This window comes from Chiroxiphia lanceolata, chromosome 1 (genome assembly GCF_009829145.1).
Source record: "Chiroxiphia lanceolata isolate bChiLan1 chromosome 1, bChiLan1.pri, whole genome shotgun sequence".
Classification (NCBI taxonomy): Eukaryota; Metazoa; Chordata; class Aves; order Passeriformes; family Pipridae; genus Chiroxiphia; species Chiroxiphia lanceolata.
Genome location: NC_045637.1, coordinates 152697794 through 152986151, shown reverse-complemented (window position 1 = coordinate 152986151; position 288358 = coordinate 152697794). Strand labels below are relative to the sequence as shown.

Below are 288358 nucleotides of genomic sequence, written 5' to 3'. Positions count from 1 at the left end.
TAATTATATGGTATCTACCACGTTTTATTCTGTGCTATTAGGTCTTTTTGAATCTCTTGGGTAGGTCAAGATGTCAATAGGGAACAAATCTACCTATGAAGGATGGGAAATAGTGAACATTCCCTCTGTTCCCCACATAAACTTGTGCATGATTACCTTCCTTAAATGGGAACAGAAATAGAAAACTCTTCCAGAAGTCCAAGCTTAAAGGTGATTATTCCTGTCAGAGTCCAAGTAGGGAAAACACTTCTAATTTTATAGTACCTTTCATCCGTGTGCTTCAAAACATTTCTGAGATATTGATCGAGACTTTCTGAGGGATTTTTATAGGTCAAGCACGTCAGTGCAAATTTCCCATCATAATGTAAGTGCTGAAAAGCCACCAGAATGGAAAGAATGCTTTCTGTGTTTTGTTTCTAAGTGCTGAAAAAGAGAAATCAAAATAGGACAGTTGGATTATTTATTAAATAAAAGGGTTTTTTATGCTTATGTGTGTGTTTAAGGGGGAATCTGGTCGTGGATACACAAAGAAAGAGTTCCTGGAATTAGAATTAACACTTTTTATATCATCTTTTTGAAATAAAGTTGTTGGAGCTTCACTCATATTTGTTTAAAGTTCATTTCATAGCAGATCAAATGATGCTAAAATCAAACATGTTAAAACTTTTTCACGTTTTTCCCTCGTCCTGATTCCAGCAGTTACTCAGACCCTGTGGCCAAAATTTTTTGCCCTTTTCAGTGCTTGTGTAAATTGTTCTTTGATCAGTTTTATTCAAATTGATGCCACTGGCATTAATGTTGTCCATAGGATGTCTTTTCCAACCAGTTTCCTTTGGAGTGTGGAGAGCTGAACATGGTTATACAAAGAGTTGCACTGGTGGGTGTGAAAGTGCAGAGTAAACTACAAGTAGAATATAAAATGCAACTCAGTCAATAAAAAACAACCAGAATTGAATGACCTAATGCCTTTTGTGCAGTCTCTAAATTAATATGCTTTTTTATTCTGTGGTGTGAGCTCAGTATCCAGAGGGATTTTCCCATCTTTTTAAAAGCAGAAGCCAGATTTAAGGAGAGCAGCAAAAAAGCCAAGAGAGCTTTAAAGCAGAAAGATTTCTTTCCACTGCAAAACTTAAAACCAAACAAAATGCAGGAAGGCTGAAAGAAATCTTTAGTATTCAGGAATGTAGAACAGTATAGATAGTGTTATTACTCTGACAATTGGAAGGAGAGTTCCAATAAAACTTTGCAAGTTCAGGCATTTTCTTGTTGTATTTCAATTGAATTCTTGGGGAACAATTTTATGGGAATTATATGCAAATGAGACTTGAAAAGTTGCCCTTTCTTTTTTTGTTTGGTTGTTTTTTCTTTTCCAAAAAAACAGTTTCCAGAAAGATTTAACAGTGACACAGGTGTTGTTTAAAAAACCTAAGCTGTAATTATCTGAGATTTGGAGAGCTCCTAATGATGCTCAGAGAGAACGAGAAGCAATTTGGTCGTGCTCTGTTAACGTGTGAAGTGATTTATAAGGGGAGCAGTAATGAATGTTGTCACTCCTAAACAATACAAAGTACTTGGAAAAACATTGATCTGTTCTTTTTTTCTCCCCCCCCCTCCCGAATTTAGATGGATGAAGATTACAACATCAGCGAGTTTAAATAAGTTGAGTTAGTTCTCTAAGTTAGAACCTCTTCTTCAAAGATGTTTCTCTGATTCTACATCAACTAGATTTTTTTTTTCTTTTTGCTTCATAATACATTTCAAGTTTGATCCACTCCCTGCCCCAAAGGCAAGTGCACATTCGAATAAATCAAAATAAACTAGGAACTGCTGATATTAATTTATAATATGATTATCATCTTATTTAAGGTTACAGCTCGATGCTAATTTTGTTTTATTCCTTCTTTTTGTAAAGAGCACCATGGCCTTGTTTAGAGGCAAACTAGCAGAATTTTATTATTTTCAATCTAAATCAAATTATTCTGCAGTCATTTCTCTGTTACCTGTGGGTTCATTATCCCACAGGCAAAAACCTGCCCAGAAACTTCTCCCAGAATCATAGAATATCCTGTAGTGCTTCTCCCAGTGTAACCCACAATTTATTTATTGTTACTGTTTCTTTGGCATCCAAAGTCGTTTGAATAATGGAATTAACAGATTTTTTTAGTAAATGTGCTGTTCTTGATTAAAAAAAGGTAGAACAAATTCTGGATATTGCAAAAATAAGCAATGAACAAATACTCTTCTGAGACAGGGGAGTGAATTTAATTTAGAAAATTAAACATATTAGTGAGTAAAATATATCTACTATTATGAAAGGTCAAACTTAATGACTTTTACATGCTAATCTTTCATTTTTCAGTTAAACACAGGCAAAATATACTGGACCAATATCCTATTTCCTATCTCTTGATCTTAGTAAGTTCTTTGGTTTCTGCTCGAATGTGGGGACAGCCCAGATGGACTTTACCAGGGAAAGGATTCAGGGGTCTGGGAATTCTGTGAGGATAAAAGAACAAACATTTTGTCTCCAGGTTACAGTTGAATTTTTTTTTTTTCTAAATATTCCCCTCCCCTCCATCTGCCTGGGACCAGAATGGTGATATCCAACTATCTTTTCCTGTGGGACAACAGTGGACACAGAAGATAAATCATTCCAAGGAGTGTGATAACAAGTAAATGATTTAGAGCATCACACCTAATTCTTGATCCTGTGCCCTGGCCCAATCTGAAGACCTGGGAACTATTCCATATCCTAAGAACTTGGGAATTTTACCCAAGTAAACAGCACAACATTTTCACGGACGGCTGAATGTCATCCAGTGAAAAAGCAAACAAACTGCAGTAATTTCTCTGCCTGTCAAAAGGCACTTGACAGAATTAGCCAAAACTAGAGTCCATATCTCCAGGTTCTGAGTAAATGTGGTTTTAGTGTTCGATTTGCTTTCCTAATTGGAACAAGATACGGGGAAATTGTCTGGACGCCTCCGTGTTAGAAACAAATTAGTTCCCCTTCGCAGTCTCTTAAGAAGAACGACTTTCCAAAGCCTCCTGCTTTCTGTTTATTTACTGAGGCTCTGCAATTATAGCAAGGCAAATACAACCTGCTAAATACCAGGAATACAAATGGAGAATTAATCTGGGAAGAGCTGCCTTTAGGCACAGACAATAGTTCTGCTGCACGCACCTATTTGTATTTCATCAAGTTAAAGTATTAATTCTGCCACGGTATAAGCAAATGTGTTCGGGACTGAAAGCCGTGCCACAAGGGGAGAACTCCAGATTCTCAGCTGGCAGAGAGCTGTGATCACCTGGGATGACCTAATTTGGCTCAGGGTCCTCCCTGAGGGGATCACAACAAGCCCCAGACTGACCGAAGCGCTCAGGAATTCTTCTCCAGAGGCGGTTGGAAGAGGCACCAGGCTTGATGAAGATTGATTCGTGCAAGGGAAGTGATGGAAATATGGATTAGATGTTGGGATGAGTGCTTCAGTGTTTCCCAGCTGGCTTAGATCCAGACACAGCCCACTGATCAGGAGTTCTGCAGGAGCACAGGCAAGAGAGGGGAGTTTTAACCAACTCTGCCTCATAGAACCATGGAATCACAGAATGATCAAATGCTTTGGGTTGGAAGGCACCTCAAAGATCATCTGGTTCCAACCTCCCTTTCATGGGCTGGGACACCTTCCACTATCCCAACTTGCTTAGACCTCACATCCACATGCTTCTCTCCACCTTAAAATCCAAACTTGCCATGTTGGGTGGGAATGGTCTTTATGAACATCTCCTTCCCTCAGCAGATCTATGCACGTTACCCATGTTTTCAACCCTTTTCCCCTCAGGTTTCTTTTTCTTTTTCTTTCATATTTCTATCCTCATTTCTCCCACCTCAAAATCCTAAGGATAATGGATTATCTTCTAGTAGCCCCAATACTTTTTTCCTCTCTCTCTCCTGTCAACCCCAGTAACCTCTCAGCTCATTTCACTAAGGCTGTCATGACTTATTTCCATACAAATCTGTTTCTCCTGTATCCCATCCTCCCTTTTTTGTTTTCTGGGGTTTCCATCCAATAAAGATGAAAAAGCTTTTCAAATTCTCATTAACATGTCGAGCAGCACTATACCTTACCCTGAACTGATAATAAGAAATCAATGTTTTGATTTCCAAAGGCACAAAATAAACTTTCTACCCAGGAGCTTTAATGAGATGCTCCCTATGCTCACCTCTTTTTTCCCTGAAATTCATTTTGATTTGTGACCACGATGTTCACCACCCATAGTGAAGCAGGTAAATCACACAGCAAGGTTTCCTTGTGACTTCTCATACCCTTCATCACCTTTTTTTGTCCCAAAAGAACCCAAGTTTCTGTTTATCCACTTTTTTTTGTTTTGTTTCATTTGCATCCTTCATTTGTCTTTAAGGAAAGGAAAAAATAATACTCCTTGCTCTGGGAAGGTAATAATTTTCGAGGCAGCCTCTTGAGTAGTCATGTTTTTTCAGAAAATAAAATAATTTTTCACATAGTTAATAAAAAAAAGGAAATTAAAGGTCAAGAGCTAAGCATCTATTGATGTTCTAATATTCTATTTCTTTATTTCCTTTGTTTGCAGTGAGAGGATTAAATTACAATAACCGGTATTTTTAAATAAAATTTAATTATATTGCTGATAGATTGATGACTCTTGACACTCGAAGTTCTTGAACAATCCCTCCAAAAAATAAATGCTGGGGAGAGACCCTCTTTTATTAAAGTAATCCAAAATTTCGGTGATGACTTCACAAGTCCAGAATTTCAGTGTCTATTATAAGTGTTCTTCAAACAGACTTGGTAATGAACTTCAAACCTTGAGTTCTACAGAAAGAAGGGTTTTTATCTCTTGTCCAAGTTTCCCCCTTGACTCCAGAGTTTCTTACAGTGATTTGTTTGCCTTCTCACTTGACTTCCCTCAAAATATGAGGAATCCAGTCCCAGAAGTTCCAGCAAAGTTTTTTCTCCCATTTCTCACTTTTTTTCCATCATCCCTTTCAATTGACTCTTATGACAGTCAGTTCTTCAGTGCATTTTGGCTCTCTCTGTGGGAGTCTTACCCAGGAATTACCTGGAGAATTATGGTGTTACCTCCCCTGTTTGCTACTGAACTTACTATATTTTTTCACTCAAGGATTTTCTTGAACATTTGTGCTTGGAATTCTGATTTATGGGGTTGGTTTTCAGTTCTCTGAAAATACCTGTATCCACCTCTGCTGGAGTATTGTGGTTTAAGTCCAGCCAGCAGCTCGGCACCACAGAGCTGCTCATTCCCCCTCTGCTCCCAGCAGGATGGGAGGAGGAGAATTGGAAGGGTAAAAGTGAGAAAACTCGTGGGTTGAGATAAGGACAGTTTAATAATTAAAATAAAATAACAATTATAACAACAATCATAAACATAAAAACAATAGCAATAACCATAACCACAATAACAACCACCATAACCTTAATGATAATATAATGAAAAGGGAAATAATTTTTAAAAAGAGAGAGAGCAACAAACTCTGAGAAAGACAAGTGATGCAAATGGAAAGCAACTGCACACCACCAACAGAGCTGCCCTTGAGCAGCCACCACCCAAGCCAACATTCCCTCTAGTTTTATACATGGAGCATGATGCTACTTGGTCTGGAATATCCCTTGGGTCACTTGGGGTCAGCTGTGTCCTGCCTGTGTCCCCTCACAACTCCTGGTGCACCCTCAGCCTCCCCACAGGGCAGGATGAGGAGTAGGAAAGACCTTGACTTTGTGATAACCCTGCTCAGGAATAACAAAATCATCCCTGAATTATCAAAACCGTTTTCAACACAAGTCCAGAACATCTCCCCATACCAGCTACTGGGAAGAAAATAAACTCTATCCCAGTCCTCACTGTGAAGGGAAAAGGAAGGCATCTTGTTCTCTAGAAGTCTTAATTCCTTAACATCTCCCTTTGGAAAAGCAAACCCAGACATTGGCTACCATTGTAAAGGGGTTAAATGAACATGGAATCCCATGTTTTGTACATCTTTCCCCCGTGTGTCATTAGAGGGGTCCCTTCTGACCTCATGGGTTCTCCTCACAGAATTCACGTCAATAAATACTGGCTACAGAAATACATTATTTACAGCATTAGGTCAGATTTGAATTACTTCCTAGAACTCAATTCCTTACCAGTTCCCTGGAAGGAACAGTCATTTTGAGAAACATTCCTTTTCCGTGAAAAAACTACTAAGACTCTCCTTTCAAAAATCCAGCATCTCCAAAACAGCCCCAAAGGCATTTCTGGAGACTGTTCAGTGCTCTCAGTTTCCATGAAAATCAGTAAACTAGAAAGTTCTAAGCTGTTAATAAATTATAAGTTTTGCTCTTCTTGCCATGACTTAGTATACAACAGTCACACTCCAGTGAAAAATTTCTATGTGTAGTGATTAGAACTGTGATTTAGGGTCATTTCAGACATCTACAGTAAATAATAAGGTTTTAAACTGGTTATTATATCAAGACATCCTGCAGCGTTCCCACTCAATTCTTTTTTCGGGATTGATTTTAGGGCTCCTACAGGAGATTATCTGGATTGGTTGACAACTCCACCCTCCTTTTGCTCTGCTTCTTTGGGAATCTGAGTCACAGGCACATCCACACTGCACAGAGGCTCTTGGGCTCCCTGCCTGAACAAGCCAGTGAGTTCCCTTCAGGAAAACGTCCACAAGTTGTTGGCAAGATAAACCCGACTCCAGATAATTGAATCCAAGTAGTCATGGATATGACCCATCTCTAATTTTGGTCCTCTTTGTCTGAAGCAATCCTTCAGTGCTATCCCAGCAAGATCTGTGCATTCCAACAGTTTTTCTCCCATCCACAAACGTGCCTGCCGTGGATCCAGGAGTGAAACGTGCCCTGCTGTGAGAACAGAGCTTTGGGGAGTTACAGCTCTGTGCTCTGACCTGAATGGAACACTGACACAAAAACCCTTCCAGTAATTCCATTTCAGTGCCTCTCCAAACCACCTCTATCCCTACCTATCACCATTTTCATTCCTCCTTCAAATATGGAATCACAGAATATTCAAGGTTGGAAAAGACCTCCAAGATCATCGAGTGCAACCTGTGCCCGATCCCCACCTTGTCAACCAAACCGTGTCACTCAGTGCTGTTCCTTGCACACCCCCAGGGATGGGGACTCCACCACCTCCCTGGGCAGCCCCTTCCAAAGCCTGACCACCTTTTCCATGCAGAAATTCTTCCTCATGTCCAACCTGAACCTCCCTTGTCACAGCTCGAGGCCATTTCCTCTTGTCCTGTCCCTCGTTCCCTGGGAGAAGAGACCAAACCCCACTTGGCTACAACCTCCTGTCAGGTTCTGCACACGACAAGTCCAGAATCAGCAAATTCTTTGCTCTGTCACCACAAACTTCAACACTTTTTTGTAGAAAACCAAAAGTGATAAGAACAATTCTTCTGAGATTGATTCCTGGCCTTGTGGTGGTTTTCCTAATAAAGCAAACTTCGTGTATATACCCTGGAAGATATAACCATGAAATTAAATCCATGTCTATCTAAATTCAAGCTGTAGCTTTTAGTCACATTTTTCTCTTTGTTCTTCATCAACTGCTGCAAAAAGTACAGCTGGAACTGCTGCCTTTTTTTACTCTTTTTAGTCATCGCATTCCAGAACAGAAACTATTTACAAATATATATTAAATAAGAAAGAGTTTAAACTGCCACAGTGGTAAGTGGTAGGAAAAGAAAAGGAGATGTAGGTGTTGAAAGAATAATGCAAGAAACATTTTAGATATTTTTTTCTTTAATAGGTTGTTTTAAATTTTAAAATGAAAGCAAAAAATGGCTTTTGGGGGTTAAACTAGGCTTTTTTTTTTTTTTTCTTTTTCTCAAACAAAAGTTTGAACACTTTATCAGCTCTACAAAAAGTCCTTTGTTTTTTAGGATTGAAAAGAAACAATATCTTAGAGAAACAAAGGTAAAACTGGGAGGCAACTACAAGTATTTTCAGGTTAAATTGTCTTCAGCCTTTCTATCACAGATGGTTTTAGTGCTTTTTTAGGGATGTAGGAATGTCCCTGTGGCTGCTAAAAATAAAGACCCCTCCTGCAGTGATGGTATAAAACACCATATAATCCATTTTGGTCCATGCTTTAAAGTACTTGGTACTTAACACAAGTCATAGTTGAGTTTTACTTGGTAGAAACAGAAACCTCTTTTCTTTGGAATTTCTATGAGTCAAATTGTTTTTCGAGCAAGGAAAAGAAGACAAGATTTTAGATTTTAAATACAACAAAAATTCTGTAACATTTTCATCCAGAATTATTGCAGTGTTCAAAATATTATTTATATTAATATGAGATTAAAATAATATACAATGTGTATAAAATGTGTACAGTGCATAAGTATATATTTAAAAAGAGGACCACAAGGTAACAGTTAAAATGAAACATAAATATTTTGACATTGTAGGAACAGTTGATCCAAAATTATTGCCTTTCCCATTTTCTCCTTGCCTTTCACTTTTTGTCAGGTCTGTGTAGCCCCATGAAATGTTTGGCTTTGATTCAAATTCTTCTCTTTTGATGAAAAGTGTTTTACTGGATCACTTCCATGGATGTCAGCACCTCCTTCTGATGGAAAAAGTAAAGATTTTTCCATTAGTTGACTATTTATTTATTCAGGTGAGTGTCTGGAGAAAGTTCTTCCTGGTCCCTGCTCAGATCCAAGTGTCCTTTGTGCTCCTCCCACCATCTCTCTCGTCTCCATGTACAGATGAGCTGAAAACTAAGTCAGAAAATTGTATTTTCAGAGGTTTTTTTTTGTATTTACTCAAGTTCCATGAAGCCAAATTTTGTGAGCCACTGATTAGAAATTTTCAATAGAAAATAAAATGGCTAAAAATGTAAAGGGTTTCATCCCTGAAAATTAATTACTTTCATTTTTCAGAAGATGTCTCTTCCTTTTCTGTGGCTACCCAGGAAGAGCAGGTGCATAAAGTGACCAAAGCATATAATTTTTCAGATGAGTGAATTAAGGTGAAATCAATTCCATTCTTACAGTTCATTTTCCAAGTATTTCCTCTGCTTCAGGGATGGTTGTGGGTTTTCTTTTTTTTTTTTTTTTTGAGGGGGTGGGATTGTTTCTCCTTGTCTTTCCATTTTGATGTGGTTTTTTAAAAATATTTCTTCTTTTTTCTCCCCTAAAGTGAGATGTAATTTTTCTTCACTTATGAAAGCTCATCTTTTTCTGGAAGCTAAAATGTCATGAGCCAATATAATGCATGAAAAATGGTGTGGTGGTTTTGACAGAGAGCCAAGGGGAATATAGGGAAAAGTCTTTCATCTCTTAACTTTCCAGTTTTCTGTTGGATTGTTGAAGTTCTCAGCATGATTTATTTCACTATTTCCCCTGTGTTTCCTATGCTGAAAGTGTACATTAAGGGGGAGTAAAAAGTGAATGGTTTTCATCCGGTGTCAAACAGCAAAATCCATTTTGTAGTGACAGGACAAGGAGTAATGGGTACAAATTGAAGCAGAGGAAATTTAGGTGGGATATTAGGAAGAATTTTTTATCTGTGAGGGTGGTGAAGCCCTAGCACAGGTTGCCCAGAGAAGCTGTGGCTGCCCCATCCCTGGAAATGTCCAAGGCCAGGTTGGACAGGGCTTGGAGCAACCTGGGCTAGTGGGAGGTGTCCCTGCCCATGGCAGGGGGTTGGAACAAAATGATCTTTAAGGTCCCTTCCAACTCCTTAACATTCTATGATTCTATGATTTTATGATTTTTCAGTGGATGGGAAACAAAACCTTCATTTGACCTGAAGAACATGAGTGACCAAGAAGTCCATGTCTGTTGAGTTTTATGAGTTCTTTTAATATTTTCCATCCATGTATCTCCCATCCATGTATTTCCCTAAAATATCCCTTTCTTTTCCTGGCATTCCTTTCCTGGTGGCCTGAGATACAACAGTGGTTATATCAACAGCCAGCACTCTGCCCCTGAAGGATGAAACATGAGGTGACAAATGCTGCTCCTACTTGAGGTGTCTGCAAGGCCTGTGTTTGTCATCACACCCTGATCCAAATGATGTCAGATCTGTGGATCTGCAACAACTTCAGCTCATACAATTTGTAAGATCTTAAAATAAATTCGTATTAAAGGAATTTTTTTTCGTTCTCTCGTGTTTACTTCAGTGGAAACGGATCAAAATTACCTCCCAACATATTAAATTTTTAACAGTCACATACAGATCTGCCAAATTAGAACAGAAATCTAAAGAAGTCAACTCTGTCAACAAGAATTTATACTTACTGGAAGACAAATTCAATAGTTTTGCAATATACTTTGCTGCATTTTAAGGTTTTCTCAGTCATTTTGGTTTACTTTTGATTACTTTATTGGCAGAAAATATGAAAGTGAATAAGTGAACACATTCTGAACCTTTTTCTGCAGGGACATGATATAAGGTCGTTGTAATATAATAAAAACAAGTATCTACTTATTCTTTTTAAAAATTATTTTCAAGAATGTTTATAATGAATGATGGAATAGAGTCACAGAAAGCCAAAAACATAGATAAAACACTTGAATATTTGGTATGTGACAAAAATACTTCCCAAACTTGATGTGTCCTTCTCACTATTAATTTTGTTTGTTAGTGTCCCCCTGCTGTGTTTTATATTTTGTTGAGAAAGCAAGTCCTGTTCAAGGATTTTCCTCTCATTAATGTTAAGTGGGATTCACCTCACTCAGCTACAGACACCTGAAAGTCTGTGGGTGTTGGAAAACTGAGCTTTTCAGGTGTGATTTCCAACAGAATCACACAGAGTTGATGAGTTTGACAGGGATTTGTGGTGATTGTTTAGTCCTAGGCCACTGCTCTGCTTTGATCAGAGCCTCAAATGGAGAAGAACCATGTTTTGAACACCTCTGAGGGTGGAGACTCCACAGCATCCATGGGCAACCTGTTCCACTGTCCAACCATGCTCACACTAAAGGAGAGTTTCCTTGTGCTTAAGCTGAATTTGCTGTATTTCAGTTTCTGCTTTTCATCTCTTGTCACAGAATCCCACAATATGCTGGGTTGGAAGGGACCCACAAGGATCATCCAGTCCAACTCTCAGCCCTGCACAGGATTGTCCCCAAGAGTCACACCCTGTGCCTCAGAGGATCATCCAAACCCTCCTGGAGCTCTGGCAGCCTTTCAGGCTCATGGTCAACTCACTGTCCCTGAGGACTCCGAGGGACTTTTCTGCCAAGCTGCTTTTCAACCTGTTTGCCCCTGGCCCTTCCTTCTGCGTGGAGTTATTCCTCTTCAAGGATTAAAACGTAATATAGAAAGCTCACTTGTATTTAATACTGAAATATTAAACCCCTGCAAGATGAATCATTCCCATGGTAATTTACCTGCATCTAATTTCTCTTGGCTTTAACGTACTCCAGGAGGAAAAAAGTGCTTATACACCTCACAAGGACTGGAACTAATCTGTCTGCTAGAAATCATAGAGAATATGCATGAAGGTAAAAAAACCTCCATCATTGATCCTTCCCACAGAAAGTAGATTATCTCTTTTCTGTTTCTCATAATTACCTGAGTCTAAAGGGCATCCTGGTCCAGTCCATTTTATACAACCTCAGACTCGCTTTTGATGCTACCTTTTACTTCAAGCTCTTTTAATCTTTGTTCAAGTCTGCAAATTGAGGGGACATCACTGAATTCAAATCTAAGGAGGGACATGAAGCTCTGCTGGACTGACTTGCCCTTTCACTGCCTTCATTATTTAATGCAGCACTTAAAAATTGGCTTAAGCTTATCAGGAATTACAAGTGGATTGATCAGAAGGAACTATTCTGTTTCTAGGGTCATTTTTTTGATCAGAACAGTTCATTCCACATGAAAAAAGTGTGTGCTTAAGCCATTTTGCTTTACAAAGTGCAGAGACACACCTCTTTACTTTATTCTTCATGCTCCAACGAGTTTCACCTTCAGCATGAACTTTCATAGCTCCCCTCACTTGCTTCAGTGAAGAGAAGAGCATTGTTCCCAACAGCACACAATGCACCAGTGTGGAATAGGAGTAGAAAGTGTTGCACAAGGCTGGGATGGAGAATGACAGATAATGCTTCTCCTTCTTTTCAAGTGTTTTCTTTGTGGGGTCTGAGCCAACATTTGACGCCTTTGGCAAACTGAGCCACAACTCACTCCTTGTGTGACCCCACAGACACCGAGGGAACTGTCTGTGGAAGATGTTCTGCCCCAAGAGAGCAGAGACAAAGCTGTTTTGACCTGGGAAACTGCAAGAGCACATCCTGCTGGCCAGGATTTGGACAGGCAGAGGCTTAAGAGGCTCATAACAAATTGAGGGACAGATCTGGCACTGACAGTTTCTGTGTGTTCCACTCACTGGCCCTCAGCTGAGACCGCTAAATGTTGTATCTGATGGGTGTTGCCATTCCCCTCTTTCATCTTGAATGTGCAAAAACCCTCCATGCTGCAGACAGGGAAAGCAATTTTTTCTCACATTTCAGGCTAGAATGCTCCTTTATCTCATAGGTTACCTTACTATTTCTGTTTTCTCCTACTTTTTGTAGGAATTTTTCATCCTGGGCCCTGGAAGGAACTGCGCTGGGGTGTGACTGTGCTTTGAGTGAGATGCTGGACCAAATGATTTTCAGAGACCCCTTTAAACCTAAATTTGTCTATTTTTTATGATTTGAAACCAAGTCAGGAATATAAAAGATTTAAATCCAGGTAGTAATTCCTACCAGGAATTCCTAGGATGGTGCTGTGTGGGTTCTAAGGTTTTACTATTTAGACCAGAGTGAGAAATGTGTCAATCCCACAATGTGTAGGACATCACTGCACTTAAATGGGCAGTGATAATGGAAGGGGAAGGGGAAAAGAGGAGAGCGGTACAAGCTCTGGATGAAGGTTTTCTTACCTTGCATAGTAAAGTATACCTCAGATAAGTTAATTTTGAGAGACTGGAAGCTAGAGCTGGTCCTTGCCATTGGAAATTCTGTTTGTTTGTTGGACACAGGAAGGTTTCGTCATGGTTTTCATCACCACAGGACAACACAGATGGTTCAGAACAATTTGCCATTTTGTACTTAGAGGTTGTTAATTTTTGGTGTTATCACAGAATCACAGAATGATTTGGGTTGGAAGACCCAAGACCATCTTGTTCCAACCCTCTGCCATGGGCAGAGACACCTTCCACTAGCCCAGGTTGCTCCAAGCCCTGTCCAACCTGGCCCTGGACACTTCCAGGGATCCAGGGGCAGCCACAGCTTCTCTGGGCAACCTGTGCCAGGGCCTCTCCACCCTCACAGGAAAGATTTTCATCCTAACATCTAATCTAAATCTTATCTCTCTTAGTTTAAAGCCATTGCCCCTTCTCCTGTCACAACCTACCCACGTAAAATGTCATTTTCTCTCCTTTTTTATTGGTCCTCTTTAGGTACTGGAGGGTGTTCTGAGGTCTCCCCAGAGCTTTCTCTTCTCCAGGCTGAACAACCTTGACTATCTCAGCCTGGCTATTAAAAGTGGGTTTTATTAAAACCCCAGCTCCCTCAGTCTGGTATTAAAACCAGACTGATTTCTTCTCATAAAGGATCCAAAATAAAACAGATTTTTATTGTTATACCACACCTATCTGACACCACTGAAGTCAAAACAGCTCTTAATAGAAAAACCCCCACTTTTTTAAGGTCTTATTAGCAATCAGTCATCAATAAAATGCTCAATTAATTGTAGATAATATAAAAGTATGTTCTACCTTCATGTCTCCTGTCCTTAGTCATATGAAATGCATCACCTGGCACCAATATCTGTATGTCAACATCTCTGCAGGTACTGACAAAGGTGCACGGAACAGGAAGCTGAAACCAATAAATGTAGAAGAGAAAATCCCTTGTTGCTTCCCCTCTCAATATATTTTGATCCAAGCTGCTCTACTTCATTTATTAAGCATCTTTTCTTGGTCTCTGTCAGAGCAGGATGTTGCTTTAGGCAGCCTCCCAGTTCTTAGGCACAGAAGGGAATAGCTCAATTTACTTTGCCAGATTTCTTGCCAGTTCCCTGACCCCCTTAAACTTTACAAATCTAAAGTAACTCTGATTTCTGGCTGCACTTAAAGTGGCAAACTGTGCAAAAACATGACAAATTTTGTGTTGTTCGGGTCTCAGGTAGGATTGAAAATTGTGCTGCCACGAATTCAGTCTTCTCTATGCACAAATTCCTAAGTCCCTACTAGTGATATAGTGATAGAAGTGTGGAATAAAAAGGGAAGACCTCCAAGAACTGTATTTGCTCTTCTGTGACCATAATTCTTGCATCCCATGATTCTCTTTGGATCTATTTTATCTTATGAGAAGGGAGTGGGACTTCAGGTGAGGGTGGTGAGTACGAGGACCCAAACTGGAAGAAAGGATGGAACTGGGGAGGTTCACAAACCCAAGAGAGAGGAACTCCTTTTGAGCCCCTTGGCTTTAGGCCTTGACTGTGCAAAGAAGGACAAATTGTCTAATTTTACCCACATTCAAAATGGGAAGTGGAATATTAATTTCATAGAATCAAAAAATCATGGAAAGGTTCGGGTTGGAAGAGACCTTGAAGATCATCCAGTTCCAACCCCTCTGCCATGGGCAGGGACACCTTCAATCAGACCAGGTTGCACAGAGCTCCATCCAACCTGGCCTTTAAAGTCTGAATTTCTCAGGAATCTGTGATGCCCTGATCCAAACTGGAAAAAAAAAAAAATCCATCATAGAATTAAAAAAAAGACGCTGAACACCAAGATAACATTTTTTAAAATAAAAGGGATAGTTCCCACATTCCCTGTTTTATCTCTTTGTACATTTTATGATAAACTCACTCGAATCATGACCTTTATTCCCAACGTAGCCATAAAAATACATGAGCAAGAGCTGTGGGTGATGACCCTCCGGGTAAAATCGGGTCTCTGAATGTCCTGGCTTGTATTTTAAGTTGTATTTTAAGTTTTAAATGAGATATTTAAGGGGGGAATATAAGAAAAAACCAAAACACTGCATGTGTGTGACGGGCTTCAGGCTCAGAGGGAAGTGACACCTCAGGAGTTCACGGTGACTTCAGATGTTTAATACAGAGAAAACAAATGTTTGACAAGTTCATGGATCAGAGCAACAATGAATATTGTTTTATGGCGATATTTTTAGTCTAAACAAAAATAGCTGGAAGTCAGTGCTGGCAGGGGGATGTTTTCTTGCAAAGGTGATTGATGTGGTGGGGATCTTTACTGACTTTAATTAAAATAGATAATCCCATGTGAGTCCCTCCTCTCTCATTGAAACTCCTCTTGAAATTGCCATCTATTTATTGTTTATAAATAACCAGAGGTTTTTATAGTTCATTCTTGGTCTTGACCTTGACTTTGAAGGAGGTGGGATTTAATGCTAATAAATTCTACTATTTTCCATTTCATTTCTTTCTGTACCGAAGTTTATTTAGTTTTTCTTCTCGATTTCTCCTCAGTCATCCTTGTAGTGTCTTCTTTTGTCTTATTCTATTTTATTTTCCTTCTATAGCTCTCTCCTTTCCCCCCTTCTTTCATTTAATATATGCTCTTTGTCAGTGTTTGTTCCACAGCTGAATATTTTACATTTATCTGAATTAGATCTCATTTCTACCCGTAACACTGATCTTCTATTTAAATTGTCCTTGTTTTTCTTCATCTGGCTACTCCTAATTCCTGAAACTTTCATCTATTAGCTTGAAATATACATTTTTCAATACTGGAGTCAGAGTTATTTATAAAAATATCAAAAAACTGCAGACAGAGAACAGATCTTTCCACAAATCAGTGACCCAGATTTGTTCTGAGCTGTTTTTAGATGAAGTACATTTACTGTGACAACCTCTAATTTATATTGGGAAAGATGAAAATGTAACGAGAAATGGTATTGGAAAAAATTATATTTAAACCTCTTTCTCCTGTGTTTAGAAGGGTCTTCCATTCAGGAATGATAAGAAAACACAGCTGTAGGACCACTAAAACAATTCTGACAAACTTGGAAGGTTTAGAGCCATCACCTCAAGATCAATTTCTCCACTAAAATTCATTCTTTCCTCCCTTTTTTTTTTTTTTCTTGACTTATTCTTTTTTTTTTTCATTCTCTTGGTGCATTTTGACTGGCAAATTTTTCCCTGGATTGTGGCCTCTCCATGGTTAAACACTTTATGGACAAGAGAAGGTGCAGTTGGACCTATCAAGGAGGGGGACACACCAATCCCAAACAGACATTTTTTCCAAACTGAAATATTTCCATTAATTGCACAGAACTGGATGTTTCTGATAATTGTATTTCCCCTGTTTGTACTTACACAACATGGACATACAGATGAGATCCTGCATTTTAAAAACAATTCAGAGATATTTCCCCATTTAGGAGGGATAGTCAGTACCAACTGATTGTCTATAAATGTTCTGGAGTTTTTGGATGAGAGGTGTTACATCAAAACTCTGCATTGCTGTTGTCAAAAATTATTATGCACTACACATATTTTAGTGAGGAATTTCAGTGAAATTAGGAAGGAATTACACTTGCAATAGAGAATTTCTTCCCAATATTTAATCAAAATCTAACTTTCTTCACCTTAAGGCCATTCTCCCTTATCCTATCACTATGCACCCTTGTTAAAAGTCACTCTCCCTCTTCATAGGGCATGGTTGGGCAGGAGTTTAAATTTCCATTGCAGTTAGAACATTTCCCAAGTTAATTTTTTTTTTTTAACACAATTAGGCACACTCTCTATATACATATTTATCTCTTAAGCCCAGTTGTTTATTCCCAGTGAATTAATTCTGGAGTGCTCTGATTTGAAGGCATGGGAAGATAAAAATAAAAGGTTTCTCAATAGTCCAGTTCAAAACCTGTTTGCCAGAGCTTTGATACTGCACAATGCCCTTCAAGCATTTATTATGCTCTGTTTTGAATGCAGTTGGCCTTTGTTCCCCCTCCTCTTCCCAGAATTTCCATCTTACACTTGTTCATCTTCCATTTCTACCTGTTTTATCTCAACCCTCAGTGGTTTTTCATTTAAATCTCACTCCTTCTACTTTCATCCAACCTGTTCCCTTTCAGTCTTCATTTTTCAAGGCTGAACATGTTCTCTCACTCCTGAAGAGCTTCCCATTCTCTTGGCCAACTTGGATCATCTCCATTATTTTGTTGTTCCAGCTTGGCCTGAAACTTCAAGCTCAGTTAAAAAGCCCAGAAGAGCAGGTAAATATCCCTGATTACTGGGACTTCATGGCAATGGTTATAATTCACTGTGCTTTTAGCTCTGAGTGGTGAGTTCACTTTTCATTATCATGGGAATACTGGGCTAAGAGTGCTGGGCTAGATTTAGGAATTGGGCCTGGGCTGACAGCTGGTGTGGGATGAAGTTTAATTGCCATAAAACAAGACATTTACCATCATATTGTTATTTTCATTAAATCATTGGTGAAGTTATGCCAGGACTGTTCTCAATACAGAAGGGTTTTAATGAAGGAAAAGACAGTCTTTCACCATAATTTGTTCATGTTTTAGATCCAGGAACATGAACTGGCATCCTCAGCTGCCAAGGCATTCAGGGAGACTGAACTCACATCTGCCCTGCTGCCTTCTGGACACGTGTGTGATATCCAGAGTAATTCCAAGAGACATGTTTACTTACTGCAAATGTGATCCTGGCACATGCTCAGAGACTTCTCTGATTTAGCCACTTGATCTGTTTATTTTACACAGCAGAATCTTTCTATCAAGATGATATTGGGGAAACATTTTGTTGTTGGCCTCTAGGGCTGCACATAGAGCCTGGAAAACACCCTCAGAAAAAGAAAACAAAACCAGCCAAACCCAAAACCCAGTAAAACCTAATGTGCTGAAATTATCATAGAATCATGGAGTGGTTTGTGTTGGAAGGGACCTTAAAGATCATCTCGTTCATGAGAATGATTTGTTTCTGTTAACAGGCTTAAGCCTGCACAAGAAACACAATTTGTGATTCTTGGATTAAAGGAGAGAGGAAAAAAAATAATGGAGAAAGCAAAAGTCAGACAGAAAAGCTCTGTGTATCACCCAGGAGCTGAAAAAATTACCGGGATGTCAGGAAAAAAAGTATTATTATTTCAAGATGAGATGTTAGGATCCAACTGATGGGCAATACAGAATTTTCTACCTGTGCTGAAGGTGTGAAAATTGTAGGATTTGTGAAGCACAGGCAAAGAATCATGGTATCATTTGGGATGGAAAAGACTTTTAAGGTTATAGAGTCCAACCATAAACCCAAAACCGCCAAGTCCAGCAGTGCATATAAATAAGCAGTGTAACACACTCTTTTTAACACACTCTTTTTTGTGTTTTAAATTCTCTTTTTTATCTCTGTCTCTATCTGGCATCCAGGAATGGAGAGAACTAGAACTGAGCTGGCAATGAATTATTAAAAAGAGCTGTTTTATTTTATATGTGACAGGTGTGGCCCCAGAAATTAGTGTGTGTCAAGCCAGTCTGGGCACAGTGATGATTTAGGTGGAACTGCACATTGAATAATTCCAGCAGTAAATTTAGTTTGACGTTTTTTCATCCAGTGCTAAAAAATCCCTGGCTGAACACCTGGTTGCTCAGATGTCTCTTTGTAATTAATGACAAAACCCAGGCTTTTCCAGGATGGTCTCAGGACAGTTTTAGGCGCTGTTTTAGGCAGAGATTAACTGGTCCAAATGTGTCACTACTGACTGATGGGAAGGAGAACCGAGCCAGTATTATTTACATAATCCATTTCTTTCTTTTGAACTGAATTGCAGTGGTAAGGCAAAATTAAATTTTAACATACTTTGTAAATTTTAACTACTTAAACATAACTTTCTCAATGATACTTGCCAGTTACATGACAGGGTTTCTTGCCCTGTGTCTGTAGTGTTCAGGATGCTGAGACAGTCTCCTACCTGAGTGTTATTTGGGCCTGGACTAATAGCTTTGGAAAGCAGAATGAAAAGTGCAAATAATATACCTGTGGAGATTTCTAAGATTTATTTCAGGATACCTTCCCATCTCACAGGACACTGAATACTGCTGGAATTTATAACACCATAAAGTTTTAGGTACGTGATCCAACTTGGATTTTGAAGGTCTGCAGGACAGAAGCCATAGTGATGCAGAGATTAAAAAAAACTTGTCTCCTTTCCAGTACAGGGACATCACTGGTCTTTGAATAATTCATTTTTTTCTCATTACTTTTCTTATTTTTCTTCCTAAACAATCTTAGCAGATCCTAGTTGTATCCAATTAAGTAATATCAATTTTAATAGCAGCTTTATGTTCCCATTCTGCTGATGCATCCCCTAAATATCATCTTTTTCTGCTCAATAAATTACCAATGTAAACAGCTGAATTACCACCACAGTTGATGATTGGTCTCTGGTGAAAGAAAATAGAGATTAATTGATAAGGATGACAAATGTATTATAGACAGAAAAATGAGCAAACTCATTGTTGTGAGTGGCATCTTGCAAAGAGAAGACTGATCTTTCAGGGCTGTGCAATGTCTGAATCAAAACTTTTGTGAGATCTCAAGTTGAGCTGCAATTACTCCTTTTTAAGGTTGGAATGCAATACATAGTTTGGTGTGATAAAAATAAACTCGTTTGAGACACAGTTCTGAATAAATAAAATGAACAATAAAGAGCCCAGGAAGGCAAGGTTTTTTTCAGCTATGACAAAAATAGTAAAAACTTCTCGATTTACTGAAGTACAGAGAATATAAATTTAATGCTGGAGCAAAAGTCGAGGCAAAAATGAGAGCACACCTTGACACCTGCTAAAAAGAAGTAATATATGCTGAAGAAATAATGTTTGCAAAAGGATGGCTGAAGTTTGGTGGCAATCTGATAATAAAATGAACACTGAGAACTGCCAGTGGATTAACAAAGAAAAAGAAAAAAAAGGGGGAGGAGTACTTTGCTTTTATTAAAATCAAACAAGAAGGAAATCAGTATAAATTTAATTACGTAATTATTGTCCAGACACTGGACATACATTGGTTGGTGCTTTTCAAAATAAGAAATCATTAATACTGATTTTTTATCAGAAGATGGAAATCACTAAAGATAAGAAAGTGGGGTGATCTTCACCTTCTCCTTTCTTCCTTTTTTTATTTTCCCCCATCATTTTTTGGGGGCTTGGTGCAGATTCATTTGAGCAATTTGAGATCAATTTGTCTTTTGAAAGAGAGACTTTTCAAAAAGTTCTGACAAAAAAAGAAAAGACCTTCCAAAATGTAAAAGCTGAAGTGAATGTAGTCATGAGTGATTCTGTGTGGTGTTGCCTTTGTTGTGGAAAAAAGTGCTAAGAAATTTCCTTGGGAGAGAAATCTTTCTTAATCAAAAATCGAATTAAAATATTTTCCCAGAGCCAAGGCAACATCTAAGGTAGCATTTCTACAAGGAAAACTTCTGCCTGTTACATCTTCTGTGATTCTACCTTTTTATAAGGTGGGGATGTAGAAAAACTGTCTCTGACCATCATAAATCAAAGGACTTGGAGTCACACTGTAAAGATATTAAACACAGAGCTGAGAGACAGCAAATATTAGCCCAGCTGAAGCTGAGCCAGCAAGGACCAAAGCTGAATCACTTCACTCCCCCTCAGAATAATTTCTCCTCACTTTTTTTGCTCTGCCTAGGAAGAACTGAGGCCCTAAGAGAAATAGCTTATTTTTCTGGTGTTTCTTCTTGGATGAATTGTTATTTTTGAAGGCAGACACATATTCCTGCCTTTTTTTTTTTGAGTGACATGCCATTGAAAACCATCATTTTCCATGATAGGATCCTTCCAATGAAGGATTTTCAGCGAGCTCCAGTCACTTGATGTCTCTGTCCCAAAACTAAGTATAATCTCCATAAAGAAGGAAGGTGAACGATCAGGAGTTTCATATTACACTTAGAAGATCTTATTTTCCTATAATACAATTTCTTTTTATGACATCACCTTTGCACTGGAAGAGAATTTGGGCATGAGACACCAAGTTTTGTCACCCCGTGGACCGACAAATGAAAATAAACTTGACACAACGAGCGTTGTCTTTGAAGGCAAAGGCTCAGTCGTGTCACGAAGGAGGTAAGTCTTGGTTTATTCACTTCACAGAACTAGCTCACCATGTGTTGTCTGCTTAAGACATCAGTTTTCCCCAGTGTATGTAACACCCTGGGAAGTGAAAAGTTCCCCCCTCCATCTCAGCTGGCACGGTGGCATCGTGCCCGACTGAAAAGTATTGCTACAAAAGCAGAAAACCCATCCTGTGTAACGCCTGCCACGACACTGGCGCTAGAGGTGTTGGCAATTCTGCTCTGCTTTTTTGTCCAACTGTGTGTTATAAAGGCTAAATTTTAAATTTCAATATATATTTGAGCTGAACAAAGGATTTTTAAAACTAATCGTGGAAGAAAAATGTGTTTGTCTTTAAAAACACAGTGAGAACCCCAAGAGTTGTTTACTGTTGAAATGAGAAATGAGGTAAACTTCAGAAGTTAAAATCAGGACGTGCAAATCTAGTGGATATGGAATGCTTGCACATAATGTGGCTCTAATATTCATCTAATGTCTCTTGGTTGAAACCAAGGGTTGACTCTGATAGTCTCAGGAAAGTGTTGGCATTGAGGCTTAGCCAATTGATGACCTGAATTGGCAAATCCAGACACAATACATCTTAATATTTCTTCCCTTGACATGGATTAAAATGATAAATGTATCCCCAGAGAAACCAAGATCCTCAGTGTTTCATTGCCTCCATCAAGGACTAAGATTAGACTTTCTTTGATCAGTGATTTTATGTGTCCTTTGTCAAACTTCTGATGCTTGTTAGTCTTCTATACTTCTATTTTTCCTCTGGAACCTTAGGGCAAAACAATAAAAGGAAAATAATGTAAAAAAAAATACACCAGATCTTTCCTTGGATGTCATGCAATATGTGAGTGACGAGGGAGAGAAAAACTAGAGAGTGAGAAAGTTCTTTCCTTCCACTATATTGTGGAAAATGATTTATCATTGATCTCTCTTGGGGGTGGAAGGACAGAATCAGGGACACCAAACATCCATCATGTTAAATCTCTTTTCTAATAACTGAGAACATCAGAACCCCGTGAAGACTTTTGATAAAACATTATTTGCACAACAGAGGACTTCAGGGGATAACTCTGGGGGGTTTATCAGTCTTGCACTACTGAAGTTGGTCTAAATATTGAATTTTAAACTTTATTGAGTTTTAAACCTTCAGTCATACCTTTGCCTTCTTCCTTGCTGCTGCTTCATCTCTAAGTATTTCAAATGCCTTTGTAACTTACCTTTTAGTGAACATCTGAAGAACAAATAATAATGTTAAAACTTTCTTTCCCTTTTTCTTCCTTCTCCTTTACTAAGACTTCCCCAGCATGATACTTCCTGAGATATTCTGTCCCCTCAAATGAAGAACATAGGAAAACCTATTTATTTTCCTATCAGAGATCTAAATTAACAAATTAAACCAAAACTAAGCATGTATTTAAATCAGAACTCTACCTAGGATTACTTTGAGACTGTATGAAGCTGACACTGGCACAGGTTGCCCAGAGAAGCTGTGGCTGCCCCATCCCTGGGAGCATCCAAGGCCAGGTTGGATGGACTTGGAGCAACCTGGGCTAGTGGAAGGTGTCCTTGCCCATGGTAGGGGCTTGGAACAAGATGATCTTTAAGGTCCTTTTCGACCCAAACCATTCTGGGATTCTGTGAAGTTCAGAATTTAACTGATGCTTCCAATTTTTTCAACAGAAATAATGAAGTTAAGGAGCAGGTTTTCAGTTCATATCAATAGAAAACTGGAAAGGACTGTCAGGGATGGAGTAACCCCATGTCAGTGTGTTTTACATGCCTGACAAAATCCTTGGAAATCGAGGTCATAAGGCACAGCTGTGAGTGCATCTGTGATGGTTGATTTCCTTACCTTCCCAACAAGAATGATTTCTTCCAAGAATGATTTCTTTTTCAGTCTACAGTTGGTTTAGGCATTTACTTGAGCAGCGAATGTCCTGATCATCCCTCTACCTGTGCTGTGTTTTACATTGCAAGATGGCCTTGAAATGAGCTGTGATTCTTGCAGATGAAGCTCTGTTGGACAGGGCTTGGAGCAACCTGGGATAATGGGAGGTGTCCCTGCCTATGGCAGGGGGTTGGAACGAGATGGGCTTTCATGTCCCTTCCAACCAGAACCACTCTGGGATTCTGTGACTTCAAGAGTGGAATTAATGAGCTCCCACCCCACCCCTGACATAACCCTCCTGGTGCAGAATTTTGCTGTTGAATTCTCATCACAACTACTCCTGTTTACACAACCACTTCCACTGACCTGAGCACCTCCCTAATAGAGATTTAGACTTTGATTCTCGTGCCTGGGAACTGTTTGAGAAAGGGCTCTTTGGTCCAGGAAAAGGACATATCAAGGATCATTCCAGCATTGGTAATCATGTCCAAGCACCTCACAAAATTTCTTTGCTTGGCATAATGTAATTGTATTATATTATACTTCTGATTTCTACTACATGGCCAACCCCCTGAAAAATGAATACAAGATAATCCCATAGTGAAAATGCAAGTTACAGGTTCAGTCAGCTTTTCAGCTTGCACTGCTCTACCCAGGGAGATGTTCCAGCAGTTTTGTTCTGTGTTTGTTCCAAACTTTCCCACTTCCACCTTAATTTCCTGTTGACATCAGTGGTTCAGAGCTGTCACAAGCTAACAGGGAGTCATTCCTGAGAGTCCCAGTGACTGGGACTCAGACAAAGCAGGGATGGACACAGTGGAAGCAGCTGCAGCCCAGCAGTTATTCCGGACTCTCCAGAATATGTGATGAGATAAAAGCATTTTCTGGGTGCAGTTAATCTTCCCAAGTTTTGGTTGTGTGGCAAGAGCTGTGGGCTTTGGTTACAAATGACTTGTAGGTATTAAAATAATTTTTTTTAATTACAGTTGTGGTTCAACTGGTACCAGGAACGTGTCTGTCCTCCCACAGTGCATTTAAGCCATTCATTCCCTGAGCATTTCAGGGACTGCACAGCTTGTTGTCTGCACAGGTGAGATACTGAAGTGGTTTAAGGCATTAAGCAGAACTGCAGCTGGGGGACTGACTGAACAATCAACCATTTAACTGAGTGTTTTACAGGAGCTCCCCAGGTGGGAATTTCATGCAGCTCTGGAGATTCCTCCAGGCACATCCTGCTCAGCCCAGTCCAATTTCTGTGCTTAAATGCATTGATTAACACCCTGGGTAAAGTGACTCATTGATTTCCAGGCAGTTCCTTGCTGCCAAACTTATTGGAGTGTACACAGATGTTTGTAGACAAACTCTAAAGCCTTTCCAGTGGATGCAGAGATAATCATGTAGCACAATCTTGTAGGTGAGGAAGAGTTTCAGGAGGTGTTTCGAGCGTGGTTGATATTCTTGATAAAGAGGGACACTCTGTTCACAAAGCAGCTATTTGATAAGATGTGAACTGAAGAGAAGCTTGAGAAGCCTCCCCAGATTTAGCTAAAGGTCTCAAGGTCACTCCACAGAGAACCCTGTGACCATGGGACAGCAGCCAATAGCACAGTCTGAGAGATTTTGTTTCACACATGAACATTATCCTAAGGGAAGATCCTAAAAACATTTTTTTTTAATTTGAATATCAGTGCAAAATATCAACTTTAGGATGAAAGGAGTTTCACTAAAGAATCCATCCTTTATAATGGTTAAATCTCTGTTGAATATGAAGGGAGAAGGGGGTGGCACTTCTACTACCTCGACACTACTACTGCCACCCACCCAGACACAGTGCAAGCCACATGTGGGCAGATAAATCCCACCTATATGAAATTTTTTTAAAAAATTACTATCTGAAGAAGCAGTGGAAGAGCTGATGGAGAAATCCACATGTTCTCCATGGCCATGTACAATCCACAGTGCCAAATGTTCATTGTTATCTCTGTATATGTTGCATTTCTGCTCTTTGCTCATCAAGGCTATTTTTGGTTCCTTACACCACAGCACATAAAACATAATATAGCCTGGAAGAGTTTTATTAATGTCAACGTGCAAGTTGAAAAATCACACAGTTCTCAGTACCCTTTAAAAATGAAATGTCTTCATGCAGCTATTGCAAATGGTGGTATTGGTCATGTTGATTAACTGATGCTGCTAAACAAAATTTTTCAAGCCCCAAACTTTCTACTTTAATATTTTAAGCTTGCTGCATCCTTTACTCAGTTATGAATTCCACTAAAGTAGGATAAAACTCAATTGTAAAACCAACACACAGTTATGTCTTCAGTTTTGAGGCTTCTTTTCCCCTGTAGCTAAAATATGGGATCATTAGCATGCACCAGGCTCCTTGTGGTGATGCAAATCTTTCTGTCAATGCTTTTCTGTGCCTTTTCCAGTGAGATATAGCAACAGTAAATGAGCATAAATACATTTCACAGCATCCTAGGTCTGAAAAATTAGTTTGCTTCTCCGGGGTACATAAATACCTGGTAAAGGAAGACATGGAATGCTTGGAAAATCAGCCCTGCACTGTTGAAGGCCTCATGTGACAGCAGTTTTGTTTCTTAACTCTCTAAGAAGATTCCCAGTCTGCAGCATCCCCTCCTCCTGCTCTTGGAAGCCTTGAAGACTGGTTTGCAAGTCAGCTACATCTCGGGGATACTGTGCTTTAAAACTGATTGACATTTTAGACAGTGTGATATCCCTCAAAAGTATTATTATGAATATATTTTTGGGTTTTTTTTGAAGGTTTCAGAACTCAATTTAGTAAAGAAGGTCTCATGAAAACATATCCATGTTTGGCTGCAGAGTTTGCATCATTTACTTCTCTGTTATTTTAGTGGGATATTTTATGATGCTGGAAAAATATGTAGAGGGCTATGAGCTTTCCCTGCAGTGGAATAGACTAATATTTTCACAGTATCATGCTTTAATACAGTGATTAATGATAGTTGAAGTTGAACTGGGAAAGAAGTTGCAGAACTGGGTTTGCTGTGTGAGCCCTCACTGGAAAATGAAATAAATTGGGAATTGTTGTGCTGGTTGAACACCAGCTGATACCATGGAGGGGTCACTGAAACCAAGGATCAAGGGAAGTCCTCAGGCCATCCCTGAGTCATTTATCTGCTTAAACTCACACTGGGAACCCTGGACTGAGCTTTGCATCACTGACATCTGCCTCTCCCTTCGTTAGAGGGGCCTTGGCTCTTTCTCTGGGGGTTGTGGAGCAGAGAGTGAAACCCTGGCACTGGGAGAATGAAGACACCACAAGAGATGGAGCAAAGCAGAGCCTGACACGCTGCTGCCTTTGGGGTGGAATCAAAAGATTTCCTCAAGGCTTGAGAGCTATTGTGTTTCTTGAAGAATCGGTTTCTGAAATGATGAAATAACATGAAAGAGTAACTTTTCAAGGGGAAAAAAAACCCCAAACAATCAAAGGGCCAAACAACAAAACTTTCCATTTTTGCTATTGTAGAGACAAGCTTGGTGAGTATTAGAGCCTAATGAAAGCCTCAAGTGTTAACAAGGGAGCATTAAGAACAAAAATCCCATGACTTATGTACAAAAGCTCCCCAAAAAACCATTCTGCTTTAAACTTCATACATTTCTAGTGGTTGTGACTGAAAAAAAATAGAAGCTGCTGATAATGAAGTAAAGTTTCTGAAGCTTCCTCTAATTCAGTGATTTACAGTTTGTGCACAGATAAACTTAAAATTGATTCTTTTTCTCCTTGGACAGATGGGCTTGAAGGTAGAATTTGGCTGCTCTGATTCAGCAGCATTCAAGCATGGCTAAAAGTGAAATTCTTTCTATCCTGGTGGCGTGATAATACTGGCAAACATGAAAATACCGACAGAAATAAAACCTGATGTTGAAAAGCCTGTCAATCAAAAAGCCTCAAATTATTCAGCTTGATAGATTAGGTTTGAACATATAAAAGAGAATAACAGAGTCCAAAGGGGAATGTAAGAAGGTGTAATGTGCCTCTGCTTTTAGTTTTAGTTATAGAATATTTATATAAGGTCAGCTTCTTTCAGTAGCTGTGTTATTCAAGTGATTTGCAACAGAAAGAGAAAAAATCAGCAACAAAAAAATCTTTCTTCAAAATCCCAAAGCGTCCTGCAGGTTCCTAAGATTTAACTTTTTTTTTTTTTTTTTTTTTTTTTTTAATCTTTAAGATTTAAAACAGAAGAAAACAATAGATGAGTCAGGAAAGTATTTTGGTAGAGCAACTGTCACAGGATTCAAACATTATGAAAGAGTTTGAGTGTATTCCTTAGTTGTCTAGATACCCCCCAATAAACTGTGTTAACTCAGTCATTAATTCTCAAAATAAATGAGCAAGGGTGTCTCCTGCTCACTGGGGGCATTTATGGACAGAAGGTCATCTCTTGGTATCCAAAGATGTTCCCATATTTCCACCTCGAATGACTGAACTGCATAAATTGGCTTCAGTTACTTTTGTTTGCTTGGAGTGATTTTTGGGAGTTTTGTAGGAGGTTTTTTTTCCTGGGTTTGTGTTTTCCCCAGAGAACAAGGGACACCCTTGTGTGCTCTGACAGGTGAAGTGTGGAAGGTGTGGGAGGTGGACAGGGAACACACACCATGTCCAACCCAATTTTTCTATCAACCAGTGGCAAAAGAGGTGTACCCTGACCCAACTTTTCTTCCTGATTGATTTCTGGGATGAAGAGGGACGTGTTGGTGCCCTCAGTTCAAGCCTGGGGCTCTGCCCTCCTCCAGCAGCATTCCCTTAATCTCACATTCACACACCCTCACACATCCCCAGCACAACAACATTTACTCCCTGACTCCACAGCAGTGCCATGAATTAAATCAACTGCAACGTTTGCCAAGTGCTTTGAAAATGAATAGTGCAATATAAATTCCCTGGGATATTAATATTCCCATTCTTTCTCTCTTGAGTTGTAGGATTCAGATGAGACCTTTGCTGCCACTGTGTGTCTCTAGAAGAAAAAAAATCCCCCTGCAAATGCACACATCCCTAAATGTTTTTATATGATTTGTTAGAGACTGATTAGACTTGGAGAGAAACTAAACCTCCTCCAATCAAGCAGTTCAGCTGAAAACAGTTTTGAAAAGATGTCTCTGAAAAGAAAGAGATTTGACAACACAGACATTTAAGCACTGTATATATTCTTATACTCATCAAACTTTGATATTCTAACCTGTGGATTTCTATGGAATCAAAGCAAAAAAAGAACCTGTAATATGCATGAAAGTGTAGAATACAAAGTGTGCATCTTCATGGTAATTAAACATTGTTATTAAACAAACCCTGTTTTAACAGCCTTCATTCTCTTCCTTCCCCAGAGCTGGAAAACCTGTTTCAGAAGCTGAAGACTCCCAGGACTAGAAATTTATCTGCCCTCATGAATAACTAATAGAATTGAACTGCCAGCCAGTTTATCTTCCTTTCTTTTAGCGTATAGACTGAATCCTCATCTACAGCTTAAACCAAATGAACCCAGGAGAGAATTTCCTCACCACCAACACCCACAGTACAGAGGATGGGTTTGCAGGCAATGGCAATCACATTCCTCAACATTAAATAACACAACAGATGATTCCAATGTTTGGTGAAGTGCAGAAGACGTGGGGACCATATGTTTGCTCTTTTATGGGCTCTGGAAATTTCAGCCTCTCAAAGTCCCACTGAATCACCAAAGAAGTTGTATTCTCTGTTTATTTAGGTTCTTTTGATAGTCCTAGGCTTGGTCAATTTAGAAATGACTTTTTAATCTAATTGGTTGAAACTCACTTGATGTCTTAACTGTCCTTGGAAAGCACATCATAGGACCACAGATACGAAGTAAAATGGTTTGGGATGGAGTGCAGGAGGAGAAAGCAGAGGGTATTTGCACTGATCCTTTCTAGTGCACCACTGAAGAATGGAGACCGAAGCACCAGCTCAGCAGAGACCCAGAGTGGTTTGCAAATAGGAATTGTGCTGAGCAGCAAGGCACAACTATGTGAAATACACCCAAATATCACCACCACAGGTCCAAAATCTCTTTTTCTCTGATTTTAGTTCTCAAGATAAATTAATTGCAATAAAACTCAAAAATCCTCTGAATAGATTGGATTATATGATTTTTTTTATTTTTTTTTTTTTAACATTTGCTGAATTCACTGGTAGAAATACAGTTTTGGAAACTCTACACTAGTTTCTGTGTCCCAACTTGTAGCTGCATTATTCACCTCATAGCAATATATGCACTTTCAAGGAGTGCACACGTGAGTAAAAATTACTTGTGAAACACAGGGAATAAACCAGATTTACTGTGCTTAAGCCTGTAAATGTTTCCTGGAGCTCCAGTTGGAAATGCCTGGGATCTTACTGCTAAAGAAAGTAATAATAATAACAGGGCTTGTTCCTGGTCCCCAGTTCCCATATGATTTATAGATTTGTTGCCTCTTGCCTCCTGCAGCATCTGAATTTTGCTGCGTTTTGCAAGAATATTCTCAACTAGGAGTTGGCCACTTGTGTGGGTTTTCTTCCCCCTCTCTCAGTAAAGAGTAAATTAAAGCAGACCAGCACCACAGGCTGTAAAGAGGTGGATTTGAGATGGTGACTGAGAATTGCTTCCCTGGACTGCCAGTTGTGTCCCTTTGTTAGTACAACCTGTGTTTACAATTATATTGCAGATCCAAATGGGACACATTGTCCCAAAATTACCAATTACAACAGTATTCAAACCATACAAAAACTCATCTAATACCAATTTTCATTCCGTTTTTTTATTGGGATATATTTAGCTTTTGGCAGAACTAATTTAGAAAAGGTAATTCATTTTGGAGCAATCACACCAGTATTGTTGAAAGGGGGGCAGTTTAATGAAAATGTTCATAATAATTACGAAATGACCTTTTGCTGTTTATTGAAACATTAATTTTCTGAGTGTTTCCTCAAGGAAAAAAAAAAAGTACCAGGTGGAACAGTAGAAAGGTAAAAGAATATATTAAGGATTCATTTACATTTCTGCTTCTTCCAGTGTTTGGATTCTCAAATTTAATATTCTGATCCAGCTTTAAACTTCTTTCTGCCTGCTGTGAACTACTATTACACAGAACAGACTTTTGTGGACCACTCCAGGAATATAATCAACTGCAACTGTATTTTCTGCCAGGGAGCTACTGGTTCTGGCAGCTCACAGGGGTGAAGCTTCCACAGCCCCTGGTCCAGCCAGTAGCAAGACTGGGATGTGTGTTCCCAACAGGGACATCCATGCAAAAACCACGTGGAATCCACATAGATCAACACAGAAGGGAGAAAACACAACATCCCAGCAAGAACTAACAGTAGAATCATAAAATATCCTGAGTTGAAGGGACCCACGAGGATCCTCAAGTCCAACTCCTGGTCAATGGCAGCCCTGAGAATCCCACTGTGTGTCTGAGAGTGTTGTCCAAAATGTTTCTTGAACTCTGGCAGGTACCAGCAGCCACATCCTGTTCCCTTTTCTGGCTGATCCCAAGGAAGGGCAGAGAGTGGGACATGCATATTAAATGGACTATGGATCCTTCCAGTAATTGGCCTTGCACCTAGACACACACGTGTTGGGTTCTAAATTTTGGATATGAGCAAAAGAAACTGCCAGGTTTAAACAGAAAACCTTGAGTCACAGAAGCTGGGGAAAAACCTCAACGTAGAGTCCAGACAAGGACACATCCATTGATGTCATGGGTTTGGAATGTCCTGCCCAAACCTGGAGAAACCATGTCCTGATCTCATCAAACCTGTGTAGAAAACCTTTTGTGTTTTGCCTCTCCCTTTGTGTTACCTGTTCCCCCCTGTAAAATCTCCCAAAGTAGGGTTTTTCCCATGAGGTTCTTCCTAAGACCCTGATATTTTTAACCTGGGTTTTCCCCTTACCTCATCTTTGTGAACCCCCCCAATTTAAATAGAATAAATATTCATCCCCCCCTGATAAATATGTAAACCGTGAACCCTTTAAATATGAACTTGTGAGTCCAAATAAACCATTCCAGCTTTTCACCTCCTCTAGGATCATCTCAACTTCAGTGACTCACTACACACACATGCAGGTGGGCTCGGATGAATCCCAGGCTCCATGGTCTGTTCAGTAACTGCCTTGGAGCAACTCATCCCTCCAGGAACCAACTCCCCAGGTTTGAATCTCTTCAGTCTCTGGCCCAGAAGTTCTGTCCATCCCAACACCCGGCCCCAAAGCCCTGTATCTTCCTCAGCAGCTGCTCTGGCTTGATGTTGAGCAGCATTCACACACAAGCTCACCCACACAATGTGCACGTGCTCGGGTTTCTCCAGATGCCACCACCCAGGGGCTCTCCAGCAGGTTGCTGCACTCAGGGCTGGGAACCCCTCACCCAGGAAAAGGATTAGGAATGGAGATTAATGAGGAGACAGGACAAACTGCATTAACCAGGGGCAGGGTGTTGCCAGACAAGCACATTGACCATCCTTTGCTTGCATGGAACTGGCCAATTTTATCCCCTTATCTCTCAAATTCCCCATTCCTGTTCCTCCCTAGCCACCTCAGTTTTTCTCTTTCCCTGCTTTTGGTCCTTTCCCTAACCATCTCATCATGAATTTTTTACCAGGATGCTTTTCCTCTACAACCCTCCCTTGTCCCCACACGCCAAAGCAATAAACCCTCTTCCAGTCTGTTGGACATTCCAGGCCCTCTCCCATGGGTCCAACACTCTCCTAGGACAACCCTGGGAGTAGCTGAGGCTCATTTCTCTGATCAGATTATTTGGGTTCCTCTGCATTTGTGGAAATCAACCTTTTCTTTGTTTTTTTCATAACCAAACACCCCCTTCTCTGCAGAAAATCCTACAGCCAGCAGCAGGTGATGCTGCCAATGAAAAAGCTCCTCAGCCCCTGACAAGGAGTAATAGGACTGAGGCTCTGTATCCACAGGCAAGGAGGGCTCTGCCTTAGAAGTAACAAAAGGATGTCCTAAATCTGCCTGTGCCAAAACACAGAAAAGTCTTAAGCTTTTATCTTTCAAATTCTTAATAATTTCTACCAGTTGTTAAGCCATAAGTACCTATTCTGGCCTGAGTGTGCTGTAAATAAAATGGCCATAAATTAGTTTGCAAGCAGTCCTCTTTTGAAAGATATGTTTTATGCATAAGAAGGAGTTTAGGAACAGGGAGAAGTAGCTTTTGAAACCCTCTTGTACTCAGGTGGGGGCAGTGGAAGCAAAGGAAGGTTCACCTGGAAGCAGAGTTCTGGATATATGGGAAGTTTTAGAGTCAGTCAAGGTTTAGAATTGTCCAGTGTGAAAACCATTCCTCCTTTTGTATCATTGCCTTGGTACCTTCTGCTTCTTTTTTGCCACAATAGACCACGATTTTTGCATAAACAGCAGAAAAATGTCATTCTTTAAGGACATTTATGAAGCACCATGGCCTGGGAAGACTCTCCAGAAGAACTCTTGGCATTTTCTCACTGTCCACGTAAGCAGGGCAAGGGATAAATAATTAAGTGCATTATGAAAGGGCATTGGTATGCTGGTGAAAAGGATTATGGCAATAACAAAAATTACAGCTGGGAATTGGGAAGTGGAATTAACAGAGCAAACCCACAGTAGCTGTTCTAACGACACCAACTTAGAAATGGGAAGGTCACTGGGAAGCTTCTGTCCTTCCAGGAAGGTAAATAAATGTGCAGTGTGATGGTAACTGCAGAAATAGGGATTCAAGCCTTTCCTGGGAGTTGGGGAGCATGTCTGGCTGCTGCAATTTAATAAAGTGCATCTTCTCAACTCCTTTATTGGGATGTTTAGTTACTCACCATGAAAATTTCTGTTTCACCAGTAAAGGCAAACCAGCACTGGGGACTCAGTGAGGGAAGATTATTCCTTGTGGAAGTCTGTGTGTGTGACATTAAACACTGAAAAAGAACTGACTTCCAGGGAAAGTGTAGCTTTTTTTTTGGACTGGGGAGATTTCTTCATGGAAAGCAGTGTATCCTGAACCAGCCAAATTTGAAGGTGCATGATCACCCTTTTGGGAGTGAATATCAGAATTCCTCACCGACTTCCATGGCTTTGATGGAGCGTGTGTCTGACAAAAGGGTAGGAGGTTATCAAGGCTGAAGAACAAAATGCAAACCCAGTTTCTTATCTTGCTGTATTCAACCTCAAATGCTCATTTTTCTCTTCAAACCTTTTCAATCAGGTGTCTCCATTGGCTCAGAGAGGATCCTAAAAATGAGGAGTGAGGCTCAAGGGTTAATACCAAGGAAACTGGAACGTGTTTGAAACACTCGGGTTGGCGAGGTTATTTTTAATAAATTATTTTAGACTGCAAAAAATAGAAAAATCTGAATAAAAGCAAGATTAAGGAATATGCAGGAATATTTCCCTCAGTGCTGTGGGGACACAGTAAATAGCTTGCAGTCATTTTTGTCTTGAAGAAACACAAAATTAATTCATGCTGATCTATTTCTCTAAAAAAAATAATTCCCATGAAAGTAGGTTACATTGATTACTGTGTGTTAAAATTATTAATTAAGAGTTTGATGGGTTTTCAGTTTGATTTTGGTGTCACAACATTATAAATCAGGTACAACCCCATTAACACTGATAGACTGGCTCGAGTTTAAATTGGTATGATGGGGGAATGGAAATGTAAAGGCTCAGAGGAAAAATAATGTCCTTAACTGACACATATCTAGAGTCCTATTTGCTGGATTGACTCTTGATTTGCACCACCAGGGAACTGCAATTCCTGTTTGGAAGTATAATCAAACATAGAATAAAATAGTGTTCCAGTAAAAGTGTTACATTTTGTCCATCTGGAGATGCAAAAAATATCTGGTGGGTTTTTTTTTTTCTGATATACAAATAAAAATAATTTGGATTATTTTCATGCATAATTAAAACATTTGTCTCATCTGGGGTCATGAGACCAGGAATTTTCATCTGGATCAGTCACCTTAACCTGTGTTCTGCATAATATTGAGTCCCACTCTCAATAATCCAGAGTATCTCAGCAGAATCAAACTGAAGTTGTGGGATCAAGTTCTAAAAGTTAATTTTTTAAAAAAAAAACTATAATCAAACTAAATCAACATTTTTTTTAAAGTAATAGCCTATCTGTAACAGTTCTTTCTCCTCAATTAAGTCTCAAAAAGCTCTTTTAAAATAACATTGCACTGGGGACATTGCTCAGATCACAGATGGGCTTTGGAGCCACCTGGTCTCGTGAAAGGTGTCCCTGCCCAGGGCAGGGGGTTGGAACTGGAAGATCTTCAAGTTCCTGTCCAACCCAAACCATTCCATGATGTTATTTGGGGCAGATAATTATCTGCAAACCTTGAGAGCTCTGAGTGGGGAGGTTACAAAGTGTGGCGTCCTGGTCTCTGGTGCAACAAATGAGACAAGTGGTGGGAAAAAAAATTGGCCAGGACTAAAATGTGCTTGTCCACGTTTCAAATAGCTGATTTAAAAGGTGTTGCTGTTAAAATGAGCTTATTACAATAATATTTAGGAGTTCAAAGCAGTGATCATCATCTGCATGAGATGAGAAGATCCTGGTTGTCTTGTAAGGCATAGAGGCAGATATCAGGAAAAATTTTGGGCTGGGGGGATTTCTTCATGGAAAGGGTTGTTAAACATTGGAATGGACTGCCCAGGGAGGTGGTGGAGCCTCCATCCCTGGAGGTGATCAAGGAATGACTGGACATGGCACTCTGCCATGGTCTAGTTGACAAGGGGATGAGCAGCCAAAGGTGGACTCCAGAATCTCAGACCGAAATGGCTCTGTGAGGAAGGTTAAATTCAAAGTTAATAAAATATAAAATAAAAGCTGAGGTATTTGTGTGAGAATTTTTTTTTTCCCCCAGGATAAGCAGGGCAGGAGAAAAAAGGTTCAAGAGTTTCCTGTGACCTGAGAGATGGTTTAATTCTTCTTGTATTACCTGAAATATTAATGATTAGCAAAGTTTCTGAATTTAGAGGAACATCACAGTCACAGAGGGAGATCTATCCAGGAGGTGCAGAGCAGAAAAGGGAAATGGCAGGAAACAGAGGTAAGTGGGGGCAAGGGGCAATGTGAGGGAGGCTTGGCCAAGAGGAACAGCTGAAGCAGGTGATTTCCAACAGGAAAAGCTTATGGAAACCAGTAACACCAAGAGAGCTGTACAGCTTAAGTTCTTACCATTCAGCAAGTTATAAAATCCTTGACTGTAAGTTCAGGTTGCTGTAAGAAGTAGAAAATAATTTTCCCCTTCAAACTGTGAGGATTAGAACCTGTATTTTAAACTGGAATCCCCATCCCTGCTGCTGCTTTCCTGACTGAAAGGTCACATCCAGGACCACTGGAGAAGGACATGATCTTTAGATACCCCAGAGTCTGCCTTCACAACTGCAGGAGGAAGCTGAAAATCCACCCTGGCTGTGTTTTCCTGGGTTACTGGGAAGCCTGGCAGCAGCCCAGGAGTTAATAAAATCCCTCCAGGTCTTTGCTGGAGTGACAAGTCTGTAATGCAGCTGTAGCCAGCAGTGAAAGGGATAATGGTGTGTAGGCTGCTAAAGTAAGAGCTCTGCAAGGATTAAATTGGCTACACAGCTTCATTCCCACATCCCAGGAGTGAGGGGGTTTCGTTGTTTAGAAAATGATGCTGTCTCTTCCCTGACAGCACCGGCTCTGGCAATCAGGCTTTAATGGGAAGCAATTTCCAAGTTTGTTTCTATCATGGGGCAGCTGGGAGAAATCAGGAGGTAGCTTATCCCTAATGGACCTTTTTTCCTGCCCAGGCTGATTGTACAGAAGAATTGAAATGGCTCATTTGACACACCACAAGCACATGGACAAAGGAGCCAAGAGTCCTGCCACTCTCCCCGATGTGTTTTTTAAACCTCTTTCCCTCCGACGGGCGGGCGAAGAGCTCTGGAGCAAAACTTCAATTACAGAGACAAATGACCACTGGTTGGGATTCCCAGGTAGGAGGTGTGTTATTGCCTCAGACTCTGAGGATTCCTGGGAGCCAGAGTTAATTATAACTCACAGCTATTTGGCTACAGTGGCTTAGGCAGAGCTGTGGATCCCCCCGGGCTGTCTCATGACATCCTATTTCCTTTTTCCTCTGGACAGTGGAGTGACAGCTGTTCCAGTGAGCTGCCTGGAAGGATCAGAGCACAGCTATACCTTATATACCTTAAATTTTTGACCAGGTTTCCAGAAACTCCTGTTCTATTCTTGATATCAGCAACGAGGCAGAAAACCCATCAGATGGAGCCATGCATAATTCAAGATTACCATTATCATAACTTCTGGGAAAACTTTCTAGTCCCAGGTACTCAGAATAATGTCATTATTAAGTTTCTAATATCCATTACTCACTTCAGAGCAGAAACTGGGATCAGATTATTTGCAACATCTTACTCTGATCAGTAAAATCAGGCTGCAACCTTCATAAGGAATAATAAATGTCTTATGTCCTCTTCCCCCTTGTCTTTCTTTTCCAAAGTACTGGATTATTAATAGTCAAGGTTTGGTTGGTTTTTTAATTATGCAAAACCTACTTGCTACTAAATAATGATAGGGATTAATTTGGGGTTTTATTTAGTTAATTGGTCAATCATTGCCTGAGATATAGGAATAATAGAATATCCTGAGTTAGAAGGGACCCACAAGGATCCAAGTCCAACTCCAAGTGACATTTCCAAAGTTTCTTAAGGGATAGATTTTTGCATCACCTCCTATCACATTCATAGAAAATAATTTGGTTTTCCAAGGAAACACAGGCACATACATCTCTTCTGTGACAAATTTTTCCAAGGCAGATTGGATGCATGAAATAAAAGATGGAGATAAGATCACATGGAGCTTTTTTTATTTCTTTAAATATGTAAAATATAAATATTAAAAAACCAACATAGGAACCCTCCAGTTAAGCAAACATTCCAGCTCTAAAACAAGCCTGGTTACCTCAGTGTTGCTGTGTAAACATTGGTTTAAGCAGTAACTGATGTGGGAAAGAATTGATTAATGTAAGACCAGACTAAATGACCACCTCAATTTGCAAAGAGAAGTAAGAATTAAACGGAGTTACACTGATTTGTGGTTGCTAAAGCTCTGGGTCTAAGTTTCCTACAGAGCAAATATCAGATAAACAAACATCAGCAGTTATAACCTGGGCTTTCTATTGCAGATTCATTATTTCTGTGCTATAAAACAATAAATATCAGCTTTCTGATAGCCCATGGTCTGAGTCACTCCCAACACTGAGTAAAATAAAATCTTAAATAGACCAACTAAGCGATTTTTCCCCTATGGTTTCCAAAACATACCAGTGCTAATGCATAGAATAATACTCAGAATATCTGTATTGGAGCTTCATAAAAGCAATTACTGAGTAAGACAAGGAGGGTCCCCCCCTATGCTCTTCATAGACATTTATTTTAGTAAAGGCAGAACTCTATAGAACTATTCCTGTGCCAAAAAATGGTTTTGTAAAGAGAGTTTTCAAGATGCAGACTTGATTTTTCTCTTCTAAAGCTCACTCTCAAGAACAGCTTACAGCCTAATAATCACAACATTCGACTGTGAAGCAAAACTCCAGTCAAATTCGGGGTGAAACAGGTTAAAATTGTGTTCTGTGGATTCAGAGGGGATTGAATCAACACGTCCATGAACACAGGAACAGCAGCATCTTCCTTTCCTACACTTTTTAATGGATCTGAAGAATTAAAAGGTAAAAGCGTTTGCCTAAATGCAAACGTCTGTGTGATATAAAGTTAATTTTTGACCCTGTGCTCCCCTCAAGGGAGATCTGATCAGCACCATCAGTGAAGTCTGTGGCACAACTCACTTTATCAGAACACATAAAAAGCCACAAAGAATCACTCTGGAATTGCTCCTTTGCTTCCAGGAGATTCCCAAGGGGAACAGCGGAGCTGTGAACTGCAGGTGTCTAAAGCCCAGTGAGGTGAATCTTACCTGCAGCATTTAAATCTCATAATTTGCTTTAACAAAGGGCTTTCCTCACTAGATCTGCACGTGTTGGGCATTTATGTAGAACATTAATCTTCAACTTCCACACCCTAAAATGCCTACAACTTGAAGGCTAAGGTTGCCAGCAAGAATTTAACAGTTCGTGAACATTTACCAGGATTTGACTGAGGACAAATGTCTCAAGGAGAAAGGAGAACCTTAATTCTAACTCCACTTAGGGTAAACTTGGAGGAAAAACTGAGCTTTCCTCACTCACATCTGGAATTAGCTTGCACTGACATGGATCCTAGGAGGCAAACAGGGGGTTGCCATGAGCCAGTTCCCAATATATTTGTGACCTCATAGTCCCAGTGTGCTCTGTAGTGGAGGGAATCACCCAGTTTTACTTGAAAGAGCCAATTTTTGGCCCAATCAATTAATATAAATTTTCCTTTCTCATCCTAGTGACTATGCTACATTTGAATCTTGGATTTATAATCTGCAAAGACTGTCAGATAAGTTGATATAATTAAATGAATTCTCAGCAGAGAATTCTCAGTTTTCTATGAATGCAAAATAGTGGCAATTATTGGAAAACCCATACCTGTTTATCTACTCTGTAATAAAAGTGACTGTGGGGGTAAAAAAAAAAAAAAAAAAAAATCCTTTGTTATTTTGTTTCTTCTAATCCCTTCTTTGCAATAATATCTTGTGTTCCAGGACTCCAACAGAGGCCTGGGAGAGAGCAACAAGAGCATCATTGATTTGGGATTTAGTGGATAATCCAGCCTGAATATCCTCCCTCTATAGGTGTCCCTTAGATCACAAGTGTGTGTGTGTATATATATGATTAAAGGCAAAGGCTCTTCTACCTTAATTAAACTTTTCCAACTGTGTATCTCAACCTACAGCAGGATGGGAACCTTTATGAAGTTTTGGGTGAATTTATGATGCAGATGGTGTCCCTGTCAAGGTAGAACAGAACTGATCTGGATGTTAAAAGGCTTTCCTGATGATCCTGGAATAAAAATAGAAGGAATACAGTGAGTCAGGCTTGCAATGTTGGTAACATGTCAAGTGTCACAGGAAAAGCTGTAAGCAAAATAAAACCAACAAAAAAAAAAGATATTGTTTTGAAACTCCTTAAGAGTCCTGAACTATTACTTCAAGAGTACAAGTTCCTTTATCCACAGAAAAAAGAGGAACAAATTTTGCTTTTTAGAAGCATCTGGCTCTTTGTTTGATTGACAGAATTTGAGATGAACGTGATATTCAGTTTTCTCACAGATTTTTCATGCTTTATGATTCCAAATATTAGTTGTAAGTAGGAGCATTTCACTTTTGTATATATTTTTTTTTATTTTCTTGGACCAAGGAGGGAAAAGCTGTACATATAAAAATCACTGTCTTTTTAACCTCAAGGACCATTGTAACTTCGTAACACCAAAATCAAAGCAGAGCTGTTCTTCTTTTATACCTTTAATGTTTTGAGGAGGGTTAAATGTCATCACATAGTCAGGGAGCTAAGGAAAAAGCAAACAGAAAAGACCAGATAGAGACAAAAAAATAATACACTGGGAAGCATCATGAGAAGTTGCAGAACTCTCACACCTAGTGGTTAGAAAAAGAAATGCTAAAAAATTGGATTTTGGATTTAATGTTTCAGCAGAAACAGGAATTTCAAAGGCAGCAACCTAAGGAAATTTGAATTTTCAGTGAACAGCTGAAAAGGGCACAGGAATAATGCAATTACCCACAGAGATTCCTAATAAAGGCAATGTAGGATTGTATCCAACAGCACGTTTTGCAAGACTTTTTCTTTGCCTTTCACGGGCTTTGTTGAAGAATTATCTTCACTTTGGTGGTCTGGGATACAGGGATCTGTATATATTTTTTTAACAATTATATCAGAGATGCAGAAGGAGTAAATGATCTTTGTCTCTAAACTTAATGCAGCCTCAGATTCCTTTTAACAAAGGTGGGTGTCCTTACTTTTCCCAAACTCAAACGATTTGATTTTAAGGGGACACATCACCTCATCCAAACAGCTTCTTGAAAACAACCAGTGGTTTTGCGCTAATTAATGTGAACAAATATAGGTATTGCCTCAAATACACGACCAAAACCATGCCAAAAATGTAATAACTCAGCTGCATGGGGAATCAAACCTGCCAGTGTTTCAGCTCTGCCCTGATGCTGAAGAGTTTGCTGGGCTGAAATTGTGATAGCTGATTTAAAAACTAATGGATGTTTCTGATCCTAGATAAAAAAAAAAACCCAAACCACAAAAAAAAATTTAAAAAAACCCCAAACCACAAAAAAAAATTTAAAAAAACCCCAAACCACAAAAAAATATTTAAAAAAACCCCAAACCACAAAAAAAAATTTAAAAAAACCCAAACCACAAAAAAAAATTTAAAAAAAACCCCAACCACAAAAAAAAATATTTAAAAAAACCCCAAACCACAAAAAAAATATTTAAAAAAACCCCAAACCACAAAAAAAATATTTAAAAAAACCCCAAACCACAAAAAAAAATTTAAAAAACCCCAAACCACAAAAAAAATGTAAAAAACCCCCAAACCACAAAAAAAAATTAAAAAAAAACCCCAAACCACAAAAAAAATTTAAAAAAAACCAAACCACAAAAAAAATTTAAAAAAACCCCAAACCACAGAAAAAATTTAAAAAAAAACCCAAAAAACAAAACACAAGAAAAACCCCAAACCGAAGAAAGTTCAGTGAAATGAAAGATATTTATTGGATCTAGGCCTGTGCATTTATCTCAGAATATCATCAGCAACAGAAGCACGGACTGAAAAATTACAAGATTGTGCTAAATAAATGCAAAGAAAAGAAATATAACCTCCCCAAAAATTAAATTCCTTCAGTGTGGAAAAGGACATTGCAGGTTTCTCCATCTTTATTTAGTGTAGCTCCCCCAACGGCTAATAGACCTTAAGAGGCCTTTTTATTCCATTATTAGCTTGCTTAATGAAAAAAAAAACAAACCTGCAACAGTTCCAACCTGCAATTAAACACTGATCTCTCTCCACAAAGTATAACTTTCTTTAGAAAGTGCTGCCTGAATGCAGCCATTTCATCCATCATCACAAATGACAACTCCTAGAGATGTGTCAAAAAAAAAAATAAAAAAAAACCAACAAAAAAGCCAGGATGGATCCAGGCTCAGCCTGTTCTGTAACATCATAATTGACACAACCCGGAGGAAAAGGATTTTGTCAGACACTGTCAGCCCCAGCAGCTGCAGGGTCTCAATTTTCTCAAAATTATAAGGTTCCCTCTGAGTAGTTTTTGTAACAGAGTGGAAAAAAAAATAATAAAAAAAAAAAAAGTACCACGTAGAAACCAAAAGTTTTTTTATCAGGAATAAAAGATTCAATCAAACCTCCACCATTAAGCCCACAATGAGGGTGATTTGCAGGAGGCATCGAGGTTTGATTTGTGCTTCACTCCTGAATTGCTGCAAACACACAGCAAGGAGTGTCTTAGGGCAGAAGTTTGCAGCCTAAAAACACCAGTTGAGACAAGATAAGGAGTAAGAAAATGTGCTGACCATCATCAGATCAACAATAAACAGCTTTAAATGGTTAATAACTTCTGTTCCAGACCCAGTTGTAAACCCTGGTCTTGTTTTATCAAGGACTGAACAGCCATGGTTGCATGTGGATGTAACACAGACAGGAGGGTTTGATTTCCACATCTCAAAATAGAAATAGTAATGAAGTCTCCATTATTATCCACATTTCTCGCCTCTTTGCTGCTTTCCACAAAATTACTCTGTTTAGAACAAGTCAAGACAGTTGCCTCTTTTTTTTTTCTTGCTTTAAATAGTTGGTTTAATTTGTTGGAGGCAACCTAATAACTATTTCAGCTGTTCTGATCGTTGTTTAATCTTTATGGAATAAAAATTCAAATTTCAGCAGAAGCTGTGACATAAAAACATCTACACCACGACCAGAATGGATTGTTTTAATTACTATGGAGGTCTGTGCACAGTATTTACCCCACTTTTTTTTTTTTTTTTTTTTTTTAATCAGGGCAGGATTTAGTAAATCACCTAAAAGATAAAGGCTAAACCAGCCCTTTAAACTAAACCAGTTGTCTAAAATCAAGGCAGGGAGACATTCACCTGCCTTTGAGATTCCATATTTGGGATCAGTGACCCTCTGGGGTTCTCCATCAGGGCTGGAGAGAGCTTAGATTGGCAACCTGGATTCCAAATGTCTATAAAAGACATCTGGTCTTGGGGTAAAAGCTATTTTTTTTTTGTTGATCCTGACACAACTCCAACTCAGCAGACACCCAATTTACTCTTTTTTTAAGGAATTCTCCTGTCCCCATGGTTCCACCAGCTATAAGGGAGGATAATGGTATTCAAAGAGCTGTGGAGGAGGTTGGTTTTTATCTTCTGTGTGAGTGGGGTTAGAAAAACCTACCAGCTGAAGAGCAAAAAGGCCTGGGAACAGTCCACATTCCCCAACTGCATCACTGCTCTGCCTGAGAACTCAGACCTGGAAGCAAAAGGACAGGAGGGAAAGTTTTCTCTCTTCCCATGGAACTTCCTGAAGAGGAGTAGCTTTGACCAGGAAAACTCCTCCTGATGAAGTGAACTGGGAAATGGGAGAGCTTGAGATGTTTCCCTGTGTTGCCTCTTTTTGAAGTGAGATGGTTTTGCTGCGTTGGTGCCGTGTCTAAAATTCATCACCCAGAGCAATTTAAAAGTGTGTGAGTAGAGGTGGGACAGTGATTATTCTGAAAGTTCAGATTCAGTTCCTTTTAATGGAATTACAGACACTACTCTGTGGAAATCAGCTGGGACCAGGTTCCTAGAGAAAACATGCAGTGCTTTCTTATGCAGAATGAGAAGACCCGAGTAACCAAAATGCTCAAATCTCATGTCCAAAATACTATTTTTTTAAAAACAGAATTTATAGCCTTATTTCCAACAATATCCATGTAAAACTCCACTGTTATGTCCTTTGAAAACCCAGTTACCTTTAAGAATCTGCCTCTTAATTGGCCTGTGGTGCCTAAATAGCTGAGTCAGAGAAATACAGAAGGTTGAACGTTGCTTAAAAGAAATTAATAAATCCAGGGTTTATCTCATGGGTTTCAGCCAGCTGTAAAAGAGAGACTATATTATGTCCCTATCTCTTAAGGGAGCTGTCAAGATTAAAAAAAAAGACTGAAATGCTCAGATCTCTCAATAATGGGGTCACGTAAATGTCAGAATTAAATAAAGAAGAACTGACAGTGTTGATAAACTACACAAAGATTGTATGGATATTCCAACATGTCTCTATAGATCCATTTAAGCTGTACAAATATTTTCCCAGTGTTACTTTCAGTAAATAGAAAAATCAATCTAGTAAGAGCAAATTGAGTTTAGGTTACTTGGATAAACGCCAATATCAGTAGCAATATTAAAATGAAAGACAAAACAGAAGAGAAAAAGAACGTGTAGCTTCTACCTTGTAACACTAAAAAGCCACAACGAAAGGGAAAAAAACAACTCAATCATGTTAAAAAAAGCCAGGCCTGAAGGTCTGACAAGTTTCCTTGCTTTTTGCAAAATGGTTTTGAAATAGAAATAATGAGTTCTAGATGTCAGAAAGAAATTCCTGACTGTGAGGGTGGGGAGGCCCTGGCACAGGTTGTCCAGAGAAGCTGTGGCTGCCCCTGGATGTGTCCAAGGCCAGGTTGGATGGGGCTTGGAGCAACCTGGGCTAGTGGAAGGTGTCCCTGCCCATGGCAGGGGAGTGGAATGAGATGATTTTTAAGGTCCCTTCCGACCCAGACCATTCCAGGTTTCTGTGATTTCAAGCCAAACACACCCTGAGAAGTGGGCAACTGTGCAATCTGTGGGCAGTTTATCTCTGCCAGCTCATGGCTTTGAAACAAAAAGTGTTTGACACCTGTGAGGGTGCAATAATATAAGAAAATTTTGAAGCTGTTGGCTTCAGTGGAAGGATCAGGGAATTCCAGAGTGACAGCAATCAACAGAGTCATGAAAGGACAAGAATAGCCCGCAGATTTCCAAACCTTTTTTCATCTTCACCAACAGCATCCTGAGCTGGGATGGTCAGTACTTTTACTTACAGTGAAAAATAGTCAAAATATAGCCAAAACAATCCATCCGTATGGAAATATTTCTGTCAACTTTCAGAAAAGAATAAAAATAACAGCTGCACTGTAGAAACACCAATATTTCCTCCAGCTGTACCCAAGTGCCTCTATTTATCACCTAGACTGAAACCCCAGAATTCCTTACTGAAGTGAGGGTGGAAACCAGTAACATATTTCCCAAAACCTCTGCCAGAACACATCAGCTTCTACATCCCTCAACCAACACTCACAAGGGTAAAATACAAAGTTAAACAAAAATATAAAGGTCAGAATACATCTTTCTGGTCAACAAGTATTACAAACCCCCCTCAGAAACCTGCCATAACCCACTGCCACTCCTCAGGCACCACTAAGTCAGCTTAGTCACAAATCTTACCTTTTTTGTAGACTTAAAAGAAGAAAATCTGAGTAAAGAACAAAGGCACAAACACACCACTTATAGCACAAGGAAAAAAAAAAACCCAAAACAAACCCTACCTGATCAGCTGTTATTTATTTCACTTGATCTAAACCAGCCAATTTTCAAGGGCTGGCAAGCCAATCAATACCTATGTAAGTCAGAATTAATCAGCACACACATTGTGTGTTTTTTTAGTATTTAGCAAGGAGAGGCTGGGAGGTGTGGAGAGAGGATTGCAGTGAGGAGAAATGGGCATTATTGCAGCTGTAGGTAGTTAGGGTTGAGGCAGAATGATGAGAATTAGCTCCATTGTTTAGGGAGAAATTATCTGAGGCAAAGAGGGAGAGCTCCTTGAAAGACAAACAGAGTTGTAAAGGTTGCTAAAAGAAAAAAAAAAATAAATTTCTTACTCAAGATTTAACCTTGTGGCAAAACAAGGAGGAAACACAAGTTGCAGGGCTGTAGCCCAAGGTACTTCGGGGTGAAACTTTTGGTTTATATTAAGGTACTGAAAGCTTCACTCTAGGTTTGCACAGAGTAGCAAAACAAGTTTCTCCAGCTCATATCCTCATGGCTGCAGCATTTTCCAGAGAGATGGGAGAGCAGGTTCACCAGGGCACAACAGGGAACCAACCACACTGTGCCTGTGTGAACTCTTGTGTATTGAGGGGAGAAGGTGGATAATTAGTGCAGTTACAGCTCTGTTTTAGAAGAATCTGAATATGAGGCACAGTGTCACATGTGGATAGAATCAATGAATGCTTTGGGTTGGAAGGGACCTTAAATCTCATCTCATTCCACCCCCTGCCATGGGCAGGGACACCTTCCACTAGCCCAGGTTGTTCAAGCCCTGCCCAACCCAGCCTTGGACACTTCCAGGGATCCAGGGGCAGCCACAGCTTCCCTGGGCAATATCAGTATTCCTCACAAATCACATCCCTGAAATTAATCATGGACATCACCCACATGACCACCATTGATTTATATTCCACTTGGTTTCTGTCAGGGTCAAAGTTGCCTTTCTTACCTCTCACAGGAGAAAGTTTTTTTAATGGAGATGAGAATGATTTTAATTATTTCACTATTTTTCTCTGTCCTCTCTCTCTAAAATCTCCCTTGGGTGACATCCCTCTGTCCCTCAGATATCAACCACCTTCTCCCTTCAAAATGTGTCATTGATCAACCTACTGGAATTAAACTTGGAGAAACTGCTCTTACTTTTGAAGTTTGCTGCTTCTCCAACTGAGAGAAAGGCAGGCGTGTCAAACCCCTTGTCTGTACTCTCCAAATATCTCACATGATCTGATAAAAGCCAACACATTTCCAACCAAGCCTTCCCTGCCACAGGACAGTGTAACATTCCCCCTGAGAATGTGGCTGGAATGGTAGTTTGGGATATTTTCAAGGCAGGCAACACAAGTGTCTGAAAGGTCCTCTGACATCACAGTCTGCAACTTCCTGGGGAGGGGCAGAGGAGGGGCAGGGACTGAGCTCTGCTCTGGGGGGACCAGGGACAGCACCCAGGGAATGGCTGGAGCTGTGTCAGGGGAGGTTTAGGTTGGATCTCAGCAAAAGGTTGTTCCCCCAGAGGGTGGTTGGGCACTGCCCAGGCTCCCCAGGGCAGTGGGTACAGCACCAAGGCTACCAGAGCTCCAGGAGGGTTTGGTTGATCCTCTGAGGCACAAGGTGTGACTCTTGGGGATGGTCCTGTGCAAGGCTGAGGGGTGGACTGGGTGATCCTTGTGGGTCCCTTCCAACTCAGCACATTCTGTGGTTCTGTTATCTCTCTGTCTCTCAGTTATCAACCACGTTCTCCTTTCAAACTGTGGTGTTGGTCAACTGACTGGATTTAAATTTGGACCAATTACTCTCACTTTGAAGTCCCTGTTCCTCAGGCACAGAGAAAAGCAGGAGTGCCAAACCCCTTATCTGTACCCTCCAAATATCTCAGATGATCTGATAAAAGCCAATACCTGAACCTTCAGCCAGTACCTGAACCTTCAGTATTCACCCACTGAACGTGGCAGGAATGGTAGTTTTGGATTTTTCCAAGGCAGACAGCACAAGTGTCTTAGAGGTCATTTGATCTTCCCAGTTGTGCCTGGGAGCACAATCAGTGCTGTTGTCTTTGATCTGCATCAATCAGGGGCTGAACCAGCTCCCTTGCAGAGATGCTCAGTTTTTTGCTGTCTTCCTTCTGGCAGGGGCAGGGAAAACTGCACATATGCAGGAGGCTGCTGGTGTTTTTCGGGAAGCACTAATTAGGGATGGCTGACTAGGGAGAAATCACCAGTGGGAATATAATTATCTTATGGATTCTGACGGCTGCTCCGAGGCAAACAACCCAAAAGGCACATTAGTTGCTCACACCACACATTCCTGCACACAAGCTGGCCTGCTTTTTTCTCTTCCCTCACTTTTCAGGCACAGTTTGTTGACAACCTGACCATATTTGAATCACACTTTTATGCCTTCACCAATACAAGGTATAAGACAGTTAATAAATGTTTTTAATGAAATCATCAATGAGGCTTGGGAACTCAGATCGAATTTAGAGCTATTCTTGCTGCATAACCCTTATAAACCCTCCTGCTTGGATTCAGTGGGAGAGGAGAGACCTCATGGAGAATTTCTGAGCAGGTGGAGACTTGAGTAGATCTCTGGGTCAAAAGGAATCACTGTGGGGAAAAAAAATGAACTTCTGGGTCCCAGTTCCTAAGCTGATGCATGAAATGCTTTCCCACCTGTAACTCTGCAGGAGATGTCATCTCCCAGTCTTTCTCTGATGGCATAACACAGTTTGACATTGGATAATAAAGGAATGGAATGGAATGGAAAGGAATAGAATAGAATAATTAAATCTTTTAATGATTAGGGCAAAGAGGAAAAAGCAATGACTTCTAATGCAAGAAGAGTTTATTCAGAAAGCTGGGTTTTTTTCATTTTTTAGCAAAACTTACTAAAGTCCTGAAGAGCTTCTCTGTTTTTCTTTGTCATAATATTCAGACCAATAAACCTAAAATAAACCCTCTACATACAAACCTCTTATTACTTCTCTCTGTAGAACACCAGAGCTATAAGATATTGCCACTAGGACTTCTAAACATGTCTTTCATCTATTCTGTTCATTAATAATGTGATTTTGAAGCTGGTCACTGAATAATAGATTTTCAAGTAATTTCTGTGCCTGATCATGCACATAACGTAGTGAGGTCATTAAGTAGATCATCTAATGTCTGACTCCCAAGGATCCCTAGAGTGCTTAGGTACCTAAATTCTTTAGGTTTTGTAAAAGTATCCTGTATTTTTAAATTAGTGTCAGGTTTGAAACATGGTTCTGTGCAGATCCAAAGATTGGCACTGTCACTTCCCATTTTTGGATCACTGGAGACAGGTGAGCGTCTCTAAAGTAAAAGAAAATCTCAATGTCCAGTTATTAAAAAATTAAATTAATTATGAATGAAGCATAGGGAATAATTAATAGAATTATTAAGGTTAGAAACCACCTCCAAGATCATCAAGTCCAACCTTCAACCAAAAACCTCTGTGCCCACTAAAACATACCATGAGGTGCCACAGCCACTCATTTTTTGGACACTTCCAAGGACAGGGATTCCATTACTTCCCTGGGCAGCTTTCTCCAATCCTTAACCACTCTTTCAGGGAAGGAATTCTTCCTAATGCCCAACCTGAACCTCCCCTGGTGCTGTGGTGGTATCACAGAATATGTGTTCAATTTTATTGTCACACTCATAGAATCGTGGAGTGGTTTGAGTTGGAAGGGACCCAAAGGTCATCTCATTCCACCCCAACTACCATGGGGAGGGAACCTTCCAACAGACTAATATTAATATTGAATATCAATATTCATTAGTAATTAGTGCATTTTCTATCAACATTCACACCCCAGAGTAAGGAAACAGCTCATCCAGCTATAAGTACATTTAACAATGGTTTGTAAACTCTGTGAAAATCCCAAACTATTTCTAAGGGCTGCACAAGAAGCCCAGGATACTGCAAGCTGGCTCAAATTCACTAATTAAAGTGAATTCTAAGGGACAGCAAACCAGAAGGAAGCCAGAAAAGTGCTGAACAGACTTGTGAGCCCTTTCCCGAGTAGTTCAGCAGCTCAGCAGGGGAAACAAAAGTGTAGAATAAAATTCAGATAAATAAAAAATAGCAGAAACATAAAGAAAACAATTAAATAAAATTCAGAGGGTTGTTTTAAAGGCAAGCCAAGTGAGGCCCTAACATGGGACCCAAATTAGAGTTCAAGGGAAGATGATTAATGTGCCAGTTTAAAGGGAAATGTGCCTGTCATTCCAGAGAGTTTAATGCTGGCTCTATATCTCTTATTAATTGGTCTCAGCTTCAGAAAAGCTTGCTTTAGGCTTGGTTTTTTCTACAGAAGCTGACAGCACAACACCATGTGCTGAAAATAGCACATTGCTCAGCCTTTCTTCTGGGTGCCCTGTGACCCTGGCTGGAACTCTTTAGCTGGAGGAGCTTTCATCATCAACATTTTAAGTCCTGCAGTCACCATCATTTATTTTTTTTTCCCAGAAAAATAAGTGTTTTTCTTCTCTGAGAGGACAAAAAAGTGTTGGATAAAGGAGCTTAACATTGTGCTGTGAACTTATCAGGTACCTGCCCTTGGAAAAGTTCTTTAAGAGTGATGCCAAAGTTAAATCCAAGCCCCAGACTGGTTCCTTTTACTTTTACCTGTCCAGGGTCAGAGACCTCTGTATCCTTAGACATCATCCTGAGGTTCATATTTAAGATTCATTATAGCAGAGGCTCTGGAGGGTGGAAAGGCAAAGAACTAAGAAGCAAACACCCAAAAACCTGATTCTGCAGCAAACGTTTTCTTGTAAACAAATACTTTGTGTCTTTATATTATTCTTCAAGAAGTAAAGGGGAAAACACAACCATTAATTCATTATTAGGACTGCAATAGCTATGAGGCTTATCCAAATCTGGAAGGAAACCAGCACAATCTCTGGCCAGAGGAGATTATAAATGTTTGAGATCAGAAAGGAGAGCTGCAAGTGGATGATTCCTGGGTCAGAGATGTAAATGCAACTTGCTACCAAGGGGGGAAAAAAAAACAAACTCATGAAGAGCTGGAAATGGAACAAGTTAAAAAAAAAAAAAAAAAGAGAGAGAAATTAAGACAAAGAAAAAAAAGAGCAGATTTTAACTGTTATTAAGGCCCCTGGAAAGCAAAGATCACTCCCTTGGTTAAATGAGCTATTTAAGGGAGTCATGATTATGACAACATGCATCTGATGGGTTCTTCTCCCCTCCTCCCCACCATATAACACCCAGGAAAGATTTTGTACATCAGTAGAGATAATTAGAGCTTTTTTCTTGCTCAGCTTGTCTCCTCTCCCTAAAATATTGAGTGCCTTAAACCAGTGTGACCACAAGCCTGGAGACATTTCACTAAATAGAGCAGATCCTGGAGCTGAGGAAGCTGCACTAACAGGAGCCTAATGACCTGACAAATCATCCCTTCCTCCCCCCCATGGTCAAAACTCCCATTAGGATCTGGGAGTGGGTGGTCAGTAGGTGGCAAGAAGGATGGTGGGGTTGGAGAAACACTAATGGCAGCACACAGCAGGAGCAGGCTGGATCTAAATGCCGGAGCTGGGTGTGGGGGCTGAACTTCAGCATGGCATGATGTGCTGGAAAACTGCTAAAGGCTGCTTGTTTTGAAGTCATTTACTGCATTAGAGTGTCTAAATTGCAGTGGTAGGATATGAGTTGTTACTGTCCCTCCCTTAGGCTCACTACAAACAGGTCTAAACATTCCTTAGCATCATAGAATCATAAAGTGGTTTGGGTTGGAAGGGACCTTAAAGATCAGCCAGTTCCAACCCCCTGCCATGGGCAGGGACACCTTCCACTAGCCCAGAGGTTACTCTGACCTGGCCTTGGACATTTCCAGGGATGGGGCAGCCACAGCTTCTCTGGGCAACCTGTGCCAGGGCCTCACCACCCTCACAGTAAATAATTTCTTCCTGAATCATTCAGTTTGAAGCCATCCCCCTTTTTCCTGTCCCTCTATCCCTTGTCCCCAGTCCCTCTCCAGCTCTCTTGCAGCCCCTTTAGGCACTGGAAGAGGCTCTCAGGTCTCCCTGGAGCCTTCTCTTCTCCAGATGAACCCCCCCAGCTCTCCCAGCCTGGCTCCAGAGCAGAGGTGCTCCATCCCTCTCATGAACTTAGTGGCCTCCTCTGGACCTGTTCCAGCAGCTCCACATCTTTCTTATGTTGGGGACCCTCGAGCTGGTCACAGTACTCCAGGTGGGGTAGAGCAGAGTAGAGGGGGAGAATCACCTCTCTCAACATGCTGGTCATACTAATAATTAATAATAATAAAACTGTTTGTATTTTAAAGCACTGTGAACATCAGTCCCAAACACTTTCCTTCACTGATGCTCTGCAAGGAACCTCAGCCACTCCTGGTAATTCTTTAGTGGCTCCTTTCCAGCATTTCTTGTGGATTTGGTCTCAGTTTCAATTCAGTCAAGGGTTGACCATGATGCTTCTCTTCTTGTATGTCTCTGACAGCTCCCAAGCAACCTGTTCTAGAGGGCTGGTTGTTCAAAGCCATCCCTGGACCCAGGGATTCAGAATCCCATGAGCATCCTCTTACAGTGCTAGTAGATCAGTAATTTATTAACAGGCCATTATCAAGGTTTTTTCCCCACTGGTATGTTTGATCTTAGAATCATAGAACTGTTAAGGTTGGAAAAAACCTCTAAGATCATCAAGTCCAACCAGTGTTGAGGGAGCTGTTCAGTTTTTAGAACAGATTCAGGCCCAGCTGAGACAAATCTGTGCATTCTTTTACACCAGAACTGGATATAAGTGGGGTGGTGAACATCAGTGGAGAGTCTACTTGTATCATTTTCATCCTGATGGTTGTTCCTAATTTTTAGTGCCCATGGTTAGTTAAAATCATAGAATGGTTTGTGTTGGGAGGGACTTTAAGGATCATCTACCTCCAACCCCCCTGCCATGGGCAGGGATGTCACCTACTAGATCAGGTTGTTCAGAGCCCTATTCAGCCTGACCTTAAACACTTCCAGGGGTGGGGATAGAAACGATTAATTTGAAAATTACCCAGGATTTCATTTGGGGAAGAAAATCCTGGAAAGAAGAAGAAGAAAAGAAAGAAGAAAAGAAGAAAACGCCTGGCTAATCCTGGAAAGTTCCTGCAGCCCACAGCAAAAACCTGCTCTTGGTGTATGGTAGCAGAGAGAATGCCCCTCAGCATTACTGGGTATTTTAGGCAAGGGAGGTAGAAATGAGCTAAGCCTGGGAGAAAGCCAGCTAATCTGGGTCACCAGATGGGATGCAGTAAAGCAAAAGGCACAGGAGCAGGAATTATCTGAACGAGAGTAAAACAAAAGGGCACAGCCATTACCAGCAGCTCTAATGTTTTTTAACTAGTGGGGATGGCAGCAGAAAAATCTGCAGTTGACTTATGTGTGATTATAAAGCAACAGATGTTTAGGAGAACAACATTGTACAAAACAGAAACAGTGGAGGCTGTTTATTGTCAAGGCAATAGTAACAAGCACCTCTGCTATGGAGACAGGCTGGGAGGACTGGGATTGTTCAACCTGGAGAAGTGAAGGCTCTGGGACACCTCATTGTGGCCTTCCACAAAACACAGGGACTGACAAAAAGGAGCAGGTGGTGACAGGACAAAGGGGAATGATTTTAAACTGAAAGAGAAGCCATTTAGATTAGATGTTGGGAATAAATTCTTCACTCAGGGGATGTTGAGGCACAGGAACACATCCAGAGAAGCTGTGGATGTCCCATCCCTGGAAGTGCTCAAGGTCAGGTTGGATGGCACTCTGAGCAACTGGTCTAGTGGAAGGTTTCCCTACCCATGGCAGGAGGTTGGAATGAGATGATCCTAAAGGTCCCTTCCAATCCAGGACAGTCTATGATTCTATGACTCTATGATCTCAGCATCCTCCAACAGACAGGACAATTGATGCATCAGTCCTGTCTGAACACTTGTGCTTTGCTTTGACAGGGCAATGAGAAGGATCTCAACACTGAAGTTTCAAACCAGAGGTACACAAACGTGTTTAGGAAATGTTAGAATTGGAGTTTTTTGGAAACACACTGGCCTAACTGGTTATCTTAGACATATGTGTGCTGTTGAAGGCATTTGGGTTTGATCATCTGCTTCTATAAAATTATATTGGGTTTGTGTAGCCAGGTTTTGGTAGTGGGGGAGCTACTGTGAGAAGCTACCAGAAGCTTCCCCCTTTTCTGACAGAGCCCATGCCAGAAAGATCCAGTATGGACCCACCACTGAGCCAGGCTGAGCCAATCAGGGATAGCAGTGATGCCTCTGGAATAATGTATTTAATAAGGGGAAAAAAGTTATTGCACAGATGTAATTGCAGCCAGAGAAGAGAGATCTGTGGGAGGAGCAGCCCTGCAGACCCCAGGGTGGTGCAGGAGGAGGGGCAGGAGATGCTCCAGGTGCTGGAGCTGAGGTTCCCCTGCAGCCCGAGGTGCAGCCCATGGGGAGGGAGCCGTGCCCCTGCAGCACATGGGGGTCCAGGTGGAGCTGAGATCCACCTGCAGCACAGGGAGGAGCCCACAGGGAGCAGGGGGATGCCCAAAGGAGGCTGTGATCCTGTGGCAGGCCTGTGTTGGAGCAGGGTCCTGGCAGGGAGAGGAGCCCACACACAGGAGTAGGTTTGCTGGTAGGATTTGTGACCTCATGTGGGACCCACGTTGGAGCAGCCTGTTCCTGAGGGACTGCCCCCCATGGAAAGGGACCCACACTGGAGCAGTTTGTGAAGATCTGCAGCCTGTGGGAAGGACTCACATTGGGGAAGTTTGTGCAGAACCATCTCCCGTGGGATGGATCCCACTCTGGAGCAGGGGAAGGACTCTGACTCCTCTCTCTGAGTAGAAACAACCTGTGATGAACTGACCATGACTCCCATTCCCATCCCCCTTTGTCACTGGGAGGGAAGAGGAAGAGCCCAGGCAGGAAGGAGGAGTGGGGGGAATGTATTTCTAATATTTGTTTGACTTCTCATTATCCTGCTCTGCTTTTGAGTGGTAATAAATTAAAAAAAATTTTCCTAAGTCAAGACTATGTTGCCTGTGATGGGAATTGGTGGGGGATCTCTCCCTGCCCTTATACCATGAGCCTTTTGTTATATTTTCCCTCCTCTGTCCAGTTGCAGAGGGGACTCACAGAGTGGCTTTGGTGTGTCTCTGGCCCAGCCAGGGTCAACCCACCCCAAAAATAAAAAGTGCCAGGAGAAACCAAAAGAACATAAATGTTCAGATCAAGACTTCATTAAGCACATGAGTCTGTTTCCAATACATAAGGAAAAGGACACAGGAATTATACAAGATACCTTCCACTGTCAGTAGCTGACACAGCTGGAAAAAGTGGACAAACTTCCATCTATCTTTATCCCAGTTGGGATAATAAGTACTATTACTTTCCCCTGAAGACCTTACATCATATATCATCCTTGTTACAAAGCTGTAATTATTGTGTAAATCAAAGAGCTGAAATATGTCTTTTAACTTTTCTCATTCATTCCATTCATGTGAGAGGATGATATTTATCCCTGGTGATTTTTGGATGGAAAATATCTCTTTTTCCCCCAACTCTATTTTTCAAAATATTCAAAAATAGTTTTCAAAAATGTGCCAACAGATCAAAATGTTCCAAAGACTACTGAAAAAAAAACCCCAAACAAACCAAAACCAGCACAGTTATTGAGCTTCATTGCTTGATTTCCCCCACCCCTGCTCAGTGTTAATGTTCAGGGGGTGTCTGTGTTATTTTAATAACAAATCTGAGGTGGGTTTCTGTCTTATTTTGAGAGTCAATTCTCCAGGACTGAGAGAATTCATTTCTTCTTTTGGACCAGCGACAAAGAGCTACTTGGTGGCCACTTCACATGATGGACTCAAGGTCTGTTCACATCTGACCTGTGTCAGGCTGGAGGTACAACAACTGTCAGCACAGGGGCAGCTCAGATGGAAGAACATCAAAGCTCTGGCAAAGATAAATACAGTGCCTGGGGCTGAGGAGGAGATAAGCCCCCACTCCTGCCAGTAAGGGCTGACACACACATTAATTCTGCTTTTCCATTCTACTACTCAAAATCAAAAAGTATTTAGGATTATTTTGGAAAAAAAATATAAATTATCCTCAAATATGAGCAACCTGGGCTAGTGGAAGGTGTCCCTGCCCATGGCAGGAGGTTGGAACTGGATGGTCTTTGAGGTCCCTTCCAACCCAACTCATTGTAGGATTCTGTGATTATGAGATGGTTGGATAGATCAAGGTTTCTTTGGCTTCAGTTGAGTGACAACACAGATGTGGAAGACAATGTGGAAGATAAGTGTGGATTTTGGACTTTGCCCTCAAGGTCAATGGGAACTTAAGGCCTGGGGATGTACAGGGAACACCTTGAAGGGGACTTCAGTCTGGAAGGAAAACAGGTGGAGCGAGTCCAGAGGAGGCCACTGGGATCATCAGAAGGGTGGAGCAGCTCTGCTGTGAGGAAAGGGTGAGGAAATGGCTCAGACTGAAAGAGAGTAGGTTTAAATTGGATATTAGGAAGAAAACCTTTACTTTCAGGGTGGGGAGGCCCTGGCACAGGTTGCCCAGAGAAGCTGTGTCTGCCCCATCCCTGGAAGTGTCCAAGGCCAGGTTGGATGGGGCTTGGAGCAACCTGGGATAGTGGAAGGTGTCCCTGCCCATGGCAGGGGGTGGAATTGGATGATGTTTAAGGTCCTTTCTAACCCAAACCATTGTGGGATTCTATGACATACAGTAAAAAGTTACATCTCTATGAAAATATCAACTTTCTGAAAGCATGAGGCAGATGTGAAAAGAAAGAAAAACAGCAGCAAAATTGCTTTTACTTAACAAAAAAAAAAGAAAAGGAACCATTAAAATAATAATGGTTGAATAGAAACATTTCATAGGAAGTTCTACGAAATTAAAAGAAAATAAAAATCGAGACTTCAAAGCCTTCTTTTAATGAACTGCGTGAGTTTATGGATTCAGCTCATCAGCTTGAGCTCTTCTTCCAAGCCCCCCTTAATCACCAGAAGCCTGACCCAAAACATGAGTGATCTTACAGAGATTTGCTTGCAAGCAAAATCAGTGCTTGTCACAGCATGAGATTCTGGTAATTAGGGCCTTAATTCCATTCCTTCTGCCGCCAGTGGCCATCTTGATTAAAGCAGAAATGACTTTTTAAAGCAAGAGAAAGAGTCCTAAACCAAGATATTTTCCTACTTCAGCAGCAGGCAGGTAAATGAAAGATATTCAAAGCAAGGTTTAAAGGAGATAGTCAGCTCACACAGCACTCAGAGCAGAAATTATCCATTAGAGCCATAACAAACCAAGGCATATTCCCTGATGAATAACTAACTCCTTTGATGGACTCTGCTCCCCAAAGACTCCAGTATCCTTGTGTTTTGAGTGTCTCCTGTATAAGCTTATTAAATTGTTCCTTTAATTAACTTGATAAAAAGAACTCACAGTTGGACTTATTGGTCAGAGTTGTATTTTGCTTTTTAATGTGCAGAGAGTTACAAGAAAAAAACTGCTCACTAGGAAATAAAGCTCCCTGATGTTTAAGGAAGATCAAAGAGTCTCCAAATATTAGCCAAGGTTATCAGGTAAAAGGTTTAGGTGAAATGTCCCAAAGAAAATCAACATTCTCATACACATACAAACAGAAAAAATCCCACTAAAAACCAAAAGCTTCCCTTCCCTTCCCTTCCCTTCCCTTCCCTTCCCTTCCCTTCCCTTCCCTTCCCTTCCCTTCCCTTCCCTTCCCTTCCCTTCCCTTCCCTTCCCTTCCCTTCCCAAACCTTCCCTTCCCTTCCCTTCCCTTCCCTTCCCTTCCCTTCCCTTCCCTTCCCTTCCCTTCCCTTCCCTTCCCTTCCCTTCCCTTCCCTTCCCTTCCCTTCCCTTCCCTTCCCTTCCCTTCCCTTCCCTTCCCTTCCCTTCCCTTCCCTTCCCTTCCCTTCCCTTCCCTTCCCTTCCCTTCCCAAACCTTCCCTTCCCTTCCCTTCCCTTCCCTTCCCAAACCTTCCCTTCCCTTCCCTTCCCTTCCCTTCCCTTCCCTTCCCTTCCCTTCCCTTCCCTTCCCTTCCCTTCCCTTCCCTTCCCTTCCCTTCCCTTCCCTTCCCTTCCCTTCCCTTCCCTTCCCTTCCCTTCCCTTCCCTTCCCTTCCCTTCCCTTCCCTTCCCTTCCCTCATTTTCTTTTCTTGAAATTTCCTTTCCTTGAAATTTCCTTGAAATTTCCTTTCCTTCCCAAACCTTCCCTTCCCTACAGAAACTTTGTTTCTCTGACTCAATATTTCCTTGTCCAAAGGCCTTTCCATAAAGGGAAGGTAAGTATCACTTGGATTGGTACAAACCTGAGCAGAGCTGGGCTGATTTAAATAGATTAATGACACCAAGTGTTCCAAATAGAAAATAAATTTTTAGGGGGAAAAAATAACCTCCCAGGCATCTAATTTATCAGCAAGTCACCAAAGAAATGTTTAGACATAGAATAATGGGGTTTTTTTTTCCTTTTTTCCAAGTTCTATTTGTGTTATAGTTGATTAACACAACTAAGTTAAACATGGAACATTAGTTCTCAAACTCTGTTTAGGTGGAACCTTGTGACTCCTGCTGTCTAAGAGTTGAAGAAAAGAGATTGTGCTCAAACCCATTGCTTTTCCCCTCATGTCTGTAATTCCACATGAAAGACACCACCTCCATTTCCAGGCTTTGCTTCATTAAAGCTGGAAACAATTTTCCTGTTGGACAAGGTCAGATTTTAATGTTACATCACACACAAAGCACTTAATGGACACGTGAGTCAAGGATACTCACAAAATATGCCCTTTTCAAAGTGAGACCTGTTGCCTATCAAGTCAGTGGGGAAAAAAAAAATAACCTGAGTGCTACAAAAAAAAAAGAATTGCTACACATTAATCCAAAAATTAAACTGAAATCACACCAAATAAAGAGCAAAAGAAAAACCAGAAGTTTTCCCCAGCAGCTGTCACATTTGTCTGGTTTTATGATCATGACAGACAGAGCAGTAGAGTCAATTAGTTCTCTTCACAAACATATCTGCTAATTAGTGAGTGAATAGGCAGTAAACACAGCAGAGTTTATCTTCAAGAAAAGGAAAATATGTACAAACATTTCAATATGGTTGGATAAAACCACACAGAGACATATATTTTATATAACTTCCAGGCCAGAGAACTATTTACACAAAGTATTTGCTTTAATAGGGACATTAAATCTACTCATGTGCTTTTTGTCATCTGCTAAGGAGAAAGTGCATCAGCCTAATTTACTTTGGAAATGGGAAATAAACTTTAAAAATTGCTGTATAAACACCATTTGCACAGTATAAATGTATAAAACTAGCCTTTTGTATGTTATTAGCATCATACAGGATAGTTTTAGGGCAGTACCTGGAAGCTTTGATCTCTTTGTGGTCCCCTTGTTGAAGCTGTTCCATCTTTCATCAAGTTCCCTGAAATACATGATAGGAAAACTAGAAATGGAGCTGAGGGATAAGAAGCCACAGCCAGCTAAACAAATTTTGTTTTGAAATAGGATAGTTCTGGGATGGTTCAGGATTTGTCTGGGAGAGCATTGGAATGTGCAGGGGAAGGAGCTGAGGGTGAGCTCTGGACCACAGAGCTCCATGAGTTGGTTCTGTAGCCTTGGGGACAGAGAGAAGAGGGAATGGAATATCAGAGGCACTGGAATGGCACCTCAGGGCTGTCCCCCCATCTGCCTCCTGTACTCCTGCAAAGATTCTCTGACTATAATTGTGCAATTATTACATTATAATGAATAGAATAATTCTTTGACTGTAATTGTGCAATACACTCACTATTGCACAGGTCTGTCTTAAGGAAGAAAAATCACCTCATGGTTTAATTACATTTTTTTTTTCTGATGGAAAGCAAATGGTTTCGGTGCCTTTTTTTTGTCTTTCACACAGTTTTACTTTTGTTGATTATAATGACAGCTAGAAAAACAAGAGTAAAAGGGGTAAGCTCCTCAAACCCCCTGATTTTAGCAAGCCTGTCTTTGCTTTCCCATCCTGCATTCTCAGGTTGGGAAAGCACCCCAAAGCCATGCTCATCTCAGGGTGCTGGCTTTGGCTGAGACAGGTTTAATTTTCTCCACAGGAGCTGCTGTGGGGCTGTGTTTTGGGTTGGTGCTGAGAACAGGGATCACACAGAGACACACAGAGGTGTTTTTGTCGTTGCTGAGTTGTGCTTGCACAGCTTCAGAGCCTTTTCTGCAGCTCCTACTGACCCACCAGCGAGGGGGCTGGGGGTGCACAGGGGGTTGGGAGGGGACATCGCTGGGACAGCTGATCCCAATTGACCTTTGGGATGTCCCACACCACAGAAATACTCAGCATGGAGACCTGGGGAAGGAGGAGGAAGGAGGGAGGGACATTCAGGGTGATGATATTTGTCTTCAAATCCCCGTTACACCTGGTGGATCCCTGTTTTCCTGGGGATGGCTGAACACCTGCCTGCCCGTGGGAAGCAGTGAAGGAATTCCACGTTTTGCTTTGCTTGCTTGTGGGACTTTTGCTTTTCCGGTTGTTAAACTCAACCCAGATGTTTTCTCACTTTTACCCTCCCAATTCTCTCCCCCATCCCACCGGGAGGGAGGGAGGGAGCACCTGCCTGGTTCTTAGTTGCCAGCTGGGGTTAAACCACAGCGTTCTACAAACACTACATCCCCAAAGTCATTGCTGTGCACCTGCATCTCTACTTGCTACCAAACCCCCAAATTGCTCAAAACCCAGTTTAAAAAATCCCTCCCCCCCCTCTCTCAGAGACCACCGTAATTCAGAGGGACTGGATCAAATCTGCTGCCTGTCCGGCCGCTCCAAATCCCCCACTAAAGCATCCTAAAAACGAATTTCCCTTGTCTTGGACGGGCTGCCCGGACCTGCGAAGAGCTCGGGTTCCCTCTGCGGGCAGGAGGAGAGACGGAGAGCGGAGCCTTCAGCAGGTCCGCAGCTCCATCTAGTGTCACCCAGCCAGGGAGCGAGCGGAGAGCCAGGAATCCAGGGAAATACCGCCGGGAAACTCTCTGGGATCTGTAGGGTGTCTTAGCAAGGGTAGGAAAGGTTGGCTGTTTGGGGAAGGGTTGTCTCGTTAATGCATTGCAGCTACAGGTCTTTTTTTCCTCCCAAACTTTGGAAGGGATAATCGATGTCTCCAAAGACTGGAGGCACTCACAGAAATCAGGACATGGGTTAGGTTGGGAGGGACATTAAAGATCGTGTAGTTCAAACCCCCTACCGTGGGCAGGATCAGTTTGCACTAGACCAGGTTTTTCCAAGCCCTGTCCAACCTGGCTTTGAACACACTTCCAGGGATGGGGCAGCCACAGCTTCTCTGGGCAACCTGTGCCAGTGTTTTACCACCCTCATTTTAAAAATCTTCCTCCTTATGCACAATATAAATTGACACTCTCTCCACTTAAAGCCATTCCCCCCTTGTCCTGTCCCTCCACCCCTTGTCCCCAGTCCCTCTCCAGCTCTCCTGGAGCCCCTTTAGGCCCTGGAAGGGGCTCTCAGCTCTCCCTGGAGCCTTCTCTTCTCCAGGTGAACCCCCCCAGCTCTCCCAGCCTGGCTCCAGAGCAGAGGGGCTCCAGCCCTTGGAGCATCTCCGTGGCCTCCTCTGGACCTGCTCCAGTGGGTCCATGTCCTAACAATTGATGTCTCCAAAGACTGGAGATATCAAGTTTCCCACAGGAGCTCTGTCCTGTTAGGGCTGAGCTTCCTGATCCGAGGGCAGAGCTTCAGTCCTTTGGTGGAAGAACAACATGATAATTCAATGGGAGCAGGGCTGGGTACTCGAGTTCCCTCCCCAGAGCTGAGTATCTTTGGATATGTTCCAAAGAACTGCATTTCAAACAGAAACCATAAAAATGTAAAGGACCAAACTCCAAATTCCTGTTCACAGACTAATCTTTATTTGCTGACATGCACGACAGTGCTCTGTGATCTTTTTCTATGCCAGCAGTGCCTCTTGGCCAAAAAAAATCACCTTTTTCTCAATGTTCTGACCTTTTACATCCTAAACAATGCAGGTAGATCCGTGACTAATAGAATAAGTGAAAGATTTTTATTTTTTTTATATGAAAATATGTGCGAAAACTGTCAGGTGATTTCTGTGGTTTCTAAATTTTGATCTTTCCCTCAATGAGGAGTGCTGAGGAGCACTTTCCTTCAGTAAGGTCTTTCTCTCAATAAGGAGCACTGTGTGATACTTTATTTTATATTAAAATAGACAAAAAACTAATCTATTCAGCCTCTGTTGCATTGTCAAAAGTGCTGGGACTGGGATTTCAGGATTTTTTGGGGGGGAAACATGTAAGAGCACACACATATCACACAGGGATCACTCATTTCTTTCTCCATGAAACCATTGAAGAGATCAGGGAGGATTTCATGCTAACATGCTCTGTTCCACTAATTTCAGCATTGCATTTTGCTCATGGATTTTGTCCTTCTGAAGCAGCAGCTGGAGACCAGGCAGAATGTCCTTGAGGATCTGAACTGGGGCCAAATATCCATCCTTAGGCACTTGATTTAAGTGGTTGCCTGATGAGAAAAAAAAAATACATATATTTTCTCAGATTCAATGTGGAAATAATTCCTCTTTGTTTTCATTTGGAGAGTTTCAGTGAAACATTTAAACATTTAAAAATCATAAAAATCACACAAAAAAAAAGTTACGGTATTTTGGGGAGGAAAAAAAAAAAGCTTGGAAAATTTATTAACTATTTTTAAAGCACACATTAGAGTTGTTTTAAGTGGAGTGAGAATAAAAGGACACTTAATTAATAGGTTAATTATAGAGTGCCTTTGGTGGCATTCTGCTGGATTCTGCCTTCAGATCTAGCTTTGGATATTCCAGGAGAATGACACTTTTACTTAGATGGACAGTTCAGACCAATATTCAGACCACAGAGTGGTCTGAAGCCCAGAAAACAATAAAATGTGATGACAAGAAACGATGGCTCTGCTCCAAAAACCCCCCATTGTCTAGAAATATTTTATTTCTGACCTAGTTTTGTCTACTCCTTTTTCCTTTGTCGTGGAATTGTCATTAATATTTAGGCACCAGCAGACCTTTAAAGGGTTGGCCTCGTACAAACATTTACCAAGTTTATAAATGTACATTACATAGATATTTTTTGGTGTACCCACATTTCTGGAGTGGGTTCCATAATAAGGGTGATTGGTAGCAGATTTAAAATTAGTCCTTGTGATTTCTGCATGTTAATCAACCATTTAACTATTTTCCTGCACCTTTCTGAGCTCAAAACACCTTTCCAAGAGCTTGACTTGTCTCTGTTTGCACATATATGTAATATTTATGTTCTATCATAATATTTGGCTCCTGCTTTCTTATTTTGGCCTTGCAGAGAAATGAGGAGATAAACTAAGGTGATAAATACATCAAAGAGGGGGCTTGTATGTTATTTTTTCTTTTACAATGTTGATATTTATCATTTTACCTTCAGCATTTTGTGATTTTTTATGAACTCTACTTAAAAACAGATAATTAATAAAACCTAAGCAAACTACAACTTGTTCTGACCTGTCTGGGTTGGCTTTTTTTTTTTGGTTCACTGGTATTCTTGAAGGGAAAAAAACCAACCAGGTCAGCCTGAACACTTTTTTCATTTATAAGAACAAACAGCAAGATGAAAAATCAGTTATTCCTGCTCCTCCAATATAAAAATCTCAGTTCAGTGGTGCTCTGACTCTCACACTCTTTTTCTTTTCCTTCCCAACCAACAACACTGGCTGAGTTCTGGTATGAAATTCAGGTGTCAGCTCCCTGTCAGAGGTAGGAGCTCTGTCTCCCACTAAGTATATTCACACTGAACCAACACAAAAGAGGACAATCTTCCTCTTACTGCTTCCTTTTTCATAAAATGTCTCTTTAATTCTGGATGTTCTACCTTGGTAGCTTTTCCACTGTAATAACCCCTCCCCTGTCAGGAGGAGAAACAGAAATAACAGCAAACCCTGCATTAGGAGGAAACATTTTAGTCCTTGATACCAATCTCTCTGCCATCTATTAATTAACAGAGGCCACAGGAGCTGTTTTTGTTGTTCTCAGAAGAGAATTATGTTTGCAACTGATGGTTGTATCCATGGTTGTATAGGAAGCTTCAAAATAACCTACTGATCACCTGAGCATTTCAACCTAAATTAAGGTGGGGAGGCTTCCAAGAAAAGATTTGAGGATATAATTATGTACCCTTTCAGGGTTCATATCCCTGCCCCAAAAAAACAATTCCAGGAATAAACTGACAACGTGGAAAACCCTGCGTGGTTTTGTTAGTTCATCTTCACCCACCTTCTGCTTCTCTAATTTGATTTGCTGCTTAATATTTCCACCACGAGTCTCAGATTTAGCAGCAAGTGTAAACAGGAGTGCTGTTGTTTTATTGTTTCCTTAATAATATCTCAGAGGAAAGTTCAGGGCGTGCTAATGGCAAATATTATTGCAAAACATTATTGCTCGAAGAGCTTTTATTTAAATAGCAGAATTAACGTTCCACGTATAAAAAGAGAAAGTACATTGGTTTGCTGGTTGGTTGGTTGTGTTTTTTTGTTTTTTTTTAACTTATTTGTTTCTTTTTAAAGCTTAAGAGCATGAAAAGCTCAGCACAGAGGCATTAACAGCTGATTCTTTTCCCTGCCTGTGGCTGTGGCAGAAAGCTCAGGAAAAGTTGCTCAATAAGAGCACAACAAACACTTCTTCCAGGAATACCTGGCTGAGTTCCAGCAATCTGCAGCTCAGCAACTCCTGAAAAATGTTCTGGGCCAAATTTGTCAACGGTTTCGTTATTTGTTGCACGAGTCAATCACTCTAAGCATGTTTTAGTCCCAACTGATCACGTTTGGGTGCCTGTTGATCCATGTGGCCCCATAAATTGATATTGACTGCTGCTAAAAGCAGGTATTTGTTAAGGAGTGTGTGTGATTTCAGCTGGTTTCATCTCTTTGCATCATGATCATCCTCAGTTTCTGGTATTTCAGCTGCCCTGTGTGTAAATCTTGACTCTCCTCACCTTACAGAATTTTTTTCCACCACCATTGTTCTAAGGATTTTGTGATGGATTTGTTTTCTGATTTCATTTTTCACAATTATTTTCCCTGGGAGAGAAAGAAAATGTAGTGAAATAATCACTTTTACCATCTCTTCAGATGGATATTGGATATTACGGACACACACACAAAAAACCCCTCAAATATTAAAATAATCACCCTAAATTTTGCATCAGGAAACTAAAACCAGAAGCCAAGTCAGTGTGATCAGGGCATGTAAAAGGTACCACGTGCCTGAAGCTTCAATCAAAGTTATTTTGTCAGTATGCAAGATTTATTCATTAATTTTTCAAAAAATTAACCTGGGAGAATTAAAACCTCTTTTTAAAAAATTAAGTAAAGGAAAAGGGGTTGGGTGAATAAGTATAAATGATGAACTGCTCAGCACAGAAAACTACCTATTAAAAATATAAATGGAATTTTCCCTGTCCAGAGGGAAATTTATGAGTATTTCTATTTTCTGGCCTGACTACCATAACTCCAGAGATGTTTTACTGGTTTTAAAACACTGTTGGAGAAACAAGAGGAAGGAAAACAAGCTGTCTTTAAAAAAAAAGTGTATTTTTTAAAAATAAGAGAGTTCACAAAATAGGATCTTTGAACAGGTAAAACCTCTCAAACTTCTCCCTTTCTGTGTTTCATGGAACATTTAGACAGTTGCTTATTCCTGTTCTCCTGGGTGTAAATCAGTTGTAATGTCAGGTTAGTTTTTATGTGGATTCTATTCATGAGTTCCTGGGTACACATAAATCCTAAAGCTGGCTTAATTTTCATGCAGCTATTTTTCTTGGGGCTTTAAAACAAGAATTTACTCATATTATTCAATGGAATATTATATTTTACCATAAGAAATAGTCTAATTTTCTGACTACAGGTCTGTCTCATAGAAGGAAAATCACCTTATGGTTTAATTACATTAATTTTTTTAAGAGAAAGAAAGTGGTTTCAGCGTCTTTTTTGTTCACAGAATTTTAATTTTGTTATTTATAATGGTCCCTAAAAACTAAGAGTAACAAAGGGCAAGCTCTACAAAAACATAATAAGAAAACAGTATTTTCTCCACATACTTATAGTATAATCAATGTTGTTGGCTTTTGATCATTTAGAATTACTACATCAGAAAATGGTCCATTTTTCAGACAGGATTCAAGTAGCGTCACTTGAGTTGCAGAATTAGCTCATATGGAATTATCTTTCCACTGCTATTGTTTTCTTAAAATACAGATTTTCAAGTAGCACCCAAAATTGCATTCACTTACCCTGGTCTTTTCATGTTGTTGAGTTACTACCGAAAAGTCTAATGACAAAAAAATGTAGCAGATACAGCAACAAAATATAAAATCTATTGTTCTGAAATGTTCAGTTTGCTCAAGACAGAATTTCTCTTAAGCAGTAGCTGCATCCTTAATTTTGATTTTAGGTGGTGTTTTGACTTAGTGGAACACGTCCCTGGAAGTGCCTAAGGCCAGGTTGGAGCAACCTGGGATGGTGGAAGGTGTCCCTGCCCATGGCATGGAGGTGGAACTGGATGATCTTTAAGGTCCCTTCCAACCCAAACTATTCTGGGATTCAACATTTCCACAATTTACCAAAAGTTTAAACAATACCCTCACTTTGGCTCAAATCCAGATTTCCTTTCGATTTTGTTGGCAATGCCACGACAGCGACTGTTGCAAACCAGTTAAACCTTTGCAAGCTTACAGATTTTGTGGTATAAAAGCTCTTCTTCATTTCACTCTTCTATGCCTGTGGGTCGTTCTTGGATATTTCCTCCTGCACTTCTGCATCAGAGGATAAAGTGATAAATAACTGGTGCCACCACGCTTGTGTCAACATGAAATGAAAGCCTTACCCTAAAAAAATAATTTAAGATTCTGTACTATCCTTGTCATGGATTTTCCATGAAGAGAAGTTCTACCACTAATAAATCGACCTGTTCATGGGTTATTAGTTTGGATTGTAATTTCAGATATGTCATTTGAAATATGATTTTCATCAAGTCTAAAATGAGTTAATTGAAAACCCTTTGGCGTTTATATCTCTATTTTTTTTTTTTAATGTATGTTCTTAATCCTTCTGGAAGGGAAATCTTTTATCTAGAAAAGGAAAGAGAAAGAAAGGGAAGGAGGGAAGTGGGAATATCTTTGTCAAGGTGTGTTACCTTTGTTCAGGTATTTTACATAAGGGGAGGGTCTCCCTATGTGGCCCATTGTCAGTAGAAAAGGAGGGAGGCTGAGCATCCTTAAAGGAAACTAATACAAGGTTTCCATCCAAGTGAATGGATGTACATGGAGATATTCCAGAGTTCATAGAATCATAGATTGACAGAATGATTGGGATTTGAAGGGACCTTAAAGACCCCTTTCCAACCCCCCTCCATGGGCAGGGACACCTTCCATCAGACCAGGCTGCTCCAAGCCCTGCTCAACAAGGCCTTGGGAGTTTTCCTTCCATAGGCCAAATATGTGTGTTGAATATTCACTGGTCTTGATATGTTTTATTTAGACACCAAGAGTTCTCTGTTTAATCCTAGAGATTGATGTCCCTCCTGTTTTCCTGAGGCAATTACATTTTAGGCCAAATACCAGTGCTCTGATGACTCCAACTTGAGCTGGAAGACCTACAAGAAAGTTTCACCCCTGTGACACCTGATTGTGTCTCATTTGAGGGTTATGACTCAGAAATCTTCAGCTACAGCATTTTGCACTCCCAGAAGTTGAGTCAACTCATTTCCTCCCCCCCCTCCATGGTTTGCAGTGCTTGGTCTTGAGCACATAAAAGTTTCCCTCACAGGAAAGATTTTGGTTCCTGTTATGATTTCATTGTTCTTTCATTCTCCTTTTACAAAATACCAGCACTCAGAATAATGATCCTCCAGTGGGCAGATCACACAGAGGATTTATGCATGGGATTCATTTTATAGGTAGGTTGCATCCAGGATCAATTGGCCTAATGGTAAAATAAAAGTATAAGCAAAAAAAAAAAAAGAGATATCTAAGCATGTCTTCTTTTCTTCTTTCATTATAAATAAAACTATACATGAGAAGCTCAACTGTACATACATGCAACATAAAAACTTTAGAAGAAGGACTATATACTTTTTAGGATCAGGGATGAATTAATTAACTACTGAAAAATGGTTGTTGAACACAGAGTTGTGTCTTTGTATTTATTTCTATTTAGATATTTTGCATTACTTTTCTAATAACTGGTAATTTAAAAATCAGCATGTTTACATACTGTGATCTTGCTCCATGTGCAATTTTTAGCTAGTCAAAAGGCAACCAATTCTTAGCCAATTGTCCTCCTATATGGCTCTTTTTATGCTGTTCTATGACTAAGAAATTCAGACTCATCCATAAGACGTCTGTGTCACACCCACGTATCACCTTCATGCTGTTCCTCACAGAAGTGATGCTTCTCCTAGACATTAAAAACTTCTGTGAGTGTCTTTACACCCTTAAAATCCAACTCTCAGAAAGCCCTTCCCATCAGTTTGGGTTTTGAGCACAGTGTGTTATTTCCACAAAGCTGAGAGAAGACCACGTTGAACAACAGGAGGAACTGGGAGACAGGAAGAACTTTGCTGCTGTTTAGAAAAATGAGGGGTGGAAAGACAGTCTCTTGTTCACTGTTCAGAGAAAAGTTTGTCTCTCTGTAACTGAGCTGACCACATTCCCTTATATTTAATGAGAAAAGTAACACAGGAAGGCACAGCAGCAGAAGTTCTACTCTAATTTTTGGCAGCAGAGCACTCTGGCTTGCCAATTCCAGAAAAGTTCTGTAGATCCCACAGGTCTCCTGGCACAGCTTTTGTCACAAGTGTGTTCTTCTTATCATCTACCCTTTCAGAGCTTGTCTCAAATAGTGGTTGTAGTAACATCCATATGTCTTTAAAATCACTCCAGAAACTACTTGCTCTTATTAGTGGGTGTTTTACCACACCTAGCAAGCTGAAGAAGCAGCTTTATGACCCTTTAGATGTTCTGAGCTATTTGAGAAGGGAGTCTCAGTGTGCTTGTGAAGTCATGGACATAAATTCTTGTTGGGAGTCCACCTGCCAGTAATGTAAGATTTGATTCCCTGCAAGATGCAGAAATACAACAAGCAAGAAACAAAAATCTTATGAGAATCTCCCCTCAGCAAAAGACTATTTTTTTAAAAAATGTGACTTTAAAGGGGTTGCTTCAAACACAGGAGGTGAAATCTTCCACCAGATGATAAAACCACAGTTTGTGATGGTGTGGGAAACAGGTTTAGGTAAAGGAGTGAAGCCAGGCTTTGTAATTCAAATCATCTTTGAGAAACACATGGTGAGGGATTCCTCTTACCAAAGATGAATGTTAAAAGTCAACCTAAATCAGATATTTGTTCTGGTTGGGATTTATCTTGTTTCATTTCAGGGCTGGACTCATTTGTCCACACAAAGGAATCCAGTTAAATTTAACCAGGCAGTCTCAACCTGCCAGGCCTTCAGCACCCGTGTTTCACAGCTGCCAGGCTCCTGGGAATCTTAAATCAGAGAATCACAGGATGGATAAGGTTGGAAGGGACCAGTGGAGGTCATCTGGTCCAACTTCCCTGCTCCAGCAGAATTCCATAGAGCACCTTCAGGACTGTGTCCAGTTGGTTTATGAGTATCTCCAGTGAGGGACACTCCACACACTCCCTGGGTAACCTGTTCCAGGGCTCAGTCACTCTCAGAGTAAAATTCATGTTCAAGTGGAACTTCTTGTCCATCAGATTCTGCCTGTTGCCTCTTTTCCTGTTGCTTGGCACTGCTGAGCAGAGCCTGGTCCATCCTGACATCCTTTATAAAGGTCTATCCTTTATATAAGTGTCCCTTCAGAAACTTTTATACACTAAGATATACAAAGACATCTCAGCTGGTGCTGGTCTCCCTTTATTGGGCAAGTTAATTAAGCCTTGAAGTGTATAAAGTTGTAGGGGTTCTCAGCCATTCAATAGATTGAGTGAAGGTTCCATTTTAGGTGATTGTTGATCCCAGTGGAAGCTTAAACATTCAATTTGCATCTAGACATGTTGATACCTAAATTTCTCCCTGTCTTTAACAAACTCCATCTCACAACTGCTTTAGAAGCCACTTAAAAGAGATAGCATGGCTTAGGACTCAGGACCTCCTGCCACAATACAATACAAATGAGTTTCTAGTAGGAACTTTGCAAGTTATTCCCACAACTATAAGGGTAACCTGGCTAATTACTTTAAACTGGCAATTAACCCCAGCAGGAGCTCACTTTTCCAGCTTACCCATCCAGAGAGATGCCTGCATGAGGTATTCATAGCCTGATGTGTGTGGAATTTTACTCCTAAAGCAAACATCTCCATCCCAGCAATCATCCCACCCTCCTTTTAGAGTGGAGTGGAGAGGAGTGAGCCCTGAGGAACTGGTTATCTTGTCCTCTGTAGGCACCTAAACTATGTGAGGGAAATTGCATTCAGTGGTGTCTGTGGCTGTGAAAATAACCTGGGATAATCAGTTCACATTTACATTCTTAATGTCTGGAATTAGGTGAGACAAGTGCTACTATAGGGGTGGGAGATGAGCCCCCTCTGCAGTCAGTGGAGAAACTGGGATAACCAAAGGGAAAAGTCTGGAAAAAAAGATGCTCTTTTGATGGGGAGGCCCTGGCACAAGTTGCACAGAGAAGCTGTGGCTGCCCCACCCCTGGAAGTGTCCAAGGCCAGGTTGGACAGGGTTTGGAGCAACCTGGGATAGTGGAAGGTGTCCCTGCCCATGGCAGGGGTGTGGAATGAGATGATGTTTAAGGTCCCTTCCAACCCAAACCGTTCTAAGATTCTGTCATTCTGTCTTTTAAACACTGAGACCAGTGTACACAAACATTAAATTTCTATGTTGTTAAAAATAGGCCCCTCGTGTTTACCTCTATTTTGTTTTCTAGGTTCAACCTGTACCTAGGAGAAACATGGATCTTTTCTTGGCCTTTATAAAGGGACCAAGCTTAATCTTAAACTCTATTTTACTGAATAAAAATCAGGGTTGTTTTACTCATCTTGAAAAAAACCCCCACAAAACAAACCAGAAATGACTCTGAGTTGAAACGGCCAGAGGAAAACAAATGAATAATACAAAGCATAAAACTATTTCTGAGGACAGGAACAGCTGGTCTGTCAACTCTTTAGAGACTATTAATAGGAATGAAGATTGCATTGTGTGTCACTGGGAAAAGAAACTCCCCTTAGGTTGGCAAAAATAACTTTCTTATTCACAAATAAGATACCATAGAAATAGAGAAGGATTCACTGACAGATTTGGGGGTTTTTTTTAAGTAGAAATACTGAAAATAATAAAGGAGTTTATTTTTAAGGGAGTCGAAATAATATGATTGTGGTAGACTGGTACAAATCAGATCTATTTTTCAAATTCACAAGGTGTTTTAGATACTTGGATGGAATTAAGTGTACAGGATATGTAGGACAGAATCCACACAAGCCAAAGGTCCATGATTTCTGCCTATATTTCTGTGGTGTGCCAGGCCAAGTAACTGTAGCAGAATATGAGGACACATGGAATCAGAGCCCCAGGAGTCAATTTTATCCAAGCAAAATAGTAAGGAGGTAACACAGCTACAATTTAAAAAGAACACAAATTGGACAAATTATGCTCATGCAGCTCTAATTACTTGTCTGATATTTAGTCCCTTATCTGTTTAGTATCCCAAATCCAGCCCATTCCTTCTGTTGTTTTCTCTTCCTGCTTTCCCCCCTCTCTCTCAAACATCCCACAGACATCACCCTCAGGAATAAAGCTTCCATGCTTTTTTTATACCCTCCTTTTATAACTAGTGCAGAGTTTTGCTTTTAGTTACAGTCACAACATGTTTCTCAGCAATGTCACGTTCCACCCAGCTGCTGAATTATGAACTTTCAGTAATTGCAGCCTCCTTCCCAGACTCCCAGGGCTTTTTGGTTTGCACCTTTAGTCAGATTTATCAGGAAATTGTTTAGAAATGTCAATAAAACCACCTTTATTCCCTGGCTGATGGCTCCCACTGCAATGTGAGGCTGGTACACTCCACTTTTCTTACCTAAGGAATTCCTTGTACAGGCACTCAGATGAAATGCAGTTGCATTTCAGAAAGACTTTTGTTATGAAAAAGCCTCATTCAGGTAACATATGGCATTGAAAACCCATTCTCCAGCTTCTATAAAGATTCTAAGCAGCCCGGTAAATGTCAAGTAATTTTCATTTAATGACATCAATTGATTCAGAATATCCATGATGGGGATTAGGAGGGATCTCAGGTCTATTGTCTCATTGATTAGGTTTTAAACCATCCCAATGGCTTGTCCATGTTAACAAGAGGACATTTTTATGCACATCAGATATTCTGAGCCCAGGCTGATGTCACAGAGTAGTAGGAAAACAAAGTTGTTTGATCAGTTATCCTATGATTCTTGGAGAAAAAGAAAGTAATTCTTACTTATAGGCAGCTTACCAGGCAAGGAACTATTTTGTGATAAAAAGCAGCAAAATGCATCAGAGCATACAAAAATATTATGAGAAAGAAGTATGATTTGTTTCTTGCATTTTTTCATTTTGGGGATTTTTTTTTTGTGTGCATACAGAACAATAACAAAGAATAGGATTCATAAAGCAAATTAATATGATGGACAGAAATTAGGTTTTAGACTAAATAAGGTTTTAGCTTATAAAAAATAATGTTTAAAATAATGAAGGGCTATAAGCAGACTCAGACTATTAATACAGGTGAGTTTTATAACATTAGCTATGGTGAGATGTTACAAAAAAACCAACAAGAACAGATTTTGTTGTCTTTATTAGCATGGAAAAATACTCTTACAAGAGGAATTTCCAGCCAATTAATTTAAAACTCAAAGAGAAGGATGTGGCCTGATTTTTGATCAGCTGGAGATCAGATAGGAAAAACAGATGGAGGAGAGAAAATATATGAGAAAGCAAACATGGAGAGACCACGTCTGCTCAGTGAACTAATACCTTCTCCTGGGCGCCGCTGGTGAATATTCAGATCAAGAAACTGCACAAAAAAACTACCAAAAAAAGTGCCTCACGCTTAGTTTTGCTCCAAGCTGGTTGTGATGACCTAAAAAGCTTCCATCTAAGTGACCTTTGAGGCATTAAATAATAGAATTCAGCTGAAATATCGCGGACGGGAATGTCACGCTGATGTTCAACCCGCTGCATTTTTGTGTTTTCAGGGCGACTCCTGAGAGCAATTTTTATTTGAAACACAGCAACCAAATTCCTGAGGAACATCACCTGACTTTGAAATCTGACCTGTTTAGAGGGGAGATGGTTGGGGCCAGATCTTCGTCTTCCAATCTGAATTATTCTGGTGCTCTACGACCTTGTACACTCCAGTTGGCTGAATAAAGCTCAGCAGGAATTATAAACTGCTCCTGCCCCGAGGGGATTTGATAAGCCTCTACTTTTCATTTTCCTTTTCATTAGAATTAGGAACTGCCTGATACCACGTGGTGCCTGCCTTGTAGTGGGATCCTAAAAATTATTCCAGTGCCAAGAGAACCAAACTATGGACTGGTGAGAACTGGCCACAACTTTAACTTATTAATTACAGATGAGCAAAACCATCAAAATCAGACTTTAATTTATTATTTTTTTTTTTAAAGGTTTTAAACTCTTCATTTTAAAACAAAGCTGATTTTTGAAGGTGCGTTTGAGGCTTATCTGGGCAGGTAAGTGATCAGATGCCATTGTGCACTAATGAAAGAGAGACATATAAAAAAGAGAAGGTTAAATGAGAAGTAGGTTATACATTTTATCCCACAAATCATCCCTTTGCCTTCTTCATTCTGTGCAGGTTGCAAAACTGCGTCTCTAACATGAGCCCCAGGATAATGTTTTATTTTAGACTCAAATTCCCTTGATTTGCAAGACCAAGTTAGGGAACATCTTGATCCAAAACACTCCCATTTTAGCATTTTAGTCCAGCTCTCCACAAATATACAAGTTAATATATACAATATGCAAGTTTTATATTCACTTATAGACAAAGCTGCACAAATATGTATTTCCTCTAATGGTATTGGATGTCTATTTTGAGCTGATTTAGGCAAACCCTAGATCTCCTCTGACTATACAGAACTTGTGTGCTTAACACCAGTGGGAAATAATGAGTGATAAACAGGATATGAAACAACACTTCAGTCTTATCAAGAGAAAATGCTTTTGTCATGCCCACAATTTCAGTTCTCCCAGGCCCTGGAAATTGCTTGGTGCAGTATTTAATGTGGTAAAAGCCAGAGCTGGTGCCTGGGTCCTATGAGCCCTGACACTTAAAAAATTACTGTGTTTTTTTTGGCCTCTTTTCCCTCCAAATAATCTAAGCCATGGGCAAGAAAAGCTTTGGCTGTCTTAGCACCAAGAAATAAAGGTGTATTCAAGGTTATCTTCATAACACAGGGGCCAAAAACACCTTATGGAAATCGTGGAGGAAATTATTGGACATTTCTGGCGGAGAGGAGTGGGATGTCAGTGCAGGAACTGCATCTCTGAGAGTCTCCAGGGAATCCCACGTCTCTAAGAGTCTCCAGGGAATCCCACGCTGTCAGACCCAGTCGGAACCCAGATCCTTGGAAAACCTGCAGCCACCAGCCACAAACACAGATCCTTGGAAAACCTGCAGCCACCAGCCACACACGCGTGGCCCCATCGGCAGGAGGAAGGGTGAGCTCAGCATCTCTTCTTGCACAGGGAATTCCTGCTGCAGCTCCCCACGGTTTTGTGGCCAGAGGGCAGGTGCGTGGAGGTGAGTCCGACATCCCAATATCCCGAGGGGATGCTGGAGAATCCCCCCTCGGCTTCCAGCCCGCTCCTGCGGGGGATGTCGGGCTCCCCCAGGAGGGAACGGGGGCTGCGGGGAGGTGCGGGGCTCTCGGGGCGGGCCTTGGGCAGGTGTGGGCGGGCTGAGCCTCGGATTTTGGCAGCATCAGAACGGGCAGAGGGAGAGGGAGGACCCGGCGGCGGCTGCCGAGGATGCGAAGTTTGTGCTGGATGCTGCTGCTGCCGCTGGTGAGTGAGTGAGTGAGTGAATGATGCTCCGAGGGAGGGGGGACGGTACATCTGGCTCCTGCCACTGCTGCCCACAGCTGGATGGCTCTGAAGCTGCCCTACAGCATCCAGGAGGGTTGGGGAGGGAAGTCTGCAGAGGCAGGGGAACTTTTCTCCTGGCAGGGAGCAGGTAGAGAGAAAGAAAAATAAGGAAAGGATTTAAAATATAAAATAAAAGTTAAAATCAGACAGGGGTGTAAGAGGGGAAGAAAGAAAAAAATATCCCTGAGTTAGAGGTTTGACCCAGCTCCTTCCATTAAAATTTGTCCAGCCTGAAAATGCCATTCATAAATGTCTTTTCATTTCCATTCATTAGAATTGCAGTTTCCAAAGGGCAGAAGAGTGTCCCTAATTTAGAATAGTTGTAGCATGGCTTTAGAGGGACAGAAGGGGACAGCTTGCTGTCTCAGTTGTCCTGAGAAAGGCAACTTTGCAGAAGGAGGAGGACAACTGAAAAGGAATAGTTCCTCCTGCTGGATTTGGGACATTTGCATCTCAGAGGGGGCAGAGATGATTTCACTGCTGAAGGCACCTGGTTCTGATATCATCAGGAGGAGCATGAACTATCTCATGTGCGCTGAGCACTGAAGGCAGCAGGTGAGATGGGGACAGTGGACATCAGGGAAGATATGTGAGCACAGGAACACACTCAGGCACATCCATCCCTCCCTGATCTCCACGCTCTACCCCTGGCATTGCCTGGGCTGGTTAAGAACAACTGGTGCAAGTACAAGTACAGTCACATCTCTGCTTTCCCCTCAGTCCTCAGCCTCAGGGAAGTGTTTGGAAACCTTCCTATGGGTGTGATTAGCAGGGACTCAGTAATTCCAACTTTAGTCATTTCCCAGTCAAATGTTTGGCGTGGGCTGGGATTCAGGCTCCTGCTGGAGTCAGGAGGGAGACAGTCACCTCACAGGGAGGTGTTTCATCCTGTCCTGAGAAAGGCAGATGGAGGGAATGCTTCTCTAGGCCCTTCTTCTGCTAATTGCAAGAGCCTACATGGGTACAGAGCAGTCTTGACCTTTCAGTTTTAAAAGGTGAAGGTAGGGATGTAAATTTTCACTCCTGCACATCCTCTGGATCTTGACATTTCCTCTGTATTAACACAGATTCATGCACAAGGGACAAGTTACAGGTCCTTGCTGTGTAAGCCTTGCCAGTATAGTTATTATCCTGCGTAATACTCTTTTTCAGGGAAAACTAGTCAGCCTAAAGTGTTAGAATGCCACAGGTAGAGTGACTTTGGCATCTGGACTGGCCTTTTTACACCTAATAGAGGCACAACTTCTTCTTGCAGCTGTCAGCAGAGTGCAGCTGATCTGGAGTGATGTATCATGCCCATCTGTGGGCTGCCATACATCATTTTAATGGGGCAGCATTACTGCAGCAGACTGTGCCCATAACAAAAGAAATTCTATAAACTGCATGCTCTACTCAGGCTGTTGCTCATGTATGAACACCAATGACATGCCTGGTAAGAGTCAGGGCTCTGAATATCAGTGTCTCAAAATAGGTCTGATGGAAAGCTTTGCACCCTGAGTTAAACAGTCAGGGAAGGCCAGAGACTTGGAGGACGTGTTGAGTAAACAGTTCTTTTGTATCCCAAAGGATCATGTCAGAGCAGAGGAATAATTCTTGTGTGGATTCTGCAAATAATTTCTGATTTACATATGAAAATTAGACCAGAAGTTTAATCCTGAAAACTTCCTCTGTGAAACCAGGTTCTGTTACCTCCCATCATCTCCACGGGGAGCTGTGTGCTCAGGATATACTTTGTGCCTTGCAGAATGGAGTCCTTGACACTAAAAATTGCCATTTGCTCCTAAGTGACAAGGAGCAGAGAGCAGTGGGGGCTGAAATGTATAAAAATGACTTTTCCTGTCTTAAAAGAGATCAGAGTCTCAGGAAACAGAGGATGAGGAACAGAAAAAACCTCTGGTTTCAGCGTTCTCCCTACTGTGCTGAACTGCTTTGTTCTTCAAACACCCATTGCTGGGGGAGGAGTTCAGTCTGATTTAATGAATGGAGGTGAGAATGGAAACATAGAAGGGGTTATCACTGAGCTTTACATTTGCTTCAGCAAAAAGTTTCTTGTGCTAATGGACATTTGGATCCAAATCCATGGCAAGCTGCTGAGCTGCCAGGAAAACAAGGTTGGGTGTCTAAATTTCTGTTATGGTTGATATTGGCTAATTTGTGCTGGAGGGACACTCAGGCTGATCCTGCTGACCTGGTCCCTGCAGACCTCAAATTGCCCTCCATAAAGGACTGGATGTGTGGAAGAATCAGCCTGTTTAGCCTGGAGGGAGTTAATGGAGGGAGACACAATCCTGTACAGGGAACCACTCTGTGCTGAAAGGGAAAGGCAGGAGCAAATCCTTCCCTGGAACTGCTTGTCTGCCCTCACTGATCATGAAGGGAGGCTTGATGGGGGAGTTTAGATTAATCATCTAAAATTATCTATGTAAAATTAGGAATCTTGTCTAAAGCTGCTCATTGAGCCTCTTTCAGTACTACTGGGAAGAGATGGAAACACTCCAAAAAATACAGATAATTTCAGTGAATTTGCTGATGGACTTTGACTTCCAGGTTTCACCTCTTTGGGATTAGATGCCATGAATCCCACCAGTAGGCAAATACAGCACAGAAAGGGAGATATTTTTTCTTTAATTTACAGAAATACTTGCAACAGCAGAAAATGAGGATCCTCAGTTATCATTCTGTTATTCTTCAAACATTAGTGATAATTAAATGCTCTACCAAAATTAGCATGGAGCTAATAAATTCATTTTTTATCTCAAGGTAATGCTAATTGCATAGGGTTTATAAACAAAACAAATTAGTATGGCTGTGTTGTCTCAAAAAGAATACCTATGAGTGAATAAATATAATGATATGGATATATATGTATAGCAAGTACTGTTCTGCATAAGGTTATGCAGTTAAATACAGTCAGATAAATACAGCCCAATACACAGAGGAGCATTCAAGCATTACCCCAGTGTCTTAAAAACAATCTTGAAAAGATATTCCTCTAAATGACTGTGAGGCAATCAGTGCCTCAGCATCTCTTGTTCCGCAGGTAATCGAGTTAGAGGGAGAAAACAAACACAGAAAATATCCTCCAGGTAGTCATTTTCAGCCAAAAAGACTCCTGAAATAATCTATTTAACTGGCCGAAGGGAAAGACTGGAAATAAGTCTTTAGCTTTGGGGTTGAAAGCTTCTGGGATGGGGGTTGTGTCAGAGCTTGGAGCTGAGGGCAGGACTTATTTGTGAGAGCTGAGTGAATGGTTGGTGGTGGAGTCATGACCCTGCTGTGGTGACCTCGAGCTTTTCAAAGCCAAGAGTGGCAAACACAGCTTGGATGTGGCTGAAACAACCTGCAGGGTTGCTCAGCTGTTTTTACAGATGCAATTGAGCTTGTAAAATTTGAGTTGGCTTTTTGACTGCATAAGAAACCTTTATTTTTTTGTATTTCTTATTGTTTTCTGATAGAACATGACACTACATGCATTTCATTATAAAGATCCCAGAATTACTTGTAGGGCAGGGGTTAGATAGGGAGAATTTTACTGAGTGACTGCAAATGTAGCTGGCAAATGGACAAGAGCTTGTGGAGCTCCAGGTTGGTCCTAAATCCCTTCAAAACACGGGTGAAAATTGGCTTCAGTGACCTGTGCTTCCCATTTCAAGGCTTTTTAATCAGGCTTTTTGAGAAGGGAGTTGAGTAGATGGGAGAAGACAGGCCTTGGGGAAGATTTTGCTGGGATATATTCAACAGACTGAGAAGTTTATGGAAAAGGCTGAAGTTTTCTTTGCCTTTGTCAGTTATTCAACCTCCCTTCAACTTTTTTTCACGAGCCCTCTTCCATCCTATGAGCCTTCCCTGCCCATCAAAATTTCACTTAAAAAAATCATGCATTTCAGAGCATGTCCTGATTCTCTGCTCTTTAAGTCGGCGTCAGTGGCCAGCTCTCAGGACTGACTGAACACTGAATTCCACACTTGAAAATGGGCAGGGGGTGCTTTTTGTCTCTGCCCTGCTTTCCTGTATTCTAAAATACCCGGTGAAGTTTTAATCCTCCAAGGTGGGAGTCAGTGTGGGACATGAATGGCAGAAATATTTGTGTGAGGGAGAGCTGAGGTATTCAGGCATCACAGTCAGACCACAAAAACCGAGCAGGGGAAGCACAGACAGAGAGAACTGGGAGCACAAAGATGTTTTCTGAGCGTGTCTGAGATGAGATCTGAGACATGAATGCAAGCTGTAGACAGAGGCAGAAAGAACAGCGATGAATATTCTCAGTAAGTGATTTATGTACTTGGCACAAAACCTATTTGTGAGGTTTTGGGATTCCATGGCCTCACTGGAAAGAGCCTTCAAGGTCCTGAACCCTTCCCATCCTGTCAATGAATTCAGCCACTTGTTTGAGTTTTGATTAATTTTCAAAAAGGCTGTTACCAATTTTACTGCTTGTTCTTTGATCCCCTTGAATGGCTTTTTCAAAGGTGAATAATATATTCAGTGCCCAGCTTTGAAGCCCTTCCCTTGTTTTCAGAGAGCATAGAAAATGTCCCTACTTTTCCCCAGGTGTACTAATGGACTTCTTAATGAGTGAAGATCTGTCTTTTGGGTGACATCTAAATTGCAGTTTTTTCCACCACCTCAACAGCTTAGGGGCACCATCTTTGAATGGACTCTTAGAAAAAATTGCTTTTAACTAAATTTCACTAAGTATGGCATGAGGATGTTGCTAGAAAAACTCTTCCCAGGACTTGCTTAATCTCATATTGTCCAACATAAGTAAATCAAAGCTCAAAGTGAAATTAGTTTGATTTTTCTGTCCAGATTTGGGGAAACAAATAAACTATCACGTAACAGAGGAAGCAGAAAACCATGTTATGCTTAGTGAATAAGCCACTTAGGGTTTTAATTCAATAACCTTACAGACTTTAAGAAAATGAAATCTAAAAGTAAGTGCAAGCCCCAAATCTGGATTTCTAAAGTGGTTTAGGTTTTTTTGCAATGTTCGTGCCTGTCATAGGTAACTTTTTAATGTTCATTATGTTCCAGGTATTGTTCCAGTGGTTAGGACTCATGGTTAAAATGCCCCTGTGAATTTTGGCTGGTCAGTGGCACTAAAACCAGCAAAAAAGACCTTTGTGTTACGATGCTCAGCAATGCAAAGCTCCATCTCTTGAGGGCAGGAAAACTCAGTTTTCTGTGTAAGCCTTGGGGTGAAGGTACCCCACTGTGATTTCCAGTGAGGCTCATGCCAGGTCACTGCCTAAATACCTGGAAAATATTGATCCAGGGAGTAATATTTTAAATGAGCCCCTTGCACTCACTGCTGTGCCAGGGAATGCTGTGCCAGGTGGGACATGCCTGGCTCAGAAAACTCAGCTTTGTTTGGATTCCTAAATCATCCCTTTCTAAGGTGAGCAGGAACTGCTCTTTTCCTGCAGGAGGCAAATACCTCCCAAATTGCAACAGTATGTCCCTGCACCAAATGCAGAGCCCCTGCTTTCTAAAAACACCCATCACCCGACCCTTGTAGGCAAATTAGAGCAGCAACCTGCCCTTTTCACTCAAGGCATTGTGAGACTAATAACAAAAAATAAGTAAACCATAGACAACAAATCACAAGTAATGTTCTACCCAGAAGGCTTTTCTTAACTATAAAATGGTTTAATGTCTTACTCTTTCTTAAAGCCTGAGGAAAACCAGCAAATTGAGGCATCATCACTGCTCTCAATTTCTTGTACGTGTGTCATTTTTTCTTTTTCTTTTTCATTTTCTTTTTTCTTTTCTTTTTCTTTTTTCTTTTTTCTTTTTTCTTTTTTTTTTTCTTTTTTTCTTTTTATCTTTTCTATTTTTTCTTTGCTTGTTTTTTTTTTTTTCTCTTTTCTTTTCTTTTTTTTCTGTCCATCACTGGGATTAATTCCAATAAAGCTGCATGATTATAAGTTAACACCACCAGACTTATTTTCTCTTCTTATGGGATAGTCTGTAGGTTACATCTGCAGTTGCACTTGATGTTGATTACTGAAGTGTCAGTAATATTTAACATATGGAATAATCCAGTCTGTAATTAAAACTCTGGGTCCTGTGGTTGTAATCACCCCCACCCCAAACCCAGTAGCCCTGAAGCAAACAAAATGTGGGCACGTTGGTTTATTGTTTATCTATCAGTGGTAGTGGGATTGGCTCCAGTCTCACTGTTGGTATCCCAGAATCCTGGAATGGTTTGGGTTGGAAGGGACCTTAAAGATCATCCAGTTCCAACCCCCTGCCATGGGCAGGGACACCTTCCACTAGCAGGGGTTGCTCCAAGCCCCCTCCAACCCGGCCTTGGACACTTCCAGGGATGGGGTAACCTGTACCAGGGCCTAAATAACCTCTGAGTGTCATTAGTTCTTGGTCAAGATTTCCAGAACAAATAATAAAATCATGTTTTGTGGTGATTTATCCCTGTTTTCTGAAGCAGGAGTCTGGGTTACACGGAGCAGGGATCTGATTTGTTGCAGCAATTCCTCTGTCAAATCACCACAGTACCACTTCCCCACATGTAGGGCATGGGCTCCCCCAGGGACTGTAAATGAAGAGCATTCCCCTAATTTCAGTCCAGCTCTGCTGAAAAATAGGCACTGAGCCTCTGGTTCAGCAGGTGTAGATTTACCAAAACAGAGGAAAAAGGAGGTGCAGGCTCCTTGGAGCAGTAGGGAGCAGCTGTGACACACTTACTCAGGGTGTGATGTCCTGTTTGGGGAGCTCAGTCCCTCATTTATGTTCCACCTGTATCAGCTGCCTGTCTGTGCCTCTCAAATTGACTTCTGGAGAAAAATAACTCTTCCTCCTCTGAAATTTTTCATGGCTAATTATGTGTGTTTCCACCAGTCCCAGCACTTCTGACATGAGGTGGGAGCTGATTTACCTCTTCTCTGCCCAGTGCTCGTTTCTCAAAAACATTTCAAATTCCGTGTTTTGACTTCATTTTGGGTTAGGGCTGGTCAGTGCTTTTAAGCCTTTCACCAGAGGACTAAGCATAGGTGGTAAGTTGTAGGGCACCATGTCAAGCTGTCATGATTTTTAAACATCAAGCCAAATGTATTCCCAATATTCCAAATATAAAGTTTATCGGGAGTGACAGTGTCCAGAAATTCGAGAAGGTAGAGGATGCTTTTTTCCTGTCCAGCCAAATCCATGTTTATGAACTGAAATAGTGAGACATTTATGTAGCAATGATTTTGTTGCTTCTACTCAAATAATTTTGATTGTTATATAGGCAAACTGCAAAGTGAAATGTAAGTTTAAATATAAAGCAATGAGCAGGGATCCTATTAATGCCTGAAAAATTTCATTTAAGAACTCTGCTACTATAGCTGAAGAGCAAGAAGTACTATTTTAAGAGTCACTCATGCTGATCTATAAAATTTATTTCGAATTACCCACTGGAGGAACATAATGCATGGAAAAAGCCATGTCTTAACTTTCTTTTCAAGTGCCCTGAATCCTCTTTCTGTTCTAATATTAGCATGTATGAACTATCTCTGGGGCCTCATAATTAAAAGAAGTCTGTCTATGCTACTTTAAAACCCGAATGTAGGCAGAATTTTCAAAAGTTTTTAGATGTAAAATTGTGTTCTCATTTTTTCCCCTCAGCAGATATTCTTGCTAAGATGTAAAATTCTGCTTGACTTCAGTAAAGTTTCTCTGGAGGCTGAAGGAAGTCCTGGTTGCCCTTCTCACTGAAAACATTTTGAAGGCCAATAAATCAACTTCCTGGGACTGAAACCCAATCTAGCAGTGATGTTTGCATCTGAATTGAATTTTCAAACTCATTGGAGGTTTGAACAGCCTCCAGCCTCCCTCAGAAATACCTCAGAAAGCCTTCAATCCATAATTCCCATTAATTTAACCACTAACTGAGCCCCTGGCTTTGCCTTAAATAACATAACTTGCAAAGAAGCAAACCCCCTGCTCTGTTCCTTGTAGCACTCCCTATGTCTTGAAGATCCCAATATCCCAAAGGTGGTTTTGATGCAGGATTCAGTTGCCTGATCACAGTTCAGTTGCTTCCTCGACTCTGTTGACTCTGGGTTTAACTTTGTCCTAAACATGGGTTTGTAGGAACACCTGAGACATCAAACAATGCTTTTGAGACATCAAATTATTACCTGGGGCTGACAAAACTAATGCAGAATCTACACAGGAGGGCTGAGATACCTCAGAACACCCCAAACAAGCATTTCTGGGGGGCTGAGACATCCTTTGAGTTCCCGAGGACTGCAAGAGAAGCTGAGATAACCACAGTACATGTGGACACTGACACTGGAGGTTCTTTCTCAGAACGTAATTGCCTTTGCAGAGGGAATGATTTTGGGATGTTCCAGCTTATTTAGAACATCAAAATCACAGGAGACACAGTGCAGGATCACAGGGGACATGAAAATTTCTGGCGTGAGAGGTGAGGGCCAAACAAAATACATGAAATCCTCTAAATGACACAAAATAGTGTCACTAAGTCACTAAAAAACTGAATGCAGACCCTATTCAGCAACTGCTGTCTAGAAATCCATTTGGCTGTTTAACTGAAGGTTCCCTTATCTGTGAGATAAATATAATTTCTTAAGCTTCCAAAACAAATCATTAACATTTTCTCATTTCATCATCTGTTAAAATGGTGCAGTGACTCTGCCTAAGGTGTGTGCAACATCCTCAGATAATATATTGATAAAATTCAGATTAAACTGTGGCCAAGACCACCATTTTCCTTTTTTTCTCTGAATTCTTGGACTTCAATATTTCTTATTTAAGCTCTAATGGATGTAAAACTCCTGCTCCTATTAATTGCTTCTATTTTTATAATTCAGAAGGGAAGAACCTGATGCTCTCTCAGTAGAGTGATTTTTATGGCACTGTAATCTCAGGGTTTCAAAGGAGACCAAGAGCCCAAACTGTTATTCTCAACTCAAAGCAGAGTAGACACAACCTCCTGAAGGGTAATTAGGACTTTATCATCTCACTTAGGGCTAATTCCTGCTCTAAAGAAAACTTGATTCTTGGAAGAATCCCAAGAATCAAAATAGGAATATTTTGGTAATATCTAGTTCTGAAAACACTCAAAATCTTTAACTAAAAAAAAAAACCAAACAACCCCCACAAAAAAAAAACCAAACAACAAACCACCAAAAAACCACAACAGAAAAACAAAACCAACCAACCAAAAAAACTCCCAAACAAACAAAAATCAAACAAACAAAACAACAAAACCCAAGCAAACAAAACAGAAAAAAACCAAAAAACCAACAAAACCCACAAAGCCCCCCCTTCAAAAAAAACCCCACAAAACCCAAAAAACCAAACCAAAACCCAAATTAACATGTATATTTACTTTTATTGTTTTATGGGGAGGAAATATGTGGGGTTTCCTATGGGGAAAGGGAGAAATTGTTTTATGGGAAATGTATGTATTGTTTTATGGGCAAGAAATGTATGTTTGGAGGGTTTGGTGTGAATATTCCCACAGCTGATGGACCATCCAGTTTTGTCCAGTTGACAAAGAGATGGAGATCCAAGGACTGTGAAATCCATTTAAGTTTTGTGGGAAACTAAAAGGTGTAAAGGAGAGGTGGTATAAATGCCCAGATTGGAGAAGAGATGCTGCTTGAGCTTGATTATTGTGATAACCTGAAGAATCCATGTGGAATTCACACAGACATGGAAAAAAATCAATAACTGTATGAGATCACAGCCTCCTCCTGCCATTTATTTGCAGAAAAACCTTCAGCTGGAGTTTTCACATCCTTAGACCTCAAAATATGAGCCAGCAGGTACAAACTGGAAGGAAATCCAGCTCTTCTCCTTCTGATAACGACAGAACTTCTTGAGTTTTTTTTGTCTTTCATCAAGGTTGGGGGAATCCATCCAGAATGCAAGATATTCCAGCAGGTGGTCAAAGAGGAGGCTCTCTGCCTGGAACAGAATGAATCTGTTTCTCCTGATCTTAAAGGTAAGAATCCTGATTGTCAAACTCTGGTATGAATATCCCTTGCATATTTTTCATGGGCAAAATGCCAGATACAATTTGTTCTCCTAAGTCAAGCTTCCTAGATATATTCCTCTTTTATTTGGTTTCCAGTAGGTTTGTTTTATTGGCTTCCAGTAGATTCCTCTTTTATTTGGTTTTCCATAGATTTATTTCATTGGCTTCCAACAGATTCCTCTTTTATTTGGTTTCCCATAGATTTATTTCATTGGCTTCCAATAGATTCCTCTTTTATTTGGTTTCCAAGAGATTTGTTTTATTTGCTTCCAATAGATTCCTCTTTTATTTGGTTTCTTAATGGCTTAAAATGCTTCTTGTCTAGGCTGGGACTTTTACTTCATCTCATTTTAAGCATCTTTTAAAACTCAATGTCTAAGGCTGGATTTGTCTTAGAATTCTTTAAAGTACATGGAGGAGGGTGGGTGTCCCTAGAACATGTTTCATTGCATTTTAGACACTTTGGAATTAAATGAATAATTTTATGGAGTAGAATTTCTCTTTACTACTACAGAAGGAAAATAAGATGATTGGTTCATACTTAGGCAGGTTTAGTAGCTTAGTTACTTGTAATGTCTTACATTACTAAAGTATTTGGTGTGTTCTATACCCAAAATACCAAAGAAATTTCCACAGAAGCCCCTGAAAAACGTGTTGGGATTATATCATGTTGGGAATCATTCACATGGTGAAAATGTTCCTGGGGGGTGTCATGGTTTGAGATAGCCCAAAATCCAATTCCCTAGCTCCATCCCCCTCCCACATCTCAACCCAATGTGAGATGGGTTTTTCCAGACAAAACACAACCAGACTCAAAGTGGGGAAAAGGGAATATATTACAGTGACTGTACAAAAAAATATTACAATACATTATACACAGCCTTAGCTATCTCTACTATGACATAAATATTTACAATGGATCAGATCTCTTCTCCCCTCCAAATAAAAGTCCAGGAGGGAAAGAAGGACAGATCCCTTCCAGTCTCTCAGGGCAGCAGCTTCTTCAGAGTAGCAGTCGCTAAGCAGCAGCATCTTCTAAGGCAGCAGGTTCTCTCTCTCTCTTCTGTTTCTTGCAGCAGCTGATAGCTGGATCTCTGCCAGCACACACGAGGGGGAATCCAAGCCCCTCGCAGCCCCATCGTCAACCAACCGAGGGGTCTTTCGTGGTCTTCGTCACCCCAGACAAAGGTCGCTTCACCACGTCATGTCACGAAGCACAGGGGGTCTTCGTGACGGTCTGGTATCTCCAGGAGATTCAAGCTCCTTGCAGGGCCTCTGTACCCTGTCTCAGGCTGCGAGCTTCTTTGTAGCTTGCAGCAAGGGAGGGCCCTCAAGGCCAACCTCCCACACTCCGTCCTGGCTGAGCTCTCAGGACCACCGAGCTTCTTAGCTCCTTTACCCATTTAGGACTTCTAATCAGTAAGAGTCCATCTCCCTCCATTTTTGGAGGGATCTCCAAGGAGGTTTAGGGGAGTTTTACAGTTCTTACCCCCAAGCTTTCTCTCTGTAGAACTTAGTTCTGTTCTCTGCAACTCTGAGTCTTCCTTGGCTGCATGCTGTTTCTGCTGCTTCTCTGGTTCAGGTCTTATCAGTTGGCTTTTAGCCATAACCTCTGGACGCTGCCTCCACTTCTGCTCTCTCTGCTCACTCACGATGGAAAACATCCTCCAGCTCACAGCCACAGACACATAGTCCAGCTTAACACTGTTCCAGGTCTCTGTAGCCCCCAGCTGGGGCTGGGGGGGGGGGGGGCAGAGGCCCCAAGGGCCAAAACTACAACTCTTCTCTTCCGTTTGGTTGTGGTATGTTTACATTTTTGCAGGAGCGCTCATTGGACAGAATTTCAAAACTTCCAGGGGTTTCCACCCCTTGGGGTCTACCACTTTTCTTATCCTCTGGGGGAAAACAAAGTCCAAACCACTACAGGGGGGAGAAAAAAAAGTAAAAAAAAAATCCCAAGCTCTTCAAAATATTATATTTCCACAGTTTTACACTGTTATTCGTTTGCCTGAGGAGATTTATTGTGGTGGTGTTTTGAAGCCTGTTTCGTGCTCAGATATAAATTTTGAAAACTAAAATGAACATGTAACAGAGCCTGTAAAATATATTGAAAATGCTGTGTAGGATGTTCCCTCCTGGGGTTTTGACCTTGTGGAGACACGCTTAGAAATAATTCAAAGTGAAATTTCGGAATGTTCAAACCCTCAAAAATTCAGCCAGATTTTTTCCAGCCAACTTTGTTTAGAAAAGTTTGAATCCACCTCAGTGAGATTTTTCAGTTATGTGAATTATGAGATTTTAATTTTTTTTTCTGGTTGGTATAGAAGAATTGTAACCTCCTGGAAATCTGCCCTTATCAGCCTATTGGAAATTACAGTCCAACCCCCAGGATATTTTTTTTGTCTTATATGTTATTTCCGATCACTTTAACCTTTCATATTCCTCTTCTAGTTTTCTACTCTATTTTGGTGATATTCCACCCCACACATTTTAATCAAGTCCATAATGTCTCTTGGACACATTTTGCACTTGCAGCACACAATAATCCACCCAAAAGGAAGTTCTGGCATAAATCAGGTATTTTCAAAAATTATCTGTTAGATGCATTCCAGGATGTCATTCTAAGTGTCCTCCTCTTTAACACAAAAATAATGACATCATTTTTGAATCCTCTTTGTAGCAAAGGTTACTCAAGGAAATAAAAATCTCTGAAAGTTCTGTTAAACTATTTAAAAATCTTCAACCTTGTCAACTCTGAGCTTCTCAAAGATCTCCTATCCACCTTTTATTCTCTAGAGATGGAAAGACCTTAATGAGAATCTGTTCTGATGTTCACAGCCTTTCTCAACACATTTCGAAATTAAACATTAGTTCCAGAAAACCAGTTTATCTCCAATATTTTATCTGGAGGATAAAACTAGACTAAAATTAGTAAGAGTCCATAGATTGTGTTTTGGTTTTCAGGGATTCAGCGAGACAAACAGAAGGATCACAGTTTGTAGAGTTACTTCTGAGCAGTCACAGAGAAGCTGTGCTGGGATTAGTCTGTGTTGCAGAGATTTTGATCCAAAGTAGTTCCACACTATTCTTGTTGTACAGGGCACTGTCTAATGAGTGTCATGAGCAGCCAGAGTGCCTCATTTTGAAGTAGATGTGTAAAATAGGTCAAATGAATCAAGCCTTTAAGAAACACTTATTTTTCCTCCACTGTCTAAAAAAGAAACAGCCTTGGATTACTGAGCAAGACTTGAATATCTATGATGTCAACATTACTTGATACAACTCCTCCTGCAGTTTATGGAGTCTCAGGTGACTTGGACACCCACAACTCTCTTGAAAACCTTGGCATGAAAAATTCCCTTTTGGCCTCTGCACTCAGAGGTTTTTTTTGATATACATTGAAGAAGTCGCTGGAAATTAAGCCCAATTTAAGATTTAAAACATGCAAGTTCCTTTACTACACAAGGAATGCAATCTCATTTTTAACCCCACATTGCCACATCAGTTAGATTTTTAGACCCAGCTCTTCAAATCTGTTATAGCACCTCTAAGAAGGACCACTTCATTTGCTAAGACCTGCATGTGGGCCATTGCAGGTCTAAGAGGGACTGACATTACCTGGCTTTAATAATTCAAAAATTAGCAGCCTAGCTTAGGGTGTAATCATCAGCCAGACCCAGGTATTTGCAGCCAGTGATTCATTCTGCCCTTAGAAAGAGGCTTCCAATATTTGGGATGAATCACGGGCTGGAAGACGCTGTCTTTTTCCACTGATTACAAAGGGAACAGAGCTGAGATTAGCTGACATATTTTAGGCAATTAAAATCATAGTTAATGAATCAGGGCCTCTATTTTGCCGTCTGGCAAATTGGGGATACCAGGAGTTGCATCCTTCCAAGGGTCATGTGAGGACAATGGTGTGGGAGATTCTCAGGACTCTCCTTTTGGAAGCCAGAGAGCAGCTTAACTCAGCTACAGGTAAGTGATATTTCTTCCACGTTTCAGCTCCTCACAATTTTAGCTTTGCCTTATCATCCCCCCCAGAGGAAGCAGAAAAGAGTCATGAAAGAAAATATCACCTCCCAGCCCAGACTCCTGCACTGCTTTATATCCACCTTACGACCACCTGGGGGTTAGTTGGGGTTACAGAATGTTGTTTTTTTTATTTGTTCAGGCACATTTACATGCTGGTGATTTTTCTGTGCTGCCCCCACACCTACTCACCAACAGCTGGAAGTGTCAGTGTGATGCATCTGTGACAAACCTGGGATTAACCAAAACTTCTAAGAAAACCCTTTTTAATGGACTCATAGCCAGCAGCGTTCCCTGTGTCATCAACCAGCAGCCTCTGGTTTAGGGAACCTCATGGATGCCCCTATTCCCAGCAATGGGATGAATCTTATCCTTATTGAAATCCATTGCAAAAATACCATTGATTTCCTAATACTGGGCCTTCATCCTTATTTCCTTCAAGCCAGGTAAAACTGGTAGAGTTTTAGCAGGAAATCAAGGGATTAAGGTTGAACTTCTAAGTCTGATTTTTTCAGTCAGATTCTGGAACCAGCGATGAGAAATCTCAAGTGCTAATAATTATTCAATATTTTAATTTTGGTGACTTTTGTTTTGACAATAGCAGGAGCTCCAAGTGATTTGACTTTCGGATTGTGTCTGCTTGAATTTCAGGTACATTCTCTCATGAGATAAGGTGGAGGAAAGTCCAGCTGGAATGCCAAGTGCATATGTGATCAAGGATGCATCCAAGGAGAAGAGGAAAACAATTCCCTCCTTCCCTTCAGAGCTGCATGCCCCATTGTGGCTCTTCTTGCATGTGAATTAGTGGGAAAGCCACAGAAAATCTCATTATGGATGATCAACTGTGTGATGTTCTCTGTGTTTCTCTTTATTTAGAAGCACTTTTTTTCTTACAGGATGTGCCAGAGATTGGGATGGTTTAACCTGCTGGCCCAGAGCCACTTTTGGGGAAGTGGTGAAAATTCCCTGTCCACGATTTTTCGAAGAATTCACCAATACCCATGGCAAGACTTTTTGTCCCTACATTTTTTTTTAATTATTTTATTTTAAATAAATTCTAATAGTTGAAGATTCCTGCATATTTTCCTGATTACCAATGCTATCATACAGTAACTATCCAGATACACGTGGTCAATATTGCTTTGCATTATGCTGTACTGAATTGTCTCATTTCTTTCATGGTCTAAAAGTGATGGATGATTGCACTATGTTACTAACTTTGTAAAGGCATATGTTGTAGAATCACTGATTTATAAACTCACAAAATAATTAATATTAGAAAGGACCTACTGAGGTCATCTGGTCCATTCCTTCAGTCAGAGTAGGACCAAGTTTAAAACTTGTATCTGACTTCCAATATAGATCAGGTGGCTCAGGGCTTTGTCCACAATCCCCGAATATGTTGTAAATGTATAATTTGATTTCCTCCACGTAAGGATTGAATTTACAGAATTGATTTCCCATATGAAATGCTCAAGTCCCACTGCATCTTGAAACTAATTTCCAAATTTTCAAATGATATGTAGAATATTGTAACCCTACAACTTTACTTGCTGGACACGTCTAGACCCGTAACTCTTTGACTTAAGGATCAAAGTAGAAATGAGAAATTGCTGTTGCTCATCAAAACCTAAAGAACAGCAGCACCATCACCACCCTCTCCTAATTAATTCTGTGCTCTCTTTTGCAAAGAAAGGTTTCCTCCAGAGGAATTGCACACAGGAGGCACATTGGTCAGAACCATTCCCACCATACACTGTTGCCTGTGGGTTTGATGAAGGTTCCAGTAAAGGACCTGAGGATCAGGTGAGTGTTTGATTTCCAGAGCATCCTTTCCTGAGAGTGTTGAGTAGCTCCACACATCTGACTCCTGTCAGAACCCAGTAATTAGTGCTAAACTCAAAAATTTTAGGTATGTTTAGTGCTTGTTTAACAAATTTGGCTTAATAGAAAGCGAGTGGTAGGAAGTACTTCCCTCCCTGTGTAAATGTCTCCTCTTATTGTTAATGAGTAAACTTGTGATTAGTTCACTTTTCCTGCCTAAAAAAGACTTTGGTTCTCTGACAGTGATGATTTTAGTTCTCATCATGAACCCATCTCCCAAGGAAGCCCTACCAAGCTCGCTACAGGGAATTTTTCGGGGAAAATTCCTTTGTATGCCTCCAGTTGATTTTTTTCCCCCCAGATTTTAAGTCAATCAGAAAAAATTACTCCATAACTTTCTAGCATGGTGGTCTAGGTACATCTTTGTGAGGGAATTCTTGGATGCCATTGAGCAGAGGACCCCGAGCAAGAAGGTCTAAGGGAAGGTGTCCCTACCTATGGCAGGCGGGTTGGAATTGGATGATCTTTGAAAGGTCCCTTCCAAACCAAACCATTCAATGAAATGATGACTTTTATACTTTCCTTTAGGTGTTCATGGAGCAGGCAGCAAACCTTTATTTTTCCTATCTGATGACCACCACTGGCACTCAGTTAAGCTCCTGCAGAATTTCTTTCACTGCCACATCTTCATATGATTTTAATTCCCATATTCCTCATCACCCTCCTTGGCCCCAGGACGAAAATGCCTCATGCTTTGCTGGTCCCTCACTGGTGAACTTCTTCTGCCTGAAGCTAATTAATTAATTAACAGAGAGGCTGTCTCTGCCTTGCAGTTCTGAAATTTGATAGATGGGACAGTTCCAGCAAGAGAGAACAGGGATGTCTCAATCCCCTCCTTTCAGTCTGCATTGGACAAGGCTCCTCTTGCACATCCCAAAAAAGTAGGATTACGCACATCCATGCAAGGGTTTGCAATAGGTATTGAAAAACCCAAGTTAGCAAAACAGATAAATAGTTCTGGGTAAAAATTTCAAGATGCTTTTTTAAGAATCCAAATCAATATTTTTATACGTGGCTTTTGAGCTTTGGAATCTCTGGGACTTATTTTTTCGGGAAACTGAAAAAAGGTATTGTGTACACCGTTGTATTATAAGGGTCAAAAAGGCAAATCAAATTACAAAAAAAGATGGAACAAACCAGAAAACACAGTGGTTTATTTGTAGATGGTTTTAAAATACGGCAAGAGCTTCAATTCACCAAATAAATATTTTCTTAATGTAATTTATTAATGCATTTTATTAATACAGTTGTTTTTTTAGTGTTTCACTCTCAAAAAGTCATGTAAACAGTTCAGAAAAAAACCATTTATCACAAGCCAAAGCAAGATACAGAGGGGTGGAGAGGGTTGCCATCACTAACACTGGGTATTATCTGGAATTAACTAGGCACACAAGCTCAAGCACAAACTAGTTCAAATATCTGAATCTCTGGGAATTCTAGTCAAAATTTGCTTCATATAATAATAATAAATAATAATAATAATAATAATAATAATAATAATTTGACTAGGTGAACTTAGAACCTTAGAATGTCTGTAACCGGTGGTAAAAATATCTGGAGCTAAATCCCCCATCTATAAACTAGGAATATTTGTAATTCTTTGCCCTTTAGGAAAGCCAGAAAGATAAATGCTTAAAAAAACCCATAAATAAATGCTTAAAAAACATCTGGGAAGATGGTGGAAACCACGTAAACAGTTCAGAAGGGATGTAAGATTCAGAAGGGGACATATTCTGGAGCACAGTTCTCCAGCCCTGGGACCAGCTACCCACCCACAGAATTTAGGCTTCCCCCAGGCAATCCCTGGATTATGCTAAACCAGGCTTAGTTTGTGGCTGGCCTAGGCCAAAATCCAGCAAGGAACATTTCAACAGCATGGAAGACTTCAATTCAGAGGCCCTGGCTGTGTTTAGATTGTTATTCCAGGTAAATCCCCCAGGTTTGACTAGAAAAGAAAGATAAGATCAGCAATCTCTGATGCATTGCAAACACAGGGAAGTAACAAGAATCCCAATTATATTCCAAGAGAACCACTTGCTTTGTATTTTGTATGTGCAGTGAAGACTTGTGATGTCCTCTGCATAATATTGGGGTTTTTATCTATCCTACGAAATCTGATAAAATGAATTGAAATACTTCATTATTCAGTTGAAGAACCTGTTTTCCCATTTTCTTCTGTGTTTTGAAAATACTGTATAAAAGATTAGGACTGTATCAGAAACACCAGATTGATTCCTATCTTGTCAGGATCACATGATTTATTTATGGCTCTACTTAAAATTGCTAATCACTTGTCTCAGCCTAGAATTGCAGCCTTTTGGGCAAACAGATTTTGGATCAATTAGAGAACAAAGTGTCCATTGCATTTATAAGGGGGAAATTTGCCTGGATTCAGAGAATTTAGTTCCTTGGGATCTTAAATAATTAGATGATTTTGTAGTCAATCAGAATAAAATTTGCATAGTTAAAGCCATGTAAATATGCTTCATTTTTCTCACAACATTGGGTCTTTAATTTGAAAAGAAACGAACTGTAAAGAGTTTATAGTGTTACAGTTTATAGCAATGGAATGAACTGTTTGTCCAAAGCATTGACTGTGAGGTGATTTTCTTGGCTTTAACTTTCTCACCTCCACAATATGATGGAGTTGTTTCTCAGTGTTTCACCTACAAATTGCAAGTTTTATTTCTCTTTCAGCCATAGCTCTTTATGAAAATCAATGTTTATTGAGTCTGGCTCAGGTCTGAAGTGACAGATTCACAAATCACCCACCAGGAGCTTTCAGTGCCCCAGACTCTTTAGGAACCAACAGGAGAAAATGCAGTTACTTAAAAAAAAAAGTTAAAAAATTTCCCTGTAAGACATGGTCAAAAGGGTCAGATGAACCTGTGGGCTGTGAAACCTCTCTCCTGTGTAAGGTTTAGCAGGATTTAAAGGAAAACATGTTTGTGACGGGGGGAAAAACCTGAAGCAGATCTCAAGCACAGGGGTGGTGGCACTGACCAGTGAGGGAAAATGTGTCCTGGTGAAATAAGCACCCACAGCATTCATCCTCCAGAATCCCCTGCATCAGACTGTGTCTCTTTTCCCCCCAGAAATCCTATTATTCTGCATTTTGGCGTGTCTACACCGCTGGCTATGCAGCATCAGTGACTTCACTCGTTACAGCTCTAATTGTCTTTGCTACCTTCAGGTAAATATAAATGGGCTCTTTTTCAGGATGTCTTAAGATAGTCTTGTCTTAATTTCTATCAGATCCTCTATGGTTTTGTTTTGTGTGGTTTTTTAATTATTATTTTCTAATCATTCTAAGACATAACTCTGTTGATGGTGATGGGTCTTTCTCTATTTGTGCTGTAATATTTCCCTGCAGATGTTAAAAAATCCAAGCTGCCTGGGCAGTCTGATTTAGTCTCTTTAATGCCACTATACAGTGGAAGTGCCCAAACTTACATCACTATTAGTATAAGAAAACAATTCCTTCAGCATATGGCAGGACATACCCTGCAGAAACACTACCTCATGGCCCTGAACCAGAGGTGATTCTAAACTGTTCATTCCCTCTGTGAAAGGTTACCAGAGCTGAGAGCTACAGGAAGAGGTTTAAATAAATTTAAATGTTACATCTGATGATGTCAGATATCAGGAAATGGGTTTGACTGGTTCCAGTGCTCTTGGACAAGAGTTAAAGACACTGTGCAGACAGGAGGGCAGAGCACAGAAGCCGCTTCCTAACTGGGGTGGGTTGGCATTCTCAAAGGTCACATCCCAGGATCATGAGGCTGATATGTCCAAGCCTTGAAGGGGATTCCTTCAGCTCAAGGTAGAGTTGTGGACAGGGCAACTCAGGGAAATAGAATCATGGCATCATTTAGGTTGGAAAAGGTGTTCGAGGTCCTCAAGTCCGACCATTAACCCAGCACTGCCAGGGCCACCACTAAACCACGTCCCCAGGTGCCACATCTACATGTGCTTTAAATACCCACAGGGGTGGTGACTCAACCACTTCCCTGGGCAGCCTGTGCCAGTGTTGGACAATCCTTTCCACAATGAAAATTTTCCTGCTATCCAATCTAAACCTCCTCTGGCACAACTTGGGGCCTTTTCCTCTTGTCCTGTCCTAGTTACTCTGGAGAAGAGCCTGATATCCACTTGGCTAAAACCTCCTTTCAGGAAGCTGTAGAGAGTGAGAAGGTCCCCCTTGAGCCTTCTTTTCTCCAGGCTGAGCCCCCCCCAGCTCCCTCAGCAGCTTCTCTCCAAACTAATGTAGTTTAGGGCAAGGCAACCCCTTCTCTGGCAGCCACCTCACAAGGTGTGACTGAAACCCATTCAACCTTCTCTTCTCTCTGACCAGAAAGGGGCTGAGGAGCTTGTTGAGCCTCTTGCAAGCTCGTTCAACAAAAATGTTATTTAGAATAATTAAAAGACATTATTGTAATACAGCCCAAGAGTCCCACAGTTACTCTCTGCTTCTGGCATCTCCTCTAAATGTGTGGTGATTCAAGGACAATTACACTGGAATTTTTATTAGCTTAAACAGACAATAACTGCTCTGTTCCCTCATGTCTGTCTCCCTCTCAGACAGTGACAGGTCATTTGTTTGCTTCGGGAGGTGTTGGTAGTTTGAGTTTTGCTGAGACCACGAGAAATTTCTGTTGAAGAACAATTTTTGTTTTCTCTTTCCATGTCAGAAAATTCCACTGTACACGGAATTACATCCACATGCACCTGTTTGTCTCCTTTATCTTGAGAGCAATTGCTGTTTTCACCAAAGATGCTGTTCTGTTTGCAGATGAAACCATGGACCACTGCCTAATGTCAACGGTACTGAACCTCCCCTCTCTTTTATCCTCGAGTTAACATTTAATTCTTGGGATTCCTAAGTCCCATTTCTCTTTAGTTTGCTAGAACTGAAATCTTAAAACAAACAACACAAAGACCAAGCTCTATGGCTGCACTCAGCTTTGATATCTAAAGTACATGTCTCTAATGAGGCTGCAACAATTTCTGCTGGCAAAGAATTTACTCTGTGAGAGAAACTCAGTGTTTCCCTTTCAAAAAACTGAAGTAAAGTCAATTCAAATTATGGAATCCCAAACCTATGGAAATATTGTTAGAATTTCTTTGTTCTTGTGTGGTTAATATTGAATTTTGCATCTGTCTGGAGAGAAACCAGCCATAATGAGAGTAGATTTAACATATTTTTCTCTCCCTGCCCTTCCAGGTTGCCTGTAAGGCTGCTGTGGCATTTTTCCAGTTCAGTATTTTGGCCAATTTCTTCTGGCTTCTCATTGAAGGGATTTACCTGCAAACCCTGCTCCTGCTGACCTTTGTTTCCAACAAGCAGTTCGTGTGGTGGTTCATAGTCACTGGCTGGGGTCAGTACTCCTTCCCTCTCTGTGCTATCTACCATCTCTGTTTACTGTCAGAAATAAATAAAATATGTGTTTTGAGACAAAATGTGCCTGTCAGAGGTGCCACCATTCTGAGGAGAGTTGCCCATTTATTCAGTACTGTTATATGAAAATCACACATCATTGTATTGCCTTTCTTATGTTATTTATTTAATTTATTGGTTATTTACACCACTCACCACAGGGGTGATTAATCCAGTCCTCAAGATGATGACTAATTTGGCTGGATAACATCTTAGAAACACTTTGTCTTCCTCCACTGACTAAAGAAGTTTGGGTGACTAACTTAAAGTTGGCATTTTGCTTTTAGGAAACAGAACCTGAGAGATTAATCTTAGATCCCGTGAGTTCAGGCCTAGGAATCAAACAATTCCCTTTTAAGATAACTCCTGGCTTTAAGAAATTCTCTGAGGTTTTACAGCAATTAAAATTTTCTCTGATTGTCAGAACAGGAATGTGTAAGATCTAAAATTTCTTTCACTGGAGAGAGTTGTTTTTATGACTCTCAGATATTCCCGTGCCTCACCTCAGCTATTTTAAAAAAGAGGGACCCAAATTAAGCAGTTACAATGACATTTTTTTGCCTTAGCAGTGAAATCCAAATTATCCTCAAGTAAATATTAATTTATCCTTTATATTGAGATTCTCAGACTTTATATAATGTAATCCAATTTTTTTGAGCTGTTCCAAATATGACTGTCTGAAGTTAGACTCTCAGACCTTGATTAATCATGGCTAAATTGAGATAACAAAGGAAACAACTCAATTAATAATGTAGATATCCTCATTTACTTCTGGAATAAATGGAAGGGGAGAGACATCTCAGGGGTAACTCAGATCTTAGGTGATATGGATGTAAATATTTCTCTTCATTAATTAAACAGACCACTTGAACTAAATGTGGTCCCAGCTTTAAAGGACTTTAGCAAAGGTCTAAAATTTAGAAGAACACCTTCTAGGCCTTTTTTGAAGATCTCAAATGGTATTTAGAAAGATGTTACCTTTATTTCTGTCTATTTATCAGTGAAAATGTCACTTGTTTCAGATTGGAGTCCCTTTTTTTTTTTTCCTGTAGCTTTGAAAGTCACTTGGTCTTTGGAAATTCAGTTCCACAGAAAGAGAGCAAAAGCAATTCCTACTTTATAGGCCTTCTTAAAAAAAAAATCAGTCTTAAATGTAGAAGGATAGAAGGATAAGCAGTAAAAAGTGGGAATAGAAATCATTAGTTGTTGGCTTTAATTAAGTTTTCATGGAATTCTTATCAGCTGATGGGTCCAGAGTGATTAATAGAGGACAAAAATGTGAATTCTTCCACCAAGTGTACAAAAAGTTGTATGTTGGCCACAATTCACAGGATAAAAGAGCTCCAGGTAAATAAATGGTTACTGCTGCTTCACAAAGGCTTGTAATTCATAGGCAAACCTAAAGTAATTCTTAACATTTATTTCTGAAAATGTAGTTTCACAACACCCCTTATTCTCCTTTGCTTTTTTTAAATTCCTCTGCCCTTGTATGCCTTTTTTTTCCCCCAAGTTACAAGTCAAGCTCTTTCATAAAGTTATTTAAAATTGTCTGACCCATCATTTGTCCTTTAATGTGCATCCAACCTGCTGCTCCGTGAACCTGCTTGGAATAAAGTCTCCATGGGACACAGTATTCCAAATAATTGTTGTGTTCTGTGTTGATTTGTCCAGGAGCTCCTGCTGCTGTGCTGTTTGCTTGGGTCCTTACAAGAATCCACCAACAAAATACTGGGTAAGTCAGAGCTTGGAAAAGGGAGATGAGGATATCCTGGTTTTTTATGGCATTCTGTTCTGCTGGTGGGGAAAAAAGAGGTATTAAAAAAAAAAAAAAAAAAAAAAGGAAAAAACCCACATATTCCCAAGTTCTGCTTCCAATCTTTACACTTCATATGGAAGTCTGTGAGAAAATAGGTTTAATTCTTCTGATTTTGATGTTTGTATATGGGATAATAAACCCGTGGTAACTACTGAAATTTCATTTAGTTCCCTAATGGCCAGACCTGCAATAATTGTATTTTAAGAAAATATATTATTTATATAATTGTATACAATTATAAGAAAATATAATAAATTATAATCTTTATATAATTATATATAAGGAAATTATTACGTTTTAAGAAATTAGCTGTTTCTGTTTAAAATCAGCCATATATTACTAACCCTAATCTTTGCAAATAAGAACCTCCCAAACAAACACATCATGTCTTGTTAATTTGTTTCCATTTAATTATTTCATTTTTATTCTATTTTAATCTTTTAATCTGAGAGCCAGATATAAATATTGTTTGTTAAAAGCTGTCCTGGAGGCGTCCAGGTCATTTCACACAGATAATCAGTTGGAAAAGTGACTGTTTTACACCTTCCTGCTCAGAACTCAGCTGAATGATGGAGAGTAGTGAGAAGAGCAGGAAAGAAGCCTGAAAATACAAATTTCCTGATTTTTTGCTTTGGTTTTTCAATCTTTATTCTTACAGAATAAATTTCCTTCAAATTGAGTTACATGGAGATTTTAGAGAGGTGTGAGGGTACCAGTGCTGTCAGGGACATTTAGGCAGGGATTTAAACTTTCTTTCTCTGTATAAAAGTGATTTATATGTTGTAAAAGGTCACATGGGACAGATAATATGACCTGTTTTGTTTGTGATTTCAGATGTTGGGATGATGATGAAAATGGAGTGGTCTTATGGATCATCAAGGGCCCCATCCTGATAACTGTATTAGTATGTTTGTTTTTTGTTTTGTTTTTTTTTTTTTATTTTCCCTTGAGTATCTGCATATACATAATTTTACCTGATATATTTTTAAAATATTTTTTCCTAGTATATTTTTAAAATATTTTTTTCCGGTATATTTTAAAAATAATTTTATCTGATTTTTTTTTTTTTTAAAATAAGTTCTTAGGATGTAAACTTAAGACAAAGAAATCTCCCTTATCCACCCATTTACACCACCTAAATTTAGGGAGAGAGTAGTATGTCATTCAGATCTGTATCTGTTATAATCCCTATCCCAAACAATGATGGGAGCAGAAGGGACTGTTAAAACCATGTAAGACTTGTGAGCTGCTGGTGAGAAAAACAGCATTAATATAAATAAAATAATATTATTTATTTATATATATAATATTTATTAATATAAATAAAATATATTATTACTCTCTCTGAGCTTGAGATATGTAGATCTACATTAATTCAGTATAATTTTCACCCTATTTTATGTATAAATATATGTGGGTGGGAAAAATAATTACTATTTTTAATGCTCTTGATTTGGTCTGAGATCTGCTCTGGTTTATGGCAGTGCACTTCCTCTGACTGGGGATTTTCAGTTATTTGTGTCAGCTGAAGGTGCCTCCTGACCAATAATAAATTTACAGGTTTTGCCTTGTCTTTTCAGATTAACTTTATTATATTTATTAATGTGATCAGAATTCTAGTCCATAAACTGAAATCCCAAGAGGGAGGAGGGAGCCATTCGAGCCACTTCATGTGAGTATTTCTGGGTTTCTTAATATTGACCTGTTCTGATATGAGAAATATTTTATGGGCAGCAGCACAAAATGTTCTCCTCTTCCTCTAACAGAGAGAGAAATTCCCAGGAGAAATAACAATGAGAATGTTCCCGTTCATCCCAAATATCACCTCTCTCTCTCTCTTTCTTCAGGGGAAAAAGGGTGGGGTGGGTTGGGGACAGTGAGAAAAGTGAACCAGAAAGTTTTGCAGCTGTGAAAGGACCCAGATTGAAAGTGTAAACACTAAATGTCAGGTAACGAATCCACAAATGGCCACATAGAGAAAGATGCAGATTTAAGTTAAATTTCCTTAAAATTCCTAGCAGTAGCTTGATGTTGATGTTCTGGTAACCAAACCCAGTCCTTGTTGTTTATGAGCCACTTCACAGCTAATGGGGATCTTTCCAGGGATGTAGTTGCCTCCATTGTGAATTAAAATATGCTCCAACATAAAAATGCTGTCACTAATGCCATATTTCTAACACTGCCTTGTTTTTTAATCCTTGGTTTTGCAGGAGACTTGCTAAATCCACGTTGCTTTTAATCCCCCTCTTTGGAGTGCACTACATCGTATTCGCATTTTTCCCAGAGAGCACCGGGCTGGAAGCTCGTTTTTACATTGAGCTGGGCTTGGGTTCCTTCCAGGTAAGATGGACAAAATGTTGACCAATCCTAAGAGGTTTAATCTGTACCACCACACCCCCAGCTTGGTTATTACAGCAGGTTTTATCAATGTGTCCAAATCCAACACGCACGTTCCATCTTCCTCCTTCAGCGGCTCTCCTGGTTTTTGTTCCCTAATTACTTGAAATCTCATATTGCTTTTGAATTCTGAGTCAGACTTCATATTAATAATTGCAAAAAAAAAAATAAAAATATAACATCTACCTTTATTGAATAACAACATATTGAATAACAAGAATAAATTGAATAACAAGAGTTCTGTGAAGACCAGTCTGTGGATTAAGGTGAACTGATGGAAAATGATTTCACATATAATAAAAACAAGAGGAATGGAGAAATAAGGAGAATATATAACAACCTTCTCTACCCTTACCCTTTAGGAGTGGTGAATCACGTTAATATTTCATGGTTTGTTTTGCTATACTGCTAGTCAGAAGAATATCATGGATTTGAGAGGGTATGGTACACTTTGTAATAACTTTATTCACTATTGTAAATATAGATTAGAAGAAAACAGATGCCCCTACTCCTTTATCTGAGGGAGAAGTTGTTTGTAGGATACAATAAACAGCAAATCAGTCCTTACTGTCTCCATACAAGGGCAATAATATACATATAGTACCACTAGTCCTTTGAGGAATTTAATTCTGTTATGAAAACACAATAAATAGTGCCACATCACCTGACTTATATAATGGAAAACATTATATTTTTTTGCTGTCTATCTTACTCAAACTGTGCATGAAACTTTCTGTCTGTCATTGATTCTATACTTTAAATCCTGATTATTGGCTTTTTTCCTCCCTGCCCTCCCTGTCCCAGGGTTTTGTTGTCGCTCTTCTCTACTGCTTCTCCAACGCAGAGGTGAGTAACGAGGAAATAAGATCATCAAAACCTTTAAAACCCACGGGCCCCTCTTGCTTTTAATTTCTTTTCCTATTTTCAGACCAGATCAGTGCTTTGATCTGCTGCTGAAAGCCTGACATCCCCAGAGCTTTCCTTTTCCTTTGGTACCTTTGTTGCCTTTATTTGTATTCACCCAGTTCTGACAGGAGGACACAAACAACCTTTGGAGCTGTGACCCTTCCCAAACTGTTCCTGACTTTCCTGGCAGGGATTTGTCTCCTGTTTTGTATCTCATGTCTGTCATGATGGTGTTTCCATGGAAAACTTGTGATGCTCCTTTAAGTTTATTTTCTCCTAGTGAGTTTCTTCTTTTTCCCTTTTCCACTTTCCCCTTTTCCTCTTTTTCCCTTTTCCTCCCCTTTTTTCTGCCTTTTTCTCCTTTTTTCCTTCTCTTTTTCCCTTTTTTCCTTTCCCTCCCTTTTCCTCCCATTTCCCTTTTTCTCCTTTTTTCTCTTTTTATTCCCCTTTTCTCCCCCTCTTTTTCCCTATTTTCCCTTTTTTCCCCCTTTCCTCACCTTTTTTCCCTTTTCCCTCCTCCCCTTTTCACCCTTTTTTCCTGCTTTTTACCCCTTTTCCCTCCTTTTCCCTCTTTTTCTCCCCTTTCCCCATTTTTCTCCCTTTTTCCCATTTTCCCCCTTTTTCCCCCTTTCCTCCTTCCCCCCCCATTTTCCCTACTTTTCCCCCCCCTTTTTTCCCCTCTTTTCCCCCATCTCTCCCCCCCTTTTCCCTCTTTTTTCTTCCTTTTTCCTCCCTTTTTCCCCCCTTTCCCCCTTTTCCCCCTTTTTTCTCCCTTTTTTTTCTCTTTTTTCCCCCATTTTCCCTTTTTCCCTTTTCCCCTTTCCCTTTTCCAGCGTGGCCCTGAGCATTCACTAATTTTGCTCAAACCCTTCCTTTCCTGGTTTTATAACACTGTTAGAATTTGGAGAAATTCCCTGTAGCACATTTTACCTGTTCCTGTCATTTCCAAACCTGACTAAATTTGCTGGCACTTTCCCCAAAAGAGCAGAATGAACCAAAATTGGTGAGAAAAATTTAAAAACACATCTCACCCTTGAAAAAGTGTGTAGGGCAGGTGAGAAGAATGACCAACTAAGAGTGGCTCTAGTCTCCCCTCTGGATTAGAGTGGACACTTCTTATAGAATCATTAATGTTGGAAAAGCCCTCCAAGATCATCAAGTCCCCCCTGTGCCCAATCCCCACCTTGTCCCCCAGCCCAGAGCACTCAGTGCCATGTTCAGTCCTTCCTTGGACATCTCCAGGAACGGGGACTCCAAACCTCCTGGGCAGCCCCTTCCAATGCCTGACCACCCTTTCCAGGAAGAAATTCCTCCTGATGTCCAACCTGACCCTCCCCTGGCACAGCTTGAGGCCGCTTCTTCTTGTTTTCTACTTGTTTTCTGGGAGAAAAGGTTGACCCCCACCCACAGCCTCCTGGCAGGGAGTTGTAGGGAGCAATAAGGTCTCCCCTGAACCTCCTTTTCTCCAGACTGAACACCCCCAGCTCCCTCAGCTGCTCCTCACAGGACTGACTCTCCAGACCCTTCACCAGCTTCATTGCCCTTCTCTGGACATGCTCCAGCACCTCATAGGGATGGCTAAAGGTGCAATTAATCCTACCCATGGATGAACAATGCCTAAAATACATTTGTTACTTAGGAAAACAATTTATAATGGTCTGAGAGAGGGCCTTCAAGACTGACTATAAATAGAGAATGCTCTCCTTCCCATCTGCCCTCTGTACCCACAGACTCCTTGCCAACAGGATTTAATAGCTCCCATGTTGTATCTCACAACACACAAATCCAGGAGGTGGTAAAAAAGGGACAGGCAGGGTGTGATCTCTGCTCCCAAGATCATGTTGGGTTGGCTTGTGTCCATGCTGCTTGGGAAAACTGCTTCTGGAGCAGCTTGGCCACTCGTTCCCACTTGGCAGTGCATCTGTTGTGGCTCCCTGCAATCAGAAATAATAATTATTATTTTCTCCGTGTGTGTGTTTCTCCAGTTTTGAGTATCTGTGACAATGTGACAATGTGAGAGACTGTGCTGCTGCCAAGAAAGGTGTTATTTCCATGGAATGAAACTCAGGGCTGGGTTTTATACACGGCTGTGCTGAGGGGCCTTGAGTTTGCTGGGATAGCACTGGGAATACTGGATTGGTGGAGGAAGCCTCTCTTTTAATGTACTTCTACATGTCATCCTCTGAATTTTTGACATTGGGTCTATTTATTTTCAAAAGTGAATAGGGACACAGTTCAAGGTGTTCTAAAAATGTGTTAAGGATTAATCCTGGTTTTCCTGGTGCCTTTGTGACTCTGGGCTAAGTAGTTAGGCTGACATCCATATTTTACCTTCAGTGTCCACTAGGCCTGAATTTTCTGTTTCTTTGTTTTGAACTCCCTTTTCTACAGGTTCAAAGTGAACTGAAGAAACAACTGTGCAAGTGGCAGTATCAGGAATACCTGACCTTCACCCACAAACACGGGACTTTGTCCAGGGAAAACAGTCCCGTCAACTACGTCACTCAGTTGTCACTGCTGGAAAAAATCAGCCCAAAAAGGAAAACATCTGGGTACCACAATGGTGTAACTACTGTCTGAGGCTTTCTAGCTGTGGCATTGGGATGTACTGCCTAGGAGATGGCAAACTGGATCCTTTTGGCTTTCCATGGTGTGAATTCTGTAAATTCCTTGTCCTGGACGTGAGCTGCTTCTCTCACCTGGTACAGATTCATATCCCAACCCTGGCTCTCTCCTTAAGTATATAAAGTCCATTTGTTCTGTTGTGAAAAGCCAGGCCTAGGGATAGTTTGAATCAACAGATTAACACCCCCCAAAAAAAAAAAAAAAGAACCCACATTAAGTCTCCTCAGACCCAGCACGTTTGTCATGTCTTTGGTAGTGTTTCCCAAATTTTCCAATTTTCAAGTGCACTATTCCTAATCTTCGTTTGAAAGAGTTATTTGGTGGCCAAGTTTTGCCACAGAAAGAGTTATTTGGAGGCAAAGCTTTGTCATAAGAATTACAGGTGTTGTTTTGAGACAGCTTGAGTCAGTTTAGTGGGAATTAAGCACAGAAACTTGCCAAGCACCACCAATGGAACAACAACTTCCTTTAAAAGGAATCTCAAGGTGTCTCGAGTACCACAAAAAACCAGGTAGTTACAATATCTGCTTGGGTTTTTACCTTCCATGCCTACTGAAAAGAGATCAAATTAGGTCAGAGGATCCCAAACCCTCTCTTGTCCATGGGAAAATATGGATCAGCTGAATATTGGGCAGAGTATGGATGAAGAAAGAAATGGGAACAAACTCAATGCAGTGTCCAGCTGGGCTGCCTTGAGCTCAGAATGACTTATAAACCTGGTTTTAGAGCTCAGCTGCTGCTCTTTGTGAGCTGGAACAGACCTGTCACCACAACCCCGAGGATTAGCTGGATCCATCAATGAAACACACAATTAAACTGTGCTTTTGGGCTTTTCTGGGGGGACCTGGCTTTGAGGACTAAATTGCTGTGATCACTGTGATTGTCTCAGCGTTTCTCAGCTCGTTGTCACTCCACTCGATGGTGTTTCAGGGGACAGAATTATCCACACAGCAGTGAGGGCAGTGAGGCAAAGTATGGCCCAGTAAAGCTCAGAACCAATGTTGTCCTTGCATCACTTCTTTGGGTGACCTCCCTCTTTCTTCGGGACTGAGTTGGACTCTACCTCAACCTCTCCAAAAGTAAAGACAGGTACACAAGACACAGCTACAGCTCCTTTCAAGGCAGGACCATTCCCAGGAGAACCTGGAAGCACTGCTGGAGAGCACAGCCATCCACACACATCCTGGATTTCTGTGAACTGCAGCATCTGTTCAGCTTAAAAAAATTGTGTTCCAGTCCCTCAGTTTGCTCTGTTCTTCGTTAATTATTTAGGTCAACAGACATTTGACTCGTGGAAAGCTCTTTGTTGGTTTTAGGTGCTTCATTTCTAGTTCTGTTATTAGAGCAGAGATGAATTGTCCACGTTTCTATAAATATGGTTCAAATGAATTATTTATTAATTAGGCCCATCTGTCCCAATGAATTGTGTGTCTATTCTGTAATTTTGTCTATTCTGATGATCAGAATCCTTATCAGTTTTACTTGTCAAAGTAACCTTTGCTCCTGTGTTGTTTCAATCCGTTAAAAAGCGTTGTGATGAGAACACGTTTGTGTGATGTACAGCTATAAAATACAAGTGATAATTACAGCTTTTGTGAGTTTGGAAATTTAATTTGTGTCACTTTGGATAGTTCATTTGAGACTTTACATAAAAAAGAAGGTTAATGATCTTGGGATGTGCAAAAGTTTCACGGATAAAGATTTTGTTTGGGCTGTGAAAAGGTTGCTGATCCCTTCTCGAGGACACACCTGGGGGTATGATGATGTGTGTGGGAGTCGGGAATGCTTCAGGGATATCTTCCTTCACAAGGAAGGCAGCAAAAGGTTGTCGCAAGCTTTTGTTTTGCGTGGAGCCACTGCCCTCTCCTGGAGATGGGAATGCTGCCGGCTTGTTTGGATCTGTGCTCCAAAACACTGCCCCCTGCTCACACCCAACGAGAACCTGAGCTACAGCCTGTCCTGAGAATTAAATTACTAATAAAGGGCAGCTGCAATGGATTAATGAATTATATCAGCCAGGAAAATCTGCTTTCTCTTCCTCTAATATTCTGGTGTCTTTTATATAGTTTTAACACTTCAAGTATTATTTTTCTTAAATTCCTTTACAAACTGCATGACAACCTGGAAAGATCAAAACCAGCTGTTTCAGCTGGTTTGGGTTTTTTTTGGAGGGGTGTTGCAGCAAAGACAGGCTGTTAATGTAACTGAAATTCCTCTCAGAGAGTAGAATTTTAAATCTACTGGTGTCACCTCTTCAGAAAGTTTGACTGTGTGGGCTCCAGACTAAAAGAAATCCTCCCAGCAGGCAGCTTTACCTGCTTTGCCAATGCAGAGCTTCCCCCAGGCTGCCTGATGCACCCAGAGCAAGAATTATTGGAGTGTCTGAGTAAGATTTTTTTCAACTGCAGAAAATGCAACTGAACTCAAGGTGCTCTGCTCCTTGGTGTGTTGACAGACCTTGTGAATGAGGTTTTCCTCATTTAAACCAGGTGTCTGGTTTTTGGAGCAAATTGCTGTAGTGAGGTATTGTGCCTTTAAAACAGTGGGTACTTACAAAGGACTTCTGGAGGGAGTTGAAATACTTTTGGAGGTGCCTTTTGTTTCTCTGCATCTTAACTATAAAAGGAGCCTTAAAAAAATCACTTAGACTAGATGTGACTTTTAGAAATTAGGCTTTTTCCAGATTCTCTGATCTACATTTGCTGATCTCCATGATTATTAAGATGCTGAGTGATGCAACCCTTCTGCACAGGGTGGAGAGGAGAGATATGTCCTGTGCCCCGTCATCCAACCTTTAAAAAAGGGGCTGAAGCTGCTTTAGGTCACAGAAAATTCATGTAAAAGTGCATTTCCAGGGATCTGAAGCACAGCAGAAAAGGAAATCCATATATCTACCCTGTCCCTCCCAACACCCAACCTGCCCATGGGCCCGAGACCCCCTTTCATCCCAGGTCCTGCCTCAGCAGTGCTGTAGGATGAGGATCTCCAACCCCCCAGCCCTGGTTGTTCCCTACCACGTTTCTAACCACAGTTCCAATAAATGTGTGTCCATTTCCCCACCAAAGGACGAGGATCCACATATCTGGACTTTGGCTGAACAATGAGGGAGGACAACAGTGGAAAAATGGATCCTGAGTGGAGATTCACAGATCCACGAGGGACAGCTTGTGGCAGCTTGTGGTAGAGGTTAAAGACAGAAAAAATATCAGAAATAATAGATCATCATCTGTTTTGGTGGTGTGAATGTACCTGATATTTTAAAATTAACCTAATGATTAAACTCTTTAGGTTTGACTATAAAAGAAATGAAGCCTTGAAGCATATCAGGAGTTACAGACACTCATCTTTTTTCACCCTTGCCAACTGACGAAGTCTTTGTTTGAGGACAACAGATTATTTTTTTTTCTGCTATTTAGATCCCTTAGAAATAATATTTAGGTCCCCAAAGACCTGTGGATCAAAGCTCAGAGGCACAGGGGCTTTTAGTTGCAGAGGAGAGTGTGTTGCCTTTGTATTGGTGATGTTAGACCCCAGTCGTGTTTGACACTGGTTCAGGGTGGTAAATACATTCCTCATGTAACTCCCCTGGTTGATGGTGAAGGAAGAGGGTTCATGGCCCATTAAAGGCAAATACTTCACTCCTGTTTGGTCCAGGACTGACTTTGACCAGCAGAATCCCTGGACTCCTTCTCATGAGGAAGGAAGCAAATTTCAGCCCCAAAAAACCCCCCCTCCATCCTATTGCTTCAGGAAAAAAAAAAAAAACACTACCCTGTAACTTCACAGACAAGAAGTTCTCTTTGGTGCAATTTTATATCAGAACAGACTTATACAAAATGATAATACATTTATTGTGTCATCTACAGCAGTATACATGTTAAAAACAATTTCTCAAAACACAAAAAAGGTTAGAAAGCAGCAATTGATATCTGTGTTTCCACCTCATAACAAAGCTGAATAACCCCAAATCCCATTACCAGTTAAACCAGTTTTGACCAAAAAAGGTCAGTATTAGACCCAACAGGCCATAACTTTGTACCTTGACACAGTCAAAAGCCAAAATACAGCTTTCCATCCGATAACTTGGTACTTCTCAGAGCTATAGCAGGTTTGCATTGCCACTAAATTGACAAGTAGAAGGGAAAGAGAATGAACACACCAAATATTTGTTTTTTACAGATTATACTGATACACAAAGGCCTCTTGAGACTTCTCTGCAAGCACAAAGTCCATTGGGAAAGGCATATGCAGAAGCCTAAGGAATTTCAGACACTGAAGAGTGTCAGATCACACAGTGTCATATCACACAGTAATTCTTCACATGGATGAATTCCCCAAAAGAAAGCCAATGGGAAATTGCAATTCGAACCATAAGAAGGTGAAAGACCACGAGGTTCAAAACATTGTTCAAGCTCTGCTGGTGTGTTTTCATACACAAAGTACAATGTGTATTTAGCTGAATTTAGCTCTTTAGTACAGATATACACGGAGCTTAACATCAGAGCATCATTAACTGCGACTGCACACTCCAGATCTTCCTAATTTGTCCTTTAAACGCAATTCTGAACTGGTTGCATGTTCCTGACTGCTGAAAGCAGAGGGTAAAATCTTAATTTTTTTTTTTTTTTTTTTCACTGCATGTGCGCTGTATAATATGGTTTGTTTCTGGACACAGAAGTGCTGGTCATATGGACACAACCTGACAGAGGGAAGGAGACTTCCTGAAAACTCTGCTCAGCCTTTATCAGGCATAACACCTCCCTCAGGCATAACACCTCCCTCAGATCTGGCTGCTAATACCCAGCAGGAGCCCCTCCCCAAAGCTTTTCAAAGCCATTGTTTCTCAGCATGTGTGAAGCAGAAGAGCAGTGACCAGGCAAAGTTGCCAGGGAAAATCCATCTCCACATCCAGGCTTGCACAGTGTCAACATCTGTCTCCAGTCTGGCCACCTCGACCTCCCGGTGGAAAGGAACACTCGCAAAGTGTGAATCATCTCCCCTCTGAGTGGACATCAAAAACACGAGTTTTGATTTTTGTGCTCTGAAATTGCCCTTTTGTCTCTTGTGGCCACAAAGGCAAAGTGGAGAAAGCAGATCAAAGGGGTGACACCTCAGCTCTTGACGTCTGGAGTGGTGTGGGTATCTCCTTAGCTGACTGCTTGAGGACACAAGACCTTTTCCAGGACTTTAACCGTGGGCCAGACCATCTAATGCTGAAGGTGCCTGGTGTTGAAAGGGACACACGTCTAATATAGCCCTTGATATTTAACTCCTAAGGAAGAAAACTGCTAAAAAACAGGTATCTGGTTGTATTTTTTGCATTATGCACATTTTACAGTCGTAGAAACAAGACTCCAGGAGACACAGCCCTCACAGAGATAATAAAGTTCAGTATCTGAGTCTGGAAGTGAATCCCACTCAGGGAGTTTATCTGTTTCCTAGATATCCACACAGAGCTCACAAATATGACCCAGGAACTGTAAGAAACTCCAATCTTGTCTGGCAGCTGGAGGCCAAGTAGGACCTCATGGAGGTGTCCATAAATTCTGCTCTATCTGCTCTTCCTACTTGTCTTGCTTCCCTTCCATGTATAAGAGTTCTGTGGAGGACACATTCACTGCTCTGCAGTGATTATAAGTATAATATTGACAATATAAGCACACATTTCTCTGGAAGCCCTGCCCACACGAGGAAAACCTCAGAACAAAAGTGAAAGTCTTAATATCAAGAAAGGACATAATCAAAGCAAGGAGGAAAATCTGAATTTATTGAACTTCCTAGGTCTTTATCTGTGGGAGCCTTTGCATAAAGACACGTAAGACTGAAGCTCTTCAGGAGCCTCCCAGACATCTATTGCTACACACAAAAATGAACTTATTTTTTTTAATCCTCTCCCATGAACACTTCAGAAATAGTCTCTGGGCTCTGAAGTCTTCACAGACCACAGGTTAAAAACCTCTGACATAAGCAATTATTTCCGAAACACTATCGAAAAACAATTTCAAATAACAAGGCAGATAAAGCCAATTAAATTAATGAGGTTTCCACTTCTTTTATTGCCACTGTTTGCTAATGTCACTCTGGACATTTTTTTTTTCTATGGTACTAAAATTTTTATACCTAATTTTTGTCAGAGCTGGGCTGGAAAAATAAAGTTGGACATTTTTATGGTTTGCAGACCAGATTTGGCAGGGATTTAGTAGCAATGTCAGATACATGAGCACTGAAACCTCACAAACTGACACAACCAGTGTCTTTTAGGCCATTTGAACGATGATTTCTTGCAGTATTTTGACTGAGTATGTGTCCTATGCCTCTGATGGGAAACAGCAGTGATACAGTTTCTCTTGCAAGATCAACTCTGAAAGGAGAAAGGGAAAATATTGGAATTACTTTCCTTTAGACCTATCTGAAAGAAAATTACTCAAAAACCAAATACCATTTATAGGTTTTCAAGGACTGGAAATCTATCTCTTAGTTTTTATTTTTCCCTTTCTTTCTTTTTTTTTTTTTCCCCAGGGTTCTTAGCATTCTGCTTCCGGGTAATTTTCCTACTATTCTGTGTGAATTCACATCTTTATTTGATTCCTTACATTGTTTTTGCTGCCCAAACTTGGATTAGAGCTGAAACAAACGCAGCTAAATAACATGGGTTTTTTTAGTCTTATCTTTCAGCTGTATGACCAAGGACAAACTGCAGACTTTATGTGAAATAAAGCTGTTTATACCTCAGGAAGAGAGGGAGAAACTGGAGGCAAGACTGGTATGAAAAGGAACCTAAGAGAGCCCAGAATTATTTTGACTTGGAATTCAGAAAAAAAAGGTTTCTAACTGCCAAAGGAGAAAAGTTTTGCAACAACTTTCCAGTGGGAAGAGAAGGTGAGAAAAAGAAAATCCCACTGAATTTGAAAAGGAGAGGTGATCAGTTTAGGAGTGGGAATGTTATAATATGAAATAATGGCAACTCCAGAGCTTCCTTCACATTGAGTAGATATGTTTTGCTCTTGCTCATTTTGGCTTTGCTTATTTTCAGTTACTCATTTCTTCTGTCCATAGGATTAGGAAAACACCCCCTGAATCTTTCATACAACCAGAAGCAAGCACTGAAGCCTTCATGTTATTCAGAAGCAGAATTTCATCCACCATGGACATGAAAATACTATGAAAAGCCACAATTTTGCAAAAATGACGCTGTGAAGGCAAACTATGATAACTAATCCTTCCATCCCTGTTGGAAAAAGAGTAGATTCTCCCAGATCAGGTTTCCAGCAGGAGTCTAAGAAATTCTATATTCTGTCCCACTCTGGTCCTCACAGTTCAAGAAAGAGGTGGCCAGACTGGAGAAGGTCCAGAGGGGAACCATGAGGGTGGTCAAAGGGATGGACAACTGGATCAGTGAAGAAAGACTGAAGGAGTTTCTCCCAGGAGAAGAGAAGGCTCAGTAGGAACCTCATCACACTGTTCCAGTCCCAAAAGGGTGGCTACAAAGAGAGTAAAGCTCTTTCTTCACAAGGATCCACATGAAAAATAGAAGAGGAACAAGTACAAGCTGCACCAGGAGAGGTTTCATTTTGATAAAAGAAAAGAATTTTTTAGAGTAAGAACAGCCATTCATGGGAACAACATCCCAGGGATGTGCCATTGGTGGTTTCCAAGAGGAGACTGGACAAGGTGCTAAATAACCTCACTAAGCTCCCTTTCTCATGAAGGTTGGACCAGATGGTCATTCAACTTCCAACCTTGGTTGTTGATTTCATGAACTGCTCTGCATTCCCTTCTGGAAGGTATCTCCTGTTTGCCATTGATGATGGAGAGAGTCTGGGGAGAGTCACCTTTGCAAATGTGATGTCAAACCACCAGCACAGGCAGGTCATGCCCAATTCTGGTGGTTTTTGGCCTTGCAGTTGCAAGGCACAGTCTTTTAGTTGCAATGAGAGACAGATGCTGAAAAGGAGGAGTCAGACACCAAATATAGTGTCTGAATTTAACTTCCAAACTTCACCTCTATTGCATTTTACTCTGGACTCCCCTGCCTTCATCTCTGTCCCTTCTCCCACCACCCTGTTTTAACACCTGGATTTCAAATGCAAATGCTTAACTGATGCAGAGGAACTTGGGTAGTTTTCCTCCGTGAAATAAAAATTCCCATAACTAAGCATTTCAGTTTCTTTACCTGGGCTCTGAGTTCCAGATATGCTAAATGGAGGTGAAGGTAAAGAAGGTGAGGTCACCATGCAGCAAAGAAACAAGCCTTGTCCTTTACAATATAGTTTGTGGTGTTCATTTTGGGATGTTAATTGTCCTGTAGTACCAGCACTTCACACTGACAAGTCAATAATCAAACAGTGGTTAGATACAGTAAATAGTCACAAAAGCTGCAGCACAGAAAGTTTTTGTACACTTATGAAAGCAAAATAAGAAAATTAGACAGGAAAAACTTTATGGACACGGTAGAAAAAAAATGGCTCAAGGAGCACTGCACACTTGTTTCAATTTTAATTGTGTTTTGTTTTTAAGAGCACAGCCTTTCTTGCTCCAAAATATATTTCACAGTGAAAAATCAAACAAAGCACTGTTACACTCAGTTGATATTTACACACACCTGGAAGCAAACCACCTGTGGGTTTCTTCCCTCCTGGAATTAATGGGAACAACAGCCACTGGGAGTGGTGGCCATACCTGGGCAGCATCTGCAGCTTACATTCAACAGAGAGGGTTTCTTGAGGGCTAATTTGTGCCAGGGCACCAGAGTCTGGTTGCAATAACTAGTTACACCTCAAGCATGATCTTACCAGCAACACTGAGAAAGTTCAGGTGACCAGGGAAAGCCACATCTGCAAAGTGCAGCAACACTTCAGATAAGTCAAATTATGACAGAAGGGGATTTTTTGTGTGATATATTGTACATTTAATATGTCGAGAGGTACCTTTTCCTCTGTGAAATTCGGTGCTGGTGAATGGTAGCAAAGACTTCAATTTGAGCAAGAAAAAGAGGGTCTGCAACAGCAGAAATTTCCCCTCCACTGCACTCCAACTTGTCTTGCTCCTGAGCATTGGCTCCAGGAATTAAGGGCCAAGTTTTCATGACTTATTCCACCCTTGGATTCTCTTGCTGAGACCACCAAAAATAAATAGTAATAACAATGTGCCAAAGCCAAATCCCAATCCTAAGTGAAGTGGGTTTGTTCTAACAACAACGACAACAACAGTAACAGTTTTCTGTACTGATTTGAATTTAGCTGAGGGCCTGGTCTCCAGTGTGCAGGATTCAAGGGTGGTTTTGGTGATGTGGACATTTACCCACGAGGCACTGGACTGAGATCCACCAGCTCAAATTTCAGAGCACTGTAGGACAGCCAGGGAAACAACAAAATCCAGAAATAAACTCAGGAAAAGCTTCAACAACAACACCAAAAGTACACGAAAAAATAATGATCCAAACTTCTTCTTGCTCTGGACTGAAACATGGCAAAAAGTCTCCAGCTAGTTCAATATCTTTTATCTCCAAAGTTCTAATTTATTAATTAGAACTCCTTGAAAACTGGCTACTAGTCTTTCATGCAAAATATAGCTTTTGATTTTTTTTTTTTAAATAATACAATTACAGTATTGTCAATATAATGCTTGTGAAAGCCCAAACTGCAGAAAACACAAACCTGATGTTATCTGCTCTTTTAACATTAGATTTCAAAAATGTCCAGGCTGCCAAGTGCAGGGGAAACTTTCTCAAACAGCTTTTTGGAAGCATCTAATGAGAGGGGAAGGGCCAATCCGTCAGTTAAAAACACTCGAGTGACTTCTGCAGAGAGCTGGGAAGAATGGGACAAATTCTACTCTCAGAGCAGTAAATCAGTGCTGCAGAAGTGCAAAAAAAAAGGTGTCTGGATCAAATAAATTCCACTTAAGAACTTGGAGTATAATGGAAGTGGTTTAAACACTTTACTGGTCCTCTGTGCAAGCGCAGATTTCACATGACAGGGGTGTAACCACCTCGTAAGAGCATGATCCTGTACCAATATAACTTCAATCATTATTTCTATTTCAAATTATTTTTACATTCATTTAAACTGCTGCAGTTGAGAGCAGATCATGCCCCATAAAGCACTACATGTGTTGAGGATTATTACCACTAATATTCCTTTCACAACTTTCTGGGGCCTTTTTTTTCCCTCCTTTTAAAAATAAGTAAACTAGGATTATTTTAAAAAACCTTTGCTTAAAATGACATTAAAACTTTTTTTTTTTACTTAACTAACAAAACCAGTGAAATTAAAAGCTCACACTCAGCTGACACTAAAATTCCAAGTCTTTCCTTTTTTTTTTTTTTTAGTTTATGATCATGTCAACTAACACCAAAGAACCAGCCTGAATTTTGAATTTCCTGGTTACTATTAGTTTCAGTTCAAAACTTCACATTTAAAGTGTCATTTCCATTTTTGTCTTTAATATATGCACATACACACACATATATATATATTTTATATATATATATATATATATATCAGTTCATAAATCCAAAGTGAAGTGAGCATTAGGATGGTCCTCAAAGCCTTTATGCTCTGTATAAAGACTCTTAAGAATTGACATCGTTGACACTGGATTGAAGTAGGTAAGTACCAGTCGTGGCTTCAACTACAAGGCAAAAGTTGAAAGAACATTCTAGTTCCTCCCCCAAAAAAGCAGTAAGACCATTGGTGCTTAAACAAACAGAATGTCCAAAAAGAGACAAAACTGCCAGGTGTGGGAAGTCCTCCAAAGTCCTTAAATTTTCCTTTCATGCCATTCAGTTTAGTTGCTCACTGATCACCAAATGCAGATGATTTTTACCTTCCAGGATGTTGTGCCAGATCCTTCTTGTGCCTCTGGCAGGGGAGAGTCAATACACAGAAGTCCAAGAGGTTGCAGAGGCACCATGGGCTGTGTGGCAGCACGACCCCAAAACACCAATACCACGTTTGGCCACAGATGCAGAGGGTCCAAGGTCATCTGCAGGGAAAGACCACCCTGGAACCGACTTTTGCTCTTAAGGTGGGAGGGAAGGGACAGTTATTTTTGCAATTCAAAGAATCCAAATGATCAATCTGTCAATCAATGCCAAAAAAATATAGGTAAATCTCGACTGCAGGGCCCTTTTAGAAAATTCACAGCTTAGCTAGAACACAAACAATCTCAGAAGTGTCCCTGGGTACAGAAAAACACAGAGGATCCCATTGCTCTTGCCTCAAGTTCCTGAAGTGAGAGGCAGTTTCACATTGGCACAGCTGCTCCTTTAAGACCACTGGGAATGTCTGACTAAATCCAGCTTAATTTCCTGGAGATCTTCCTGAACGGTTTGATCAACCCAAGCACAACAGCTCCATCCTAAGACTCAAAAAGAGAAACACTGCAGAAATTCACGTGCCAAAAGACAGGGACAGGCTCGGGCATGTTTGACTGGGGGGAAAAAAACACAGGCAGATCCAACCCAAAAAGGAAACCGAGTGGCAAAATGACAACAGTCATGTCCATTCACAGACTGGGATCAGTTTGGCAACCAAGGATCACAACTGCACAGCAACCACTTGTTACTTTGGACGGACACGGATCACTTGCAGATGCTCTGAAATGGGAACAGTTGAGTGGGTGGGTTTGGCCTCTTGTTTGTCTGTTAAACATTCCCCATTAATGGCCTTGAGTACAGTTGGGTATTTACAGTGACTGTTAAAAAGAGATATATACACACATTTCCTTTGCTTTGTCACCTCGACAGGAGAGGAGGGGAGAGGAGAGAATGAAAAAAGGAAAGGAAAGGAAAGGAAAGGAAAGGAAAGGAAAGGAAAGGAAAGGAAAGGAAAGGAAAGGAAAGGAAAGGAAAGGAAAGGAAAGGAAAGGAAAGGAAAGGAAAGGAAAGGAAAGGAAAGGAAAGGAAAGGAAAGGAAAGGAAAGGAAAGGAAAGGAAAGGAAAGGAAAGGAAAGGAAAGGAAAGGAAAGGAGAAGGAGAAGGAGAAGGAGAAGGAGAAGGAGAAGGAGAAGGAGACGGAGAAGGAGAAGGAGAAGGAGAAGGAGAAGGAGAAGGAGAAGGAGGAGAGACCTACACCACCACAGCCAAAACTATTATTTCATTTTTTTTTCTGTTTCGAGGGGCGGTTTTTGGTTTGCTCCCGATGGATTTGCTCCCTCAGCTGCTCATGTGGCCAGGTTCTCCGCATTTATGCTGGACATCCGAATCTGAGAGCTGCTCTTGCTCAGAATGGACAGTTGTGTCCCCCCGTTCACTCCGCTGCTCGCTAGAGAAGGATGGCGGTGTTTGAAATCCACAGCAAAATACCGGTTGACTTTCCAGCTCCTCCATTTTCTCTTTATTTCTGATTGCACCTTTAGGGAGAAACTTCAAAAGGTCATTTTTTATGTACTTCGCCGCTCGAGGACATGCTGATAAATTATCAAGATTAGCAAAATCCCCACAATTCCACAGAGCTATTTTTAGGGCTGTTGTTAAACTCCTCACTTCAGCAAAATCTGAAGTGGTTTCTCCACGGCTGAAAGAGGTCTGGGCATGTAGTGGGAATTACAGCCCAGGTTCTGTGTCTCTGGCTTCAGATAATTTAGGATCAGCCCAGAGGTGACCAGAACAAAGACCTGTTCAACACTAACTCCAACATGAAGGAAAAAAATACCCTGTTTTCATCAAAGACACAAAAAGGAGCCAAAGAAACCAGCAAACAAAAGGTACTGGACAGTAGGGAAACAACCTGTCCATGTGGGCAGCCTGTCTTGTGCCTGCCATTCATGGATGGATGTCCATGGAAAACTTTACCTCCTGCTTTCAGATACCCTCAAAGCACACACCAGCTCTGGGATTAACAGACATCTGTGACACCCTCCTTTTCTTGAGAGTATTTTATGGGCACCCACAGTAAACCACCAGGAGCAAAACAATCCATGGTTAGAAGTTCAGTTAGGGAACAAGCAAATAATTCCATAGCTTTTGTACTTTTTGTTCATCACCAACTTCCTGGTAATCCTGCTGGGTGAGCATGTGAGTATATATAGGTAAGATTTAATATAAGAAAAATCATATGAGCTTAGACCAATATTTACTTGGTCTGTTGCTCACTCCTGACAGGAGCCTGTAGCACATTTCTGAATGAAATAATGCAAGAACAAGGAAATATGTAGAGAGATTTTTCCCAATATATTTTTCCAGTCTTCAATGAGCTGCTGTGACAGAGATGCTCTTCTTGGCTTTAACAGTCACTACTAGATTTTCCTGGACTAAAAGAAGTGTCAAAATGGATCATCATAAACCAAAATGCTGAACAAGTGCTTTAACTGTATGGGCAAAAACTATAGGGAGGAAAAATCCAGCAGGAAAACTTGCATTCTCCTTCTAGTACCTCTAAATTCCTATTTTGGTTAATGTAAAAATTATAGATTAGGTGGAGTATGGACTTACATTACCCCTATAAAATAGAAAATAGTGTTTTCAACTTGAACAGAGTAATTAATATACCAAAGGTGAACTCTTTCTTGTCCTAAGAAATTTTGTGAGACACAAGACACTTTTTAATTACCATTCTCTAATGTCTTGAGAGGTACAATGGTTTTAATCAATCTGGTTGTGTTGGTTTGGCCAACAACAACCCTCCTACTCCTTCCAAGGGGTTCCAGGAAATCTGACAGACTGTGCTTGTTATCTTGGAAGGTGTTTATCTCCAGGCTGGTTTTAGAAAGGACCTTTTGGCTGTTCTTTTAGCACTCAGGGAAGGTAACGGATGCAGCAACACTTGTAGGTGGGAGATTCAGATATCCAGCAACACCAGGTGGTGAAGTCTGAGTACAACCATTAATTCTAACAAGACATGATCCATCTCTCCCCCTCTGAGCTACTTGGGACTGACTGAGCTATGAATAATGCTTTCACAGCCCTGTGGGGCCTTTCAAAGTCACCCTGACTAAGCAAAGGTGACCTATGAGTTTGTTTGATGATCTTGGAGGTTGTTATCTGAAAAGGAATCGCTTGGATCAAGGAGTTTGAGACCTTTTGTGCTAGAAATGAGCTGTTGCAGGCTACAGATGAGCAAGAACAGAACACCTACTGCACTCAGACTCCTTGGAAAGAAGAAAAGAAGGTGATTCTAGGGATTTTAGAGACAGGCTGCTGTTGGACTGCACAAGAAATGTGTGTCAGTGGTGAAGAAAATGGATGAACTCCAGATATCCCTCTTAAGGTGGCCTTGAGGAGGGAACCTTTTTCTGTTAATTGAGAAAATAATAATCTCAGGTGTTCAGTTGGATAGACAAAGGCAGAGGAATCTCAATCTGCAGATCAGAACAGGTGAATCAGAAAAAAAAAAAAAACTAGTGTGGGAAGTTGACACCAGCAGCAGCAGCACCTGCCATGTGCTGAGAGGAGTGTGAGGCTTGCAAGGTACCTGGGGAGGGTCTGAGGGGGTTTCTGGCACAGCTTGGGCTCTGTGTGTGTAGGGACCAGCTGGAAGGGGGCAGGTCTCAGAAAAGAAGCTGACAACACTTGGGTGGTGCCAGCAAGAGAGGCCAAGGACTCGTGAAAGCTTGGAATTCAGCAAAGGGTTTGATGCTGTTTCCCCCAGCCTTCTCCTGGGCAAGCTGGCAAGATGTGGAGTGGGTGAGTGTCCTGCAAGATGGGAAGGAGGGCACACTCAGAGGGTGGTGGACAAGGTTTTTTACTCAGGCTGGCACCCTATCACTAGTGGGGTCCTCCAGGGCCTGGTACTGGACCCCACACTGTTCAACATAGAACCGTGGTATGGTTTGGGTTGAAAGGGACCTTAAAGATCAACCAATTCCACCCCCTGCCATGGGCAGGGACACCTTCCACTAGCCCAGGTTGCTCATCTGACCTGGATGTGAGCACTTCCAGGGATGGGGCAGCCACAGCTTCTCTGGGCGACCTGTGCCAGTGCTTCAATATCTTCATAAGAGTCTCAACAGTGGGGTTGAAAGCACCTTCACCAGTTTGCCTGGTGACACCGAACTGGGTGTTGAGCTGGACATGTCAGAAGGAAGAGTCACTTTATGGAGAGAACTGAACAGGCTGGAAGAGTGGGCTGGCAAAAACAGTGCCAAGTTTAACGAAACAAGTGCCAAATTCCACAAAACCAGTGCCAAATTCTGAACCTGGGGTGACATTTCCAAGGAGAGCACTACAGCCCTAGCCCAGTTAGGGAGTGTTATTCTGGGTCATCATCTCTGGCATGACCAAAATTCTGGTTTAATAAAGACATCACACATCCTCTCTTTTTTTTTTTTTTTTTGCTGAGAATTGTGAGATTCAGCCTAAGGTATCAGGGAGAATGGCAGGTGATGAGTTAGAGGGAAGGTTTAGGACAGCAGTTACTCCCCCAAGGAAATGAAATGAGGAAGATGGGTGAGGGATGTTAAATATTGAAAGTCTTACCTCCCCATTCAAGAAACAGTAGAGAACAGCAACAACAAAACCCTAGAAGAGTGGGAGAGAAAAAAATAATGCAATTTATGCAAAAAAAAAAAAATGTAATGTATGAAAAAAGTTAATGTAATGTAATTTAAATCCTGAAGGAATAACACAAAATACCAGGGGTTAAAACAGGCAACCAACCAATCAAACCCAAAATCCTAGTACACAAAACATCCACATGAGCAAACAAAGACACACTCTGAGAACTGTGCATGCAAAGTATCTAAAAAAACCCAAAAAACATAGAGATTTCATTCTAACAAAACCAGAATTCAGTGAATAATCACCTGGAAGGATCCCAGTCCCAATTCAAACACCAGTCTCTCCCTCTTACTGACGTTTTCAGGCGAAAAAGCGAACACTGTGTAGTGAATTCCGAACAGGGGGATGAGCAGCAGCGTGGAGCGAGCCAGCCTCCTGTGACAACAGAGGGAGAGAACTTTAATGCAGCCTTGCAATAATCACCTTGTGCTTTAATTAAAGAAGAAAGCAGAAAACGTTTTGCTGACTGACTTCTGGGAAAATACGTACACTGCGTAATTATACAAACAAATACACGACATTCCTGTTTGTTCCCAACGAGTGATTTCACACACACTGCAGTTTGCTCCAACTTCTTTCACGCTGCTACAATAATAGCACATTAATAATGATTAATGCTCTATTCTCTTATTTTAATTTTCATTATTATAAGCAGGAATTTCTTCCTATTGTGCCCAAAAACGAAGAGGGGAATCTTGCTAAAGGATTCAGACTGCTACCGTAGCACAATTATAAACCTTAATCCCAATGGAGTGTTTGAAACCACTTTTTTTTTTCCTATATTTTGTCTGTGTGTGTGTGTGTGAATTTTTTTCTGCATAGCAAAAGAATTCCAAAACAACCATACAAGTAAAGCCAAAAAAACCAACAGCCACACAAATAAAGCTAAAAATCCTGTATGTTCTTGTTCTTATATTCATGATTATTACTCAAGGTCTTCATTTTGGTCTCATTTATACTGTTGGAAAGCTAAGTGCAATTCTGCTGTTTAACTAATTTCCACTGCTTCAGGATAAAGAGGTTTCAGAGGGAAATTAGGCTCAGTACATAAAAAATAAAAGGGCTGGAAATAGCTGTATGTAAGCATTTAACTGGTGAAATTCCCCAAAAACAGGGGGCCAGCCAAGACTTGTGCATGTTTTGGTCAGTGCCATTTGCTGATTGAGCAGCAAAAAAAAAGATCAAAGAGAAAGTAAATGATGATTCAAAAATAAGGAAATGTGTGTTGTTTTTTTTAAACAAAGTGACCTAAAGTAACCTCCAGGACATTTTCAAAGGGGAAGAATATCATTGATGACACTCAAGTAAGTTAAGAAGGTAGATGAAGGACAAAGGAAGGCAAAAAGCTGTGAAGATTTTTCTAAGAGCTGCACACTTTTTAAAATTCAAATGTTCACTCTGCTTTTATCTGTAGGGACACACTGGAATTTGCTAATTCAAGCTCAGTGATAACCCAAAATGATGTGTTGGACTTACTGAAAATGAAAACTTAATTAATACATCTCCAAGAACTCTGAACATACGATATTGTCCCCAACACCTGTAAATGGGACATCAGTGCATTGCTGATGTCTGTCAGTGGGACTTTGGGCACTAACAGGGATAAATACATCCCAACTCCTGCCTTGAGACTGCACTGAACACACCTGAGTCATGAGTCTGATGGACACCAAACCTCAAGGCTTGGTGAAAGACCCCAAAAACCAGAGAACACAGTTCTTGTGAGTTATCAAGTTAGACACTGGCCAAAAGTTTTTTTAAAAAAGATAAGAATGGTCTTGGAATAGGTTGATGATCATACAGAGTGTTCAGCTTTGGTGATCTCTAGAAAAATTTATCTATACAGGAGTGAAACAGTGTAATGGACTAAAAGAGCTTTTGGTCTTTTTTCTCTATGGACCTGTACTACGGTTCATGAAAATGAAAAGAAACACTGAGGAGAAGTGTAGAGAACAATGTTATCCCTATAAACCAAAAAGGATGTAAAGAACGTGCCTTAAACTAATCGTGGAATTAAAAGAAAATCAAATTAAAGGTAGTAAACTTGACAAAGAAGCATCATCTCTCAAAATCTGTTATCCTTTATATTCAGAATTAATGCCAACAATAACAAAAGCATAAATGTTGTTTTGATCTAAAAGTCAGAATAGAATTGTCTATTAATATGTTCTACCTCACTGCACTCATGGGAGATTAATTTTGGGAAAGATGTAGAGGAAGTCTTTTTCTATTGTCAGTTTTGTGGCATTAATTAGACCTGATTAATCATACAATTAGTTTGTAGGATCTTGAAGTATAATGCCATAATCAAATTATTTCAAATGCTGTCTTCAGTACTGTCATGAAAGTCATGAAGAAAATACATTAAAGGTAAGAAGTAACACATTCTGGAGTTTATAGATTATTAAGATTATTAAGATGAATGAAGAGGAAAAGCAGATTTCAATAATGGGAAAAAAATTGAGAGATACTGATGACTGTAAAGATGATGATGAATTGATTTTTTTTTTTCAAGATTAGGAAGAAAAAAGATGAAGTAATTTCTGTGAAACATATAAGTTTATGGGGAATGAAAATGTTAAAGGAAACAGTGGAATTCTCAGCAGTGTAACAGCCAAAGATAGTCATCCTCTTTTCTTTCCATATTTTTTCAGAGAGGCAAGAAGCTTGTGGGATGGATCTGAAAGTTCTGAGGACAATAATCACTCAGTTAGGATTAAACTGTTTAGAAGACAATGTTCTCCAGAAGGTCTAGTGAAAGCCTTATTTACATTCCATCAGGTAGAGAAAAGTCTTAAAGCTATTTAAAAAAAAAAACAAGCAAGTTGCATTTCAGTTTTTGTTGAGCCTGACATTCTATTTTTCAGCTGTTATTGTGCTTAAAATCAGTTTTAACACAGGGTTTTCTCCTATAGTTTGGCTCTGAATGTGCCCTTTCCATAAAGTGTTGGTACAAACACATGCAGATATTGGTGTCCTCTGTTTTTCCTCACTCCTCTATTGAATTATGAAAAAATCTCTTGATACTAATAGGAAAAGAAAGTAGAAAGACTTTCTAACTTTGACCAGTATTTGAAGGAACCATGTTTTTAGTTTTCCATTGTGCATCCACACTTACTGAAAGCACTAATATGTCTATGGATATTACAAAAGACAAAACTGGGCATGAATTTGAAATTAAAATACAGATCACATTGTGTTGCTGAGTAGAATTTCCAGTTATTTCTACTGAATATTTCAGTGTGTTTCTATTCCACATTTTAAAACACGTTTCTAGAAGACTAATTAATGCTCTGATTGAACATAATAATTGCACATCAGATTAAAAAAAGAATATTTTGATCAACTGTGCAATAAGGAACAAGGACCAATGGTCTAAATGAGTTCTTCCACCTCTGGTGAAAGGAATGTAATGAAAATATTTCTCCAGACTCAGAAGCTGCAGATACAAGGGCAAGAACTGCTGAGCTGGATGTGTGATGGTGCCATTTGAAATGAATGGAGAACATCAAAAACCTGTGTCCTCTAGATCAGGGGACCTGAGGCTCCAGGAGGAATTGAGTAAGGAAATTTGGGATTATCATTCTATTTTCTGTCAGAAAGGTGAAGATGGCAGTTTAGAGGTTACTCTCCCATCAGTTCCAGGTATCTCCACTGCACTGAGGATGTGTCTTGTGCCACGTCTGCAGCTGCTTCTGTTGGACCCACTGCAAAGTTGTGTAGCTCAAAAAAGCCACTGCAACCTACAAAAGGTCTGAGATGACACTGGGTGCTCTTAAACTGAGAGTAACTTTTACTCTGGTAAAGAGTTTGTTGCCCTGATCTCAGAAATTCTCACCACTCAACTTCTTTGAGGCAAAAGATCACAGACTGCGCAAAGAAGCAAAAGATCTCCAAACCACAGAATCTGAAGAAAGATTATGTAGTTGTTTTGCTACTTAGTCCTGCCTGTTTTAAGTCAGAGAGCTGTTCAGTTTAAAAGCTGAGTCTTAAGTGAAATACTTGGATCAAATATAAACTTTTGGGATGAAGATGTCAAGGTCTGTAGTCATGTAAAGCAACATTCATCTCACCAAGGTTGGGACATACATAAATGTAGGTTTTGATCATGAAATTATTAAAATAATGTCTCTAAATTCAATGTGGAGAAAAATGCACTTTTAAGGCCTAGTTCTTGCCTGCTATAGGTGTCTCTTTAAGAAGAGACTCCTGTTGTAAACCACATGGGTATGTACTGAATGCATCTATTTATGTATATATTGACCAGCTTCATGCTATGAGACATCTGCAATGATGACATCTAATTTCAGTTAAATTAAATCCACATTTACATTCCTTTCATTGCCTGTGAAGAGTAAGAAGCACTTACACACAAGGACAAATCACCTGCCCCTAAGGAAGTTCTTATCACATCCTAAATCTACCCACTGGCCACAAAGGGAGTCTGGACTGAGTTTGCCACATAAATTGCTACCCTGTACACTTGTGAAGTTCAGATTAGAGGAATCCAATTTTTCTGGCCAAATGTGCACATCCATCATCTCAGTGGTGAGTATGTGCAAAGAAATAATCATGACAATATTTCAGATAGAAGGATAAAGAGCAAACCATGAAGATACATGCTGGCACTAGTGAGGAAATGCTTGATATAGCTCATGTTTAATAAACTGAAGTATCTGTTTTATCACAAAGATGGTAATCATAGTTAACATGACTTCCAGGAATCTGAATAATCTCCCTGACAGATACATGCCTTTTCCAAAATCAGGTCTGTAGGATCACTTCCAAAATAGCTGAGATAATACCTAAACACAGCAAGTGATTAGAGCTTTTCAATTTTCCCATGCACAAACCACATCTTCAGACCAAGGGCTTGAAAAACAGGGAAGCTTACTGAGACTTCCATGTTTTAACACCAAAAAATTAGGTTTAAATACCTCCTGTTTAGGCTGAACTCTCCTTGCTATTGACCAGGGAGAGGATTTCACCTCAGATAGTTGTCACTGTCCCATCTTTCTAAAACACTGCATTTAATATGACATTTGTTTCTCTGCAAAGGCTCAACATGAAGTCTGTGCTGCATCAGGGTGTCAGTTGAGCAGTGAACTTAAATCTCCTCCTAAATGTAGGTCCTAGTTTTACCTAACTGCTCTTAGTCTTCATCTTCTCGAAGTGTAGAAGATAAATGTGCTAACTGTTCTTTTATTCTCTGTTTTTATTATTTGCACAGTGTCAGCCTTTTGATCGAATGTTTTGAGCATCTGTTTCTTAAGTATCTTGAGGAGATGTAAAATCACTGAGAAAATTCACTTTCTTGGGTTTTTTTCCTAGCTAAAAAGGCATAACTAGATATGTAGTTAAGTTACAAAACAACCCCTTTTCCTTTAATGTGTAAAAAATAATTACTAAGGATTCCACAGCAAAACCCTGGAGTGTTGGGTCTGCGTGTCAGGACATCTCTGAGAGTGCTGATTTGAAAAACTGCTGTGAAATTCAGGATCCAGATCATCAGAAAACACACTGTACAACAGACTTCTGAAAGATATTCCTCACCTAAACAAAATGAGATGACAATCTTGGAGGTCTTTTCCACACTTAATAATTCTATGTATCCCTGACAACCTGTGGGCTTCTTGTATGAAACAAAGGGTGAGGTGGACTGTGGAAAAGTGATTAACCCACACTCTCTAGGCTGAATGGCATTTACTCACTCTTCTGGATGCCTCACTCTCAACAGATAAGTGTTTGACAATGACTTCAACTTGAAGATCTTGGAGGTCTTTTCCAACCTTATTGATTCTGTGATTCTGATTTCTGACTAGACACAAACTATTTTGATATTGGGTTAATCTTAACCCTTCCTTACCCCAGGTGTTTACTAATATAATTCACTGAGTTTTATACCCATGTATAAAAGATGTTTTATACCCACTGAGAGTCTGACTGACTCAATCTTGCCTTGTCCTTGTTTTTCTAGCAAACTTTCAGGTGAAACATTTCCTCTCAGTGTGAATGTGCTCCCCTCTCTTCTGTATAATAAAGAGCAGCTATTTATTAACCCCAAACCATAAATAGCATCAGCCAAAAAAAAAAAAAAAAAAAATTAAAAAAATAACCTTAAAATCCTCGACTGTGGTGCATCAGCAAAAGCACAGAACAAGAACAAAAAAAAAATTCTCCATGCAACAAGAACTCAATGAATGCTTGCTCTCCACTTGCTACCCCTCTGCTCTTATCCATTCATTTAATTGCAACATGCTCATACATAAACACAGTAATGTCACAGGAGTGTGAACACTTACAGGGTAATGGTTGATAGTTCTGACATCTTGCAAGAGTGCTGGTTAGCCCTCTTAGGCTTACAGTAGCATTTCTGAACGCAGCTGCTAAATATGACAAGATTAGCAATTTTTTTTTTTTTTCAGCATCTCGTGAACAGGCCAAGGTAGGTCACTCACAACACATTTCATGAGACACGTCACAAAGATGGAAAGCAGACACCACAGAACGGAGCTACGGCACAAACCAGCTGCTGGACTGAAGCAAAAAATGTAAATTAAAAATATAAATTAAAAATGCACTGGCTTTTGCTGGCGATTCAATGTGTTGGTTCACGGACAAGCCAAGAATTGAACGACCTGAAGGCAGCGTTAGGCACCCAAAATATACACGACCTTTGCAGCCTGGGGGTTGTACAGAGGGTCACAGAACAATATATTCGATGGAAGTCGACTGCATGCTTGTGGAGAACAGTCAGGTAGGAACATAAACTTGTAGGGTGGTGGTCAGCCTAAGGTGAAGTTGGATCAGATGTTCCTCACTTTCGTGTGTGAGCACCCAGGGTGTGTGGATCCCTTCTTTGCAGCAAAGGGTACTGGTAAAGACACCAAAGCACTTTCTAACCCATCTTCCTTGATGGTGGGGAGGGAGTTCAGTGTGGAAACTGCAGGTCTGGTGAGCCATTTGGATGTACCACCTATTTTTTGTCACACACACTAAGACAGTGTGGCCACAAAAGCAGCAGGTCCATAAACTGTGTAACCAGAACCGTGATCTCTACGTGTTGTACCCCCGAAAGAGCTGCTGTGGGGAACGGGATGGTCATTTGCAACCAGCCAGAGAGGGGCTAACTTAAATCAGCCCCCAAGAAGGGTAATCTGAAACATGGGAAGGCATTTGGAGGGATCTTGTAAGAAAGTTTATGACTGACACAATGGGCTGAAAAACATGAAAATTGAAAATAGTGGTTTCTCGTCGACTCTAAAGGGGAGATTTTTGGTCTTGCTTTCAACATGTGGTTGTTTTGGTGGGATTCACCTCAGGGAAGATTAGATGTTTACAGTGTAAATATCTGAGTAAACTGGAAATCTTTGTCCTTTGAGAATCATCAGAGAGAATAAGTAGTTGAGAGAGAAATACAGTTATTGGCCAGGGTATATCCGAACTATTTTAGATGTCCACTTTAGGATGGGATGAACAGCACACCAAACACCTTGACTAATCTCCAGCAAATATAAAGGACAATATGATGAATTTTAAAGCAATTGCCTTCAAGGCAAACATCTAATTTTGTTCCAACAAACCAAACTCTGTCTCTCTTGCTCTGCTAAAAGGCACAGTCTAAGATTTGTGGTCATCTAAGCATAGATGGAAGATGGAGCTTGTAAGCTGAACAGTAAAACAGAATAAATTGAAAACATACTCAATTTCTCCCCACTTTTAACTCCTCTAAGTCAATCCTTGTTACTAGAGGGTTTTTTTTTCTTTTCAGGTAATCAAAGCCTGAAAACTGTGTTTTTCTTAAATATTATTGTATAAAAGCTGGAAATAATACAGTATTTGTGGTATGCACACATCCAGCAAATAGGAATAGTAATCGTGTTTCAACTTGCAAAATGAATTCAGTTCTTGGATGATGCTCAGGAAGTAAATATGAAAATAGCTGTTCCTTTTACAGCATCACTTCCGTGATAAATTTCTGAACTAACTCTGTTTTTCACAGAGTTAAGCTGGGGATTAATTGTCAGTAAAAACTGATCAAAATCAAGGAGGGAAATTTTAGAGTTAATTCAATTGTACTACGACTGAGACTTTCAGAAGTGATTATGGATTTTAAGTGTCTCACTTATTTTTATCTGAACAATTATTTGATTGTTCTGAAACATATTTTCTCAGACCAATTTTTACCACAAGAGGGCTGCTCAGCCTTTGTTGAGAAGGAGCACTTGTGAAGGCATTTCCAGGCACAGAACCTGAAAACGAAGCATCTAAAAACCAGTCATGATTTTAAAAACTCTTAATCATGGGGTGTTGTAGGGATTTGTGCTCTTCAGTTATATACTTAATGTTGCCATGGAAATCTGGAAAAAAATCCTCCCCCCCCATGTTTACTGCTTGTACCCTGTTTTATTTGACAGGGATTGATTTTTTAAATAATTTTTTCTAGTGAACAGACCAACATGACAGGACTCTGTATTTGCTAAAATTATCAAATAGGACAGACTTAGTTTTGAAAGTAATATCTAAGAATTAAGTGCTGCTTCCCACCTGAGGAGGGGGTATTTCCACATGGGCTTTTGATGAAAAACTGTGAGCACTTCTTAGGAGAGTTAATATATTTTTTTATCTCCATCCTTTCTAATTTAGGTATAATCATCTCTCTGATTTTAGATATTGTAAAGTGTCCCAAAATCTTTGGAGTACAGATTTTGTAGAAGTTTTATTTTCTTCCTTCCTTTATAAATAATCTTTATTTATTTATTATCAAAATAGAGACATTGGTGGAAGGAGAGGGAGAAAGAGAGAAGAAACAGAGGAGGCAGGAACCAGAAAGGAATGTGAAGGAGGAAAAATCAGACAAATAAGAGAAAATTAATAGAAAACGAGATTATGGATATCAAAACACTGCATGAATCGGGGCAGGATCCTCAGACCTCTGTGGGCACACACAGAACGGATTCGGTCACATCTAACTCTACGTGTTTGGAGACAAACTTAAACTGAGCTATCACCTTGGAGTCACTCAGTCATGGAAAGAACAGGGACTTCCAGGCTGAGCTGACCCGTGTGACAGAGGCCTCTAAGACACACGGGGTGCAGTGTCTGACGGGGGTGCCCCGAGGCTCCCAGTTTAACCATAAGACGACGACTGGACTGCTCAGATTAAATACGAGACTTGAGACAGCTAAAGGCAAACAAGCTGAGTCTCACCGCACGTGTCCTGGGCATGGACTGCAGCTGCATCTGGGAGGAAGAGGGAGGGTGCTAGGGTGGAAGGGGAAAGAAAAAGTTAAACATTCCCAGGATTCAATGAGTGATGTACGATGTGGCTGAAGGCCACCTTATCAGACTCGAACACCTTGACGGCCGGCACGTTAATGCAAATGAGAGACTACACAAACTGGAGGCAAAAATAGTTGCAATTCGGTTCTAAAGGCTTTGTGAGTTTCTCAGAGGGACTTAAGGGAAGTAAAATGAACATGCTGACCCAGGGGAATGAAGTTATGCTGCATTATCCATGATGGAAATGGTCAGGGTTCTGAAGTTAGGTCTCTACCGACACGCAGGGAATGACAGAATTTGTGGCTTGTCTCTGAATATGCTGATAGGGAATCCTTTGGGAAACACAGTAAAGGTAGAATTTGAGTCATGCAAATAAAAACTGTGCCTCGTTAAGGATCTTTGTGCACCCCTGCTTGGGTCATTCTGTGTAACCTCACTATGAACAGGGTTGGCCACTATATAGTAGGAGGAGAAGGAATGTAGAAACAAATCAATGAAATAAAGTATTGAAAATACAGTAAAAAGTTAGCCAAAGGGAGAGTAGAAAGATTGTATGGGAGAGAGAGGAGAAAATTGAAAATTGGACCTATATAATCTATAGTTTATCCCACATACCTACTGTTACCCTGAGCTGACACTGCTATAGGTCAAGGGACTCCTCCTTGCTCCTCAGTAGCTGAGGAATTCCTGAAGGTGGACTTCTTTCCTGGCCAATACACCAACTACATTCACAAACCCTCTGGACTTACAGATCGGATGTAAAGAGTTTGGAAAACTGGACTTGTTCTGTGAGCAGGAAACAGACTGTACAATTCTGCAGTGGCTGCAGGTTTGACCCACCACGTGCAGGTCGAGTCATTGATCCCCCTCATCCACACCCAGAATAAGTTTCTTAGCAAAATTGTCATTTAGTTCCATCTCACCTAATTTTTGGAGTTAACAGTATAGCTGGGTGCTTTTCACCTTGTTACCCCACACCAGCTTTGCAGTAAGTGGTGTGAAACAGATCATAAATTGAGATTTACCTGACCTCTTTTAAACATCTTTTTTAAAAATTAAATAAGTTGTACTAAGGGTTTAATTCTTTGGACTGAGTAGATCTCTACTGACTACGGAATGAGCCCAGCACCATTATCTTATTAAACCAGGATCCTGTGCTGTGTGGATACTGTGCTACCTTGCTAAAAATACAACCACTGTTGTGCTCTTCATGAAAAAAAAAGAAAAAAAGGAAACTGTTTGTCTAGTATTTAATTGAAAGGAAATCCAAAATTCTCAGCCTTGTTACCTAGAGCTCTACTTTTCACTGCTAACACCACCAAACTTAGAGACTGAAGCTGAATTTCTGCTTGCAGAATAATGCTCTGGCTGAAAATGAATGTTTAACCAATATGAACTTGGACAAGAACATTTTGTCCAAAAAAATCTGACCTTTGAGCAGATCTGAGGCTTGAAAATGAAACAAAACGGTCAAAGAGAGTCGAAAATCATGTCTACCCTGTTCATTCTTGGCTTTGCTAACTTCTACAGGGTGGACATTAAAGGATGGAGAAAGCCATTGCTACACCCAGAGATCAATTAAAGAAGAGATAAAGTTTAATATTTGCCTTTGCTCTAGAGAATAAAGCTGGAAGTGGAGAGCAGAATATTTCCATGAAACCAGTCTTTAAATGAACTGTAACTTCAAAGTTACATGCCCTGATCCTTCCTCTGCAGTAACTCTGGAGGTCCTGTTTTACCAGGCTGGGTTATTCCCGTTCCACAGATACGTCTCATGCACTGTGGAATAATCCTGCTGGAAGTGCAGCAACGAAAATGTGGTGCAGCAGACAATAGAATGCTTAATGAGAAAAATGTACCACAGGAAATGAGATTCTTAAGTGGTTTTGAATGTAGCTTTACTGTTTGGAATGAAGAATGTGCTCGTCCAAACACAGACATAAATATCTGAGGACGTGATTTAGCTCGTTGTCCTCAAAACAAAACGAACGAGCCAAACCCCCAGAGGATTTATTGTCACAGTCTGCCACAAGAAGTGGGTTTTCAGGCACTGAAGACAGGTTTTGGTCCTGTCAGCTCAGTACTGGTGTAACTACACTGAGTTTATATAATTTGCAGCTCTGAAGCTTCAGTTACACTGTTTTGACTCACCTGCCTTACATATCGCACGAGATTGCTGCAGGCGAGGATTCAAGTTATAAACCAGCTCTACAACCCTCTCTAATGAAAAAAAGAGAGCACTGCCTTTGTTGAAAAAGCCTGGGCTTGCAGACATTTAATCAGCTGAACAACTCCAGTGTTTTCTTTGGAAACATAAAGAGGAATTTCAGTTTGGAAATCTCTCAGTAATGATACAGGTGAGCAGCAAATGAGGTACGAAGGCTGTGATGTGAACCTTAGGCACAACTTTGGGTTGGTCCTGTCTTGAGGTGGTTTACATTTGATTCACTGAGACTCAATTCAATATTAAACCACTGTAAATTGGTGGCCTCTGAGGGTGTACTGGTACTCTCCAAGGAAGGAAGAGTTTGTTCCTGGAAAATTAACTGATTACTTTGCACCGCACAGTTCCTTTTACACACAGCATCAGTTACAAGAGCCTCACAAGAAGTTCATCTTTCCAGATCAAAAGACCATGTGCACTGGGACAGCACCATCTTTCTTGTCCCTTCCATACCTCAGGCTATGTCTTTGTATGGAGTACATCCTAATAACTCCTCAGATGTAGAACTAAACCCCCTGGACGTGAAACCTGCCAGTTGCTGAAGTGAGACACAATAAATCAGTGTCAAGGAGAAGCAGAGACACTGAGGGGAATGTAAACTCCTTTTCTTCTCATATGATAGAGGCAAAAATGTGAATGGCAGCAAAAACTAAATGGAAGACCACGGGTGCTGGTGTGCATCAAGCTTTGATGTAAATTGAAAGCACGTTCAAGATCAGAGATGTCAGAATTACTCCCCATTCCCTGCAGTCTCACAACAACTGATGCACGACCAGTTGCTTCAACTCCACCTTTATCTTTACACTAAGCAACTGATTCAAAGAATCAGAAGTGCAAACTGATTGAGGGAGAAAACAAATTTTCAGATCTGTCCCTTTCAGTCTAACAGTGACTTCGAAACAGCAGAATATGAGCAACGTGGGAGGGAAAGGGCAAACAGCCCGAATGGTCTAATTTGGATATTCCCAAGTTAATTTTCAGTTTGAATCTTTCGAAAATTTTTCTCAACTTCCAAAACCATTATCTTTCCCAGTAAGCAAGCCAGCTACTCTGCTGAAAGATGCTGCACCCACCTCCATGGGTAATTGGTAAAGATGCATGGCCTCAGGCACTGGATGTTCCCTATCCTGCTGATCACCATGACAACTGAAGCTTATCAATACAGATCAAAATTAGGTTATGTACTTTGACGAAGTGCAGTGACTTCAGAAACGTATTTGAGGTCTGTATCACATTTTCCTTACAAAAGCTGCCTTATTTCTGCTAATCAGCGAGCTCAAGTGCGTGGAAAAATTTATAATGTTACAGCAAATTTAGTTGAGTGCAGCCACTTTCCCGGTACAGTAAAAGAGGCTTTATATTGGGCACGTTGCTAAAGTATTCGTGGTCTTTTAAAAAGCAATGCTGGAACCATTTGAGATACATATATATATAGAATTTCAGACAGTACATGCGTAGGCAAAGACCTATATTTACACAGGCACCCAACAGACGTAAGCACTTCCATAGAAATCTCACTGGCTTCAGCCTCCAGTTGTTGGGAGTTCTGCTCCATACCAGTTATGGCAATCAAGCCATGATGGTTTAGTGCTGTCTTTGAAAGATGTTTGGATCTGAAATTTCCAGAGATATGACACTAACATTTCAATGGGAAGCCTAAAGACACTATTTAGCTCTTTTTTTTCGTGCCTAAATCTCTTTGGAAACAGGCTGTTAGGGCCAATGCAACCATGGATAGAAGTGGGAGCCCATCAAGCTTTACTGTGCCTTCTAAAAAAAATGGAAAAAAACCCCATTTTTGTAAAGAGAATTGCACTGTTGGATAAAACCTGGCTTTGTTCTCTCCCTCACTAACCTGCACAGCTCCTTGGTCTTTCCAGAGAAGGACCATCTTTTAGTGGCTTCTCTTTTAATGCAAAAATGCTATTTTCCGTTTCATGGCTTGCTCTTGTAACAGATGGGGGGAAAAAGTCTGCACTTTGCTTTTTTAGTACACAACCCATGGACAAGGAACTTTGCTCCCTAAGGGTGCCACAGATCATGGAGCCAAGCAGATATTTCAAGTCACCATTGGAGAATTCTTAAACGTGAAAGTTAGACAGAGATCAAAATATCAACCACAAAAATCAGCCTTGTATCCTTTCCTCTGTCTGTATATCCATTCCAGCCATAAAACTGCCCATAAAAATACCCTACAGCTGCTTGCAAAACAGTGTTTAAAGACAAAGTCATCCTATTTTTCAGTATTACTGCAGAACAGAAGACAAGAGGAGTCAGCCTGCACCACACAGACATCACCTGTGCAGGCCAAGGCACGTGGCCTTGCACTCTAAAATCCACTTTCTAAGGATTTCCAAACAACAGAAGCAGAACACTTTTCAACATTGCATTCACCACAGATGATCTTGTAACCAGGAGAAATAACTGTTGTGATCCACGATTTCAAAATCGGATCCTGTCAAGTGCTTGAGTATCGTTGGACATGGGTGGAATTTCTTCTATAAATACTGATTTGCTCTTCTGGAATATCCCTCTTGGCCCATGGAATAACAAAACCACTTTCAAGGTGGACATAGTTTTGGGTCTAATCTCATCATCAGTGTAGGAATGCAAAGGATGCATTCTGGATGAAAGGACAGTGTTTAGGTTAGGAAAGTAGATTTGACAATCAAAGGTTCATTGTCCTCTACCTGCCACAGGCACCTGGGGGATTTTGAGTATCCCCTCAGTTGTTCAAGGGCAATAACAGCTCCCAGGAACATTATAAACACACTAAATATTCTGTGCTGTTTGCTGTTACAGCAGTTGACAGCACAGCAAACCTATAGATAGATAATCAAAGCAGAATGGAGCTTTTGATTACTTTATCTGAAAATAAATAAATCCCTGTGTAATTATGTTCTTCCTAATTATGGTACATAGCCCACATGATTTTACATTCCTAATGAGTACACTCGATTTTTTTCCAAGCCCTACCTGAAAAGATTTGGCACAAATTAACACCTCCTTCCCCTCCAAAAAAAATTGCAAAACAGAAACCAAAAAAACCCCATCAAACCAACACCCAAAATAATAATTTGCCTTGGGCAATGTACAAGAAAAGTATAGTAGCTGTGAATGAGCTTTAAATAAATTCATCAAGAATTAATGTTGGTCAAGGCAGCAAATATCTACTCTTCTGGTATTTCTTAGAAATGAGAACTCCTTGATTATCATGCACTGATACCAAAGGACCATCATCTACATTTTCCATTGTATTGCCATGCAGTAGGAAGGGATTAACCCAGGGACACCATTTCCTTTTGTTGCTGGTTTGTTGGGCACTCCAGCACCCAACCGGCAGCGCCCGCGGTTCGGAGGTGGAAGTGCCGTGCTAAGGAATACACTGTTCATCCAACATCTGCCATTTCCTCGCCAAAAACGAGCCTTTTGGCAGGAAGACCCCGTGGATAATCATCAGCTCTGGCAGTCTGAGCACTTGAAGCAAGACAAAAGCAGTAGCAGAATGAACCACTGAGCGTCCAGTGGCTTTGGAGGTGAAGTGCAGAGGAGTGTTGTTTACCAAAACATCTGTGTCACGACATTGCTCGCCCTGCCCTGACCCTTTAGGTTGCACCAGAGGTAAAATCATACCTACCTATGATATATGCCATGATTCTCCTTTCTTTCCAGCAAGATGCTGAGTGGAGAAATGACGTAGACCTGAATTAGCTACATATTTGTGGGCTTTATTTTCTTTTCATTGAGCTTTCAACATGTGATACAAAATTTATGAAGAATCTGTTGAAGCAAAAGCAGAAAGAAGCTTCCCCCTCCCAAATTACACTATTCATGATAAGCTGGAAATAATAATAATAATAAAATAAAAAAGAGGATTTTTCAGTTACATGTGCTTGATCCTTGAAAATGAATGAATAAGCAAAGACTTGATGGGAATGTGTGGGTCTTTTTAATCTTAAGGGTTATTCCAGCATGCATCTGCTTCATGCACACCTACAAGATACTGTGGTGTGTTATGGTAGTGGTGCTGTTGGATGATTTTCTCTCTATAGTGAATATTTCAGCAATGCAACAATGCTGGTGAAAATAACAGCGTGGATTTTAAGCTTTTTGTGGGCATTTCTATAGAAATATGGCTTTTCTGTGGGGGAGTGAACATGCTCTCCCTGCAAATACTTGACCAAGACCAGGATGCCTGAAAGCAGATTCTGACATAGCAGGTTATACACTATTGGCTGGATTTTTCGTGGTGAAAAGAGTGAAGCCTTGTCAGATCAATTTATTATAAAATTCCAGAGAAGGAACTGATATATGATAAGTCCATGCAAATGATGTGGAGCCCTGTGTGCTGAGCCAGCTGCTGTAGGGTTGTGAATGTGTGCTTGCAGTCCCCAGAACTGTGACATCACATTGGATTCATGTGGTGCCCCTTGGCTTCCCAAATAATCTGCTGTTTCTTCAAAATATTTACAGACTGCAACTGGAGATGGTTGAGAATCAGGTGGTTCTCTCTGCTGGGAAGCATGTTAGGTAAAATCTAACTGGGTGGGGAACACAGGTACCAGTTCAAGACATGGACATTCATTCTGTAAGAAGCATGATGTGTCACAAGGGGGAACGGCTTTGAACAGAAAGGGAGTAGGTTTAGATTGGATATGAGGAAGAAGTTATTTATTGTGAGGGTGGGGAGACCCTGGCACAGGTTGCCCAGAGAAGCTGTGGCTGCCCCTGGATCCCTGGAAGTGTCCAAGGCCAGGTTGGATGGGACTGGGAGCAACCTGGGTTAGTGGAAGGTGTCCTGCCCATCACAGAGGGTGGAATGAGGTGAGCTTTACCATCTTTTCCAACTGAAACCATTCTATGATTCAATGATTATCTGCCCATAATCATGGCACATTTTTCTTGTTTATGATATTCGTTCACCAGATGGGGCAAGAAACCTGTCTGAACTATTTTAATCATTGTCTTAATTACTCTGGGAATACAATCAATGTCACTTTGTGCTTCCCCAGCACCTGAAGGTCTCAGAACTTCCAACTCAGACAAAAATCTATTACATTTGCATTACTGATCTTTCTTTGGCTGGATGCTTATTTGGCAGGACTGACACAAGATTAATTGAAATCAGACATGTTTTAAGAAAAAAAACATGCCTTTGGCAGTTCAGTCCTCACCCTAAAACATAACTAATGATTACGATGCCTATGAAAAGTTCTTGGGGAAAAAAACCCCAAACAATAATAAAATTATCATTAAAAAGGTGTCTTCTATATTTCGAATTCCTACCTCAGCTGCTTAGATATTTTGATGGATCTATCTCCCAGTATTTTCAGCCATAAGGAGGAGTTTCTATCTAAAACATCAGTGAGAAAAAAGATGGAGATATTGTTCCTCCAGTCACTTCTTGAGCCCTTCAGTCTGGAATGGGGTCAGCACATGCAGGCAACTCTGAGGGGGAACTAAAGGCATGAGAAAGGTAATGGATGACTGAACATACAAGTAGATAAAATGGAATTTTATCATGACTGAAATGCTTGTTAGGAATCAGATACAAATTTCCAAGTTTTTTTTCAGCTGTTGCATACAATGATCATCAGGTTATTTAGAGAGAAAGTCTGATTTTTTTATGGGATTAAAGCACTCATAACATGCTGCAAATGATGCAAATGATTGTTTGACTTTTTTTAAAGCAAGTCTTATATTCTCCATTGGCTACACTGTATTAATTAATCCTCAGTTCCTCAGTGCTCTTCTTCCATGATCACAGCTCCCAGGGAACTTCACTAGTGGGAGATTTTAATAATGAATATATTAATCTTTTAAATTTAAGCCCATTCTCAAGGCTTTTAAAGTCAAATACAGCTTTAAGTGCTTTGCAGAACCATGACCATCATGTTTATAAAGTGAAAACAGTGGTAGATTTTCCTAAATAAAATAATCATTAAAAGGGCCTGAACCTAAACATGTACCATACCTATAAGAAAAAAATAAATCTTACTCCCAGTCACAAGTTTTTGGGGTCTTACATTTTCTTTTTTGATGATGAAAGTCCCAGCTGGTTAAAGGGTTATTCCAATAAATCACATTAGAATAAATCTCAATCCCTGCTGCAGGTACCGTGTGATATTTCCTTCAGAAACAGGTTGAAAATCCTTCCTCAACCTCATCCTTCCTCAGCTACTGAAGGGAAAGCATTTAAGTGTGTTGTGGAATAAAGATCTGGATGGAGAGTTTGCTCTGATGGATTGATGTTGTAATAGTTTGAAACAGCAAAATAGAACATGGAAAATGCTTCATATGGACCACAGTCTAAATGCCACAGAGATTTCAATATGGTGACAGAACCAGATTATCATCTGACTTTTTCCTTCCTTACAACAACCTCTTTTTTCACAGGCTTTGTGTGCACAAATATTGTCTGTCTCTGGTGTAAATCGGCACAGAATTATTAATTTCATTCCTTTTAATCATTCCTGTGTGACCTTTCTGTTGTCAGATCTGTTTGGATAAACAACACTCCACTCCATAGCACAAACATCAAGGCAAGGTCCATTTATACACACCCAGTTCGAAAGTTGCAAAGAAATATGGAAAATAATGGCAGCGAATGAAACAGAAAATATGATGTTCTCTCTCGGTTTTGGTGGCTAACTATACACATAGGAAAAAACACCAGGAAAACCCAGTCACCATATTGATCCAGGATGACAAGGATGTCGGATAATCTAGTTCAAATCACTGGAATCCATGGCATGCTTTGCTTCATATGTGAGAGATGTGCAGCACACACCAAACATGCACTCGAGAGGTCGTAATCGGAACGAGCTCTGCACGTCTTGGGTGCTAATTACAACCTGAGACTCAGTGGGGGACTTCCCAGCAGCACATCCACGGGAAGTCTTCATGCAAACCCTAGGAAAACCATGCACCTGACGTCTCCTCACCTCTCCTGAGTTTTATTTCTGAGAGATATCCACTTACAGAAAGAATTTCAGGCGTTATTTTTGGCCGCGGAAACACAGTTTGGAGCAAGATGCAAGAGCAGCACTTTCAGTAAGTGGATGTCTGACTACAGCCGTGAAAATATTATCTTTTCATGGAAATGCAAACTAGATACTAGGGGAAAAAATAAAAAGGAGAAAAAAATAGGCAGCTGGAGGACATATTTTCCCCTGAAAATTGTAATTTAAATGGAGGACATCATTAAATTATGATTGTGGTTACTTAGGGTGAAACTAATCACTGGGTAATTGTATTTGCTACAAAATAAGGATCTCCTGCTTTCCCCTGACATCTTTTAGTTTTATTTAAGGTTTTCATGGCTTGCCTATTTTCCCCAGGAATTTAGTGCTAAATCAAATAGTCTTACCCACGTTTATGAGTGCAAGAAATAATCCAAGGTCACAAAAAAATTTGCAAAATCAAATGTGTGCGGCGTTTGGGCAGAGAAACCAACACCAAATGTGCTGCCACGTATCCCAGTTATTCCAAAGGGTGATATAATTTTTATAAGGAGAATGCCTGCCTGCACTCCAAATTAGAATGAAGACCATCTCAAATGGCCCACCTGTCTTCTTATAAGGTGGAAACTCACAAAAAGGATTTCAGCTTAAAAAAAAACTTAAATCACAAACTTCTATAGAAAAGTTTTAGGACTTATGTGGATTTCAAAACAATTTTAAGTAGCGTGAGAATTGTTTGGTTTAAATGGAATGAATTTAAGGTTACAAGAAATATGAACATGAGTAATTTTAGGGGATCTTCCTAGATTAGAATTCAGCCCAAAGTTAGTAAATTTTGTCACTAAATCTCACTGATTTCAGGAATTTTGGACCATGTCCCTGGAACTTATGAAGCGCAGCAAACTGTCCCATGAGTATAATAGTTATGTATATACCTGGTCAGTATTTTAATTTCCAGGTATGAACTGACCTTTTAAAAAGTTGGTTTTGGTTTGGTTTTGGTCTTTTTTTCAATCTTGTATTTATGCTTCTTTTCTAGGCCTTTTAAAGAAAGGTGAAAAAACTGGCGTTAAAATGCACTTTGGTGGCTGATGGATTAACAAAATAAAAGTAAAAATCAACCAAAGCAATTTAATAGACCCTGTGACTCTTTTTGAAAATCGACCTAGTTCAGCTGAGGTGTCTTTTTTTACTTTGTCTCTTTTTCCTATGTGTATATTAGTAATTTAAACTGATTACTGTTTTATTTGTACTTACAAGTAAATGCTGGATTCATTGCCCCCGATATCAGGTGACTGGAGTTTCTGCACAAGTATCACAATTATGCCAATAAAAAGCACAAAGTTTATCTGGGGGAAAAAAAAAAAAAAGAAAAACATTATGACAATGACATATTTTTTTAAAGTATGAATGGGACATTCCCAGTGACTTGCTGATTCCATTCCCTTATTCTTCTCCAAACTGCATTCTAAAAGCTTTATAGGGTCAGGAGTAATGGGATAAGTTTACAAGCATCTTATCACCCCCTTTGTAGGCAAAAATGTCCCTCTTCCTGCAGATAAAGTGAGTCAGGATTTCTGCACTTCCAAGACCAAGAGAAGAGAAATATAAATGGAAGGGTTTCAATATTTTTCATTATCAACCAGTGCAGAGAGTAAAGAGAGAGATCCCTGCACACCAAAACCAGGTAGCAAAGATCTCAACAATAGAAGCATCTTTAACTTCCATTCTCTGAACTAAGGGACTTCTCAGTTTAGCAGTTTTTAAATATTTGGAGATTAATAAAATCAGGGTTTTTTCCAGTGCTCTGGCATCAGACTTGGCTGCCATCAGCTCCAAAGCTTCTTAAAGCCAGAATAAAACAGTGGAAATTTGTGTTGGTCCTCTGTAGGGAGAACCAAGAACTTAAAGCAGTTGTGTGCATCAGAAAGATTTCAGAATCTTCAGAAAGATTTTCTATCTGATCCAAGGGCTGTAAATGGATGGAGAAGCCCAGTTGTCCCATAGAAGATTCTTGGTTCTTTAGTGCTATAAACAGAAACCCAGTATAAGTGATTGACCAAACCAGAATGCGATCCTTCATGGAATGTGCCTGGAAAGCATGGAAATTCACACACATGGACAAAACCCCTGGATGGCTGAACCCTCTCCATGCTGATCCCCTTCACTGTTATCAGCTGAATTACCTCTAATTTATCTGCTGGTTGCTCTAATTTAGGGAGCTGTCCAAATACTGCCAAGGAGAATCACCAGATCTGATAAAAACTCCTGTGAGCTGGATGTCTGAATTCCCAAAACAAGCACTGAAAACCTGCCTGATGCTGTCCCTGGAGCATGGAAAGCAACTTAGAATGCCCAGAATCAAATATCTCCATGTGACAACCCTGTCACATCTGTCCCAACAGATTTTCAGGAGCCACTAACCCTGTTGTCTGGGCTCTCAATCTAGTTTCCAACTGCAGGAGCCCAACAACACTTTAAAATCCCCATATTCTTTTGGGGCACCAGAATATCTCCTGCTCTGGAGATATTCAAAAGCCATCTGGACACAATCTTGGATAATATATTCTAGGGGATCCTGCTTGAACAGGGAGGTTGGACAGTGGTCCCTTCCAATCTTACCCTTCCTGTGGTTCTGTGAAGCCCAAACAGGGCTCATTAGAACCTCTCAGTCATCCATAAATGGGTATCCAACAGCATTTGAGTCAAATCTAAGACCTCCATCAGCTAAAGAGAGCTTAGGCACCTTGCAGACAATTTAGAATCTTGCACTATGACCACAATACTACTATAAATCTAATATTAGATAAACGTAGCTGTGAAATTTGTTCCGTTCAGCAGCCAGAGTCCATTTTCCTGGTCGTTGGCATCTAGTATTGTTTTGGATGTCCTGGATTGTCCCATTTGACCTTCAGCTGCTGCCCCAAATGGCATAGGATTCCCACACATCCCATGCCATACAAATGCTCCACACACTCTGGGATGTTTTGGTGTCTGTTTTTAAACAACTGAATAACCCTTTTTCTGCACAGTCTTTGCTTACAGGCAGAGAACCATCATTTAATTCATACTAAAACTTCTTTTTAAGAGTGGAGTTACAAATCATTGTGGGTGGCAAACGATGGGCATTCAGAGAAGGTGCCCACCAGCCCAGCATAGTTTGTAAAGGTATTTGAAGGTATTTAAATTTGGTTATTTGTCCTCAGAAGAGTTGAGGAAGTGTCTAATCCAAGTCCTACTTACCATGATTGATCCAACCACAGGACCCTTGATCACCCACCACAAGGCAGTGTTGTCATTCATGTCCCAGCAGCTGCAGTCATTGAGGAAAAAATGGGATGGGGAAAGAGAAGAGAAAAAGATATAACAAAGAAGTTAATACATTTATGATCATTTTGAAGGGGGCAGAGAGTGGGAGATCGGTCTTGCAGCTAAATTATTTTGAGTTCAAAGTACAAGTTCTTTAGTTTGTCCCTGTTGTAGCTTTATTTAACAGCCTTTCCCAACTTATCTGAAAGTAAAATAAGTATTTTTGTGGCAGTTTAAATGGTACTTTCTCCTAAACAGCTTAGAAATTTTGGAAAATGCCTTAATATGTGTTTCTGTGCCTGCAGTGCAACTGTAAATTTGTCTCTTTTTAAAAAAAAAAAGACAGGGATACCCCAAAGGGTAAGAGATAGTTATTCCAAAGTTTGATTTCTCAGTTGCTTTTCCATGGTTAACAGGTATGAGTGTGGGTTTCTGACCCTGATATGAGAATTCTTACACATTTCTAGTACACCAGGATGTACCAGAGCCTGGTTGTATTCACGTATGGGAATGAAAGTCCAACCAAGGAGCAAAGATTCATCTGAGAAGGTTCAATTACTGGACAACAGTTGGGATCAGCCCCTTTTTTAAGCTGTTGGGAATGAGGGATCATAAATAAAATCACATTTCTACCTGAGCATTTAAAATCTTCCTTTGGATTCACCAAAGAATTCTCCAGAAGTTTACTCCACATAGGTTCATTTGAACATTTATTTGTAGTGAATGCTAAATATAGGGCCCATATATATATAGGGTTTTAATGTTAACAGATATTTTTAAAGCTAGAAAACCACTGCTAATGAAAAGAATCTCGTTTTTCCACCCCTGCTACACTGTTGTAATGACAATTATACATCATTGAACCATAATGTCTTAATGACTGTTTTAAGTCATCAAGAATTTGACTGTCGGCTAAAATTTTCTTTCATTTTTCTCCACTTTCTTCCCCTGATATTTGCCTCTAGAAAATACAAAAATCACAGAAAACTGCCTACTTTGTACCTGCAGTTCTGAGAAGAAGGTTTGGCCTCCCACTGGGAGCACAGCCACAAATCCCAGCAGTGGCTGTCACGGTGCATTTGTCAGATGCCAAGAAACAATTGGAACAAGCACACAGGAATAAAACACTGCTCGTCTGATGAGAGCTTAATGCAACTTCTGTGTCACTGAAATGGTTGTCTGGTGGCATCTGGGGGAAGAGTGAAAAATCTTTCCTTTGAACAAAACTATTTACATGTGTAAAAGTGAGGAGGCAGAGCTAAAATCCCATCCTCAAAGTGCATGTGGGAGAAATCCCAAGTGGCTGAGTGATGCCTGGCTCAGAAATTCCAGTTGAACTTACTTTTTCCACTGAACAATTTTTATTATATTTCACTTACACAATATTTTACTGAATTTCCATAAAACCAATAACAAGGACGTGTGGGGCACAGCTGGTGAGAAGAGAGAAAATTTAGAGGTGGGGTGTCAAATTTGCACAAAATTATGCATTTTTGCTGGAAATTTTTTTGCAATGCCCAGAAACCTAAAATCGCCCCAAATCCACGAGTCTGATGGCTGAGATTTTCAAATGCAAATTAATATCTTTGAGTTACCTCACTGTGGATGCTCAACATAAAATACATGGAAGTGGATAAATGTTCAGAGGGAACTCCTCACCCACAGCCTGGAAATCAGGTTCTCTTCAGTTATCAACAATTGAATTCCCCAAAGCAAAATCACCTGAAATCACCAATTATCTTTTGAATTATTTGTATGTTTATAAATTAGGTGCTGCCCTCTGAAAATTACCCATTATGTCAAAGCTCAACCTCTTTACAATGGACATTAAACCTACCCTGAAAGTCTTTAGTGAGTTGACCAATGCTGGAAGAATCTGGAAAACTCTGATGTTAATTTAAATAGATATTGATGTATGGTAGTTTGTCTATGTAAAAATGAGAAATTACAGGGAAAGGAATCTACCTCTTCTAGTTCCAGTCATCTCTACTGAAGACATGGACAGCCCAGGAATCTAGTTGGGACAAAGAGACACTTGGAGGTTGTTTTGGGGTGTTTTTTCCACACTGAGGTATTTTAAATGTGTGCTTTGGGTGATACATAATCCCCCACAAATTCCTATCCTTTTTAGACCTTTTCCTCAGCTTTTACAGGATGAGCTCGATTTCCAACCTCTGCCTTGCAGATGTCAACAAGGAATCAGATGAAGCTCATACAGAGGTTTATCAGGGGCTTTTTTTTTGTCCCAGTCCCTGTGACATCTGTAGGATGGATGGAGTGGAAGAAACATCATCTTCTCCTCAGCTAAACGTGGCCAGAAGGAAAGAACAAGCGAAGCACAACAGAGCAATCAGTGTTATCAGCCAACAAGCTGCTCCACATAAACAGGCTCCCTAATTTCCTTCAGATGTATCACTGCAGTGCAGGTCAGACAGGCAGGATTCTTTTCCAGGATGGAGGCAGGGAAGGGAGCCCGTGGGCTGGGGGAGGGATGTGATTTCCATCTGAAAAGGCCGGAGTCTGCTCCCTGCCACATCTCTGGTGTCCATCTGGAATAACTCCCTTTAATTCAACACCAGAGCTCTGGATAAGCAGACAGTTGGATTTATCTCCACAAACCTGTCGCTGACAGGGATGGGAGTCAGGAGCTGAAGTCAAGGGAGCTCTGCCAGTTTTATAAGGAACAAGCAGAAGGAGATTCAGACTCCGAGTCTGTATTTCAGTCCATGCCTTTACCACTGTGGTTTTCCAGTTCAGTAATTCCTGTAGTGTTTTCAGGCTCGTGTTGGCTTCTCCCCCACCCCCTGAACAATGCCTGCTGATTTTTAAAAAGTAACCACTGAGACTCTCAGCTAGAATCTGCCTGAATGTGTTGCATGCTAAATAGCTTCTCTAAGTAAAAGAAAATAAAGGGTTTTGTTGGTTTTTTTTTTTTTTCCTTCTTTTCCTTCTGTGAGATGTTCTCTCTACCTGCAAAACCCTACTTGGACTTCTAAGAGGATTTAATGCATTTAGGACCAGGTTTGTGATTGTAATAATGATACAACAGGGGTTTCTGGCTTGTTTTGCATGGAAAGAAATGATTTAATTTGTCTTAACATCACAACAGAACATTGGGTCAAAGCACTGGCATCCCCAGTGGAGGAAGGGCTTTATGTGTTTTCCAGAGAGTCTGAAACAAGAAGGATGAAGAAAACCCGGCAGAAAAATGAGTCTTATGCAAATTGTTCATCCAGGTGTCTCCAGCATGAGGAGAAACTAAAGCATAAGACTAAACCTCTTGGAAATGGGATTTGGGTACAAAATGCCTTTCACTCAGTTCTACGTTTTCAAAGAACCACTGATGAATTTTTGAAATTTTACTCAGTCTCCCTCATTTTTCTAACATTTAACCGAGTTCAAACATAGATGGCATGGAAAAAAACATTGCTAATTTTGTGTTTTCAGGGTGTACATACACATCCATCCCTTCCTGCCATGTCTGCTGTCCTATCAAACCAGTCAATCTACTGCCTACTGAGATATGCAGGTCCACCTCTGGGAGCAGCTTTTCCTTCTGGTCCTTCAGAAAAGGATTCAGGATATTTGCAGGGGTTTTTTCTCTACCAAAAGAGACAATTTAGGTATAATCTACCCTCTTGAATCTTTCTGAAATTATTTAAATTTTAATTTTTTTCTTCACACAGAAGACAGGGTGTGGATTTCTGTCTCACCCCTGTTCATCTCCCCTACTGGAAACACTCCTCAGTGGGAAGCTAAACTCCTAATTGCCTCCCTAAATCAAAGCTCAGGGCAGATTTCACTCATTTCATCAGAGATACCCCCAGTAATTTCCACAGCTGAGCTCATCCCCTTTGTCCTTCTCCATAATCCGTTGGAAAGGGGCAGGAATTACATGTGTGATTCACCTCACAGCTCTTTTAAGATGAGATAAACCACATCCTGGACTCCACTAATTTATTGGAGCAAGGAATGAAGGGCAATGGAGTCAGCTGCAGGTTTACAGGTTTGATGCCTACAGATTTTTTTAAGAATTGCCCTGTGCAATAACAGCACAGACATCAAATTGTGGTTCTATATTCAAATGAACAGGACTTGAATTCTATATTCACTTGAACACTGGACCTGAATTACTGGTGTACACAAAAAACAATGCCAGAAGTGGAAGGAGAAAAGAAGACAAGGAGAAATGGCCTCAAGCTGCACCAGAGTAGGTTCAGGTTGGACATCAGGAAGAATTTTTTCACTGAAGGGGTTGTTAAGAATTGGAAGGGGCTGCCCAGGGAGGTGGTGGAGTCCCCAGCCCTGGAGGTGTCCAAGGAATGACTGGACGTGGCACTCAGTGCTCTGGGCTGGGGGACAAGGTGGGGATCAATCCAAGGTTGGACTTGATGATCTTGGAGGTCTTTTCCAACCTCAATGACCCCACGATTCTATATCCTCTGATCCCTACATTTCCATTTCATCCTTGCCATGGTGCTGAAGGCACATGATTTCCCACACATCAATACCTACCCAGTGTCATCAAAGTGAAGCCTCAGCACTGCCCAGACAGTGACACAGATTGTTGGGGTACCTGCAGAGGACGAGAAGGTGACACCTTTAAAAGTTCTAGACACATCTAATATTCAGCAATGAGCACTTCATGCAACCTCTCCACTGAGGTTTTACTTCCCAACAGCGCTTGTGCACCAAAGACTGCAATTCCTTGCATTAATTCAGGGCTCTAGAAACAATTGGTGGGTGGGATTGCAGGAGCAAAACTGATAACAGGGAAAAATGATGCTCCTTCAAGCCATTATTGCTCCAAGTTGCTGCACTACACCTTGTTGCATGAAGAGGAAAACAAAGTCTGCACAGAGTAAAAACAGTGACATCCTGTCTGGAGCTGCTGTAATGATGTAATAATTGCACAGGGTCAGATGTTGAGCTGCAATGGCATTATTGGATTCCCTGGATTCTTTTGAGGTTTTGTTGTAAAATTTGCATAAGTTGAATTTTCTCTGTTGTTGTGTAAATAACTGATTTTGCTTTACTTATTCAACCAAAACAAATCAATAGAGGAGAAGTTTCCTTTACTCACAGGAATATTAAAATTTTTTCTTTAAAAAAAACCCACAACAAAACAACAGCCTCTCAAAAGAGAATGTTGGATTAATTTCTATTCCAGACGCTACTTGACTCTTTCAAAAAATGCATGTAAAATGCAAATTTAATCAAAACACCAAGAATCCACTGAGAAACCTGGATTTATTTTCCTTTCTACAAATTCTGAAAGTGTGATTTTTCAGTGGAAATATTTTTATAAAGTAATACAGTCTTGCAAGACAACTCTGGGTAAGTTGGATCTGCATTTATGGTACATAGAACTTTTGATTAGGAAGCTGCTGACATCTATTCAGGCACCACTGGAGAAATGAAGTGCTAAAAAGCAAACAAAACAAGGACCTTGGTAACCCAGCTCACTGCAGTGAATGAGACTCATAAAAGCTGACAAGAACAATTATATTTCATATATTTTGCAAGGTTTTGTTGATGTCACATTAATTAGTCATTTGATTGAACCCACTTAAATGAGTCTCTGTCACATCTCATATTCCCACTCCCAGAAATACAAATTTCCCTGTTAGACCTGATGACTGATGGAGCCCCCCTCCTTGAAATAAGCCCATGGGGGAATATTTGAAAGGAAGATGATATAAAGAAATAAAATGACAGGCTTTGGGGAGGAGAAATCATGCATATTTAATGTCAGTTGAAGTCTTCTGTTCTCACAGGTGAACACCTAGGAAACATGGAGATCTTTGTACCCTTATCAGATGAACAGTAGCAAAATTAATTTTTAAATATCAAACTTTAATTTTAGTTTTATCAAATTAATTTTGAAATAGCAAATATCTGCCCAGAGAACTTGTGGGTGTCCCATCCCTGGAAGTGTTCAAGGTCAACTTGGAGCAACTTCGGATAGTGGAAGGTGTCCCTGCCCATGGCAAGGGGGGGGAACGAGATGAGCTTTAAGGTCCCTTCCAACCCAAACCATTCTGTGACTGATTCTATGAAACATGGCTCTCACATTTTGTCTAGTTTGGACTGATTTGCACTGTATAAATTTGGATGCTACGAACAGTGTTCCAAATCTGAAAAAAAAAATGTGCAGGAGGACAGAATTAAACTAAATGTGTCCTAAAAGTATAGTTCAAAAAAAACCCCCCACATTTCAGATCTGCTTGGAGCTTTGAACCATCTGCTGTATGAATATACATATACCCACAGAACTTTTCTTTACATCAAAAGCTTTATGTCTCTTCATCACTTTCTTTTCAGCTTCTGAGCAACGTTAGAAAACAAACAAGCCCCAAAGGCTGAGAAGAGAGTTATCCTTGCTGGCTGTGTCCCTGCCCTGGGCATGGGGCAGGCATTAGGAGAGAACTCAGGAAGACAGTAGTCTGTCTATCCAGAGAACTTCCCAGCACGTTGCAGATGTGAGGAGAGAAAAAATTGCCTGGATCAACAGAGCCATCTGCAGCTCTCATTAATCAAACGAGGACACTGCTGTGCTCAGCACAATTCAGGACGCAGATAAACGTCCAGATGCTGCAAAATGCTGAGCTCTTGCTTATTGTTGCTTCAGTGCAACTCCCTCCTCACCAAGTCTGAGCTGAGGGGCTGCTTTGGTCCTGTAGGAATTGCATCCAGAGTCTGGAAGTGCTTTGGTTCCTGCCAAGTGCTTCTACCGGGGCAGGGGAGCTGCCAGTCAAGGCGGAATATGCAGGAGCTGAGACAATAATTGTGTTAAAAAACAAACCCAAACCATCCACATCTGCAGATTCTCTTAGTGCTGTTAATGGATGTTATTGATGCTGCTTTGAATATGAAGTGATTTGAGTCTGTTCCCAGCTCTGGGACCCTCGGGGTAAGATGGGCATGGACCTGATGCAATGAATCCAGAGGAGGCCACGGAGATGCTCCCAGGGCTGGAGCCCCTCTGCTCTGGAGCCAGGCTGGGAGAGCTGGGGGGGTTCACCTGGAGAAGAGAAGGATCCAGGGAGAGCTGAGAGCCCCTTCCAGGGACTAAAGGGGCTCCAGGAGAGCTGGAGAGGGACTTGGGACTAGGGATGGAGGGATAGGCTTTAAACTGCCAGAGGGCAGGGTTAGCTGGGATATTGGGAAGGAATTCTTCCCTGCGAGGGTGGGGAAGCCCTGGCACAGGTTGCCCAGAGAAGCTGTGGCTGCCCCTGGATCCCTGGAAGTGTCCAAGGCCAGGTTGGATGGAGCTTGGAGCAACCTGGGCTGGTGGGAGGTGTCCCTGCCCATGGCAGGGGGTGGAACTGGATGGTGTTTAAGGTCCCTTCCAACCCAAACCACTCTAGTATTCTATGATATCTGTAAATTGAAAAGCTGAGTATTATTTATGGTATTCAACTCAAAACTAAATATTTTGAGGCTGCTTTACAGAATGAATTCATCTGGGTAGACCAGTCACTATAAAGATTGACTTCAAAATAAAAAATAAAAACAAATATCAGTTAATATGTTGTGTGTTGTAGTGTTCTCATATTCATACAAACCTACAGATACGAAAATTGTGCAAACTTAATAAAAGGAACCCAGAAACCTCTGGTTTGTTCAGATTGCTGAGATTTATACATTTTTTTCCTTTGCAATTGTCATATTTTCATGTACATACCCCCTAATTTCTCTTTGAGAACACGTTTATGTCTCAGCTATAATGTGACTGTACATCTGTAGATAGTACAAAGGGAACTTTGAACACCCTTTCCAATAACTTCTTTTCCAAAAGCCTTTTCCAGTAACAATTCTTTCCCAATAGCTGTTTTAGACCATAGGTTATTTATGTTTATTTAGTTCCTTCTTTCTTCTCTATACCTTCTCTATACCTTCTCTACTTCTATACCTTCTCTATACCTTTTTCTCCCTATTGTAGGGAGTCTTTACCAGGAGATGAGAATTTTTGTGTATGTACAACTGCCTCAGAAGGGGAAAACAAAATTATCTGTGGATTATTTGAAGATTCAAGAGAAAAGTTTAAGACATGGGGGTTTTTTTTTGTGCAGACTTTACACATGAATATACAGGATTATTTCTAATTATTTCAGAAGTATGTTTAAGTATAAAAATCAAGTTTAACCTTCTCAGGGCACATTTTAAATGAATGTGCTCTTCTGCATTCACCATCTGACTTCTGCACGAAAACATCAGCAAAGAACTGCTTGAATTAATACGTCACAGGAACCAATTTATCTCCAGAAGGCCAGAATGAAAAATAATTACGCTGATTATCATCATGCAACTGGCCTTTCTGAAAGAAATCTTGTTTCTTCCCACTGCAAGCTTTTATTTCCCATCCAGGTAGGATGAGCATATGTGAACACCCTTTGGATACATTTTCAATTTAGCTGTTATCTGGAAGAAAGGCACAAATGAAGCAAATGGACTAGACTTAGGATTGCAGATTTGATTAAGCTGAAGAGCTTGATATTAAGATCATATTTTGTAGGAGGTGATTTTCTGTCGTGGACTTCATCTCTGCAAGGGGTGTGGTGTGCTCCAGACTTCAGTTCAACTCTGTTCAGGCAGGAAAAGAGCAACACAGAGGTACTTCCACGCAAAGACTAAAGTTATGCTTTGAAACTGCGTGTGGAAATCTCAGATGAGACACATTTCAGACAAGAAACGTCACCTACCCCAGCCAATGATCGTGTACCAGTAGAAATATCTCCTCTCTGGGAAAAAGGTTTCTACCAACAAAGTGAAAAGGTACAACCCCTCAATGAAAAGCCAGAAGTAGTTGGACATGACGCAGTAGTGAAAAAACACCATCACTGCTTTGCATTCCACCTGCAGAGAGTCGAGAGAAACAAAGTTATTTCCGCGTCGCTTCCGTCTAAGGGACAGAAAAAAATGCTCTTAACCTCTCCAAATCTCTCTGTGGAAAGAGCTGAGGCTGGTATTGCACATTTTTAATGGTAAAGTTTTTTAAGAATGAGAAGAATGTGAGGTACCACTTAAGAGAGTGATGCCTGAAAGGGGAGGAAGGCAATTTTACCAGCGGGAGGTGGTCAAGGAGCATCTGCAGACAGACAGTCTTGCACTGGGGGGAGTTCACACCCTCAGTGAACACCAAGTGCTAGATTTCAGCCCCCTCCCAAGCATTAAGTGCAGGGAAGAAAAGAATCCAGCTGTGTTTTGGGAAACCTAAGGAAGGATGTGAAATGGCAGGATGACCGTGGGGAACCCTGAGAGTGGGATCAGGGAGGATGCACCCTCCTGAGCACAGGTGAGAATTGCACTGCCTTGACATCAGCAGGGGCTAAAAATGAAAGTGTGAGAGTAAAAAAGGCTGAGTGATTAACTGTAAAAAATTATGGAAGCTTTCGTTCATTGATGGGGGAGAAAGCAGCAAACTAAAGAAAAATAATAATTAAAAAAATAATAAAATGAGGAGTTTGTTTAGCCCAGAGAAAAGGGGGCTCAGGGGAGACCTTATCACTCCCTACAATTACCTGAAATGAGGTTGTAGCAAAGTCTTCTCCCAGGTAATAAGGGATAGGACAATAGGAAATGGCCTGAAATTGCACCAGGGAAGGTTTATATTGGATATTAGTGAAAATTTCTTCATGAAAGGGTTTTCAAGCCATGGAACAGGCTGCTCAGGAAGTGGTGGAGTCACCACCCCTTGAGGTATTTAAAACATCCCTGGAGATATTTCAAAGACATGTAGATGTAGCACTTGGGGCCATGGTTTAGTGGTGGATCTGGCAGTGCTGGGTTAATGGTTGGACTCCATGATCTTAGAGGGCTTTTCCAACCTAAACCATTTTGTGATTCTCTGACAAAAGACTAAGGTGGAAACCAATCTCTACCCTGACTCTGTGAAAGCAGGACACACTGGTCTTTCCAGTGTTGCACCTTAGTGATGGTTTTAGATGTTTTAGGTGTTTTCAGTCCTACAAAAGTAGGACTTCCCAACAAATCAGAGCAGAATCAGTGGATAAACTGGAAGCTCCTGCCTGGGGAAGTGGGAGCCTGGCAATTTTGGCTGGTTCCCACTTGCCTTCCACCCTCTGGGCCAAATCTACAACCAATGTGTTTCAACCAGCAGATCTTGAGTTTGTTCACAGAAGCTCCACCAGGAGGATTTGGGGATTGAATGGTGAATTTTGACGTGTACTGTGCTTCAAGTGTTTCAAAACAAAGAGGCAGATACCACCACTGAAAGAGTGGTAGGAACAAACTACAGAACTAACATGTCTTCAGCTTTACCACAGAGAAGAATCAAGAAAAAAACTAGTTTCAATGACAAAGAAAAGGCTGACTAAGAAGCTACACAGCTGCTCTTTCCTTGTGGAAGTGACTCATAGGGAATTTAGCTCATAACTGGATGGATAAAGGAGAAGTCAGTTTGTAATTCCATCATAATTACACCCAGTGAGCTGATTTATCATATCAAATACTAGCCTTAACTGTGAAAGAAATTGGGATTTACACATAATATATAGCTAAATGCATCTGTGAAAGAGACTGCTTTTCATGAAACTCCACATTTCAGAGACAAACATGTGGCTCACACCAATGATTTGCTGAGAGTGTGACCATCGGATGCGTTTTCTGTGTGAACGGTCACCCTGTTTACACAGGACTCTGCCTGACACCCAGAACAAACGAGGCTCTGGAGAAAAAAACAGACCTTCAGAGGGAGGAAATTGCTTGTGCCTGCTCTCACCCCACCCACTGCTCTGCAGGCTGTGAAAGGGAGAAACAATCTGAGCAGAAACCAAAACCCGTAGGTTTGTCCTGAAGGATTGGTCGCTGGACCTTGGTGACATCATGAGATACAACATCCAGTTTGCCTGTGAACTGGGAGGGTAGTTTACCACCTTTCCTCTTAACGGCATCTCAGTTTATGATGCTCAACAGGCTTGTGTTTGCCTCATTATTTTGTTTAATCTCATGCTGGAAAGAATCAAAGTTTCAGTTTTACTCACTGTTGAGATGAAGCAGTGGTTGCCATCCTGTTCAGCATAAAGAACCCCATCTTTGATGAACACAGATATTGCACGCAGGATGAACGAAACAAAGAGGTTCATGTGGATGAAATTCCGGGTGCAGTGAAGTTTCCTAGAGAGCAAAGAGGAAGGGAGGGGGAAAAGAAGAGAAATAAAGAAGAAAATGGTTGTATTTCATCACACTGGGCCTACCTGCACATGGCCAGAGCACCTTGGTGCTAAGAATAGCAGTATTTATAAGCCAGGACTGTGGTTAGTACTGATCTTAAGCCTGAGCAAGGGAAGGATTTGGGCATTTTCTTGTAGCATAAAATAGACCCAGTCCAATGCATCTTCTGAAGCATCATAAAACAGACCCAAAATTTCTCTTGATGCATTTACAACCTACTGAAATGTGACTACTGGAGTGTGTCCAAGATGGGGGAGCAACTCAAAGGGTTTTCTCCCTCGTATTCTACATCTGGTGAGGTAAAAGCTTGGACAGATGAGGTCTAGTTTCTCTCCTCCAGTGACTGAACAGCTCATTGCCCATGTCCTGACTCACCTGAATCGACACAGGATGACCATGGCAGTGGTGAGGGACACCAGGGAAGTGCTGTATCCCACCGTGTACAGAGCCTTCACAGACAGATAGTAGTAATCCTTGGGAGGCAAACAACATGTGGTTAAAGGATTCATCTACAGCCACATCTTCCTTATCCTGTCAACATGCAGGGGGAACCAGAGGCAGGATTTGTTTCTTAAACAGCCTGATTTCTCCTCTGTTTCCTCTGAGATCTCACTGGATATAAGAGCTCTGCTCTATGTCAGCTGTGCCCTTGGCTTTGTGTACCATGAAGTTATTTGTCAGAGAGCTGCCAAAAACTATCTTTATTTTTATATTTATCACTGTGCACATACCTTAGGAAAAAAATAGCTGGCCAAGGAATTCTTTAGTCAATAGGGGAAGAAGTGCAGGTTAACCCACGACTCTATAAGTTACAAGCTGCATCAAGAGTAAAAACTCATCTTCTGTAAATATTCAGTACCAGGCTAAAAAGGATTTAAACCTCACATTTTTATACCCATAAATATCTGATTGCTTATTCTGACCACTATCAAATCATAACATGATCAGAGGCTGGGCAAAAAGTGCTGCTGCTGCTGCTCCCCCCCTTCATTTGTTTATAATTACAGGACTAATTCCCACCTGGTTATCGGACTCTGTCTCGTTTTCGTCAAAGCCGCAGGCGTCGTAATAATGAGGGAAAGGTTCAGACCAGCCATCCTCAGTGCAATTCCTGCTGATGTCCCCTGTGGTAAATTGGGAATGTGACACTGTGGAAGCAGACCCCAGGACATGCCCTCCCTCCCCTTGAAAAGAAAACCCTGCAGTTCTACGGAAAACACTGTTTATCTGGATATCCATAGATTTTAATCTTGACATTTAATGACATCTTTGATGATCCAGTTCTACAACGGGTATCTATGGCTGGCAACCACTACAGTTGGCCACCAGAGAGCAAAAACATGTAATCAAAGTATTCAGTGTCTACAGAGCACCAAAAATCTCATTCTCAAGTGGGTACCTAAACCAGGGGGCAGCTAAATGTCCAGTTCTCTCCATTGATTCTGAAAGGCATCTCGGGAATCCAGCTTTGCTGAGGACATCTACATTTCAGGGGGCCAAAGGGTAAGTCCAGTGCTTAAATACAGGCCCTTTGTGCTATTTTAAGTCATCTGTATCTGAGGCACATGCATGGGACTGGAGAGTAAACATAAGGCCAACATGATTTTTTTGGACCAGTTGCTGGATGCCAGGCAGGATATGTGGGATATCTGAACCAGCCATTATATATCCATGGTGAGGCAGCTGGTTTGTTTTCCTACAGTCAGATATCATGTATCCCACTCAATTATCTTCAAGCATAGGCTCTGATCTGAGAGTGGATTTTTGGGGAAGGTCTGTAGGTAAACAGGTCTGTAGAAAAAGGAAAGATGGAGTGGGAATCTCTCTCCAATCTCTGTCTTCATGGCAATATGGTCATTTACAGATGGTCACTTCAACTGACAATTTAAAACCTGGTTCAGCGCTTCTTACATTCCTCTGTCTATTAATTGTTCCAATTCTGGCCTATAAATTCAATTTATAAACTTAAATATCCAGTTTTTTGCCTAATCTGCTATAAAGACTAGATCCTAAATGGCTTTCACTGACACATTCAGGCTTAAAACTGCACTGGGAAACTAGAGTTGGGGGTAGAAGAGGAAGGAATCTCTTGACACTCACTTTGTTACGAGGTTGCCTGAGGTGGGACAGCCCTTGTGATGCTCTTTTGAAGCACCATCATCTTGCCAGAGCTCAGTGCCCTGGTTACAAAACAAGGGCTGGGCCTCTGGCTGCACTTCTTCCTCTCCAGCACAACAGAACAGCTTCCATTTATCACAGTTTTTGGAGTTTCAGCTGTACCTTGACCAAAACTGATGGAAATTTCCGAGGTTTGGGTTTGGTTTTTGTTATTAAGGTTGTGCTGCTTTGAATTCTTAGAGCAGTTCAGTCGAGCAGCTCATGACCTTATTTTTAGAGATTGTGTTTGCCATCCATGCAGCAGAATATATCTCTTTAATCACAGCATTCATTTAAAAACATCGCATTACTTGGCAAATTTTGGTAAATGACTCTTGCACATTCATCCCTAGTTTTCTATGGAAAATAACAACTGAATCATGGTGTTGACTGTCTTTAACACCATTTAGTAATTACTGTTAAGCAGGTAGATATCATTTATAGCAACACACTTCCCTAGATTGTGAGGCTTAATAGTGGAGGAATAAATTTTCATAATAGTGCTAAAAGTAACATAGCAGAAAATATATGATTATAATTAGCACTGATTAGAAAAATAATACCAAAGTGGCAGGGAAAAAAACCTCTGAGCTTCCTTTTTAACAGAGACAAATAAAAAGAGAGAAAAACCTCCATGGTTTTATTTCTTACCTAGGGGAGACTGGGCTGTGCTTTCCAGCAGGTCATAATCACCTGGAAAAGTGGAAATTTGGTATGAAATTGTTCTGATTGTGTTTTCTATTAGGACTCAAACTGGTCTCTGTGGAAATCAGTGAATAGGATGCAATTGATTTTTATTAGTTTAAATCAGGCCCAAAGGCAATAAATACTTGATTCTGTCTTACTCAGGAAGTAAATGTGGTTTTCCTTGTGAGTTTAAATCAAAGTTGAACCTCTAAAATTAGAAAATAGCTACTGCAAGAAACAAGCACATAGCTAAAACCAGAGACAATCAAACCAGGAAAAGTTTGATTGCAAAATTATAGAAGTCAAATATTGTATCTTTAGGAATTCAGATTTATAATCCATAGGTATTTAAATATGGTCAGTTTTCAGAGAGTTAATGAAAAATTATTTTCATCCATCAATGACAAAAAGCAGTAACTAGTTGGTCTAAGTAAGATAATTTGATTTTGTGGGTTTAGGTTAAACCACATTGATTTATAAAGACTTATGAGATTTTTAATTTCACTTTTTATCTGAGAGTTGCAAAGAACTAAGTGTATGATTGTCATAATGGTTGATACACAAACAACTTTCCAGTAATCTGATATTTCCATGTGCTCTGCACAGTTTTTGGGAACAGAGGTGCCTAAAAGGTAGGCAGCACAACTGGTTCTTACCTGCATGGGTTTGCCCCAAATTATCTACTTCCCAACCTGAAATGAGAAGGATAAAAGTAATTAATTCTTTCCTGATAATAGTTTAAAATTTAACTTTGATAACAGTTTGCTTCCCAAAAGAGGAAGAGATGTAGCAGAGATCAGAGAAGAACTGCAAGTTTAAATCTCTATTTCATTATCGATCTTGTGTTTTTATGAATGGAAAGTGGTTTTCAGAAGATGGTTGATTGCATTGTGTTGTTAAATATCTGCTTATCCGGAAGTTTGATCAAACTCCAGGAACAATAAGAAAAATAGACGAGGGAGCTTTTTTTCTGAGGATTTTTTTTCATTATTTCTTTCATATTTTTAAGTGAGCAGGAAGGTTCTGAAATAAGAAAGACCCACACACTTACAAGACATTGTGACAAAATCCATGGTGATTTGTATACTAAAAGTACAGATGTTACAACATCAAATGATAACAATTTAGGTTTGCATTAAAAAAATGTCCTTTTCCTTTATTTCCTTCTCCTTTCTTTATTTCCTTTTCCTTTCTTTATTTCCTTTTCCTTTCTTCTCTCCTTCAAAAAAAAATACTACTGGGAGCCCCTAAAGCCAAATTCCCACCCAACATGCTAAATATTTAATCCCAAATGGGCTGAAGTCAGACTTTGTTGGCCCCTCAGAGGACTGTGGCTCAGGCTGGCTGTTGGGGGATGCAGGAGCCATGGAGTGGTGCTGCTGCATCGTGCACAGACACCGAGGAGTCTCGTGAAGCTGCTACAAAAAGCTCTGCCAGGGGCCCACAGAGCAGTGAAACAACATTTCCAGCACTTCATTGACCACTGCAGCAGGTTAAATGCTCAGAGCAGCTCAGTTCTGCATCCTCTGGAGCGACCACAGGGCTCCAGGTTGCTCCTTTTTTAACCCTGATGGTCCAGTATTAATTAGGGATTGGAAAAAACCCTTCAAATTGTGTGAGAAGGTTTCTACTAACAGTAAAATCCCAACAGAGTCTGATTTTGATCCTATGGGAAAGGAGAAAGCTTCAAAGGATCTAAAGTTATTCAGCGCAGCATAAAATGTGTTTTCCAGTTTATACTTTTTCAAATTCCTTATCATGTAAGAATTTAAAATCAATCGAGTTCTCTCTCTCTCCTATAGTAAATCAGATGTGCTTTTTGATTTTCTGAGGTAGAAAAAAAAGAGGATTTAATGTGAAGGTGATGGAGGGAGTCTTGAAAACCCCTCTGAAACATCAGGGAGGCTGTACTGTGACTTTGGAGGATGAGCATCAAACCTCCACACCCAACACACCAGTGACTCTGGAGGGTTAATACTGAAAGCCATGGTGAGAACACCTTTAGTCTCCTGCCTTGTCTGCCCAGCTCCAACTGCTTTGAGGAGTTTACATATGGGAATTTAGGTTGGATATTAGAAAAGATTCTTCTCCCAGAGGGTGGTTGGGCACTGCCCAGGCTCCCCAGGGCAATGGGCACAGCATCAAGGCTGCCAGAGCTCCAGGAGGGTTTGGATGATCCTCTGGGGCACAGGGTGGGACTCCTGGGAATGGGCCTGTGCAGGGCTGAGAGTTGTACTGGATGATCCTTGTGGGTCCCTTCCAATCCAGGATATCCTATGATTCTAAAATTCTAATTCTTGTGCGTTTGCAAATGTTGGGTAAGCCCAAAAATTCTGAGGAGAGGTCACCAATGCTCTGAGCAAACCTTTTCTAGCAGAGATTGTTCAGCTGCTGCATCAGACTGAACTGGCAGATGCTGCAGCAGAGCTGGGGCTGTGCTCCAGGTTCTTGGCACAGTCACAGGGATGGTTCTGTAGAATATTTTGGACAGACCTGTTTCCCTCTTAGATCTACCAAACCCCAGGTTTCCTGACAGTGATACAGCTCAGATGTAGGCACGTGTGCTGCTAAAATCCAGCTTCAGAATGCAGATATTGGGTTGTCGTGGGGGTATTTTCACCTCTGGGTTTAGCTGGCAATTAGAGGATCAATGAGCAAACCACTGTTCCTTTATCTCTGTCTTTCCTGGTGTCTTCCCCAGCATGTGCCACTCAAATCAGCAGCTCCCATGGAACTGGCTCCTCACATGAGGTCACCTCACAGAGCAGCCTGTGCCTTACAGTGACCCACAAAAACAGGGTGAGAAGAACCTGCAAGAAAAACTCAAAAAACCCCTCTTTGACTCATAAAAAACCCCCAGTTTTATTTTCATCATTTATGGAGTAACTTGACATTACAAACTGTCCAAAATTCTTTCTAGAGAAAGACCAGGCCACTACTAAATGGATTGAAGCCTGATGTTCCTGGCATCCTGCATATTACACTGATGGCTCAGAAAAAGACATTTTTTTTTATGTTTAAATGTTTTAAATGGGTTTTTATTCCTATAATCTAAAAAGGATGAAATAAAAATTACTGTTATTTCACTCCAAATATAGGTAGTAGTAAGTCACAGTGATGTTAAAATATTAGATTTGAGTTCATTTTGAATTTCATGACATCCATAATAACATTGAAGCATCATATTAATTTAGGTTTTCTGACATGAATAGGCTTTTTACAGTGATATTTTTATATACATACCCGAATTTTATTGCATTTCACTGTGTTTGGGCATTATGAAGGGATTCACACTTTCAATAAAGTTAATATTTTGATTGCTCTAAGAGCAAACTTGCCTTTTATTAACATATTTTTCTGTATATCTGAGCTCTACTAATGCACTGAGGACAGTTCCACTGCAACCTTTGACTGTACAGGCTTTTAGGCTTGATTCATCAACCTAATTTTCCTTAATAAGCTACTGGAAAGTCAATTAGATTTATATTGAACATCATACCCTGAATTGCAACTAAAAGTCAAAGTCCATCTATTAAATGTTGGAATAATATACGTATATATACCATTATATTTGTGTGTGTGTACATATATATACATACATTTATATTTATATATAGGGACACAGTGAGGAACATACAGCCACCATCTGTAACTCCCTAAATTCCCTGTAACACCTTTAAATTCCTGTATGCTGTTGTCTCTCAGACAATGTACATTTGTTTATTCTGCACCAAAATATGGTTATTTACTTGACAGAAAACCATGCCAATGGCTGTGTGTGCCCACCTGTAGGAGAATGCAATGGAGTTCATATGGATTATTTCTGTGTTTAACATTTAACATATTTACACATACAGGGACAGAACCTGACCTTACATTTGAACTGGGGTTGTAAGGAAGCCCAGACATAGGGCAGTCCCTGTCATGTTTCACACTATTACCCAGAAATAGTATTTTTGTGGGTTATTATTTCATTTAAATGCCTTTCTGACTCCAGAGACGACTCAGAAAATTTACTCTTGCTGAGTGGGCAAGATTGTAGGGCCCCTCAGGGCATGGACTTTCACAGGATCCTCTTGTTGCCTTACTCTTAGGACACAAACAGTAAGGAACTGGTGTCTCAGACTTCACTGATGAAGAAAAAGCCCATTGATATGATTATACATATATACATATATACATAAATATATATAATGGTATAATGAAATATGATGCTCTCCCGGAAATGAGGAATAAATAAAATAAGACTTTCATCTGCATTTTGGCTGGAAACCCAGTTTTCAGGGGATTAATTCAAGGATTAGGTTTTTGAGGGACTTTTGAAAAGGATGTGTAGTCAGAGGAAAAGGGGGAATGACTTCGACCTGCCAGAGGGCAGGGTTAGATGGGATATTGGGAAGAAATTCTTCCCTATGAGGGTGAGGAGGCCCTGGCACAGGTTGCCCAGAGAAGTTGTGGCTGCCCCATCCCTGGAAGTGTCCAAGGCCAGGTTGGACGGGTCTTGGAGCAACCTGTTCTAGTGGAAGGTGTCCCTGCCTATGGCAGGGGATGGAAGTGGATGATCCTTAAAGTTCCTTCCAACCCAGATCATTCTAAAATTCTATTGCTCCATGATAATAACACCTTAAATATCATGATTTTATGACTGACATGAATGACATCTGTGCTTTTCACACCCAAAATACAGAAATATGGACACAACATCAGCCATTAAACAGTGTCTTACAACACCATTCATTAAATCAAGAATTGTTCATACTAGTCAATGAACTTCTGAAAAAAACACTCTTATTCTTGACACAGGTTGGTTTATCCAGCACATTGACAGGCTGTGTTATTCACTGTTTGACCAGACTGGACAGGGAATTGTCACTCTTTGGGAAGAAATGCAAATCTTTCATCAGTGCTTTAACTGACATTATTAATTAGATGTTATTTACAGTACTGCTTAGAGATCCTAGAGAAGATCCATCAGAGTGCTGAATTGTCAGTTCCAAACACCAGTTATCGAAAATATTGCTTATTTCTGTTTTCTATGTGAAGAGGTGAAAGAAGGAGGAGGGAAAAAAAAGTCAAAGGACTTGCCAAAGGCTCCCTATTGAGTTGGTGGCAGAGACCCAGACCTTTCCTGCCCTTTTCTTGCACATTTATCAGACTTTCTTCCTTGATTTTTATTTACTGAGACCCAGAAAACATAATTCGCTCCTTGCTATGCTCCAGCTGGTGAGAAATTCGATGCAAGCAATTGTTGCTCCTGATTTAAATTGGGCAGGACTGGCAAAGCTGGAGCCAAGAAACAGCCTGTGCACGGTGAGTCTCGGAGCTCAGAGCAGCCTTTTAGATCTTCTCCCCGGTGCCAAATTCTGCCTGCTCTGGGTGTCAGCTGGCAGGGCACCTGCTCCATCTCCCACAGCTTTGTTTATCCGAACACAACTTGCATTTAACCCTTTTGTTCCAGCATTTGTCCCTTATTAGTGGCAGAGTAGGAGGGGGTGAAAGGCTTCCAGAAATGTTCCGTCCCGAAACGCGTTGCCCACAATTTTCCCTTGTTCCTGTTTTTCTCATCTCAGGATTACGGGTTTCAGGGCTGGTTCACATAGGTAATCCTCTAAAAGGTTGGATTTTTACAGCATTAAGATGAGTGTTCAAAATCTGCACTGATTTTACTGCACGTTAATCGTGTCCCTTCAGAAAGTGCAGAGACTGGGGTGAGGAGAGGCTGAGGAAAACACTTCCTACAGTCCTTGCTGTCCAGCAATGTGGATAATGAGCTGGTTAGGCAGAAACTGAATTTTTTTTTCCCCTCTTTTACTGTTTAGAAGCCGAACATTTAATTTCTAAATAGGAAATAAATCATCGAGCCCTCACGCCCCGCTCCCCAGCATCCACCACGCTGGGCCTTTTCACTCCCTCCCCTCTTGCTTCCTGCTGCTCCCAGGGACCAGCAATCTGTTCAGCCGGCTGGCAAAGCCACAGTCGGGAACAGCAGGATACTTAGCAGCTTTTCTGTGCTCTCTGAGCTCCCCACATGGATACTCTGCTTCATTAGAAGGGAACATTAACCCCCGGCCCGGTCCGGTGCCTGGAAACACGTGATCCCACACAAACACTATCCAACCATCCCAGTTGTTTTTTCGTGGCTCTCTTGTGGGAGGGATAAAATGGCACAGGTTGCCCAGAGAAGCTGTGGCTGCCACATCCCTGGAAGTGTCCAAGGCCAGGTTGGATGGGGCTTGGAGCAACCTGGGCTAGTGGAAGGTGTCCCTGCCCATGGCAGGGGTGGAATGAGATGATCTTTAACATCCTTTGCCACTGAACCCATTCTATGATTCCATGATTGACTGATTGATCCGGGATGAGCTGCTTTTTCTTCTCAATCTCATTAGCATGATCTGTAGTAATTAGCAGGCAGGCAAGCTTACAGATTACATGACCCTCCACGTTCCCAAACCTTTCCCTGTGCTAAGTGCTTCCCTCTACTGTTTCCAGGGGTTTGAGTCTCTCCAGCCTCATGCCCCGTAGACAATACTTTAATCTAGAGATTAAAAGTCATTTATAGAAGGGCATGTGGTGATAGGACAAGGGGGAATGGCTTCAAAATGACAGAGGGAAGGTTTAGATTAGATATTAGGAAGAAACTCTTCCCTGTGAGGGTGGGGAGGCCCTGGCACAGGTTGCCCAGAGAAGCTGTGGCTGCCCCATCCCTGGAAGTGTCCAAGGCCAGGTTGGATAGGGCCCTGAGCAACCTGGGCTAGTGGAAGATGTCCCTGCCCATGGCAAAGGTTTGGAAAAATATGATCTTTAAAGTCTCTTCCAACCCAAACCATTCAGGCATTCTATTATTCCACAATTTACTGTATATCACCATTTACCTTGACAAAGGGATTTGTGAACATATTGTTCACATAGAGACAGGACAAAATTAAATGGTGCTGTTCATTTTATTTAGAAAGCAAGAAAAGTGAAACAGAGGATAATTAAGGATAAAACTAGGAAGCCTTGTTTGTATTTGTGTGTTTGAATAAGAACTGGCGCCCAAGGACATCTGAGGGACTGATTCTGGGGGTCAGATCATTCCATTCTTTTAACCCACCTGAAGATAAATTGATTTATTTTTCAAGTCTCATCCCATAAGGGGAACTTCCAAAGGGTGATTGGTTTTAGACATCTGCCATGGGATGGGGTGAACTGGCTTCTGCAAATTCTTTGTTACCCAGTGTTTTGTGCCAAACATTGCAGTAAAGGCAGTGACAGAACTGATAGACAAGTCCTTTCTTCCCATATCCCAGACTAAATTCAGGGCACGTGGTCTCATGGCACAGGGACAGGAAGACTCAGTGAATCATGCCTGGAAATCATGGGAGAACAGAGTGAGGTCCCACATGGAGAACAGAAAGGCCAGAGTACACAGGGCTGGCACAGGCAGGACTGATGTACAGATATGATCAATAACATTTAAGGGAAATTATGGCTTTCTTCTTTTCTTGCTCTTTCTTGTCAAAGGATGTGGAACTAGAAGTGGACTGAGGTCACCATAGCAACTGAGCATCGCCCAAACGTTCTGTGAACCCTTCCCATGAGTCTGGTTGTCACAGGAGCATCCATCAGAGAGCAGGATCAATGCAATTACTACTGAAGGGTCTCCAAGCTCTGAAGAGGGCAGGGGTCATATTTCAGAGAAAAGCAAATGTTTCCCAAACCAGAAACACAAAAAAAAATAAGAAACAGTGTCCAATGGAGATTAGCAGCTATGAAATAACTCCTAGAGAAGGAAGCAAATTAAATCCCTTGCTTAAAGGTGAGAATGAATGAGTTCCCACCACACCTAAAATCTTGCAGTCAACAGAAACTCCTTTTTCAATTGTTTCAGTCAAGAGCAGAAACATAAACAGAGCAAAGACTGTTAGTAAGGGTTGAAGGATCTGCCCATGTTGCACCTGCAGTGATACTTCAGTCTATCACCTTTTGCTGTCTAAGTGGTCTCCAATCTGCTCAGCAGCTCTCAGTTAACTTCCACCCTTGAATTCTTCCCAAAGGAGCATGTTTTTTTTTTCCCCCAAGGGCAAATTAGCTTTCAAATAATTGACAGAGGTCTTGAGCTGTGTTACAGCTTTCCCCTGGCCACTGCAGGATGTCATCTTGCAAAGGACTAAGGACTTGATCTTTAGCTGAAATGCTCTTGGTCATGCTGCATATTTGAGTACAGAGGCACAAAGTCTTATATCCCCGTAATTTGACAGGAAAGGCCACAAGATGTCTTTTTTTTTTTTCCAATGAAAAAACACCTAAGAGGCCTCAGCTACTTGATTAGAAATGTAGGTCCAGCTGCTATTCTTTGATGACAGGATTTTCCTCCCATTTCCCTCTGCATTGCAGAGAGACTTTGTGGTGCTGTGACCGAGGAGGTTTAATTACAGCTTGTCCTCCTCGCTTTGGAAAAGCTGGAGTAATCCCATGGCTTTCCTGCCTCTGCAAAGCCTAGGGATGAAAACCAGCATGAAATTACTTGTTATCCAGCTGCTGCTATTCTCTTGGTTATTGGCAAGACTTATTATTTTGAACATCAGCACTTGGTAGCTGTCCTGTGCCCATTCTTTGTGTCACAGTTCTTTCTAGGACTTGCTGAGCACTCATCAACAATGACACATATGCAATCTGCAGACAGCTCTGAAAGCTGCCCAAAACCTGCATCAGGTGTGTATATGTACATGGTTTATATATAAAACTATATAAATACATGTGTATATATTAATGGTTACATATAAAACAGATAACCTTGCACTGAGCTTGCTTCTGAATGATCTTACCTAAAATTAAGGATGAAACTAAGGTATGCACAGAACCCTGGTTGCTTCAAAGACTAGAGCAGCTCTGATGGCTCATTATTATTCCAGTGATGAAAATGCTGTGGGATGGGTCAGAAAACAGACACTACTCCTTGGTTACTTGTTTTTCTTCCCTCGGTTTCCATGCAGGATGTTGAAGTGCCCATCAGGGTGAGATATCCTTGAACAGGAATGTAGACCTTTGCATTGATCTTTTGCCTTTTTCCAATTTGTCTGCTGCAATGCTGACCTTCATTTCAGCAGTAGCAAAGAAAACCTGCACCTTTACTTCAGTAGAAAATAAGCACACAATCTTCCAGAGGCATTTTGGTATTTAGAAGGTCTGATCTGGTCACCTTTTTCACCTTTTTGTTCTGCCTATATCAAAAAATATCAATACATAACCCACACTAATAGAAATTGTAATTTGTAAATGTTTTCAACAGCTTTCACCTTGGGAAGTCAATGGCTTTTATTTTCTTTTCACCCAGTTTGGGAGTTAGGTACCATTTTCACAGTGGTACATGGTCAGCTCCTAAGGAATTTCCCAGGACTCTCTCCCCAGAAATGACACAGAGGGGCTTTCCACACATGAAGATGTAGCATCATTTCCTCTCTCATTAACTCTTCTCTTGTCATCTTATTCTGATTGATTAGGGATAAAATCTAAACCCAGGCAGGAGGAAAAATAAGCCACAGAAGGCTTCCCAAATCCAATTAACCCCGAATTCATAAATCCCACTGTCCACCCATGGCATCTCTGGTGCAGCATATATGAGGCTTGGGGTTCTTACAGAATCAATTAATCAATTAATTAGTATAACAAAGTACTAGAGTGCTTCCCTGAGTGTTTTTAATGGGATCAGTAATAGACTATTTTCAATTTCTTGGGGCAATAAAGCTTGTTGATGAGCACTGAAGTCCTGCAACTCCCAGAGTAGCAACAAGCCAAACATTTTGGTTCAAAAATATGAGCACAGGATACAATTCCCTCTTAAACTTTTTACTACCTGGATAAATTCTTTATTTCTAGAGGATTTTAATTAGGAACCCTTAATCTTGGTATCAACATAGGATGGGGTTTTTGTCATTGGCAAAATTTATGTACATTTTCTCTGTCTTATATGTCTTGCAGCAATGATCTTTTGGGGTGTAGCAAGTAGTGATCTAGACATTCTGAATGGTTGGAAAATTCAGTAGGAGCTACTCATATTTATTATTTGGGTTTGTGAATGAAAGCATTTTCCAAATGGGTAGCATATGGCAATGCTCAGAAACTGTCTATTATCATTTGTATTATATTATGTATTACGTAGTATTTTTTTCCTGCAAATCAAAGAACTGAAAATATGCTCATTTCTGACCTGGCTACTGAGTTTCATTCAGTGGTTCCTTTGATTAATGTGGCTTTTTTTTTTTAGAGGTTCTGACTATCTAAGCTGTACAGTACAAAGAAGAAATAAAGCACAGACTTTGTTTCTGTAGATTTCCATTGCCAGGCAGTATCACCTCTGTCTAGAAAAAAAAAAACCAAAGCAAAACAAAAACAAAAAAAAAAAAAAAAAAAAAAAAGAAAAAGAGAAAAAAAGAAAAAAAAAAGGGGGGAAAAGAAGAAAGCAGAGAAAATTCTCCAGTTGGGAGAGCAAGTCACTATGTCAGGGCCACCTCCAGGTCTTTCTATGCCCTACTGAAATGTAACATCACAGCTTGACATGTTTTTCTTCTTTCTTCCTTTGCAAGGATCCCTTAGAATGCTTTAAATGTCCCTTGTTCTTGAGTGGGTGTCTCTGGAGCCAGGGCTGGGAAGGCACTTGAGAAATAGTGCTACACAACAAGAGAGGTCATGGGAGTTACAGCTCTTGGGGAAAATAAGGCTTGTGGGTATCAGCCAAAGAAATCAATGTTGAAGAGGAAAAGAAATTAATATCTAGGAAGCATCTAGAAGGAAACAATCGTAAATCCCCAACCTACTGGAGGAGAAAGGGCTCAGGAACTAATATACTTTTTCCACGTGGGGAGATTCTGAGAACGATATTTTCGTTCGCAGTTTGCATTTGAAAGGAGCGAATGAAAAATTCTGGGGAGCTGGGAGGATCAGAGGGTTGAAATGAAATTTTAGAAGGGTTGCCAAAGACACAGAATGGGATTGAACATTAGGCTTTCTGTGTGATGTTGACAGCAGCTCAAATGCTGCTCCTTGGTTCAGTTGCAGTGAAGGTTAAAGCAGAATGCACTAAAGCCAGCAACAGCTGGCATTTTTAGCTAAATCCACAGCTAATTTTTTGAAAAAACGTCTCTCCAGGTGACAGTTTAGTCAGTTAACTTTTATTCTGTAGTCTCTTTTGTTTTTTCCCAGTTTACTGCAGATGGAAATCAGACATCCAAGGAAAGGCAGTTCCTTTCTGAAATGCATGAAATGAGCAGACCCCTCCAGTGACTTCACCCATCTCAAAACAAGCATCTGAGAGGGGTCAGAGGAAACATCTTCTACAAGTTCCCACTGATTTCTATTCACTGAACCTGAAATCCATGTGCTCACCACAGACTTTCATACATAGCTTTTAAATACCCAAAGCCAAGTGAGACACCTCCTCCCCACTCTTTAACACATCCTGTGATTTCCCTTTCCTTACACTGCACCCACAGGTGCTTCATAGGACAAACTTTTCAAAAGTATAATTTAAAGGTATTGCTGCAGCTTGTAAAAATGATTTATGCTCATATAAAAATTTGCTGTATTAAGAACAATTCTGCTATTAATAAATATTATTGTTGGTACCCAGCCTAGTTCCACATTCTAGAAACACAGCAGCAGCCAGAGGACACTGTAACAATCCCTAAAATGTGATTAACCATGTCTTAGAAGCATTAGAGTTCTCTAATAACCCTTTATTTAAGGAACCATCTTAAAGGTGGCCTTTTTTCATTAAACCCTCATTGAAACAAATAGACTTGGCTAATTAAAATTAGCAGCAATAACAGTGAAAGCTCCTGCTGATTCACCCAGGAGAGTGATTAGAGATGTCAATAATTCCACCTTGGGGTCACTGGTGCAAACCCAACCCGGTCTGGAGAGATTTCCAACAGCTCCAGATTAAATGTTTATTTGTTTATCTAGTGAATTATGATTCTTGGGTTTGTTCCTGCTGAACAGATGTCCCAAAACCCCTCAAACCCAGCCCTACACGAGGTAACAGCTGTCACTTTTATTAGTGATCCTGTGAGGAGAGAAATAAAACAGGACATATGTTTACACTGGATGGACTATTCCTCCCTCAGGGTCGGACTAAAACACTGCTACAGGTCAAATGTGAAGTTCAGTGTGTGAAGAGATCTGTAAATCTTAGGCAAATTACTTAAAAATATTATTGCAGCCCTTTTTTTGGAGATATCCAGCTATAATAGAAGGGGTTTTTTTAGATGCATATTTTAATTGCTTTTCTAAAGCCTACATTATTTTTTTTTTCAAAAAAATTATTTTCCACTAGGAAAAAAAAAATATTTTCCATTAACAGGTAACAGTTTAATTAAGATCTGGAATAGATCCTATTAAGTTAATCTTGTTGGTGAGGTGGGACATGATCACACGCTGGTGGAGTTTGCAGCCCTGAGGCACAAGGGTCAAGTGAGGAGTAAAGTCATGACCCCAAAATTTAGCACAGCAAAATTCCAGCTGTTCAAGGAATTAAACAAGAGGATCCCCTGGGAAACTACCCTCAGGGACAAGGGAGAAGAACAGAAGTGGCAGATGTTTAAGGATGTTTTCCACAGAGCACAAGAGTAAGAAATAGGACAAGGAAGGCAAGAGATGGGCATGGCTGAGTCAGGACCTGCTACTCAAACTAAAGGGCAAGAATGGAATGTACAGGCAGCGAAAAAAGGGACAGAGATCCTGGGAAGGGTGTAGGGATGCTGCCTGGTTGTGCAGGGATAATTTCTATTTTGTAGTCTCTTTTATTTTTTCCCTTTTCACTGCAGATGGAAATCAGACATCCAACTCCAGGCAGTCAAACCCCTTTTTGAAATTCATAGAAAACGAGCAGCCCCCTCCAGTGACTTCACCCATCTCAAAACAAGCATCTGAGAGGGGTCAGAGAAAGCACCTTCTACAAGTACCCACTGATTTCTATTCACTGCATCTGAAATCCACGTGATCACTTTTGACTTTCATGTATAACTTTCAAATATCCAAAGTGAGGCACCTCCTCCTCACCCTTTAACTCACCCTATGATTTCCCTGTTGTTACACTGTGCCCGCAGGTGCTTCATAGGGCAAACTTTTTAAAAGTGTAATTTGAAGTTATTGCTGAAGTTTGTAAAAAATGTTCAGGGACAGGGCCAGGAAGCCCAAGGCAAACCTGTGCCTGGATGAGCTGAAATGGGTGCATTCAAAAGTGAGGATTTCAGCATTCCTGGAGCTGTGCAGGAAACACTGCCTCCCAAAAATTGTGCTCTCTGTGTGGCCATGCAGAGAAGGCAGATTTTGGACTCCAGATTGTAGATGAATAATTAATTAGCAAAATGATCTTTGGGAAAAAGGATCCTGGGGGACAGTGATGGACTTGTTCCTCGAAGGACAGTGCTAATTAAGTGATCAGCAGCAGCCTGGGTGGGTGCTGGGAGCAAATGGACAAATCTGTGTTAATTATCAGGGGCACAAGGATGTTTCTATCTCATTTCTACAGACCACAAAAAAGCATGATGGACCTTCTGCATCCCTCCAGAAATCTTTAATTCCCACTGACTGCTCCCTGGACCCCCAGCTTGGAAGCTCCTCACACTGGTCATCTCAAGCCTCGTGTTCTCCTTAAGCACGAGCACAACCTGCTCTGAGTTTTAATTATTTACTAAAACAAGTTCAAATTGTTTTATCCAAAGACAGATTCAGGTCTCATTGAGTTTAGTGAACATTCCCTTTAGAAGTTACATTTGGTGATATTTTCATGTTGTATAATCTGTGAAGGCTTTTTTCAAACATTCCCTCCCATCCCTGTGTACACGCTCACATCCACACAAAAATATCCTGCTTTTCTATTTTCTTAACCAAAGCCCAACTGCAGTTTTTTTAATTTCTCTTTACCCTGAGGATCTAAATGAGGGTTTACACTCGTGCTGGGCCATGAAAGAAGCAGAGAACAAAGAGAAGATACTTTACCATCTTCAGGGATGATAAATCTGAACAGTGCAGGACACTTGACAAAGACAATTTCCCCCACACTTGCAGGTTTCCAGCATGTAATGTTGTCCCACATTCCTGGGCAACCTAGAGGAGAGAAGGAGGGATAAAAGACATTAGTGGTGGAAATCCATTCCTTTCTTCACACTGCTATTGTGCTTTATAGTTGGTTCTTCCTTCTATACATAAAAAGGTGCTTGTTTAGAATAATAAATGGTATCGATTTCCCTGGAATAAAATAATTTTCTTTCACAGGAATAGCATAAAATAAGTAGTAGCACAGTAATGGCCAGACTCTACTCTTGCAGAAGGATTACATTCCTTAGTCTCAATTAAATCAACAAATTTTCCCTTAAGTATGAAATCTGCTGCCATTCAGAACTTCTGGATTAATTTTTAAAACTATTTATGGATAATATCTTTGATTAAACTCTATGAATTCCTGTTGGCTCTGATCCTTGTCAATGGTTGGGAACTGGCACATTTTGGAAATTGTCTGAAAACTGAAAAACAGTTTCTGCTTCATCCTACAGCTATTTCTGTGGATGTGTGAGGGAAATTCACCTCTTTAATGCTGTTTATTTTCTAAAAATACATTGTGAAATGTCCTTCCTTAGTGAAGAAATGTCTCAACATCACTCAATATCTTTACTGCAGTCTTTGTTCTACAGAATATAAACTCACAATGTCAAAAGGAGGATTTTGAGCTCTAATGGCAAACTGGCTTCCAAGAGGGAGAAGTCCTCCTGTAATTCTTCAAACCACCATCTTACCAGCTCTCAAACCTGGAAGTGCTTATCCAGTGTACAGAAAACTCAGAGCAATCTCTAAAATCTCCTACTGATGTTTAAAAAAATGACTTAGTGAAAGAATCTCAAATGGGACCAACTTCTACCTCAGCAGGAAAAGAAAGAAAAGCTGGATCTAAGCACCTCTGTTTATTTGCATTTGATGTTGAGATCAAGCCCATAATCTTATCAACTGCTAAATGCCACCAGCTCCAGGATTTTCTGAGTGGTTTGTCATTAACATGCTCTGTCTTTGACTATGTGCCAAGGAAAATGAGATTTCAGCAAAAACTCCTTCCAAGTGTTACTTCCTGACTGGCACAAGTACAATATAACGAGCTATGGGTGATGAACTTGTAAAAACATCTCGAGTGTGGGCTTCAGCAGCTCTGGTGATAGTAGCAGATTTCCCTCAGTGGAGGATGTACGTTCGCAGGGCTGCAACTGGCATCTTTTTTTCCGTCGTCTTCAGTGGCAGGGAATCAAACCCTGGGTTTCCTCACAAAAATATGAGCCATGTGTGGTGGGCAGAGAGCAGTTCTGAGGGATGGGGGGTTTTGGAGAACCAGGTCGGTGCCAAACAAAGTTGTTCTGATGTGTAACATCGTGATAATAACAACGTGTTACACGTTACAAGGGTGGCACACGCCAAAAAATGGGTAAATACTCTTTCAAACTAAAGGATGCAGTATCAGATTGCATAATATGCATAATATAAATTAATAAGCATATAATATCCTGACCCTATTACATTAAATCTCTCAGCTTTGGCAGACCCAACAAAATACAATATTACTGCAAAAAAAGCTCATTAAATCATGACAAGAGCAGGAGGAAAAAAGGAATCCTTTACATTTGCTCCCACTCCTCTTTTTTCCCACACCTACCCCAGATTATTTCCTTTGCCAGATGAGGATCTTGTGATATGAGTGCTGTGATTCACTAGAACATTTCTAAAAGTCTCAAAGGCTGGGGTTTGAAAAGTTTGAAAGCTCTCAGGCACATGATGGGATTATTGGGGTGTCCTGTGCAGGGCCAGGAGTTGGAATCCACGATCCTTGTGAGTCCCTTCCAGCTCAGGATATTCTAAGATTTTGTGATCCTGTTTATGTACTAAAGATGGAAATCAAGATCATATTGAGTGCTATTAGAATTTATTGTCTTTTATGAGAGTTTGTGTCTGTTCACACAGTAGGAATTATATTTTCCATGTAAATCTGAAGATGTTAGCAATAAGTTTACAGCTCTCTGATGTATGGCCCTCTGTGAAAAAGTAAATTATATGTAAATATCCATGTTAATGAGACATTTGCTTACAAGAGGTGCTGGAGACAATCAAAGTAGTTAATGAGATCTTTGGAGAACCACCTGTTAGCCTTGCTTAAATTAACTTTCTTATTGGAATTATTATTTCAACACCATTTGTCTTCCAAACACTGGGATAGCAACGGATGCTGCAAACCAGCCCAGAGGAATACAAGGAAATCCTCACACTGCAGAACAGGGAGTATAAATATCTCATAACAGTGTGTTTGAAATTCAGTTACACCAGGTGGCTGTTTTTGTAGCAACACCACGCAGAGATAAAAAATAGCCCTGTTTAAAAAGTCATTATAAGTTCATTGTGCTAGAAAACACTGATGTGCTGACACTGGGAGAGAGGGGGAAAGAAGCAGCAAGTCAAGTAATTTACCTTAGTTACTAAAATAGCTGAGTGATGGAGATTCTAAAGAGTTCACCACCAATAAATTTCCTGATCCTGCTTGGAAAAGCAGATTGGAAACGTGCAATTTAGAAGAGCAAAGAAAAGGATGACAAAAAAAAAAAAAAAACCAAAAAAACAAAATAAAGAAATTAAATGGAATAAAGGCCAGTGTGTAGAATCTCCCTGCATTTGTAAACCATGATAACAGCCAGGACATCCTGCTGGGGGAAATCTGCCCACGGAAATCAATGTGACTTGAGTGTGAAACTGCCCAGCAGGGCCCCCCCTGGCATGGACAGGGTGTCTCCACTGCCCTGGGACGTAGGGATGCCCGAGCAGGCTCTGGAAGAGGCAGCTCACACACTGCAAGCAGAAAGGTACAGCTTCAAGTGGGCAATTTTCCTAATTTTTAGCATGTTAGAAATCAGTAATAATAATTTAAGAAAATAGTTTTGAAGAATAAGATTTCATGTGGGCCAGAGTGAAGAAAAAATTATTACAAGTAGGGGTCTTGCTAACGGATGGTCTTGAAAACAAAACAGAATCACAGAATCATTAAGGCTGGAAAGCCCTCTAAGGTTCTCAAGCCCAACCATTAACACAGCACTGCCAAGCCCAACACTGAACCACATCCCCAGGTGCCACATCCACACGGTTTTGAACGTTTCCAGGGATGGTGATCCCACCACTTCCCTGGGCAGCCTGTTCCAGTGCCTGAACACCCTTTCAGTGAAGAAATTTTTCATAATATCCAATCTAAACCTCTCCTGGAGCAACTGTAGGCTGTTTCCAGAAAGGACAGATCCTGCCTTCCCTTCCCATCTCTGCACTGCAACCTGCAGGCTGGAATTCAGTTTAGCAAACACTGTGGGGTTCATCTCAGATAACAGAAGTGGAGTACTAATGCTTGGTGTAAGTAAGTACTTATGTCCTCTTTGTAGCATGGCCAGAAAAGTGCTTCAGCTTGCTTAGTTACCTCTTCTCTGCTGGCTGGATGATCCTTTGGGAGCCAATATTCCTTGCTGTTGACTTTTGAGGAAACACAAAATGATCATTCAGCCATGGGATTAGTCCAGATTGGTTTAACTTCAGCTGGCTAAGCCTTACCCTTTTGCCCTGTTCAGCCAAGCAAAGTTTCATCTGCAGTTCATGGAAAGAGTCTTTCTAGACAGGGATAATCCCATTTTAAGGTGGAAGTCCAGAGGAATCACCCTGTAAGGTGGAGTTGCATCTCTCCACTGACTACACTCAGCAGGACGAGGTTAAGAACTAGATTAATACATACAGCTGCCTTTTCAGTGGTTGAAGTTTGTATTCCTTAGAGAGTCTAGCTGGTGTTTTGGAGCAGACATGGACCAACTCTTCCCTCTGGACAGAGTGGCTGCTTATGAAAACCCCCGTGATCTGTCCCTACATCTCTGTCTCAAGCTTCTTCTTTTAACAGTGAGGTAAAATTCATGTTTAAATTGTGAACTCCCTGTGACTGAATGCCCTTTACACTTTTACTTCAAAAACCAGTCTGATTTCAGCTGAAGCACAATGTGGATTTTATATGGATTTCATGTGAAGTCCATGACATTCAAGTTTAAATTCAACATTGTTGAAGCTGAGGGAGGTGCCTCACATACCTAAGGATGGATCTGACCTGGCAGCCACTGAAAAAGAACAACTCTTTCAAGAAAAAGGTCATATTTCTTAACAATGGGAAAACTTTTATGTTGGTTTTTTTTTTTTTTTTTTATTTATGATTACAGCATTTTCTGATGAATTATTAAAACTAAACCTAACACCAAAACCATTCTAGTCACTCTGCCTCCATGGAGATCCACACAAACCTTATTCCCATCTTTCATTTCCAATCAAGCCTCTTGGAGGAAAACACTCTGTCTCTAACCTGCTACTCCTGGCAGCTGAAAAGCCCCCTTTTGCCTGAAGTTTCTGGACAAGCACCAAGAGAAAAAAAAGAATAAAAAAATAAAAACTCAAAGCAAGCCATGCTGGCAGAAGAGCAGTGATAAACAGCTCTGCTGAAAAATTGCTTATGGTCCCTTATCTTCCTTTTCTCCTCTGTCTAGGGCTGTCTTGAGAGTCACAGTTTGATAGTGGGTAGATAAAAAAACCCAGATTTTAGGCAGCCCCATAGTTGAAGTTCACTGAGCTCAAGGAATGGACCTCATTTTAAATCAACTGAGGATAAAGCCTGTGATCTTTCACCAGCAGTCACTGTGTCACCAGGACTGTGTTCAAACACTCATTTTTTATAGATTTGTGTCCTGTTTTCTTATGGTGCCCCTACCAGCATACCCTCATTTACAATCTGTATTTAAATCCTCTTTGCAGTCTCCACAACATCCTCCCGTGTCCTTATCCTACCCTGGTGAAAAATGCTTCCTCTCATCTCTGTCAAATTTTTGGCAAGAGGAGATGCAAAAACAGAGATGTGTTTTTTTTGGATGGCAAGGCCATGTGTGGTAACTCACTGCTCACTCCTTCCCTGCTCCAAAGACAGTGGGTAACTCCTACCTGACTCCTTCTCAGTGACAATTACTGCTTTGACATCTTTTTGTACTCAGCACAACATTTTCACAAAGCAGAAGAGTGAAAAAAAGCAGAATGACAGGACAATGCACAAAAGGATTTATGGATTCACAAGCAGACAAAAGTGAATGGACAAGAATTTGCATACAATTTGTTCCCTTGGCAAATCAAGGAAAAATGTAATTACATAAATGGTAGAGTTCTGTATTTTTCACGTAGGGAAATAAAGGCTTGAGATGAAAATCCATCCTTCTGGCATTACAGCATTCAGTTTGATTTTCAGTTCCTCTGCTCATTTATTAGTTTAAAATATCACCTTCAAGGTCATATTGCCTTCAGGAGAGTAATATCAAAGGAAATGTAATGCTACAAGCCAGCATATTAAACTGAATTATGTGGTGCACAGTAACTTCTAAAGGGCATCCTACATATAAAGCCTTTCAGAGAGAGGGGGAATAGGAGATGGGTGCTCTCTGTTCCTTCATAAATCCTGCTTAATATCAAAATAAATAAGGGCTTAAGCGTGGCATTGGTGTGGGGCTTGGATTTTCAAAAATAATTGACATTTCAAAGTGCAGGTATCTTAGAGGAGTTCCTATTACAGGAATGGGGTTTCTGGAGGTGTTTGGGGTCAGGCAGCAAGCTTGGAGCTCTGTCGGATTCAGCCACGTGTGTTCACAGCCCAGAGAGCCAAATTCTGGGCTGCACCAAATGCAGTGTGGGCAGCAGGGCAAGGGAGGGGATTCTCTCCCTCTCACTCCGGTGAGATCCCACCTGGAGCACCACATCCAGCTCTGGGGTTCCTAACACAGGAGAGATGTGGAAATGCTGGAATGAATTCAGAGGAGGCCCCGGAGATGCTCCCAGGGCTGGAGCCCCTCTGCTCTGGAGCCAGGCTGGGAGACCTGGGGGGGTTCACCTGGAGAAGAGAAGGATCCAGGGAGAGCTGAGAGCCCCTTCCAGGGCCTAAAGGGGCTCCAGGAGACTCTGGACAAGGGTCTGGAAGGACAGGACAAGAGTGAATGGCTTCCCACTGGCAGAGGGCAGGGTTAGATGGGATATTAGGAGGAAATTCTTCCCTGTGAGGCCCTGGCACTGGTTGCCCAGAGAAGCTGTGGCTGCCCCATCCCTGGAAGTGTCCAAGGCCAGGTTGGACGGGGCTGGGAGCAACCTGGGCTAGTGGAAGGTGTCCCTGTCCATGGCAGGGGGTTGGAATGACATGACCTTTAAGGTCCCTTCCAACCAAACCATTCAGTGATTCTATGATTCTATAGATTCTTTTGGAAGTCCAGACCACAAGAGAGCAGAAACGTAACACCAACTGAAGATCCAGAGTAAGCCACAAAAAAGGAAATACATCCAAAAATGGAGAAAAACACTAAAGGAAGACATTCTATATTGGAAAAGAGAATAGTTGATCATGCATAAGCAAAAACCCCAAACTTATTCCTTCCTTAAAATGTCCCATATACAAAGCAGGCATGAAGGACCGAGAACAGGGGAAAGCTGAGCAGAGAGAAGGGAAAGGTTCTTTTTCCTTCCCACTTCTGCCTCTGATTAAGTCTGGAATTATTTGAACAAGGTGTATTCATGCTTTCATAGTTTCATTTGTACCAGTTATTACACTAAGAATTAATTTCTCTATTCAAGTTTTGTTACTGGTGCACTGAGATGCTCCTGGTGTTGTCTAACATGGTATTGATTCCCCTTACCAGGATAATTGTTATATGTGTCATTCCAAGAGAAGTTCCATGTTTCTTTTGCAGTGCATGAATTAAACAACTGTGGAGGGCACTGCTAGAGAGTTTCTAATTCTCATAAAATCACGGAATCATTGAATAATTTGGGTTGGAAGGGACCTTAAAGATCATCCAGTTCCAGCCCCCTGCCATGGGCAGGGACTCTTCCACTAGCCCAGGTTGCTCCAAACCCCATCCAACCTGAACTTGAACACTTCCAGAAGTGGGATATCCACCACTTCTCTGGGTAACTTAACATAAATTATCATCTGGAGATGTGCCTTTTCTTCCCTGATTAGAAAAGGCACCGAGAGAGAGCCTAAGTTTGGTCTTAAACCAGCTGGAATTAGAGGAATTCCACACATATAGTCTAAGTGACTCTGCTGGTGTGTGAAGAAAATAAACTGAGATCAAGCTCCCCAGCAAGTTGATCCACCTTAACATTTTCCATCCCCTTTCTTTAAATAACTGCTGTCCCCATATGAAGTTATTCAACACTGTATTAATCATTATTTATGATTATTTAGAATCTGTTGTTTATGTAATGATACTTAAAATAGCACTTTCTACTGGTACAGCATTATCAGCAAAGTGAGTTTTTTTATGGGATGACATTTTCAGATGTACTAAGTGCAGCACTGTTTGCAAAAACCATTAAAAATATCAGCTTAATTTATGAAAGAGAACATCAGAAACATTATTTGAGATATTTCGCTTCTAATGCACCAAATTAATCATAGATTATATTAAAAACTAAAAGGGGAAGTACCCAAAACACTGAGGTTTTTGGAATGGAATGATGGATTTTCAAGCATATTATTTTTATAGATCAACATTATACAACTATAATAACATTATTTAATTATAAATTTAATACATGTATTACTATAAATAGACAGTTATTGCATATTATTTCCTAAATACTTATAATATTATATAAATGTTAATCGTATAATTATGTATTGAATCATATTTATACATTATATGTTTTTATATTATATTTTTATATATTATATATTTATATATTGCAGCTATACTTATAAATATAAAACATTTTACAAAATATAGCATCTTTATGAAATATGCTGCATTTTATAGCATTTTTTTTTCCTTGAAGACTTGGCACGAGGGCAAAGATCAGCTTTTAAATTGCAGCAGCTGCTATTTATAATTGGAGAGGTGTAAACTCTTCTTCTCCTTTTAAAGCTGTTTAGCTCTTTACAGTCACAGGATATTTATTTCTAAGCTCGCACTCGCTGCTGTTCTTGCATTGATACCTGCCAAGAAAACCTCATCCAAGAAAACCTCATCCAAGAAAACCTCCAGAATCCTTTAAGTGCTGCCAGCCAATTGGCCTTAGGTGAGCTTTGAAGAGTTTTAAAGGGGAAAACTTCAACTTGGCAAAATCTGGGAACATTTCTTTGTCTAATTATGCACCAGAGTAAAAAGCCAACGAGCTGTGAAATCGAGAGGGGTTGTTGCTTTTTGAGACTTTCTTTAAAAAACAATAAAAAAAAGTTTGGCTGTTCCTCCCTGAGAAAGTCACCACTTTGGTGTTCTGGAGGTTCTGTGGGATTACTGAGAAAACTGGGAGATTTGACTCCAACACTGCTGGAGGATGGGATGACACTCACAAGCTGCCAGAAGCTGAGCCAGTGCCAAGCTCACCAGCTGCAGATAATCTGGCATTGCTCAGGATATGGGATGTGGGAGATCTTGGGGTCTTGCCTGGCAGCAGCTGGTGCCCCTCATTCCTTTATTGTCGGGGCAGGCAGAACATCGTCCTACCCCACCACCAGCCCTTCTGACTCACTGCCCCCTTCTGAGGAGGAGAAGACAACATCCTGTGCTTTAGCAACTCTATCTTTCATCAATTCTCCAAGCTGAGACAGATGGGAAAAGGGAGGCTTTTCCATCAGTGCCTTGCAGGCTTTTCATCCATCACAGGGCCACGAATTTTCCTCCTTACACGACTGGGCTCAGAGTAATTTCTGGGAAGAGCATGATAAAACACAGGCTGAGGGATGCAGAGTTAAGGCAGAGTTTGAGAAGAAACCAAGAGAGTAAGAACCATAAAGATGTGTTCCTGTTCCACACAGCCTTGGTCAGACCCTATCCAAAGGGATCCTGCACTTCACAGGCACAGCCTGCCCATAAAAAAGGATTTCCTAAGACAACAGGGTGGAGCTTGTCTTTCTGAAAAGTTTCAATCAACAATATTGGCTAAGCCTACAACCGGTTGTGCTGATGGAGGAACTGGATAGAAATAAATAAATATATATATATAAAATATTGTACATATAATATATTCCTCCCACAAGTACTAAGGTGCCTCACAGTGCACCTTGGTTTTCAACTAAAGCTGTAGGTAAGGAATCTTTCCAACCTGGGTGGCTGAACTTCTCACTGCCACTTTTGCAACCCCAGGAGGGATATTTGGCCCATTATGAGTTTTTATGGGCCTGTGAAGGAGGCATCTGTAAGGATTACTGGGATAAACAGTTGCCATGGAGACAGAGAAAGTAGAAATTTTTTCAGACTGTCTTTTCGGTGGTTTGGAGTCTACATTCCTTTGAAAATGGAGAGATGATTTCATTGCATGGAAGAAGATGAGAAGATTTAATAGCAGCTCTCTTGAGCCATGAGGATCCCCAATAATAAATTCAGGGCTTCAAATCTTTTCTGTCTCAAAAGAAAAAAATGACAACGTCTTTCTTTGATTGGTTTATTTCTAACTAATCTCACAGCAGCACTAAAGTGGGACTAAAATGTGACACAAACCTTGAAACAGTGTCTGAGTATGAGATCATACTTCAGTCTTTTAAAATCCCAGCACAGGAGAACAGGATTTTCATTGGGTTTATTCAGGCAAAGCCTGAGGTCAATAACTGCCCAGTCAATAACATATGTCAGGAATTTTGACTTGTTCCTAAAAGGATAAACAGACTAAAAAAAAACCCAGGCAGACACTGAACAACTGAAAATAGCAGCTGACCTCAAGCCTATATGATTGATAATTTCAGAAGTTTTATTAAATTATGTTACACATATAGTAAGATCCCCCAAAAGGAATTTACAAATTATTAGTATTATTTTGGTTTCAGGCTGGCTCTTTTTACAGCTGGAAGACAGACCCAAACAAAACACAGTAAGTGGTGACATTGTAAATTCTGACCCCTGTGCTCCCTACTTTCTTGCTTTCCTGGTGTTTATAAATACAGTTCTCTCAGTGGAAAAGGCAAGGCTATAGTAGAAGATAACTTATAACAGAACCTGGGCCAAATTCTCTCCTGATATAACCACAGTGACGCCACTGTGGATACTCTGGAGAGGCATTTGTTCCTTGTTTACTCCTCCAAACCTTCTGAGAATGAGAAATGACTGAATTAAATAACTTAATTTCTTCCAGCGTGCAAAATCCATAATCTCTCCTGGAAATTGTTCTAGTGGTGACTCAAACAATTCCTTATTAGAGCCCATGGGATCTTATGATCTACTGGAGGAAACAAAGGAAATAAAGACATTACAACAAGCCAGTTCCTACCCTGGGAAGGGGCATGTTAACATATTGCATTTTATACTCCTCAACAGGAGACAAACACTGTCAGGGTTTAAGAAAGGTTGTCTCCTGGTCTGTGCTGAACTTCCCTGACTGCCCTCGATGTGTTCAGAGAGTGAAAAAAAAAAAAATACTGAAAATCAACAGTGATCCAGTCTCACTAGGATTGCACAAAACTGGGAGTTTTGGTCAGTGTGACAGGGAATAAAGAAAGTTGGTGAAAATACAGTGTGAAAGGTATCAAGAGATGAAAAAGGAGGTGGAGTGCTTGAGGAAGGAGGATAAAGAGGGTGCTAGGGAAGCATGGAGAACTATAGTGATCATTCATAGAATAGCTTGGGTTGCAAGGGATCTTGAGGATCATCCAGTTCCAACTTCCCTGTCATGGGCAGGGACACCTTCCACCATCCCAGGTTGCTCCAAGCACCGTCCAACCTGGCCTTGGACACTTCCAAGGATGGGGCAGCCACAGCTTCTCTGGGCGACCTGTGCCAGGGCCTCCCCACCCTCCCAGGGAAGAATTTCTTCCTAATATATAATTTAACATCTCCTCTTTTAGTTTCAAATGGTTCCCCCTTGCCTATCACTGTCTGCCTGTGTAAGAAGTCACTCTCCTTCTTTTTTTATGTGCCCCCTTTAAGTACTGGAAGGACATTTCCCTGGTAAGGAGAAGTGGAGCAGTGGCTGCTTTCTCTTTTTTGGTGTTTGGGTTTTTTTTGTTTGTTTGTTTGTTTGTTTGTTTTTGTATGGGGGTGGTTTTTTGTTTGTTTGTTTGTGGTCTTTTTGTTTGGTTTGATTTTTTTTTTTGCAGAAGGAAGAGGGGAAGAAATTACATGGAATGTTGTCTGGGAAGGAGCCACCAGTGCCATCACACCCAGACCAGCTCTATCACCAGCAAGCAGAGACCATATAAATTTAATCCCAAATAAAGTGCACCTGTACACACTGCTCACAACTCTACATTGCATAAGCTACAAACCACAAAATCTCCCAAAGGTGACAGTGGAGTACAAAGCTCCAAACCCCATAAATATCACAGGAGAAAATGCAATAACTCTTTCTGATGTTCAGGTCCGTGAAACACAGTAAGTGATAATGCCCAGAAAACCATGGGAAGTGGCCACAGGAGGGCCCAAAATTGCAGTGGTGGTAATGCAAAATCTGAGCCACTGGAGACAAGATAATTCCCCTTTGCCTCCCTTTGGATCAGAACAGATGTGTTGGATCTGTCTTTCTTTGTCTAGAGGACAGAAGGATACAAGAAGAAATGAGAAGGGGCTGCCAACTCTACCTGACAATTTATGGTACAGGAATAATATTGTCAAGAACACACAGAGAGATGCATCAAACCTCCAGCACTGCTGGATTAGTCACTGCCTCCATAAAAGCCATCACAGTATCATTTCAGGAAGAAATATTTTGGAAAGAATGTGGATTTTAACCATAATTGGGGAAAAAAGAGGTCTGCACATCCTCAATTCCCTTTTGCTTACTCCTGCAAGTGAAGAGTTAATTCCAAAAGAGCCAATGAGTTTCTGCATGTATAAAGCTACTGGAAGTCAGAGACATTGATTTAGGGAATCTACAGATGGGTTAAAAAAGAAACGTGAAGAAGGTTTAAGGATATTATTCCCTCTCCCTCTCTTCTTACTAGAAATAGTTAAAGATCTAGCAGAGAGAGAAATTGGTCTGTGGTCTTACTCACAAATGTTTAGGGGCATTCCCATCTGAAGTAATTAATTACTTCCCATCTGAAGTAATTAATACCAGTGAAAATTTGTATACATATAGTCAATATTTTTTGAACGGTGTTCCTTATTAGAATGCAGAATTATTATGGAAAAATAGAAAATAAGCCTAAAGGGACACGTGGAGGTTGTAGGGATTATTCCCTGCACCCAGGCAAAATAAACCATAATTAAAATATCTAAAAGTAATTTTGAGAGTTCTCCTTGTCTGTGATATTCTTATGAGATGGACAAAGCCCAAGAAAAGTATATTACAGGGCCCAATTCTTCATACTTGAGTTATAAAGATCCAGAAACTTCTCTATTTTGCAGTCATTTGATAATTTATGGCTTGCAGGGATGGTGATAACATCACTGCCATGTATACAGACAATAAGAAATTTCTTCCTGATATTCTCCGAGTGAGTAGAGCAGATTTAAAATTAACTCCTGAATTAAACCTCAGTTAGATGTAGGATTTTTTAATAGCTACAGGTGTGTATACATACAAGTATAGAGTGTAGGTTTATATTTATATATATCTTCAGGGAGATTAATCTGCCTGTTTAAGGTACATGTAGAAGAAAAATTAGGAAGCAAACAAAACACACTCAATTTATATACCCAAGTGACAAATCTTGTTCCTGTGAACAGAAGGCTCAGCTGCTGTAATATACCACTGGAAATTTTCTTTATCAGTTATCAATCTGGAGGAATAAGGATAAAAAAATCAGGAATTCTGGTCTCTCCTACATGAAGACAATCATGGAATAGTCCTACTGACCGGGAGCTCTGTATTTAATTTTGTTCAAGCTTATTCAGTTATGATAACAGTGGGTTCTGGTTCAGGCAGTTTGCAGGTCAACAGAGAAGGGGCAGAACTGTGTTAACCATTTGGCTTTCTGGCCAAAAACCTGGAGCAGATTCAAGTCCTTTCCCATCCTGGGAATAAAATATGTACGACAATCCTTCAGCACATTTTACTAATTGTTTGTGGTCATTATTTCAATCTGGCTTTGCTTTTGGCATGTGGCTTGAGAACACCCATTACACACCCTAGTTATTGGTTTTTTTCCTCTCCTAAAGCATTTCCTTGTGTGTTGACTTCTATGTCCAGTGATTTTTCCACCCAGGTCCCAGTTAGTGACTCACTGATGGATTGTTCTGACCTGGCCTTTTGTTTGGGTTGGGATTTCTAGTTGTGTTGTTTTACTCTGCTTCCTTCGATTTGTTTTCCTGCAAAGGACACAAACCAATCGATTCCAGCAACTGTGTGAGCAGGAAATGTATGGCTTGATTACCAAAAGTGCTCTGGAAGGCTGAAGTGGCTTTTAGGGTAATCAGAAAAGCAAGGAAAAGAATCAATAAGAAAAGCATCTGCAGGTGCTTGTCCACAAGATTCAAGTATCTGGTCCTGAAGAGGGAAAACTGCATCATCTAACTGATGTTGAATTATTTGGGTAGGGTTCTCACTTGGTTTACTCAAAAAAAACCCAAACCAAAACAAAAAAACCCTTCAACAAAACAAAACAAACAAACAAAGCACAAACAAAAAACTCTACCAAAAAAGCCAACTCAAACCCTATTAAAAAAACCAACCAAACAAACAAAACACAAGCAAAGAAACCCTACAAAAAAACCCAAAAAGCTCTACCAAAAAAAAATAACCCAAACCCTACCAACAAAACCCCCAAAACTCAAACAAAACACAAGTAGAAAAACCCTGTCAAAAAACCCAAACCAAAAGCTCTACCAAAAAAACCAACCCAAACACTATAAAAAAAAAACCCCACCAACCAAAACACAAGCAAAAAAAACCTACCAAAAAAAACCCAAACAAAACCCAAAGAAACCAAAACCCTACCAAAAAAATCCCCAAATGCTAAAAAAACCACAAAAAAGCAAAAACTCAACCAACCAAAAAAAACAAGCAAAAAGAAACAGAAAACCCTACCAAAAAAACTCCCCAAATCCTACCAAAAAATACTCCAAAACACTCAACAAAACAAAACAAGCACAAAACCCTACAAAAGAAAAGCCCCAAACCCTACAAAAAAAAAAAAAAAACCAAAAAAACCCCTAACCAAAACAAACAAAATACAAATAAAAAACCCTGCCAAAAAACCCAAAACCTAACAAAACAAAACAAAACAAACAAAAAACCAAAAAACACCCCAGTAAAACAACAAAAAAACCTCAAACATGAAAAAACAAAAAACTCTACCAAAAAATCCCCAACAAAAAAAACTCCAACCAAAACAAACAAAATAGAAACAAAAAACCCTACCAAAAAATCCCCAAACCCTACCAAAACAACTCATAAAATAACAAAATAAAAAACACAATCAAAACACAAAAAAAATTACAAAAATAAACCCAAACCCTAAAGAAAAACAAACTAAAAAAGTAAACAAAAATACAAACAAAAAAAAAGCCTGCAAAAATCTGCCAAAATAAAGAAACGCAAAGAAACAAAAAAATCCTACAAAAAAATCCCAAACCCTACCAAGAAAACAACCAACCAAAACAAAAACAAACAAAAAAACAACCAGCCAAAACAAACAAACACAAATAAGACAAAACACTACCAAAAAACCCCTAAAAAATCCCAAATGAGCAAAAAATCAACCAACCAAAACAAACAAAACACAAACACAAAACCTTACCAAAAAAAAAAATCCCCAAGCCCTACCAAAAAAACTCCAAAAACCCCAAAAACCCCAACAAATAAAAACAAACAAAACATAAACAAAAAACTCTACCAAAAAAAGACAAAACCCCAACAAAAAAAAACCCAAACCAACAAAACAAGCAAAACACAAACAAAAACCCTACAAAAAATTGCCAAAGCATCAAAAAAACCAGCACAAAACAACCAACCAAAGCAAAAAAAGATAAACAAAAAAATCTTACCAAAAACCCCCAAAGCACAAAAAAACCCCAACAAAAAACCAACCAAACACAAACAAAAAAACCCAACCAAAATCTAGCATTAAAAAAAACCAAATCCCTCAAAAAAAACCCCAAAACAAACCCACAACAAACCAAAGAAAACAAACTAAAAGACAAAAAAAACCCTATTAAAAAACCTCCAAACCCTACCAAAAAAAAAAAAAACAAACCAAAACAAAAAGGTCCAAAACCCAAAACAAAATAGAAATAAAAATCCTACTAAAAAAATACCCCAAACCCTACAAAAATGCAACAAAAAAACCCAATTAAACAAACAAAACAAAAAAAGTACAAAAAAACCGAAACCCCCCCATATAAAAAAACTAAACCCCCAACAAAAAACCCAAACAAAACACAAACAAAAAATGCTACAACCCCCCCACCTCATCAAATAAAAATCAACAAAACCTCAGCAAAACAAAATAACCCAAACAGAATAGAAACAAAAAACCCTACCAAAAAAAACACAAACCCTGCAAAAAAACCCCCAAAACAACAAAAGAACAACCAACCAAAAGAAAAAAAAAATAACAAAAGATCAAGAAACCCCAAATCCTACCAAAAAAACCTAAACAAAACCCAACATAACAGAAAATTAAAGAAAACACATATAAACAAAAAAACGACTGAAAACCCTCAAACCCTGAAAAAACAAACAAACCCTAATAAACCAACCCAACAAAACACAAACAAAAACCCTACTAATCCCCTGAAACCCTACAAAAACAACCCCCAACAAACACCCAACAAAACACAAGCAAAGAAAACACAAACAAAAAACCCCTATAAAAAAAAACCACCAAAAAAACCCCACCAAACCCTACTAAAAAAAGCCCAACAAAAACCTGACAAACCAAAAAAACCTGACAAAAAAAAAACCAAATAAAACCCAAACAAAAAAAAACCCTATAAAAACCCCCCAAACACTGAAAAAAAATACCCCAAATAAGAAATAAACCCCAAAAACCTGCCAACCAAATAAAACAAAAAACAAACCACAAACAAATAAAAAACGCTACTAACTCCCTGAGACCCTACAAAAACAACCCCCAACAAAACAGAAGCAAACAAAACACAGACAAAAAACCCTACCAAAAACCCTCACCAAACTGTGCTAAAAGAAGCCCAACAAGAACCTGACAAAACAAAAAAAACCCAAACAAAACCAAAAAACTGAAAACCCTCAAACCCTAAAAAAACAAATAAACCCTACCAAACAAAACAAGCAAAACATAAACATCGAAAAAAACCCTACTGACTCTCCCAAATCCTACCAAAAAAAAGCCCAACACCCAACAAAACACAAGCAAACGAAACAGAAACAAAAACCCCCCTACCCAAAACCCCCATCAAATTGTACTAAAAGACCCCAACAAAAACCTGACAAAACAAAAAAAACAAACAAAACCCAAACAAAAATAATCCCTATGAAAAAAACCCAAACACTGAAAAAAATACCCCAAATTAAAAAATAAGCAAAAAAACACATCTAAAAATCCTCAAACCCTAAAAAAACCCTAAGACCTACCAAAACAACCAAACAAAACACAAAAACAAAAACCCTACTAACCCCCTGAAACCCTACAAAAACAACCCCCAACAAACACCCAACAAGACACAAGCAAACACAACACAAATAAAAAAAACCCTACCAAAAAACCCACCAAATTGTACTAAAAGACCTCAAAAAAACCCCTGACTAAACCAAAAAACCCAAACAAAACCCCACAAAAAACTCTATTAAAAAAACCCAAACACTGAAAAAAAAAAAAAATTAAAACAAAACAAAACAAAAAAACAAGCAAATAAAACAAACACAACACAACACAATCAGACAAAAACCCAACCAAAAACCAACCAACCAAACCCAAGAAAAAAAAACCACGACCCAGAAAAGAAAATAATTGTATGTGAACTCTGAGGAAAGAGGAATTCCGGGAGTGGGAAGCGGAAGAGGCAGCTGAGCTCTTTGAGGTTATGGATGCGCCCTCAGTGGGCTCAGTTTGCATGTTAAAGCACTTTAATTTAGGGTTTTTAATATGCAAACTGGGTGTAAATCCCTGTATCCATCACCCGGACAAGGAGCCAGCCGGCTGATGTAGCCAGTGATTTCCGTGTCTAACATCAAGAGATGAAATTGTGCCCCAAGGAGCCCGTTTTTCCCCCTAAATCCAGAGCCCAGCACAGTTCCCTTCCCATGCTCCAAAGGCCTGTGGAATTCTGTGGGAGTTGAGGTTGGATTTAGAGCAGAGTTACACCGGGAGAAGGGAGAGAGCTGTTCCTGGTGCTGCAGTAGAACCTCCCTTTGCTGCCTGAATATTTCCTGCTCTTATCTGGCCTGAAAAGTGTGTTTAGCTAAAGAATTTTCACGATCTTAAAAGATGTGGCTTGTTAGGGATCAAAACAAGCTATAAATATATTATTAGCTGGAATGTGAGTCTGTTTGGATGTTTCCACATGGCTTGAGGCTCGAAAACACCCGTGTTGAAAACAAAAATGCCTCTAAAATACATGTTGACTGTGTGGTGCAAGAGGCAGGTAATCACTTTGCTTCATCCGTAAATCATTTATAAGACATTATCTATTCATTGAGCTGTCAGAATCACAAGTCTTCGTGGCATCCAGGAGCAAAATTCGGAATGGAAAAGAGAAAGAAAGAGCATTTATTTTAACTGAGATCAATTTGAAGCCTGGATGGCAAGTTTTTTTTTAAATTCTATCCCTTTCCAACTATTTTGCAGGAGTAGTGGATATATTTGAAAAAGAAATGGACTCTATTGTTCAATGTTCCTGTAGATATGAAATGAGGAAAAAACTGATCACACATCAATAGGGAAGAAGGTCTACTATCTTACTTCTGAAATATCTTAAATTAACATATTATCTTAAAATAGTTATAAAAGATGGGCTGCTCAAATCAACTTCTTTTCCCTCTTTTTTCTTTCCTTTTTATTTTTTCTTTTTTTTTTGCAGTGGAGGAGGAGCCTTTATGTCCACTTTGAGCAACCATTCTGCTTTCAGCCCCCTAAAGTGAGATTTATTTCACCTTTAAACTTAAGAGCTATTGCTAAACTGCTCCTGCACCACAGAATAACCAATTTCTGTGGTGGAATTCATATTAGAAAATGAAATCTCAGGCTGGGAAGCAAAACAGCACAGGCCAAGTTAATTTGTTTTCTAGCATAGAGGGCAAAATTCTTCCCTCTGGAATGAAATATTAAGCTTTAAGACCCCCAAAGCAAAACATGACAGGAGGAGTTTTTTCTTCATTTTTTTTTTTTAACAAAAGACTGGAAAAGTTGCATGAGAGAACTTTCCCTTTTTACTTTCCTGTTCCTCCTGTTTCATGTAAGGAATTTGAGGAAGGAATTGCACATTTTCTTTCCCTCCCTTTTCATCAGGAGCAAATTCCCATTCCCGCTCTGAGCCAGCAGAGCTGGAGAGCAGCTCCTGGGTAAAGCCAAAGATCTCCTTTCCCCACCCTCACCCTCCCTTACACAGGAACTACAAGGAAGATTGGACATGCAGTCCTTGCTCTCTTGTTCTTCCAGTGATGGAAAAGGCCAAGAACTGTGTGGAAAAAAAATAGGGCTTTGCAAGGTCTGAGGGAGTTGATATTCAAGGTGGAATCACAGAATGGTTTGGGTTGGAAGGGACCTTAAAGACCATTTAATTCCAGTTCCCCTGCCATGGGCATGTGAGATATGAAAGGAAGTTACTTTGTGCTTCTACTTTTGGAGGTAAGTAAAACTGAATTACCTCATTTTGGCCGCGGTGAGATGAGTATATACAGATATTTTTTCTCCCACTTAGCAGAAGGAGTATTTAATAACTTGTTATAGTGCTGTAACTTGCTCGTCCATCTGAAGATGATTTAACTTACTGTGCTTCAGTTTTATTTTGCTGAGGAAAAATCAATATGCAAAACCTGTCAGGAGTCCAAATTATTACACTTATTCGACTGCATGTATTATTGAGTAGGCAGTGCCCTGTAATGAAGTTCTTGGCTTAAGTTGGTGAGGTATATTAAGAAGTAGTGGATGTAGCTCAGAATAAGCTGCAACAAGAAATGAAATTGTACAGTTGGGCAGTTTTAATCACCGGCCACCTCTGTGAGAATGAAAATCTCACAGAGATTTTGATGAAATCTCATAAGAAAAAAAACATTTCATGGTAAAAAACAGGCTAAGAAGACTCTCTTGAGCCTTTGGTCTAACAGCACTTGATCCGTGACTAGAGCTTTCCAAGTGATCCTAAAATACATGAAGATACAAAAAGCAGTGATTCTAAATATGCAAAGTGTGGGATGTCAGAATGTTCCTCCAGAAGTCCAAATGGTGGTGAAAAGGAAGTGATTTTTGGGTGGGTACAGAAAATCTTCCAGACGAAGTTTTTAACAGAAAGCCATTGGAATTTCTTCTAACTCATTCTCGTTCCCCTTGTTCCCTGTTCTCCCACTAGTGGTCTAAGTACAGGCAGCCATTCCCATTAACAAAACAAACAGCACCTGGAAAATATGCTTTCCAGGGTGGGATCCAACTGACTGATTGATTGCCAACATCTACATTTGAATAGCCCTCCAAAACTTTTGTGGGAATAGACAGAAACAGGCAATCCTAGAGAACAACGTCTCTCATTGGAAAGCAGATGTTTGAAATCGGTTTGATGAGTCATTCCCTCAAAAAATCAGCTTTTGTCCATTGGCTGGGAAGGCAGCTTTGGGACAACAGCCAAGACAGAAACACCTCTGGCACAGGAACATCAAGATCCAGGAGAAGAACTCCATGTTGTCTCACTGCAAAAGAAAACCCCCAAAACCACCCTGATATGGTTCTCATCTTCATGTCAAGGTACAGAATAAATAAGGAAGTTCAAACAGTGCCAGAAAGGAAGATCCAACCAGTTCACTTCCTAAGCCTGTTAAATCTACCTCCAATGAGAGAGTGAATGAAGGATTAAATAGAAATGGAAGGAAACCACAGGATGTTTGGTGGCTGCCATTGTCACTTGTACAATGACAGACTGGGTGATCCCAGTCTCCACGTGGAAGTAAAAGGAGGATTCTGTTCACGCTGCTCCACAGGAAATCCCAGGCTGGTGCATTGCTTCCCACACACACTTCTCTTGGAAAAGCTTTGTGCATTCCATAAGTTCACAGCCCTACCAGCTCTGAAAAACCAGTGCCACACCTTTATCTCTGCTCTAGTGACTCCAATCCCTTTTGTGCTCCTTCCCAACACAAAGCCAGAAGGAATAAGAATCCTAATTTTCACCACCAGCGATGGGAAACATCATTACAAATGGGGAGCTATTGTGGGGTAGAATGGAAATGGGCTGGTTTATAGGAGATCCTTCATAATTCCAGGGTGATAAACATGTCCCTAACACAGGCAGGAATCTTCATTTCAGTCCATGGTGGTAAATTCACTGGTGATACTTAATGAATTAATTAGCTAAAGAAGCCCAAACCTGAGGAATTACGGAAAGGATCAACATTTGTATTTTGTCTATATCAACTATCAACATGTACCAGTATCTTTTACACCCTTCTAGGCTTTCATAAGCTCAATAAAAAATCATAAATTATTTCTGTAATGTCCTTTCCTTACCTTTGAGTAATAGGACTAGAACAACCAAATTTTGTGGATGTGTGTGTGCAGTAATCCCACAGTTTATCTGTTAAAAACAACCAAACATGCCTGTGTTTGCCAGCCTCAGAATAATTCACTTTAGTAATCTTTTTTTTTTAATCCTTTGTGTCTACAATCAATGTATTTTTTTCATAGGTTAACTAACATCCTTTTTTTTTTTCTGAGGACCCTCTTAGGAAACTTGACTGGATGCCTGGAGATGCCCATCTCTTTTCACTGAGATTCATGGAATCATGGAATGGTTTGGGTTGGAAGGAATCTTTAAATGTCATCTAGTCCAACCTCCCTGCAATGACCAGAGACATCTGCAACTACATCAGGTTGCTCCAAGCCCCATCCAACCTGGCCTTGAAATTTCCATGGATGAGGCAGCCACAGCTTCTCTGGGCAACCTGTGCCAGGGCCTCCCCACCCTGATTCAGTGAGTCCCACAGCTCTGTAGGTTCAGCCTGAGAAACCCAAATACAGATGTGAGAATGAAAACATGAGGTGCATCTCACTGGGGCCACCTGAGCCCCTTCCTACTGACCCCCTGCTCTGACCTGTCACTCCCATCCCAATATTGTCACCCTAGTAAATCCCTGCCACTTCCTCAACCCTGTGTGGGTGCCTCAGACAGCCAAGGAATCCCAAATGGCTCTGGGTGGCTCTGTCTGAACAATAAACCCCTTTTCCCCAGTGCCTCATTTCCAATAAAATCAGTGTATTTATGAAGCCTTGAAAGTAATCCTAGTGATATAATGAAGGTGTCTCTGGGCAGTGGGTTACACTTAGAAGTCTTCTGTTTTTCCTCACTGATTATTCAGGGAGCCTGGGCAACAGGTTGAATATGGGAATTTTAGGAAGTTACATCAGGCATTTCCACTATAAGGATTTAATTTATTTTTCCAAAAATGGGAGTTTAGTGCAATTTAAGATGCATTGAGTTGCCAGTCTGGATAGACACAAATCTTCTGTAGGCCCCATGTCAGAGTGTCTTGATATCCTAAGGAACATGGGGACTTGTGTTTATGTGCACCTGCCTCTGGTCCTAAAAATCTCCAAAATAATTCCCTATTCCTCTTGCTTCAGGAGCTTATTGGACACTAGAAAGCAATACAGGCAAAGTCTAGGGTTCATCCAGGTTTCCTCTGAAATGTAGTTGCTGCCAGGGAGGAGAAATTCAAAGACAATCAGTGCTGTCTTAATCCATGTTTCATCCCTGGGAATAAAGATCCCAGAAAGCAGTCAAGTGTGCCATTGATTCCACAAGAATCGAACTCATTCTCTCAGTGCTATGTTTTCTAACAACCTAAAGAAGCAATAAAACCTCACTCTGTCAGAAAATCCAGCAGCCAGCACAGAACATGCCACGGGAATAGGAACAAAAGAGCATTTTCACTGAATTACCTTTTAAAAGAATAGCCAGTTGTCTGACACCTGGCTCACTCACTCCTGCAGGAGCATAACATGCTTTTAGGATCTTCATGAAAACACAGTTTCCATGCAGGGAAAGACTTTTTTTTTCAGCTCTGGAGAAGATTGTAGCAGGAGCCTGCTGGGATACAGCACCAGCACACGCTTTGAAAGGAACTGACCATCAGAGATGGTCACTCAGTTATAATTCAGATGATTTTAATAGTCTTTTGGGGATTTTTTTTTTCCCCATGGTACTAGAGATATTTAAAAATTAGATGACTGCATGTTGTCACAACTTCCAGCAGTCCATGACCTTGGAGGTACTGACAGATGAAACCATCACTCATTTAATTGCATGAGTTTTGCTGCTGTTCATCATTCATTTTTTAACTGCAGTGACCTGGTATAACACAATTGCAATTCCATGGGCTGCTCACAGTTGCAGCTTGGGGCAACAGGAATTAAAAAAGTCCCCCTGCCAAGAGGTAAAATCATTTGCAAAGGCATCTACAATCATGGAATCGTGGAATGGTTTGGGTTGGAAGGGACCTTAAACATCATCTTGTTCCATCCCCATCGTGAGTAGGGACACTTTACACCAGGTTGCATCTACTACACTTTGTATTTGAAAATGTTCATTAAAAAACAAACCAAACAAAAAACCCCAATGAAACAAAAATAAACCACAAAACCACAAAACCAAAAAGGCAAGTAAATAATATATGGGGCATGAATAGCCTCTTCATATATTGGAAAAAAACTGCTCCATTTTCTCTAGATCAGCTTCTCATTGCACATCATGTCCACCATTTAGTGGAAGGTAAGACTGATAATATTTAAGTCTGAACAAAAAAAAAAAAGAGGGATGGTGTGGTTTAATGAACTACATGTCACCATAGAAACAAGGAACTCAAAAGTGGAATCGTGTAAATAATTGATATTTTATGTTTAAACACACAAAACAAAAATGCCATTCTGGTCAATTAAGTGGGATTTTTACCTTCATTTTGTCTGACATGAAAACAGAGAGTTGGACAGGCACATGGAAAATTTCATTTTTAGCTTTTTACCTTTAATTTTAACGTTTCTTTCTTTTTTAACCCTAAATCAATTTAAGTAGCAATACTTCTGAAACAATGTTCTGCCCAGAAAGGGCCGTATATTTTCATTTTCCAAACATGTTATTATTTTTCAGCCTTAATTATTTTTAAATTTAACCTTAACCTGCATTTTTCAATGACCAAACTGCTTGCAGAGAAATACTTTTATTCAATCTTGTTCCCAGAAACTTATCTTATCCAAGTCATTATGTTGCCCAGTTGCCTGGACAAAGTCCAACCCATATTTTATTTTCTTTTCACTTCTGTTCCTGGGTTATTAAAGATGGACTTCCTGGAAATTCTGGGCATTACAAAAGTAATAACTTTAAAAGAACTGGGTAGGAATCATCAGGAGGAATATCCTATGGGATGGGGAAGTAGCTCCCACACGTGTTTCACAGTTAATGATGTTTTCAGAGCTGTAGGTGTAAAATTCCAGTACTTTTCCTCCTCTCCATTTCCCATCTGAATGGAAGTCCAGCAAATCATGAGGAGATGACTAAACTTGGGATTTATAAGCAGGGCTTGCAGGGGAGGAGTCATCGTTTAAACCACCAAAATGTGGTCGACAGAGATAATAGAAATTTCTGCTCCATTACAGCAAGTTTTGCATCTTTTCTCTGATTCACCTTCACTGACCATCCCCAGGCTGAGCTTTAATTGCCTCAAACAGTTCATGTGGCTTAACTTGTCCTCTGGCTTCCCTCTGGAGCCAGTAGAGAGGAAAAGGCCATTCCAGACAACGATTCATCCCACCAGTGTCAGGAACCCAGAGCAGCTTGAAAGGAATGGCTTTGAGGAAGGGCCCACAGCTGCACAGGGGCTGCTTAGACTTGGTTTAGGTCAGAGAATTGAGGTTCAGTCACTGAAATCAAGAGAGACAAATCACATCCCTGGAGACAAAGCAGTGAATAAGAACTTGTAGGAACTCGAGGCTAAAACTCTAATGACAGAGAGTGAAGTGTCCATATCTGCCCTGTGTGCTGTGGAAGATCCATGGCAGATCTCTGCTCTGGTGATGCAGGAGGCACCTCCAGTCTCACACCACCCACACTTTGCCATGGCTTAGCACTGTCCTGTGGACAGCACAGGGCACTAGAGGGAAAGGGGTAGTATATTAAGGAATGATTTTCTTGAATTGAGACACATCAGTTACCAAAGACACTGATCCCTGGTACACAGATCCCCAGTTTGTTAATCCAGCTGGATCTGGAAGCAAAAGCTGTAGGGCTGCACAAGCACAACAGTGCCCTGGAGAATATTTCTGCTCCCAGGGCCATGATCTCAGCAGAGAGTTCCAATGGCAAGAGAATATCCCTGCTCAGCTGCCATTAGTGTCACGTCTAGGGTACAATGTGGATGGTTTTTTAATCCCTGTTACCAGGAATTCTTCCCCAGTAGAATTATTGTTGTGCTATTTCTCTTCCCTGGCAGACCATCAATGCAGGTATAGCTGTGCTGTGTGTTATAGAGGGAGGAAAAAGACACATTCTTTGGCTCTTCCAAGGAATGTACCAGTGGTTCACTCATTGGAGGTTTGTTCTGTCTGCAGCTGTGTCTACCAAAAACCCTTCCAGTAGATGATCCCAATGCAGTTTGACTGTGACACAGCACCTTTTTTTCCCCTGCCAAAGCTGATCCTGAATTTTTTCAATGGCACTTCCAGGCTTTCAGCTTCACTGATGTGACTGAATTCACAGCAGGTCACCACCAACCCCTTTAGCTTTTGCTGCTCCATTTGGGGAAAAAGTTCTTTATGGAGCCTGCAGCTTGGTTTATGCCTGGATTGGGAAGATTTTGGTCATTATTGTCAACAGAATTCATAGAACCTAACTTCAAACCTCCATAATGACTGATTTTATAGGCAATGGAGAGAAATGGAAATAGGAAACGGACACTTGTCACACAACCTTCTCAACATAAGATGGACGCTAAAATAGGGCAAGTTGAAGTTCTGTAAGTACTTGTAAGTGTAGCTCAGTTCTAAGTACTGATTTTGATATATTGACTATAAACAGAGCTCAGAAAATTAACACCAATAAAGACCTCTCTACTTTTTAAGTCTGTATTTAAGTGGTTGATCCATTGTAATTAATGAACAAGCTTATAGTATCATAGGATCGTGGAATGGTTTGGATTGGAAGGGACCTTAAAGATCATCTTGTTCCACCACCTGCCATGGGAAGGGACACCTTCCACTAGCCCAGGTTGCTCCAACCTGGCCTTGGACACTTCCAGGGATGGAGCATCCACAGCTTCTCTGGGTAACCTGTGCCAGGGCCTCCCCACCCTCACAGGAAAGAATTTCTTCCCAATATCAAATCTAAATCCACTCTCCTTCAACTTAAAGCCATTCCCCCCTTTACAAAAACTTCTAAAAAGCACGTTGGTAAAGTCAGAGATGTTCAGCAGAGAGTTAAAGAGTGAACCAGTGCTTGGAAAACAGAGATCAGAGAAACAATTTTTCTTGAGTTTGCCTGAGAAAGAGCAAAGTTTGATCACAGTTTGGGTCCTGAGGGTTGCACAGGTGGCTTGGTCAGATAGAGACTCTAAGATAAGCACAGACCTCGTGTCTGTTACCACATGGTTCCTAAATTCTCCCTTGAAATTCTTGCCAGTTCCTACCATCTCTGATGTGAGGTTTGTAGAAGACACTTCATACAGTGTCACATGGAAAAATCAGCAGTGCAAAAAAAGCATCTAAGACCAAAGACAGATGTATTCTGGCAGATAAAAGGTATATATCCTGGATTAAAAAGCAACCACAGAGGAAACAGTCTTCCCTTCCTACTCTAGGAATTCATTAGCTTGAGTTCATTCCCAGTCCTGTTGCTCTTGTGCACCAGTGAGGGAGACACAGCACACAGACACGGGCACACAGTGAAGTAATGTCTTCCCAGTGGTGCCAAGGGAAATAACAGCAGATAATTCAAAGGCTCTGAAAGAACAAGAAGCTGATGAGACACTCAATAAAAACGTGAAACTGAAAAAAAAACCAAAAACTTGCTCCATCATCTTTGTGGGATGGAAACATAATTCAAAACCTCTCCTTGCATTACCACATCATCTCCTAACCACCATCTCCTACCCCCTTGGTGCCCTTCCCTGTTGATTTACAGGGTAACTTCCTGAGAGGATTCCTCTTAACAAACATAAGGCATTGAATAGCTTCAGATCCTTATTTCATTTAAATTCCTTGTTGTGTCTGTGAACGTTACTGCCCTTCCAGGTTTTTCAGAGGAAGGACAGGAGGAGTGGGATTAGACAACAGGGGCTATAAATTAAAGATTATTTTGACAGTGAGTCACGAACCACAAAATCACCAAGGACTCGTCAGCACTTCTCTTTCATTCAAATTCTTGTGCTGAGTTCACTGTTGTCATATCTTGGCTCACTCCAATTTACTACATTTTAAACTCTATGAACAGAGGCACAAACCTACAGATCACTCAGGGAACTCCCTCACCATTTGAGACAGGGAGAAGTCTGGGATAGCTGGTTCCAACAGTGGAAAGCAAGACAGGTGACAGGTTGGGAAAAGTCTATCTCACCAATCTACAGCTGGAGATTCCACATTTCATCAGCAGGGCTCTTTCCATCGTGGGATTTCTCTGAGTGGCAAGTTCCTGGCTGTGATCCTGTGAACCCCATGGACAGTATCAGATCACAGATCAAGCCAGACAAGTGTGTCTGGCCCTTGGGGTGACAACTAGGAGAGGGACAATCCCATCAGGAAACAGAAGACAGTCAGGAGATTCTCTCATCAGTGCATCCATGTGGGGAGTGTGAATTTGGAGGCTGCTGAGCACCCATCTCTATTTTGAGGTCAATGACTGCAAAACTTGCTCACCCAAGCCTAAGTAGATCCACTACACGGATGACATGAAGAATTCACCTACACATCAAAACATACCATGGTAAAAACCACAACCCAGATTCTTGGGGTAATCCAGACCTCCAGCATGACCTAGTCAGTATGACAGAGCCAGATGCTCAAGGTGGGATTTGTCTCATCAAATGCTGACCCCTACAGTGGGATTATTTAGAGCTGAGATGGTCATCTTTACTTCCCTGTATGTCCAGAGAGCACAAAGGGCATCATCTAACCTACATTGAGAGGGAAATTATTTATGTCTCAGGCTCTACATACTGGATATCCAGAGCAATTAAGTGAGGAAGGTGACTTGTTTATTTGCAGTGTAGATGTATTTACAGGTATCAACATTTAATTAGATAAATCCCGTGCTGAATGCACATAACCCAGGAAACTGTCATTAACATCTGAGTGACTCCTGTGTCATTCTTTCCCAGCCCCAGGCTTGGGAACAGGTCAGAAGAGTCTGGATGGAAAAAGTAAAAATGAAAAGGGTGAATGTGGATCAGCAGTGAGATTTATCAGTTCTGATCTGGCAGAAAGCACCTTGAGGGCTGGTGACAGTTAGAGGAGGGTCCAGCATGAAATGAGGCAGTTCTACACTAGAACAGGGATAAAAACTCAAACAAAGGAGATTGGAAACACTGATGTAAGAAATAGCCTGGCTCCACTGCCTGGAGATGTTTACTGCAAAGTAATCACTCCTCTCTTTCCTTTCTTGTCTGCCTTTGGATTTCATTATTTCCCTTTATCAGTTTACTTCCTTCTCCAGAGTGAAGGAGTCAGATTCTGGGTCCTGCTGAGATTTCATTTCCTTCAAATTCTCTCTTGCATTCAGGCTGTAGGGGATGGCTGAACAGGAATGAACACACACGGTCAGCACACACCCCTCATTCCTGTTCATATAAATTCCTAAAAAATTTAAAGTGTTTTAAGAGGAAGAAGACATCAGAAAACTAATGGAAAAAAAAAATAAAGCAAACAGAAAATCTCAAGGCAATCACTGTCTTTGAAACATTATAAGTACAGCAGAGGAGGAGAGAAAACAGTGGTGTGAGGAATAAAACAGTAAAGAGAAGAACTTCTGGGCATGAGAGGTAGAGTGGGAGGGAAAGGGGAACACACAGACTGTTCATGTCCTAGATCCAAGTTTTATATGTGACCATCTGACTTATTGTCACCTGCCCCAGAAGAACACGGAGTGACCTTGCTTACAGAGGTCACTTGGTGCATTGCTTTTGTCACAGTAACTTGACCACGTTCCCAAGTCTCTAAGATTCCCTAAAAACTCACAACCCCATTTTGTACCCTGCAACTCCTCTGAGGAGAAAGAAATTCTCAAAAAAATGTATATGTTGAATTGTTCTATGGAAATTTTCATGCAGGAATAATCAGGAAAGGGAAGAAACAGTTGTGTTCTTCTCCTTCCTCTTAAATAAACAGAAGTTTACTCACCAGTCAGGAAGAATTTCTTTCCTTTTTTCAGCTATTTCTGACAAGCAAGAGAGTTATTTTGTATGTTTTTCTCTCTTTGGAGGAAACAAGCTAATAACATATTTCTTCTCTACCTGCCATCCTTAGTAAATCTTAGTGCTACAGCTGAATAGCACACACACACACAAAAATGTCATGCAATTTTCACTTCTCCCAAGAGAAAAACAGGTTGTCTGCAGCAGGAGAAAACCAAGGGGAATCAACATACTGCACTTATGACTGCTTAGTTTATGGAGGGTTACAACATCTTCAGGGTGCTTTGGAGTGAAAATACTCTCCAAAAAATACAAACAGTAAGAAGGTGGTAGAGCTTTTGCTTTAACTATGGACATAAGGCTTTTTTGGGAATGAGGGTGATGGGATCTGGCTTGAAATAAGTGTCATGTAATGAAAAGTGAGTCTAGAGGTCAGGACTTAAAGGAAGTAGAGTGGAATGCTGTAGTCCCAGAGGTAAAATGAAATATATTCAAGATATGTTTACAACAATTGAAACAAAAAAATATTAAAAAGTAGAGAAAAAGGGTAATAAGCAGGATCCATGGAATGAAACAATTTTCAGACAAGAAATACCTCCAAGTTCTTCACTGGGAGATTAATGACTATGAGGGGATATGGCTTCTTTATCCAAAGCCACAGAAACTGTGGAACTCGTTGCCACAGGATGTGGTGAACAACTAAAAGATGCTCAATGAGCCTGGGAAAAAAATCTGCCCAGTGATTCAGTCTGCAAATACTAGGGGAACAGGATAAAGAGCAGCTGGGTTCTGCTCTGAGGGACAGCTTGAAAGGATCCAGTCCCTGCCTTCCTGAGTGGGTGATACAATTTAATCACATTGAGATGCAAAAGCCTTTCCAATGGCTCTGGACTTCCTCTATCTCTGAGCTGTGCTCTTTGAATTTGGAACAGGCAGGGGGAGGAGCTGGGTCTCAATAGTCCACCAGCTGTCAGGGTTATTCTGGATTTGAGGGATAAAGACTAAACTGGCTGGTGAAATGGCTTCTTTTCACTTGGGGAAACTTATGAATTCCTGAATCCAAATAATAGTTGTTGCATAAGCACAAGGAGCAGGGCTCATGGTCAGCTTCTGACATCATTCTGGGGGTAGGGGATGGGAAACAGGGTTTTTTTCTCCTTTTGTCCTTGCTTTTACCACTTCTGGACCCGGAAAGCTTTGGGAAGCTCTGCTGTAGAGCACAAAAGGTGTCTCAAAACCACCTCCCTGGGGGTGAAATGAAGTGCCTGAGGTACATGCTTTCCTCAGCTCCACCAAAATTTCCTCATTTGCCCAAAGCTGGGAAGCACAACAAGAATCAGTTTATATATGAGATGAATAAGAGGACTCTGATAGAAACATTCCTTGGAATGGTTTGCTTCAGAGGACACTCTGGTAACACAGATATCTGCATCCCACCCTCTTTTACTTCTGGGCTAAAATATGTGCCCAGGAAAACGGAGGAGAAAACCCCCCTCTTTTATCAGGCACAATGTGTTTTTATCTGCTCTTCTCTGCTGTTTTATCAATTCCAGTCACAGCAGAAGCAGCTTGGACAGGACTCAGAAAATGGACCCTGATTTCCAATTAGTTTCTTTGTCATTCTTTGCCCTTCTCTCCTTGGTGCTGGGCACAGGCAGCTCCTGCTGCAGTCAGTAGGAAATAAGGCAGGATATCAAACTATAAATTTCTTCTTTGCTGGCTGCCTCAGTTTCTTATCTCAGCAGCAGCACAAGTATCCTTCATCAAGATTACAGCCATCACAACCTTAATCCCTGTAAAGGTCTTCAGATCATGTGAGAGATGCACAAATTATTACTGAGCTGATGAGGGGAAAAGAGCTGCTACAGAGCAGACAGATGATGCTTTTAGTCTTATGTCCAGTTCCCAGGAACTGCTGTCACCTAACCCTGCAGAAGTTCATCCAGGTACACTGCTTCTTTTTAATTTTCTTTTTTTTTTTTGGAGGGGATTAATGACCGAAGGTAAAGAAACAAATTCCTGACCTCTGTAATAACCACGAATGGTTCTGGTACATCCCCATTGATCGAATTTTTGTCCTTCTGATGTTCCTCTAAGCTCATTCAGCAGCAGTGATGCACCTCTTACCATCGAGTGTTTGCTGAAAACCCCTCCAGGCGTCACAGGAAATGTTTAAAAAACCATCAGTTCAAGGGCCATGGTCTGAAACTCACCCGGAGAAGAGTCATTGAAAGGGTTCAGGGCAGCTGCCCTCCGGATCTTCTCCAGACAAGTCTCTTGCTCCTTTTTAATGATGCAGTTGGAGTGGGTTGCTGTAACCTGAAATACGGGAGAAAACGTGAATAAAGGACAGATAAAAAAAATTAAAATAGTGAATTTATCAGGAAGCATTTTAAGGTCCTGTTGCAAAAAAAAAAAGTAAACAACAAAGGAAAAAAGAAATAAAAAGACCATTAGAGGCTGAGAGAAAATGAAAACAAACTTTGTTTTCTTTCCTTTTTTTGTTTCTTTTCTTTTACTCTTCTTTTTTTCTTCTTGTAGTATATTCAAGGCCAAACTAAGGAATTAAAATTCTCATAAATTATTTGGGGGTTTTATATTGTTGTCCCTGTCAAGGTAATTTCTAACTGCTTTGCTTTATTTTACTGAATTCCTTCTTCATATAAAGTTAGAACAAGGGTATCTCTAAATAGGGAAATCACTTAAAGAGGAATCAGAAATCAATTTAGGCTCAGTTTGATCTTCCACCTGTTTCTTATGAGTCTTTGCACAGTCCATTAACCCCATTCCGGATTCTAAACTAAACTAAAAGCTGTTTCTCTCAGACTTTCACCCTGTTTATTCCCTATTTTTCCTTCTTCATTTACTCCCAGAGCACACAAAGTAAATTCTTTTGCCTAAAGAGAATGCAATGCCAATTAAACCAAGATGACTAGATCCAAATATTTTTTCTCTTTTTGGTTGTTTTTTTATTTGTTTGTTTTTGTTTTCTATTTTCTATCTTGAAAGATCTAAGCCCACTATATTAAAAAAAAAAAAAAAAAAGAGGGGAGGAAAAAAAGAAAGGAAAAAAAGGTTCATTTATAAGAGGAACTTTGCAGCCAACAGAACGCAGGCAATCCCAAAGCAGCAACAAAACAAAGATGTGACCCATTTCCAGAAATCAATACAGGATTTCATTCCTACAGCAGACAGTGGCCAAGGAATATCAATCCAAGGGCAGCACACCCTCAGGTTTCATCAGATCACTTTGCAGTGGCACTGCTGGGGTTCAAATCACACCAAGTGCAAAACACCCTGAAAAGCAGCACAGTGGCTCCAAGTGGGAAAGGTCGTCCTGGGTCACTGGAGCAATTCTGCTCTTTCATCTTTCCTGTTCCATTTCCTTCACTCTGGATGATGGAGAAATCCAGAGGGAGTGGAGTGTACCTGGCAGGGGATCCCTTTTCCCCTTACCTGCTAAGTAGGAACAAGCAAGCAGGAGGTATAAGACCAGAATTCAATGTGCTGTGGTTTGGTTTGGACCCTCATGTGCACAGTTCAGCTTTTTTTCCCCTTACATCCAAGTGGAGGGAAAGGAGTGAACACTTTGGGTCACTGATGCACCAAAGTGCCACCACACTCTCAATGCACACTTGGAGCAAATCCCAGGGCAAGTGCAATCCCTTCAGGAGTTATAGGGGCTTATAAGAAAGAGAGAAACTTTTACACAGGCAGACAAGAAAACCAGGGTTCTGCTGTTAGTGCTGCTTCACTCTCCACAGCTGCTCAGGTCTGAAGGGGGTGTCCAGGGGTTGTCTCAATACATAAATATGGCAGTTTCTATACAGCTCACCAGGTACAGATTAGAAAAGCTGTCATTTAGTAATACTATTTTTATTATTGTTAATAGTAATAATAACACATTGTCTACGCAAGCAGGATGTGACTAAACAGAAGGAAATATTTCTTCACACACTTATTGTTAATTTGCAGAACTCTTTTCAGCTTGAAATTGTGTGTGTTAAATATCACAAGAATTACATATATGGATATATTCATGCAAAGTCCATCATATGACAGAAGTTAGTGAGACACTAGAACAGGTTGCCCAGAGGAGCTGTGAATTCCCCATCCTGGAAGTGTTCAAGGCCAGGTTTGATGGGGCTTGAAGCAAACTGGTCTAGTGGAAGGTGTCCCTGCCCATGGCAGGGGGTGGCAGTAGATGGTCTTTAAGGTCCCTTCCAACCCAAACCATTCTGGGATTCTATGAATTTCTGAAAGAATACCAAGAAAACCACCATGCCCACATCCTAAGGGATAATCAGAGACATCTGAAAAGGTTTAAATTCAATCTGTAGTGAAAAGACAAAAGAACGTGATTTATCCTCTCTATTCTTGGCATCTCCTTTACCAGAGGTATATCAAAGCCAGGATTTGATTGATTCTGAAGACAGCCTAAGGTTAAAAGCTCAGATGTTACTGTTCTCCTTGCAGACAGGCACATCTGGTCAGATGGCTCTGACTGAACTGATTGCATTTAGTCCATTGTATCTAAGTTCTGGCTCAGGAGGCTCAAACTGGTGGGCACAGAGAGAGCACCAGAGCCACGCGATTCACCTGTCCCTGGAGCCTTCCTTAAGCTCTCACTGCTGCCAGAATGTTTTGATGTGACTTTCCATAATGATCTGTGTGTCATTTTGTACCACTTCATCAAAAATTTAAAAAGAGAATAATATTGGGGAACATAGAAACGGAGAGAGAAAGCAAAGAAGGGGAGGAAACATTAACCTCAGTGTCAGAGGAGAGAACAGGAGCTGCCTGTCAACTCTGCTAATGAGCTATTCCATACCTGAGAAAACACAAAAAGGTTTGGATTGTTAACAAGAAAAGGTTTCTCTGTGGAATGCAGAGGTGTTTTAATGCTCTTTCTCCTGAAAGGATCCCTGGGTTTGATGTTTCTCCATTGACTGTGCACTGGTAGAGCCTTTAATCTGTCAAGTCAGTCTGCAACAACTGAACAGCAGAGCCCAGTTCAAATGGAAGTGGAAGCTTGAACTCCAGGGCCTCCTCATTTCGTTTCTTTTGCCTGAAGGACATTTGCAATTTCCTGTCTTCAGTAGAGACAGTGTGGTTTCAGTGTCCCAGAAGACATCAGTGATATGAGCAGTTAAAGAGTATTTTGACACATGCTAGAAAAATCAAGAAACCAAGCGGATGGTGCGTGAAATTCACGTTTTTGAAAAAATTACTGCTCTCCATGGAGTGAAAGATTTTGACTCACATCAGTTTAGAAAAGGCCTTTATTTGTTTAGATACAAAGAAAGCAAAAATAATCAATGTCTGTTTAGTTCTTAGAGAATACAAAAAGACAAGAGCTGGGACACTACAGATATACAACAAATTCAGAGCTTTCATTTTTCTTCCGTTGCTTTTATTAAGGTGGCCACTAAAAAAATAAACTGGCATGTGCTGTGTGTAAGTTGTAGTACTTAACTCTTCACTGTTCCCTTGACATTATGGTAATGTTAATAACAATCATGTTAAATTACAATCTATATATTACATTGACTTTATTACACTCTCAAGGTTCTGCTTTATTGTGATCTGTTCCATTAAGAAACTCATTGTTAGGACATAAACCCGAGCAGAGAAGCAGGTGAACACATCTGTGCTGCTTCCAGACCTGCCCTGGTTATATGTGTAAACCAGATCACCAGATTTTAGGATCATGTGTTTCAGTAAAGCATCGATCAGTTATATGGATGGTCCAGGAAAGGAACCATGTGGGAGGAACTGTGCAGATCAGAAGAGACCCATACACTTCCCTGCTCATGGAAATAAATACATGTTGCCACTTCATTCATGCTGGAAACTTAAAGAAGCTTTCTCTCGTTTTGTTTCCAGTGTTTCAAACTTAGCAAAGAGGGAGAGAATATTCCATGTAGTGCATCCAAAGAGCACAAAGCCAGGCTGTGAGCTGACAGCACAGACAGCAGGGCTGGACCACATTAGGAAGATGCTTCCTAAGCATTTGCACAAAGGAAGAAGGAATAGGAATTAAAACTGAACACCCTGTAGCTGCCCTCACATATGACATTAACATCCAGCTAAATCCAAAGTGGGCAGGACAGAAATCTAAGACAATTGTCCAGACTCTTTGAAGTGCCTTAGGGTATCTCACTTGACCTCCAGTTGCTGCCTCTTGCATGAGCCTTCATGTTTGCCCTTGTCAGGATGTTTTGGGTGCTGTAGGGTATCAGACATAAATGCAGACACTTAAGTTTCACCACCTGGATCATTTGTTCAGGGATATGAAGTGGTACAAGCCTTCTCAGTGACAAACCAGGATGATCTCTATGAATGGGATGTTATCCCTGTGCCACAGCCACAGCCACTGATTCACAGCCTTGTGAAAGGAGAGGTGGTTGTGTGGCTGGAAGGACGTGGGAAATTTTTAACACACCAAAGCTGGGCATTTAAAGAGGTCTCAGTGTTATCAAAATGAATAATCCTGTGAGCCAACAGCGCAGGACAATCCAACCAAGAAACCTGAACCGTCTTTGACAACATTCAGTTATTCAAGAAATACTGATTTGCTCGTTTTATCCTCAATAAGAATATTCACGACTACTATAAAACATGATTTCTCTACACAGGTTAATTCAGTGGATCTAGAGAAGTGAGAAAAGTCAGCAGTACTCTTGAGAAACTCCAGGATCAGAAAACATGCTTTAAAATCATAGTAATGATGTGATAGTGAACAGGGCATTCACTTGGCATTTTCATTTCTACAAAGACCAAATCAAATGCAGCAATTTAGGTTGTTCTTTCCTCTTCTGTATTTCTGTGTTAAGTCTGTAAAATGTTGATTTTTTTTTTTTTTGGCAAAGTGAATGGGAGTATTTCTCTCCATTCAGGATATGTAATATCAGGCACCGTGAAAATGAGAGGGATAAAGAAGGAAAGATAAGAAATAACAACAAAACTTTGTTAAATCCTTCATGGAGGCTGGTTTACATCAACATAGAGTATGATTCACCTGTTGTCTAAGTGTTGTCTCTAAAGTAATGAGAGAAAGGAGTTTAACCCACTCTGTGTATTAGATCACTCACTGCAAGCTGAATTACACATTTTACTAATTCTATTATGGCTTTCACTTTTGAAAAGTTAGCTTAAAAAATGGTACATCATCCTGTGAGCACTGCCAAAAGAAGCTCACTTTGTCATGGTAACAGCAATACCAGATTTAATCCCTGTTCTTACCAAGCAATGATTCAACTGGTCAAACCAGGGCCAGGGCTCGCAAAATGTTGTGTTAAAAATAGAGGTGTTTGGGAAGGAGCTCTGATTATCTGGATTTTTTCAGAACTGATTTGCATCACTGCTAGGACCCACAGCACTGGCTTGGCAGCCAAACAAATTGTTGTCCTCAGAAAGGTCTTGGGTTGTCACTTGATTGCGTTTTTGTCTTCCTGTGTAAATGGCACCCAAACCACAGTAATTTCCAAACACTTCAGACTAAGTGAAAGGGTAAAGTGATTAGGAACTTATTCAAACCCAGGCACAGTTGTACAATCTGCTTCATGGTTTTGGATACCAAGCTTTAAGAAAATTTTGCAGGGGAAAAAACCCCACCAGCAGAACACACTGCCAAAAAAGGCATTGATCCCTTTGAAAGTGGCTGACACGAATTTAAGATATGGTTACCCACCAACGCTGATGGCTCCTGGAGAGGAGCAAGGCTCACTGCAGAATAAAAATAGCAGTAGAATAATCAACAGTTTCTTTTCCTCAGTGAATGCTTCTGAAGTGAATGCTGGACAAAAGATGTGTTACACAACGTGGGGTAAACCTCATGACAAAACCTGGTTTAGAGTTTGCCTTAAATGGCTTTTTGTAGTCATAGAGTCATTAAATGGTTTGGATTGGAAGGGAACTTAAAGATCAGCCAGTTCCACTTCCCTGCCATGAGCAGGGACATCTTCCATGTTCTCCTCTCCTACAGTCCCCAGAGGATTTTTGGGAAAGGTACACCTTTTTCACTCTTTAGGCAGTACTGATAGTACAGGAATGTCCTTTGTTTCAAGTAGACCTGAAAATCAACCTTCTACTGGAAAGAGGGTCAGAATGAAGGCTGCACAGCCTCTGTGCAACTCACTCCACTGCTCACCTGTCCTCAGGGTAAAAAAGGTTTCTTTTTAGTATGAACCTTACTTGTTTCAGCATATGCCCATAATCAGTTGTTCTCCTGCCACACACCATGATGAAAAGCCTGGCTCTTTCCTCCAAGTGATCTCCTTATAGATACTGTGAGGCTGCTACTACATTTCCCAAAGGTTTCCCCAGGTAAAAAAAGCCTAATTTCCTCACCTTCTCCTCACAGGACATCTCAGTGTCTGTCCCTTGAACTTGCTACAGTTGATTAACATATTTTATATATTGAGGAGCCTAAAACTGGATGTAATAGTCTAGAAGTAGTAGATTTAGATTAGATATTAGAAAGAAATTCTTGGCTGTGAGGGTGGGGAGGCCCTGGCACAGGTTGCCCAGAGGAGCTGTGGCTGCCCCAGCCCTGGAAGTGTCCAAGGCCAGGTTGGACGGGGCTTGGAGGAACCTGGGATGGTTGGAACTGGATGGTCTTTAAGGTCCCTTCCAACCCAAACCATTCCAGAATTCTGTGATTCTATAAGTGGTCCAGCACGTGCTGAGTAGGGAGGGGTAAACACTTCCCTGTATCTACTGACTATATCCTGATTAATGCAGTCCAGGGCACTGTTGGCCCTGTCTGCTTTCCTCAGGACCTGTGTAAAGTGTGCAGAGTCAAGGCTGCTAAGAATTCTTGAGTGATTTTCTACAATGAAAAGACATTTTCATGAGATTCACTGAGTGAAGGCTGAGGGAATCTGTGCTGAGGCAGGACCTCTCTCGCTGCGGGGACGTCAGGAAGCAGAGCAGCTTTTTTGGAGTTCTGCAGTCGTCGTGCTGCTGGGTGCCACATTCATTTGCAAAGCAGGGCCCTTGTTATTACTCGTTATTATTTGCCCATTTATACTTCATTACGTTTAAACAAAACCCTGAAGAGAAAAGGTCTCAGACAGGAAATTTGTTTTGTGCAGGCTCCCAGCGAGTTCAACAGAAACCCCATCTGAGTCACACTTGGAACAGAACCGCGTGGTGAACAGCTACAGGAGCCTGCAGAAACACTTATACACACACACACATATACCCTACCCAAGGGAGAAAGCTTTAATTAATCTACTAATTAAATTAAAAGCTATTTGCCCTCAACTATCACACACGTTCTCCCCTTTCTCTCCTCCCCGCCGGCGGCTCCAGCAAGTTCTTCGTGCTCCAGCTCTTACTCTAATATTCCCCAAAGGGGCTCTGGGAGTGGGGAGAACACTGAAGAATAGAGGCAAAAAGCTCATTACAACAGTGGTAATTGGGACTGCTTGAACTTATTCTCAATTTCCCTCCTCGTCCTTTCAGTGCTCAGAGACATTGGTTTAGATATTGTGCCAAAGTGGAGGAGAAAAAGAAAAAGACTCACAACTGAAAAAAACTCCACTCAAATCCCAAAGGAATCAAATCTTTGCTCAAAAGGCTGTGCCTAGAGTTGTTTTCTCAACAAACCCCTCTTTCTCCTTCCCATCTCTGGAGGGTTTTGTGACCATTTTGCTGTAAAAACTCGAGGAGAGGAATAAAGTATATATTGATGTAGGCATAGTTTTGTCACTGTTTCATAGCAAAGACTCAGAGAAAGGAATAAAGTACATATTCCCTAAGGAAAGGAGGGAGTTGAATGGTGTGTCAGAGCACTGACACAGTGAGAGGAGCCAGTGTGGAACTCAGCAGAGGGGAATAGGAAGGAAGGGAGGCAATGCAGGAAAACTTGCATTGATGAAAAATGATCCCATAGACAGAATAAAACCCACCACCACCAATAAAGTACCAGAGAAAGAGAAGAGTCATCTGAAGAGGCATTTGTGACCAGCTCTGGTTGTCCTTGGGCTGTGGACACTGCCTGGGAGGAGGAGGAAAGTACAGCAGTGGCTGGAAGGTGGTTACTGGCAGAGCCACAGGGCATGAGCTGCCTTGGTCCTCTGACATCCCAACTTGTGACTGCAAAGAGTAGGATATGGAGCTCTTTTTCCATGTATGTGCCACATTCCCAACCATTTAACAATGATACAAATACAAAATATGCTATCAAATGAAGCACTGATCAATTGAAGAATCATAGGATCATAGAATCCTGGAATGATTTGAGTTGGAGAGGACCTTAAAAAAACATCCTGTTCCAATCCCCTGCCACGGACCGGGACACCTTCCCCTAAACCAGGTTGCTCCAAACCTCATTCAACCTGGCCTTGAAAAATTCCAGTGATGGGACGACCACAGTGTTTCTGGACAATCTGTTCCAGGGCCTCACCACCCTCACAGGGAAGAATTTTTTCCTAATATTTGATCTAAACCTGCCCTCTGGCAGTTTGAAGCCACTCCCCCTTGTCCTGTCACTCCATGCCCTTGTCAAAAGCCCCTCCTCAGCTTTCTTTTAGGTCCCTTTAGATGTCATTCAATAATCCAGTTTAGGGGTAAGGAAAACTTTTTCCTTGCCTAAAGATGTCAGTGTGAAATATTTCACTGTTTTGGAATCAAAGTTTTGAAAGTGGATGGGATGAGGAGGAGGAGGACAAGGAGGAAGAGAAGGAGGAAGAAGAGGAGGGAGAGGAGGTTCGGAGAGGAGAAAAGAGAAAAAAGAGAGAAGAGAGAAGAGAGAAGAGAGAAGAGAGAAGAGAGAAGAGAGAAGAGAGAAGAGAGAAGAAGGAAGAAAGAAGAGAGAAGAGAGAAGAAAGAAGAGAGAAGAGAGAAGAAGGAAGAAAGAAGAGAGAAGAGAGAAGAGAGAAGAGAGAAGAGAAGAGAAGAGAAGAGAAGAGAAGAGAAGAGAAGAGAAGAGAAGAGAAGAGAAGAGAAGAGAAGAGAAGAGAAGAGAAGAGAAGAGAAGAGGAAATATAAGAAAATTTTCCTGTAGTATGTCAAAAGATATTGAAACAACTGAGTTTTCCACACAATAATAGATTCCACTTTTTTTCCAATATAAAGTTGTTAGCCAGTGTGATCCTTCAGACTGGGTTTATACCACAGAGAGTGATACTAATGTTGCCTTTATTAGGTGATCTAACTAAACAGAAGTTCCTATTTTTATGATTGTCTGCCTATGGATGGGCACCTTATCTCCCACTTTAGGATTGTATCAATGGGGTGTTGTCAAGAAGCATCAGCAGACAACTCCTCTCACAGCCAGTTAATATTTTGGACACTGGGTGTTGATCAGTATTTATGATTTAAATTGTCAGGGTGAAAAAAAATAGTGTGGAGAGAGACTTGCAGTGTCGGTGTTTGCTTCTTGCTGGAAACAAAAATGAGAGCCCAAGGTGACTTGTGTGGCTGTAGATATGGCACTGATAAATCCCAGCCTTATCCTACTTCTTGGAAATTCTTATCTGTGCCTTGTTTTTCTACCTTAAGCACCCCAGACAGGCCAGCAGGGGTATTGAGCTGTCACAGAGCCTGGGATTTAACTGTGGGTGATCAGAGTATTTAAATATCTGGCAATAACTCTTCAACAGAAATATTTAAATGTAGTTCTCAGCACACATAATCCCTGGTGATGCACAGTTATATCATGAGTGAATAACTAAGCTCTGGGATAAATCACTGCCAGAGGGGTGATGAGTACCACCAACAATTCCCTACACTGGTGTAGCAGAGGGTATTTGGTATGTTTGTAATTTATAGTAATTTAACCACATGTAATATTTCTGTCTTGGGCATTTGTAAGCTTAAAAATTGTACCTGTTTAACAGTGCTCTGAATATCACTGAAGATAAGAAGACACATCACCTGTTATATAATATTTGTCTCATAAAATTATTCAATTCCTTTATTAGTGTATATTGACAACTGCGACTTGCAGTGGCAGAATTATCTTTAACCCTATAACTTATAGTTATATTATTTATATTTATACATAAACTATATATATATATTGCATTTTCAGAACCTGAGAACATGCAGCTCTGAGCCAGGATCATGCCTTGTGATTTGAATGCAGCAGAAATGTGCCCCACTCAGGGACATGCAGTGAACAGGTGATGGAGAGCAATTTTGGACCTCAATTCCCCATCCCTGATATTTCAAAGGAACAATAAAAACACATAATTCTTAAAAAGATGCCATAAAAGAGAAGCACATACCCAGGCTCACAGTCAACAGGGAGCCATGTATTAGCCACAATAAAAATGAAACAGCAATAATTGGCATTTTCGTGGGAGCTCGAGAGAAAGGGGAAAGAAAATCACACCCAGTTCCATTCTTCAATCACAAGGATTGAGCTCCACAACATCTCAGATGAGGTGTGACATGTAGAGGGCTTTTCTTTTTACACACCAGAAAAAATCCAGACCCACCCACCTCAATCTGTTTTCTGCGGAGTCAAGAGCAGGAACTAAATGGAAGGAGACCAAAGAAAGGAATCAGCAAAGCTGGATGAAGCCTCAGGTCCACAGCACTGGGCAGGATATTCAGCCATAAATACCTATGAACAGTGGGCCAACCGTAGCCTTCTGACACCCTAGAGAATCTTCTCCATGAGAAACCAGCCCTGAACACTCCTGATTTTTAATTTTATTTTATTTTCACAGTGCTGTGGGATGTGATCCCCAAAAGTAGAGGGTTTGGAAGGGCAACACACTGTATAAAGAAGTTGGACTGGCACAGAACAACATACTTGAGAGCAGTTCCAGTTGCAGGTGTGGTTTGTGTTTTTTTTTTTACCTTTTCTAACATTTTATGTGTTAATACTATTATTTACTAGTTGTTGTACCAAGCAGATTCTGCCATTATAAACCAAAACCCAAAGTTTCATGAACCATGATATAAGAATGCAGATTATTACTTACTCCTGCAAAAAGTGGGTTTCCTATCCCTGCGTGTGACTCCCTTATCTAAATGTTTTACTTCATGTGGTGTGAGGATAGATAAGATATAGAGACTGCCTATGAAATAACCACAGGGTAGGAGGCAGGAGGGACCCAGCCTCCTCTCTGTGAGCAGCATAAAATGTGTGCAGTAATTAATTTATCACACATGCACTGCTCATGAGGCCTTCTTGGAACGTCCTCCCAGAGACCAAAGGACATGTCACGAACCTCAAGTGGGCTTCAAGAAGATCATAAATACAAAAGTGTTACAAAACAACTGCAAAATTACTAGAAAACAAACTGAAGCAACCAAACACAGAGCCAGATTGCACAAGGGATCTCAAATTCCTGTTTTACTCTTCTGTCACCGCAGGGGAGGATTTGATTTAAGGAGGGACAACACGCAGGGACAGAGATGGTCTTCTGCTTCCAACAGATCTCCCCCTTAAAGGGTGACTTCATTCCAAACAATCCAGCAGGACCTGGATGCATTTCAGACCCCGACAGATAAACCACAGGTCTCACTTTCAGAGTCTTGTCATGACCCAGATTCGGCTCCAGCATTTTCTACTCCACTGCTCTACAGAAATTTGCTCAGGTAAGGGATATATTACCAAACAAGGACAAATTCAGGATGCACTTCATTATCCTGATGGTACCACTCCTGTTGCTCTCAGCTCCCCCAAGATGCAGTAGGCACCTGAAGAGTTAAGCCAGTCACTTCAGCTGGCAGGTACAAGGGCATCCTTGGTGCAGAGCTGGTGGCCCAGGGGCTCTGTCCCAGGGTAACAGATACCTCAGCTGTGCTGTTTGCAGCTGGCTGCAAGGCACAGGTTTTGGATTCAGAATCTTCTGCATATTTAAACAGGGGACAATTTTTCTTTTTCAAGAAAAAAAGAAAAAAAAGAAACAAAGGCCTTAGAACCCAAACATGTGGTTAGAACTCTGTATTGCAGATCATAAGTCCTGGTTAATACATTCAAGCCTCTCTTCCCAAATTTAATGTGATGAATGTGTAGAAGTCCCAATTAAAGCATCCTGGAGAAATAAGTGAGTGTTCTGCTGGGATGTTTGTGCATTCCATTTTAATGGGGTCTTGTCTGTTGACTAAGAGAGCCTAATTTTAGGTATTTTGGCTTGAAAATGCTGGGTCCTACTTCATACTACATACTTCATACTACACTGGATCATAGATCACAGAATATTCTAAGTTGGGAGGGACTCAAAAGGATCACCCATTCCAGCTCCTGGCCCTGTACAGGACAGAGCCAAAAATCCCACCCTGTACCTGAGAGTGTTGTCCAAACACTTCTTAAACACTGGCAGACTTGGTACCATGACCACTTCCCTGGGAAACCCATTCCAGTGCCCAACCACCTTCTGGATGAGGAACCTTTTCCTAATATCCAACCACATCACAGCCTCACTGATACCTGGTTCTGAAATCTTCAGCCATCCTGGATTCCCACATGTCCCAATGTCTCCTGACACAGAGTTCACCCCAGCAGGAAACCCAAATTTTGCCTCTTTGTCAGTGGTGGCTGGTGAGAGTCACACAGTGAGTGCAACACAACCTCAGAAACCTGCCTTGCTTGGCATGATAACCATGAGTTCGTGCCCCTGTCTTTCCCTTGATGCTATTCCTAGTAAACCAAAGGCCTCAGAAGTTTGTTGCTCAGTTCCAGCTGAATTTTCCCACATGAATGCCTTCCCAGGACCTGAAGTGGCCAGGGTTTCTCAGTTATTAACCTTAACAGCCTTATTTTCACCTCCCTGCTCATATCCAGACATGAATTTCTCTTCTGCTGTTGTACTTTCCAGTTACAGACAGAAAAGCCAGTTCCGCCATGGACACTGGTTTTTACTTTTCAGGGAGTTTAGGTCCAAGCTGAGGGAGCTGGGGTTGTTTAGCCTGGAGAAGTGAAGGCTTCAAGGAGATCTCACTAATCTTAGGAAGTATTCCAGTGCCTAAAGGGGCTCCAAGAGAGCTGGAGAGGGACTTTGGACAAGAGCCTGGAGTGACAGGACAAAGGGGAATGGCTTCAAAGTGAAAGAGGGCAGGGTTAAACATTAGGAAGAAATTCTTGGTTGTGAGAGTGGTGAGGCTCTGGCACAGGTTGCCCAGAGAAGCTGTGGCTGCCCCATCCCTGGAAGTGTCCAAGACCAGGTTGGATGGGGCTTGGAGCAACCTGGGCTAGTGGAAGGTGTCCCTGCCCGTGGCAGGGGATGGGACTGGATGAGCTTTAAGGTCCCTTCCAACCCAAACCATTCCATGATTCTATGGTTTGTGATTATTGTTCATCTCAGAGCCATCCACATGCAATGGAATAAAACCATGCAAAATCCTCTCCACTTATTTCTGAATTGTAACATGTCAAAAAAAAAATATCATTTGAACCCTTGAAATAGTAACATTAAATTGCAGTAATGTTCTAATTTGGTTCAGGTTGAAGTTAATAGAAAGGAGGTGGTTTCATTTTCCTTGGAGAACAATAAGATCAGAAATGGGAGCAGCTATTTTGGCTGCTTTGATTTCCCTGCTATCAGAAGGAAACATTAACACATGTAAATACTGTGTGTATTATACAAGGTGAAGAGAGAAACAGAGAAGGGATTCCTCTGCCAGGAGAGCAAATTGCTGCCATACTTAAGCTAAACAAAGATTTGAAAGCAAAATTGGTGAAACCTCTTTTATGTTGTCCCTCATGGGTTGTGCTGGGTGATTCCAATATATGTTATCTGACATTTATGTGATCCTCAGGATTACTGTGTTCAGAATTTCCACATTACACCTTTGACAACAGATAAATATTACACATATTCACACATAAAAAACCCCTCAGAATAAAAATCAGTGGTCCAAAATGTAAAAAAAATTAGTAGTGAGAACACAATTTTTAGATTAAAGTCATTCATACACATCCCTGTCAAATCATTTTTTTTCCCCTGTACGTTGCATTAAACTGGATTTAATTCTTCCCCTTTTTTAACTGTGTTATTTTACGATGACTTCTGGCTTCTGCCAGCTTCTGCAGCTGTCGGGTGCTTGGCTTTTTTCCCAAATCCATGAACACAGCTGGAAGATTTCCACTTCCCATTGCTCAACAACCCCAAGCCTCCCTTTGGAAGCAGCGCCGTGTAGTGGGAGCCACCCTCAGTACAGGATGACCTGCCCTTCAAACACTGACTGTCACTCACAAGGTGTTATTTTGGATTTCGTTAGCAGAGATGTAGGAAAAATCCATGGATTCAAAGGGGAAAAGAAGTTGAATTTCCATCTTTGCGCCCCCTAATTAAATAGCTGCAGAATTAATGTTGTAAAGAGTGTGAAAACCAAAGGAAAATATCATTTCTGGTACCCATCTATGGTTTAAATTCACAGAAAAAATGCCTAAAATATTAAAATAAAGCTACCAAACTGTTGGATAAGTAGAACAAATAAACTGCTGTGAAGTACAGGAGGAATAATTACATCAGTGCAAAAGTGAAGGCATTCATCCGATGGAGATTTAGGTGTTAGAAATGTCCATGTTAGAAAATCAGGAGACACTGTGTCATTCCTGGGCCATCCCTATCTGTGCTTTTCCAGAACACCCAGGGGTGTCCTCAGTTGCTATAGCAGGTACTGTTCATGAACATGGATTTTATAGGTGTGAATAATTCAGAGACCAGGTCGTGTTCGAAGAAGTGTGAGAGAAAAGGCAGAAAAACAGAATGTTTGATCGTCAGTTCAGCACAATGAAGTGATGGCCTAAAGGCACCTTTCCCTCAGATCTCACTGATGAAATTTTGTATGGTTTGAGCTGCAAAATAGATGGAATATACCACCCAACATTTTTTTTTTCAGGTTAGCTGAAGGTACAAAGCTCCGAATGCCCGAAAGCCAAGTGTCCCACAGAGCTCCTTAACCCTGGGCAGATCTCCAGGCAGCTCAGCACCTGGTGCTTCTCCAAAAAAGAGGTAAACCCAGCTTCTCATATCTCACACATCTGCATTTCTAACCATCACTAACACCTGACCATCCTTAGCATTAAGTGGATTCATCTTTTCCACACCTTTTAGGGACAGGTCAGCGCAGTCTTTGACACAGACAGAACTGAGACACAAGAAGCTGCAGCTGCTCAAATTGAGCACTAAACAGGGTCAATAAGAACATTTCCCCCTCCAGCTTCCATGCCTCAGGTTACTGCTAGAACTGTGATTCAGTGATCCTGAATTGCCAGACATCTGGATTAGCTGTTAGATTAAAAAAAAAAAAAATAAATCTGCTGTGTTTTTCGAGCAGTAGCGTAACTCTTTAGCCATTGACCACATGGAGTAGTGTCTCCCAGATCACAGAATTCTAGAATGGTTTGGATTGGAAGGGACCCTAAAAACCAGCTCATTCCACCCCCTGCCATGGGCAGGGACACCTTCCACTAGCCCAGGTTGCTCCAAGCCCTGTCCTACCTGGCCTTGGACACTTCCAGGGATGGGGCAGCCACAGCTTCTCTGGGCAACCTGTGCCAGGGCCTCACCACTCTCACAGGGAAGAATTTCTTCCTAATATCTAATCCTAAACTGCCCTGTTTCAGTTTAAAGCCATTCCCTCTTTTCCTATCCCTACAAGCCCTTGTCCTAATATGAGCTCTGGTTTGGACATTCTGCTGTCTAACACAGCTTGAGATTTATGTTGAAGTTCTTATTTTTCTGTAGGGGATCAACAAAATCCCTTCATTTGCCTAAACATTCACACGAAACCGCTAGAAAATTAATTTGTCTGAGGATATGGACCTTCTGTCAAATTTAGCAGAAACCACCCACAGTATTCAGATTTTAGGGGGAGACAGATGACGTGGAGGAGTAGAAAAATAAACATATAGGCATAGATGTGATGCCTTAGGGTGTTAAAGGCCCTTCAGAGTGTTGCAATCCATTGCCACTAATACTGCCTGTCTGTACAAAATTCCATAGCTGCTCTGCAAATGGAGTGCACCTGGGAATGCTACAGCCACAGCCAGCTATGGGATGAATAGTGACTTCTTCAGTTTTGAGGTCAAACTTTTTAAACTGAAAATATTCGGTGAGAGTCAACAGTTATTTTAAATTAGCCTGCAGTTTGTTCACCTGGTGCTTCTTCATTAGTTCAGACATAAAATACAACATATGATGCAAAAAAGGTTTAGATTTCCCCCATCCATGTTGCTGGAAGAGGACCTAAAATGGACTGGCTTGCAGTGAAACAGCATGAGAATTTAATTTCTACTGCTGAGCAAACATGTCAAGTGTTTTGTTATGTTTTCTAAGTAATGGAGGAAATTATCATAAGTGGCTAACAGAGATCTAATAACTAAAACCAGCTCAGCCAGAGGGCAGCAGGAAAAAAAAAACCCACAAAACATTTTAATATCTGTGAGGAAGTAAAAACAACTTTATACCCTTGAGCTTTAGTGTATCTCTAATCTTATCCAAGATACATTTTGCATAAGTTATCCTGCAAACCAGAAAGCCGAAGTAAAGGTCCAAAATAGTTTTAAGATAAATGTTTGATGTGCTCAGATGGGGCTATCAGGGAAAAATAATGAAAAATAAATTAAAATCTCTGTACTTTGCCTTCCCAAAAATGCATATATCAGTAGCTCAAATTATTGACAAATTGTTTCAGGGGTCTTCAAACCAAATTGACAGCCTGCATTTAGCCTAAATGACCCCTGCATAAAACACTTTGGCCACAGATGTTGAGATGAAGAGAGACTGTGGGACCAAAATCACTTCAAAAGAGTGAGTACAAAGCAGCTGAAGTGTTTTCTTCTTATTTTCTAAAGCTCTCAGAGAATTAATAAGAATTTTGCACTCCAAAAGACGCCTACTGAGCAAGAAAAGAACATTGCAGAAATGTGTAATTGGGAAGTTCAGGAACAGTAAAAAACTTCATCACTTTGAAATCCTCAACAGAATTTTTCAGTGTGCAGATACAAAATATATTGGAACAGTGAGGTTGGACACTGAGCATGTATGAAATCACTAAATTCCCCAACGAAAATAAAATGTGCGTGGAAGGTGTTCATTGAGACTATTTTCACTCAAAAAGTTGATTATATTTACAATCTAAGCTGTATTGATACCAAAAATCTCCCATGAGCAGCTGTAATTTGTTCATTTTTTAAAAAGGGGGAGGAGTTATAAAGTGCTACTTTTCCATATTGTGTTTCGTTTGAAAAAAATATTTAGAAATCTTAGATTGTACAATAAAAAAGGGGGTTAAAATTGAGATTGGATTCTTTGTACTTGACTAGAAATAATAATTCTATAAAAAGTACTACAAAGTATTTTTTGCGTGTTATTCTGTGGGGAACACATTTTTCCTGTTTTCTTTAAAAAGGATCTTTTTTCCTTTTTTTTTTTTTTTTAAAGATCCTGAAGTATTTAATGGATGCATTTGTCATTTTTCTTAACTACAGACACGAAGATCCGTTGGCACCTGCTCTCACCCATAAAAGAACATATATTCAATACTGGATTTTAAAAATGTGTTCCAGGAAAGGCAGTAAACAGCATTCTTTGTGATAACCTTACAAACCACCCTCCAAAGATGAGTCACAAGATATTGAAAATTCAAGAGAATCAACTGGGCAAAAGTGACTTACTGTCATCAATTCATGATCCACATAACATTCACAGAATGCCCCATACAGATTAATAAACATGAGGTTACTAAAAGCTAAAGAAGTAAAAATCTAGTCTGATATAGTTTTTGAGGACATTGCAGCAAGGAGAGTGTTGGGGGATTTAGGATGGGTTAATCCAATATCTAGAAGTTCTTCCCCTTGACACTGAGTAGAGAAGAATCATGATTATATGATAATATAGGTAAATATATCAATCTGAGGCACTGGCACAGGTTGCCCAGAGAAACTGTGGGTTCTCCATCCCTGGAAGTGTTCAAGGCCCAGTTGGACAGGGCTTGGAGCAACCTGGGCTAGTGGAAGGTAAACCTGTTGGAACTGGAGGATCTTTAAGGTCCCTTCCAACCCAAACCATTCCATGATTCCACGGTTCTAACCCAAACATCCAGCATTTAGGTGGCTAAATACTGTCCTAAGTACCTTCCCTGACTTATTTAGGGCACAGCTCAGCTCCAACATGCACAGGAAAGAACAGAGGCACGTCCCATTCAGTCACATTCTCAGTTTAGGGTAAAACTTGCATTATATGGCATGGAATAAACATAGCGCAGAGATCATCATGTTTTAGCACAGAAGAGATTCTGTATCTCCAAAATCCACACTTCCAAGTCATTTCCACATTGAGAAAATAAATCTGAGAGGACTTTTCAGGATCTTGAGCACAGGCTACCCTGGAGTGAGGCGTTCACCCTTTACCCAGGGAGACAGGGAGGGGTTTGCTGGGTAGGGTTCTGTGCCCTTGGACACTGAAGCACTTTGGCTTTAGGGTTGAAAAATGCTTTTTAAAGGGCCTCAGAGGCTTTGATTAAATAACTGTGTGTCCACAGCTTTGGAAAAGAAGCCCTGGAAGCCACTTTAGGCACAGTATGCTCTGCCTTGGATCAACTTTCCAACTGCTGGATGGTTCATCTGGAGGGGTTTGTTGTGTGCAACCCTGGGGTAAATATTGACCCCATATCCTCCCCCAGCCAGGCTTTCAGCATTTGGATCCTCAGGAATGCCCCAGTTCTTGCCATAGGATGTACATTCCCTCTGAGAAGCAGTGGAGCTTTTTTGGGATTGGGAAAAACCCGTTTATTGCAGCTATGACGAGAGGGACAGGAGGCCACATAAAAGACCAAATCCCTTGTAGTGGAAGAGTGCTGTAGATGTGGGATTTTTAGATATTTTTCCCCTCTCTTCCTGCCTTTTTTTTTTCCCCATTTCCCCCTTCTTTGTATGTAGCTTTGGTTCTGCATCACAGTTATCTCTTCAAGCTGACTCCACAGGAAATCCTCTTGGGCTGCTGAGTCAGCAAACCCAAGGCAGAGCAGCCCAGCAGCACATTTGCTGGAGACATGAATAATATCCCTCCAGGAGCTGGATCTTAATAGCTGAGCAACATGAAAAAAATCACTGATTCTAATTTTACCTTTTTTTTTTTTTTTTTTTTTTTTTTTTTACAGGCTCCTTTTTTAAGAAATCTTTTTATTTCCCAATTTGTTGTTCGGCTGCTCATCCAACCCTCCTCCAAGCTCATGAATACAAAACCAGTATGAAAAAAAAAATCATATTAATGTCCTTAAATCAGTGCTGTCATCATGTTATTGGCCTGTCACAGAAATTATTGCTACTACCAGAGGGCAAAAAGTTGAACACATTTATGGAATGCAGGGCAACTATTTTCTTTTTTATCACCTGCTGCCTTGCATTTCCAAAACCTACATAACTTGCCTGCCTGAAGAAGGAAAGTTGCAGGTTTGTGTTTGTGCACAGAACCACATGTTGGTAGAATATTGTATTTCCAGAGTGGAAGTTTTTGACTGTCATTCATCTTTTGTGCTTAATAAGCTGAGAAACTTTCAAGACCAGGTTGAATGGAGCTCTGGCCAACCCGGCCTAGGGGAAGGTGTCCCTGCCCGTGGCAGGGGGTTGGAACGAGATGGTCTTTAAGGTTCCTTCCAACCCAAACCATTCTCTGATCCTATGAAAAACGTTTTAAGCAGGTGTCTTTCTTTATCTCCTGCAATAACCTGATGTGCCCAGGGTGAGATTACAAGTTCCACAGAGCACCAACACCACATCAAGGCCTCCTATCACCTTCGGGCACCTTAGACAGGAGTGTAAACACGTAGACTCGTGGATATTTCAGGTGGAGATCTCACCCTGAGGGATGTGTCACTCTCTCCCTCTCTGTAAGTACCTGTCCCACCCAGCTGACAGGATAAGGAGCATCTGGAACCTCAGATCCTAATTTTTGTGCCTCTGAAATGCACTTGCAGTTGGTGGGTATCAAGGCCCTGTGGTTCTGCGACGCTGATTGTCTCAGATGCTTCTTGTGATGCACCAAAAATTCTGAGCCTTCTCTTTGAAACTACTTCACCCACCATTAGACATTCTGAGACTTTGTTTTTCTATTTTAAACAAGGCTTTTAAGAGGTTGCCATATTCTGCTGACTGCTCCTCATATTAAAAAGGAAAAGCTATGGCAGTATTAATATCTTGGTTAGCTGAGTTTTTATCTCCTATGGAGAACGTCCCCAGCAGTTCCCTGACTATATTTGTACATATTTATATTTTCATTACATAAATAACAAGGAAGTTCCATCTAACTGTGCACTGTGTTAGAGACACCTGCAGTCCTACAGAGAACTTGACTTCTCTAATAGGGTTATGAGATGCTACAAATCACCAGGCAGACAAACTCATTAAAAGCTCTCTCATTAAGTCCTGTATGGAAAAAATAGTTTCCTTAAAGAGCAGGGACCAACCCAGACATTTCTGTTGGAGCCTGAGAAGCCTCACATTTGGGCTGCAGCAGGAAATGCATTAAAAAACATTGCAGGGTTGGAAAGGAACTAGTAGAATATTGTGTCTGAATACACTTTGCTTCATGTTTTAAAAATGACAGAGGCTGAAATGTGGATATTTGAACATAGCCTGGCACTGCAAGTGACAGCTACAGATGAATAACAGAGAGTTCTCAGCTCTGCAGCCCATACACACCCTTAAAAGATTGAGAAATATCACCCCCTTCAGCAAACGGGCTGAGCAAACAGATCTACTTTCTCTCCTCACCTCTTCATGAATCGCTTAAACATAATCAGACCAAGGTTTCATTCTCTGCTCTGTGAGATGCTACCTGTGCACCCAAATCTGGATTTGCCCATCTGACTGTCACACAGGGATCACACTTCCACCTTGGTACACAAGAGGTATCACTTACACCTTCGCTTTTCTCTCTCTATTTTTTTAAAAAAGGAAGTCAGTGAACACTTTTCCCAGTTAATGAAATGTTACAAAGAATATTCTGCCATTTAAGCTTAACCATATTAACCACAGGAAATTCCAAATATTAGGTGAAGAAATACTTGTGATTGAATTATCCAGACAGTTAAAACACCTGCATTGCAGTTACATTTAAAATTCAGTTCATACACTAAGCCAACTTTGTGAGTCATGAAATTCATTGTTTCTCAAGTACATTTGGAACCAGACAAAGGAATGATGGTTTAGGATCCTTTCTCCTCAATAATTTTATGATGACTTTTGTTATATTTTCCAATAAAAAAACCCCCAAGCCCACTGTTATCACAGATGAAGGGAATGTAAAATCAATCAAAATGACAGTGAAAATGAGTTCAGGAGCAAAATAAGCAGGGTGAAGAAAACTGATGTGCAAATGAAAAGAGCATGGAATCCTAGAATGGTTTGGGTTGGAAGGGACCTTAAGGACTATCTCATTCCAATCCCCCTGCCCTGGGCAGGGACACTTTCCACTGGACCAGGTTGCTCAGAGCCTCATCCAAAACAAAGAAAAGAATGAGAGTGACTGAGAAGAGGTGGCCCTGCTAACAAAAATGGATTAAAGTCAGCTAAAATAACAACATCAGCATTTAAATCTGAGAAAACACTTAAAATGGGGGAAAAAAAAAATAAAGCTCAAGAATTCCTCTAAGAGGCCTAGGAGCTGTTTTCAATCTCAAGTGATTCATAAAGTAGAATACATTTAATAGGCCAATACAGAACAACCTGTTAAACACATGAAAAATCAAACCACCCTTAGTCTCTGACAGTCAGAATTGCCTTAACATGCACATTCCTAAATATACCTTGGCATTTTATTTTCTTGTTGTCTGTTCTGAGTCTATATTTGAAGCCACCTAGAATTTCCCTGTAATACTTTGTCCCCTTTTAGCTTTTTTCTTGCCCTGTTTGTGGGTGTGGACATCAGTCTGGGGGACTTTGGTTTCCTGTGGGTAGATCCAAAACCTGCACATCAAATGCAAGCAGATTCAGGAGCTACTGCAGCCACTTTGAGGAATGGAGACATGTGCCACAAAATGAGGATCAATCCCAACATCTAAGAACAGGAGCTCTCCTTGAGGGTGACTGGAGATTCCTGGAGTACCAGATGAGTTTAGAGGAAAGCAATATAAAAGCAGTTATTGTCAGGAACTTTCTGAGGGTTAGGATGACATTCAAATTTATTCTATTCAGATTTACTCTAATTTTTTTTTTTCTTTTTTTAAATTCACGTTCACTCCCTTGGTAGAAAATCTGAAAATCTGCATGACAGGAAAGTAGCAATTTGAGGTTGTTGGCACAGCATGTTAGAGGTGGTTTGAAGAGAAAATGAGCGTCCCAGTGGAGAGAAACGTGTTGCCACAAGCATTGCAAAAGAGCCGCAGCAAGGGAAGAATCATAAGTAACATTATACCATTCCTGAAATTTGGTCTGTCAAAAGAAATGTAGGGAATCACTAATTGCATAATTTCACACACAAATTATGGTGCAATCTCTGTCATTGGCTGAAGTCTGACCAAGAAACGTGTGTGCAAAGATACAAATTCACGTGTGTTAAAAGCTTAACTTTAGTGTCTGGATTCCTGCAAAAGACTGGAATAAAATCATGTAAATAAGATCATAAACACTGCAGACACACCACACATATAAAAGCACATTTCTTCTCATTAACTCTGATTTGCTCCACAGTATTTCATTAAAGAACTGTTCTTTCCAAAAGCTGGAGCTGATCACTAATTATCCAGCTCAGCAACCACAGCTATGTCCTGAAACGTTAACAATTGGAAACTTACTGTCCTTCTACATCTGCCAGGAAGGTCGTGCCTATGAAAGCTCTGGAGATATGTTCATTTATCTCCCTTAATTAAAAACGGCTCCCTTCTAAATAAGAAGACACCTTTTGGCTGTCTCAAGCTGGGCACCAAAAATCTTGAAATATTCGAGGTCACCGGTCCTTAAACAAAAATGTCTTTTGCTTTTCCATTCACATGACTGTGTAAGTAATTTTGTTCCAGTCTGAAAAACACGCTTGGGAAACCCAGGAATTCAACTTTCCAGTTTCTCCCAGTGCAGGATACATCTCACCAGCACTCACATGTGAGGAAACACTGAGGCTGGGCCAGGCTTGGCTGTAAGATGGGAACTCCTGAGAGACTGAGACAGGACAGTTGTTATTTCTGGGTCTCAAACCAGAAGCAACAAGGTGTGTTTAAATAATCTAATGTATGTTAAAAAAAAAAAAAAGAAGCACAAATCAGCATCTGAATTTCAGTAACTTTTTACAGTCAGGACTTTCATATTCAAATTATATTATTTATTATTTGGATTAACACAAGCATACTACCAGTTCCAACCCTGTTCTACAGAATTTAGCTGAATTATGTTACATTTCAGATTTTCAGTTAAATGGATTCGACTTAAATAAGACCTCAAAAGGAAAAATAGTGTATTTTTGTATGCCAAAGTAAAGACAAGCCCTGTATGCTGACATTGTAAAAGAGAGGTCACACAATGGATACACACGAGCAGAAACTCTGCAAAAACTCCTGAAAGATGCTCTGGTCACATCACTACCATATTAAATTGTTGTTAATTAAAAATAAAACAAAATAATTGTCAAGAATGGTTTCAAATACCTGACTAATAAAGTGCAGTAACGTGAGAATATCTGTATACGAAGCAATTTTAAAGCACTTGCATGGAAACTGTGGAAGGTTATTAATAAAAATGAGATGGAGGATGTGAATCCTGGTGCTATTTGTCACGGGATCCCTCTGAGCAGAGTTTTTTGAGAAGTGATGAAAAGCACATTTATGATCAATGGTCTAGCAAAGAACTGAGTTGAAATGTGAAATGAGTTCATTATAAGGGTTATGTGCTGTTCCTCACAGCTACAAAGGGAGAAAAAACATCTTTATTCAGTGTTTTTATGGCTGTTATGTGAGGTCAGATACAGCCACAATGTGTAGGGGGGCAATGGAGAGGAACAGTTACAATTCCCAGACGTGTTAAGGCTGAGTTATTAATGGAACAGCAAGTTACTCAGTAAGTAAAGACTTCTGGGGAAAATTAATCCCTGTCATCTTCAGAAAGAGTTGAATGTCTTCAGAAATGTGATAAATGACTCTGAATGCCTTTAGTATCTTTAGAGGAGGGCCATTTGTATTGTTTCTTAAAATCAGTCCTCTGAAAATGGAGGCATCCAAAAGCACTGCCCGAAACATCTCAAGGTTTAGGTTTCACAGGGCTGATAGGAATCTTTAATTTTATCCCTTCTGTCTGGAAAAAAATACTCTTAAGTCCATGGATTTGAAAGAGAAACCCCATTTTTTTTTAATTATTACTTTGTTTTACTTTTAGTCTTGGAGAAAAACAGTGAACAAGTGCCCTTAAGGAACAGACTTGCCCTTCTCAGGATGAACAGTGACCAGAGTCCTATTACATTAACAAGGGAGGTTGGAAAAGCCTTAACACAACATAGGAAAAACCCACATAGAAAAAGCCAGAATTGGTGTCAGCAGAAGATTCTTCACTCCTGGCCATCAGAACATGTATTTATATCAGGACAATACAAATAAAAACATTTTTTCCTTACCATGGGAAGCAACATGAGAGTGAAGAGGCAGATCTTCCTGGTGAGGGCCATCTTCTCTCCTAATTAACTTCAGTCAAGTTTTTCTCGTTAACACTGTGATTAGGGCTGAAGCACAGGCTCTCTGCAGGTATTTGGGTCGAGGTCCTCACCTCAAGGCTCAGATCTCTGCAATGAAAGAGGAAAAGCATTAAAAACATGGAAACCATGAAAAGAATGAAAAAGAGATGGACAGAAAACAGAGAACCCAACACTCGAACTCCAAGTTGCACATATTAGAGATCAGCCATCCCTGTCTGCATTTCAGCTATTATAGATGGTTTTGGACACCTAATTTAAAGCCAAAGGACACCCAAAGTCTGTGTGATCAGTAACTTGTCTCAAAGAAACTACTGGAACAGGCTCTGTAGATGCAAAGATCTAAACTGTACCCAAAGGAGAAGGTAGGATGGATTGTTTTGAGCCAGAAAAAGGACCTGTCTGCTTAATTTCTGAAGCTGTGATTCACCCCTCATGTCTTTTAAAAGCACAGCTATCTGGGGGCTTTTTAGGAGTGTGGAGGACGTGATGATTTACTCCCAGAGATCATTTGTCCAGGTAACAAAATCCATGACCAGAGTTGTTAAAACCCCACAGCTCTTTGAGAACTCAGAAATAGAGGTGCAGAGGAATGAATTGTAGTCTTAGAATAAAGATTCATCCACATAATAAGACACTGACTTATAACTTCATTGCTTGGTCTCTGCCAAGGAGCTGAGCAGGTGGTCAGGACCTGACATTAGTTCTGTCCTTCCACCTCCTGCCATAACCCAGGGCTTAAAAATTCCCACTCACCCCAAATCACAAAGATTTCTCAAACAGTTTCTCATTTGAGACAACCTCTCTGTTTCAGACTCGGGCTGGATCCAAACCTCATTTAAAACACAATCCTCCCTCAAATCCTGATACCTTGGTGACAGAGCAGTCTCATTTCACCCACAGTCAGGTTTTTAGCATGGAGATAAACTTTCATATTCATTCTCTCTCTTTCCACAGTTGTCCCTCACCTCAGGTGGATTCCCTTGTATTGGATTCGGGAGTCAAAATCAATCAAGAAAGAAGGGTGAAGCGAAGGGGAAGGTGTTTCAAGATTTGGATTTATTTTTTTCATTATCCTGCTTTGATTTGTAAAGAACTGAGCTGCAAAAGAACTCTTACAACTAAAGGACACTCAATTTTTATACTGACTGCGACATACTGCCAGGACATCGGCATTTAGAAAGGAGAGAGTCTTTCAATTAAAAAAAAAAAAGGAAAATTAATCTCTCCCTAAAATTTTTTGAGAACAATGGTTCATAAAATTCACCCTAAACTGATCTGTTTTCCTCCATCCTCGCTTGATCAGTCACTCCTGCTCTGCTCTGGCACTGAATTTAATTACTGAACTGTGTTTCTGATGGTTTATCAAATAATGAGGGACTGATAAGATCTCAGCTGAGGAGGACAGCAAACATCCATGGTGACATTCAGCCGTGAGGACTGGAAAAAGAAAGTCACTCCATTAGCACAGGCAAGAGAAAACCAGACAGAGGCATCAGCAGACGTTGGATTTGAAATTGTTTCTTGATCAGTTGTGCTCCTGTGTGCAGGTCAGTCCAGGAAGGCCAGAGAGGGATGTGGAGGTTGAATTATGTCCTTGCATTCTGTCACTGTAATGCATCAGAAATTTGAATTATTTGAATTCTTTAAATGCAAGGGAAGGGTGGGAGATGCCTGATTAAAGGTGGACAAACACCCTGGGGGAAGGTGGGAACCTTTAGAATCCACTTTTTCCATTTTTTGAAGACCCAGTTCTACTTTAACCTGGCCTTCACCAGGTCTAAAAAGCGAAGACATTTTCTGTCTCCTGTTTCATCTGAGTTTCAAAGGAACTTTTCTAAAAGAGACAACAGGAACATCTGCAAACCATTTCACTGCTTTCCTTTCACATATTGCAGGGAAAAATAAAAGAATCTACTTCATTTTTTTCCCTTCAAGGTAGTCATGGAAACCTGCATCAAATGCTGGGCTGAGGCCTTCATGTCATCCACAGAGACTCAAGTGTTTATTAGGTAATAACAACTCCCAGTTCTGTGAACTTATGACCTGAACCTGCAGCAGAACCTGTGTTTATTATTTAGCAATTCCCAGCATGCATGATATACATACATGCAACAGTCCACCTATTACTAATTAAAGGCTAATTATCTGTATTACTAATTAAAGCCTACTTATCTGTATTACCAGTAAGATCCTAGTTATCTCTATTACCAATTAAAGCCTAGTTATCTCCCAGACAGGTACTATCAGCTATGTTTTACTAGAAAAATAGACTTATTTAAAAATACAGGCAATGTTGATAAAGCATTACTATTCAGTATTGAGAAAAATAATTAAATATATTAATATAGGATTTGGAAGAGAAGCTTGAATTATCATATTTTTCTTCTGATGTCACTGGTAGCCAAATCCTGTAATTTCATTAGGAAATTAGAGATACTGATGCTTCATGTTGCTGTTTTAGGTGCTTCTGCCACTGTAATTAAAATTAGTGAAGTCAGAGTAGCCAACACACCTTTCAGTTATGGATATATAGGTCCCCAAAATAATCTTCAATTATCTCTGGTGAGACAGAAGGGCTTTTGAAGTGTCTGAGAATCTGAAAATCAGTTGATTGTTACTAAAATGGAATGGGCTTCAGGAGATTATTTCAAGCATGGCTGAAATACAGAAAGAAGAAATAAAAGAAAAAAAAGCCTTGTTTTGGTCAACTAACGACTTAAGAAAATAATCTGTCACCTATGAAGGTGAATTCATTTGTCCCCTGTAAACACTACTCCTGATTCTTTATGGGAGTATCTTGGATTCTTCAAGGGCAATTTGGAAAAGCTCTGGCAAAACCTGTTCTGCTGCAAGTGCCTAATTCTTTCTCCTGTCTAAAAAGGGACTCTGGAGGCTGGTGAGGACAATTGCTCCATGAGAAGCCCACAAGTGTCAAGTGCACGACGTGATGTCACTCATCAACAGAACCAGATAGTGGGTCCTTTCCAAGTGTGATGTGTCTACTGCCAGGGAGGCATAAAAACCGTAATAAATCACTCCTTAAAAGAATAAAAAGTCACCATATCAAATAACGAGTAAAACTGTTACACAGCATCACGTTGGATGAATGAAAGAGGATTCTGAGTGACTTCATAAGGCAGTTGTGAGCTGTTATTGAGATCTCACCCAAAATAAAACATCTGGTCTGGGCTCCTCGTTGTGGTCCTCCGGGATGTGTGCCAGTGGTTTGAAAGGAAACCAATACACTGCAAGGCTGACCCACAATGGCTTAGACCACTGATGATCAAATGGTAATTTAGCACTTAATTCATCTTCCTTCAGTGTCTACTCCCACCACATCCTTTTCCTGCACCACGACCAAGGTACTACACAAGTGTGGAAGTCAGAAACGTTTAGACAATGTGCAGCATCAGTGGAGCTTTTGCAGGCTGAATGTATTTCAGAAAAGTCAACCACTCCATGCACAGTTATTCCAGTACTTCCTAAAGACATGAAGAACATTTCCCCAGGAAGAATAAACATGGGTGGAAAATTGCTGGGTGCAAAAGTGCTGAGGGGAATACCCCAGATGTCACCAGTTGGTCTGGCCCACAGAACACTCTCTTGTCACTCCCATTTTCTCCCCAGGAAATGGAATTCCACAACTGTTTATGGCACAGGGTTTGATAAATGGTCATTTTAGCTTACATATGAACAGGTTAATTATCACAAAATCATCAAATGTTTTGGGTTGGAAGGGACCTTAAAGATCATCTTGTTCCACCCTCTGCCATGGGCAGGGACACTTCCACTAGCCCAGGTTGCTCCAAATTCCATCCAACCTGGCCTTGGACACTTCCAGGGATGGGACAGCCACAGCTTCTCTGGGTAACCTGTGCCAGGGCCTCCCCACCCTCACAGGGAAGAATTTCTTCCTAAAATCTAATCTCAACCTGCCCTCCTTCTGCTTAAGGTCATTTCCCCTTGGGCTTTCACTCCATGCTCTTGTGAAAAGTCCCTCTCCAGCTCCTTTGTAAGCCCCCTTTAGGCACTGGAAGGTGCTCTCAGGTCTCCCCAGAGCCTTCCCTTCTCCAGGATGAGCAGTCCCAGCTCTTTCAGCCTGAAGCCACAGGAGAGGTGTTCCAGCCCTCTGATCAACTCGGTGGCTCTCCTGAATTATCACAGGGCTGGAACACCTTCCATTATGCAACTGATTCTTTATCTGTGTTCTTCAGGCTCTCAATACAAGCTGTGAAACCCAGTGCATTTTATTGTTTCCCTCCTAAAACTCCCCAAATGTAGCAAACCAGCTACATAATGTGGTGCACTGGGCATGGGGCACCTTCCTCATGTCAACTGAGAGACGCTTGCCAGCAACAAGCAGAGCTGAGAAATCAACCCTTCAGTGACCTAGGACACGTCACCTAATTTTAGAAACCCAGGAGACACATGAGCTCATTGTCAAGTCTCTTTATATAGTCAACAGAGAGAAGCAGACATATGAAGAAAGCATTTTGTCTGACCTATTTTAACTGTCTACTTTCAACTTTTGACTTCTCTCCCCCGGAGTGTGAAGCAATTCTTGACATCCACGTTGTGGAGACCTAAATTTGGGCAGAATGATTCCACCTCCAGTGTCTTCTGAAGTATATGGATCAGCAAGATGAAACACAAAACAGCAAAGTTTGACACTCCATGAAGGCTTGAGAAGGAATTTGGTTCTTTAGGGTGTCAATAAATTAATGCAGATACATTTAAGGCAACAGAAAAGCTAAAAGAAGGTTTAACTGAATACCAGACAGCAAGAGCTCTGAAGTTTCCCATGGAAAGTAGTCCACAAAGAGCAATCCTGTCAAGGCAGAGAAAAAGAACATCATGGTCTTTCCGCTGCCTCTAATAGAGCACTCACTATTTCTCAGAGTTTAAATATTTTGGGTTGTTTTCATTTACTTAATTAGTGAATTCACTGAAATTAAAGTTTCTTCACGCATCACAGCATCTGAGCATCTGACTCGACTTTCTTTTAAAAACCAAGAGGTCCCTTTACATGTTTAACTGGAAAAGTCCCCCAAGTCCTTGTTTCCATTGCTCATGTCTGTTGTCAGTGCAAAAACAGGATTCAAAGGGTAATTATATTAGGAGGTGTAAGAGGTGGATTTTGTCCTACAAGTGACAAAACCCTTTTCAGCTGCACGTGAATGTTTCAAGGGTCTCAGGCAGAAATGCTACACCTTTTCCTGAAAGAGTTGTCAACCATCAAGCTGGATTTTTTTCCCAGGATAGTCCACAAGGATGGATGGAGGCTGTAGGACACCCAGCCATGGTTCTAATGAACTGATGAGGGGATCATACCTGAAAACCATCCATTAATGAATGATATATTCAGGTAGACTCTCCTAATATCCAGTGTTTCTACTGCTCAGGAAAATTATTGCTTTTGATTTTAGGAAACTTAAAAGGGAGCTGATCCAGTACTAGTGGCAATTTAACATGGAAATAATAGTTGAAAGAAATATATTCAGCTGCTGCCTGGCTTAAGCATTTCAGTGTTAATGAAGAACCAAGTGTCTCAGAAGTAATCCTTTTCCTATCTGGAGGAATAGCTTTTTGATTTTTTTTCCTTGCATAAAATTCAGAAAACACCTGTGAATTTCACTACAACTCCCTTTCTAAAAATGAAGATAAAAGTGTGATTAAAGTAGGAAATGGTAAATTGCAGGTGTTGTGACTCCCCTATGCAAATCAAGACTTAGTGTTAAAATATTTTTACAGAAAGTAGGATTACCAACTTCATTTACTTCCACGAGGATTTGTGTGGGAAAGAAATCAAAGCACTGTGGTTTTGCAAGAAGAATAACTGATAAAGGCATTCACAGAACTGGGGGTTGGAAGGACCTCTGGAGATTGTTCAGTCCAACTTCCCTGCTCAAAGCAGGGTCAGCTACAGTGGGTAACAGGTTATTCAAAACTCATTTTCAACCAATTTCTGAATATCTCCAAATGTTGAGACTCTCCACAACCTTTACTTGACCATTCTAACAGTAATAAAGTGTTATTTATAGTTGAATTTCCTGTATATCTATGTGTGCTTGTTGCCTCTTTTCAGCACTGAGAGGAGCCTGAGTCTGCCTCCTTTACATCCTTCCATCAAATATTCCTACCCATTGAGATCCCTCAAATCTTCTCTTCTCTAGTCCAAACATAGGTCCCTCAGTCTCTCCTTGTAAGTCCTTATCCAGCTTTGTGGCTCTTCCCAGGGCTCCCTGCAGTGTGTTTGTGTCCTCAGCAGCCCAGCCCTGGGCGTGGAGCTCCAGATGTGCCTCCCCAGGGCTGAGAGGACATCCCTTGAGATGCTGCCAACGCTTTTCCTCATCCAGTTGATGATGCTTTTGGGCTTCACTGCTGCAAGGACACTTTGCTGGCTCAGGATCCACTTCATGTCCACCCAGAGCCTCAGGTCCTTCTCTGTAAAGGTGCTTTCCAGCCAGCTGATCCCCAGCCTGCCCTTGTGCACAGGATTCTTCCTCTCCCACTGCAGGACTTTACGCGTCGTCTTCTTGAATTTCTTGAGGTTCCTCTCTCCCTGTTTTTCAAGCCTGTCCAGTTCCCTCTGGATAACAGCAAACCCAACCACTTGGTCCATCAACCACTGCTCTTTAATCTGTGTAACCTTCAACCTTCCTGAAGGTGTCCCCTGTCCCATTATCCAGGTCATTAGTGAGGACATTAAACAGCATTGCCACATCCAAATGCCAGAGCTTCATAGTTTAGTCCAATCTTCCCAGGCTTTCTTTACAGTCAGCAGAGAAGATGGATCCTCAGGGAGCAATTTCTATACCCTAAAAGCTTGATTCCTTAAGACCAGGTTGGATCTGAGCAACCTGGTCTAGTGGAAGATGTCCCTACCCATGACAGAGGGTTGGACTAAATGACCTTTAAAAGGTCCTTTCTAACTCAAATTATTCTATGATTCCTTCTGGCACTCATCATTAATTTGGAGGAAGAATCACATACTCCTGGTCTTCTGTTTTGTCTTTGTTTAGGGGTTAGACACACAAAAAAAATTTTACAGCTTACAAACTACTTATGTCACAGCTGATACCCAGTAAATACACATGCACCTCTTGGGTTCCCATCAAATTCATGGTTATAAAGTAGAATTTTGGTTTAGTTTTGTGTTCAAGCTGTTTCATTACAGTCACTACCAGTCACAGAGCACACACAACAAGCTGCCATAAGCCAGTAGGTGTGGAAGCTTTTTTAAATTAAGGTAAATCTGTCATGTTTGGTCCACTCAGCTCTTGTGATCTCAGCTGACGCCTGCTTTTCCTCAAGGTAGAGTCTTTCTTTAGTAAAGACAGATTTAGAAACTATTTGAAAGTCCAAATCCACTGTATCCTATCCCTTCATACATGTGATCATAAAGCCCAGACTTTCCTGAGGTCTGAAACTTCGTGCTCTTGTGGGACATAGTGTATAAAACCAAACAACACTTCATTTTTTTCAAACAAACCCCAGTTAAAATGCCTGACTTTTATAAGTCATAAAAAATCATCATGATATAACAACACCTCTCCTTATTTTGCTGTTTCACCCATACAGTTATGACGAAACACTGAAGGTTAATGACATCTAAATTTTGGATATCTGAGTATTTTGACATTGAATGTCTGTTGGAACTGTTCCTTCAGGCTCTCTGAAAATTCAGATGGACACGAGTGGATCAATTACCTAGAGGTCAAGATTTTCTAGCTTATCTTTGCAACTGGAGCAGCTACAGACTCTTGAGAGTAGAAACAATGGAATACAATTCATAACTCCCTGGGCACAGGATCTCTTTTCTTGGCAGGTTTCCCACGTAACATCACCGATAAAATCCTTGCTTTGATTGACATTATTTTCCCTGTTCACTTATCTATCAGATTTATTGTGCCCTTATGTTGTTGGTGTCCCCAGAGACCCGGGGAAATGACCTGACTTTGTGACTGAAGACCGTGGCCACTCAGTTGCAGGGAAATAATTGCAAATTACCACACATTTCGGAAGCATTAGGTAAAGTAAAAAAATTGCATAAGAAATTTCCACCTTCGCAGCAGATCAATTATCCTCTGGAAGCATCTGCAGTATGTGTGATGCTTCATAGCTAATATGAAACTAATATGGGATCATAAAGGTAACGAGGTACTGCTCCATTCCAGCAGAGCTTTAAGTGCTGCTTGGCAAAGTCCTTCAAAATTATTACTCCACAGCCAGTAAAATGTGTTCTCTATCTGGTATATCAATGTTTTGCAAGAGCTGCTTGATTGATTTGCTTCCCTTGACTGGTGGTCTGGGTTTTCTGCCCTGGCTGTAGGTGTAAATATTGGGTTTTTATGATTCATAGGAGCTTGTCAGCACTCTAAGATATCCATCAACATGGCCATCAGCCTCTGCTTTGAACCTCCTCAGCACATGTTGAGCAAACATCTATCACAGGCACAGGAAAGAGGAAGAGCAGAAAAATGCAGCTCTGGACCACAGCCTTTTATTCCCATTATCTCTGGAGATGATCCCAAGAGCAGCACTTCTATGGTACTTTCTAACCCACTCCTTAACTCAAAATATTATGTTTACTGGAATGCGGTGCCACTCTCAACACCCTTAATTGACTCTCTTGATGTGCTGAGCTGATTATCTTGGGATCAAGCTGTCATTGCTCCCCAGACACAAACCAGTCTCTGTGCAAGGTGCTCTCAGCTGTAAGAAAACACCAAGGGGATCTTTAACAAGACATTCCACTATTTAAGACAGGTAGACTCCAGAGGAGTGTCCCTGGAGCTGGTGATGGACCCAGGGCCAAGACACAGCCTCTGAGCTCCAGCAACAAGCACCTCCCACCCCTGGGATACAAGTCTGCCCTTCCTGTCTGAAAGCAGGACAAAAATAATAAAATAAGCAATGAAAGGGATTTATCTGTTGATTTGGAAGGTGGGAAATACAACGAGCAGCTGCCTGATGCCAAATGAATAAATATGTGATGGTGTGAAGAAAACAGCCTGATATAACCTTGCTATTGAGGAAAGAGTGCTTGGAAGTGTGGGAAAATTGCCAAGGTAATCCGAGAGGATGATCAAATGATCTTTCTTTGCCTCATATGTATAATTCCTTATTTTCCAAGGCAAAGTCAGAGGCATTCTGAATACAACAGCTCGTACTTCCCTGAGCATTCTGAGTTGGCAACCTGTGCTATGTCCCAGAAGAATATCTACCATCCTCCTCCACACTTCTAACCAACAACATAGAAAGCTTTCATGGGCCAAACTTCAACCCATCTTGATAAGAAAAAAAAAAAAAAAAAGAACAATATAGCTGGATAGAGAAAAAGATATCCCTGTTATTGTGATTCCCCAAGTGCATATCATCCAATTCTCAAGGAAATGTATCCCATAACAGGCCAGGCACTACAATCCTGTCTCTTCCATCTTTAGGGAGGGGAAAATCCTTTTTTGTTTGTTTGTTTGTTTGTTTTTGTTTGTTTGGGTTTTTTTGTTTTTGTTTTCCTTTTTTTTTATGACAATGCCTTTTTTTTAACAGTTTCACTCTATTACATTGAAAGGTAGAGCTAGGTCACTGCATGGGTACGAGGAAATTGCATAATTCCCTTTTTTTTCTTCATGTTCCTTTCCTATTTTTCTCCTTTTCTGTTGCATCTCTTACAACCTGAGCTCCCCCAGCTGTGTTCCATCTCGTGGTTAATGAACTCATTACATTTGGACAATATTAGGACCTTCCACAGCACGTGTTCTTGCAGCAGCAGGGATGGAAATTCAAGTCACATAAATTTGGCTGTCTGAAAGTGAAACATCTCTATCCAAGCTATTTTCTCTCAGCTCCATCCACAGTGAAGGAATAATGAGCAAGTCACCTCAGCAGCTCATGGCTTTGCCTTGCTCTGGGACAAAGTGCTACTCATCTTGGCAAAGCAAGAGCTAATAAAGCAGAAAACAGTTTGATTAGCTCAGGAGAGTCTGTGTTGAGTAGGCACAGTCCTGAGAATAGCAGAAGTATTAAAAAAAAAGGAGGAAGAAAAGCAGTTGAAATCAAAATCAGCATTGGGACAAGATGCTAAGCTGGGAATTAGAAGAAAACTTTGAACTCTCAGCAGAAAAAAGCCCTGAAAATGCCTCCCAGAGAGAGGAGGATGGTAAAAAAACACTTAGAATTTTGAGAGGACGTGAATATTTTGTAAACTGATTCCTCTGACACGTGGAATTTTGCAGTGCTAATAGTTAGAGGCTCCCAACCACAGGGGCTCTGACTTGGAGCTGGATCCCATCCAGTCACCTTAAAGCACGGAGTAAACTCGTGTCTCTGCAAGGAGGAAAAGTGCCTTGAGGAAGGTGGAATATGTTCTTGGCCCTTCCTGCTCCCAGTAATCTGGAAGCTGTGAAGGTTCCAGAGCTTTTCTGGGTGGTGGAGGATGACAGTGATGGCAGCTGAGACACGTGGACAGACGGGAGGAGTTCAGGCCTCAGTAGAAAAGCTCTGAACTCCCAGGTAATAAGTGATAGGACCAGAGAAATGGCCCCAGGTTGTGACAGGGGAGGTTTAGACTGGATATTAGGAAAAATGTCTTCAGGCATTGGAACAGGCTGCCCAGGGCAGTGGTGGAATCACCATCCCTGGAGGTGTTCCAAAGGTGTGGGGATGTGGCACCTGAGGACGGGGTTCAGTGGTGAACGCGGTGGCGTTGAGTTCATGGTTGGACTCGATGGTCTTGGAGGTCTTTCCCAACCCAAATAATTCTATGATTCTAAAAGTTCCTACTCACACAAAAGATAGTCCAAATTTCCAAAATGAGTATAGAAAAAATATTGTGTGACTCTCCTTTCCTTTCCTTTCCTTTCCTTTCCTTTCCTTTCCTTTCCTTTCCTTTCCTTTCCTTTCCTTTCCTTTCCTTTCCTTTCCTTTCCTTTCCTTTCCTTTCCTTTCCTTTCCTTTCCTTTCCTTTCCTTTCCTTTCCTTCCTTTCCTTTCCTTTCCTTTCCTTTCCTTTCCTTTCCTTTCCTTTCCTTTCCTTTCCTTTCCTTTCCTTTCCTTTCCTTTCCTTTCCTTTCCTTTCCTTTCCTTTCCTTTCCTTTCCTTTCCTTTCCAAACCTTCCCAAACCTTCCCAAACCTTCCCTTCCCCTTCCCCTTCCCCTTCCCCTTCCCCTTCCCCTTCCCCTTCCCCTTCCCCTTCCCCTTCCCCTTCCCCTTCCCCTTTCCCCTTCCCCTTCCCTTCCTTCTTTGTTGTTTTTCTTTTTCTCTTTCTTTCTTTTCTTTCTTTCTTTCTTTTTCTTTCTTTCTTTCTTTCTTTCTTTCTTTCTTTCTTTCTTTCTTTCTTTCTTTCTTTCTTTCTTTCTTTCTTTATTTTTCTTTCTTTCTTTCTTTCTTTCTTTCTTTCTTTCTTTCTTTCTTTCTTTTTCTTTCTCTTTCTTTCTCTTTCTTTCTTTCTTTCTTTCTTTCTTTCTTTCTTGCTTTCTTTCTCTTTCTTTCTTTCTTTCTTTCTTTCTTTCTTTTTCTTTCTTTCTTTCTTTTTCTTTCTTTCTTTCTTTCCTTTTCTTTCCTTCCTTCCTCCTTTCCTTCTTCCTCCCTTCCTTCCTTTCCTTCCTTTCAGCAGGTTACAAAGCCAAGCCCTTTGCACTCTGCCTCATGAAGCAAGGACACACCAGATGACATGGTGAGAATGTTGCAGACAATCCCAGCCCTCTGAGCCCTCTCTTTTTAGTTTGTCTCCAGGTAGTTTGCTTTATGAAAAATCTGGAACTCCAAATAACTCTGGTAGCATTGCAAAATTATTCCACAATATAAAACTAAGTTTTAGGTTACCACAGTTCAGAGCACTGATGATGTCTTAGCTGAGGTCACATTTTAGGGTGCCCAGTACCTTAAAAGAGTGTGAATGCCCATGGCTTACAGCAGTGAAGCCTCATATGGTGATTGCTTTTTAAAAATCAGAATCTAGATAATGTAAATATTCAGCTTAATTCATAAACCACTGCTTCAGTGTCACTCTAAATTAAGTAGCTCCACTGCTTCTAGAAAAGAAAAGTAAATATAAATGAACTGAAGTGGTTCGGTCCCATAGAATCATCTTTTCACCCTGTGATTAAAAGTGGTTATTTCTATATTCATCTTCATGATCTGCTCATGGATTTCCAGATGAGAGTTCTAGAAGATAAGCTGGTACAAGGGTACCCTAAGAGGTGGCAAAATATGTTCCTAAGGGAATACTCGGGAAGGTCAGAGCAATGCAGGATCAAAACAGTTTAATATAAACATACAAGCACATGCAAAATTTGAGATATTATGTGTTCTCTTATTTTATTAATTCAAGAGGTGTCAAAAAACCCCAGACCTAAACCCATCAAAACACAACTAGAAGAGATGAGTTGTATCCATTATAACACAATATAATTAATTCTGTGGAGCTCCAATTTCCTTCAATCTTATCTACAGCAGTTCTGTGACTAGGAGTCAATGGGAACTATAAAAAGGGGGTAATTTTCCTCTGTTGGATGTGGCTGTTGAGGTGAAAGCTGGAAATCCTGATTATGGGTATTAAGATGTTTGATGATGAAGTTTATAAATTGACAGGATGGTCACTGGATCGGATGCAGCCCAACTTGGGATGATTCACATTTTCCTTTAGAAATCACGTGGAACCAGAATATCCCTTGTGGCCCAGAAAACAATCAAAATGTTATTCCTTTCCATTGGATAGCTTTGTCATGTTGTCATTATGTATTCCCAGTAAAACCTAGGATTCTAAAGATGTAAATTCAATCAACCTGAAATCCTCCTCTTCTCCAAAATGCCCACTGCTCTGTTTTAATTAGGTTGACTCATGTTTCAAAGACAGAGTGAAAATCCTCTCTCCCCATGGGTGGTCCTTCAGAGCCTTGGGTGAGAGTTCTCTCATTAAAATTGTACTTCTGAAACTGAGCTAATTTCTACAGATTCCTTGGATAGTCCCTGAGACACAATCAGCACAACCCACAGAGTTCAGAGCATATGCTGGATTACCCTAAATTATGTTTTTCAAAGCAACAGATTAATTATGCCCAATTTCTCTATATTTTCCATCAGGAAGGAGGGAGGGAATGAGGGGGAAAAAAGTGATAGAATTGAGACAGACACACAGCATTAGAAGGTTCAGTCCAAACAAACTTTGCCAAAGCTACACTCAGCTGATTAGCAGCATCTTATAGTGGGCAGCAAATTAAGGTCAAATCATCTGAAGTGTGTAGTAACAGGTTTTTTATTGCTGCTGCAACCTCCTCCCTTTATTTTCCTCACATCAGATCAAGTCTAAATTCTGTTCAGGTCTTCATTCACACCCATCCTGTTTTGATATGCAATTGAAGCTCAGCTGAAATGACACTGAAAAAACATCATCACCATCATGTGCCTTTCAAACACTTTGGGGATGAAGCTCTGACCCTCTAGAAACCCTTTAGGACAAAGGATTTTGCCCCAAGATTTCACAATGTCACCAGAGTGTATAATAGCATTCCATTATTTTATTCTATTCTATTATTATAAATTCTCCAATATTTCCCTACTTCCTTGGATACTCTGTGGAGAAGATTTGTCCTAAGTTTTTAAAATACCTACAAGAACAGTGCTGCAGGCACAGCTTCACAAGTTGGTTTCTCACAGAAACACAGGATCTGCCCATCCTGGTCAGCCTTTGACAAAAACTTTTGAAAACAATGGGAACTTTCCTAATATCAAATCTAAAGAAAAGCAAGCTGAGAAAGACAAAGCTTTATTGATCTCTAGCACTGGGAGATCCAATTCAGCAGCCTGCAGAGGATGGAATCCATTAAGACAAGAACTAAAGGTGTCCCAAAGCCCTCATTTCTGCAGGGCTGCATTATTAATGACCCTCATGGCTGCAGGTGGCACAGAGCTACATGCAAGGAGCCTCTTTGGGTTTTCTCATCCCAAAAGACAATTAAAGAGAGGATTAAAGGTGAACCAGGACAACAAAATAAAGGAGAGGCCACCAATGGTACAGAGAGCCAGCAAAGCTTGGGGCAAAGTTTGGTGGTTGTGCATTGGTAACCTTGGAGACATCCATGGTTTTAAACAGGAATTAGGAATCAGGAACTGGTAGCACAGAATAACTCTGAGTTATCTTCACATAATTCCTGGCTCAGCCCAGTCTGGTGACCTGGCATCTCAAAGTCTTTTGTGTTGTCCCCTGGGAATGTATTCTGCATCCACGACCAGCTTCTCATTGGAGGCACCGGCCAAAAAAACATCACCAAAAATAAGCCTTATAAAAACCAAACCCTCTGCACGCGGTAGAAAAGGTGAATTCACATTTTATGGTATTTCTTTCCTCATATCCCAGAGTTCATGTCTGTCCCTGGGGTTTGTTGCCAGCTGGAGTCGACGAGGCATGAGATGAGTTTGTGTGTTTTTCTGAAACCTGTGTCTCACTGGGGAGATCGGGGCAGGGACACAAAGGAAAAGGAAGGGAATGATCTTCCCTCAGTAAATAAAACTAAATGTCTGATAACCTGAAATCAGCACAGTGTGAGGCTGTTTTGGACAGGCAGAATAAATTTTGTGATGGAGTCTGGGTAGGTTGGTACACAGAGGACTCTCCAGGGCACAGCTTGGCTGCCATTAACATGCCCAAAGAACTGGATATTTTATTGAGCATTGTTTTATTCGGGAACAGCCATGAAATGAAAACTCTGCGTGAGGCAGAGAATAATTTTTTCCAAAAATATTTTGCACATTTTGGGTGTGTGCAGGTCTCCCACTTAGACAAAACCAAAAGTTTGTGGCATGGATTCAGATGTCATTTGGGTTGTTTAACTTCATCTAGAATTGCTTGACTCTAAGTGTTTGACAAAACCTTCCTTGATAGGCCATAACCACAGCTTTTACAGGAATAATTCTGGCTCATATTCTGCACAGGACGGGTGGTATCCTGTGTTATCTACAAGTCAGCAATGGAAATAAACGTAATTTTAAATCAAAATAATGTGGGATAACATGAAAATAGCTCTGCTAAAACAAAACAAAACAAAACAAAACACAACCAAAAAAATCCCAAACCCAACCCAAACATTAAGGCTTACAGGTCATAAATTTGTAGGTGAATAAATCCTGATAGTTATTCAGTGATGGTTATCCAGCCCCAATCCAAAAGACCATCACCAGCATCTCTTTAAAATGGAAATTCATCTGTTTTTCTTTTTCCCTTGCCTTTTTAATGTGTTTTCCAAAGCAAACCAAATGCCCCAGTTTGCTCACACATGTAGGGACCTCCTGAAGACAATCTACATCTCTGAAGACAAAAGTAGCAGCTTCTGCTGAGTGACTTGAATGAGAAATGAGGACACTGAGTACTTCCCATCTAGGTGGCTTCAGTATTACAGACACACTCAGGATTAATTTAGCTCTGAGTACCAGCTGTACCTCCTCTTATCACTATTATAAGGAATAACACAACATTCTCTTTTTTATTCTTTCAGGACGTTTTCGTTTCAACTATTTTAAGTTATTAGTGCTTGTTTGCATTAGTTGAAAGGTAGTTGAAATTTCTGCATGTGAGAACATGTGAATTCCTTTGTAGTGCTGACCCTCTGGAGAAATGAGGTGTCCAGCACTGTAAATGAACCCACAGCAGTGCTTTGAAAGACTGCCAGTTCTTCACACCTGTATTAGGCTGTGGACATCTCTCTCCCCAGCTGTAGCCACGCTGAAAAGAACATTAATCCCAGTCAGCTTGGAGACACTAATCCTTGCTGTTCTACCTCCCATCTGCCCGATGTAGGAGCATTGCCTAACCCAATTTACTCCAGATAAATTGGATTAGCTTCAAAACTGGGAAAATTTAGATTAGGTATTAGGAAGAAATTCTTCCCTGGGAGGGTGGGGAGGCCCTGGAACAGGTTGCCCAGAGAAGTTGTGGCTGTCCCATCCCTGGAAGTGTCCAACATCAGCTTGGATGGGGCTTGGAGCAACCTGGGCTAGTGGAAGGTGTCCCTGCCGTGATGAGGGCATTGGAATGAGATGATCTTTAAAGTCCATTCCAACCCAAACCACTCTGTGATTCTGTGATAAAATAAGGCTTTGCTAACAAGGCCAGTGGGATACAATTGGATTTAGGGAATACTCTCCCTAAACCTGAACCCTCCCAAACTTGGATCTGCTCAGCAGCAGATTCAGGAGGTGGTGATGAGATGATGGAGTTGGCTGCAGTGATGGTGTCTTCAGGCAACTTCAGGATTGCAAAACAACTGCACAGACTCCAGACTTCAAAACTCATATGCCCAAGATTTATGACACAACTGTTTGGGTTTTTTTCTCCTTTTTCTTCTAAGGACTATTCCTTATTTCTGATGTTCATCATTTTAACCACCAAATGGTAGATTCATTTTGCCATTCTTGACAGAGCAGGTGAAAATGGGGCTTAGTAATGCACACATTCTAATTTTCTGACTAGAAACATTTTTCAGGAAAAAAAAATGGAACAAATTCTCCTGTTATTTCATTTGCCATTTAATTGATGTGTTGGTATCACACAAACAGTGCATTGTCAATTCAATTTGTTCAACTCTTGTTGTGCTACTCGTTTTCATCCCTCCTTACTTCCCCCTTCCCCAACACATAACCAACACATCATTTTGCCTCCCATGTGGGATTTCTCTGCTCTAACCTAGTAAATCTTTTAATTCCTAATTTGCTGTTCTGCTCTAATAGATTCACCCATGAAAGAGCCTGGAAGGCTGAAGCTGAGAAAAATCACTTTCATTTTCTCAGCTACTTCTGAGTGGTTTAAATGTAAAATACACATGCAGTGCACAGTTTGGGATCTCAGATTTTTATCATCCAAGTGTTGCAGAACCGAGTCAAACCTGATCAGGTTTTTGATGAAAGGATAAAGATTCAAGTCTAGGCTGGAGCCACTTAATAATGGTGAGATACTGAAAAAAAAGTAGTTGCATAACAGCAAGGAACAGTTCACAAGAGGCTGAAATTTGGCTCCAAATCACTGGTGGGAAATGTGGATATCAGCACAAGTTGTCCAAAACAGGGTTTAGAGATTAATTAACCTTGCTGTTTAGTTATCAGGGATTGCCATTTGAATTACTGATTCAATTTTAAGTGCTAAAATAGCAAATGGACAATCTATATTTAATCGTAAATACTATTTCTGTTTGTCATTTACATTTTTAGCTTTTTTCCCCCTAAAAGAAAGGTTGATTGATAAGTGATTTGGGACACAGGGTTTGGAAATTCTTTTTTATAACTGGGGAATGTATTTCAGGAAGATTTTAAATGGATACATACATCTTAATTTCTCTTTTTAAATTCATATTGCCATATTGGTCCAAGCCATATGGTTCATTCTGATTTACTTTTTAGCAATTCATAATTTAATTATGAATTACCGTCTAAGAATTGAGGAGGAATTAAAAACACATTTGGAAACGCACACACAGAATGTTTTAAGCCCCTCAGCCCTGCATGAGGAAGGAAAAACAAAGTTCCTCATGACACTGAATTTTATTTATAATTACATGTTGTCCTGAACAAGGGAAGTATCATGTGGTGTTACTGAACTGACTGTACTGCTCCTGGTCAAAGAGTTCTTCCCAGCTAATTATTAGCATTTAAATTATAAGCAGAGATATTTTAATCTCTTTCTGCCGTTAATAAAAAAAGCCTGACACCCCCATTGCATGAATCATATTTTGACTTCAGTCACTTATTTGGTTAAAGAGGAAGCTTATAGTGACTGCTCTCCTAATTCAGATATGATAATAGAGTTTGCAATTTTTTTTCCATTAGCACATTGTGACCTCTAAAGGTTCTCCCAGCTTCCAAACTGCACATGATTTGTGATGGTTTCAGTCAGCCTTGTTTTCCTGGAAATCAAAGCTGAATTCCTCTGATTGTGCTCAGGGGCTTTAATTGTCAGGATGCAGAGTGGGTGTTCATCCTACAGGGTTTCTTCAGTAAAGACTAACAAAAATTAGTCTTGTTGCTCCAGCAGTCCCATTCTGCAGCTAATTCCAGGTCATCCCCTTGAAGGGATGTCCCATCCCTGGAAGTGTTCAAGACCTGGTTGGAATGGGGCTCTGAGCTACCTGGAAGTTGTCCCTGCCCATGGCAGGAAGTTGGAACAAGATGTTCTTTGAGGTCCCTTCCAACCCATTCTCTGGGATTCTATGATAATTTCTGCTTTCCCCACAATTCAGGTTTCAAAGTTTCTTTTCAAAATTTACTGTGAATGGTGACAAATATGGAGGCTGAAGACTTTTGCGAGATTTGTCTCTCAAGTATAATTTCAAGTTTTGTTTTGTTTTTTTTTCCATTTCACTTCCCAAATCTCTCCTGTTACAAGCCTAATTTTGGGGTTGGTGAGTACCTTCCACAGGAGTGGGGTTGGTTTTAAGGTGTACCCACCCTCCATGCCCCACAGCAGGGAGAACCTCCCAACTTGCTACCATTTACTAGACACATTAAGAATCCTCCAAGATCTCTTCCTTCAGTTCCCACAGTGTCTGTGGATTTAAAAATGCCAACAGCACTAAGACAGATAGACCCTAATTATAAAAAAAAAAAAAATCTGATGTGCCAATGTGAGCTACAAAAGAGAAAAGAAAACAACTCAGAAAGGAAAAAACCCCGGTTGTACTCTGACTTCTGAACATCTCTCGAGCACTGGAAACAGACGTGAAGAAAATGCTCTAAAATTGTTCCTGTTGTTATTGTCACTAAGGAAACAACTTCCCAGGAATCTGCAAGTTGAGTATACAGACACTTTGATGTGCAGCCAACTCTCTCTTCCAACACACTTCCCAGCTCTCTGGTGAGGCAGGTCTGTCCACCAAGGGAGATCTCTCCTCTCTCAGGACTCAGCTAAGTCCTGACTTCACGTGGGGATTGAACTCTGATGCTCCAGAAAAGCCCTAATCCAGACTTGCCACAACATGAGATATCAAAGCACGGAGTCATGACTAAGCCAAGGGATTTTGCCTTAAGATACTCCTCTCTGAATCCAACAGCTCTGCCAGGAGAGCTAGAATAGCACAGGAGCTTGGGAATGTGGGAGGCACGAGGCAGAATTATCTCTCTCTGTTCGCTTGTGGTGGTTTTTTTTCAGCCACACACACACCCCACACACAGTAATTGAGATGTGTGCTGGGTTTGGATTGAGGTAAACAGGGCGTGTACAAATTGTTTAACCTCTTCAGCCCTTCAAATAGAGTGGCCACCTGCAAACTGCCTACTGGGAATGATGCATGAGATTTGGTAGCCCCTGCGTTGAGCCCAGGCATTGTTAAGAAGAAGATTAGTTGACCTGTCTGCAAACCCATTCAAAATGCCACACAAATAGTTTAACATTCATTTAATAATAATTTAATAACAGTTTAGCGACCAAATTCCAGAAGTCCAGGATGTTCTCTAGCGGTACAGTTCTCTGCATGAGCACAGTCAATGTATTCCACAGTTGTAGAGTCCCTTATACCACAAAGAACTTGATAAATAACATCTTCTGCTGAAAAACATTCAAACAGGAGCATGCCTGCAGATATCCTCTGTCTGCAGTTCTGCTGCAGACTAAGAAGCAGAGAGTGGCTAAAAAAATAGAAAAGAGACACAGCACAGAACAGGCAGCGACTAAGGAACAGAAGTATTTGTTTAATTGCTGGAGACTAAGCCAAGGCTGAAAGAAAAGGGGTCAAAAAGAGTACATGGAAAGGCTTTACGAATATAAAATCATTTCAGGGCATTTGAGCGTTGAAAATATTTTCTTGTTATCATGGACAGGTGTCCATGTCAGATTCGACTTCCTAAGGCTCCTTGAGAGTGCCAAGGAGGGCTTATGTACATTTATCCAAGAACCAGAACATCAGAACATCTCCCTGGAGACAAGTTTATTCCTTGTATGTCCCTAACTCCGTGCTTGAGACTTCTATTTCCCATCCCCTTGTGTAAAAGGTAATCTGGCCTTCTGTAACTCTCCTTTGTGAGGCCTCTAGACCAAAAATGCTTAAAAGGTCTAAAAGCAAAGCTGTTCTGTCCAAGTAAACAGCTGGACCATGGTGAATCCATCTGTCAATGGCACCAATTCAATAACCAGGGAACAATCCTCTCCCAAAGAAAAAAAGTCTGTGTGTCCAGCCAGCCAGGAGCCTTTGCTTTTATGTTAAATCCATCACCCACCTTTGGATCAGAAGTGATTTCTCAGCTCCTTGTCTGTGAGCAAGAAGGAGCTCAGGGCAGTGAGCTGAGCAGCCAACAACCATCAGTGGTTGTTTCATAGAGGGGGCAAGGAAAAGAAATGGTTTTAATGTTATAAAACACATCAGGTCGGGGACCTTCCTTGGCCTTGAGATCAAGTCACATGTGATCACTTTTACTCACTCTGCTGAACTGTTTACTACCAGTTAGATTGGCCTCATCCAAACTGCCTGTGAGATCAAACTCTGGGCCACGATGTTCCCTGAGAGTTGGTTGCAACTGTCCCATTTGCCTTATTCATTAAATATTTACCTTATTTATTAAATATTGCATAGAGAGCAACGCTTTTGGAAATCAGATTCCCCCAGGTTCCTGCAGACTGTTGCTGTTCCCTTCCCTTTGGAGCAGTGTAAATGGTTATCTGCTTTCCTCACCGTTCCCAGCCTCATTGGTATTCCTGACAGAGCCAAGGAAATGCACCACTGCCGAAGAGATCTCGGCGAAAACACTGTCTTCCCATCCAGGGAGATTCATTTTATCTCGAAAAGACAACAAAAATTTCTGTCACTGTGTGTTGCAGAGATAAAAAGGCACATTGCAGACAGAAGCCAAGCAGTTCATAAATGTTTGACGACGAGTCTGTGCCTGTCAGAGCACACGAGAACTCTGACGTGAGCTTTCCTCAGATAATTCCTTAACTACCAATTTAGGATAATGACAGCGATACTTTTAAGAAACCCTTTGGGAGAAGAGTAAGTATTCTCTTTTAAATCCTATAAATCGGTGAAGGAAATATTTTGATGGTTTATTTTTGCTTTCAATCTATGAACTGCAGTGTCCCATCCTCACCATGGAAGGCCTTTGTTTTGTGAAGGAGAGTTAAGAGAGTGTTTTACAAATCAAAGTGGATTTTCTTCCAGTAACTTCAGAGAGATACTTTGTGGACATTTACAGATTAACCAAGTCATCTTAGAATCCTGTAATGGACAGTGGAGGGAAAAAAAAAAAAATATTTTGGGGCACAGGACGTCTGAATGATTTAAAATTTCTCCCTCAGGGAAAAAAATTGAATTTTATATTCTCATGTTCCTTAGATATATTGTAGAAATTTGTGTAGATATGATGGAGAGAGTCTGTTTACAAGGGCATGTAGTGACAGGACAAGGGAAAATGGTTTTAAACTGAAAGAGAGTAGGTTTAGACTGAAAATTAGGAAGAAATTCTTCCCTGTGAGGGTGGTGAGACTCCTGGCACAGGTTGCCCAGAGAAGCTGTGGATGTTCCATCCCTGGAAGTGTTCAAGGCCAGGCTGGATAGGGCTTGGAGCAACCTGGGCTAGTGGAAGGTGTCCCTGACCATGGCAGGGGGTGGCATGAACTGATCTTTAAGGTCCCTTCAAATCCAGGCCACTCTATGATTCTATGATATAAATATCTTACAGAAACCTATTTAAACTGTAACTCTCCAGGTGTCTCATGCAGGGTGTTGTGCTTTTGCAATGGAACTTCCTTGGTGTTGAAGGCACACGTTGAGTAAATCAGCAAATGAACGAACAAGTTTCAGTATTTAGACTGATTCGTCTAAATTATTTATTTTTAAAAAGTTCAAAGAACGTTGGTAGGATATTTGCTAAGAGACATATTGAGAAATCAGGGTCATGTCTCGTTTATTCAATGGTATTGTAGTAAGGTCAAGTTGCAACAAGCAGGAAGAATATACCTGACAAACATTTCAGCATTGCTGACACGAATAACACAATTCCTTCCCTCAAGCTCGTTGCCCAGCACTGCACAGGAGCTCTTCCAAAGCTGCTCAGAGGAAATTAAAAGGGAAAACTCAAAACACCAGGTGGAGCAATGTGCAGGTCACACTGCTTTGTATTGTAACTCCTGGGTCACTGAAGACAGCAGTCCACTGACAGAGACTATAAAGAATAAGGTGTGGGATCATATAGAACATTTTGTAAAGCCAGGTATGAAAATACAGAGCTGCCAGCCATGGAGCTCATCTTAGTGTTGGCTGAAGTCACAATATTAGTAGGAAGAGTCTTAATCCCTACTGGACAAAGAGGAAGCACAGAAAAGAAGGATACTTAATGATAACAGCATGTGGGGGAGTGGAAAGTACTTGGAGGAACATGCATTCACTCTTTTGCACACTGGATTATTAAATGGACTGGCAAGCCACCATGGATTATTTTGCTGAGAGTGGAAGAGTTTATATCTTAGAGATGAGAACTTTGTGGAAGGCTTAGGGCAGCTTTAGGTGATGTCACTACTCTACTGGGTTCAATTCAGAACCCATTAGATTTTTATTTGTTCATGTTCCCTGACATCAGTAATTTTTCTTAGCCTTATTTATCTTAGAGGAGCAAAAAAATTGCCACAAAGGTTAATACAATCCTCAGAAGTGCTGAAAATCAAGGCAGGAGGATGTTGGGAAAACATTCTGATTTGGTTATCTCCACCAGCCAACGAAGCAAAGTCTTGAGATGCATTTTGAGGAAAGATGGAGATTATTACTTTCTTTAGTAAGAAAAGAAATTCTTGGAGATTATTACCTTCTTTTATCAGAGGGTGGTGAGCCCCTGGAACAAGTTGCCAAGAGAAGCTGTGGGCAAGTGTCCAAGGCCGGGTTGGATGGGGTTTGGAGCCACCTGGGATAGTGGAAGGTGTCCCTGCCCATGGCAGGGGGTTGGAATGGGCCCTTTGCAACCCAAACCATTCTATGATTCCATTATTCCATGATTCTATGTTGAGAGCACTTGCAGACATGTGAAACAAGGGAGGCTCAGCCATCTCCAAGTCTTTCCTTTTCCTCATTCCTGATACAAATGCACTTTCTGGATATTTTTGTACAGACTGGGATCTCTCGTCTGTTCTTCTACCTGTTGCAGGCTAAAATAAACACTGGGATCCTAAAGCTGGTGATTTTTCTGTCACCCAGAACTAGCAGCACAGCAGGATGATGCATTTTGGACACAGCAGAGGGTATAGAAAAATTCTGCATGTTGGAACCAGCCTGCGAATCACAACCTGTAACGTTTTGGGTTAAAGCTCTCAGAGCTGATTTATAAAATGCAAGTTTGAACAAGCTGCTAAAGAGAGTGATATGGATTAGCTTGGCCATGCTCTCAGACACACCTGCATATTCCTTCCAATCTGGGCAGTTTACATGGCATGGGGAGATCTGTTCATTGTTTTCTCAGATCATCTTGTCTGGCTTTCCTGGCTCTTCCATAGCACTCACTGCCCAGAATTCCCCCATAGTTAATGGAGGTAAAAAGGGTGTCCAATTCACGTGAATTATTTTAGAAACCTAGTCTGGGATCAAAAGAACTGAAATCTGGATTCCACAGATTTCATTGTCGTAAAGGCAACATTTAACAAACGCCTTTTAATCCCACCCAGAAATCTGCACACGTAAAAACGTTGTATTTTAGAGCAAGTACTTAGAGGAGAAACAAAAGGAAAATTATATAAAATTATATATGATTGCCAGAAAATTCAGACAACCTCTGTTTAAATGAAAGTGTTTTTCAATTTAGACATTTTGGTATATGACATGCAGCAGGCAATAGTCTGTCACTTCATGAAGAATAGTATCAAGTGAGAGTTTCTCCAGCCAGCGAAGAAATGAACAGTGTGTCAACGTTCAGGTGAACTTCTTTATCACCTTTTAAGAAAATAGCCATGAGTTCCAAATTATCTAAGTTGTCCAGTTGAGCTTTGCCATTGTTGTTTTAATACCCACATTTTTAATGACATTTCCCACACTGCTCTTCTGGCTGTGAATAGATTTGGCAACGAGTCACATCCATGGTGCTGCATAATGCAGCAGTGGTGGACATGAAACCACTGCAAAATATGCATAATCCATTTATTGAAGTTTGTCTCAGAAGCTCTTTGGGAATGGTAAAGAAGTTAATTATGTCCTTGTTCTAATTCAGTAGGGACAGTGGGAAGGAAAGCAAGAGGTCAATTTAGTGAGACAATAAAGTCAAAAGGGAGACTCTTAGTCTGGACAATCCATTTTTATTTTTGCTAGGAAGATGTGAGATTTGTTTTGCCAGATGAAGATGCTACAGGTAAAGTGGATTCTGGAAAGTAAACAGAAACTTTTTTTCTTTCAGGGAGAGTTTCATCAGAGGTTTTTCCAAACTGATGCACACAAATCTCCCCAGAAGAGCTTGAGATGCTGTGTCTATCAGAATGACATTAAACCCTGGTGCTTTGAAGCTCTAAATAGGTCATGTTTTGCTTTAATCACCTTGGAGCCACCTCTATGATTTGTGGAGACAGAGAAAATGCCAGAAAAATGAAAGCGGACAAAAGCAACACAAACCTTCACCAAAGAAAGTGTGTGGTTGACATTCTTCATTCACAAAAGGAGAGTTTGGAGAAAATGAAACAATCAGGTTGTAAAGGCAACAGCACTTTGGGATCTGGACAAAAGGCCTTTTTGCATTAAAAATGCTAAATTCCAGGGAACTTACATCTCAAGGAAGAAGAAAGGGAGTCTCAATGAAAAACTCCAGACTGAAGCTGGTGAATCACAAACATTCAAAGAATCCAGAAGTTCTTCCTAGAAGGAGAGAGCAAGCTAAGCAACAAAAGAAGTGTGTCTTGGGCACCCAAAAGGTCAGGATGAAGTCAGAATATTCAGCCAAGCTGTCAGAGGAAAGTGAAGCCAGATCATAGGTGTGACCTCAGCACATCTGCTGTGAATTGACCTTTTCCTCTGCTTGAGATTAAGATGACAATGATGCACAGATGAAGGGAGAATGGTGAGGTATTAAGACAGAGCCAGCATGGACCAGTGAGTTGTACAAGGAAACAGGCTGAGAATAATTCAGTGTGAATTATATAGGGAGAAACACACCCTCTGGATTATTCAAGCACAGGATAACCAGGAGCTGCCTGTGGCAGCTGAACCTGGAGAAAGGCAAATGCAGTCTCAAGGTTGTCTCAGGAAATGTCCAAGAATGATTTGGAGCCAAATAGATACACCTGCAATGTAGTAATTCAGTAATTCTTCTCTGGCCCAGTATCTTTCCCGTGATCCTAAGACAGCAATACAAAAGGGTATTTCCAATCCCTGTACATATAAAAATCAAATAACTCTTTGTGTGTGTGGTAAGAGCACCACGTCCAAGACTTGATCAGTCTCATTCTAAATCATCAGGAGGGATCAGAAAGCCAGGACAGAATTCAGACTGCAGATTAAACCATCTTAGTGGTATTTATTGAAGACTTGTTAGGCTAAAGAGTTACAGAGCTCAGTCTATAATAGATAAATGTATTTATCTGTATTGACTGGGCACTGGCCAGGGGCCAGAATCAGTAGCCTAAACGCTGGTGTTTGGTGCAGCAATACCCCAGGGGATTTAACCTGCCCTCACACAGAGGGGAAATTATGTACTGTAGATAAACATCATGCCTACAGATCCCTAATGGGTTTTAGATACCCCAGAGGATTTCAAAAGACACTTAACACCTATGTTTAAGTGACTGAATCACGTCTTACATCTCCTTTTACTATAACAGGAGTTTCTGTCCTTGGGTACAGGTAGACACATCAAAACCCACACCTATCTTTAGGTGTCTTGATCTGTGAGCTGAATCCCATTTCTGGTCAGCTTGATAGAAAAATATCTTAGCAAAAGAGACCTGCAAGTCTTCCATACAGAGGAAAGGGAATAAGATGAATACCAGAGGTGAGTATCTGTCAGGGGTACACTTGCTGGGGGAACCACAAAGGCCCTGACATGCTTTTCTTCTCCTCTTCTGAATAAAACTCAGACTTTGGTAGCCTGTGAAGACTCTTTGCCATCACCATTGTTACAACATCCAGCTGTGGTACAAAGAACAAGTCAGAGAACAAAAAGCTGGAGAATATGGAGCAGTGTCCAGAGGCTTGAATGCTGCAGAGAAACAACTTCCACACGGCTGATATTGGCTTTTCACGCTGCTCTCTCCGCAGCCACCAAGAGCTGCTCTGTAATGAAGTTTGTTCCAGCTGTTCACCCACTGCCTGTAATCATCTCTAACTGACCCATTCAGCAGCACAAAACCCCCATCCAAGCTGTCAAACTCCACACAGCCCCAGTGAATGAGTGTGGCTTGTGGCATCCGAGGCTGCAGTGGTAGCTGTGACACATTCCCAGCCTTAGTCATGAAGAGCTTGAGCATCTGCAGTGTTTCGGATGCTCTCTCATCTCCTCTGCATCTTAAGCTGGAGCACAAAACTCCTGGAAGGGATCCAAAGATCCAGCTCTCTAAACCACAGGAAATGAGTAACTTTACTAACTTTAACTTGGGTCTTTATATAATGCACTTGTGCTGGCTTCTTTAGAGAGTTTGTTTCTAGGCCAAGAGAGAAAGTTCTGTTGTGTGTCCAAAATCTTAGATGCACACTAAGCCCAAGCTCCTATTTGGCTTTTGGTACTAATTATATCAATTTAAGAATTTAGATGCATATAAAATGTCATTATAAAAATATTTCTTTTTAAAAGGAAATCCTTTGTACTTATGACCACGAGCGTGTCGTTTTATATTTTTGTTAAAAATAAAAAAAAAAACCAACCTTCTGTAAACCTATTGCAAAAATGGGACAGTAAGAACAGAAACAAAAATGTCGTGACTTAATAAAGTCTTTCCATTCCAGGAAAAGGAATTAATAGCTAAGGATCTCTTAGCTATTTTCAACTCCCTTTCCAAATATATATAATTTCTTTCTGCTGCAGGGAAATGTATCTCTTAGTGCTACAACTTTAACTCCAGCCTATATATCACTGTGTTCGGAGAGGTTCATGTTTTTATTTCTTTTTTGCATTATTTGGATTTCAGTAAACAATTTTAAAGACCATAATTAAGGAGGAAGTTGTTAATTAAATCTATTTATCAGTGGACTTTGTTAGCTTAGGACAGAGGGTGAATGCATTAAAATGAAGAAAGCATTTAGCCATTGATATATGGCAAAAAGCTGGCTTTTAGGTCACCTAGTTCTAAGCATCACAAGTGCTCCAAGCTGGTTAAAATGTATTTCACATGGTGCCAACCCTAAGCTAATGAGGTCTGGTCAGCATTCATCTCCCTCTTGGTGCAACTTCCAGTCCCCCATTTACGAGCAGGGGATATTAGATGAGATCTGGAGCTTTGCACAGCTCCTGGCTGGCTCAGAGAACAGGTAGAGGGGGTTTGCATCTGCCTGCAGAAAATCCTGTGGCTGTCCAGGATGTCTCCCTGGGGTGATGCTTCCCCACCTGTTCACAAAATTACATATGAGCTTCAGTTGGCAAATCCCTCTTAGTAATTGGACAGAAGGAGGAAGTGTCGATACCCTAAGGAAGCCTCTGAGGTTTAAAAAAATCAATGAATCATTAAAAAAAAAAAAAAAAGACAACCAGATAGGAGGTTGCCTGGGACATGTGGCATGAATTCTCCACCAGCTGAGTCTGCCCTTCATCGAGTAAAGGGAAGATGTGGGTGAGGAAGACGTGGGGTCCACCACAGAGATCTTGAGCTTTTCAGAAAACTCACCACCTATCACAATTTGCTATTCCCATGAGCTGGCAAAATATTACCAGCCTTCCCCTCTGAGCAAAGATGGGAGCAAGAGAGGAATCCCAGTCCATGGAGATGCCTCTGAGACACCGTGGAAGGATCCACCTCACTGGTTGTGGATGTGTCTCTGAGTCAACTGCTACAAGAACATCCATGGGGTGACTCATCTGACCCACTTCAGGCAGGGATGAACCCCCCTCCTCACTTCCAATACAGGGAGTTAGAGTGATTGGTTTGGATGTGATCATTTAGTTTCCAGATGTTTGAGTGAGAGTAGATGAACATCATCCAGGCAGCCAAACACTCCTGAGTGAGAAAGCCTTCCTCCTCATGAAGTGAACAATAGTTTTGCCAAGGACCATTGAGGGCCAAGTTTTCACCTTGAGAAAGAGGAAATTTCTACCCCCTTCACTCCTCAAAGATGGACCTGATGATACAGCTATTTTCCAGCAATTAAAAACTTAATCCAGTCAGGTTTCCCTTCAGTAAAGAGTTTTTCCTTAAGAATCTTCACAGAATCAGATGCAGTGAGAGAAAGAAGCAAAACTTGCCTTGTTCTGAGGAACAAATGAATAAAAACAAAAAATCTGAGCTATTAACCCCACACACAGATTAAAAGAGCTCTTCCTGCCCTAACCCTCAGCTCCATTTAGCAAACCAACAAATCATAGATAACAGTCTATAATTATCCTTCCATTTGCAGCTCCTGAGCAATCGTGACCCTGCCATCTCTAATGGGGTGTAAAAGCCACTGTGGCTGAGGCTTCTTGGGAAATGCCTCAACACTGGATGGACAAACCTATAAACAGGTGTGCCAGATGTTTAATGTTGTATGTTCAGTAAGAAACTCTTGGGCTTCAATATCCCCAATGTGTTATAAATATATTTATATTTATATTTATATTTATATAAATTATTAAAATATATTTATAAATATATTTTAATAAATAAATTATTATTGCTCTTGCCATAACTATTATTGAGAAGAATTCGACCATATACATGTTTATCCCCCTTTCTATCAGTTTTAGAGTGAATTAGGAATTGCACTAACAAAAAGTAGAATTATTGAGTTACTTTGTTAGGTTTTGATGCTTGTTTTCATTTTTAAAAAGGGTATTAAGCAGAGATTGTCACACCTTCTAAAGCTTTCTTTAAAATAATATGGCAATTCAAGAGATCAGAGCAGTTTCACAGCAAAGTCCTACCTTAAGCCATCCAAGAGTAAAATATGACACCTGAATGAGCAGGGATGAGACTTTCAGGATGTCTCCAGGGCAGATTAATGTCAGATGCAGATCAGCTCATTCCATGGGGTGATTATCTCAGAAGAATTTCTATTCAGCAGTAGCCCGGAACCAGAGCAGCAACCGAGTCCCTGCAATCGCATCCGTGCACTTCTGCAGGACCCTTCCCAAGGGAATATTCCTCAGCACAACAGCCATGGCAGCTTTAAATGCTCTGTGTGATGACGTTCCTGCCTTTTCTTTAGAAGATGGAACAGTCTGTCATAAGAAGTTCAGCCCTGAAATTACTAATCCTGCTCCAGAGGTGAGCCCACCAGTTTGCACAGGAACACAGTCAATGAGCTGCAGTGAGTTACATAAACAAGGCTGGAACAATCCAGCGGGTTTTATACACATTCCTGATTTGTTTTGTGGAGGTAAAAAGTCGAGGCTAAGGAGGCAGATCAATAAACTGACAGAGCAAAAGGTGGGCAGAGAATCAAACACCGGCAAAGCAATGGGGTGAGGACATTCTGCCATGAAGCTTCTGAAAAAAAGAAAAATCTGCTTCTCTTCCCGTGTGTTTGTGCCCACTCAATTACAATCCAAACAGCGTCTCAGCAGCCACAGCAGACACGTGAATCCCAGTACTTGTGGAAAAGTACCAAATACCTTTCTGTATGCAAAGCATTTCTTAGGAACAGAACAAGTTCAGCCCACCAAGGGAACTGGGAAAGTGTCTCATCAGGGATGCTGTGTACTGGGAAGCAGGAATACTGTGAAACAGCTTGTTTCAGTGGTGCTGTAGCTAACCCTGATGATACAGGAACAGCAAAGATGACTTTTAAGTTGTGGATTGAAAAGAGGGATTTGCTCACTGCTGCATTTACATCCCTTTTAGCAGAGTTGTTCCACTTCTGTCCTGATGTGGAAAACTCACCCCAAAATCCTGCAGTTTGCAGTATGTACCAAATCACAGGTGGTATGGGATGGCTGGAGGTGAAAGGAGAAGAGGGACTGGAAACCAAGGAACATGAGCCAACAAAAAAATTCACTTCATTGACTTAAAGGTTGTGGCTGCACCCCCTGGGCCAAGGAATGGGGTGAAATAAAATTCAGTATCTCCTCTGACTTCTATGTCCTTGCATCAGTTTAACTCTCCTGAAAACAGTACCAAATAAATAACTCCTCTGTTAAACCAGAACTAACTGTTACAGACCTGATATCTCTGCAGGTCTCTCTGCCAGAGATGAATTAGAACATGATCCTGTCCTGAGTTTGCTTTTTCTCAGTGATTCTGCACTCAAATACTCTGCTTTCATTTAAAGATAATTTTAGGAATTAGACTGTTTGTACTAAGTGTGCTCAGAAGGAAGGAAAGGAAAACAAAATCTGCTACATTGGAATGAATCAGCTTGGGGACACAGGTCTCAACTTCTCAAAGGCATAGGCACATATGGAACTCAACCCCGGAAAAAAATATCTCCAGGATACCAGCTCAGTCAGCCAAATGAAGAGAGATGTGATGCACAAAGGTCTGAGTGTGATCAACAGCACAGCCCACAATCTCAGAAATCTCTGGTTCTCTCTCCCTGGTATCATCCCACAACAAAGCTCCTGCCTTGGTGTTTGTGAGCTTCCCAAACACACTGACTGCAGATCTGGACAGACCCGTGTGGCTTTGGCCCCTCTGTGCAAACGACAGACATCTTAAACCTACAGGGAGGAAGGAGCCCTCCAATTCCTCACAGGGACCCCAAGGAATGATGGAAGGCTAAAGCCACGGAGCCATCACAAGGCTAGTTCTCTGTTTAAAGAGAAATAAGTGTATTTATCACACAGAAAGCCCCCCCTGACCTTTGGGCCCGTGCAGTGTCAATGGTTATCCTTCCAGTCATGTGCACATGCCTCCGACTGGAGAAAACAAAACCACCAGAAACCTTCCACTCCTGGATGAGATGAACTGCCTGGACAATAACAGATGCTATTACCTGGACAATAACAGATCAACTGGAGCTGTCCTGAATGACAACAAAGCAGCAACCACTGCCTGCAGCACAGAGGGACAGGTGGGGATAAAGGTACAAGACCACAATCCAAAACTGTAACCAGGACAACGAGCAGACATATCAACTTTAATCCAACTCCCATTATTGCACTGTCCAGCATTCCTTAATTATCCACCAAATTGAAGCAGCATTGCCTTACCCACCCCACAGGACAACTTCTTCCGAGCCACCTCCAGCGTGCTTTGCATTGGCCAAAGACAGATGCTTGTATAACACGTTCCTTCTCTGCAGCTACACCAGCAGCACTTTAAGGAGTTTGCCTTCCTGCTGTCCTTAGCCTTAAGTAGCCAAACATTCCCTTTAATAAGCCACGGGAACATTTCCCTGCTGTACCTGACCAGCGCTGCACAGGCTGAACAGAGAAGTGAGGTGACCGTGCACCCAAAGAACAGCAAGGGAAAACTCCTTTGTTGTTTGTTGGCTCCAACAGATTAAATAAAAATATTCCAAAAGCTCCTTCACTTCCATGTTGTGGTGTCAGTCCAGCACTTGCACTGTAATTAACACACACCAGAGGGATGGGAATTGATAATACCCTGGGAAAGAATCAGGTCACTTTGCTGCCTTTTTCACTTTAGTTAATATTTCCTTCTTATTATAGTTCCCTCCTGTACTACTCCAATATATCCTTCAAGCTAAAGCCCAGATTCTGTTTACCTGCAGATCAGATGCAGAGGAAATCCACTGACTTCCAGGGAGTTCTTCCAGACCTGCTTCTACATGAGTGGGATGATTGGTGATAAACGCCGGGATGTCACTAACCAAATTCCCCTTTTTTTCCCAGGCATTTTCCAGTTCTGAACAACATTCTGCATTATCTCATTATCTTAATCCCCCTGGCTGCAAACTCCTCAGATTCCAACACACACCTGAAGGGTTCACGTCCTAAATTCTCAGCACATCGGAAACGAGCCTGTCCTGTGAGCCACCCCCCGACTTGAGATGTGCTTTGCATGAACATGGTCTTATCGGAACCAGCTGTTCAAACCCTGATAAGGAGAAGTGCCCGGAGGCAAGCAGAGGTCAAAGGCACACTAACCGCAACCTCTCCTGCCACCCCACAGGAAAAGCGGGGATGTCCTGGTGCTCTGCTCGGAGGGTGAATCAGAGTTTCTGCGGCAGGTGAAGATGCAGAACTGCAAAAGGGAGCCGGGGGCTCGGAAATGCCGCCAGCAGCAGCGGGGGCCGTTTAGCCATCACATTTTATTTACCAGCCATATTGTGTTAAAACCAGACGTGATTCCCATACCGAGCGCCTTAACCTGTCACCACTCGCGAAGGGAGATTGATTTGTTCGCGAAGAGCCAAACCTATCTGGAGGACGCATCCTCCGAGCCTACAGCTGTGCCGGAGGCAGGAAGCCTGCGTGCGATTCCCCGCTAAAGAAGTATTCCCAGGACCTGGGGGAGCGGAGGGAAGAGCCGGTAAATCAATGCCGAGACGAGCCGGCGGGTCCTTCTCGCTTTGCCGCTTTGGCGTCCCCGGGGTCTGGGGATGGGGCAGCGCCGGGGGGGAGCTGGGGAAGGAAGGCAAGGACTTACCATTGCAGCAGGGATCTGTCCCGGCGCTGGAGATGCCGCATCCCCGTGGTGCGGGGCGGGGCGGGGGCCGCGGGGGGACAGCGGTCGGTCCAGCCCCGCCGGCTCCGCGCTCCCCCCCGGCCGGAGGAGGGGTCGGTGCCTCCGAAGGGAATCCAAATTCCTCCTCCTCCCTCGCCTGCCGGTCATGTCCAAGCTGCCTTCGCTCAGGGGATGGGCCAGCTCCTGGCCGTGAAGGAATTTGCCATTGCTAAAATATTTTAAAAAACCAACAACCACCTAACCAAAAAAAAAAAAAAAAAAAAGGCAAAAGGAGGAGGCGGGATATTTGCAAACTTTGGTTATTTTCTCTTTTTTTTTTTTTTTTTCTCTTTTGTTGGGGGGGCTGTTGGTGCTCAGGAAGGGGCAGGGGACTGAAAAGGGTGCTCAGGCTGGCTGAGATGCTCTGCCCGAGTGAGATGCTCCGGTGCGCTCGCCCCTGTCCCTGTGCCTGTGTGTGATTCTCATACCCAGACAATGCTCTGCAAAGCGAGCTGGTCCTGCGGAGAAATGCAAACACCTCCTCCCCCGAGTGCCTGAGGAAAGGGAAAGCGATAGGGAACCAATAGCTTCTCCTTGGCTGCTCTCATTAATATGGAGGAGGAAAAGAAACCAATGAGGAGGAGCAGGAGGAGGGATTTATTCAAATCAAGTTTTTTAAATCAACCCTTTTCCCCTTTTTTTTTCCTCTCTTCCTATCTCCCCCAAATCTTTCTTCTCCGTGTCACCTTAGCCCCATTTCCCAGAGATTTTTATTTCTTATTTAATTAGTGTGCCAGGGTCAGCAGCAGACGGCGATGGGAGGGAGGGAGGATGGCATCGCTGCTGGGAGGGAGAGGGGCTGTGGGAGGGAGGATGAAGGGAGAGCCAATTTCCCCCTGAGCTGCAGAGAGTTGATTGCAAAGAAAAGTGATAAAGTAGCTGGAGTTGAGGGAAACTGAGGGGAAGCAGGGCAGGAATTTCAGCTGGAAGCACCATTTTGCAGATGGTATTTGCAGATGGGCAGGTGGCCTGCATCCAGGATGAGCTCTCTGAGCTTGGAAAAGCAGACACACACACAGGAAGAGAAGGGACTGCACGGGAACAGCAGCATCTGCACTGTCCTGCATTGCCTCAGAGCTGCACAGCAACAGCATCCCTGCACCACCAGTGCAGGAGTTGTACCTGTTACTGGAAAACCAGTGGAGTGGAGCTGTAGAAAGTACTGAGATGGTTGGTGATGAAGGGAAGGGCTGTCCAGCTTATTCCTGTGATTAGTACAAGGAGAAGAGCAGGGTGGTATTTGTTCAAGCATCCAGTCACTGGTTCCCTTCTGCAGATCAGCCTTCAAGGAAAAGCTCTCCAGACCTGGAAAACGTACCCTAAAGGAGCCTTGGGCATCTATAGCAGCCTTAGAGGAGCCTCTGACAGCACATCCCATGGAGACACTGGTACCACACTGCTTTTGCTGCTGCCAACCACGCTGCTCTCAGCCACACAGATCCATGTGAAGAATTTGAGGTGCTGAATGCCCACATCCTCACCCAAATCCCATGAGACCTGTGCTGTGAGAGCAGCTGCCTGCTAATGAGGTTCTTCTAATTACCCTGAAATTTCATGATACCTGTGTACCTGCTATTACTCTTCCTATTGTGGAAGCCCTTTCCTCTTACCTGTCCAAAGAATGACCAACTCATTAAGGTTGGAAAAGACCTCCAAGATCATCGAGTCCCACCTTTGACCAAACACCACCACGTCAACTAAGCCACAGCACTGAGTGGCACATCCAGTCATTTCTTGAACACCTCCAGGGAAGGTGACTCCACCACCTTCCTGGGCAGCCCCTTCCAATGCTTGACAACCCTTTCAGTGAGGAAATTCTTCCTGATGTCCAACCTGAAGATCCTCTGGTGGAGCTTGAGGTCATATCCTCTTGTCCAGGGGCTAGTTGCTGGGGAGAAGAGGCTGAACCCCAGCTGCCTACAACCTCCTTTCAGGTAGTTGTTGTGAAAAAGTCTCCCCTAAGCCTCCTTTTCTCCAGGTTTTTACCACTTCCACTTCATTTTCTGCATCTTCCACCTTCTAAAAATTAATTTCAAATCATCCTTGCCTTTACTCTACCCTCAGATTAAAAAAAGGAGAACAAAAAAAGCAACGTGGTTTTAAAAACAACTAAACCCATTGCCTGTCCAGTGTGAAAATCCCTGACACAGTTGCTTACTTGTACATTGTAGCCCCCATGGGTCTCAGCCCTGGTGCAGGAGCCTGGGTGGGACACAACTCCACAACAGGAGCACAGACAGCCCTGCTCCCTCTGCCTTGGCACAGGAACAGCCCCACAGCTGCACAGATACCTTCCCTGGAGAAAGGCAGGCACAGACACATTGGGAGTGCCTTCAGCTCTGGGTTTGATCCAGCATCGTGAGACAGAGCAAAGAATCAACTAGACTTTTCAAAGATTTCTTTTTCTCCAGTTCTGACATCTTCTCTGGTCACGTCTCACAGCTCTTGGTAACTTCACTACGTACGAGGGGAAAAAAGAAAGCAAATTAAAGATCACAGAATCATAGAATGGTTTGGGTTGGAAGGGACCTTAAAGATCATCTGGTTCCAAGCTCCCTGTTATGGGCAGGGACACCTTTCACTAGACCAGTTTATTCAAAGCCTCATCCAACCTGGCCTTGAACACTTCCAGGGATGGAGCATCCACAACTTCTCTGGGTAACCTGTGCCAGGACCTCACCACTCTCCCAGGGAAGAATTTTTTCCTGATATCTAATCTAACTCTGCCCTCTACCAGTTTAAAGCTGTTCCCCCTTGTCCTTCACTCCAGCCCCTTGTCCCAAGGCCCTCTCCAGCTCTCTTGGAGCCCCTTTAGGCCCTGCAAGGGGCTCTCAGGTCTCCCTGGAGCCTTCTCTTCTCCAGGAGAACCCCCCCAGCTCTCCCAGCCTGGCTCCAGAGCAGAGGGGCTCTAACTCTTGGACCATTTTCATGGTCTCCTCTGGACTCACTCCAGCAGCTCCACATCCTTCTTAATTTGGAGGCCCCAGAGCTGAACTCAGCACTGCAGGTGGGGTTTCACAAGAACAGAGTGGAGGGGAAGAACCCCCTCCCTCGTCCTGCTGCCCACATTTCTTCAGATGCAGCCCAGGACAGGTTTGACTTTCTGGGCTGTGAGGACACATAACCAGATCATGTCCAACCTGTCATCCACCAACACCCCCAAATCCTTCTCCTCAGGGCTGCTCTCAATCCCTTCTCTGCCCAGTCTGTGTTTGCTCTTGGGGTTGCCCCAACCCAGGTGCAGCACCTTGAACTTGGAGTTGGCACACCGCATCTCTCAAGCATGTCCAGGTCCCTCTGAATGGCATTCCTTCCCTCCAGCATCTCAGACACACCACAGCTTGGTTCTGTCAGCAAACTTACTGAGGGTGCACTGGACAATGAAGGACATTAGATGATGCAGGACAAAAAAACCCTCCACAGCAAAATGTTTGTTCTTCCCACACAAAAAAAATCCATATTCACTCTTAACTTGAAGAACCTCTTCCCTCATTCCAAAAAAAAACCACAGAAAACCAATCAAAACCTTAGCTGTGTTCCCTCAAAACTTACAGAATTTATGGCAGTCCTACCTCAAAAATCAGAAGCCCCACAGTGAAATGTTGCCTTGGGTTGCTAAGCATGAAAGAAGACTCCCAGCTGTTCAGTTATTGTGTGCTGCTCCAACATCTGCTCCCTATCTTTCCCAGGAGAAGGGCAGCAGGCCAAGAGAATAATCTAGTGGCCCAGATCCAGCAGCAGTTGGACTGCCTGAGATGCTCTCAGCTGATATTGGTATCAGGTTTCTCACTGAAGTAGTGAGGAGAGTCTATCTAAGAACTTTGTTCTCTGAAGACCATTTTCTTTAGGGGAAAGCAACTAAGCCATTCACAGGCAAATGGTGCTTTGCTGTTTATCCTCCTGAGCAGTCTATTAAGTAGGTCTTCATTATTTAACCATGTGCAGAGCATGATAACCATTCTCTTGGCCAGCATGAGAGACTGGCAGGGGCAGGAGAAGGCTTCTGAGAGCAAAGTGTGAGTTACTACTAATGACCTCGACAGCCATCCATCTGTCATCCTACCCAGGGGTGAGCTGGTTGTGGGAATGTTTGCTGAGACTGGGTTGAAAGTATTTTATTAGAAGGTCCTGGTCCTTTTATTTGGACACCTTAGGTGTGATTTAGTTAATTGGACAACTGGATCTGAGCTGGTCAACCATCTCTCCCTTCATATTAAGGTCAAATTTTATCCGTGTAGATACTGGAATATGAGGAATCTCAGTCCATGGGGATATTGAAAGCATCTCAGAGGAAAGATATCCCAAATGTGCCTGTTTCCACTGATGTCAGACACACTGGGAACACCAGCCTAGCTTGTCAACAGCCACGGAGTAGACCTCTAAAGTTTAATGAGATGAATCCCTCTTTCACCATCAGGTTTGACAAGACTGGAGTATTGAGATTCACCCACTTGGCTTGTTCTGTTCTGCCAGGACAGGAACTATCCCCAGTTGGTGTCACAGCCTCCCACTCACCCTGAGATCCCACCTGACAGATCCTATTGACCTGCAGAGGCTCCAGTGTGGTGACACCTGTGCTGGGCATCCAAAGGAGACCCAGAGGAAAGGAAAGTTCTCCTGTGCTGCAGCTACAGTGTGAGGTTGAGAAATACCTCAGATTTCTGATGACAGACGGGACCCTCTGGTCTGAATATCCCTCAGTCACTTCCCACCAACTAGAAGATTTCTAACAGTCAGAAAGAGACATCTCCTGGTGCCTGAGGACAAGATCTGGTGGAGGTAGAGAGTGGGAGGGAACAGCTATTTATGCAGACAAGGACTGTCATTTGTTCCCTTTCTAGTTATGTAAATGAGCTGCGCTGTTTTAAGACACCTCTACTCATGGAACTGTGTCCACAGCCAGGGAGATGCAGTATCCTAAATCCCTCACCTGCTATTATGGGACATACCTGGTGTGCTGGCAAAGGTAAAACTCCTTGGTAAAACTCAAACCATGAGCTTACAGATCAGTGGGTATCGTGTTGTGTGACAACTCTTACTTTTCAGCAAATCCATTAAGGGATAGATTAGTCCAGAGGGAGGTACCTCAGGATGCTGGGATGTGTCATAGCAGCCACCAGTGAGAAGCTGAGGTGCTGTAAATTCCGTCCCAGCTGGCTGGACAGGAAGCTGTTGAACTCAATATCCTCAAATGGAATTTATTTGGAACAAACGCCTTGATTCCTGTGTCTAATCAGGAGCCTCCTGCAGCTCCTCTGTTGTATCTTTGGGTCTCCAGGGAATGTTTTGGATACACAGAGGGAATAGCTCAGGTGAGCAGTGCAAGGCTCCAATATGCTACTACTCTTGAAGTCAAGAGTGCAGTTACCCATAAATTCAGAGTTCTTTTCCCTATCTGACCTACGTCCTCCATCTGGAGCTCCAGCTCCATTTGGTGTGAGGACAGAATTTGTTCTTTCTCCTTCTCAGGTAAATAAGCTAAAGATGCCCTCTGACAACCCCTTATGATTCAGGATCAGCTGTTTAAAGAAATTATTTTGCATGAATCATCCTTCCAGTGGAAGTTACATCCCCACTAAAGGGAGTCAGCAGAAGGGAATGTGGATGAGCTTCCCTGGTGGAGAGAAAATGGGCGAAGGAGTAATGAACAAGACACAACAGGAAGTCATCAAGGGAATTACATCTATGGAATGAATTAACTATAAGAACTGCTCTAGTTTAGGAGCATTCAGCTTTCAATAGAGACTACTGAGGCAGAAAATGATGGAGATCTATAAAAATGGTATTGAGAAGGTAAGTAAGAAAAAAAATCCACTTTCCTTCCTAACGCAAGGATAGAAAGATGCCAAAAAAAAAAGAAATCAGTGAGGCCTGCTTTAAAACAACAAAAAAGTCTTTATCTAAAATGTTATGTGTCTTGAGGGATGCTAGAAGCTTCCAAGGATTCAAAGCAACTCCATGGAGGAAAAGTCCATAATGGCAAGTAAATACAATGAGACTACTTCTGGCTCAGAAAGTCTCTGAAAAAGTTTTCGGTAGATGCTGAGAGATAATTTAAGACACTTCTACCTTAATGTTTGCCTCTTGCTAATACTCTTTCTAGGAATGTGGAAGACTGAATGTGATTTCTGGTCTGCAGAAATTCTTACATTTTCTGTTGTCACACCTTGTCATCCACCAGTATCCCCAAGTCCTCCTCAGCAGTGATGAGGAGTGATTGGGCTGAGACCAATCCATTCTCCTCCCAGCCTCTGTTGATACCAGGAGCTGCCCTGAACCACATGAGGACCTTATGCTTGTCAATCCCACTGTTTGTGCCATTAATGAAGCTGTTCCTCAGTACTGATCCCAACACAGACCCTGAGGGGACAACACTTGTCACTGGTGTCCAAGAGAACATGGAGCCATTCACGACTGACCCTCTGGGTATGACCATCCAGCCAACTCCTTATCCATCAAATGTACCTCTCTCCAATTTAGAGAGAAGGATGTTGGGGGAGAGGGTGTCAAAGGCCTTACAGAATTCCAGGCAGACATCTGCAGCCCTTCCCTTGTCGACCAATGGAGTCTCTCCACCATAGAAGGCCACGGAGTTGGTCAAAAAGGACTCATCCTTCATGAGGCCTTGCTGGCTGTCCTGAATCACCTCCCTGTCCTCCATGTGCCTTAGCACAGCTCCTGGGAGGATCTGCTCCATGATTTTCCCAGGCTCAGAGGTGAGGCTGACAGGTCACAGGGTCCTCCTTCCTACACTCTCTTTAAAAAAGGGTTGCAAACTTTCCCATTTCCCCGTCAGTGGGCACTTTACCTGACTGCCATATAAACACGTAATTTACTGAAATAAATTTTACAAATATATCTTTAAATAAATGTTATGTAATTCATTATATAAATTGCTATTTCCATCTGCACTGAAAGCTGCAGCATTCTTGCAGTTCTACTTATAACTTCTCTATTGCTACGTGGCCAAGATTCATCCTACCACATTTTAGACATTTAGATGGATGAATTTTCTAGGACTTTCTCTGTTCTATGTCCTCTGTTTCTAGAGACAGAACCCTCCTGTGACTATCAGGGTACTTCTGAAACATCTGGGAGTTTCTCTCCTTCCCAAACCTGGATAAAACTGGAATTGGAAAAAAGGCCAGCAATGTTTACACTCTGTCTTCACACTTGGCACTCACTAAAGAAAATATATATTATCTCTTGAGGGCGCTTCTTTATCAGAGGGCAGGAGGAATAGATATACAATGCCCCAAAGAGCACAGAGAGATGAATTACTTCTTACAGAAAACAAAGTTGCTCGTGAGAACTTCCAGTACAAGAAATGTCTACAAAGAGCCTGTTGTTCAAACTGCACTGGGGTCTGGATTTTGTCATGATGAGCCTCATGTTTTATATCCAAAGTGGTACTCAATCTCGCATGGAAGACAAGAGCTGATATTCCCAGTGCTCACCTGGGATGAGAGCCAGTCCACTGATTTCTCTCTGTTTACTTTGTTCCTGTAAGTCTGGGAATTCTGGCTCTCAGACCATTTACATCCAAGAACAAATAGTCACAGATTAATGACGTTTCCTGCCTTCTAGAAATCATAGAATCATCAAGGTTGGACAAGATCACCAAGTCCAGCTGTCAACCCAGCACCACCACCACGTTCACCACTAAACCATGTCCTCAGTTGCCACATCCACATGTTTTTTGAGCACTTCCAGGAATGGTGACTCCACCACTTCCCTGGGCAGCCTGTAGGGAAGAAGATGGGCTGAGTGTTGGTAGCTCTGGTCAGAAATGGAAAGCAGCAACAAAGTGCTGAGAAACTCTTAGGGAAAAACCTCTGAGCTGTGACTTCTGTCCTGTCCAAGCACATCGTGGAGCAATTAGTGCAGAAGTTCTCTGTGGAGACAGGGAAGGGATCACCAGGTCTGTGAAGGTTCTTTCTGGGGTCACAGTCCTGAGAACACTCACTCATGTCCTTCACTTTGCTGCCACGAGTTTGATCAACAATCCATGAGGGTCAACAGGAGGTTTAGAAGAGAAAATTGCCATTTTCATGCAAATGTTCTTGTTACCTTGGTTCTTTTTGCTGTGTGATGGTTGCTGGAAGAGTGGTGAGACGGTATCATAAAAGCCTTGTCTTTAAGTAGAACCAGAATTCAGTGATTTTTGTCAGGTATTTTTTTTTTAGTTGCCAAAACAGATATAGGAAACAAGCCCAAAATTTAACAACATATTTATTATTTCTCAAGACTGAAATTCAGAAACTATTTTTCACTGAAAGAGTTACTGCACAGATTTATTTCCAGACCAAAATTTTTGACAGTTTGTAAAAAAAAAATGGAAAAAGCAGCATTATTACAGCAAAACATATAAATCTGTACCTTGTCTCATAATCCAGAAATCAATAACTAGTGGTCTGCAGAAAGATTAATTGATAAGTCCCTCTAAATTTCCACTTACAAATATAAAAAAGCTCAATATACAGAAAGCTTTTGTATTTAATAAGAATTTGTGACTGTTCCTAAAGAAATTGTGGAACCATAAAGAAACACAGGTCTAAGGAGTGTTCCTTATCAGTATCAATCTAAGAATGGTGGATATTGATTGCTGTGAGATGAGGTACCTGAACTGAAAATGTTTGAAGAAATAAGTGTCATCTGAAGGCTGAAAGTTGTCTGTAGTTCCTGCTTGTCAATGATCATGGACAGAACCCTCCACAAGAATTCAGACCTTCATGGACATTTATTTGAATGTGACTGATAAATAGAAGTCTCCTTTCAGGGCTTCTTGCTCTATTCAAAGAGTGTGGGTATTTGTCAGAATTTATGAATTGTTTCCTTAAAAACCACCTGAGAAAATTTACTCTTTGACCTTCAAATCATGAAATGGTTGAAAGCAAGTCCACGTGAGAATTTTCGTGCTGCAGATTGATGCTTTGAGGATTTGTGGCCTAAACCCTGGCCTGAACAATTTCTCCTTAATTAAAGCACAATGAAGTCTCTAGTGAAGCAGATTTGAGGAAGAAGTCACTGATCTATCCAGCTCCCATCCCCAACTGACACACACACCTTTCATCTTCCAGCCTTTTTCAGCAGCTGAAAGACGTGTTACATCCCTTAGACAGTTCTTTCTGGAATTATTAATGACCAACTCGTGGCTGAATTCAAAGGTCACGCTCCCCATCTGAACTATCTTGATTTATAAGCTGCTTTTGTCACTTGGGATGATTCTGCCTTCCTTTATCTGGAGGCACAGACAGATTGCTCCCCTAACCCTGCAGTCAAGTCTTTTTCTTCTAATTTATCTGACAGTTAAATTCCCTACAGGTCTCCTCTTTGTGAGTTGAGGATCATCCAACAGTGCTCAGTGATTCTGATTCTGGCACCCAAAATAGCTTCTGCCCAATATCTGTCTTCTCTTCTTGTATGAAACACCTTTGGAGGGAGATTCTTCTCTACTGTTCAAGGAGGAAAACTGGAAAAAATTTCAGCTATGGAAGACCAACAACTCTTTTTTCCTTCAAAAGAGGACAAAATAGAAGCAAATAACCCTATAGTGAGGACTGAGAAGGTCTATGATTACCCTGAGCATCAAATCTGTGTTGGCCAAACCACCATGAAAGGTTTCATTGCTACATCTGCAAATGGCACTCCCAGAGTTTTCTCTTGAGGATCTGATGCTGCTGCCTGTTTTACCTGTTGCAATTCTTTATGTGGAATGAGGAAACCATCTTTTATCTAGAGAATAATTTTTTTGTTGTTGTTTTTGTTTCATATTTCTCTCAGAACTTCTTTACTGTCTCAATTTCTCACTGTCCTTATTACATATATTTGGGTTTTTTCTTAATACACTGTCTTGTTTCCAAAGTGCTGCATAGCACTTGTGGGTGAAATAGCACCTTTCAAGATAAGTCAGGGATCAAAGATGCAACTTTAACCATTAGAAAGTATCTGCTACTTGTGCTTGCACAAAGGGAATAGCTGTGACTGTTGCTAGTAGTAGTTTGTCATCATTTAGTGAGCCAGGCTGTGAAATAATGGCTGTGCTTTGTCACTGGAGCACAGCTGCTAATTGCATTCAGATATGTTCTTTTTTTTGCCCTGTATTGTTTTTATTTTCTGCGTAAATTTTCTTCCTCTGCATTTGGCTGAAAGCCAGTTTTCTTAAATCAACATGAAAAAGCTAAAAATCTTTTCCCTCTGAATTCTGGTAGATCTCTCTTGTGCTGTCCCCACGCTTCACGAAACCAAACCCTTTGCAGTGCACTACACATCGACAGGAAAACTCATCTCCTACGGGAGACTGAACCCTCCCTGACAACCCACCTTCCTCCTCTGAGCATGAAAATCACAGAATCATAGGATTGCAAAATGTTTTGGGTTGGAAGGGACCTTAAAGATCATCCAGTTCCAACCCCCTGCCACGGGCAGGGACACCTTCCACTAGCCCAGGTTGCTCCAAGCCCTGTCCAACCTGGCCTTGGACACTCCCAGGGATGGGGGAGCCACAAAATGCTGTGCAAGCAATCAAAGACAGGTTCATCCAAAATTTCTGTCTTCATCCCCTGTAACAAGGGCATATGAAAACCTTTAATTAGATTAAATATTCACAACAACAGTACACTTTCTCCTCGAAGTCTGTCAAAAATAGCAGAGAAAAGAAAAAGCAGTGAATGCGAGCAAAAGCCACACAAATGTATTTCAGAAATAATAAAAAATGCTCTCTTTAAATAAGTAGCAAAGTAACCACTGCAATAATGTACCAGAGAAAGAGGAAGGCTTTTAATATCTGAGGGATTAATCTAATCAAAGGTTAGATATATCTACTCTGTGGATGCCTGTAGCTCAGCTAATCCTTGCTTCCCTTTCTAGTCATAGAAATCTAGTTCATACCATCACCAGAAACCAGAGCATGAATCACATCAACCTAAGGGGGGGCATGTAAAATAAATGAGTAAAATCATATCCTAAAAGTGCTGTTTCTCTCCTCTACCTTTAAAGGAACCTGTGTTGTCAACATCTAAAGGTGGATGTGATGAATCTCACTCTTGTCTTCAAGACAAGTCCTTTTGTCACTCTAAGGAGGTGCTTTATCCAAACATGAATCACTGACTTCAATAACTGAATAAATTTTAGTGTCTTCTGATGCCAGATGAATGGAAAGGTGTGAAACTTAATCCTGATAAAAGGAAATACTTTTTCAGACGAGCTTTCAGTGATGGAACACATTTCCATAAAAAATGATAGAGAGCAAGAGTACAGTTTGGAATGGAAAGAATTAGAAAATAAAAACCAAAACCAAAAACAAAAACAAGATTATCCAGAGGAAGCATTAATAATGATGAAATAAATTTAGTAGGATCTGTTACAGCTTGAAAGTTGCAATCAGTCCATAATTACTAAAGGTCAAGCAAAAAAAAACCCAGAATATATTACCCTAAACATCAGATTCTTCTACTTCCACGTAATATACCTTACCTGGGCAAAGTGATGACTGGGTTAGACAGGCAAAGAATCAAGAAATCTCTATATTCTCAAAATATCCTGGAAAAGAAAACCATTTATTTTATTTTCTGAGGTAATTAATAATATCTATACAAAAACACCCAAACCCAAAAAACCGAAACCAAAACCACCAGCCTCTATTCTTATTTGGATCTGGATTTCTAATCTGTGATGGGATTTCTCACTTTGAATTTGTTATGTTTTCTTTAAATAGGTGCTGGATTTTGTCAGTTCTTTTTCAACAGGAACAAGGATTGTTGTTAGGGTTACCCAGGGAAATGCATGTTACAGAAAGCAAAGCAGAGAGTGAGTTAATTACAAAAATCAAAGTCATGGAGAACAAAAAGCCTCATATATCACATAGCAGAAAGACATGGTGGAATGTCACTTCAGGGAAAAGCTCCTCAAAGTGATTTTTTAACACTCTCTTTTATCTCTGAGCTGTCTCACTTCCATTTTTATTAATCATTTATGTTTGCTCTACATAGTAATAGAATAAACAGTGCATAAAGCCAATAGGTTTAATACAACTTCTTTTGTATCTCTGTCATAGCAATACCATCTCAGAATTTAGAGTGACTCTGCATATATTTTAAATTTGGAATAGAGAGTTCCTCACATGCTGCTTATTTTAAATACCACCTTTGTTTCTGCTCTCTGTTCAATCAAAGCATTGTCTGATTGCAGAGTTCTGACACAACAGAAGGTGGATATAACACATTCTCATCCGAAAAAATTGGTAGCTTATGAGGGGTTTTTTTTCCCCCTGCAACAGCAAGATTAGCAAGAATCAGTTGTTACCTCTGCCCAGGGCAAATACTTTTTTGTCTTTTTTTTTTCATCAACATACCATGAATTCACTAAATGTCTGCCTTTACAGCCCAATTCCTTTCTAACTCAGTTTAGTCTAAACCATTGTATAAAGGTTAAAGCATCCTTTCTTCAGTCAGTTCTGATCTTTGCCCTTTATCCAATTGTAGCTGTTTGCATCTATTTCTCATTCTTGTGGCTTCTGTCCTCCGGTGCTGCTGCTTTAGAGATGCTGCTTTTCTCATTTCATTAGGGAGAGATTTTATACAGGGAGACTGACAGGTCAAGGGGGAATGATTTTAAACAGAAAGAGAAGAGATTTAGCTTAGATATTAGGAAGAAATTCTTCCCTGTGAGGTTGGGGAGGCCCTGGCACAGGTTGCCCAGAGGAGCTGTGGATACCCCAGCCCTGGAAGAGTCCAAGACCAGCTTGGATGGGGTTTGGAGCAACCTGGGCTAGTGGAAGGTGTCCCTGCCCATGGCAGGGGGTGGGACTGGATGATCTTTAAGATCCCTTCCAACCCAAACCTTTCTATGTTTCTATGTTTCTGTGATTCTGTGATATCCGAGTGTCTCACAACCCTCAGGATCAAACCTACCACCACCCTTGCAAGAAGTGGTGAATGAAGGGTTTTTGAAATGCTGGCAAAGACACAAGTCTAGAATTCAACCCGTTTTCTCTTAGTGAAGAGATTCTTAAAATAGTTCATCTGCACTGAAAGCAAAAGTATAAGATGAGTTTATTCCACCGAGCAAAGATGTCTCCAGTATAAATGTTTACACATATAAATGTGGAGGGACTATCACTTCAGCCTCCTCTTCCATATGTACACATCCTCAGTGCAAATAAGGTCAATAATTTCTGTTATAATACACATTGCTCATGCTGATTTCAAGTGCTTTTACAGCCAAAGATAAAGTACATCCCTCAGATGTCTCCCATGATATCCTTGGCTTTTCCCCAAGTACGTGCAGACTTAATCCCATTAGATCTCCAGGCAATATAAATTCACATATTGCAAATTGCTGTAGCACCATTTAACCTTTCAAAACAACTTCTCTACATATTTCTTTTTTTTTTAACCAATAAATATACCTCCTGCAAATGCATTAAGAATTAAGCTGAGGTTATTCTTCCTCTGAAGTGATGGCTATGTCTGATGTACAGAAGGCCTGAGCTGAAGTTGTGTCAGTGACTGCGTTGTCCTGTTTCTCCTTCTCTTCCTCATTTTCCCCATTTAAAAATGGCAATCACGAGTCTGGTCTCCCCTGGAGAACACCAACAACACAACTGTGAATTATAGAGTATTTTTCCTTCATCTCATGGAAGCACATCATCACACACACCCACCCCTGAGTTAGAAATGCAGAACCCCTGGATCCAGCTGTTTTCTCTGGGCACTTCAGCCCAGGGTAACCCACATTCCATTAAATCTTTGCCATCAGCGTGAAGAGGCCAAAATGAAAGTTGGTTTTCTGCCTATTTGTGACTACAACAGCTAATTTTGAAGCATCTAGTCTGCTGATAAGTATTTCAATGAACCGTGGAGCCAGTAATATCACAGCATTATGCAGTTTTCTGCAATAAGCAGGAAAACACAATCCAGCTGCAGTGCCTCTAACTCTGAATGCTCCTTTTATTCATTCCTAGTTCTTTTTTATGAGCAATAAAGCACATCAGCCTATGAATTCTGCTCTTTTACACTTAGGACCATAATGAAACGCTCTGAATGAACACGGATTGGAAATCTAGAAAAGAAAAAGAAACCCAAACCAAAATGTCATCACCAGCAATAAAGACTTTATAAGCTTTAGAGCTGCAATTTTTGTGGACAGTTTTTTTTTTTTTCAAAGAGCTTTCCAAATCATGACAGGAGAGCAGGCTGGCTTAACACAATCATTTCGATTGCACAGAATTGTCTCCAAGTAAAATTGCCAGTGATCATTCCCATTTGAAGCACTTCAGAGCATCTCCCAGGGAATCAGGGGCAGAAATTTGCAACAGGAATCAGAATTAGCTCTGTAAGGGAAGCAAAGAGCCTGGGGATTCCTGAAAAACAAACAGAGTGTTGGGGAAATAATAATTATCCTCTGTGGTTCATCTCAGAGCCCTGCAGTGCCCTCGGGCAGAGAGAACAGGGTTTGTGTTCTGCATCCCTGAAAAGCTGAGTCTGGGAAGAAAAGCACAGGACCTGCAAGCAGCACGTCTCCCCATGGATAATTCAGTGTTATAAAAGGGATAGATGGTCATTGGGGTGCTTAGGCAGCCTCATGGCCTCTTTCCTTTGGATTTAGAGTCATTCCAAACATAAAAGTGCTTTTCCTGCACAGGTGAGTATTAATGTTGACATGTTAAGAGAACAAAAATAACAGCAAAGGAGAGTGTTTTGTAGATTTGACATTGCTGGTGGTCAGAAAAGGATTTTAGAGAATCACAGAGTAGAATCAGAGAATCATTAGGTTGGAAAAGACCTACAAAAAACACCTTGTCAACTAAACCACAGCACTGAGTGCCACCTCCAGTTGTTTCCTGCACAATTCCAGGATGGTGACTCCACCACCTCCCTGGGCAGCCCATTCCAACGCCTGATCACCTTTTTCAGTGAAGAAATACTTCCTGATATCCAACCTGAACCTCCTCTGACACAACTTGAGGCCATTTCCTCTTGGAAAAGGCATTTAGGTGCCTACATTTCCTCCAGGCAGCTACATAAGCAGCCTGGCCTTGGAAACTAGAAGTAGTGTTTCCCAGTTTTCATCATGAATGAGTCAAGGAAACCCAGTTAGGGAGTATGCCAATTTTCTTGTTACCCTCAAATCTAAATCAGTGATTGTCAGTATCTTCTCATCTGTTAACCCCTGGGGTTTTGTCCCTCTCTGGTGTTATATAGCAAATTTAAGCCTGCAAACATCTCAGCTGTGTAATTACCACAATCAGGGAAAATGGGGGAAATATCATTCTGGAGTAATCCAAAATTATGACTTTTCAGGTCACTGAAAAATTAAAGAGACAGGAAAGGAAGAGTGCAATGTCACCAACCCCACCTTCAGGGCAGGGAGTGCCAACAAAGCAGATGTGGATTTCAACCTGTTCAAAAACAAAGTCACATTTTGTGTGGAACTGGGTAAAAGCTTATTCATGGCTGCACAAGGCAGCACAGAGAGTGGAAGAAGCAGTAATTCAATAAGTGGAAAATTCAAATTTGGAAGAAAATTAGGAAGAGATAAAGACTAGACCAGAACATGATGGTGTCAGCCCCTTGGAAGGTCTCTCAGGTCCATGTGCATGGCAAACACACCTTCAGCTACAGAATTCTGGACAGACCAGCTTGAAACAGAGACATTTGCTGCAGCTTTATTTGCTGTAAAAGGCACCTTTGGTTCTGGTGGTGCTCTTGGGACTTCCACCTTTGGAGGTTTGTACTGTACCTTGCACAATGTTGCTTTGTTCTTATTTTCTCAGCACAGCTCTGTTCTCCCTCAGTCTTGTACAGTTGAGTACAATTTTTATCTGAGGGGAATATTAAAAGGAAAGGACAGGAAAAGAGGGAGGAAGAGTGCCTGGTTTTGGGTGGGTTTTTTTGCCCCAGATAACAAGAGGATAGTATTCACCAAGAGATTTGGTGTAGAGTCACCTCCCTTGGTTCCAGGAGCCAGACATGGTTTAGAACTCCAGACTGGAGTCAGCAATCTCAATCTGCTGCAGAGCTGAGGAGAAAAGATCCTGTACAGGCTTGTCCTGCTCAGCATGTGGCCAGCTTTGGTCATCCAAATGGATATACCTGGGCTCCAATAATCTCCTTCTGGATCAGAGCTGACCCCGAAGGCACAGTCACTGCCTTCTTCCTGGATCCATGCTAGCAAATCCTCTGGGCTCAAACAGGCTCTGTACCTCACAATGTTTATGGTCAGGGCATCCAAGGGACAATTAAGCCACATTCCCAAATGAATCACACTCAGACTGTGAGGAAGGAGGAACATAATCTGAACATTAGCTAATTAAAGGTGGTGGTGGTGGAGAGAACACTCCAAAACCCAAGCCATTGAGGGGATCTGATACAAATTTGAGAAAGCTTTTTAGCATAGCAGCTTTTCTCTGGGGAACAAAGGTCTTATCATGCAAAATTTGCCCAGTAGTGTAACTCAGAGACCCAACTTCATCCACAAAACAGCTACTTCCAGTCACATTTTCATACAGCCTCTGCTTTCTGAAGTCTGGGTAACACTTTCATGCTGTTCAGAACACCACTGATCTCAAAGAAGTGTTAATCAAATAGGATTAATTTGCCAGCATGTAAGCAAACTAAGGGGATTGTAGAGAGGTGGGGTTTGGTCTATTCTCTCAGGTGAAAGGATGAGAGGAAATGACCTCAAGTTGCATCAGGGGAGGTTTACGTTGGATATCAAGAAAAATTTCTTCAGTAAAAGGGTATTCAGGTATAGGAAGAGGCTGCCCAGGGACGTGCTGAATTCACCATCCCTGGAAGTGTTTAAAAGGCTTGTGGATGTGGCACCTGGGGACAGGGTTTAGGAATGAACACAGTGGTGTTGGGTTAGTGGTTGGACTCCTTGATCTCAGGGGTCTTTTCCAACCCTAATATTTCTGTGATTCTGTGATTCTAAACTTCCTCTCACCATGGCAAGTGTCAATTCAAGGAGTGGAGGTTTGTTTCTTAGCCAAGAGTCACCCAGTCAGGGCCTAAGAATCTTCACCTCTTCCCAGTAAGATTTTATTTCACAGGATCACTCATTCCATCAAACTGTACCTTGCTGGGCAATAATTACTCATCCACAGCTACACCCCTCCTGAGGTGGGTAGTGGTGGGACTACAAACCAAGGACATAAATGTCCACCTGCATCGGCATCAAGAGAATATGACAAATATCCAGTTGTCCTCCAAAGGCCTTGTAAACATGTCCAACATTCAGTTCCTTTATCTCAGGCAGCTGATGGATGAAGAAAGAATGATAGAATCATGGAATTGTTTGGGTTAGAAGGGAACTCTAAAACTCATCTTGTCCAACCCCCTGCCATGGGTAGGGACACCTTCCACTAGCCCAAGTTGCTCCAAGCCCTGTCCAACCTGGCCTTGGACTCCTCCAAGAATGAGGCAACCACAGCTCCTCTGGGCAACCCGTGCCAGGGCCTCACTACCCACACTGTAAAAAATGTCATCCTTGGGATGAGGGAATTATCCCTGTGATCACTCTGGAACAGCAAACAATTCTGACACGCAGCAGAAGGAAGCTGGGCTATCCCCTGAGCGCCTGGGGTTTGTTACAGAATGTTTTGCTTGTCTGGTTTCTGGCAGGTTTAGAGCTGGGCTTGTTATCTCTGCCTCACCATGTCCCTGAGCTGCACATCCTGAGCCTGAGCAGAGCAACGCGAGGAAGGGCAAAGTAATAATGGCTCAAAAGTGCTGCCTGGGACCCTGGGACAGGTTTGGTTTGTGGGTTTGGTGGTTTTTTTTTTTTCCTTTCCCACCTCACTCAGGAGCAGTAGCAGCATTTCCTTGCTGTGTACAGAGGTCCAGTGATGTAAAGGTGACGTGTGGAAGGAATCAAAGACGTCATTCCCATTAAAGCCAAATGGGGAGGCTTTTCTATCTATAATAAAGAGCAATAATAAAATACTGCAACTGTCTGTCTCTAACTGGCAACAGGCAGCCTTAAAAATCTATTAAAGGAGATTAAGGATCTGGAAAGCTTTTCAGTTCATAAGCCAATGAATATAAGAGCTCTAAAAGGGAGAGTTGGAAGCTGACTCTGAAGTCCTTCTCCTATCACTGATGATAAATGTAAACATGATTTCAAACAGTGCAGAGGGAACCTCTTGAGTCTCACACAAAGGGATTGATTAGGGAGGGAGCTCAGGACTGTAACACAAAATGCACACTCTTCACTTGTAAACAGAAGTGTTTTTAGAAGGCCAAATCTTCCTTTAATCCTCAGTGCAGATATCACATGAGCCAGCAGTTCTGGGTCTATTTTTCCTTGCAGATAATGAGGTTAATTGACAGCTGCAGCATCCTGATAAGGCCTGCTGGAAGATGAAATGCAGGCCCAGAGATAGATGGAACAAGATAACTCTAATGACCAGCATTAACAGGGATGCTGCCCATGATTAAATCTGTGCTTTCATGGAAAGAGGGGGGAAAAAAGTTACTTCTATATGTGGTTTCTATTCCAGCAAATAATCTAATAACAGCAAATGAGGCACTTAAATCCAAGAGGACCAGTGCAATGATTTCTTGTAATTTGGAGAGTTACACACCTGAGAATCAGGAATGGAAGAACAGGAGGGGTGGGTGTGTGTGTGTGTTTTGACAAGCAGTTATTTTGAAAAGGTTGCAGAGGGAGAGAAGATAAGATTCAATGTGATCCTCTTCGTCTGTCTGTGCAAAAATAAGAGTGGGAGTAGTTACTGGCTGTATAAAGAGGAGAATAATGTGTTATTTTTGCTCTCTATACTGTTTCTGTGGAATTCATCCAGGGAAATTTCACATCCATGTGCATTGCTGCTGAAAAAAAAAAAATTAAAATTATTAAAGCTTAAAGAAAATGCTTGACATTATTTATCTGCTAAGCTGACATTTGCTGCTGAGCAGGTCAGACCCAGCTCATTTCATAGTCAGTGGGAAGGAATAGGCACTTTTCAGGTGCAAGTCACATGGCAAACTTCAGATATTTATTTTAGGGTGAGATAAATCGTGGCCTGATTTCCACTGACTGTTTTCACTGGCTCTGCAGTGACTGCCAAGAGTCAAGAGGAAATCCCACCAGTAGAGATATTGCTATTGAAATTGTGTTTAATTGTATGAATCACAGTCTGAAAAGCAAAAAAAAAAACAAACCAAAGAAACAAAAAAAAAATTCTGTTTTAGTTATCACAAAATGACTTAGATTAGACTTATAATGGTCATATGATATGTAAATATAACATTTTGGAAGGAAATAAGGCCTTCTGATAAGCTTTTTAACTTAATCATGTAAGATAAAGGAGGAGGGGCTGGAAGTTGAAGTCAGGTTATTTCATATTAGAAATAAAGCCTGGTTTTAGTACTCAGTAAACAACTCTAAGTCAAGCCATGACATCTCCAAATAAAAATAGGGTGTCTTTCTGGAGGAGATGCTTTAGCCAGAACAAATCATTGAGCACAGGCTCAGTGTGGGCTGAATATCATAGAATAACAGAATTATTTGGTTTTAAGAAGACCCTTAAGATCATTGAGTATAGACACAAACTTAACAGTGCCAAGCCCATCACTGAACCATGTCCCCAAGTGCCACATCCACACGTCTTTCAGATTCCTCCTGGAATGGGGATTCCACCACTGCCCTGAGGAACCTTTTCCAATGCTTGACAATTCTTTCCACGAAGGAATTTTTCCTAATATCCAAATTAAACTTCAGCTGGTGCAACCTGGGGCCATTTGCTCTTGTTATTTGGGAGAAGAGACCAACCCCCACCTGGCTCCATCCTCCTGTCAGGCAGTTGAAGAGAACAACCCCTTGAACCCTCTTTTCTCCATTGTTCTCCTGTAGTCAAGGTTAAAAATCAAAGTGTTATATTTACTTTTTAGTTTATCTCTTTGTCAAATACAGATAATTGAATCTTTTTCTGTTTCTCTCTTCCTCTCTTTATTTACATAATGTGCAACAGAAGTGGGTCAAATAACTTTGCTTATTCATAAAAAACATTTTCTCCCGACTTACAAGAAGTTTTCCTTACAAACAGTGTTTCAGTTGTTTTATTTTTGGCTTTGCTGGTTTTTTGTGATTTTTTTTTTTTAAGTATCTGTGACAAACTGTGAGATGTAACAATGCTCAGAAGGAACTAAAACCAATTATAAGTTTTTATAGGGATTGAGTGAACTCGATCTCTTTGCTTCAGTGAATCTACACGATTCAGAGGGTCAAACATTTTGAAAGGATGATACACAACATGAAATTCATATATCCCATATATAGTGACTGCCACAAACTCTGGTAAAATTTTAGGGATTGTTGTTGTGATCAGAGCCAAAGTCTTCACTGGGTCTGGGCAAGCAGCTCATATTCTGCATCTTCCCTGAGCTTAAGGAAAGGAACTTAAATACTGCACATAACTCAACATGGCCCATTTATCCTCAGAGACTGTGCAGAGATTCACAGAGTATTTCAGGCTAATTAAACCATCCACTTTGGGTCATATCCATCCTCCTTACACACACCTCAGTGTCTCAGTTTAAGATCCAGTACGTGTAGCCTGGCTTCTCCCTTCTGTCACTACCTGCGTTATTAAATCTCCTATAACCTGCAATAAATTATTAATTAGGAAAACAACCTCATGTCTGACAAGACTGTTTTTTGCCAATTTTGTCAAACCCATTAACCTTGTTAGAGGTATGTGCTTGTTTCATCCCATTATCCAGCAAACTGTGACATCAGTATAAACAAGGTTATCTGGCTCTTGCCTGCAGGAATACTTTACTTTTTTTTCTTTTTTTTTTTTTTTTTTTTTCACAACTGGTGAAAGCTGAGTCTTTCCTGAAAGTCTTATAAAAACAAGGGATGCAGATTTAAGCTATCTCTGCCTGGTCCTCTCAATTCCTGTGTCACTGCTCTTTCAGGTCCCTTAGGCCACCAAAACATGACTTGTCTGGAGATCATACAGAACAGTGACAACTGCTGCTGGTTTAATATGAACTAACAAGAAGATATTTTAGCTGATTTTAACTCTTTTTCTTTTTTAATCGTCTGTCCATTGACTGAAATGTTCTTCTGAACAAACCCAACTTTCATTTTATGTCCTTAAAAATTAGTCTACCTGTGGAATACACCTGCAAGGAGAGAGGCCACATGACATAAACAGTGAAATAGAGAGAAAATGTTACTGGTAGATAATTTAAGAATTAAATAAATTTCTAAGGAGGCTATTAGTCAATATTGCACATCTGTAGCACAACTCATGATCCCCAGCGGACCAGACTAACAAAATATTTACAGATCTGTATCAAAAGAACATTTATAGCAAGATAATGAGATAGTCTGGGCCCTTACAAGAACTTCTTTCCAACCACAAGGGAGAGCCAAAGCAAAAAATCACAGGGGAAGACAACTGCAAAGCTTTTTGAATGTTCATCACTTCTGGGTGATGGTCTCCACATGTGAATCGTGGAGATTGGAGTCACTCTTTTTCTTCAAAGACCAAACTTTTGACTCCCTTTGCAGAACAAACTCACATATCTTAAGATTTTATTGTCCTGGAATTTTGATTTATGATTATGACCATACAATAAGAACTCAATCTCACATCCTTTCTCCTGCTCCTCTTCTCCCTTTTTACCCCTATTTTCGCCAGTCTAGAAAAAAATGTTTGGTCAGGGAATATTTTTAGTTTTTCATTCATTTTACTTTCATGAAAAATTCAGATTGTGACCTAGAAAGCCAAACGAAGAAATAATTCCTCCCTTCCCCCAATTTTTGAGAAAAAGTGCTTCCAGGAAGGAAAAGGAAACTGGTTAGAATTATAGTACTGACTAATTTTTCCACCAAAAATGGAATTCAAAATGCATTCCGTTATTTGGGTGAAAAAACCTTTTCACTAAAAAAAAAAAAATCTAATTACCAGCTCTTCCAACATATTAATCACATTTGTCATTGTTAAAATTTCAGCTTGTTTCCCATGCCATTTAGGGAACCCTTTGAGAATGGAGTGAAATAACATCTTAAACAAGGAAAATTACTTTTTTTCCTCTCTGACAAAACAGGAATCTTATTCTAACCATGTGGGGACCAATTAAAGACACAGCCAGGAATGGGAGTGAATTAATCCACGTGGGTAAGATTTATTGTGCTGAACTTCAGGGGAGAGATTCATCTACCTGTGTGGAAGTACCTTTTGGCATTAGGGATGCTCAGCTGTTGAGGATACCAGCAATTTTATTTAGGAATCAGAATCCTATCCTACATCTCCCTTGACCAGATTCCTTTTTAGCTTTGACCTTTTCAGTCTGTAGCTTTTTCACAGAGAATAAAGACAGTTCACCTGTGAGTTCTTCACCTGAGGGAGCATTTGGCTGGTGTGAAATAAAGGTACTGTGCTCCTATGCTTCTCTCTCTCTCCATTTCAGGAAGGAATTGTTACTTTCTCCTTGAAATTGTTACCTTCTCCCAGAAGGGATGTGAGTTCATAGACTCAAAGAATTATTTAGGTTGGAAAAAACCTATAAGATCTCTGAGTCCAACTGTTAAACTGTGTTGTGTTCAGCACTAATCTGTGTCCCCAAGGGCCACACCTTCCCAGCTTTTAAATCCCTCCAGGGATGGCGACTCCATCACTTCTCTGGGAAGCCTGTTCCAATGTCTGACCACCCTTTCAGTGAGGAAAAGTTTCCTAATATCCAGTCCAAATCTCCTCAGGTGCAACTTGAGGCCATTTCCTTTCATCCTGTTGCCTGGGAGAAGAGACCAAGCCCCACCCCACCACAAACACCTCCTTTCAGGTAGGTGAGGAACTGCCTTTTCAGCCCAAAAGTTATTCTTTATGGCTTTAGTTGGGTCTCCAACAGCCTTTGAGAGCTACATTCAGATGGGAAAAGATAAAAAAATGCCCAGAAATCCTCTAATCTTCACTACCAGCAATATCCACAACATGTCCTGCTGTTTTCAGGTAAATATTTGGACCATGAAAGGTGAGCTGAACAACGTGGCACTGACAGACAAAGCCACTTCACACCATGTTCTGTCAAGCACAGACTCAGCTGCTCAGTAGGGACTAAACAGACAAGCAAAATTAGCTTCTGTTGTGCTGTGTGCAGTGTCAATCCATTTTACAAGCCCCACTGTGGTGACCTGAAAGAAACCTATGGTTTGCTGCACACAATTTTTCTTCCATCTGGCTTGTTTTAGGACTGGGAGGGGGGAAATGAGGCTGGATGGAAGGGCTGGAGTGAATACATGCAGTCCTGAGTGTTTTCAATAGAGCATTAATTGAAATGTTGTAGACAGTGTTTGCCTCAGCTGTAGCTGTTCATAATAATTATGTTGATGTATTCAGAGAGGAACAAAAAAATATCTCTCTTCTCAGAGAGAAAGAAATTTAAGCACTGGGTTGGGCATTTGGGAGCCTGGTAAACTCCTGGTCCTGGTAAATTGGACATGTACAAGTCCTGGAGGCAGATGGGATGTATCCAGCAGGGAGCTGGCTGACAAAATGCTGCCAGTCTCCATCTTTGTCGAAAGCATAAGAGATCTCCCCAGTGAAAATAAAATAAAGTAGAATGAAATAAAGTAAAATAAAATAAAATAAGCTATGTTAATCCTTACAAAAAGACAAGGAAGGTTCAGAGAGCTACATGGCACTTACCTTATCACAATCCCTGGCAGTGAAGCAAACCCCCATGTGGTCACCCACACAGGGAAGAAGTTCTTCCTCATATTCAGGTGGAGCTTCCTGGGTATCAGTGTCTGCCTGTGGCCTCTTGTCCCATTGCTGGGCCCCCCAAGCAAAGCCTGGTCCATCCTCTGACCCCTCCCTGCAGATTCTAGTAGACATTGATAAGTTCCCCTCTCATTTGTTCTCTTCTTCAGACCCAATTCTTTCAGCCTTTCCTTGTAAGAGGGATGCTCCAGTCCCTTCATCATCTTTGTAGCCTCTGCTGGACCTGCTGAGAAGCTCCATGTCTCTAATTTACCACTTTCCTCCTGGGAAATTCTTGTTTCTCTGAGTTTTCCTGTCTCAAAATATGCACAGACTGCAAACCCCACCTGATTTGTGATCAAAAGAGACAAAATGTTGCCACCTGATTTATGCTTTATTGCACTGGACAATCCCAGCATTGAGGGAACCTGATTCTGTTCCTCAACATTCTCGATTTCTTTCTCCTTGACCTCACTGTATTGAAGGTTTTGAATGTTATGTAATTACCTACACCTTGCCTTCACTCTGCCAAACCTTCTACAGCAACTCAGGAGAGGTGTGGGATTCCCAAAGGTCATTTTCTCCATCTGTCAAACTCATGAAGTTACCTTGGTAATAACATGGGTGGAAAGTGTGGGAGCTGAGGAATGAGCACATCCCATTCTCTGAGGAGTGTGATCTGTGGTCGCAGATCTTCCCCAAATCCAGGCTGATGAGCTACTCTTGACAGCTGGAATGTGACTATGGGAGATGTGTGCACCCCTAACTCCTGGAAATTCAAATTAAAATGGGACCTCATGACTGGCATGGCTGATTTTGGCTGCAGGTTGATGGAGTAACAGCAGGCACACAGTCAGCTGTGACACTGTGGCAAAACACACAGTGACTTCTCTAAACACAGTCACCTGTGATCCTCTGGCTGTACCTTAAAGCAGATGATCCAAGATCCCTGTATGTGCAATTCCATGCTGGGCAAAGCTCCAGGAAAGCCACATCTCAGGAGCTGTTTATTTAATTTGCCACTGCCGTGACCACAACTGTACAAGGACAGTTAATTGCTTTTCCTGGCAAAAGAGGTGAAACCTGTAACCTTTATGTGTTGGGTCACCTGTGTCCCCAGCCAGGTCACCTGATGGACAGGAAAGCACCCCAGCAAACTGAGCCCCTGTGAGAAGCCTGACAAACTGCAGTGGAAAGAAGGTCAAAAATAGGGTTTTCTCCAGTGACAGTGGGGTCCACCCAACACCACCAGTGTGGGAGGTCTCCATTCAGCTGCTCCACCAGCTCCATGTAGAGCTGATCACTCAGATCTACTCTAATAGGGGCACGTTGGATGAGCATTTGGAGTCTGAAGACAGTCAGTACTTTCTGAGTGAGATGTCTAAACATGCTGGCACAGAATTGTTCAGTTTTGAAAAGACCTCTTTTCTAAGGTCATCACATCCAACCATTCACTCAGCACTGGCAAATCTACTGCCAAACCATGTCCCCAGGTGCCACATCTACACATTTTTTGAACACTTCCAGGGATGGTGACACCACCACTTCCCTGGGCAGCAGTGAAAAAATGTTTCCTAATATCCAATCTAAAACTCCCCTGGCTCAACTTGAAGCCATTTCCTCTTGTCCTCTGTCACCTCTTACTTGGGATATGGTTATTTGAAAAACCTCACAGGAGGTCAGTGGTCCCTTTTGGCCACCTGGGTCCCAAAGATTGCCTTGTGAGATCTGGAAGGGAAGTCATGGATTCAATATAGATCCAGAGAACTGCCAGTCAAGGTGTCAGTGCTCCACCTTACAGCCTCGTGGGGTTTTACTGTGAAATGTCACCTGGGTGGAGAGTCACAGTTTTCCACTGCAGGAACATTGACTTGGCAGTTGCACCCAAAGCCCTTGAAATGACAACAACCTTTTACTGGGACACCCCCACCCAAATTCACCATTGAAATAAACAATCAAACCTCCAATATTCCTTATAATTTGCTTCTTGATTTCTACAGAGACACCGTGACACATTTTTAAAGCCCTTCTGTGCCGATCAGGAACAGTGGACACTTGGATTTTTCTTTTCAATTGTAGTTAAGTTTTTTCTCTAATCATATTGATGCAGGAACTGGGGCTTTAAGGAAAATAAATTATTTTGGAGGTTCATTTAAATTTAGCCTTTCACCTTACAGGGTGATTTTATATTACATACAAGGTGTCCAGGCAAAATCACACCTTGGTCATACCTTTTTTTTCTCACTGACCATGGAGGGAGCTGAGGCAGGTACTTGGGATGCTTTTATATAGCTCAGGGAAATGAGTTTCACTCTCTTTTCTAAGACATAAAATAAATATCATGACGACTGGGAGCATCCTGGTTCCTTCATATATGGTAAGTAGTACTTTTCCCCTCACTGTCGTTCTGGTGAAATGTTAGAATGATATTTTTTCCTTTCATCTCTAATAAATGTTAGGCACCAACTTCACAACTTGCCCCTTCCTGACCACATCAGAAAATAAATTGGTTTGTAAGAATTCCATACTGATGGTGAATTGTCTTTAGGCTTTTTGTTTATTTGAGCAAGACCACATTTAAATTTCAAATTAATATTTTAGGATTCCAGAGATTTTTTTTTTTTCAGTGTCTACTGAATTACTGATTTTTAGCAGCAAGGATATGTGAGAAAACATCTCTGCTCTCAAGCTGACACTGGAGTCCTATCTTTTGAATAAAACAGGACAAGGGATGCTCAAAACCTCTGAAAAGCAGACAGACAGTACCTCTCTGCTACAGTCATGTACCTGCTTCTGCTGCTTATTTTTCAGCTGAAATAACAAGTTTTGTTTGTTTGGGTTTTTTTTTTAGAATCCCCAATAGTTGGTGTGGAAATAATGATGAGTCCTGGGAAAAAAAAAAAAAAGAAAAAGAGGTAATTCTAGGTGAGGATATGGAAAGAGGAGATAAATTCCCAGAGCAACAGAGAAAAATTCCCAGAGAAACAGAGAGAAATTCCCAGAGTGACAGAGATCTTGTGTACAGATTTTTTAATAATTTAAAAAAAAAAGAGAGAGAGAGATGAAAAAAAAGAAAAAAAGGAAAAGAAAATAGAAAGTTCTGGGCTAAAAAGCTGATTTTAAGTATCTGTGTGATTAAAAACAAGACAAGATGTCTCACAAAGGATTTACCTTTACTATTCATAAGCACATGCAAAACAGGCATTTCTGCCTGAGCTTGTCCTCCTGGGGATCCTTCAGAAGGTCCAATCAATTCAGTCAATGGATGGGAAGCTTCAGCTCCTCTAATGATCAGTTAGACACCCAATGTGGGTGAGATGAACCCTGGTTTTGTCCACTGATGGTCAGGGAAGCCTTGGGGGAAGAAACTCACGCTCGTTTCTACTCTACAGACGTCTGGTGAGAGGTGAAGGAAATCCCACCCTTGGGAAGGGCAGCAGAGCCGGTAAATCCAACACTTTCAATGACAGGATTGTCCAATACCACCTCTCCTTATGCCTCATGTTTCACAGAATCACAGAATGGTTTCGTTGGGTGGGATCTTCACAATCATCCAGTTCCAACCCCCCTGCCATGGACAGGGACACCTTCCACTGGACCAGGTTGCTCAGAGCTCCATCCAACCTGGTCTTGGACACTTCCAGGGGTGGGGCAGCCTGTAGTGGGTTTCCATGGCTGGGTTTTGGTAGTGGAGGGGAGTTACAGGAGTGGCTTCTGTTAGAAGCTGCCAGAAGCTTCCCCTGTCCCATGGAGACAATGCCAGCCGGCTCCAGGATGGACTTCCCACCGCTGGCCAAGGCTGAGCCAGTCAGGAGTGACAGTAACACCTCTGGGATAACATATTTAAGAACAGAAGACGGTTGTGCAGAAGAAATTCCAGCCAGGGAAGAGCGGAGTGAGAACATGGGAATAACAACGTAGACACCAAAGGCAGTGCAGAAGGAAGGGCAGGAGATGCTTCAGGAGCTGGAGCTGAGGCCCTGCAGCCCGTGGTGCAGAGCAGGGTGGGGCAGCTGTGCCCCTGCAGCCCATGGAGGATCATCGGGGTGCAGAGACCCCCCCTGTAGCCCATGGGGAAGTATTGGGATGCAGAGACCCCCCCTGTAGCCCATGGAGGATCATCAGGGCGCAGAGACCCCCCTGCAGCCCATGGAGGAGCCCCTGCTGGAGCAGGTGGATTCAGGAAGGAGGTTGTGACCCTCTGGGAGGCCCAGGATGGAGCAGGGTCCTGACAGAGACCTGCAGCCCATGGAGAGGTGTTGGATCCCAAATTTTGAAAGAAAAAGAAAAACTACTAAGTTTAAACAAAAGCCTTGGGTTGACAGAGACTGGGGAAAAAAACCTTCATCTAGAGTCCAGACAAGGATCCATTCATGTCATGGGTTTGGAATGTCCTGCCCAAGCCCGGGCAAACCATGTCCTGACCTCATCAAACCTATGTAGAAGATCTTTTTGTGTTTTATCTCTCCCTTTGTGTTACCTGTTCCCACCCCCCCTGTAAAAATCCCCTAAGATAAAATGGGTTTTTCCCATGAGGTAATTCTTAAGACCCAAAAAATGTGTTAACCTGGGTTTTCCCCTTATGCCATCCTTGTGGAAGCCCCCAGTTTTAATTGAGTGAATATGTAAACCCCCTGTTGAATATGTAAAGCCTAAACCCTTTAAATAAGAAGCTGTATGTCCAATAAAATATTCCAGGTTTCCTGGGACAGTCTTAGCTTCATTGACCTCCACAGGGAGGGAAGCCCAGGCTGGAGCAGGTTTTTCCTGGGTAGGACTCGTGGCCCCTGTGGGGGACCCACGTCAGTACAGCTCATTTGTGAAGGACTGACCCCATGGAGGAGTGACCCACGGGACAGCAGTTTGGGAAGAGCTGCTGCCCAAAGGATGAACTCACACTGGAGAGGTCCATAAAGGACTGTCTCCCGTGGGAGGGACCCCATGGGAGCAGGGGAAGGACTCCAGCTCCTCTCCCTGAGCAGTGGCAGAAACAACTGACCCTAATCCCCATTCCCCATCCCCCTGAACTGCTGGGGGGGGAGGAGGAGGGAGAACGTGGAAGGAAGGAGGGGTGGGGGAAGGTGCTTTTAAGACTGTTTTATTTCTCACTCTTTGGTTCTTATCTTGTTAGTAGTAAATATAACTACTATCCCCACTCTGAGTCTTGTTTTGCCAGTGAAGATGCTCAGTCACTGACCTCTCCCAGCTCTTATCTCTACTCATGAATTCTTAGCTGTTTTTTTTTTCTCTCTCCTCTGTCCTGTTGCAGAGGGAGAGTGAGGGAGTGGCTTTAGTGAATACCTGGTATCTGACCAGGGTCAACCCACTACACAGCCACAGCTTCTCTGGGCAGCCTGTGCCAGTGTCTCACCACCCTCTGAGTAAATAACTTCCTCCTGACACCTAATCTAAACCTGCTCTCCCCTTTTAGTTCAAAACCATTCCCTCTTGTCCCATCCCTATCTGCCCATGGGAAAAAAATCACTCTCCTTTTTATTCGAAACTCCTCATAAATACTGGAAGGCCACAATAAGGTCTCCCTGGAGCCTTCTCTTCTCCAGGCTGAATAACCCCAACTCTCCCAGTTCTCAACTCTTCATCAGCCCAACTGCCCTTTCCAGATTTAGAAGGAGCTGAGAAAGATAAGGACAGTTTCCAGAGAAGAGTGTATCAGGAAAAAGATCAAGACCTCTTTGGACATTTGGAATTGTGCTACATTTGTCAGCTTCAGATTTTCTTGCACTTTTGTGTGAAATATTTGATTCTGAGCATTACAGTAGATACCAAGCTGAGCAGATTGGGTACAACTGTGGACCAAGATGATCTTCCAGTCATAGAGAGAGTGTGCTCTGGTTTTTATCAGCCATTGGGAATTTGTTTGATATGTATCAGCTGAATTCTTCTGAAGTTACATTTTTTTTTTCACAGAAACAGTGAGCAATTTGTAGCTCTGTAAAGTCATTCCCTGGTGACCTCAGTCAAGTCTAAACACTTGCATTAGGAAGAAAAACCTGACACATTAACCTTTGTTGCCTTGACTGTCTGCAAACCACAGGGTTTAATAAGCTGTGAAAGAACATATTTAATTTAAAAAAAAAAAAAAAAGCCAAGGCAACAACCAAGTAACCACAAACTACAGGAAGAAGAAGAAATCAGGGCAGGCTCAATTCTCAAATATAGTAAGTTGGTGTGATTCCAGTAAAGTCAGCAATCCTGGGTCAAATTATGCTCCTTGTGGATCTGGCCCCAGGAGGATGAGTACGTGATAGCACTGCTGAATCAAAGACAGATGAAAACACTGCTAAACTGAACTGAGTATTCCCATCTCCCTCCAGCATAAAGAAGACAAGGAAAAACAGGTCATGTTTCTGCTGCCTTTCCACAGCTTCCAAAATAATGATTTTGTATACGCTGCTGGATTTTAGTGCTATGAACTGCTTTGTTTACGCACACACATCCTCATACACACAGCACCATTTTAATCCACATTTTTCTCTTCTTTCCATTATCACAAATTAAATTATAGCCCTGGTGGCCCTAGGTAATGCACAGTGAAAATACTCTCCTTGAGCTATGATTCTAAATCCCCAAATGTATTTGTACAAATAAACTGCTGAGGTACCATTCCTCAGTCATTTGATATATTAAGAATTAGGATATATTTTTTCCTCTGTGCTCCTCCGTAGCAGGAAATAATTTTCTTTTTCCTTTGCTGTACCACAATCAAAGTTTGTAGGCAGTAGTTTAGCTTAATCATACTTATGCAATTACTGTCAGAGTATGACATTTTCCTTTCACCTTTACTATTCCCAGCAGATTAAGCTATCAACCCTTCAAGATCATTACAGTTGTTTACATGCGGGTAGCAAAAAAGAATCTCAAACAGCAGGAAATCTTGATCTCTGGCTATGGCATGAACCAAACTCTCTGTATTTTGGGGATTTTTGATTTAGTGGCATGGAAGCTCTAGCCACACTTGAGAAATGGACTAACCAGGGAAAGACAAATGTTTCTCTCGAAGAAGTTTGAAAAACCACTATAGAAATTTTAACGGAAAGATCGTTCCACAAACGTCCCAGGATGTGTGTTTACGTGCTGAATGATGGGAACCATCTGGATGTCAGGTGATACTTTCAAATTCCTTCCCCTATTAAGCTGGCACACTTAGGTTGACGTGGTTGCTGCACTGAGAGAAAACTTTGCAGAAGTGTCAGGTAGCTGAGGAGGGGGAAAGAGCAGCAGATGGGACTGACAGGCTTTGATTCTCCACTCTTTTCTTTTGATGCCAATCGAACAGAACCTTCTGCAGGTGTCCCTGCCCCTGGGGAGGCTGCACAGAGCAGCTGCTCTGAGGTTGACCAGCACTGATGCTGTGTGAGGTTCTGAAATGTCAAGTTTTGAAAACAGCAGCTGTTTTTGCAAAGCTCACGTGGCTCAAAGGAGGTGGCAGAGACTTCCAAAATCTGTCTGGTTTCTCAGTTGTCCCCTCACTTGGCCTTTAGGAAACAGTTCTTGCTCAGGTGAGATGTTCTTGCAGACACACAACTCTAGAAAGTCCCTGGACTTCCATGTGTGTATCTGCTTATAAGCAAAGACATATTATAGAACCACAGGATGGTTTGGGTTGGAAGGACCTTAAACACCACCCAGATCCAAACCCCTGCCATGGGAAGAGACACCCTCCACTAGGCCAGGTCACCAACCTGGCCTTGGACATTTTCAGGGATGGGAATATGATATTATCCATCTCTTTCCTCTTAAATATCACAGCAAAATCTGCTTTCAGTTCCATTTTGACCTGCCCACCACCACTGACTTACAAATTGCAAGGCACAAAAGAAGTCTTCATCAATTTTTAATTGATTTCCTTGGGAAAGGAAGGTTCTGCAATCCCACTGCAGGTCTGCCAGTCCCCACTCTTCATTAATACATTGGCCAGTTTCAATCATCATTAGACAAGAGGCCTGTGTTTCAAGGATATTAAGTCTGCTAAGGGTAGCTGGGAAGAAAGAGGAGATGGGCTGCAGCTGGTGTTGCAATTAAAAGAATTGGATATTCAGGATTTTAATCATAATATTTGACACCAGAGAATCTGCAGAATGGAAAAGAAACCAGATTTTGGAAGGTCTTCTGCTAATGAAGGTCTTTATTCTTTTCTTTCTGAACCCCTTGGGCAACCAACACACTGGTGAACATTTAAATGGTCAACCTTATTTCTGTTGGTATTAATTTTATATAAATATGATTATCTGTTTAATTACTCTGTTCCCTCTAGTTGTTAAAACTACATCAAGTTAATTTTCATTTCTCACTATATTATATTCTCCATTTCATTAAATAGAAGCAGTTACTTAAAGCTTACAATGTTCACATTCGGGTCTTGATTTTCAGCTGGGGTTAAATTACTCCAGTGCAGACACAGAAATCAGAATTACCCAGAAGGGTTCTCCCTATTTCTATCACTATATAATCTTCCTTTTGTTTACAACACAGGACTAAGTCCTCTACAA

The 288358-nt window shown here is 41.0% G+C and overlaps 2 protein-coding genes and 1 long non-coding RNA gene across 12 annotated transcripts; 2 read left to right on the top strand and 1 right to left on the bottom strand.

Moving 5' to 3' along the window:
- The first annotated feature begins 52588 nt into the window (after positions 1–52588).
- On the top strand, positions 52589–57500 carry LOC116798420. Its single transcript, XR_004360891.1, has 4 exons — positions 52589–52680; positions 54486–54562; positions 56193–56286; positions 57273–57500. It is a non-coding gene; the product is annotated as an uncharacterized LOC116798420 (long non-coding RNA).
- Positions 57501–73545: 16045 nt separating this feature from the next.
- On the top strand, positions 73546–103218 carry LOC116789848 (vasoactive intestinal polypeptide receptor-like). 2 transcript variants are annotated; one of them, XM_032694134.1, is made up of 13 exons: positions 73546–73585; positions 83803–83902; positions 88864–88971; positions 89664–89773; positions 92947–93044; positions 94543–94675; positions 95076–95229; positions 96960–97020; positions 97939–98008; positions 98685–98776; positions 99315–99444; positions 100306–100347; positions 102799–103218. In XM_032694134.1, the coding sequence occupies exons 6-13, from the start codon at positions 94574–94576 to the stop codon at positions 102985–102987; spliced, it is 840 nt and encodes a 279-aa protein (XP_032550025.1). In that variant the 5' UTR covers positions 73546–73585; positions 83803–83902; positions 88864–88971; positions 89664–89773; positions 92947–93044; positions 94543–94573; the 3' UTR covers positions 102988–103218. The 2 variants fall into 2 exon arrangements, with proteins under 2 accessions (XP_032550025.1, XP_032550023.1); XM_032694132.1 differs by lacking the exon at positions 73546–73585 and adding an exon at positions 73776–73848.
- A 3608-nt stretch (positions 103219–106826) lies between these two features.
- On the bottom strand, positions 106827–256623 carry ADCYAP1R1 (ADCYAP receptor type I). Of its 9 annotated transcripts, XM_032683639.1 has the most exons (19): positions 256561–256602; positions 256055–256330; positions 223360–223524; positions 199063–199168; positions 168329–168436; positions 155005–155040; positions 154313–154354; positions 152525–152628; positions 151880–151977; positions 151315–151447; positions 149014–149167; positions 144824–144884; positions 140243–140312; positions 138257–138348; positions 127742–127795; positions 124834–124917; positions 118777–118906; positions 118451–118492; positions 115050–115399 (listed from the first exon to the last, which is right to left on the bottom strand). In XM_032683639.1, exons 3-19 carry the CDS (start codon positions 223408–223410, stop codon positions 115190–115192), a joined length of 1575 nt encoding a protein of 524 aa, XP_032539530.1. In that variant the 5' UTR covers positions 223411–223524; positions 256055–256330; positions 256561–256602; the 3' UTR covers positions 115050–115189. The 9 variants fall into 9 exon arrangements, with proteins under 9 accessions (XP_032539592.1, XP_032539530.1, XP_032539547.1 ...); XM_032683656.1 differs by having other exon boundaries at positions 115050–115386; positions 256055–256623; XM_032683648.1 differs by lacking the exons at positions 256055–256330; positions 256561–256602 and adding an exon at positions 252427–252679.
- Between the last annotated feature and the right edge of the window lie 31735 nt (positions 256624–288358).

Excerpts from the sequence above, each read along its gene's own strand:
- LOC116789848 (XM_032694132.1), top strand. The coding sequence starts at position 73,813 with ATGCGAAGTTTGTGCTGGATGCTGCTGCTGCCGCTG. Across the intron at positions 99,445-100,305 it reads TGGGCTTGGGTTCCTTCCAG|GGTTTTGTTGTCGCTCTTCT; the intron begins GTAAGATGGACA and ends TCCCTGTCCCAG. Across the intron at positions 100,348-102,798 it reads ACTGCTTCTCCAACGCAGAG|GTTCAAAGTGAACTGAAGAA; the intron begins GTGAGTAACGAG and ends CCTTTTCTACAG.
- ADCYAP1R1 (XM_032683639.1), bottom strand. The coding sequence starts at position 223,410 with ATGGCCCTCACCAGGAAGATCTGCCTCTTCACTCTCATGTTGCTTCCC. Across the intron at positions 154,355-155,004 it reads TTTGGGGCAAACCCATGCAG|GTGATTATGACCTGCTGGAA; the intron begins GTAAGAACCAGT and ends CCACTTTTCCAG. Across the intron at positions 115,400-118,450 it reads ACTGTTTCTTGAATGGGGAG|TTTCTCCCTAAAGGTGCAAT; the intron begins GTAAGACTTTCA and ends GACCTTTTGAAG.